The sequence below is a fragment of the Tetrahymena thermophila genome (genome assembly GCF_000189635.1).
Source record: "Tetrahymena thermophila SB210 genomic scaffold scf_8254731, whole genome shotgun sequence".
Lineage (NCBI taxonomy): Eukaryota > Ciliophora > Oligohymenophorea > Hymenostomatida > Tetrahymenidae > Tetrahymena > Tetrahymena thermophila.
Genome location: NW_002476495.1, coordinates 1 through 288,358, shown reverse-complemented (window position 1 = coordinate 288,358; position 288,358 = coordinate 1). Strand labels below are relative to the sequence as shown.

The window sequence follows — 288,358 nt, the reverse complement described above, 5'->3', positions numbered from 1 at the left end:
TTTGATCTAAAAATAGTTAAACCAAGAAAATATACTTCCCATTTATTTTTCTTTAAATTAAAAAAATAAAAAATTTTTTAGTTAATTTCCCCAAAATTAAGTTTTTAATATTAATTAAATGATTTCAGGTTTTAATTAACTTTATTTTCATATGAAAATTCAACTTAGATTTATATATAGAGGGCTTATATTCTTTGATTTTTTTTACTTTCAAGGCTCATATTTAATATTAAAATGGAAAACTGTCATTTTTTTATTAATTATGAATATGACATGAAGGCATTATAATATTCCTAAACATTTTTTTAAAAACTAAATTTACATTTAGATTTTTTGAGAAACATTCATATTTAAAACCCCCTTTTTCCTCTTTTATAGATGCTTTGAAATGCCTTTTTATTGAAATTTATTAATTGTATAATTTGTCTTTTATTTTATAATAATTAAAAGAATTTTCTCTTTATGATTTTAGTAAACAAATAATTATCTTATTGCTAACCAAAGGTTGAATGAATGAATAAAAATTATAAATATATCAAATAAAGTCAATCACTTATTCATCATCTTTCTATTACGCTTTAAAAAATCTATCAATACAAAAAAAAACCAAGCAATTAAATAAATTTCTCATGTTTTTTATATGATAACCCAAAATAGAATAAAAATTTAAAATATGTATTTTGTTAATTCGATTTTTTTATTAGTTAAAAATGTTATCAAAAAGATAAAATAAATTTAATTCTTCGATTGAAGTATGAAAAAACTTTTTACTATTTTCACAACCTACTCTTAGACTTAGATTTATACATAATTATTATTTAAATAAAAGTATTTTTATATTTTTGAAATACAATTATTATTTTTTGCTTAAGTTTTTTCTCTACCTAATTAAACAAATAATTCACTTATTTATAAATAACACAATCTGAAACAATTTTTGAATTTTTTAGAAAATATTTCACTAAAATATTTGAAATTTCCCTATTTATGTAAAAACTAAAAAGATGGAGTTCTATGTTTTTTGTGTATTTCTTGCTTGCTTGATTGATTGATTAATTTATTTATATAGATCCTGGTGAGTTAATTAAACCCTGAATTTTTAAATTATTAATTAATAAATTTCACGATTTTAGATGAAAGAAATTTTAAGGATGTTAGATTAAGTAAATTTCAGGTTTCAAATTAAATAAATAAATTTTCAAAATTTAAATAGTTTTGATCAGATATATATAATGTATAAATAATTTTTGCAATTATTTAAATTATTATATTATAATCAATTCAATATTTTGACTTATTGTATGTAAGAGTATAGACGTTAATCTAACTTTAGTCTGTATACTTCAATTCTCAGTTTAGTTCAATATTTCCATTTAAAATATTTAATTTTAGTAAGAAAAAACAAATAATTTGTTTTTAATTGAAAATTTGATTGATGGTTCCTTGTTGTTACTATTTGTAAAACTATATAAAATGAAAAAAACCTAAAAAATAAAAATTAAATAATTGTTAACATACATTTGAGATTTTGTTTTGAAATAGATTCATTTCTTTAAACTAACTAACTAACTATTAGAAAAATAAAATACTAACTAAAAAAAAAATAGGAAATTATATCAATATTTTTTCACGTTTAATCACATGAGAATCTACTCTATATTTGTGTTATTTTGAATAAATAAATTTATAATTAATTCAATTCAGTTAAAAAATGTTTAATTTTTTAAATTAACATAAAAGAAGAAAATTTGTTAACCTCATATATAATTTACAATTAATAAATCCATAAAATAATAATAAAAATCTGTAAAGCTAGTTATATAGTGTTACTATTTAGAGAGAGAGGAAGGGCTTTTATCTAAGGCTTAAAAAAACTATAACTAATGATTTGTACAATCAGAATAAATATAATTATGTTTGTGTTATTGCATTTGAATACACAAGCAGACATATATATTTTTTTGAATATATTTTGTTTCTAAATATAGTTTTTTAATTTAAAAACAAGCTGAAATAAATATATCAATAATTTTTATTAAATCAAAAAAATTAAAATAACCAAAAAATTTAACAAAAAAATGAGAATTTAATATTTATTAATTGCTTTAGCAATAACTGCTTCAGTTTATGGTCAATTTACTTGCAGTGATGCTCATGCTAGTGGCTCTTCTGCAGCTACATGTTACTGTATGGCAGGCTACTATGGAACTTCAACAGATGCTAGTGGCTCTGGATGTGCAGCATGCCCACCAGGAAGTAACTCTTAAGCCGCAACTGCTACTGGTACTCTTGTCAGTAGTTGTACCTGTTATGATTCCAATGCTTAACTCAAATCTGATAATTCAGCTTGTTAATGCATGGCAAATTTCTATGGTACTCCCAATAGTACTTCCGGTGGTACTTCTGGATGTACTGCATGTTCTAATGGTCAAACTGCCCCTGCAGGGTCATCAACAAATGTTTGTGCCGCTGCAACTACTTCTACAAAAATTTTATCATTAATAGCATTATTTTTATTATTAGCAATTCTTATTTGAAATAGCTAAAAAGAACTTAAGCTTTTCAAAAAGTATTAATCAATTTAACATGTAAGTATATTGTTTGTTTACGTATTCTTATTTTGATTAATTAGTTGCATAAATTTTAGATTCTTTTAATATTTTATTCAGCCATTTATTTTTTATTTTTAATCAATTTTTTTAACTTATTGAGCAAAATTAATTTTAGAATTGAATTTTTTATTTAAAAAAAAAAATAGTTTTTTCATTTACCATCAACTTTCAAATTTATTTAATTTACCAAAATATGTATTAAATAATTAATCTAAAATTAGACGTGTATATATGATAGATTTAAAATAATCTTAATATGTTATCAATTATCACGAAAATTTATTATTATACAATCCTTCTTTTTAAAATTTTAATGTACTATTTTCAAGCTAATATTTTAAATTTATTTACTAATATAAAAAAAATCAGAATAAAAAGAAGTAAATAACAAATAAAAAAATAAATGAACATTTTTACTTACTAAATTTTATCTATCCTATAATTTATTTATTAGTTACAAACTAGAAAATATTATAAAGGTGAAAATATTTTTATGTATAACTATAATATATTTTTTAGATAGCCTTAAATATGTCTTAATGTCAATCTTTGTGGTTATAAATCCTCTTAACATAAAATTATTTAATAAACTAATGAATAGTCATTTATTTATTTAAGAATGCAAATATAAAATCAAAATAAATAAATTTAATTTAATTTTTGTTATAAATTTTATTTTATTAATTTATTCTTATTTTTTATCTATTAAATTATTTCATAAATCTAATGGTTTTCAAATTTAAAGATTTTTATTTAAAATCATGAATAGTATCTTAAAATATAAAAAATTAACAAATTAAAACTTACTTTAATTTAAATAATTAGCATTAATTAATTTTTTTTTTTGTAAAAACCACTAAAATAATATGCTATGAAATATTTAAAATTCAGTAAAAATACTTTCAAATTTAAATTTTAAAATCTAAAGTTTAAAAATTTATTTAATGTTTAATAACGAATGATATTTTTTAAAAATAAAAAATGAATATATAAATGAAAAATAATTTAATTAATTAGTCAAGTTGTTTTTATAAATACTAATTAATACAGATAATATGAAAACTCTTCAATAAAGTAAAATTATTTTTAAACTTATGTAAAAAAATTCTTTTACTAATCAATGGTGTTTAAATTAGAGAAAAATAGTAATACAAAAATTTGAATGAAAGATAAATAATTTTATTTAATAAAACAATATAGTCATTGTTATAAAAACAAACTAACTAAAACAGATAGTATCGAATATTTTCAATATTCTAAAAATATTTAAAACATAAAAATTTTTTAAATAGTAAAAAATTTTTTTATGTTTAATTAGGAAAAACAGAAAAAGTTTATAATACTAAATTAGAATGGAGACTAATAATTTTTATTAATTAATAAATACATTTATTTTGAAAAATACCACTTAAATAAAACATATAATTCTTCAAAAAAGTAAAAATATTTTCAAACTTACAAAAAATCTATATTATAAAGTTTTTTGATATTTAATTATCAATCATTTAACTTATTTCAAGATTATCATCATGAAAATATAAATTAAATGAAAAGAAAGCAAATTAAATTTTTTAAAATAATTACTTTATTAAAACAATAATTAGAAAGGATGGAGTAAAGTACTCTTATCTTATAAAGTATTAAGTAAAAGCTTAACAACGATGAAGATTTATCAAGGTATGTTCCAGTAAAATATCTTTATTATATTTATTATTGTAGTTTAAAAAAGAATAAGCTTAAGGATTATGTAAATAACTATGTCTGGCTGGATTTTACATAAAGTGAATAAACCCTATTCAGTAAAATTATTAAAGATTAATAATTTTTATAAGAAAATTTATAAAAATTACCAATTGTAACATTTAAGAGGGCTTTTCATATGAATGTGTCTTTTCCCCCTTAAATAGAATTATAATTGCTAGCTATTTAAAAAGGGGATAGGAAGGGGCCCAAATAAAATTGAGTTACTACTAAGCATAAATAATGTGTATTCTTTTAAGTAGATAATAAACATGAAATTATTTTTTTTATTTAATGTACTTAAATAATTAATCTAAATTTTCTTTATCTAGTTTATATTTTTAATAAATATTAAAAATTTAAAAATTAATTAACAAATTTAAGCTTTTATAAATATTAAAATATAATTTATTGACAAATAAGTCATTAAATTAGTAAAATTTATATTAACTTTTGGGCATGAAGTGCATCCACTAACACTTTAAGGAGTAGGGAAACCATAGAACCCATCCTACATTCGCAATATTTTAGAAATAACTTAGTTGGGCGTTAATGTCATTACAAAGACAAGAAGAACTAATTGAATCAGCAATAGAGGAACTACCAGTTGGGCATGCAGTACATGATCCACCACTGAAGAAACTGTAGAAGTTATCTTTGCAAAATCACTAAGATTCGATGGTTTTGTTTTTATCTTAGCAAGTGCAAGAGGTGACAAGAGTATCCGTGGTAGTAGAAGCAGGAGAATTAGCTCCATAAGGGCATTGTATGCAAGATTTATCAGGATTAAAATCAAAAGAAGTACCTTAATAGCCAGTTTTACAGTAGCAATAACCATCAGCACTTAGAGTAGAGTTAGCATCCATACTAGCATTTACTGTAACAAGTAAAGATAATCAAATAAGTATCAAAGAATTTGCTTTCATTTCTCTTTTTACAAGATTAGTTTTTATTTTTATAAAATCTTAATAATTGAAATTTTGATTTTTAAATTAATACAACTGAGCTGAGATAATTTGAAGATCATTCATTAATTCTTTTATCAATTTTCCATCTTATATTAATTATCTTGAATTTAAAATAAATGATAAATCGGGTAGGTAAATTTATTAATTAATTCATGAGAAAAACAAATATTTTTAAATTAGCTGATCTAAAACATCTACCGTCCAAACTGTTGATTAAGGTGGGTATTTTAAATAATTATTTGTAAAAAAATTCACCTTATTAAAAAATTAGTTTCCAACAGCTAAATATTGCTGACTAGTTTATGGATTTGGATGCCCTTCATGATCTCTTTCTCATATTTTAATTTTTTATAAAATTTGATTAAAGAGCTGGATAACTTGTAGCTTTTCATTTTTAGTTGAAAAACATTATTTATTTAAATTTATTTGTTTATTTACTTATTTATATGCTTATTATCTTACTGTTGTAATTTGAAAGTTGATTTTGAAAAAAATTAATATAAAAGAATTAACATTAGATTTCGTTGTATGATAAAACTAATTAACAAATTTTCTAATCATTAGACTTTTAAATTAGTATATATTGTCAAACAAGAATTGATTAAGTTATTTATAATTGATGTTTTCAAGATAGTTTTGTGAAAAATAAATTTCAAATAAGCATAACTATAGAGAAAAGCAATGAAACTATGGATAAAATGTATGTGGAAGATGTAAAAGCAGCTCCGCAAACATTAGTAACAGAACCAGCTGGAGCAGTTTATCCTAATGGGCATATAGTACATCCACTAGCACCAGAAGTAGTAGGGATACCATAAAAGTTAGGATTGCATTAGCAAACAGGAGGAATATCAAAGTTGAGGGAAGCGTTAGTGTCAGGGCAAGCGCAAGAATACTTAGTAGTTGAACCAGCGGCAGAGGTTGTTCCAGTTGGGCATGTAATACATCCACTAGCACCAGAAGTAGTAGGGGTACCATAGAAGTTAGCATTACACTAGCAAGAAGGAGGTGTAGCGGAGTTGAGGGAAGCGTTAACATCTGGGCAAGTGCATTAAGACTTATCAGTTTAACCATCAGCAGAGATTGTTCCAGCTGGGCATGCAGTACATCCACTAGCACCAAAAGTAGTAGGGGTACCATAGAAGTTAGCCTTACAAAAGCAAGCAGAGTTATCAGCTTTTAGGGTAGCATTAGTATCATTGCAAGAGCATGAAGTAACAGCAGTTGAACCAGCAGTAGAAGCTGTTCCAGTTGGACATGCTGTACATCCAGTAGCACCGCCAGCAGTAGGGTTAGGTGTACCGTAGAAGTTAGCCTTGCATACGCAATAAATATTATCAGCTTTTAGGGCAGCATTAGTGTCATTGCAAGAGCATGAAGTAATAGCAGTTGAACCAGCAGTAGAAGCTGTTCCAGTTGGGCATGCTGTACATCCAGTAGCACCACCAGCAGTTGGGTTAGGTGTACCGAAGAAGTTAGCCTTGCATTAGCAGGCAGTGTTACCATTATTGAGGGCAGAGTTAGCATCATTGCAAATGCAAGAGGTGACAAGAGTTCCGGTGGTAGTGGCAAGAACAGAATTAGTTCCAGTTGGGCATTTTTGGCAACTTCCACCAGAAACAGAATCAGTAGAAGTACCATAATAACCAGCATTACAGTAGCAAATAAAACCAGTATCAATAAAAGCCCCAGCAGTAGCATTAGCATCTGTACAAGTAGCGCTTACTTTTACAATTACAGCTAATAAAATAAGTATCAAAGAAGTGGCTTTCATTTTTTTTTTGCAAGATTAATTTATATTTATTAGTATTTATTATTTTTATTAAATCTTTATAATTGAAATTTGCTCTATTTTAAAATTAATAGATCTGAGCTGATTTAATTTGAGCACTATTCATTCATTCGTTTTTCAATTTTCCCTCTTTATATTAATTATCTTGAATTTAAAATAAATGTAAACCGGGTAGGTAAATTTATTAATTAATTCATGAGAAAAAATAAATATTTTTAAAATTAACTTATCTGAAACATCTACTTAAATTTATCAAATTTTGAATAATCTAGGTTTCTAAAAGAAAAAAAAACATATTTAAAAATATGAAATATAATAAATTTAAAAAAAGTTTAAAATAAAATAAATTAAAAAAATAAATAAACTTGATTTAATTTTATTTAAATAATTCATATTAAAAAAAGTAGAAATAAATATGATTTTAATTATTTCAAATTAAATTTTGTAAATTCATTCAAAAATATAATCTTTGAAAAACTTGTTAATAAAAATAAATAGAAACAGGATAGATAGGTAAAAAAATTTTTTCTTTAATAAAGTTATTATTGTTATTTATAATTGTTTATTTTAGAAAAATTTTCAATTATTATTGGTCTTTCTCTTAATTAGAATTTTTTTGCGCTTACTATTAGAAAATCCTTTTTAGTTTTCTGCTAATTGTTGAATTTTTCATTTTGAAAAAGCTATCTTTCTAATGCAGTATTGATTGCTAAGCCCATTTTTAGTTCTTAAAATTTGCTTCTATTGCAATTACCTCCCTTAAATTCCTTTAGACTATTTTCCATAGAGAATTTATTCTTAATAAATTTATCTATTTTTAATAAGCAAGTTTGTAAATAGAATTAGGAATTAATTTGGATAGAAAAATTTAGAATCTTTAAAGGATATTTTGATCATTTATACTTTAAGGAACAGGTCTTTATACTATTATTAAGAGCAAGATTCCTATGAAACTTATATTGATAATTATTAAAATGCTTTACTATAGTAGATTAAATGAGGTATTATATGTAACTAATATCATTTATATTATGAATATACTCATTAAAACAATTTTGCAAGATAGTTAATCAATATCATTTAATTACTATCTTTAATAAGGACTTACTTTGATCAAAATTCTAAGGTAAATTAACATCAAAAATTATAAAAGCATAGCTTTTAGTATCGGTGAAGTCCTAATTAAATTTAGAAATATAACTAGAGATGCTCTTATTTGATTTCTAACTATATCCCAATAAAAAGACTTTTCTTTATATTCCTATTAACGAATAAATTTTATTATAAAAATTTTTAATTTTTATTAAAAAACTATTTACTTAGTACAAAAGACCATATTTATTCAGATAAAACAAGCTTTGTAATTTTTATCTTTTACTTTACAAATAAATAGAAAATGATGTTGGGATTATTATGAACCATATTAAAAGTAATGGTCCTACTAAATATAGTAATATTTTAGTGTGTTATTCAGTATAGCATTCATACTGCATTTCAGAAATAATATATAGATTTCCTGCTATTTCTCTACAAGATGAAGACTATATCAATACTTAATTATTGAAGAACTAAAGAATAAGTATATTAGTATGAAAGAAGAAATCTAAAATGAGCGGTCATCTATCTTAAAGATATTTGTGAGGAGCTTTACTAGTTGGATCAGCAAATATATAACAATTATTTAGAAATTGATAAATAATACTCTAATAGCATACAATGGAATTTAGAAATCATTATTTTTAAATATGCAATCTAAATTATATACTGTATGCTATACAGGGTCACCACCTCCAATTTCAACAACAGAGAGAAATTATTAAGTCTAAATACCTAAGTTATTTATTAATGCTATAAACTATAAATAGTTAATTAGAATTTTGATGTAAGAGGAAGAACTACTAATACTTTGATTATGTAGTAAAATTAATTTAAGCTTTCTCAAATAAAACTAGCTCATATTCTTTTATATTAACGTCAACTATCTTTAAATTTAGAATATTAAATATCCGCAAAATATAATTAATAATAAAAATAGAAAAAGAATAGAGTAAATTGTATTTTGCTTAATGCATTCTTAGCACTAAATTCCACTATTAATTCTTCCATATTTTGAACCCCAAATAACTCCTTAAGAATCACAAGATTCACAAATAGCTCCTACATGCCCCAGTGAGCACCCAAATTTATTTGAAGGATCTTCAGGGATACAATTTTCTGGATTAATACATTAATATATTTAGTCTGAATTTTAGTCCTTATTCCAGTATCCATTTTATAATTGTATGATATTTGAATGGCAATTTTTAGAACCAATAGGACATTTTAGATATTATAAATTTTCAATTGAGCTTGGATCTTGTAAGCAATAATTTCCTTTTTTAAAAAAGTTGGTCAGTTTAATTATTTAAAAAATAAATACTAATATCTGATAAAAATAGAGAGAGAGAGAGATTTTACAAAAAAAGCTAAAATGAAAAAAAAATTATTTTATTGAAGGAAAAATATTAAGAAAAAAAGAACTTTTAGTTATAAATTAATTTTCTGATTAAAAAAATTTTTTATGATTTAATGGAAGGGATAAGGAGTAAGGGTACTAATTTAAATTATAATTGAAATATAATATTTTTCATTTAAAATTAATAGAAAAATAACATGTAAACTAATAATTTAATTCTAAAACTAAAAAGATTTAGGGCACACCTCACAGTGCTAACTATTTGAAAATAAGAGATCAGAAAAGCAAAATTTTTAAATTGTATAACTTCCTGCTTAATAAAATAAATAATACTAAGATCACCTTGGTATCTAGAGAATTTTTAAATATTAATATCAATTCAAAGAAAGTAGAAGTAATATTTTAAAGAATTTAATAAATTTACTTATTTGAGCTAGTCAACTTAATTATCTTCATTTAAATCAATCTAAGGATCGTCAGCATCTCTGACAGGTTCGTTCACCTTAATTTTACTCTAAGTTATTGTTAGACATCTCAGAAAATATGTGTTTAGCAAATTGTAATTTTTTAATTTATTTTACTTTAGTTTTTTTTCTTAAATTTAAAAAATATTATAAAAGTTAAAACCAATTTGTAATAATTTTAAATACATACTTTTCTTGTATGATCTATATTAATGAAACTACAGATAAAATGTATGTGGAAGATACTAAAGCAACTTTGCAAATATTAATAACAGAACCAGCTGGTGCAGTTTATCCTAATGGGCATATAGTACATCCACTAGCACCAGAAGTAGTAGGGATACCATAGAAGTTAGGATTACATTAGCAAACAGGAGGAATAGCAAAGTTGAGGGAAGCGTTAGTATCTGGGCAAGTGCAAGAATACTTAGTAGTTGAGCCAGCTGCAGAGATTGTTCCAGTTGGGCATGCAATACATCCACTAGCATCAGAAGTAGTAGGGGTACCATAGAAGTTAGCATTACATTAGCAAGCAGGAGGAGTAGCGGAGTTGAGGGAAGCATTAACATCTGGGCAAGTACAATAAGACTTATCAGTTGAACCAGCGACAGAGATTGTTCCAGATGGGCATGCAGTACATCTACTAGCACCAAAAGTAGTAGGGGTGCCATAGAAGTTAGCCTTACATAAGCATGCAGAGTTATCAGCTTTTAAAGCAGCATTAATGTCATTGCAAGCGCATGAAGTAACAGCAGTTGAACCAGTAACAGAAGCTGTTCCAGTTGGGCATGCAGTACATCCAGTAGCACCACCAGCAGTTGGGTTAGGTGTACCGTAGAAGTTAGCTTTGCATACGCAACCACTATTATCAGATTTTAGTGTAGAATTAGTATCGTTACAAGTACAAGAAGTGATAAGAGTTCCTGATGTAGTGGAAGCAGGAGAATTAGTTCCAGTTGGGCATTATTGGCAATATCCAACCCCAGCAACATCAGCAGAAGTACCATAATAACAAGCATTACAGTAACAAGTACCTCCGGCACCAGCAGTAGCGTTAGCATCAGTACAAGCGTTTACTGTAGCAATTACAGCTAATTAAATAAAAATCAAAGAAGTTGCTTTCATTTTTTTTTTGTAAGATTAATTTATATTTATTTGTATTTTTTTTATTATTAAATATTTATAATTGAAATTTAGCTCTATTTAAAAATTAATAGATCTGAGCTGAGATAATTTGAAGATTATTCATTCACTTGCTTTTCAATTTTCCCTCTTTATGTTAATTATCCTGAATTTAAAATAAATGTAAACCGGGTAGGTAAATTTATTAATTAATTCTAAAATTAATTTATCTGAAACATCTACCTAAATTTATCAAATTTTGTATAATGTAGGTTTCTAAACAAAAAAAAACATATTTAAAAATATAAAAATGACTTTTAAATTCATTTATTTTATTAAAATTTTATGACTTAAATTTAGTGATTACCTTAAGTAATTAAAATATTTTTAATTGTAAAAATAAAATCTTTAAAATTAAAAAAATAGTAATATAAAATAAATTAAAAAAATAAATAAACTTGATTTAATTTTAAATAATTCATGTTAAAAGTAGTAGAACTAAATATATTTCAAATTAAATTTTGTAAATACATTCAAAAATAAAATTTTAGAAAAACTTGTTAATAAAAAAAATAGAAACAGGATAAGTAAAAAACTTTTTTCTATTATAAATTTATTGTTGTTATTTATAATTGATTATTTTAGAAAAATTTTCTATTCATTATTGGTCTTTCTCTAAATTAGAATTTTCTTGCGCTTACTATTAGAAAATACTTTTTTGCAGTTTGCTAATTGTTGAATTTCTAATTTTAAATAAACTATCTTTCTAATGCAGTTTTTATTGCTAAGCCCATTTTTAGTTCTTAAAATTTGCTTCTATTGCAATCACCTCTCTTAAATTCCTTTTGACTGTTTTCCATAGAGAATTTATTCTTAATAAATTTATCTATTTTTAATATGCAAGTTTGTAAATAGAATTAGGAATTAATTTGGATAGAAAAATTTAGAATTTTTAAAGCATATTTTGGTCAATTATACTGTAAGGAACAGGCCTTTATACTATTATTAAGAGCAATATTCCTATGAAACTTACATTGATAATTATTAAAATGCTTTATTATAGTAGTATAAATGAAGTATTATCTGTAACTAATATCATTTATATTATGAAAATACTCATTATAACTAATTTGCAAGATAGTTAATCAATATTATTTAATTACTATCTTTAATAAGGACTTACTATGATCAAAATTCTATGGTAAATTTACATCAAAAATTATAAAAGCATAGCTTTTAGTATCGGTGAAGTCCTAATTAAATTTAGAAATATAACTAGAGATGTTCTTATTTGATTTCTAGCTAAATCCCAATAATAAGACTTTTCTTTATATTCCTATTTATTTATGAATAAATTTTATTTAAAAAAAGCTTTAATTTTATTAAAAAACTATTTACTTAGTACAAAAGACCGTATTTATTCAGATAAAACAAGCTTTGTAATTTTTATCTTTTACTGTACAAATAAATAGAAAATGATGTTGGGATTATTATGAACCATATTAAAAGTAATGGTCCTATTAAATATAGTAGGATTTAAGTGTGTTATTAAGTATAGCATTCATACTGCATTTCAGAAATAATATATAGATTTCCTGCTATTTCTCTACAAGATGAAGACTATATCAATACTTTAATTATTGAAGAACTAAAGAATAAGTATATTAGTATGAAAGAAGAAATCTAAAATGAGCGGTCATCTATCTTAAAGATGTTTGTGAGGAGCTTTACTAGTTGGATCAGCAAATATATAACAATTATTTAAAAATTGATAAATAATACTCTAATAGCATACAATGGAATTTAGAAATCATTATTATTAAATATACAATCTAAATTATAAACTGTATGCTATACTGGATCACCACCTCCAATTTCAACAACAGAGAGAAATTATTAAGTCTAAATACCAAAGTTATTTATTAACGCAATAAACTATAAATAGTTAATAAGAATTTTAATGTAGGAAGAAGAACTACTAATGTTTTGATTATTTAGTAAAATTAATTTAAGCTTTCTCAAATAAAACCAACTCATTTTAATTTATATTAATATCAACTATCTTTAAATTTAAAATATTAAATATCCGCAAAATATAATTAATAATAAAATTAGAAATAAAATAGAGTCAATTGTATTTTGCTTAACGCATTCTTAGCACTAAATTCCACCATTACTTTTTCCATATTTTGAACCCCAAATAACTCCTTAAGAATCACAAGATTCACAAATAGCTCCTACATGCCCCAGTGAGCATCCAAATTTATTTGAAGGATCTTCAGGGATACAATTTTCTGGATTAATACATTAATATACTTAGTCTGAATTTTCGTCCTTACTCCAGTATCCATTTTATAACTGTATGACATTTGAATGGCAATTTTTAGAACCTATAGGACATTTGAGACATTATAAATTTTCAAACTAACTTGGATCTTGTAAGCAATAATTTCCTTTTTAAAAAAAGTTGGTCAGTTTAATTATTTAAAATATAATTGTGAATATTTGATTAAAATAGAGTGAGAGTCTTTACAAAAAAGTTTAAATGAAAAAAAATATTTTTTTAAATTAATAACAAACCCCACCCACCTACCTACCTACCTACCTACCTACATATCCTCCTTGTTTTCCATCCCAAATATTATTAAGAAAATAAAAATTGTAAATTTTATTAAAAAATGTATGATATTTACCTTATTAGCAAGTATAACATATTTTATATTTCTAAAAAGTTTGTTAAATTTCTCCTTACTAACACTTCCTAAAGTTAACACTAATAGGAATACTTAGCTCTTGATAGTCGAATTTAAAAGTTGTGGTATTTAAAATAAAGATAGGGCTAATTGTTTTAACTATAATAGAAGAGTTAGCGTTAGGTTAATAAGAATAGGACACATTAAAAAGGAAACCAAATTAATCAAAATTGTAATTCTATCTGAGATTACCATCAAGCCCAACTTCTTAACTCTAGAATTCAAGTAAATAGCTACCAAATTCAATCAGAATCTCTTAATTTATCTAAGTTGTATTTTTAAAAAAACTTACTTCCCTCATTTCTTCATCAATTAATCTCATTAATATTGGTGAAGATGTGCTACCACTTTATAGGTTTTCTAATTTAAAATTTTAGGTATTTGAGTCATTTTTTATTTAATTTTTAACATCCAAATAAATAGGATAGGAACCTATATTTTTTCCATATAATTATGCAAAATTTTTAATAAAAGAGTTTAAATTTAAGGTAAGTATCCTTCTACTGACATTTGTTTTTTATAAAACATAAGGCTATATGCCTTAATATCTAAATGCACCTCCTATCAGAGCAGAGTTTTATTAGAAAGTATTTTATGTCATGTCTTAAATATCACAATTGTTCAACAATAATGCTCCACCAGAGCCTTATGGACAAGAATTTTTAAAGAAAGTATTGCCCTCAAACTAAGAAAATATGCTACTAAAGCAGTAAATAGCTCCCCCATTTCCTGTTTTTGATTGGTTTTACTTAAAAGTGTTATCTGATAAGATTATTTCTGTTATTAAGTTTAAATATATAGCTCCTCCATCAAGGTAAGATTTATTTGAGATAAAAGTGTTATTTTTCATTATTAACCTAGAAATTTAATACAAATAAAAAACACTTGCTATGCTATTTGTTTCTATATTATTTGAATCAACATTCTAGATAACTACTGAAGTGGTTTAGAAAATATAAATAAAACTATTTTACTTAAGTTCAGCACTTTAAATTTAAATTGTATCTAAAAGAACATTTTAGCTTACTTAAATTTCAATAAAGTTAGAATTGGAATTAATGCTAGAGATAGATGAAAAATTAGAATTTGATATAGTTAATTATTAAGCATTAAGTAACATTAGTTGATTTGTTTTTGAAAGAGAATGATAATAGTTGGAGTAGGTTGATATTTAATTTTAAATAATAATTCCGTTTTTATTATTTAAGTCCTGTAAATTAATAAATCCTATCATATCTGAATTTATTATCTGGATATTTGAGAAATTAGAATTAATTATTCCCTCGCATTCTAAAATAAAAAGTTATTAGCTACTAATTGAGCTATTATAATTGTTTTCTAATTTAAAGTTTTCGAATTAAAAATCATTAAATAGTAAAGTTTCATTTATATTAGATAATTTTAGTAAAGAAATGGATGAGAGTGAGGTAAGTTTAAGTGTAGTAAATTTGATTTTTTGGAAATCTATTTACGGAATTGCTTCAAATTAGAAAATAATTCCTTGTAGAGCTACATTTTAATTTGTTATTATTTTATTTTAATTTGATATCATGTTGCTAAAGCTAATTGAAGTAACATTAGTTATTTTGAATAGTTAAACATTCTAAAATATATTCTGTAAAAGATTAGTATTATTTATTGTGAGTAATTTGATATATGAAATATTTATCATAGAGCTTTGCTAAAAGTTTGAATTTAAACTATTAAGTATGATGTTGAAGTTATTAATGGTTAATTTGTTTATCTTAACAAATGTAAGTAGATTAATGATATTATTAAATTAACAATTGATAAAAGTTATGTTCTGTATTATAATTATATCAATATTTTAGAAAAGAATAATCTACGTTTTAATTTGTTGAATTTATTCTCCATTAATCACTAAATTTTAGATAAAAAGATGATTGATACCTTCAAATGTTAGTTGATTATTTCCAAAGTCTGATAATTCTATGTAATTTAAAAATAGTCTTTCTAATTTTTAAAATGTTTGATTTCCAAACTTGAATTGAGTATTATTTAAGTTTTTAAATGAAATTTTTAAATTTTAGAGTTGGAGGTCTACAATATTTTAATCTGTGCTGTTTTGAGTTTTTAGATAAATACTATTATTGTTTATTGCTTAAATATTCAGCGAGTATTAGGTTGTCACAGAGCTAGAGCTAACAAAAGGATACTTTAGATCAGTTTATTCGCCATTATTTATGTACATATTATAAATAATGCTCTAAATTAAGAGTTATTTTAGTGATAATAAATTCAAATAATCACTTTATTGATTTTTTGTTATTATATCATTTTATTCTGTTTGTATTTATAATTAGGCAGAACAAATATTATTTGAAATAGAGCCAATATTTAGCTAAGCAGTGTATTTGATAGTATTTTCTATAGTTATAATCATCATATCAATGATTAAATACTAAGAATTCTGTGATTATACTTATGATTATAAAACCTTATAATTTTATACTTATAAGAAATCAATTTGCTTAGGCTAAGTGAAGGGGTTAGCATTAAAGAAACTAATTGAATTGTCAAAATATAAAACGAATATATTGTTAAATCCAGTGTACTCAATATCTATTAGTGATTAAGTGCTGTTAAAATTTCTAATTACTTAAAAAAATTTGAGGTCTTTTCTTAAATATATACTTACAGAGTTAAATGAAAGCATGAATATGAAAGAGCCTTCAATTTTTAATTTTATACCTGATGATGGTAAATTCTACTTAATAGTGTTCATGTTTACATCATATACTTTTAATCCTTCAATTCTATCTACATAGTAAATCCTTTAATAAAGAGGATCAAAGCAGATTTAAGATTGCATGTCTTAGTGATCTAATTGAGAGATTTATAAAATATTTCCTGTCTAAATATCTATTATTTGTATACATTGATTGGTCAATATTATGATATTCTAAGTATTGTCTATTCTAACAATTTTTTTTACAATATCATTTTATTATATTTTAAATTAAAATTAATCTAGTTTTATTTAAGTAGAAAGAGATGAGGAGTTTTAAAACATTATCTTATTCCATTAGCTTGTATTTTTGGTTGAGGAGTATATTAAAAACGAATCATCAATCATAAAAAATTGGCCTACTCCTGTTGAGATATAGGTTAGAATCAAGAGCTATGGATTAGTTTGATTCTTTTAAAGATAATATAAAGACTATTTTTGAGTAAGAAAAAGAACTTGGAAATCTGAATCACTGATGAAAGTTATTATTTAAGAATCAAGCAATTAAGAAAATATCGGTCTTATTCTGGTTGAAGTTACTTTATAGATTAAGAGCTAATTAAATATTATTACATAAATTTAGGAGTTATTTTTATTGTAAAAATTGAAGTAAAAGTATGAAGGATTTAGTTGATTAAAGTATTTAACATCCTTTACTTCACCATTAACTATATTTTTAAGAGTTGATTGAGAGTTTTCAAATAAAATATATTGGTTTTCATCTATCTTTAATATATTTGGAGTTAAATTTTAAGGCAACAATGAATTAAAATTAAACTCTAGGATAGAGTAATCAAAAACTTTTAAATTCAAATAGTCTGTAACAAATATATAATTTTTATTAAAGCTAATATAAATATCAAAAATTGGAAGCTAAAATTAGTATTTGCAAATAAAAATGTTAGTATCATAATCAAAGATATAAAATATGTTATTTGAGCTTGCAAAAAGCTTTCTCTTATAATGATCCCAAACCAACATTTTCTAGTAAGCATTTGAGTCATTCTATTACTTATCTAACTATTTTAATATTTTATAATGTAAAAAATTAAAAAAAAAAGTTTACTAAATGAATAGATTAAGTAAAAAATTAATTAAATATATTTTTACAAAAATTAATCTAAATATAATTACTTAAAATATTTTAACAACTTAGTTGGTATCGTAAGAAATAATCTCAATTTAATTTTAATTATCAATGAATATAATCAAATCAAGATTTTCATCAACAACTACTTGACTTTGTTAATTAAATTAGTACTATAATTAGATTGTTTTCAGGCTCTCATAAGTATTTATGTTATAGATTACTATAGAATTACTGTATGAAGAAAATAGTATCACTTGTATTTGATCAGAGAAAAAATAAAACTTTTAGTTTGTTAAAAAATAAATAATAAAAAATTTTAAGATAATTGAAATTTATTTATACCTGATACAAATTTTCAAAAGTTTAAGTACTAAATGGTGGGAACGATGTATCCAATAATTTAAGTGTATCTAAATTAAATATCTTAAATCTTTATGTTTATTTATCTCCAATAATGATAGTGCTACATAAATCGTTATAATATATAGAATAAGGTAAAAAGTCTCTTGAATATTTTACAAACTTATAAATTTATTCTTTTAAAGAGTACACTCTTAAACTATATTAACTATAAAAGATGATCAACTATTTTTGTCTTTAAATAATAGTTCCATAAAAATTACCAATGCTAAATGGATAATTATTAGATATGCAATTTTTAGAAATATCCTTTTTAAGAAAAAATATTTTCAAATGACTATTTTTAAATTTATTAATTTAATTACGTTTAAATCGATTATGCAATCTTATAAGTTTTCTATAAAGGCCATATATCCTAATTCTACATCATAAGCAAGATTCAATTATGGTAATTAAGATACGTAATGAAAAAGCTTTTAAATTATTATTTTATGTCAAATAAGTAAATAATGAAAGAAATGATATTTTAAATAGATTTTTACAATTTTAAAGTTAGATGAGCTAACGAAAGCAATATGATATCCAATAATTATTACCATATAGTTTTAATTGAGAAAATAAAATCCTTTTTTATCATACTATAGATAGTATTTGTAATTTTCAACTACTAGCTAATGTGGTTGTAGTAAATCAATAACAATATCTGTAACCCACTTTTGCTATTTTATCACTCTTATCAAATTTGTATATATATTAAGCTATATGTCTAACTCATATAAATTAACAATATGTAAGAAAAATAAATTATTTAAATAATCTGCACTTTAATATTAATAGCAAAATATTTATTTAACATCAACTATTTATTGTACCTAATGATTATTAAGAGTTATTGGGATTTAAATATCGTTAAATTTAAATGGATAATATCTAGTATTTGATGCTACCTATTTATTAAAAAATTTTAATTTTAAAAAAAGTAGATTTAAATATTAATTAATTAATAACTTACCAACTATAATTAAAGATTTGGATCATCTAAACTAATTGTGAGATAGATGTTGGTATTTATGAATATTATCTAATTTTATTTATGTAAAAAGGCATAAATATTTTATCCATAATATTAGTTTTGGTATAGTATAAGCGTGTTTGTATCTCCGTCATAGTAAGATAAAGTGTAAGTATTACTACAAATGAATACTTTGTTGTCATATCTAATATACTATGGAAGGTATGCACCAATAGTTATTACCTAATTTTAAAAAAATATATAATTTTTTTTTTTTAAATTGAAATGATACTTAGAGTATTTTATTATCTGCAGTAGATACAATTTAAACTGTATTATAAGGACTTAAGCTAAATATCTAATAGCTTAAATTTGGAGATAAATAATAAGATAAAACGCTATTATATTCACTAAATATATTGATCTAATAATTGTTTAGAAGACTCATGCTCATTATCCCATTAAAAAAATCTGAATAATAAATAGTATCTTAGTTTAAATTAAAAAAACCTAACTAATCTGCACAAACATTATAAAATTCTTAAGATACATAAACTGGATTTTACTTTTTTTAAAAAAAGGTTACCTAATTAATTAGATTAAAATAAATTTACATCTTTGTAAATATTATAGATCACTATTTAACTGAGGTAAACATCCAAAACTAGGAAACAAATCACATCACCTGTTTTCAATGAAAATTAAACATCGTTTACTATTTATCTTATTGAGAATTTGTAGTCGTATTAGTTATTTATTTAGCTGTAATGAAAAACATGAAGCTGTCTTAATTCTGCATAAAGTTCACTAATTTCTTAATTATTAATATAAACTATCAAGGTTTTTGTACTTTGGATATAGAATGGTTGTCTAAAAAAATTTATTTAACTTGGTTAGATGTCTACATTACTAAATTAGTTTTCTAAAAGTATTTCAAAAGTATATAAATTCAATTCTCTTATAGTTAAAATCCCATTTCTTATTCCAGTAAGTATTAGCTTTTCTTCTTCTTCTACAACTAAGAAACAGTAAAAATTATAACTTTTAATGGCGATTTAATCTTGATAATATAAATCATCCCAAAAATAGAATTATTTAGCAATCTATCTTGACTCTAAATCATATTAATTAGCAATGCCATTTCCATTTAATTCTAAAATCTAATTATTTGTAGCAGTATTAAACAAATTATTTATTATCGAATTTGATAATCTTTAAGTATATTAATTGGCATGCTATTCAGATGAGAAATATATTTAACTAGAATTTACAGAGGTTAATTGGCTTTAAGTGAGCTCTTAAATTTACAAATCTTATTTTATTACAGTTAACAAATAAACTTTATCATTATATTTCAAAACATCAAAGGAAGTTAGTGAGCAAACTAAAGGTTAAGACAATTGTAAAGTAAAAGAAAGAGCAAAATTAGTTGACGTAAAGTTGAAAATGTAAAGTAGATCTTGTTTTTAAGAGAAATAGAAATCTTTTGTATTCCAAAAGCAGTCAGAATTAAAGAGACTAGCTGGTAATGTGTTCGTTATTTCAGTGACTTACTTATTTGAGCTAATTTAGAATACTTAAGTAGCTGTTAAATTTTGACCACCAATTAGAATCAAAGTCTATATTTTGAAAAAATAAAATTATGTAATATTTAAAAAACAATATTTTTACTTAGTTAGATCTCAACATTGAAAAGATGGCAGTTTATGAAGTAATTGATTTGATTAATGAAGGAGCATAACCAAATATTACTGAATAAAAATCTATTTTATTATTTTAGTAGAACGCCCACATATCTTGAGTATTTAAATTTATCATTTAAAGAGTGCTCTTAGACGAATACTATAAAAGTATATTTTTATTAAATGATTAATCATAATAGTAAATTGTATTTTTGGAGTTGATAGCAAGAATATATTGATCATTTTTTTGCTGATAATTTTAAACGCTAAGTATTTAATTTAGATTATCTGACGAGTTATCAACAACCAAAAATTACTAAGATTGGAAGTTGTATTAGACTATTTATCCTGTTTAAGTCAAAAAAGTTATTTTCATTCCATCTAAATAATACGCATTTGCTATTTATTAATTAAATGTAACATTTTATGATAAGAGTAGACCAGATGAGATATAGAAAGTAAAAACTTAGGTATTAGTATTCATGCAAGATAATATATTGTTTTGTGTTGATTCTTCTACTAGCTTAACACATTTTGTGATCTGTTATGAATTATTGAAACTTAAAATGTAAGTAAATATAAATAAAATTATTATTACAAATGCTAATTATGGAATTTTATAATAAGCTTGAGGTATGAGCTAAGGAATTGACTTGACAATAAATTTGCCATATTCATCAATCTAAAGCAGAGTGCTATTATCTTTTTTTTTAAATTTTAACTTTAAAATAAAAAAATTAAAATATTCTATAAAATACAGATATATAACAATTGATTATAAAATACTTATAATTTTAATTATTTATTTTCATAATGTTTTAATTCGCAATTGATTATTTCAAAGCAATCAAGATAAAATTCAAAATTTAAAAAGAATTATAATATCTATTTTGTTGAAGCTTATTTAATTTATTTATAATCGCTCAAAATATTATTTTTAGGTAGAACTTAATTGAAATCATTCACAATTTTTTGCAAAATTTAATAATTTCAACTCGCACACAAGTAGTAAAATATTGAAAAAGCAAAATTTAGTTTAAAATAAAATGAACTTTAAAAAATTATTTTAAAAATAAAATTGTAAATTCATAATTAATTTAGAAATTAGAACTTTTATTTAATTCAAAAAAGGAATTCAGATAATATTTAAAATTTTATTAAAAGTTTTTTTTTATGAAGCTTCAATATTTTTAAAAACTGAGGTAGGTAAATTCTTTAAAAATATAACTTAAAAACTTATTAATCCCTTCATAAAAACATTTTTTTCAAAACTTAAAAATTTACCTTAATTAAAAATAAATAATTTTTATAGTATTTTATAAAATCACTTATTTGAAAGTTAAATTGATAAAAAAAAATTAAAAAATAGAGTTAAATTATATAATACGAATTCGAAACATCGATGCTATAAATTTAGAAAAAAAATGCAAAATGCTTAATCTTATCATTTAAAAAATTGAAAAAAGAAAATATAAAGCAAAAGGCTTAATTCTTTCATTTAAATTTATTATGTTTTTAAAAATAAGGTATCATATAGATATTTAGATTTCAATCAATTAATTAGCTTTAAAAGAAAATATAGAGGTGTTTAGTAGATTTACAAACAAATTTTTTCTACATTCTTTTATGATATATATTATGTTGGTTTATATTCATTTAAGTTAATATTGAAGGGTAAAAAAAGAAAAAACATACATTATTGGCTTAAAATTTAAATGTTTACCTCCACTGATAGAAGTGCTAAAGAATTATATTTTACCAACCATTTAAGATGCAGGAATATAAGATAACTAAGGGCAGATTTATAGATAAATGCATGTATTAGAAGATGGATCTAAGGAATAACTATTAGATTAAATGCTGCATTCATATACACACTCTCCATCAAACAAATATTATCCATCTTAGCAATTCGAAATGCATCCTTACTAGAGTATAAAAAATGTAATGATTTTAAGAAAATTAAATGATTAAATTACTTTATCTTATGGATTAACAGAGTATCCAGATTAGCATTAATAGCATTCAGTAGGTGAGCAGCTTAAGCAAAATTAAGAAGCGCAGGAAACACATTCCATTTTTTAGTTTTCATATGTTCCACTTGGGCAAGATTAGACACACTTATAACTATTCTGATCAAAATAAAATGGGTATTTACATCCAAGGCACTCAAAATTTTTATCGTTAGAGCAATCTTAGCATGCTTAGTAACATTTACTAACATCAACTTACTGGCCAAAAGAAAGGAAAATTCTATTTAGTATTAAATGGGTAATTAACAAATCTTTCAACTTCATCAGCTTTTAAATTTTTTTTATATATCTGTTTGAAATTTATTTTTAGTTTATTAGAAATATTATTTATAAAAAAAAGTTCTACTATAAAGACATCATTTTAAATAGAATGAGAAATCAACAGCGTTTCAAATTATAATGTTGAGATTATTATTTTACTGATTGTTTTTAAAAAAATCTAGATATTATAATCTTTATGTAAAGAATATGTTTTTAAAATTATTTGGAAAGGAATAAACTTTAACATTTATTATCAATTTAACTCCAATAAATATTTCAAATAATCATTTTAACTTTCTTTTTTTAAAATGGATTTTAAGTTTACTCTAATTCTTTTCAAAATTCTTTTTAACATTTAAAAATTTATAGTTTAGTTCTAACTGCCAAAAAAATAAGCTAATAATTATACTTATTTAATTTATTTATTAAAGACTTTTAAAAGGAATTTAAGTATGTTCAAAATTAATATTTTAGAAATATTCTTTTTATTTTTAATGAATGAATACATTTGATTATTTTTTAGAAAAATATTTCATTAAATAATAAGATTAAAAATAATTACTCTTTAATTTCATTTTATATCAAAGTAACTAAAATATTTTTTCTTAATTTTTTATTTTGTTATTTTTGAATATATTATATTTAGAGTAGCAAATTTAAACTTAATGATAATAAATATTTTTTAATAAAATAAAATAAAGGTTTTGTATCTGATATATAAACTAAACATAATTTTTTTTATCCCTATTAATTAATGCCTTCCTCCTTATGTTTTTTAATTAATGTTATTTTATTGAAAAAAAGGAAGTACTTTATTGTAAAAATGAATTTTTTACTCCATAATTTATTTTAAAAAGCAATTCTTAAATTACATGTAACATTAATATTAAAAAATGTTATCCAAGAATTAATTTTTGATATTCATTTGGATAATTACAGAGTTAATATTTTAAAAATTAAAAAATATCAAATATTTTTAATTATTAATTCCATTTAAGTACAGATATAAAGCAATTAATTCTTCAAAAAATATATTTTCCATATTACAAATTTTTTTTAGTTTGATACAAAATACATATCTAAAATAATGAAAGTAATTGAATTTTGTTTATTAAAAACTAAAGTATTATGATATTCTTTTTAAAAAATAAAAATAATAAATTTTGTAATTTATTGATTTTTGCTGCTTATATTTTCTGTATCTAATATGCATCAATATTTAGTATACTGAATCTGATAGAGTTTTATCTCCTCTATCCATTAGCATATGATTCATTAAAATATAATATGTTTAAAATAACTATGTATGGATATGAAAGAAATACTATCTAACCCTAAAAAAAGATAAGTAAAAATATTCTCTATAATTTACTCATTTAGTTGTACTTGATATAACTTACTCAATTTAATTCTTTTTAATTTTTCTTATTTGTTAATTTGTAATGAAATATACAACTTTAATAAATCATCATTTTTCTAAAAAATCATAAAAAATATAATATTTTTTTTCAAGATATTACTAAAAAAAAAGCTGAGTAAAATTATTTATTTTGTACAATTTTTTTTTAAAGATAATAGTAAGCTAAATTAATTTTAGCTAAAAAATCCTTCAAGTCAACAAATAATCAATCAAAAAACTTTTATTCTACTAGAAAAATTTTATAAATATTAAACTATTAATATAAAATTATTAAACGCAAAACTTAGTATTAAAATTAGCAAAAATTGATATAAAATAAAATTTAAAAAAAAAAATATTGATTTAACCATTTTAAAATTAATAGTCAAATGCTTTCACTATATAAATCATACAATAAATGAGCTGGATTTATTATTTAAAATTAAAAAATAGATTTATAATAGGCTAACACTTAAAAGTTGTTTGCTGCCAGCTACTTTACAGTTTCATTAAATGAGGCATTATCATAGTCAGCTAGTCCAGGTATCTTATAGGTTTGAAAGCTAAAGAACTATCCAGAAGATAACAAATTTTTTAATTCTTTTTTCTCAACTTTATTAGAAGTAATTTAAATTTATTATTATATATTATCAATAAGGAGTGTTCTCAAATTTTAAAATATTTCTAAGCTTAATTAGTCATGAAATAATTTGTTTGTTATGGTTATTAGCAGCTCTTTTTTAAAGTTAGCTCTCTGAAATCTCCATTAAAATTCAAATGTATTGCTCAAATCACTTATTTAAATTATTATTGAACTTAAATTAAATTTACTGATCACTTTAATAAATTTTTAAATCAAAGTTAAATTGTGAGCAAATTTTTAATAATTGCTTGAGTTTAATTCATTTAATTATATTATTATTTCTAATTTATATTCTTCCAAAAACCTGTCCTGCAATTAATTGTAAAGTTTCTTATTAAATTGCACCTAGTTTTCCTTTAATATTATTTATGATTTAAATTTATTACACTTTCTACTTTTGTAATACAGATTAATAGCTAGGAGGTAAAATTAAGGCAAACAGAAGAAAAGCGAAACATAAATAGCAAAATCTAATTAAATTACTTTGGCAAAATATAGAAATTTAACCAAAACCAGAATGAATAAGTTAATACATTAAATACTTAGTTTCAAAATTTACTCCCATTCAGGAAGTTTTGTGTTTAGCTGAAATTTCTAATAGGTCTGAAAGGGGTATAGATTAATCTAAAAGATGTATTAACAGAAATAGATTACCAAATCTTCTTTCCATTCTTCTTTTTTTCTTTTAGTAGAAGTATAAAAGTCTAATACTCCTACTAAGAAGTTAAAGCTAAGTAGAAAAATGAATAAAAAATTGCTGTAAATAAAACTTTGAACCAATATATAAACGCTACAAAGATTTAAAAAGGCAGAATGAATTATCAGCTTTCCTTCATATAACTTTTAAAATTTCATTACAATTTTAATGGTTAAAATCCATAGAATTGAGAAATTGACAAAAATCATAGCTGTATAAAATGAGTTTTACAAACTTTTGGCTGATAAAGAGAGCAAGTAGATATTTATGCAAGCCGTAGGCAGGGTGATAACTATCAATTAAACAAGCATTCGAATTGATTAATTTTTAATTGATCTGCAAACACAATACCATTCACACTGAAAAAGGAACAAAAGTAAATAAAATGGTATTCTCTCTCTTTCTAATGATTGAAAATTTGAGATGAGCGCAGCAAATTTTGATACCATCCAAACAATTATTATAGCATAGACTGCCTTAGTACTATTATCTTTGCTAAGTTACACAAATTCGTATATATGAAGTAAAGATATTGAAACGCTTGATAATACTCCTAAGAAAAAGTTCGTATTTCTTTTACTAAAACACTCAAAGCACATCCTATTTACTTTTTAACCCTACTTTTATTTTAATAGATAAATTTTAATTAACCATAAAATTTAGGTGATCAAATGAAGTGATAGAAAATAAAAAAATAAAAAAATCAATAGCGACCTATTTTTTAATATTATTTCTATTGCATATAAAAATGATCCATATAATTTTTGAAAAAATAGAAATTTTACTCTTTAACTAACAACTTAGAATCATCAATTTACCCAAACAATAACTAAAAACATATAGTAATTAAAAATGAATGAGTTTCTTTATCAAAATATTTTTAAAAAAACTTTGCTTTATCTTCATAAGCACTATCATTTTACTTCTTTCTTTAAATTCAAATTTTATTTTACGTTTTTGTAAAAGTTAAATCAAGTATTTTTCTCTCATTATTTATATTAATAAAAAATGTATTTAGCTATGAGTTTTTGTAAAGGATTTTATTCAATTTTCAGCGAAGATTCTCTGTTGAGATATTTATTATATAAAATTTGTTTATTAATTCATAAAATAATTAATTTGATTTTATTTTTAAGCTCAAAGATATTTAAAGGATATACATTATTAAGGCCGGTTTTTTAAAATTTGAAAATGTGGTTTAATTAAGGCAGTTACTAAAATTTCAGTGTAAAGCCTTGAGAAAGGCAGTACCCTAGGGTACTATACATATACATACATATTTATAATAATAATAACTTTATTCTTAATATTTTTAAAGAGTGATAGGAAATACTCAAATCAATATACTTTTATTTTTAACAAAAATTGGATTGAAGAGCCAATAAGCTTGTTTTTAATAATTGTATTTGTTTGTTAACATTAATGCTTATCATTTTACTTACTGTTGTAATTTGAAAGTTGAGTATGAAAAATTAAATAAAAAAAGAAATAATTTAGATTTCATTGCATAAAAAAATTATTAACAAATTTTCAAATCATTAGAACATAAAATTAATATTTATAGACCAACAGACAAAAACTGATAAAATTTTTAATAATTGCTGTTTTAAAGATATTTTGTGAAAAATCAACTTCAAATAAGCATAACTAAAGAGAAAAGCAATGAAACTATGGGTAAAATGTATGTGGAAGATGTTGAAGCAGCTTTACAAACATTAGTAGTAGAACCAGCTGGGGCAGTTTATCCAGAAGAACATGCAGTACATCCACTGGCACCAGTAGTGGTAGGGGTACCATAGAAGTTAGCTTTACATTAACAAACAGGAGTAGAGGCAGAGCTGAGGGAAGCGTTAGTGTCTGGGCACATGCATGAAGCAATAGCAGTTGTACCAGCAGTAGAGGTTGTTCCAGTTGGGCATCCAGTACATCCAGTAGCACCACCAGCAGTTGGGTTAGGTGTACCATAGAAGTTAGCTTTGCATTAGCAGGCTGTGTTACCACTATTGAGGGCAGAGTTAGTATCACTGCAAGCACATGAAGAAACAGCAGTTGAACCAGCAGCAGCGGCAGAACCAGTTGGGCATCCAGTACATCCAGTAGCACCACCAGCAGTTGGATTAGGTGTACCATAGAAGTTAGCCTTGCATTAGCAGGCAGTGTTACCACTATTGAGGGCAGAGTTAGTATCATTGCAAGCACATGAAGCAACAGCAGTTGAACCAGCAGCAGCGGAAGAACCAGTTGGGCATTAAGTACATCCAGTAGTACCACCAGCAGCTGGGTTAGGTGTACCATAGTAGTTAGCCTTGCATTAGCAGGCAGTGTTACCGCTATTGAGGGCAGAGTTAGCATCATTGCAAGTGCAAGAAGTGACAAGAGTTCCTACGGTAGTGGCAAGAACAGAATTAGTTCCAGTTGGGCATTATTGGCAAGCTCCACCAGCAACAGAATCAGTAGAAGTACCATAATAACCAGCATTACAGAAACAAACACTTCCAGCACCAGCAGTAGCGTGAGCATCAGAACAAGCATTTACAGTAGCAATTACAGCTACAGAAATAAGTATCAAAGAAGTTACTTTCATTTTTTTTTTGCAAGATTAGTTTATAATTATTTGAATTTTTGATTTTATTAAATCTTTATAATTAAATTTTGCTCTATTTTAAAATTAATACAGATGGGCTGAGATAATTTGAGGATTATTCATTCATTCGTTTATCAATTACCCCTCTTTAATTTAATTATTTTGAATTTTAAATAAAATATCTATAGGGTAGGCTAATTTATAAATTAATTAATGATAAAAAACAAATATTTTAAAATTATCTTATTTGAAACATCAACCTAAATTTATTAAATATACTTTAATGAAGGTTCTAAATGTAAAAAAAACATATTTAAAAATTAGAAATTTTCATCTCATATCATAAATTTATTTTTTTGAATGCTAATTATTTTTTTTACATTAAAAATCATTTAATGACTTGTTTAAAAGATAATTTTTTTAAAGTTGAAAACCCAAAAAATTCTAAATCTATTGCTTTACACAAAATAAAATAGAAAATTGTTATTTTTTATAATTACTGTTATTTAATTAATCATTAAAATTACGAAAGAATTAAAAATGAAATACTTTATTCTACTTTATTACTAACTAATATAAGAAAATCTGTTAAAGTTTTAGGGGGATATGGTAGGCTTTTTAAATTAGATTTGCAAATAAAATATTGATTACTTTTCTGATAAAATATTAAAAAAATATGTCTTCTAAAGAATTTATTAGAATAATAATTAAAATAAAATATATTTTGATTAATTTTCTGATAAAATATTTAAAAAATATGTCTTCTAAAGAATTCATTAGAATAATAGTTATATTGATTAATTTTCTGATATAATATTAAAAAAATATGTCTTTTAAAGAATTTATTAGGATAATAGTTATTATGGTTTTGGTAACTTAAGTTGTCTTCTAAGGGTGTGAAAAAATAATTTGTCTTGTATATTTTTTCATGAATTTTTATTTATTTCCACTTACAATTTTTGGTATGGAAAAATCAACAAAAAATTCAATGAAGAAAGTTTAAATTAAAAAAAATTAAACTTAGAATGAAGAGAATATTTGGGAGAAAAGAGGAGGAATTAATTAATTTCTTTACTATCCCTTAATTAAATTCTTAGTTCTGACGAAATATTAATAAATTTTGTCTTGATTAGAGCTGTATAAGAAATGATCATTCACTGATGAAATATTAACAAAATTTGTCTTTTAAAGATTTGAATATAATAAATGCATGATGATCTTCTGATGAAATATTTAAAAAATGTGTCTTCTCTCTAATAAATTTAAAAAAATAATATAGAAATTTATTGTTTGTTTGTTATTATAAAAAAAATACATCAATGAAAAGCTAAAATTTATTTAAATAATCAGACAAAATTTAATACTTTAAACATAATTTATTTAAAAATTAATAATGGATAAACTCATATTGAATTCATATATCTTTAAAATTATTTATTATGATTTAATTTTTGCTTAAACTTTCATACATTTTATTTTATTTTAACAAAGATAATAAAAATTGACTAATTATTTAATTAAAATGTAAAAGAAAGTAATATTTAATAATTTAAATAAAAATTTAAAGTTAATTATCATAAAGTATTCATCAATTCATTAAATGTATTAACTTTATTTATTTACAAACCAAAAATTGATAAGATTCATAATTTTTCCTTCAATAATTTAATTTTAAAGTACACTTAGAGCTTTAAAAAAATTATTACTAGTAAAAAATTTTGATAAATAAACAGACTGTAATAAATTTTCTATTGAATGCATCATACACGTAATAAGAAATATATCTAAATTTTTTAAAACGCATTATTGAAAACAAGAGAGAGTATTTAGGATATTTTTTAATAAAAAAATATATCTTTCTGATTAAATATTAATAAAATTTGTCTTCTTAAGAATTTATAAGTATCATCTAAATAATCATATATTTTGATTTCAGTGTGATTTTAATATTTATTTTGATTAGAAATCCTGAGTTTCTTTCTGCAAAAATATCTTTAGTTCATAAAAATATTTTCCCAATTAAAGTTTATGTTAGTTTCTTCAAAAACTTAATAATTAAAACTGAGAATAAAAATACTAAGATATTTATTTATGAATTAGTTCAAATTTTAGATATTTGAAAGGCAAGATATTTTTAATATTCAACGTCTTCTCGATTTAAGATAAAAAAAGTAGATTTGAATTGTAAAAAATATAAAACAAATAGTGTATTTCCCTAAATCTATTAAATTGAAATAAAGAGCAAATATTTAAAATTATTTCTACTTTAAAATATAAGTAAATGTAGTGCATAATGTATAAACCCATCTAATTTTAGCCAATATTATTATAATTTTTTATAGTCACATTTTTATACAAACAAATATATGAAATCCGCGAAATGATCCACTTTACTGTGTGTTAAGATATTTATTTATTCTACCATATATTTCAAAACTGATTAAATATTATTAAAATTTGTCTTCTTCAGAATTTGTTATCCATTTAGATAAAATTTAATTTCATTATTTTATTTTAAATTTAAATATTTCTCTTAAAATCACCTAAGTAATAATTAATAAATAATGATGATTTTTTCTCTTTTTACCTATATTTTGCTAATCTAGGTATTAAAATATGATAAACTGGATATAATTATATTTTAATACCTGGATTATGCTTAATTTAAAATGAAAAAAATATATTAAAGTATATGATATCATGGTTCGTGATATTTCAAATGCAGGAATATCTATATATTTTTTGATTATATATTAAAATAATAATTATAAAATCAATAACAATAATAAATTAATCAAATAGATAATCGATCAACATCAAAAAGCTCAAATTTGTTAAAACATTAAATTTAATATTTAATATTTAAAACATAATTTATCTAAAAATTGATCAGGGAAAAACGAATATCAAATTCTTAAATTATTAAAATTACTTTTTATGATTAAGAAACTTTAATTTTCGTGTACACTTTCATACATTTGACTTTAATTGAATAAAGATAATAAAAATTGGAAATTTAAAAAAAAAAAAAATAAATATTTAAATAAAAGAGAAAAGAAAATTAAAAGGCAATTATTATAATCTATTTATAAATTGATTGATTAAATAGCATTTAATTTTATTTATAAACAAAAAATTGATAAAATTCATTATTCTCTTAACAATTATAACAATTTAATTTGATAGCACACTTAGAGCTTTATTAAAATTATTTCTTGGAAAAAATTTTGATAAGTAAACAGATTGTAATAGATTCGTACTTGTAATAATAAATTTAAAAAAACGTATTATTTTATTATAAAACTTAAACAAGAGTGTATTTAGGATATTTTTTAATAAAAAAATATATATCTTTCTGATTAAATATTAATAAAATTTGTCTTCTTATGAATTTATAAGTATCATCTAGATAATCATTTATTTTTTAATTTGATTGGAAGTTCTGAATTTCTTACTGCTAAAATATCCTTAATTCACAAACATATTTACCCAATAAAAGTTTCATTTACTTACTTCAAAAACTTAGTAATTAAAATACTAAGATATTTATTAACTAGTTTAAATTTCAGATATTTGAAAAATGAGATATATTTAATATTTTTTGTCTTCTTTTTCTTATGGATTTATGATAAAAAAGTAGATTTCAATAGTAAAAAACATAAAAAAACTAATATTCACTGTATGGGATGAGATATTTATTTATTGATTGATCATATATTTCAAAACTGATTAAATATTATTAAAATTTGTCTTCTTCAGAATTCATTATCCCTTTAATTAATATTAAATTTCATTCTTTTATTTCAAATTTAATAATTTCTCTTTAAATCTCCTAAGAAAAAATTAATAAATAATAGATGATTTTTTCTCATTATCTATATATGTACATATTGTATTTAATTATATAAATTAACTAATAAGGAGTCTATTAACCCATGATTTGGTTAATATAAGTTTTTATCTATGCCATAATAAAATAAAAATTATACAAAAAGTAGGAGGTATAGATAAATTTTATATATCTTTATCAAAAGAAAGTTCTTAAAAAAAAACAAAAATTTAAAACTTTAAATTATTTATGAATATACCCACTCACCCTCTAATTTATATGTTAGAAATTTTTAATGTTATTTTTATTTTTAAAATTCCATTATTTTTTATTTAGGATGATTGCTTTGTCAATTTTTTTAAACTAGTTCTTTTATTCTTCATATTATTAAATACTGAAATAAAAATAAGCCAAATAAATATTAGTAATAAAAAGATATCATTTCATATTAAGTTTTAAGAGAACAATAATAACTTTTTACTTAACATTTTTAAAGAGTGATATGAAAATACTCAAATCATTATATTTTTATTTTTAACCAAAATTTGATTGAAGAGCTAGCTAGCTTGTAGCTTTTTATTTTTAATAACAAAAATTATTTAAATTTTTTTGTTTATTTACTTACTTATATGCTTATTATCTTACTGGAATAATTTGAAAGTTGATTTTGAAAAAAAAATAAATATAAAAGAAAATATATTTGATTTTGTAAAATGATAAAAATAATTCAATTTTCAAATCATTAGAACATAAAATTAATATTTATTGACTAACAGACAAAAATTGATTAAATTTTTAATAATTGCTGTTTTATAGATATTTTGTGAAAAATCAACTTCAAATAAGCATAACTAAAGAGAAAAGCAATGAAACTATGGGTAAAATGTATGTGGAAGATGTTGAAGCAGCTTTGCAAACATTAGTAGTAGAACCAGCTGGGGCAGTTTATCCAGAAGAACATGCAGTACATCCACTGGCACCAGTGGTGGTAGGAGTACCATAGAAGTTAGCATTACATTAACAAACAGGAGTAGAGGCAGAGCTGAGGGAAGCGTTAGTGTCTGGGCACATGCATGAAGCAATAGCAGTTGTACCAGCAGTAGAGGTTGTTCCAGTTGGGCATCCAGTACATCCAGTAGCACCACCAGCAGTTGGGTTAGGTGTACCATAGAAGTTAGCCTTGCATTAGCAGGCAGTGTTACCACTATTGAGGGCAGAGTTAGTATCACTGCAAGCACAAGAAGAAACAGCAGTTGAACCAGCAGCAGCGGCAGAACCAGTTGGGCATCCAGTACATCCAGTAGCACCACCAGCAGTTGGATTAGGTGTACCATAGAAGTTAGCCTTGCATTAGCAGGCAGTGTTACCACTATTGAGGGCAGAGTTAGTATCATTGCAAGCACATGAAGCAACAGCAGTTGAACCAGCAGCAGCGGAAGAACCAGTTGGGCATTAAGTACATCCAGTAGTACCACCAGCAGTTGGGTTAGGTGTACCATAGTAGTTAGCCTTGCATTAGCAGGCAGTGTTACCACTATTGAGGGCAGAGTTAGCATCATTGCAAGTGCAAGAAGTGACAAGAGTTCCTACGGTAGTGGCAAGAACAGAATTAGTTCCAGTTGGGCATTATTGGCAAGCTCCACCAGCAACAGAATCAGTAGAAGTACCATAATAACCAGCATTACAGAAACAAACACTTCCAGCACCAGCAGTAGCGTGAGCATCAGAACAAGCATTTACAGTAGCAATTACAGCTACAGAAATAAGTATCAAAGAAGTTACTTTCATTTTTTTTTTGCAAGATTAGTTTATAATTATTTGAATTTTTGATTTTATTAAATCTTTATAATTAAATTTTGCTCTCTTTTAAAATGAATACAGATGGGCTGAGATAGTTTGAAGATTATTCATTCATTCGCTTAGAAATTTTCCCTTTACATATTAATTATCTTGATTTAAAATAAATGATCTATAGGGTAGGCTAATTTATTAATTAATTAATGATAAAAAGCAAATATTTTTAAATTAGCTAATTTGAAACATCTACCTTAATTTATCAAATGCTTTTTAATGCTGATTCCTAAACGAAAAAAACAAATTTAAAAATATGTTATAAATTTATTTTTTTTTCTTCATAAAAAATTATTTTGTAACTTTTATTTTAAAGAGAAAATTTTAAAAATTGAAAATTCAAGAGCTCTAAATCTATTTCCTAATACAAAGTGAAATAGAAAATTAATTAATGATATTTATATAAATACTATTTTTGAATTATCATTAGAAGTAAGAAAGAATTAAAAATGAAATGCTTTATTCAACTTTATTACAAGTTAATAAGTAGAAAATTTGCCAAAGTTTTAGGAGAATAAAGTAGGATTTTTAAATTAGATTTGCAAATAAAATATTGATTAATTTTCTGATGAAATATTGAAAAAATATGTCTTTTAAAGAATTTATTGGAATAATAGTTATCATACTTTCTTGTAAAATATTAACGTAAATTGTCTTCTGAGGATTTGTAAGAATAATAAGTCTTGTATATTTTTACATACATATTATATGGATGATGATAATATTGCATATAAAACTTTCATCAAATTACAAATTAATATAACAGTCATATATGTTTATTTTCACTTACAAAAATTAACAAAAACATCAATAAAGAAAGTTTAAAAAAAAAATAATTAAATTTTACCTGAAGAGAAAATTTGAGAGAAAATAGGAGGAATTAATTATTTTTATTATTACTTGATAAAATGTCTAGTTCTGATGAAATATTAATAAAATTTGTCTTCAAATGATCTGTTAATAATAGAAATAATCATTCATGGAAGAGATATTAACAAAATTTGTCTTTAAAAGATTTTAATATAATAAATGTTTAATGATTTTCTGATGAAATATTAACAAAATTTGTCTTCTCACGAATAAACGAGAAAAAATAATAAAAACTATTTATATAGATTTTTCTTTGCTCAAAAAAAAAATAAAGGCTTATTTTTAAATTTACTTGAAATTTTGTGTTAGTTCTTCTAAAAGAATACTGAAAACAAAATTTTATTTAAACAAATACACCAAATAAATTTTATACACTAAACAAACATAATTTATCTTAAAATTAATTATGGATAAACTCATATTGTATTCATAAATCTTTAAAATTATTTTTTATGATTAAGGAGCTTTAATTTTTGTGTATACTTTCATACATTTGAAATTATTAGAACAAAGATAATAAAAAATTACTAATTCATTAATTAAAAGTACAAGAAGGAAAAATATAAATTTAAAATAAAGAGAAAATAAAATTTGAAGGCAATTATCATGATATATATATATCAATTAATTAAATTGTATTTCATTTTATTTACATACCAAAAATTGATCAAATTCATGATTCTTTCTTTCTTTACATTAATAACAAATTAACTTGAAAACTTGCTTAGAGCTTTAAAAAAATATTTCTCGCAAAATATTTTTAAAAAAATAAACAGATTATAATAGATTTTCTATTGAATGCATACTCGTATTAAGAAATTTATCTAAATTTTTTAAAGTTAATTTAATGCATTATTTTTCATGAAATAGAAAGAAACAAAAGAGTATTTAGGAGTTTTTATAATTAATAAATAATATTTCTTTCTGATTAAATATTAATAAAAAATGTCTTCTTAAGAATTTATAAGTATCTTCTAGATAATCCTTTATTTTCATTCAAGTGTACTTACTTTGTATATTTACTTTAATCTGAAATCAATCATTACATTAAAAATATTGATTGCCTAGCAATTTCAGGTATAAATTAAATAAATATTTAATTGATTAATTAATTAATTGAGTAAATGCAATAAATCAAACATATATTCACATAAATGCAAAAAATCAAGCATATATTCACAAATAAATTAAAAAAAAGTCAAGCTATTTATTTTTATTACAAAGCCTTTTTTAAAAAATAAATGTAAATTAAATGAAAAATAGTAGTAAAACCCATTATTTAAAAGCTATTTTTTAAGCTACTCAAACAAAGTTTTGTGTTATTTTTTGTGATATGTTTTTTTGCTAAAGTAAAAATTGTACTTTAAAAATAACTATTTTATTAAAATGTAGAGAACTTAATGAATTTAACATTTTAAAATGTTAGTATTTAATAAAATTTTATAATAGTTTTTATTTTTTATAGAGACTAGAGAATAAAGGCTCTTATTTAGAAAGTAATTAATTAGATTAAACTTTTAAACAAAGAAGAATATTGAAAATTTCCTAATGACACATATATAAAAAATCAATCAAAATCTTAAAATTAATATTAAGCTCATCTGAATTTCTTACTATGAAAATATCTTTAATTTGCAAACATTTTTCCCCAATAGAAGATTCAATTAATTTCTTCAAAAACTTAATAACTAAAACTGAGAAATAAAATGCGAAGACTATTATGAATTAAATCAAATTTTATATATTAAAGTGATGAGATATTTTTAATTAATCTTATCAAAGATTTAAGATACAAAAAGTAAATTTCAATTATAAAAAAGAAAAAACAAAAAGTAATTTTCCGTAAATTTGTTATATTCTTAAACATAAAGCAAATAAATAAAATTAATTTATTTCTATTTTAAAATATAAGTAAAAGTCATGTGTATATTGTATATGCATTCGATCTTAGCTCGAATATTTTTATTAAATTTTATTGTTGCACTATCATACAAATATATGAATTCACAAAAAGATTTGTTGTAATATTAAATTGAGTTGATGATGTATTTACTTATTTATTTATTTTTTCGACTATGTATTTCAAAACTGATTAAATATTATTAAAATTTGTCTTCTTCAGAATTCATTATCCATCTATCTAGATTAAATTAAATTTGATTATTTTATTTCAAATTTAATAATTTCTCTTCAAATCTCCTAAGAAAAAATTAACTTATAATAGATGATTTTTTCTCTTTATTAATATATATTTATATACTGCATGCATTTAAATAAATTTACTAATACAGATTTTTTAAAACCTGATTTGTTAAATAGTAAATAAGAGCAAAAATACTAATAAAATAATATTTTAAACCTACCTAGGTTTTTTGAGGGGAATTGCGGTAATAAATATAAAATTAAGAAATATTTTTTTTTTATCATGTTAGATAAACTAGAAAGTTAATATTTCTTTATATATTTCTAAGATAAAAGCACATAAATAAATTGTTTAAAAATTTCTATCAATAACATTAAAATAAACTAAAATTTTTAGAATAGAATAGAATAGAAATAGATGAATTAATTACTTTTAAAACTAAAATTAAAACCTTTTCATTTAAATTTTAGATATTTTAAAGTAGTTTTTGTTAACTTAATTTAGCTTTGCTTTTTAAAAGTTGATAACTTTAATTAATCAACTCTTTGAGAAAATAAGATAATTAATTAAGTAATTAATCAAGGGGTAGTGTTATACTACATTTTTTGAACTGATAAAATATTATTAAAATTTGTCTTCTTAAGAAATAATCAGAATACTAATAATACATACATAAACTTTATCTCACCTGAATTTACTATTAAATTTTCTCCTAATCCTCTTTGAAAAGCATCAAAAGTTTCCTAAATTATATGTTAAAATTTCATATTTACTAGGTCTTTTAAAAAATTCAATCTAATATTCTTAGATATGAACCTGATCTTAAACAAAAATATCTTGCTTTGTTTTTAAATAATGTTATATTCCTTATTTTTTAGAAGATATTTTCCATTATGCGCTTTTATGAACTACAAATAAATTAATCTTTAAAGAAATATAAGTCCTTCAAAATTTAAACACAGATGAAAAATGAAATAGGTTTGGACTATCAATGAAATCATAGGATTCAAATTTTTAATAAATAAACGAATGAATGAATAAAAGTTTTATTGATTGATTTTTGTTTATTTTAAAATTTTCTTCTTAAATATTTTTTATAATATATTTTTCCATTTTGAACTTTAATGAATGAATTGCAAATAAATTAATCTTGAAAGAAAAAAAGTCATTTAAAATTTTAACATAGATGAAAAATGAAATAGGTTTGTAGATCAAAGAAATCATAGGAATCAAATTTTTAAAAAATAAATAAATACATTGAATGAAAGCTTCCTTGATTGATTTTTGTTTATATTAAAATTACTTATTAAATCTTTTTACAATATGTTTTTCCATTATACACTTTAATGAATTACAAATAAATTAATCTTTAAAGAAAAATAAGTCATTTAAAATTTAAATACAGATGGTGAAGTAGGTAGGTAGGTAGGTAGGTTTGGAGATTCTAAGAAATCATTAGATTAAAATTTTTGATAAATAAATAAATGATTGAAAGCTTCTTTGATTGATTTTTGATTATTTTAAAATTTTCTTCTTAAATCTACTATATGAAATTCTCATAAATATATTCATATACTAATAAAAAGCAACTAATATAATTATAATATATCCAACTAACAGGAGGGATTTATTTATAAAAATATATATCTTACATTGATTTTTCCTATTATTACTATAGTTATTTAATGTTTTTTCCCATGTAAAATAAAAAATGTTCCCCCTTTTTAAATTTCAAAGGATATTCTCCCTTTGCAAATTCAAAAGGACTACTTTATTTGTTTGTTAGATTTTAATTCTCAAGAGTGATATTTTAATTTATTTTTTTATGTACTTATTATTATTATATTAAATAAAACAAAAAAAGTTATAAATCTAGCAATTACAAAATATGACCAAATTTTAGTAGTATAAGCGATTCTGTTTAATAATTAAATTAAATAACTTTAATTTATTTACAAAATGCTAAATATTTTTTATGAGTTTTATTATTATAGATTTTAGTTAAAAATCAGAATATATTTAAGCAACTAAAACAATTATAATTTTCAGTAAAATTTAATTTCACTAGCTAAAGTAAAATATCTAAAAATGACTGGCTGACTAACTAACTAACTAACTAACTAACTAACTAACTAACTAACTAACTAACAACCAAATTGATATAAACATTTAATTTTATTTAGAATTTTAAGAAACTGAATGATAGTCAATAAAAAAGAAATTAAAAATTAGTTCATTTAAATTAATATTATTAACATTTTACTTTTATCTCAATATCTTCTTTTATTTATTTATTTATTTAAAAACTTTGCTTGAAATGAAATATCAATATAATTTGTATTTTTATATTCTTAATTAATATTATTAGTATCCTAAATCTTATTTTATATTTTTACATTTTTTTATTTTATTCAATAATTTAAAGACACCTTTTTTCATTTAAAATATGCAATTTCATAATAATAATTTTTTTTTTTACACTAACAACTATTCCAAATAGCAAATAAAGAAACTAACAAACTGAATTTTTAAAAAAAGGATTGAAAAATTAATTAATTAATTTATTATATAATTTTTATTAAATTTATTAAAGAATGAAAATTTTTTCATGAATAATAAAGTGTGAATTTTTTCTTTAATAAAATATTGCTGAATTATTTTAATATTTTATTTAAAAATAAAATTTATAAAGCAAAATTTAAAACTAATTTGACTATCTCATTTATCAATTAAATTAGATTCAATGTTTGTAAATTTTGTTTCTAATATTAATTATTTCAAATTAACTCTATAAAAATAGGATTTTAATTTTATTTAATTATTTGATGAAATTATTTTTATTAATGCAATTTTCTCATTTTTGCTACAAATGATAAAGTAATTTACATAATCCTTTATTTCACTCTGTTATTTATTATTTTTAGCAAAAATAGTTAAAACAATAGAAGAGATTTGTATCTTCCTTCCTGCTATATTATAATAATAATAATCAAAATAATTTTTTTTTATTTGAATAACAGTCTATATTATAAAATTTACTCTGAATTTTCATAATTTGAATTAATTGAGTCTTACCTAATTTAATTTAAAAAAATTATGCTATCAAAATTACAGATAGATTGATAGCTATAAATTTTTCGTTTAATTTAAATTTTTTGAAAATTAAAAGCATTTTTTGTATTATATTTATAAAGTATTTTACAACCTATTATTTTTAGATAATCGTAATTATATCCATAAATATTTAATATTTAAAAAAACATTTATTTCTGATATAAAAAGTGGCGGAAATGTCAAAATAGTAAGCTAAACCAAGCCAGCTAATTGTCTTATTTAAATTTTAAGGGTTTTTAATTAAAGATTTCGTTTTCCATAAATTAATTGCTTACATTATTTAAAAGAGGGTTTGCTCTAAGTTAGAATATTTAAATAAATATTTTATCAATTTTTACAAGAAGAAACTACATTGAAAGTTTTTAAATATCAAAATAGCAATCTATTTTCATAAATTAATTTTTAGATTTAAGTGAATAATTTATACAATTTTTAATTTAAATTTTATTCATTAATTAAAATGTAAAAATAATTTAGTAAATTAAATGACAGGGGATAAGAGAGAGCCAAATAAAACCTCAAACATGCCTATCTGTCTGTCAGCTCTTCATTTTGTAGAGATTTTTTTAATGAAGAAGAATTAAAGTTAGAATTTTATTAGAGATGTTAGTGAGATCAAAAATTAGTCTGACTTTTTACTAAGGTATTTATTTTTTTTAAAGACGAAAAGACATAATATATTAAGCATACAGATAGAGTTGTTGAAATATTAAATATTTGTATCAGATCTTATTATTTAAATTGATATTTTTTTAGGGTAGAGTTAGTTATTTTGGATGTTTAAAAATAGGAAAACTAAAAATTTTAACAACATAATAAAAGGGATTCAGCGATTTCACAAATTGGTGATGTTTAATCTAGAATATATATAGCTATATTTTATTAGTTGATTCAATAAAATAAGATATATGATATATAAAAATCTTGTAAATAATTCTTGAAGAAGACTTAATAAATAGCAAAATAATAAAGCTTTTATTAAGGGGTAACTCTATAAAAATTCATCTAAATTTTGCTGGATGTGATTATTTATCTCTCTTTATTCAAGTCTTATGCTCATTTTCTGTTACTTTTTTTTGGTTAGAAAAATTATCAATTTTACTGTAATCAGCAAATTAAGACATAGACTGAAAGGAAATTTTTATAACTTTCTAGTCTAGCACATATTATATAATAATTTTTATTATCGAGATGTAAATATTATTAACACCAAACAACACGTATATTAAAGATAAGTAAGTATACATTCAATTAACAAATTCATGAAAAATGCCCTCTGCACTTTTACCTTGACAGATAAGTGACATACTAAATTAACTAATAGAAAAACTGAGAATTTATGTAAGAGGAAACAAATTCTAGAAAAAAGATCAAGACTCTATGATATAAAGAAAGCCAGATTATTTTTAATTAATTTTTAAAATTTTAAATTCTTAATTATTCTTTTAAATAAGTAAGTTACTCTTTAAATTTACTTTCAAATAATGTTAAGGAAAAAACACAATAGTTTGTAAAAAGGGTATTCATTTATTTTATTTTTAACAAATACTTTTTCATAAAATAAATTAATTTTATTTTTATTTACTACTAACTAATACTTTTTAGTTTAAAAAAAATTGATATAAAATTACTATGAATTGTATTTAGTATTTCATTATTACTAAATTTGGACACAGATTTATTTTATACGAATATATTGTTTGTTTGATATTAAAAAATTGGTAACATGTTAGAATATATTAGTAAGATATAAATAAATTATACTAACAACTTACAATTGACCATTTTTTATTAGAAATTCTATTCTTTTTAAACAAATTTAAAAAAATTTTACATTTAAATTATTCATAGAATTTTCATTCTATCTATTCCCATCTATCTGTAATTTCTGCTATAGAAATTGATTTAGTAGTTTCAAAACAAATTTGATAAGAAATTTTATAGCTATATTTATTTATCTAACTATTTTAACCTATTTAAAAAAGTAAATTGTAAACGGATTTTGAATACCAAAATATTATTTTTTCTTTTTATCCAAATAAAATTTATCTAAAACTAAATAAATTTCTTGAAATACTTATAATTAATTGATATTCAATATTCTTGAAAAAAAATAAATGATATAATTGAAAAAATATCAAAGAAATTTAGATGTAATATTTTGTTTTTAAATGATTATTTTTTAGTAAAAAAGGTTTTTAAGCTCTTTGCTTTAACCTATTTCTTTTCACCATATTGATTTTGTAAGAATGAAATTTATTATTACTATTTATTTTGCTCACTCATATTTTTTTCAAGTTTTTAAAATATTTATTTTTAATTCTTTTATTTTTATTTATTTTAACTCATTTTTAATTTATAACATTTACTTTGATTATTAATTAATTAATTTCTTATTTCTTCATATTTTTTCTTCATTTTTACCTTCTAAATAACTAATTCATTATATTTTCTTCAATATTTAATAAGTTGTAAATAAATTTGTGTAATTGATTTGTCAGAAAAGGTTTTGCTTTTGCAAAATTTACTAACAAACCTCACTAATTTTACTCTTGATATAATGTATAAACAGTTTTTTTTTTGTTTGTTTGTTTGTTTGTTTGTTTGTTTGTTTGGCTTTTTGTTTTAAATATAATATTTTTTAATGTAAAATTAATTTAAAAAACAATATATTTGATTTTTTTGTTTTTTATTTTGATAAAACTTTTTTCCCTCTTATGCATCATGTTATGGTACAAAACTCAATTATAATTTAAACCATCTGTCTTTAGATAAATATTAATTAATTAGAGTCAGCATAAATAATATTAAAATGCCAATTATTTTAGAAAATTTATGTAAAAAAGAGGAAAGATTTTGAATTATTCTATTAAAACAAACTTTTTAAAAATATTTTGCATTTTTAGATTTTTAATAAATAGAATATAAATTTTTTTTGGAGAGAAGTGAGGGAGGGAGTGAGGTATGAAAGTATGTAGGATAAAAGATAATATGGTTATTTTTACCATTATAAATCCCTAATGATAATTATTAATATGGAAATATAAATATTTACAATTCTTAAATTGGTTTTAACAAAATGCCATTCATTCATTGTAAATCAAATATTTTTAATTACTTATTAAATATTTTTTGGCTTTTTTTGTACAAATATTAATAGAAAACACATTAAAAAAAGTAATTTTTTAAAGTTTTTAGATTAATAATTTTATTTTCATACAAAAATATGAATCACGTTACAATCTTTTTTCTTTCAAAAACGAAAGGAGTTTTTTAAAATGAATTGAATTAAAATAATTTTTATTGTAAAAATATATGATAAAAATGAATTTAACCCAATAATTAGTAGATTTAGCTACTTCTTTGAAGACTTTTTTATGTTCCTCCATAAGTACAGCTTTCTGTGTGTTTGTAATTTTTTAGGATAATCTACATATCGTCTGCAAATAGCTAGAAGTGGATGTTATGAGGGTCAAGTTTTTTGATTTTCTGTATTTGAAGGATATTAATTCAGATTTTTCATATAAGTAATTGAATAGCAAATGAAAAACTTGTAACCCTGAATGACTGATTTCTCTTCCTATTTTTTACTCATTTATGTCGTCATTTTGAAAATATCATCAAAATTCTGACTCAGTTATGAGAATAACTGTTCTTGGTTGACACAATCAGAGGCAATCTTGACATCATAGAAGAAAGTGAAACTGCTTTCTTTCTTTACCACAGTATTTTGAATAAGAAAAATTATCCTACAAATGCTGATGACTGTGCTACGGTACATCAAGAAATCGCATCTACTGATGTGTAAATTTGTTACTTTGGCCTCAATCTTTCAAATTTTAGAAGTTCTATGTATGGCATTGCCTTCTCTTACATTTTAAAGACTGAGGATTGAATCTTAATGAACCTTAATTTGTAATTTATCTTCTCTTAAATACACTTCAATAGGTAGATTTTCTGGTATAGGAAGTGTTTCTGTATAATTCTGGATCAAAGAGGAGGTCTTTTAGGAGCAGTTGGAGATTGCTGCCCCTGATACAGATTTTCAAGAGTATAAATACTAAATGGCCGGAAAGATGTATCCACAAAAACTTAAGTGTATCTAAATCTTTAAGTTTATTTATCTCCAATAATGAGAATCTACCAAAATCGTTATATTATATAGAATAAGGTAAAAAGCCTGTTGAATATTTTACAAACTTTTTAAATTTATTCTTTAAAAGAGTACACTCTTAAACAATGTTAACTATAAAAGGATATCAACTATTTTTGTATTTAAATAATATTTCTAAGAAAATAATCATCGCCAAATGGATAATTATTAGATATGCAATTTTTAGAAATAGCCTTATTAAGAAAAATATTTTAAAATAACTATTTTTAAAAGTATTCATTCATTTATTTACTTTTAAATCGATTATGCAATCTTACAAGTTTTCTATAAAGGCCATGTATCTTAATTCTATATCATAAGCTTAAGATAGATAATGAAAAAGCTTTTAAATTATTATTTTATGTCAAATATACAATTTCAAAGTTAGTTGAGCTAATAAAAGCAATATGATATCCAATAATTATTACCATATAATTTTAATTGGGAAAATAAAATCCTTTTTTATCATACAATAGATAGTATCTGTAATTTTCAAATACTAGCTAATGAGGTTATAGTAAATCAATAACAACATCTACTACCGTCTTTTGCAATTGTATCACTCTTATCTAATTTGGATATATATTGAGCTATATATCTAACTCATATTAATTAACAATATGTTAGAAAAATAAATTATTTAAATAATCATCACTTTAATATTCATAGCAAAATATTTATTTAACATCAACTATTTACTCTACCTAGTTATTATTAAGAGTTATAGGGATTTAAATATCGTTAAATTGAAATGAATAATATTTAGTATTTTATGCTATCTATTAATTAAAAAAATATTAATTTGAAAAAAAGTAGATTTTAAATATTAATTAATGACTTACCAACTATAATTCAAGATTTGGATCATCTAAACTAATTGTGAGATAGACATTGGTATTTATGAATATTATCTAATTTTATTTATGTAAAAAGGCCTAAATTTTTTGTCCATAATATTAGTTTTGGTATAGTATTAGCGTGCTTGTATCTCAATCAATCACAGTATGATAAAGTGTAAGTATTACTGTAAATGAATACTTTGTTATCATATCTAATATACTATGGAATGTATTTACCAATAGTTATTACCTAATTTAAAAAATATATATATAATTATTTAAAATTTCTTTTAAATTGATATGATACTAAGAGGATTTTATAATCTGCAGTAGATACAATTTAAACTGTATTATAAGGACTTAAGCTAAATATCTAATAGCTTAAGTTTGGAGATAAATAATATGATAAAACGCAATAATATTCACTAAATATATTAATCTAATAATTGTTTAGAAGGCTCATGCTCATTATCCCTCCAAAAAAATCTGTTAATAAATAGTATCTTAGTTTAAATTAAAAAAACCTAACTAATCTGTACAAACATTATAAAATTCTTGAGATACATAAGCTGGATTTTACTCTTTTTAAAAAAGGTTTTCTAATTAATTAGATTAAAATAAATTTACTTACATTTTTGTAAACATTATAGATCACTATTTAACTGAGGTAGACTTAAAAAACTGAGAAACAAATAACATCACCAGTTTTCTGTGAAACTTAAACATCATTTACTATTTATCTTACTGAGAATTTGTAGTTGTATAAGTTATTTATTTAGCTTTAATGAAAAACGTGAAGCTGTCTTAATTCTGCAAAAAGTTCACTGATTTCTTAATTACTAATATAAGCTATCAAGGTTTTTGTACTTTGAATGTAGAATTGTTATCTAAAAAAATTTATTTAACTAGAATTAAATGCCTTTTTAATTTTTGATAGGCTATACTAATTAATGAATATTTAATTAAAAGAAATTTATACAAATTTTAAGCTTAAAAAAAAAACTAGATTAAAATTTTAAAAATCTTTGTTAATTTTTTGATGAAATAGATAAAATTTTATTATTTGAAACTATTTATTATTATACAATTACATAAGGGTTATAATAATATAAAATTAGATTTTTAAATAAACTTGTTTATCTAAAAAATAATAGAGGGTTTCCAATTTGCTGGAATTACCTATAGATCTTGTTTTTAAGAGAAAAAGCAGTCAAGAATTAAAGAGACTAACTAGGTGCTAATGTGTTCGTTATTTCAGTGACCTACTTATTTGAGCTAATTTTGAATACTTAAATTTCTGTTAAATTTTGACTAACAATTAGAATCAAAGTTTATATTTTGAAAAAATAATATTATTAAATATTTTTAAAAAACAATATTGAATAGAGGACAATTTATGAAGTAATTGATTTGATTAATGAAGGAGTATAACCAAATATTACTGAATAAAAATCTATTTTATTAATTTAGTAGAACGCCCAGATATTTTGAGTACTTAAATTTATCATTTAAAGAATGATCTATGACCAATAATATAAAAGTATATTCTTATTAAATGATTAATCATAATAGAAAATTGTATAAATTAAATACTTAGCTTTTAAAATTATTATCAAAAAAATGATCAATATATTATTGCTATCAACTCCACAGATTATCTGACGAGTTATCAACAACAAAAAATTGTAAGATTAGAAGTTGTATTAGACTATTTATCCTGTTTAAGTTAAAAAGTCATTTTCATTCCATCTAAATAATACATATTTGCTATTTATTAATTAAATTTAACATTTTATGATTAGAGTAGGCCAGATGAGATATAAAATGCGAAAATATTAGTATTCATACAAGATAATATGTTGTTTTGTGTTGGTTATTCTACTAGCTGCACACAATTTGTGATCAGTTATGAATTATTGAAACTTAAAATGTAAATAAATATAAATAAAATTATTTACAAATGCTATTTATGGGAATGTATAAAGCTTGAGGTATAAGCTAAGGAATTGGATTGACAATAACTTTGATATATTCATCAATCTAAAGCATATTTCTATTATCTTTTTTTTTTAATTTTTACTTTATGATAAAAAAATTAAAATATTCTATAAAATATAGAACTATTATAATCAATTATAAAAAACTAATAATTTTAATTATTTATTTTCATGGTGGTTTATTTGCATTTGATTATTTTTACTCAAAGCAATCAAGGTAAAATTCAAAATTTAAAAAAAATATTAATATCTATTTTTTTCGAAGCTTATTTAATTTATTTATAGCACTCAAAATATCATTTTTATGTAGAACTTAATTGTAATCATTCACATTTTTTTGCAAAATTTATTATTTTCCACTTGCACATAATTAGAAAAATATTGAAAAAGTAAATTTTAGTTTAAAATAAAATGAACTTTTTTAAATAATAATTTTAAAAATAGAATTGTAATGTAAATTCATAATTAATTCAGTAAATTAGCAATTAGAACTTTTACTTAATTAAAAAAAGGAATTCTGATAATATTTAAAATTATATTAACAGTTTTTTTTTATGAAGCTTCAATATTTTTAAAAACTGAGGTAGGTAAATTCTTTAAAAATATAACTTAAAAACTTATTAATATCTTCATAAAAACATTTTTTTCTAAACTTAAAATATGCCTTAAATAAAAAAGAATTTTAAAAGTATTTTATATAATCATTATTTGAAAGTTAAATTGATAATAATAAAAAATTAAATAATACAGTCAAATTATATAATACGAATTCAAAATATAGATGCTATAAATGTAGAAAAAAGAAAATATAATACAGAATGAATCTTATCATTTAAAAAATTAGAAAAAAGAAAATTAAATTAAAAACACTTAATCCTTTCATTTAAATTTATTAAGTTTTTAAAAATAAGGTATCAGATAGATGTTTAGATTTAAATCCATACAACCAAGTGAATTTAAAAGAAAATAAAAGTGTTTGGTACATATTTTACAAAAAGTCTTTTTATTTTCATTTAAGTTAATTATTCAAGGGTAAAAAAAGGTAAAACATAAATTATTGGCTTAAATTGAAATGTTTACCATTACTAATAGAAGGGCTAAAGAATTATGTTTTACCAACCATTTAAGATGCAGGAAAAAAAGATAACTAAGGGTTGATCTATAGATAAATGCATCTATTACAATATGGATGGATATAAGGAATAACTATTAGATTAAATGCTGCATTCATATACACACTCTCCATCAAGCAAATATTATACATCTAAGCAATTCAAAATGTATCCTTACTAGAGTAAAAAAAATGTAATGGTTTTAAGAAAATTAAATGATTAAATTACTTTATTTTGTGGATTCACAGAGTATCCAGATTAGCATTAATAGCATTCAGTAGGTGAGTAGCTTAAGAAAAATTAAGAAGACAGGAAATGCATTACATTTTTTAGTTTTTATATGATCCGCTTGGACAAGATTAGTTAGACACAATTATAACTATTTTGATCAAAATAAAATGGGTATTTACATCCAAGACACTCAAAATTTTTATCGCTAGAGCAATCTTAGCATGCTTAGTTACATTAACTAACATCAACTTATTGGCCAAAGGAAAGGAAAATCCTATTTAGTATTAAATGGGTAATTATCAAACCTTTCAAAATTTTTTTGATATATCTGTTTGTAATTTTTAGTTTTTTAGAAATATTATTTTAAAAAAATCGTTCTACTTTAAAGACATCATTTTAAATAGAATGAGAAAAATCAACAGTATTTCAAATTAAAATGTTGAGATTATTATTTTACTGATTGCTTTTTAAAAAAATCTAGATCTTATAATCTATAGGTTAAGCAATATGTTTTTAAAATTATTTGGAAAGGAATAAACTTTAATTTTTAATGAATGAATACATTTAATTATTTTTTAGTATGTATTATTTCATTAAATAATAAAATTAAAAATAATTACTTTTTAATTTCATTTTTATATTAAAATATTTTTTCTAAATTTTTTATTTTCTTATTTTCGAAAAATTATTTTTAGAGTAGCAAACATAAACTTAGCCATAATAAATATTTTTAAAAAATAAAATAATGGTTTCGTATCTGATATATAAAATATACCTAAATTTTTTATCCCTATTAATTAATGCCTTCTTCCTTATGTTTTATTATTAATTTTATTTTATTGAAAAAAAAGAAATACATTATTGAAAAAATGAATTTTACTCCATACTTATTTTTGAAAGCAATTATTAATTACCTTTAACATTAATAAAATTTAATTTTTGATATTCATTTGGATAATTACAGAGTTAATATATTAAAAATTAATAAAATATAAAATATTTTTAATTATTAATTCCATTTAAGTACAGATAGATATAAAGCAATTAAATCTTCAAAATATTTGTTTGCCATATAATAAATTTTTATTTACTTTGATACCAAATACATTTCTAAAAATAATTAAAATAATTGAATTCTGTCCATTCAAAACTAAATTATTATGATATTCTTTTTAAAAAAAATAAAAATAATAAATTTTTTAATTTATTGCTATTTGCCGCTTATATTTTCTGAAGCAAATATGCATCAATATTTAGTTTTCTGAATCTGATAGAGTTTCATCTCCTCTATCCATTAGCATATAATTTATTAAAATATAATGTGTTTAAAATAACAATGTTTTGATATAAAAGAAATACTATCTAACCCTAATAAAAGATAATTAAAAATATTCTCTATAATTTACTCATCTAGTTGTACTTGATATAGCTTAATTAATTTAATTCTTTTTAATTTTTCTTATTTGTTAATTTGTAATGAAATATACAACTTTAAAATATCATCGTTTTTCTAAAAAGTCATAAAAAATATTTTTTTTTTGATATTTGCCAAAGTTAAAATATTTATTATGTATAATTTTTTTTGTAGATAAAAGTAAGCTAAATTAATTTTAGTTAAAAAATCCTTAAATTCAACAAATAATTAATGAAAAAACTTTTATTCTACAAAAAAATTTTTAAAAATATTAAATTATTAATATCAAATTATTAAAATGTAAAACTTACTTCGTATTAAAATTAGTAGAAATTGAAATAAAATAAAATTTTATTTAAAAAAATAAATATTGATTTAACCATTTTAATACTCAAATGCTTTCACTAAAAAAATCATACAATAAATGAGCTGGATTTATTATTGAATATTAAGAAATTGACTTAAAATAAGCTATCACTTAAAAGTTGTTTGCTGCCAGCTACTTTATTTTTATTAAATAAAGTTTCATTAAATTAGGCATTCTCATAGTCAGCTAGCCCAGATATTTTATAGGTATAAAAGCTAAAGAACTATCCAGAAGATAACATATTTTTTAATTCTTTTTCACGATTTGATAAGAAGCAATTTAAATTTATTATTATATATTATCAATAAGGAGCATTCTCAAATTTTAAAACATTTCTAAGCTTAATTATTCATGAAATACTTTGTTTGTTATGGTTGTTAATAGCTCTTTTTTAAAGCTAGTTCTCTGAAATCTCCATTAAAATTCAAATGCATTACTCATATCACTTATTTAAATTATTATTGAGCTTAAATTAAATTTACTGATCAATTTAATAAATTTCTAAATCAAAGTTAAATTGTGAGCAAATAAATTTTTAATGATTGTTTGAGTTTAATTCATTTAACTATATTATTATTTCTAATTTATATTCTTCCACAAATCTGTCCTGCAATTAACAAGAAAGTTTCTTATTAAATTGCACCTAGTTTTCCTTTAATATTAATATTTATGATTTAAATTGATTACACTTTCTGCTTTTGTAATACAGATTAATAGCTAGGAGGTAAAATTAAGGCAAACAGAAGAAAAGCGAAACATAAATAGCAAAATCTAATTATATTACTTTGGTAATATATAGATATTTAACCAAAACTAGAATGACTAAGTTAATACATTAAATACCTAGTTTCAAAATTTACTCCCATTTAGGAAGTTTTGTGTTTAGCTGAAATTTCTAATAGGTCTGAAAGGGGGTATAGATAGATTCATCTAAAAGATTATTAACAGAAATAGATAATCAAATCTTCTTTCTGTTCTTCTTTTTTATTTTAGTAGAAGTATAAAAGTCTAATACTCCTACTAAGAAATTAAAGCTAAGTAGAAAAATAAATAAAAAATTGCTGTAAATAAAACTTTGAACCAATATATAAATGGTGCAAATATTTAAAAAGGCAGAATGAATTATTAGCTTTCCTTCGTACAACTTTTAAAATTTCATTATGATTTAATTGGTTAAAATCCATAGAATTGAGAAATTGATAAAAATCATGGCTATATAAAATTAATTTTACAAACTTTTAGCTGATAAAGAGAGCAAGTAGATATTTATGCAAGCAGTAGGCAAGGTGGTAACTATCAATTAAACAAGCATTCAAATTGCTTAATTTTTCATTGATCTACAAACACAATACCATTCACTTTATAAGGAACCAAAGTAAATAAAATGGATTGATTCTCTCTTTCAAATTATTGAAAACTTGAGATGAGAGCAGTAAATTTTGAATACATCCAAACAATTATTATAGCATAGACTGCATTTATATTTGCTAAGTTACACAAATTCGTATAAATGAAGTAAAGATATTGAAACACTTGATAATACTCCTAAGAGAAAGCTTGTATTTCTTTTGTTAAAACACTCAAAGCATATCCTATTTGCTTTTTAAGTCTACTTTTATTTTAATAGATAAATTTTAATTAACCATAAAAATAAGGCGATCAAATGAAGAGATGGAAAATAAAAAAATAAAAAAATCAAGAAAGACCAATTCTTTTACATTATTTCTTTTGCATATCTAAATATTCCATATAATTTTTGAAAACAGTAGAAATTTACCCTTTAACTAACAACTTATATTCATCAATTTACACTTCCAATAACAAAGAGCTTATCTTTCAATTGTAGTAATTTAAAATGAATGAGCATCTATATCAGAATATGAAAAAAAAAAAACATTGTTTTTTCCGCAAAAGCACTGTCATTTTTCTTCATTCTTTAAATTCAAATTTTATTTTACATTTTTGTAAAAAAAGTTAAATCAAGTATAGCTAATCCTGTAATTAAAATATCAGGAACTGTGTAGGTACATACAGATGGTGATATGTTATTTAATTTTTATGATTTTAAGCTAATTTTTCAAAAAAGACCAATTTTTGAACTTTTTGGTGGGGCTCTAATTGGTATATTACTGTGATTGTATATTAAATTTTAAGAGAGAGTAATAATAATTTTATTCTTAACATTTTAAAAAAAACACTCAAATCAATATATTTTTATTTTAAAAAAAATTTATTGAAGAGCTAGCTATATTGTTTTTATTAATTGTATTTGTTTATTTACTTAAATGCTTTATAACTTACTATTGTAATTTGAAAGTTGAGTATGAAAAAGTAAATAAAAAATAAATAATTTTGATTTTGTTGTATGATAAAATTATTAACCAATTTTCAAATCATTAGAACATAAAATTAATATTTATAGACCAACAGACAAAAGTTGATTAATTTTTTTATAATTGCTGTTTTAAAGATATTTTTATGAAAAATTAACTTCAAATAAGCATAACTAAAGAGAAAAGCAAAGAAACTATGGGTAAAATGTAAGTGGAAGATGTTGAAGCAGCTTTGCAAACATTAGTAGCAGAACCAGCTGGGGCAGTTTATCCAGATGGGCATGCAGTACATCCACTGGCACCAGAAGCGGTAGGAGTACCATAAAAGTTAGCTTTACATTAACAAACAGGAGGAGTAGCAGAGTTGAGGGCAGCGTTAGTATCTGGACAAGCGCATGAACCAATAACAGTTGTACCGGCGGTAGAAGTTGTTCCAGTTGGGCATGCAGTACATCCAGTAGCACCACCAGCGACGGCATTAGGTGTACCGTAGAAGTTAGCCTTACATACACAAGCACTGTTATCAGCCTTGAGGGAAGAGTTAGTATCGTTGCAAGCGCATGAAGTAACAGCAGTTGAACCAGCAGCAGCGGCAGAACCAGTTGGGCATGCAGTACATCCAGTAGCACCACCAGCGACGGCGTTAGGTGTACCGTAGAAGTTAGCCTTACATTAGCAACCAGAGTTATCACCCTTAAGGGAGGCATTAGTATCATTGCAAGCGCATGAAGTAACAGCAGCTGTACCAGCAGGGGAAGTAGTACCAGTTGGGCATGCAGAACATCCAGTAGCACCACCAGAGACGGCGTTAGGTGTACCGTAGAAGTTAGCCTTACATTAGCAACCAGAGTTATCACCCTTAAGGGAGGCATTAGTGTCATTACAAGTGCATGAGCTGACAAGAGTACCTGAGGCAGTGGCAGCAACAGAATTAGTTCCAGTTGGGCATTTTGTGCAAGATCCAGAAGGAGTGACATCGGTAGAAGTACCATAATAACCAGCATTACAGAAACAAGTACCTCCAGCACCAGCAGTAGCGTTAGTATCAGTACAAGCGTTTACTGTAGCAATTACAGCTAATGAAATAAGTATCAAAGAAGTTGCTTTCATTTTTTTTTTTTGCAAAATTAGTTTATATTTATTTGTATTTTTTATTTTTATTAAATCTTTATAATTTTAGTTTGCTCTATTTTCAAATTAACACAGTTGAGCTGGGATAGTTTGAAGATTTTTTATTCATTCGTTTATCAATTTCCCCTCTTTATATTAATTATCTTGAATTTAAAATAAATGATCAAAAGGGTAGGCTAATTTATTATCAATGATAAAAAACTAATATTTTAAAAATTAACTTATTTGAAGCATCTACCTAAATATATCAAATATAGTATAATAAAGGTTCTAAATGAAAAAAAACATATTTGAAAATAAGAAATTTTCATATCATATCATAAACTTATTTTTTTTATGCTAATTATTTTTTTTGCATTAAAAATCATTTAATTTCATTTGTTTAAAAGATGATTTTTTTAAAGTTGAAAATCCAAAAATACTAAATTTTACTAAACACAAAATAAAATAGAAAATTATTATTTTTTATAAATTTTGCTTATGAATTAATCATTCAAATTAGGAAAGAATTAAAAATGAAATGCTTTATTCTACTTTATTACTAACTAACAAATAGAAAATATGTTAAAGTTTTAGGAGAATACGGTAGGCTTTTTATAAATTAGATTTGCAAATAAAATATTGATTAATTTTCTGATAAAATATTAAAAAAATATGTCTTCTAAAGAATTTATTAGAATAATAGTTAAAATAAAATATATATTGATTAATTTTCTGATATAATATTAAAAAAATCTGTCTTTTAAAGAATTTATTAGAAAAGTAGTTATTATATTTTCTCATTAAATCTTAGCTTAAGTTGTCTTCTCAGGGTGTGAAAAAATAATTTGTCTTGTATATTTTTTCATGAATTTTTATTTATTTCCACTTACAATTTTTGGAAGGGAAAAATCAGCAGTAATATCAATGAAGAAAGTTTAAATTAAAAAAAATCAAACTTAGAATGAAGAGAAGAATTGGGAGAAAAGAGGAGGAATTAATCAATTTCTATACTATCACTTAATTAAATTCTTAGTTCTGACGAAATATTAATAAAATTTGTCTTCACAAGAGCTGTAAAAGAAATGATCCTTTACTGATGAAATATTAACAAAATTTGTCTTTAAAAGCTTTGAATATAATAAATGCTTGATGATCTTCTGATGAAATATTAAAAAATGTGTCTTCTCTCTAATAAATATTTGCAAAATAATATAAATTTATTGTTTGTTTGTTATTATAAAAAAATAAATCAATGAAAAGCTCAAATTTATTTAAATGATCACACAAAATTTAACACTTAAAACATCATTTTTCTTAAAATTTATCATAGAAAAACTCATATTAAATTCATAAATCTTTAAAATTATTTATTATGATTAAGGAGCTTTAATTTTTGCTTTTACTTTCATATATTTGATTATATTTTAACAAAGATAATAAAAATTGACTAATTAATTAATTAAAATAGAAAGAAAGTAATATATAATAATATAAATAAAAGTTTACAGGCAAATATCATAAAATATTTATCAATTTATTAAATTGTATTAACTTTATTTATTTACAAACCAAAAATTGATAAAATTCATAATTTTTCTTTCACAATAACAATAATTTAATTTGAAAGTGTGCTTAGAGCTTTAAAAAAATTATTTCTAGCAAAAATTTGATAAATAATCAGATTGTAATAAATTTTCTATTGAATTAATACTCATAATAAGAAATATACCTAAATTTGATATAATACATTATTTTTTTTATAAAATTGAAAACGAGTGAGAGTATTTAGGATATTTTTTAATATAAAAATATATATATCTTTCTGATTAAATATTAATAAAATTTGTCTTCTTAAGAATTTATAAGTATCATCTAAATAATCATTTATTATTTATTTTGATTTCAGTGTGATTTTAATATTTATTTTGATTGGAAATACGGAGTTTATTTCTGCAAAAATATCTTTAATTCACAAAAATATTTTTCCAATAAAAGTTTGAGTTAGCTTCATCAAAAATATAATCATTAAAACTGAGAAAAAAATACTAAGATATTTAATTATGAAACAGTACAAATTTTAGATATATATTTGAATGATAAGATATTTTTTAACATTCTTCATCTTCTTCTTCTTTTGGATCTAAAATAAAGCAAATATTTAAAATAGCTTTTCATTTTTAATTGACAAACTTTTTATAATTATATTTGTTTTTTTACTCATTTATATGCTTATTATTACTTACTGTTGTAATTTGAAAGTTGAATGTGAAAAAATAAATAAAAATGAATTAATTTTTTATTTTGTTTTTTATTATAAAACTTTTAACCAATTTTCAAATCATTAGAACATAAATTTAATATTTATAGACCAACAGACAAAAATTGATTAAATTTTTAATAATTGCTGTTTTAAAGACATTTTTGTGAAAAATTAACTTCAAATAAGCATAAATAAAGAGAAAATCAAAGAAACTATAGGTAAAATGTATGTAGAAGCAGATTTGCAAACATTAGTAGTAGAACCAGCTGGAGCAGTTTATCCAGAAGGGCATGCAGTACATCCACTAGCACCAGAATTAGTAGGGGTACCATAGAAGTTAGCTTTACATTAGCAAACAGGAGGAGTAGCAGAGTTGAGGGAAGCGTTAGTATCGAGACAATTGCATGAGGTGACAAGAGTTCCTGAGGCAGTGGCAGCAGCAGAATTAGTTCCAGTTGGGCATTTTTGGCAAGATCCAGCAGCAGTTACATCAGTAGAAGTACCATAATAACCAGCATTACAGAAACAAGTACCTCCGGCACCAGCAGTGGCATTAGTATCAGTACAAGCGTTTACTGTAGCAATTACAGCTAATGAAATGAGTATCAAAGAAGTTACTTTCATTTTTTTTTACAATATTAATTTCTATTTATTTGAAATTTTATTAAATCTTTATAATTGAAATTTTGCTCTATTAAAAGAATAATACAGCTGAGCTAGGATAATTTGAAGATTACCCAATCGTTCGTTTATCAATTCTTCTTATTTATATTAATTATCTTTAATTTTAAAAAAATGATCTATAGGGTATGTTAATTTATTAATTAATGATACTTTATTCTAATGATAGTTTTTTTCAAGTTGAAATTCCAAAAGCTCTAAATCTATTTCTAAACACAAAATAAAATAGAAAATTTTTATTTTTTTATCAATGCTATGTTGTCTTGAAAATTTTTCCATAGATCATATATATTTATTGGATCTTACAGTTTTTGAATAAAAGAATCAATAAAAATATCAACAAGAAAATGATGAGAAAATTTGGGAGAAAAGAGGAGAAATTAATTAATTAATTTCTTTCTTTCTTTCTTTCTTTTTCACTTAGTTAAATTCTTAGATCAGACAAAATATTAATAAAATTTGTGTTCATAAGAGTTATAATAGATATGATCATTTCTTGATGAAATATTAACAAAATTTGTCTTTAAAATTTGAATATAATAAATATTTGCTGATCTTTTGATTTAATATTTAAAAAATGTGTCTCCTCTCTAATAAATTAAAAAATTATATATAAATATTTATAATATTGATTTTTCTTTGCTCAAAAATAAATAAAGGTTTACCCTATATTTTGCTTGAAATTTATTGTTTGCTTGCTATTATAAAAATACATTAATGAAAATCTCAAATTTATTTAAATGATTACATTAAATTTAATATTTTAAACATAATTTATCTAAAAATTGATCAGGATAAACTAATGCTGAATTTAAAATTATTTTTTTATGATTAAGAAACTTTAATTTTTGTGTATACTTTCATACATTTGGTTTTATTTGAACAAAGATAGTAAAAATTCGCTAATTATTTAAATGTAAAAGAAAGAAATAAATAAAAGAGAATAGAAAATGTATTGGGAATTATTCTAATCTATTTATAAATTGTATTTAATTTAATTTACAAACCAAAAATTAATCAAATTCATAATTTTGTTTACAGTAATAACAATTTAATTTGAAAGTACACTTAGACCTTAAAAGAAATTATTTCTCGGAAAAAATTTAGATAAATAAACAGATTGTAATAGATTTTCTATCGCATTCATACTAGTAATAAATATCTAAATTTAATATAACGCATTATTTTTAAAAAAATTTAAGCATGAGAGTATTTAGGACATTTTTTAATAAAAAATATATATATATATCTTTCTGATTAAATATTAATAAAATTTGTCTTCTTAAGAATTTATAAGTATCATCTAGATAATCATTTATTTTCGTTTAAGCGTGATTTCAATATTTATTTTGATTAGAAATCATGAATTTCTTTCTGCTATCATATCCTTAATTCACAAATATATTTTCCCAATAAAAGTATCAGTTACTTTCTTCAAAAAACTTAGTAATAAAAATACTAAGATATTTATGAATTAATTCAAATTAATTTTAGATATTTGAATGATGAAATAATTTTAAAATTTGTCATCTTCTTTTTCTTAAGGATTTATGATAAAAAAGTAGATTTCAATAGTAAAAAACATAAAACAAATATCCACTACGTGTGATGAGATATTTATTTATTAGGTCATATATTTCAAATCTAAATCTGATTAAATATTATTAAAATTTGTCTTCTTCAGAATTAGTTATCCATCTAAATAAAATTAAATTTCATTCTTTTATTTCAAATTTAATAAAATCTCTTTAAATCTCCGAAGAAAAAATGGATCATTTTTTCTCATTATCAAATATGTATATGCTTTATTCATTTATCTAAATAAATTAACTAATAACGAGTATATTAACGCTGATTTGGTAAATAATAGTTTTTATCTAGGCTATAATAAAATATTAATTTTAGAAAAAGTAGGAAGGAGGTATTTTTAAATAAAAACTTATTGATAATCAGCTGACATTATGTATATAAAGAAAAATTATTTAAAACTTTAAATACCTTTACGAATATACCCACCCACCCTCAAATTTATATGTTACAAATTTTTAATGTTATTTTTAAAAATTTCATTATTTTTTTTATTTAGTCTGATTGATTTATCAGATTTTTTAAAAATAATTCTTTATTCTTCATATTACTGAAATCAAAATAAGTCAAATAAATATTAATTATAAAAAGATATAATTGCATGTTAAATTTTAAGTGAGAACAGTAATAACTTTTTTCTTAACATTTTTAAAGAGTAGTATGAATAATACTCAAATCAGTATATTTTTATTTTTTATAAAAATTTGATTGAAGAGCTAGCTAGCTAGCTAGCTTGTAGCTTTTCATATTTATAGGCATACATTATTTAAATTTATTTGTTTGTTTGTTTGTTTATTTAACTACTTTTATGCTTACTATATTACTGTTGTATTTTATAATTGATTTTGAAAAAATAAATATATTTGAAAGAAGTAATATTTTATTTTGCTGTATGATAAAAATAATTAATCAATTTTCAAATCATTAGAACATAAAATTAATATTTATTGACTAACAGACAAAAATTGATTAAATTTTTAATAATTGCTGTTTTAAAGATATTTTTGTGAAAAATTAACTTCAAATAAGCATAACTAAAGAGAAAAGCAAAGAAACTATGGGTAAAATGTAAGTGGAAGATGTTGAAGCAGCTTTGCAAACATTAGTAGCAGAACCAGCTGGGGCAGTTTATCCAGAAGGACATGCAGTACATCCACTGGCACCAGAAGAGGTAGGGGTACCATAGAAATTAGCATTACATTAGCAAACAGGAGGAGTAGCAGTGTTAAGAGAAGCGTTAGTGTCTGGACAAGCGCATGAACCAATAACAGTTGTACCGGCAGTAGAAGTTGTTCCAGTTGGGCATGCAGTACATCCAGTAGCACCACCAGCGACGGCGTTAGGTGTACCGTAGAAGTTAGCCTTACATACACAAGCACTGTTATCAGCCTTGAGGGAAGAGTTAGTATCGTTACAAGCGCATGAAGTAACAGCAGTTGAACCAGCAGCAGCGGCAGAACCAGTTGGGCATGCAGTACATCCAGTAGCACCACCAGAGACGGCGTTAGGTGTACCGTAGAAGTTAGCCTTACATTAGCAACCAGAGTTATCACCCTTAAGGGAGGCATTAGTATCATTGCAAGCGCATGAAGTAACAGCAGCTGTACCAGCAGGGGAAGTAGTACCAGTTGGGCATGCAGAACATCCAGTAGCACCACCAGAGACGGCGTTAGGTGTACCGTAGAAGTTAGCCTTACATTAGCAACCAGAGTTATCACCCTTAAGGGAGGCATTAGTGTCATTACAAGTGCATGAGCTGACAAGAGTACCTGAGGCAGTGGCAGCAGCAGAATTAGTTCCAGTTGGGCATTTTGTGCAAGATCCAGAAGGAGTGACATCGGTAGAAGTACCATAATAACCAGCATTACAGAAACAAGTACCTCCAGCACCAGCAGTAGCGTTAGTATCAGTACAAGCGTTTACTGTAGCAATTACAGCTAATGAAATAAGTATCAAAGAAGTTGCTTTCATTTTTTTTTTTTGCAAAATTAGTTTATATTTATTTGTATTTTTTATTTTTATTAAATCTTTATAATTGAAATTTTGCTCTATTTTAAAATTAATACAGCTGAGCTGAATAATTTGAAGATTATTCATTCTATTGCTTAATAATTTGAAGATTATTCATTCATTCGTTTAATAATTTTCCCTCTTAATATTAATTGACTTGAATTAAAAATAAATGATCAATCGGGTAGGTAAATTTATTAATTAATTCATGAGAAAAACAAAATTTTTTAGATTAGCTTATTTGAAACATCTACTTTTATCAAGTATAGTATAATGTAGGTTCTAAATGAAAAAAAACAAATTTAAAAATATGAAATTCTACATTCATACCTTTAATTTATTTTTTTTTCATGAAAATTATTTTGTCATTTCGATTTTAAAATAACATTTAAAAAAAATCAAAATTCTAAAAGTTCTAAATCTTTCCATTTCTTAACACAAAATGATATAGAAAATTAATTGATGCTATTTTTTATAAATACTATTTTTGAATTAATCATTAAAAGTAGGAGAAAACTAAACATGAAAAGCTTTATTCAACTTTATTACAAGCTAATAAGTTGAAAATTTTCTAAATTTTTAGGAGAATATGGTAGGTATTTTAAATAAAATTTGCAAATAAAATATTGATTAATTTTCTGATAAAATATTAAAAAAATATGTCTTTTAAAGAATTTATTGGAAAGATTCTGGTAAAATATTAACATAAATTGTCTTCTGAGGATTTGTAAGAATAAGTCTATATTTTTTTTCATGTATATTAATTATATGGATGATAATATATATTGCATATAAAACATTCATCAAATAACAAATTAATATAACAGTCATATATATTTATTTTTACTTATAAAAATTGAAGGTTTAACAAGAACATCAATAAAGAAAGTTTAAAAAACAAAAATTTAATTTTGCATGAAGAGAAAATTTGAGAGAAAAGAGGAGGAATTAGTTTCCTTCATTATCACTTAATAAATTTTTCATTCTGATGAAATAATAATAAAATTTGTCTTCAGAAGAGCTTGTAATAATAGACAAAATCATTTATTGATGTAATATTAACAAAATTTGTCTTTAAAAGATTTGAATATAATAAATGTTTGATGGTTTTCTGATGAAATATTAACAAAATTTGTCTTCTAACGAATAAATTAGAAAAAATAAAATATAAATATTTATTTAGATCTTTGCTCAAAAATAAATAAAGGCTTTTTTTTTTAATTTACTTGACATTTGCTGTTTTGTTATTGTAAAAAAATACTTCTTTCAATCAAAAGAAATATTTATTTAAATAAATACAAGAGATTTTATTTTATCTTTAAATTGATTATGGATAAACCAATATTGAATTCATAAATTTTTAAAATATTTTTTATGATTAAGGAGCTTTAATTTTTCTGTATAAATTGATACATTTATACATTTTAAATTATTAGAACAAAGATAATAAAAAGTAACTAACTAATTCATTAATTTAAAAGTAAAAGAAAGAAAGAAAGAAATAAATAAATAAATACAGTAGTAACAACCAATTTTTACAAAAAATAAATTATTAAAGTCAAACATATTATACCATAAACTATCTTATAATCAATAATCTATAGTCTCTCCCTGGCTATCAATTACTTATTGCATTCTCATAAAAAAAAAAAAATTTTTTTGATAATTATTTATAAAAAATCTTGTAAAAATTGGCTGCTGGCACTGTAAATAAATAAATGAAGAGAATAGAAAATTTAAAGGCAATTATCATATAAAATATTTATCAATTCATTAAATTTTATTTATTCGTATTTAAAAACCAAAAATTGATCATATTGATAATTCTTTCTTTCCGTTAATAACAATTTTACTTGAAAGAGCGCTTTGAGCTTTAAAAAATTATTTCTTGCAAAAAAATTTTAAAAAACAAACAGAATATTTATTATAGATTTTCTAAAACATACATATCCATAAAAGGAAATTTATCTAAATTTTTTAAAGTTAATTAAATGCATTATTTTTCATGAAATAGAAAGATAGATACACAAGAGTATTTAGGAGATTTTGTAATTAAAAAAAAATAATATTTTTCTGATTAAATATTAATAAAAAATGTCTTCTTAAGAATTTATAAGTATCTTCTCGATAATTATTTATTTATTTATTTATTTTCATTCAAGTCAAGAGGACTTACTTTCTAAATTTACTTTTATCTGGAATCAATCCTTACATTAAAATATATTGATTGCCGCCTAGCAATTTCAGGTAAAAATTAAATAAATGCGTAATTAAAATAGAGTAAATAAAAAAAGCAAACACATATTCACAAATAAATAAAAAAAATCAGGCTATTAAATACAAAGCCTATATTAAAAAACAAATTAGAATCAAATGAAAAATAATAGTTAAACCCATTATTTAAAAGCTATTTTTTCTTTCGTTTTTAAGCTTCTCAAACAAAATGTCTTATTTTTTTTTGCGATACATCTTTTATTAAAGTAAAAATCATAATTTAAAAATAAATATTTTATAATAATGTAAAGAAATGAATGAATTTAACATTTTTAAATGTTAAATTTAATAAATTTTTTTATAGTTTTTATTCTATGCAGAAGCTACAAAATAAAGACTCTTATTTAGAAAATGATAAATTAGATTAAATTTTTAAACAAAGAAGAATATTTAAAATTTCCTAATGATACATACATATATATAAAATCAAATAAAATCTAAAAATTAAAATTAAGCTCAGCTGAATTTCTTCCGATGGAAATATCTTTAATTTGAAAACTAATTAATTTTCCCAATAGAAGATTCAATTCATTTCTTTAAAAACTTAATAATTAAAATTGACAAATAAAATGCCATTTAGTTCAAATTTCATATATTAAAGTGATGAGATATTTTTAATTAGTCATCTTAAAAATTTACAATAAAAAAAGAAAGTAAATTTTAATTGGAAAAAAACAAACAAAAAGTGAATTTCCCCTCAAAACAAATAGTGTATTTTCCCTAAATTTATTAAATACATAAATAAACATAAAGCAAATAAATAAAAATTATTTCTTTTTCGAAATACAACTAAATGCGATGCGTATATTATATATCCATCCCATCTTAGCGCAAATATTTTTATAAATTTTTATTATAGTTTTATCATACAAGTATATGAAATGATTTGTTGTAGAACTAAAATAAAATTTTTCGAGTTGATGATGTATTAATTTATTTATTTATTCGACTATGTATTTCAAAACTGATTAAATATTATTAAAATTTGTCTTCTTCAGAATTTGTTATCTATCTCAATAAATTAAATTTCTTTTTTATTTTAAATTTAACAATTTCTCTTCAAATCTCCTAAGAAAATATTAATAAATAATAGATGATTTTTTCTCTTTATTTAAACATATGCATATACCGCATGCATTTAAATATATTAACTAATTCAGGGTCTATAAGACCTTATTTGGTAAAAAATAATTAAAATTTCTCCTAAAGCCTCTTTGAAAAGCTTCAAAAGTTTCCTAAATTATATGTTAAATATCATATTTACTAGGTCTTTTAAAAAATTCAATTTAATATTCTTAGATATTTATTTAGATAGAACTTGATTTAAAACAAAAATATCTTGCTTTGTTTTTTCAATAGTGCTAAATTCCTTATTTTTTACAAGATATTTTCCATTATGCGTTTTTATAAACTACAAATAAATTAATTAATAAAGAAAAATAAGTCATTCAAAATTTAAACACAGATGAAAAATGAATGAAATAGGTTTGGACTATCAATGAAATCATTGGATTTAAATTTTTAATAAATAAATGAATGAATGAATGAATGAATGAAAGCGCTTCTTTGATTGATTTTTATTTATTTAAAAAATTTTCTTCTAAATCATTTTTATAATATATTTTTCCATTTTGCTCTTTAATGAATGAATGAATTGCTAATAAATTAATCTTGAAAGAAAAAAAGTCATTTAAAATTTTAACATAGATGAAAAATGAAATATATTTGTTTGGAGATTCTAAGAAATTGTTGAATTTTTAATAGATAAATAAATGATTTAAAAACTTCGATTATTAATTTTTGCTTATTTTAAAATTACTTCTAAAATCTCTTTTACAATATATTTTTCCATTATGCACTTTAATGAAAGGACTGCAAATAAATTAATCTTGAAAGAAAATAGTCATTGAAAATTTAAACACAGATGAAAAATGGAATAGGTATAGAGACTCTAAGTAAAATTGGATTAAAATTTTTGATAAATAAATAAATGATTGAAAGTTTCAATAATTGATTTTTGCTTATTTTAAAATTTTTTTCTTAAATCTACTATATGAAATTCTCATAAATATATTCATATACTAATAAATAGCGATTAATATAATTATAATATATCCAACTAACAGGGGATTTATTTATAAAAATATATTTCTTATATTGATTTTTCCTTTTATTACCAAATAGTTATTTAATGTATTTTTCCCATACAAATTAAAAAATATTCCCCTATTTTAAATTTCAAAGGATATTCTCCCTATGCAAATTAAAAAGGACTATTATATTTGTTAGTTAGATTTTATTTCTCAAGAGTGATATTTTAATTTATTTTTTTATGTACTTATTATTATATTAAATATAATAAAGCAAAGTTATAAATAAAGCAATTACAAAATATGACTAGATTTAATAATAAAAGCTAAATTAAATAAATTTAATTCATTTATAAAATGCTAAATATCTTTCATGAGTTTTATTATTATAGATTTTAGTATATAATAAGTATTTATTTATTTAAGCAACAGAAACAAACCAATTAAAATTTACAGTAAAATTTAATTTCATATGCTAAAATAAAATATCTAAAAATGACTGACTGACTTACTGACTGACTGACTGACTAAATTCCAAATTATTTTATTTTATTTAGTGTTTTAAGAAAAGGAATGAAAGTGAATACAAAATAAATTAGTTCCTTCGAATATATATTATTTATATTTTATCTCAATTTATTCTTTTATTTATTTATTTATTTAAGATTTTGCTTGAAATAAAATATCAATAGAATTTATGTTTTTATATTCTTAATTAATATTATTAGTTGTTCTATATCTTATTACATTTTTTTTATTTTATTAAATAATTTATTAGCACCTTGTTTCAACATTTAAAATATGCAATTTCATAATAATTTATATATATTTTTTTTTACACTAATAACTATTCCAAATAGCAAATAAAGAAACTAAGAAACTAAATTTAAAAAAAAAAGGATTAAAAAACAATTTATAATTTAATTTTTTCTTTAATAAAATATTTCTTAATTTTTTTAATATTTACTTAAAAATAAAATCGATAAAGTAAAATTTAAAAACAAATTAAAAACTAAAATTAACAATCATTTGTCAATTAAATTAGATTTAATATTTGTAAATTTTGTTTCTAATATTAGTTATTTCAAATTAACTCTCTAAAAATAGGTTTTTATTTTATTTAATTAAAATTTATTTAATTATTTAACAAAATTATTTTAATTAATGTAATTTTCTCATTTTGCTACAAATGATAAAGTAATTTATATTATCCTATATTTCATTTTGTTATTATTTTTAGCAAAAATAGTTAAAACAAAAGAAGAGATTTATATCTTCCTGGGATATAAAAATAATAATAATAATCAAAATGATTATTTTTTATTTTAATAGCAGTCTTTAGAATAAAATTTACTCTGAATTTTCATAATTTGAATTAATTAAGTCTTACTTTTTCTATTTTTAAAAATTATGTTATCAAAATTGCTGATAGATAGATAGCTATAAATTTTTCGATTTATTTAAATTTTTTATTTTTTGAAAATTAAAAGCATTTTTGTATTATATTTAATAAGTATTTTACGATATATTAAGTGAGGAAAAGTCAAAATAGTAATTGTCTTATTTAAATTTTATGGGTATTTAATTAATGATTTCGTTTTAAGCAAATTGCTTACATTCTTTACAAGTGAGCAGTTGCTGTAAAGTTAGAATATTTTTATCAATTTTTACAAGAAGAATATACATACATTGAAAGTTTTTAATCTCAAAATATCAATTTATTTTCATAAGTTAATTTTAGATTAAAATTAAATGAGTAATTTATACAATTTTCAATCTCAAATTTTTAATTCGAATTTTATTAATTAATTAATTAGAATTTAAAAATAATTTAGTAAATTAAATGGCAGGGGAGTCAAAACCTCAAAAATATCTGTCTTCAGCTCTTAATTTTGTAGAGATTTCTTTAATGAAGAAGAATTATAGTTAGAATGCTATTTTTAGTCAATCAGAGATGTTAGTGAGACCAAAAATTATTCTGGTTTGTATCAAGGTATTTATTTTTTAAAGAAGAAAAGACTGAGTCTATTAAGCTTACAGATAGAGTCTTTGCAATATTAAATATTTGTATCCGATCAAATTATTTAAATTCATATTTCTTTAGGGTAGAGTTAGTTATTTTGGATGTTTAAAAATACGAAAACTAAAAATTTTAACAAATTATTAAAAGGGATTAAGCGATTTCATAAATTGATGATGTTATGAATTATGACTATATAGAGCTACATTTTTATTAGGTGATTCAATAAAATAAGATATATGATTTCTAAAAAACTTGTAAATTTTCGTTGAAAAAGACTCAATAAATCACAAAAAAAAAAAAGCTTTGGCTTAGGGGTAACTCTTTAAAAACAAGTATAAATTCATGTAAATTTTGCTGGATGTGATTATTTATCTCTGTAAAATAGATTTAAGTCTTATACTCTTTTTCTGTTTACACTTTTTTGATTAGAAAAACCATCAATTATATATATAATCAGCAAATTAAGACATAGGCTTGAAGGAAATTTTTACAATTCTCTAGTCTAGCACATATTATAAAATAATTTTTTATGATGGAGATATAAATATTATTGACACCAAACAACACGTATATGAAAGATAAGTATACAATCAATTAACAAATTCGTAAAAAATACCCTCTACACCTTTACTATGACAGATAAGTGACACACTAAATTAACTAACTAATTGAAGAAGTAAGAATTTATCTAGGAGGAAACAAGTTATAGAAAAAAGATCAAGACTCAATGATTGATACAAAGAAAACCAGAATATTTTTAATCAATTCATAAAATTTAAAATTTTTAATTATTCTTTTAAATAAGTTGCTCTTTAAATTTACTTTCAAATAAAGTTAAGGAAAAAACTCAATATTTTATTTTGTAAAAAGGGCATCCATTTATTTTATTTTTAACAAATGTATTTCATAAAATTAACTAATTTTATTTTAATTTACCACTTACTAATATTTGATAGTTTAAAAAAAATTGATAGAATATTATTTTTAATTTTATTTAGTTTTTCATTAGCACAAATTTATTTTATATAAATATATTGGAATTTAAAAATTGGCAACATGTTAGAATATATTAGTAAAATATTAATAAATTGTACTAACAACTTACACTTGACCATTTTTTATTATAAATGTATTATTTTTAAATAAATTAACAAATTTTTTACATTTAAATTATTTTTAGAAATATAATTAGACAGTCTATCATCTTAGTTTTTTCATTATATTCCCATCAATCTATCTGTAATTTCAACTATACAAATTAATTTAGTAATTTCAAAATTTGATAAGAAATTTTATAGTTATCTATCTAACTATTTTAACTTATCAATATAAAGTAAATTGTAAACTGATTTTGAATACCTATAATTAATTGATATTCAATTTTATTGAGAAAAAATAAATAATACAATTGATAAAATTATAAAAAATTTAGATATAATATTTTGTTTTTAAATGATTATTTTTTGTATTTATTTTTTAATAAAAAAGGCTTTTAAGCTCTTTATTTTAACCTATCTATTTCTTTTTACCATATTTATTTATAAGAATGAAATTTATTATTACTATTTATTATACTGACTCATATTATTTTTCAAGTTTTAAAAAAAAATTTTTAATTTTTTTATTTTTGCAAATCTTAAAAATGCTAAATTCATTTTTTTAGAGGGAGCTTAGCAAATTTAATTCTTGTTATATGTAAATTGATTGAAAAAAATATGATAATTTTATTAATAATAATACCAACATTTCATTTCTTTTACATTTTAATTTAAATAAAATATGAATGAAAAAGATAATTTTAGACAATTATTTATTTTTTAAAATATTATCATTGTTATCATTTCATTACTGCAATATCTGAACAAGTAGAGTACATATAAAATAGTTATTTCTTTTATATACACTTTATTTAACTAAAACAAATACTAAAAATAATAAATTTAATTGATATAAATTAAAGATTGAGAGACTAATTAATTGTAAAAGAATATAGTATGTAAAAAAATATCTAAAAGTATAGTATAAATAACATCATTTAAATTTATTTTTCTCATTTAGTATATTAGAAGGAGATCGATGACAATTTTCTGGATTGATCAAAAAATTTTTAATAATTAAGTAAAATAAGTAATGGTTTATAAATAATTTAAATGCTTTTTTGTTAGAATTAACCAAAAAATATTAGCTTACACTTGAGCTGGTAATGGATAAGTAAATTAAAAAAATAATTAAGAGATTTATATAATAATTAGATATTAACAAATGACTTTAGTTTTACTCAAATTGATCTTAATAGGTAGGTTACATATTTTTTTAAAAAGTAATCAAGTTGATTTCTTTAAAAAAGTAATTGAGGTCAAAAAAAAATAATTTTTGTTATGAAGTAAAAATTGAATTGAAAACAAGAGGAAAGTTTCTTCAATCATAAAATGTTTATTTTTTATTCAAAAATGAAATCAAATTAATTAATACAAATGGGTTAATGTAAAATGAAGAATAATTATTTAAATTAACAAATTATTAATATTGCTTTTTACATACATTTTAAATAAAAACAAAATTTATACTAAAATCAATCACCATTCTTTCAGTAAATTAATCAATCCGTCTATCCACAAATTTTAAAAAAATTTTGCAAAAGATTTCTACTTTATTAATCAAAACAAAAAATAATTTTAGCCTTAATATTTTAAAAATCAATGCTAAAAAAATTATAAAATGCATGATAAAGGAGAGTTTATTTTTTGTTAGTAAGCAATATTTTGGATTACAGCTAAAAGCATAATTACAAGAAATGTAAGGTTAGTTAAGCCTTTTAATGTACAAGGAAATGTAATGTAATCAAGCTATTTTATAATGTGAATTAGAGGTAATAATCGTTTTCCCCAGCTCTCAATTTCTAAATGAACACTTTTGTTAGTTTACTTTTGATTGAAATTATGGTAATTATATGTAAATTAATAGAGCTATAAAGCAATCAAAATTATTACTGAGAGAGATGTCAATTAAAATGTGGTTAATAATTTCAGCAAAAACATTAAAACAGTAAAAATTTAGATAGGCAAAATAAAAATATGCAGCTAAATTTTTTGATCAAATATGATAGGTTTTAAATTAGATTGATTTGGCAATACGCAAGCAAACAAGAGCTATTTTCTTTTGGTTTATCTCAATTTATATTCTAACTTTAATTCGTAAAAATATAATAAATTATTTCAAAAAAAAAATTAAATCAAGAATTTTGCTCAAATTAAAAAATGTACAAACTCACTATTGCTCTCTTTGCCATCTTAGCTGTTTGCACTGCTGTTAATACCAAGTGCAGTGACTTAGAAAGAACCAACTAATTCTGCAGCATGATTTACAAGCCTGTTTGTGGTATCACAGTTTCTAAAGAAAACTCCAACAAAACCAACAAGGTTACTTTCCCTAATAGATGTCATGCTTGCAAGAGCTCAGAAACTCTTTTCTTCGCTGAAGGTGCTTGCAACTCCTATCCTGAAAATGCCGTCTTCTGCCACCCCGATGCTGTCAATAACAAGATGTGTACCAAGGAATACATCCCCGTTTGTGGTATCTATGAAAAGACCGTCAATTGCATCAAGGCTCCTTGCGGTGAAACTTATCCTAACAAATGCCATGCATGCATTTCTGGAAAATCATCTTACTTCGTCCCCGGAAACTGCAACAGTGAATGAAATTTATATAAATAATGATAACAATATAAAAAATTTGAACTGTATTTATATAAATAACAAAAATTAAATAAGATTATATTTTTTTTTAGCATTTTAAAATCAAAACAAACAAATAAAATTAATAGCTTAGAATTTTTTTATCAACTTTAATTTTCTTTCTAATAAAATAAGTATTGTAATTACTATTTGGTATTTGGCTTCACAATTCCTTTCTTCTTTTATTTTTTATGATTTAGGAGATCCAATAAATAGTTCTAATCAAGATACAAATTTGTGAATAAATGTTATTAAAGCTTAGGCAAATATAAAAATTTTGATTTAGATTGAGTGTCTAATTGTAAAATTGGGGAAAAAACAAAATTATCTATGATTTGGATGGGATTATTAATTCTATCAGAATTATATCAAAAGAAACAGTCAGAAAAATTTTGATGATTTTTAATAATAAATAAATTATCCAGAATTAATTGAAATGATTTTTGAAGCGTAATAAAGATATAATGTACAACTAGCTTACAAGAAGTTATTTAAAAATATCTAAATTTGTTAATATCGTTTTGCGTTAAATTTTTTTCATTTTTTTAAAAAATTATTGGAGAATAATTTATTAATTCATTCATTTTGATTTAATAAATATTAAAAATTATATAATTTAAATACTGTTTATTTATGATAAAAATTTAACTAAACTTACTTCTACATTAATAAAAATATCCAAAATTCTTTAATTTCAATAATTTTAGAGGTGTTTAATATCAATTCATTATCTATTTAAAATTTGCTTTATTAGGATAACTTAAAATTGTATTTTTAAATATAAAATACCCTTTTTTAAAAAATAAATTTTGATATCTAAACTAAATATAAGCTGATTTATTTGTTAGTTTTAAATAAATAAAATATTATGAAAAGAAAGAAACATAAATTTGATTTGTTGAATGCACATTTTTATTTTTTACTTGTAAATAACAAGTAAATCTACATTTTTTACATTTTTGAAGAATTACTTCTGTTTTGGTATAAATCTTTGAAAAAACAAATTAAATAAGCAATTTTATGCAAATAATTACTTAAATTTTGATAAGATACTTTATTTGTTCATAGCGGTATTTAAAATGAATTTTGTTTGTGTTTGTTTTAAATAAAATTGATAATTATAAAATATGAATTTGATAGAGTTTAGCATATATATTTATAAATTAACATGAATTGACAATCAAAAAACAAATATTTATTCTTTTGTTGCTTGTTTGTTTTTTTGTTTATTTATATTTTTATAGAATTTTATATATAATTTTCTCAAGAAACTTATAAAATCTATTTCAGAATTTATTTATTTATATATTTTATATAATATTTATACTTACTTATATATTCTTTTCTTCAAAGTTATCAGAATACCAAGAATAAAATGAAGTAAATAGCTGAGAACAGTAAAACCATAGAGTTGCTCTTGGGTTAAACTGACAATCCATCATCATTTTCTAATTATGATTTTTTGACCTTTCCCGGGCAATCGTATTGGATCAAGGCTTGGGCATTATTGAATTCTTGGTAGCAAGGAATACAGACTTAAACATCAGTGATATTTACTGGCTTGTAGCTGTATTAGCAAACGGAACAGTTTCCATTTTGGTAACTTGCACAACCTTAAGGAATAGAGATACATTTGTTGTCCTTCAAATAGTATTGCTTTCCATCCTAAATACATCTCTTGCAAGTAGTGTCTTCCTATTCAGCGCAATTTTCGATACTGTTAGGTTAGCAAGCACTATTGTCATTACTTAAATGGTAATTTTCAGCACAGACAACACATAACTGTGAATCTGAGCCATCATTATTTTTATTTTGTTTTTAGCTCAAGCAGTTATCAATTTACTTTATTTAATCTTCTGATTTAATAGGAAGGCATTCGTTATTTACGCTTAAATAGTAGTGAGAAGAGCATTAAATAGTTTAAATTTGATTGTCTATTTATTTGCAGCTAACAGCATTTTGATCAGAGCAACGAAGACATTTTTAGGTTTATCCATCATCAAATTGGTAGAAATCCTAGGAGCTAATCTTTCTTTATAATTTTGGAATACTATCATCAGTGAAGCAATCATTGCAAGCACCTTTAAACTTGTCATCGCTGATATTTAAAGCCTTTTTTTAATTTTAGAATTGTTTAATAGAATAATTGTGGAAAATCAAATAGAAAAAATATTTGAAATTGAAAATTAAATTTGTTTGTTTGTTTGCTTTTTTTGTCTTTTTGACTGTAAGTAAGTAAGTTTAAATTTGTATTTATTTATTCATTTATTAAATAGTAAATCTTAATAAAATTTTACAATTTTTTATCTAAGAGAGGCAAAACTCTTGCATTACTTAGTGTTTATTTGGCACCAAGTATCAGGATTAGGAACATCGCTGTAAGATTTGACAATACCCTCTTTGACTAAGCCATCAACTTCATCGATAGTGATTTATAAGGAGTAGCTATCAGCGTAGGGAATATCGAATTAAGAGCCGACCTTACATAAAGTGGGAATGTAAGCATTAAGCTTATCATTGTATTAACAGAGGATAGAATTTTTAGCTAAAGTATCGCAAGAAACACATTTGTTATCTTTCAAAGCATAACCATATAAGCAGGTTTTATTTATTACATTTCCATCCTTTAATTCGCAGTCAATAGCACCTTCTCCGCAAATGAAAGCTTAGTTATTGTTTACAGTCTTAATAGAATAAGTAAAGGTTTGGTTGAGGAGATCATTTTGGGTAACATAAGAAGCACTCCAGTTAATTTAATTGAAGCTATTTCCAGAGCAAACTAATTTAATGCTACTTCTTTGAGAATCTGATGGCTTGTTAATCAAGAGAGAATCAATATTACATTAGTCACAAGTGTTTTTATCAGAGTTGTAGAAGAATCCAGATGAGCAGATATCGCATTAAATGTGACTGGTGAGAGAGTCAGAAACAGAGCATTACTAGCAATTATCCATACACTTTTGGCAGACCATAAGAGTTGAATCTTTAAGGGCATCTTAGTTTTTAGAGCTAACTTAGACAGTTCCAGCAGGGCAGGTTTTACATAAGCCTTTATAAGTGCAATCGCTGCAAACTTTAGATTCTTATTTTTCGTATTTATCGTTATTGAAGAAGACAATGTCGGCTTTGCATTATTCAGTGCAGCTAAAATGTGAATCAAAGTAAAATCCAGCCTTGCATTTGGAGCAAGAAACAGTGGTAGAGGTTCTATCTATCTTATCACAATTTTGAATTTTCTTACATACGCTACCTATTTCTGCAACAACTCCATCGCTTGATGAAGAATCAACGCATTCATCAGCTCTGATAGCTAAGTATTATTGATAGATTTTCATTTCTTCGATGTTCTTTTGTTGTTGAGTCTTCAAAGTGGAATTACTAATATCACTTAATACTTATTGAATGACGGGATCTTTTAAGAAGTTTTAGTTGGCGATAGTACAAGACTTAACACCATTACCGCAAGAGACACACTTTCCGTTGAATAGGACGTAACCACTAACGCAGCTTGTGCAGCTTCCATCTTTAAAATTAGGGCAAGAAGCGCATCCACCAAAAACAGGGTCAGAAGGATCATTATATTTATATTAGCAGTATGTACAACGCTAGAAGGAATCACTGTTTTACTAAATATAGCGGTTATACTTGTTACCGATGTAAGAGCAAAAAGTGGATAAATCTTCAGGCTTGGTCATCTATGCAAAGCATATAGGCAAGAGCATAGAAAAAGCAATCAAAGCTATTATAATAGTAGTTTTCATACTTGTTTTGTTTATTTGATATTTAGTTATTCTAATCTTAATTTGATTAATTAATTTATTAATTATGGATTTATCATAAATACGATTAGAAGGATTTTAATCTTCTCTGCATGTATTACTTTATCATTCAAACTATTTATTAATCTATTTATTTATTTATTAGCTTATCCTTTATGATTTATTATCTCACAATTACAGAAAAACAAATTAATAAATATTTTCTTCCAAATTCATAGGAACAAGCGTTTGATAACCATCAATTACCTCGAAGATTATTTGATTTTGGTGTGTAGTGCATGATGCGAAATACTATGAATAAAGGGATAAGCAAACAAACAAACAAACAAACAAACAAACAAACAAGATAATTTAATAATGAATACATTTTAATTAATCATTTATTTTATAATGAGAATTTAAATTTTTTGAAAGTAAATCTACTTTTTACTTGTCAAAATACTCAATTGATTTTATTTATCAAACTCACTTTTTGTCTAATATGAATGAATTAACACATTAAGTAATCACACGAACTAGTATATTCTTTTTTCCATCTAATTATAGATTGAAGTATAAATTATGTCCATACAATCAATCGATTTTTTAAATTTCATAATAAACTTTGATTAACCTTCCATTAATTTTTTTAATTCTGAGAATTTCTTCCCATAAAATACTCATGGAGAGCCAAAATAAGATTTTACCATGATTTCTAAAGCTTTTTAGTTGTTTCTATCTAGTTAATCTTTATTATGAAATAAATGCTCCTTTTGTGATAAAATTGGCCCAAAATAGTTAAATAAATAAAATTACACATATGATTTGTGACTAAAATTATTAAAAAGTTTTGAATTTAAATAAGGAAAAAGTTCAAAGAAACACATTGAACAATCATACAAAGCATTTTTTCCTGATCTGATTTAATTGAGTTTTGATTCATCAAGTCTCAAACAATCAGAACTTGATAGCAAAAGAGTAAATAAAGAAAGACACTATAACTTTACTTTATAATAGACAGACAACATAGTCAAATTTAATTTACTCTTTTTTTCATAAGAGCAATTTTTAATTCTGGAATGTAAATAAATAAATAAACAAATAAAATTGAAGGACATAGAAAATTAGTAATATCAATCCTTTAATGTTTAAAAATTAATTCATTTATTTATCCTTTTTGTTAAATATAATTTGCTTAAATTTGTATTTATTGTTGCGCTTCAAAATAAATTCCTAAACCTTAAAAGAAATTTAAGTAAATAAAATAAATTTTCTACCGTTTTCTATTAATAAAAACATAGTAAATTTTATAAAAAATAATTTGATATTTAGAAATACTCAAAATAAGTTCTAAACGCTATTTCAATTTCAAAGTTCAAAAATCAATCAAAAATAAAGATTTTTATTTTGCTACCACAGAGTGCAAAATTAATTAATTATCTCTATTAGCTTAAACAAATCTGATAGATTTTAAAATTTAGTTTTATCATTTTACTTTTGAATATAGTTTTATTTAGATATTTTTAATACAAAATATTAGATAAATACCTTCTTTTCTCTTTAATTTAATAAAATTTCCTTAAAAATATATCTTTTTATTAAGATTAACATTTATTTTCTTACCTTTATTATTCATTCAGCTTTCTGAATTAATTATGAACTATTCTTTCGTATTTTAGTTATTAATTTTTTTCTATTAAAATAGAAGTCATTTGGTGATTCAACTACATATATACTTTTCTAAATTGAATATAAATTATAAATTCAATTTAATTTTTCATTAACTCATCCAATCAATATTATTCATTGTTAAACAACTTTTCGAATATTCACTAAATTCATTTAACATGTTAAAAAAATAAATTGGGTACTAAACAGAGTTGCTTAGATACTTTTTGGTATCTGAAAAAAGTTCTGAAACCGATACAAAATATTGGTATTGAGTATTTATTTTTTTTACCTAAAAGTATCGAGTATCTGAAAAATTTTTAAATTCTAGCTCGATAGTTTTCGAATAATAATAACCTTTTTAATTTTTAATGGATAAATTATGTACAAATTAAATTAAATAAAATTAACTTAATTAAATTTCAGTATATAAATTTATTTTTTTATTTTATTCTTAAATATCTATACATATATAAAAAAGACAAAATAAACAAACAAAACATATTTATATATATTTTAGGTTAAATTATATATTACTAAATATTATATTATAATACATATTATATATGTTCGTTCTATTATTATTCAAATATTTAATATTTATTCATCTTTTTCACCACTTCTTTATCAATAGAAACTTATTTTAATGACAATTAATTTTTTTGATTTAAGACACTTGCTTTTTACTTTCAATTATTAAGATTTATCAATAAATTTGGAACTTTTATTTTTATTAAATTAAAAAAAATTAATAAATAAAATTAAATAAAAAAAAACATCTGGCATAAGAGTTTTTTTGTTATAAACTCATTTTTTAAAGTAAAAATATCACAATCTAAGACAAATAAACTGTTTTTACCTAAGATAAAGTGTCAAATTTGAGAGATTAGTACAATTTGCTAAAGCAGAACCTAAGCCTGATGCACCTTTTGCACCAATTTTATTGCCACTTTTTAAATATTGAAGAAAAAATATAATATTAAATAGTTATTTAGAAGAAAAAAACGAAGAAAAAATATGAAACAATAAGAAATGAATAAATAAATAAAAAAATAAATAAATAATAGTAAATGTTGAAAATAAAAAATGAAGAAAGATAGCAGTAAAAAACAACACAGGAACCATAAAAATGAAAAAGAAAAGTAAATCAAATTAAAACCTATAAACAGGTTAAAAGAGTTATTTTATTTTAAATTCATTTTTATAGCTAAAAATATAACAATCCTAAACAAATAAACTGTTTTTACCTAAGTTAAAGTGTTAAATTTGAGAGATGAGTGCAATTTGCTAAACCAGAGCCTAAGCCTGATGCACCTTAATCGCCAATTCCATTTGAACTTTTTAAATATTGAAGAAAAAATATAAAATTAGTTAATTATTTAGAAGGAAAAAATAAATAAAAAATATGAATTAATAAGAAATGAATTAATAAATAATAAAAGCAAACGTTGAAAATAAAAAATGAAGAAAGATAATAGAAAAAGCAACATAATTACAATAAAAAAGAAAAAGAAAAGTAAATCAAATTAAAACCTATAAACAGGTTAAAAGAGTTATTTTATTTTAAATTCATTTTTATAGCTAAAAATATCACAATCCTAAGCAAATAAACTGTTTTTACTTAAGATTAAGTGTCAAATTTGAGAGATTAGTGCAATTTCCTAAACGAAAACCTAAGCCTGACGCACCTAAATCACCAATATAATTTTTACTTTTTAAATATGAAGAAAAATATAAAATCAATTTGTTATTTAGAATGAAAAAAAAATAAAAAATATGAAATAATATTAAATAAATAAATAAATAAAAGCAAATGTTGAAAATAAAAAAATGAAGAAAGATAATAGAAAAAACAACACAATTACAATAAAAAAGAAAAAGAAAATTTAATCAAATAAAAAGCTAATAAACAAGTTAAAAGAGCTTTTTCTTTTAAATTCATTTTTATAGCTAAAAAGATCACAATCCTAAACAAATAAACTGTTTTTACTTAAGACTAAGTGTCAAATTTGAGAGATTAGTGCAATTTACTAAACCAGAACCTAAGCCTGATGCACCTGTTGCACCAATATAATTTTTACTTTTTAAATATTGAAGAAAATATAATATTAATTAGTTATTTAGAAAGGAAAAATGAAGAAAAATATTAAATAATAAGACATGAATAAAAAATATAAATTATAAGAAATGAATGAATGAATAAATAAATAAATAAATAACCAAACAAACAAATAAATAAAAGCAAATGTTGAAAATATAAAAATGAAGAAAGATGATAGAAAAAACAACACAATTATAATAAAAAAGAAAAAGAAAAGTAAATTAAATAAAAAGATAAAAAACAAGTTAAAAGAGCTCTCTCTATTGTTTTTAATTCATTTTTATAGCTAAAAATATCACAATCTTAATCAAAAAAACTGTTTTTACTCAAAATAAATTGTCAAATTTGAGAGGTTAGTGCAAATTGTTAAGCTAGAAACTAAATTTAATGCATGTTAATCATCAAACATATTATCACTATTTAAATATTGAAGAAAAAATATAAGATTAATTATTTATTTAGAAGAAAAAAATGAAGAAAACATATGAAATTATAAGAAATGAATACATAAATACCGTAAAACCTCGTTAAAAAAAATGAATGAGTTGTAGGTAAGAGCTTTAAAATTTTCGAAAATGAAAACCTCGATAAATCGAAAATGTTTTGAATTTTCTGGTTGCGAGTTAAAGAGATTTTACGAATAATAAAAGCAAATGTAGAAAATAAAAAAATGAAGATATATAATAAAGTAGAAAAAACAATAAAAATGAAAAAGAAAATAAAATAAAGTGCTAATAAACAAGTTAAAAGAGCTAGCTATATTGTTTTAAATTCATTTTTATAGCTAAAAATATCACAATCCAAAACAAATAAACTATTTTTACCCAAGGTGAAGTGTCAAATTTGAGAGATTAGTGCAATTTGCTAAACCATGACATAAGCCTGCTACATCTATTGCACCATTAAAACCGATACTTTTTAAATATTGAAGAAAAAATAATAAACTAATTAATTATTTAAAAGGAAAAAATGAAGAAAAAATATGAAATAATAAGAAATGAATAAATAAATAATAAAAGCAATTATTTAAAATAAAAAAGAGTTAAATTAAGACAAATAGTAGAAAAAATAACACAATTATAATAAAAAAGAAAAAGAAGAAAGTAAATTAAATAAAAAGCTAATAAGCAAGTTAAGCTCTTTTGTTTTAAATTAATTTATTATTAGTAAAAATATCATAATCCATCCAAAACTAATAAACAGTTTTTATCATGTAAAAGTGTTAGAACTAAATTAATAAAAAATATCAAATCATAATAAATGGATAATGATTTTTAAAAATTTTTAATGAAAATTCAGTTAAAATAACTAAAAAAACATTTTTAAATATAATTTACGAATGTAGGGAAAATTTCTATTTGAAAAATTAAATTCTAAAAGAAAAGAAAGTTTATAATATAAAGATGAAATTTATAAATAAATAAATATACATCGGACCAATATGGAGAACCTCATGAGATTTAAGTGAAGAGCTTAAAAACTTTTAATATTAGTAAATATAAATTTATTGTATATTGATAAAAAATAAATAATTACTTCTTGTAATGAGTGGTATTTAATCTATTATATCATTTATTTATTTTCAAAAATATTGAATAACAAACAATTAATTTATGGAAATTTAATTAATTATTAGTGGATAAAAAGAATAAATAAATTATATGAATTTATTAGCTTTTAGTAAGAGAAATTACAAATAACTTAATTAGTCAGTCAAACTAACATTCATTATTAAATCTTAAAATTTCTATTTCAAATGTTTACTTAAAAATAATAATGACTTAGAGATTGTATATAAAGGATAATGAATGAGAGAGAACTCACTAGAATAAAATAAATTTCAAGTATTTACAAGTATTTCTTTCTGTTATTTGAATAATTATCATATTTATTTTTTAAAATTTTATATTTTTGAAATAGTTTAAAAAAGTAAATGATAACTAACTAACTAACTATTTTTAAAAAGTTTGCATTCTTATTATCCTTTATATATAATCTCTAGTTCCTTATTAATTTTTAAGTAAATATTTAAAATAGAAATATAAAATTTAATAATGAATATTAATTAGACTGATTAAGTAAGTTATTTGTGATTTATCTTGATAAAAGCAAATTTATGAATTCATATAATTTATTTATTTGTTCTTTTTATCAACTTATAATTCATTAAATTTCCAAAAATTACTTCGTTATTCAATATTCTTTAATTAATTAATTAATTAATAAAATAAATGATGCAATAGATTAAATATTACAACAAATTTTAAGAAGTTATTATTTATTTTTTTATCAGTATACTCTTAATTTATTTTTACTATAAAAGTTTTTAAACTCTTCACTTTATTCTCATGAGGTCCTCCATATAGGTCTGAGGTATATTTTTAAAAAAATATTATCATTATAATACATATTCTTTATATATTTAACTGTCATTAATTTTTCTTATAGAAATTTTCCCTATATTCGTACATTATTTTTTAAAATGTTTTTTAGTTATTTTAACTTAATTTTAATTAAAAAATTTGTAAAAATAATATATATATCTATAGTAAATTGAAAGTATTATTTAAGTCACCAAAAATATTAAATAGAATAACAAAAGTCAATTTTATACATAATCCTTCATTAAAAATTAATAAAAAGATTTGAAAAGATGGATGGATAGATAGATGTTTGAAAAATTTTAAATACAAATTAGCATCTATTTGGTCAATCAATATCTACCTAACATTTCTTTCTGTTTATATAGATTGTAAATTTTGTAAAATTAAAAAAAGACTATGGCTTAAATTTTTATATTATTTTTATTTTTTCAAAAAACTAAAAAATAAAAAATAAAAATATCATAAACTAACATACTACACACATACTAGATATTTTAACTTTAAAAGTTAATCCTAAAAAATAAATTGAACCCATAAAATAAAAATATTAATCATAATTAAATAAAATAAGCAAAAATTATTCAAAAGGAAGAAATAAAACAATTTAAAATATGCTTGTGCATAATCTTTAATGACCATCTGAGTGAATCTTTAAATTTTTTTCTTTCATTCTGATGAATTCTTAATTAATCTGATGTTCATTTTAAATTTCTTTTATTTCTTTTTTTGGGCTAATTTTGTCTATTTTCCTAAATAGATATAATTTTTTAAAAGCGATTTTTTATAAGAAGTGAAATGATAATTATGTTAAGATAAAATTGCAATTTTTTAAATTGTATTGATTCGAAAAAATAAGTTTTTTTGATAAATAAATGAAATTGGATGCAACTTCATAATATTGTGAAAATATCTTTAAAAATTTTTTCTATTAAGTAACACTGCACTCTCAATATCTATAATATTGTAGTAAATATATTTAAAAATTTCATTATTTTTTCATTTAGCCAGATTGCTCTGCCTAATTTTTTAAAACTAATTCTTATATTCAACATATTATTAAAATCTGAAATCAATATTAGCAAAATAAATTAAAACTTATTAATCAATTTTCATACCATTAGAACATGAAATTAATATTTATAGACAAACAGACAAAAATTAATTAAAATTTTAATAATTGATGTTATAAAGATATTTTTGTGAAAAACTAACTTCAAATAAGCATAAGTAAAGAGAAAAGCAAAGAAACTATGGGTAAAATGTATGTGGAAGATGAAGCTTTGCAAACATTACTAGCAGAACCAGCAGGAGCAGTTTATCCATTAGGGCATGCAGTACATCCACTAGCACCAGAAGTAGTAGGGCTACCATAGAAATTAGCTTTACATTAGCATACAGGAGGATTAGCAGAGTTAAGGGAAGCGTTAGTGTCTGGGCAAGCGCAAGAAGACATATCAGTTGTACCAGCGGTAGAGGTTGTTCCAGATGGGCATGCAGTACATCCAGTAGCACCACCCTTAGTTGGGTTAGGTGTACCATAGAAGTTATCCTTACATTAGCATGCAGTGTTGGAACTATTTTTAACAGAATTTGAGTCTACGCAAAAGCAATAATCAACAGAATATGAACCAAAAGTAGAAATTGATCCTGTTGGGCATGGAGTACATCCACTAGCACCAGAACTGGTAGGTTTACCATAGAAGTTATCCTTACATGCGCAGCCAGTGTTGGCACCATTGGGAATAGCATTAACATCGATGCAAGTGCAAGAGCTGACAAGAGTTCCTGAGGTAGTGGCAGCTGCAGAAGTAGTTCCATCTGGGCATTTTTGGCAAGATCCTGCACCATTAACATCAGTAGAAGTACCATAATAACCAGCATTACAGAAACAAGTACCTCCATTACCAGCAGTAGCGTGAGCATCAGTACAAGCGTTTACTGTAGCAATCACAGCTAATGAAATAAGAATCAAAGAAATTGCTTTCATTTTTTTTTTTTTTGCAAGATTAATTTATATTAATTTGTATTTTTTATTTTATTAAATTTTTATGATTAAAATTTTGCTCATTTTAAAATAATCCAGCTGAGCTATGATAATTTGAAGATTATTCATTAATTAATTTATCTTCATATTATAATCTTGAATTTAAGATAAATTATCAATCAGGTAGGTTAATTTATTAATTAATTAATTTAAGATACAAAACAAATATTGTTAAAATTAGCTTATTTGAAACATTTACCTAAATTAGTTAAAGATAGTATCATGTAAGTTCCTAAACGCAAATAAAATTACTTAAAAATATGAAATTATACTCACTTTTTATGAAAATCATTTAACTACTTATATTTTTAAGATAATTTTTGAAAATAGAAAACCCAAAAATTCTAAATATGTTTCTAAACACAAAGTGAAATAGAAAATTAAATTAATTGATACTATTTTTGAGTTAATCATTAAAAGTACGAAATAATTAAAAATAAAATGCTTTATTCTACTTTATTAATAGCTAAAATGTAGAAAATCTGTCCAAATTTTAGGAGAAAATGATTGGTTTTTCAAATTAGATTTGCAAAAAAAACATTGATTAATTTTAAGATAAAACATTAAAAAATGTATGTTTTAAATTATTTAATGGAATAATAGCTATCATAATTTAAGTTAAAATATTAACATAAATTGGTGTGCAAGATTAATTAGTCTTGTATATTTTTTTTTTACATATTCTATGCATGATAATATTACAAAAAAATATTGATAAAATTATGTATCAATTTGCAACCATATATATTTATCTCCACTTACAATGTATTGAAGGGAAAAACTAATAAAAGCGCTAGCTAATAAAGAAAATTAAAAAAAAAATTTAATTTTTAAAGAAGATAAAACTTGGGAGTTAAGAGTAATAATTGATTTCTTTACTTCTAACTTAATTTAATTTCTAGTCCTGATGAAATATTAATAAAATTTACCTTTATAAGAATTGAATATAATAAATGCTTAAGAATTGTATGATGAAATATTTAAAATTTTGCTTTCTCTCAATTAGAAAAAAATAATATTTTTAAATAAATAAATTTTTTGTAATTTTGATAAAATATTTGTAAATTGGTTAAATTGTATTTAATTTTATTTACAAAAAAATTCATTCATTTATTTATCATTTTTAAAATGATATCTTTTTTTTTACTTCAAAATAATTTTACAAAATTTAACTAAATAAAATAAATTTTATATTAACATAGTATTTATGTATAAAGTAAAAATATATTGGTATCCTTAAAATACTCAAAAAATGAGATCTAAAAACTATGTAAATTTCAAAGTACAAAAATAAAAGATAAAAATTTTTATTTTGCTACCTCTAAGCTCAAAATTATCTTTATTTGCTTAAATAAATCTGATCAATTTTAAAATTTAATTTTATCATTTTTACTTTTGAAAAAAATATTTCGTTAGATATTTATAATAAATATATGATAAATATTTACTTTTCCATATATTCTAATAAAATATATCTCTTTTTAATCATGATTAACATGTCTTTATCTTTACTATTCATTCAGTTAATTTATTTACTATCCTTTTGTAATCTTTCGTAATTTAATTAGTTAGTTTTTGATTTTTTTCTATTGAAAAGGAAGTAAGTAAGTAAGTTTCCTATTCAACTATATTTAAATGAATATTTTTCTATAATAGAATTATTTTATAATATTTAATTGATTTATATTATATGTGATAAAATCAATAAAATAACACATTAACTATTTTCCCCATTTTACAGAATTATAAGGTATCTTCAAAATAAATTTCTTTTTTAATTTAACCATTTTTTTAAACAAAAAAAATATATCAACTATAAATTCTTAAATGTTCCAAGAGTAAAAATAATAAATTAGTCATATAAATTTTCAAAAATACGTTAAAATAATTTTTATTGGGTGATAGATACCACATTCTCAATATCTATAAAACTGTAGTATATATTTTAAATATCATTATTTTTTTGATTTAATCAGATTGCCTTGCCAGACTTTTTAAACTTACTCTTTTATTCAAAATATTATTGACTACTGAAATCAATATAAACCAAATAAATTTATTAATTTTTTTCTTAACATGTTTAAAGTGATATTAAAAAACTCAAATCAGAATATTTTCATATTTAACAAAAATTCTATTCATGATAAATTTTCATGTTTAATAGGCAAGTTTTATTTATTTGTTTAATTATTTACAATAAGATTATTATCTAATTATATAATTTGAAAGTTGAGTATTAAAAAAATTAATAAAAAAGAACTAATATTTTATTTTTTTTTGATAAAACTTATTAATCCATTTTCAAATCATTAGAACATAAAATTATTATTTATTGACTAACAGACAAAAATTTATTAATTTTTTAATAATTGATATTTTAAAGATATTTTCTTTGAAAAATTAACTTCAAATAAGCATAACTAAAGAGAAAAGTAAAGAAACTATGGGTAAAATATATGTGGAAGATGTTGAAGCAACTTTGCAAACATTAGTAGAAGAACCAGCTGGAGCAATTTATCCATTAGGGCATGCAGTACATCCACTAGCACCAGAACTAGTAGGAGAACCATAGAAGTTAGCTTTACATTAGCAAACAGGAGGATTAGCAGTGTTGAGGGAAGCGTTAGTGTCTGGGCAAGCGCAAGAAGATAGAGCAGTTGTACCTATGGTAGAGGTTGTATCAGTAGGGCATTTAGTACATCCACTGGGACCAGAAGAAGTAGGTGTACCATAGTAGTTAGCCTTACATTAGCAGGCAGTTTTGGCATCATTGATGACAGAATTAAAGTCACCACAAAGACATTAAGTAACAGTAGTTGAACCAGCAAAGGATTTTGATCCAGTTGGGCATGGAGTACATCCACTAGCACCAGAACTGGTAGGTGTACCGTAGTAGTTATCATTACATAAGCAGAGAGTGTAAGTAATATCGGGAATAGCGTTAGTATCGATGCAAGTGCAAGAGCTCTTAAGAGTCCCTGAGGTAGTGGAAGCAGGAGAAGTAGCTCCAGTTGGGCATTTTTTGCATGATCCACCTGAAGAAACATCAGTAGAAGTACCATAATAACCAGCATTACAGAAACAAGTACCTCCTTAACCAGCAGTAGCATTTGCATCAGCACAAGTAGCGTTTACTGTAGCAATTACAGCTAATGATATAAATATTAAAGAAATTGCTTTCATTATTTTTGCTATATTAGTTTATATTTATTTTTATTTTTATTAAATCTTTATAATTAGAATTTTGCTCATTTATTTTTAAATAATACAGATGAGCTGAGATAATTTGAATATTATCCATTCATTATTGTATCAAATCAATGTTCCCTCTTTATATTAATTATCTAGAATTTTAAATAAATGATCGATCGGGTAAGATAATTAATTAAATTTATTAATTCATTCAAGATAAAAAAACAAAAATTATTAAAATTAGCTTATTTGAAACATTACCTAAATTTGTTAAATATAATTTTATTTAGGATCCTAAACAAAAAAATAATTATTTAAAAATATGAAATTCTACTCTAATTTCATAAAAATCATTTAACTACTTTTTTTTAAAGAGAATTTTTACACAAAATTGAAAACCTAAAAATTTTAATCTATTTCTAAATAAGCACAAAGTAAAATATAAAATTAATTGATACTACTTTTGAGTTAATTATTAAAAGTACTAAATAAATAAAAATAAAATGCTTTATTCTACTTTATTATCTACTAAAAAGTAGAAAATCTACCATAATTTTAGGAGAAAATGGTCAGTTTTTTAAATTAGATTTGCAAATAAAAAATTGATTAATTTTATGATAAAATATTAGAAACATATGTCTGTCTTTTAATTATTTATTGGGATAATTATTATCATAATTTTTGGTAAAATATTAACATAAGTTGTCTTCTAACGTTTTGCAGATTAATTATCTTGTATATTTTTTCTTTCATATCCTATGCATGATAATATTACAAAAAAATTATTCATCTAATTACATATCAATATAACAATCATATATATTTATTACGACTTTCAAAATATTGAAGGGAAAATTAGTAAAAACACCAATAAACAAAATTAAATTTTTAATGAAGAGAAAATTTGGGAGATAAAAGGAATAATTAATTAATTAATTAATTTCATTCCTACTCACTTAATTTAATTTCTAGTTCTAGTTCTGATGAAATATTAATAAAATTTGTCATTAGAAGAGCTGATTATAACATATATGATCATTATTGATAAAACATTAATAATATTTCTCTTTATAAGAGTTGAATATAATAAATACTGGATGATATTATGATGAAATTTTTTAAAATTTGTTTTCTCTCTTTTAAATTAGAAAAAATAATATTAAAAATTATTATTTTTCTAAACTCAAAAGTAAATAAAGGCTTACTTTTTATTTTATTTTAAATTTGCTCTTTGTTATTGCAAAAAAATACTTCAAAGAAAAGCTCAAATTAATTCATTTAAATAAATTCAAGAATTTAATACTTTAAACATAATTTAACTTAAAATTAATCAGGGATAAATAAACTCATGTTGAATTTATATATCTTTAATATTATCTTTTAGGATTAAGGAGTTTTTATTTTTTTGCATACTTTCATGCATACATTTGAAATTATTAAACAAAGTTAATATAAATGATTAGTTAAATATTTAAAAAGTAAAAGAAAAAAAGTTAATAAAAAAGAAAGAAAATAAATTTTAGGTCATTTTAATTTTATTTACAAACAAAAAATTGATCTTAATTCTTCCTTTAAATATTAGTATTAATTTTGAAAGAGTACTTACAGGTTTAAAAAAAATATTTCTCACAAAATATTTTTGAAAACCAAACTGATTGTAATAGATTTTCTATCTAATACTTGAAATAAGAATAGTATCTAAATGTTTTTAAAGTTAATTTATTGCATTATCTTTAATAAAATAAATTTAAGCAAACAAGAGAATATAGCTAGGTTTTTTAAAAAATATTTTTTTTTAATAATTTTATAAAATTATCATATAATAGATAAGGAGAATTATAACTTTTTTATACTCGTAACAATCCATCCATCCATTTTTATGGATTAAAAAACTTTTGGAATATTAAACACAATAAATAGATAGGTGGTATGACTAAATTACAATCTATTATATTATTATCTTTTTAAGTTAAAACATAAAAAAAGAAAATTATTTTTTCATAATTTTATTTTGTGAAATTAATTTTGATAAAAGTAGATTTAACAAATATTTCTAGAAAATATCACCAAAATAAGGCAAATTTTATTAATAATAATTACATTTGTTATTGAGTAAAAATACAAAAATGAGTAGGTTTTTTAAACTTTAAAATGTTCAAACTTTCTTTTTTAGCTTAAAAAATAAGTAGCAACAAAAGAAGGAAATTCAAAAAAGCCCTTAGGAATCTAAAAATCTGTTTTAGCAAGCTTAGCAACTGCACAAACAAAATTAATTTGAAGAAGCCATCTTCTACTATAGTAAATCTATCAAATTAGATGAAAAGAACATAGTGCCATACTTTTATATGGGTCATGCCTACTAAAAGCTTTAGAATCATAAGCAGGCAATCGACTGTTTTTAAAAATATTTAGAAAACAAGCCAAAAGAAACAGCCACATATAAATATATTGGATAATCTTTCTTGAATATGAGTAATTTTGAGAGTGCAATCAAATGTTTTCTCTTAGCATTGAAATCATCTCCAGATGACCCTCTGCTTTATTACAATTTAGCAATAGCCTATGAAGGTTAATCAGAATAAAAATAAAACAATGAAGACATTGATAAAGCCATAATGCTTTACCAAAAGTCAATTTTACTAGACAAGAATCTTAAAGAGTCATTTAACAATTTAGGAAGCATTTATTTGCAAAAGAAAGATTATAATTAAGCCATTTAAAATTTTGAAAAAGCTATTGAAATAGACAATTCTTTCTCAAATGCTTACTTCAATTTATCATAAGCATATGCTAATTAGTAGAAATACTAAGAAGCCCTTATTCCATTAGAAAAGGCTAAGAATTTAGACCCAGAAAATGGCTAAATTTACTATAACTTAGCATTTTTGTATAGCAAGTTAGATAATGAATAAAAAGCAAAAGAATATTTAGAAATTAGTAAATAATTGCTAGGATAAGAGAATGAAAATTAATGAAATATGCAAAAACGCCTTAAAATGAACAACTACTAGATAGATAGATAAATAAATAACTAATTAAACTAATATAATTAATAATACTTACAAAAATGTAAATATACTTTTACTTAAAATAAGATAGATAGATACCTAATTAATATCTTTAATACAATTTCTGTAAACTAAATATAAATAAATCAATAAATCAATTAATCACAATTTTAGTCATTATTTAAATGAATAATCTTTCTTTAAAAAGCTAAATATTTAATCTATGTTTTATCTATTTTTTTATGCAGCATACAAGATAAGCTGTTTATTTTTTAATAAAATTAGACTTTCAACAAAACCCATGACTATTTTTTTTTGGAATTGAATTATAAATTTTGTAATAAAATCTGATTATGTTTTAAATTTATGATTTTAAAAAATAAATATTATTTAAATTCAAATGAGACTGATTTTTTTTTTTAATAAGCTCAATTTAATTTCTATCATATTTGAATTTATTTTAAAAATATCATAATTATTCTTTGATAAGCCAATTAAAAATTAAACTCTTTACTATTCATTCAATTAAAATGGTTCTTAACTTGATAGATATCCACTAGTTTTTTAAGGTGGATATTTAAAATGTTTAGGTATATGGTGGATATTTAATCATTTTAGGTCTTAGGTGGAGAAATAACAGGGATTGACCATAAAATCTATTTATCTTATTATATTTTATGTTAAAAACACTTTTTCAAAATATTATATAATAAAAAAAACATATAATATTCAATTATTCAAACATTTAATATTTATTCCACTGGTTTATCACATGAATTCTTTTTTTAAGACAACTAATCTTTTTGATTTAAGAATCTTGCTTATTAAATTGAATTTTTATGATTCCTTCATTTTGCTAAAAATTTTATAATAAATTGGTGTAAATTTTTAATACAAAGAAAGAACAAAAAAAAAGCAAGCACAATAAAAAGAAAAAGAAAAAAGTGCTTTATTGTTTTAAATTAGTTTTTATAACTAAATATATCACAATCCAAAACAAGTAAACTGTTTTTACAAAAGTTAAAGTGTCAAATTTGAGAGATTACTGCAATTAGCTAAAGCAGAACCTAAGCTTGATGCACCTTCATAACCAATATCATTGCAACTTTTTAAATATTGAAGAAAAAATATATCATTAAATAGCTAATTAGATGGAAAAAATCAAGAAAAAATATGAAATAATAAATAAGATTAATTAATTGATAATAAAATTAAAAGTTGAAAATAAAATGATGTGTTAAATTAACAAAGAAAGAACAAAAAAAAAGCAAACAAAAGAAAAAGAAATAAGAGTTTTATTGTTTTTAATTAGTTTTTATAATTAAAAATATCACAATCTAAAACAAATTAACTATTTTTACCCAAGCTTAAGTGTCAAATATGAGAGATTAATGCAATTTGATAAAATAGAACATAAGCCTGATGCACCTTTATCACCAATTTAATTGAAACTTTTTAAATAATGAAGAAAAAATATATCATTAAATAGTTAATTAGAAGGAAAAAATGAAGAAAAAATATGAAATAACAACATTAATTAATTAATAATAAAAGCAAAAGTTGAAAATAAAATGATGAGTTAAATTAACAAAGAGAGGACAAAAAAAGCTAGCACAAAAAAAAAGAAATAAGAGCTTTATTGTTTTTAATTAGTTTTTATAATTATAACTATCACAATCCAAAACAAATAAACTGTTTTTACTTTAAGTTAAGTGTCAAATTTGAAAGATTAATGCACTTTGATAAACCAAAACCTAAGCCTGATACACCTTCATCACCAATTTAATTACTTCTTTTTAAATATTGAAAAAAAAATATATCATTAAATCGTTAATTAGAAGGAAAAAATGTAGAAAAAATATGAAATAATAAGATTAATTAATTAATAATAAAGCCAAAAGTTGAAAATAAAATGAAGAGTTAAATTAACAAATAAAGAACAAAAAAAAGCAACCACAATAAAAAGAAAAAAGAGCTTTATTGTTTTTAATTAGTTTTTATAATTAAAAATATCACAATCCAAAACAAATAACTGTTTTTACGGAAGCAAAAGTGAAAAATTTTAGAGATTAATGCAATTTGATAAACCAAAACCTAAGCCTGATACACCTTTATCACGGATTTAATTGAAACTTTTTAAATATTGAAGAAAAAATATATCATTAAATAGTTAATTCGAAAGAAAAAATGAAGAAAAAATAAGATTAATTAATAATAAAAGCAAAAGTTAAAAATAAAATGATAAGTTAAATTAAGACAGAAAGAACAAAAAAAAGCAAGCACAATAAAAAGAAAAAGAAATAAGAGCTTTATTGTTTTAAATTAGTTTATATAATTAAAAATATCACAATCCAAAACAAATAAACTGTTTTTACCCAAGGTTAAGTGTCAAATTTGAGAGATTAATGCAATTTGATAAACCAGAACCTAAGCCTGATGCACCTTCATCACCAATTTAGCTTGAACTTTTTAAATATTGAAGAAAAAATATATCACTAAATAGTTAATTAGAAAGAAAAAATGAAGAAAATATATGAAATAACAAGATTAATTAATTAATAATAAAAGCAAAAGTTAAAAATAAAATGATGAGTTAAATTAACAAAAAAAGGACAAAAAAAAAGCAAGCACAATAAAAAGAAAAAGAAAAAAGAGCTTTATTGTTTTTTAATAGTTTTAATAATTATAACTATCACGATCCAAAACAAATAAACTGTTTTACGGAAGCCAAAGTAAAAAATTTGAGAGATTAATGCAATTTGATAAACCAAAAACTAAGCCTGATACACCTTTATCACGGATTTAATTTCCACTTTTTAAATATTGAAGAAAAAATATATCATTAAATAGTTAATTTGAAAGAAAAAATGAAGAAAAAATTTGAAAAAATAAGATTAATTAATAATAAAAGTAAAAGTTGAAAATAAAATGATAAGTTAAATTTACAAAGAAAGAATAAAAAAAAAAGCAAGCACAATAAAAAGAAAAAGAAATAAGAGCTTTATAATTTTAAATTAGTTTTTATAATTCATAATCCAAAATAAATAAAATGTTTTTACCCAAGGATAAGTGACAATTTTGAGAGATTAATGCAATTTGATAAATCAGAACCTAAGGCTGATGCACCTTCATCACCAATTTAATTCTCACTTTTTAAATATTGAAGAAAAAATATATCATTAAATAGCTAATTAGAAGGAAAAAATGAAGAAAAAATATGAAATAACAAGATTAATTAATTATGAAAGCAAAAGTTGAAAATAAAATGGTGAGTTAAATTAACAACGAAAGAACAAAAAAAAAAGCAAACACAATAATAAGAAAAAGAAAAAAGAGCTTTATTGTTTTTAATTAGTTCTTATAATTAAAAATATCACAATCCAAAACAAATAAACTGTTTTTACCAAAGTGAAAGTGTCAATTTTGAGAGATTAATGCAATTTGATAAACCAGAACCTAAGGCTGATGCACCTTCGTCACCAATTTAATTACTTCTTTTTAAATATTGAAGAAAAAATATATCATTAAATAGCTTAAAAAATTAAGAAAAAATATGAAATAACAAGATTAATTAATTAATAATAAAAGCAAAAGTTGAAAATAAAATGATGAGTTAAATTAACAACGAAAGAACAAAAAAATAATAAGAAAAATAAAAAAGAGCTTTATTGTTTTTAATTAGTTTTTATAATTAAAAATATTATAATTCAAAATAAATAAGCTGTTTTTACCCAAGCAAAAGGGTCAAATTAGAGAGATTAATGCAATTTGATAAACCAGAACCTAAGCCTGAAACACCCATAGCACCAATTTAATTGGAACTTTTTAAATATTGAAGAAAAAATATATCATTAAATAGTTAATTAGAAGGAAAAAATATGAAATAACAAGATTAATTAATAATGAAAGCAAAAGTTGAAAATAAATTGATGAGTTAAATTAACAACGAAAGAACAAAAAAATAGCAAACACAATAATAAGAAAAAGAAAAAAGAGCTTTATTGTTTTTAATTAGTTTTTATAATTCAAAATATCACAATCCAAAACAAATAAACTATTTTTACACAAGTATAAGTTCCAAATTAGAGAGATTAATGCAATTTGATAAACCAGAACCTAAGTTTGAAATACCCATAGCACCAATTTAATTGGAACTTTTTAATTATTGAAGAAAAAAATATCATCAAATAGTTAATTAGAAGGAAAAAATGAAGAAAAAATATGAAATAATAAAATTAATTAATAATAAAAGCAAAAGTTGAATATAAAATGATGAGCTAAACTAACAAAGAAAGAACAAAAAAAGCAAGCACAATAAAAAGAAAAAACAAAAATGTATTGTTTTTTTAATTAGTTTTTATAATTAAAAATATCACAATCCAAAATAAATAAACTGTTTTTACTCAAGCCAAAGTTCCAAATTTGAGAGATTAATGCAATTTGATAAACCAGAACCTAAGCCTGATGCACCTTCGTCACCAATTTAATTGGAACTTTTTAAAAATTGAAGAAAAAATATAACATTAAATATTTAATTAGAAGGAAAAAATGAAGAAAATATATGAAATAATAAGATTAATTAATTAATAATAAAAGAAAAAAAGTTGAAAATAAAATGATGAGTTAAATTAACAAAGAAAGAAAAGAAAAAAGAGCTTTATTCTTTTTAATTAGTTTTTATAATTAAAAATATCATAATCCTAAATAAATAAGCTGTTTTTACCCAAGCAAAAGTGTCAAATTTGTTTTCATAAAAATTAATAAATAATGATGATAGTTTCAAAAACAAAAATTACTTATTTAAATAAATTGAAAGTTAAATATATAAAAAATATTAATAATAATAAAAATAATATTAATAAATAAAAAACACTTCAGTTCAATATGGAGAACCTCATGAGATAAAAGTGAAGAGCTTAAAAACTTTTTTTATTAATTTATATAAATTTAAAGGATATTAATAAAAAAATTAATAATTACTTCTTCTAATCTGTTGTAATATTTAATCTATTTCATTTATTTTTTTTTTTCAAAAATATTGAATAGCGATTTATGAAATTTAATTAATTAATAATAAATGGATAAAATGAACTAATAAAATATAATAATTAATTATCAGATATTAATTTATTAATTTTGTTTTATGAAGAGATAGATAGATATCAATCACAGAAGAGTTATTTAAAAATTCATTATTTAATCTTAATATTTGTATTTAAAACATATACTTAAAAATATAATATATAGAAAAAAATTGTATTGATCCCAGCCAAAAAAGAAAAATATATTTCTCTATTCTCCATACCTATCACACTATTTTTTTCTGCCTTCCAAGCATTTCGCCTTGAAGGCTTTATTATTTTCAGAAAAAATGATAAAAAAATAATGAATTTAAAAATAAATTGCTAATAAAATGATAGATTACATAATTTATTAATATCTAAATTAATTAATATTTAATTAAATAAAATATGAAAAGGAAAGACAAACAACATAAAATTAATTATCAATAAATTTATCTATAATTTTTTAATTAATATAAAATAAAATTAAAATTAAAATAATTTACTTAAAAAAAATTAAAAAGTAAACAAATAAAAACATTAAAATAAAATAACATAAAAATTAAAAATTAAGTAATTGATTTATTTTTTATTTATATTTTACTCTTCTTAGCTACACAAAAAATATGCAGCAAATAGCTATTTTAATTAAATGAAATGTCACAATCTGCACATACATACACAGCTAGCAATATTTTAGTAACAAGATTAGAAATATTATTTAAATTGCACTATCAATTAATTGTAATTATTTTTACCTAATCTTTAAATAATGTCAATTTTTGAAAGAATTTTTTTGATCATTTCTAATAAATAAAAAATAACAAGTTTTACTTAAAATATGGCTATTGGAAACATAAAGAGAGTAGACTGGATAAAATATATATCTACTTATCCCTAATTTTATATTAGATAGAAGTGTTGCTTGCTATGGATATTTATTAAAAGCATATTCACTTTTAATTCTCACAAGAAATTAAATTATTTGAGTTTTTATTGAGAACGAATATGAACATCAAATATAAGTGGCTATTTTAGCTAATTAAAATACAAAAATAATGAAATTTATTAGTTTTTAATTTGTAGGTATTACTAACTAACCATTACAGATGATTTATTTTAATTTATTATTCTAATTTTATAATGATTCTAAAATTATATATGAAATTTTCATAGCAAAGTACCTCTAACAAATAAGTAAATTAAAAAGAGACAGATAATCAGATAGACAAACTTACAAACAAACAAATAAACAAATAAACAGACTACTATTTTTGTTTTAAACAAGAATTCTATTCTGGTATCTATTTTTTATAGATAAATAAATGAAAACATAACTGAATTAATAGGGGTCTGCAGAAAAGATTAAAGGTTTACTGGATTTTAAATTTATTTACTGCGAATAAATTACTTTATTTGATAAATTAAATAAAAACTTAAGCATATTTGTATTAATTTATAGATGGAAATAAAGCCAAATAATTAATAATAAGCAATTAATTTCTATTAATTTAATATAAATTGTGTAAAAATAATCAAAAGGCAAATAATTAAATTAATGAAAATCTTAATAGGTTTAGTGGTTATTAGCATTGCTTTTGCTAAATAAATTTTAACAAGCTTAGATGTGCTAGATATGAATAATAATCCTACAAGGATATCTTTTTATTATTGTAGCATCACCATTTCTGATAATTATGAATGCTTATATGATAAAAATTTCTAATTATAATTAGAGGAGACTTTAAAGTCTTTTTGTAAGAGAGTAAATAGCATGTTTCTTTGCTTAGAAACAACAGACAATTATGTCTTAAAGAGAAACTAATTTAGTATCGAATCATCTGTCTTTGATGATAAGTGTAGCATGTTTTCTGAGGATGGAAAGATATGTGAGAGTCCAAAATCTGGGTACACTTTTGTTATTCCTGATAACACTTATATTTTGATGGATAAAACAATGTGCGCTATTTATAATTCTACCAATAAGACTTGCGAGAAATATTACTATCGCTTCTTGCCAGTAGAAGACTACAGCTACTCAGTATTTTTCAAAGACTTTCAAAATTTTGAGAAAATTTAGAAAGGCTCTACTTCTAAAAATATTAAATGTTAAACGGGATATAAGTTATTAAAAACTCAAGATAAAATTGGTTGCGTCAATGATGACTTTTTTGATCCTTTCTGTTCTAAAGCTGACGAATTTAATAGATGCTAGGAGTGCATAGCTAATTATGCGATAAATGCTCATACTGGCGAATGTCAATACAGCACTGTAGATAATTGCTTAATTTAGGTTATTGAAAATCCATCAGACAACTTTTCTTAATGCCTACTTTGCTAAAAGGGCTATAAAATTGTTAAGGAAGAAAAAAATAACTATGTATGTAAAAAATGGCTAAATTGCTAAACTATTAATAAATATCCTCCTTATGAATGCTTGGCTTGTTTTATCAGAAAAGATATTCCGGAATATGCAAACGATTGCAGGATAAACGAAAAGAAAAATATTGATATATATAATTAATATGGTGGAGGCTTGAAGTGTAAAGATAATGAAAACTTTTTCTTAAAATATGATTGCGTTGAAAGAAAGTTCTCAAAAAATTGCCCGAATAAATCATAACACCCCTTAGGAGATTTCTGCACTTCATTAGGTTCTGATAGATAATTTTGGCTTTAGGAGGATGTAGATCGTCCTATTCCAAAATCTATCGCTCATCTTGAGCCTCTGAAGATATCCAGTACTTCTGATTACATAAATATTATAGGTATAGTTCAAAAGAATTCAATGTTTTTTAAAAGTTATGGAAGTAGAATGTATACTAATACGCAATACTATTAGTAATTTGAAATGACCTATGACTTTTAATTATTTAATCCCTAGTAGATCACTTAAATTTAAGGATGTTTAGAATACTCCCTTTTTTCTGATTTGTGTGTTAGATGCGAATAAGGTATTGTTCTCGTAAACTCTAGTAAAACACCTTAGTCGTAATGTTCTCAGGATACCTAACAGATACCAGAAGGATGCTTAGTTTTTGATACTCAGAAAAAACAATGCTTAAAGTGCTCAGATTAAAAGCCTTATTGCTAATCTCCTAAGATAGATAATTGTAGAAAATAATTCTATGAAAAGTGTCTTATCTGCGAAGATGGCTATACCCTTACAAAGTAATTTAAGTGTGTAATATAATAACCAGATTTTTACTATACCAACTTTGCCTTATTTGATGGTGAGGATTATTGCTTTCAAGGATTTTACTTTTAAACAGCTATTAAAAGCTAAAACGGAGAATATTCTTGCCAAAACACAAAAGAAAATTGTATAAATTTTTCTAGCAGCGGTAAATGTAATTAATGCTAATTTGGCTATAGCTTGAACCAAGATACATATAAATGCTAAACATCTGCTAAACTATAAAACTGCTTATACTCTAAAGGAATAGATACGTGCACATATTGTTAAAATTCTTATCAACTCCTCAACGATGGTACTTGCAAGTTTATTTCTCCGATAGCAAAATGCTAAGATAATAATTTAAATTGCTAATGTGGAATAAATACCAATTTTTGTATTTTATGTGATGACGGCTTTAAATAAGCTACTTCTTCCTTTTATAGGTGTGATAAAGTTTGTAAAAATGGATAGATCGGAAACGCGTTACCTACTTGCTCTTAACAAATTAAATGCTAGAATGGTTGTTAAACATGTGCTTTCAATAATACTAGTTTTTGCTATTCATGCTAAAATGGAGTATAGCCAATTGATGGAAGCTGCGATTCAAAGCCAAAGCAATGCAAACCTAACGAATTTCTTACTTAAACAAAAAGGTAGGTTTGCATAAAGTGTCCTGATTAATGCTCCTCGTGCTCATCTCTTACAAAATGCATAACATGTGTAGATCCTTCAAAATCTGTTAACTTATTATGTAATTGTAAATTAAACTAATTCTACCATGAAAATACCTGTATCGATAAATGTCCATATGGATGGAAAAAGTCTGAAACAGAAGAAGGTAAATGCATAAAAGCTTGCCCTGATGGCCAATATGCTATATAAGATAAAGAAAACAACTTTCTGAAGTGCTCTGATATAAATTCTGATTCTAATCTCTAGCTTTATTGTTCATCTTTGATAGGAGCATTGCCAGATTTATTAACAACAAGCATCTCAAATAATACAAATGATTATATTGACATAAAAATTACTTTCAGCCAAAGTGAAATCAAAAAGTGCTTCACATTCAAAGTAGTAAGCGCAAGTAATGTGGAATAATAGCTTTAAGATTAGTAAACTAATATCAACAACAAGCTAGAAATGATTGCTCACATTTCTAAAAAGGATATCTCTTAGAGTATAAGTGAAGATTAAAACAAAAATAAATTCATTTTTGTTTTATTTTAGATATTCCAAAAAGATGTGCAAAAACAAGAAGTAAAGATTAAATTAACCACAGATTTTGCCTTAATCCCTTTTGAAATCTAAAAAAATTTTGAAGAAGTTCAAAAAATATGCCAAAATTGTGAAATTCCAAATTCAGTTTAGGTTTAATCCACTTTATAAGTAAGCTGCAAGACTAGCAAAAACTGCTCTTCAAACACTGTATCAGCTTAAACGGAAGAAGATATAGAAATAGTATAGACCACTGGTGAATCTAGCTACCAAAGTAGTAGAATAGAACCTCACGAGTTTAGAATTACTACTCGTAATTCTACTGATGGAAGCATTAAAGTAATTTTAGATCATCCTTTCTCAATAGATTAATCCTAGCCAGGTAAAATTTTGTATAAATTTAAAGCACCTAAGTAGGCAAATAACTCAACCATAAGAATAACTTCCAAAGTTTTATAGTCTGGAAAAAAGAGATTATTAGAGAGTGATTAAGTTCTTTATCCAAGCAAGTATAAATATTTAGTTCAGAGCTTTTAAATCTAAATATAAGAAAAATCAACTCCATCAACTGATCCAACAACTTAAACATCAACATCAAGTGAAAACTAAAGTACAGAAAGTTCTCAAGATAATTCTACAAATACTCAATTAATAATCATTATAGTATTCTCAATAGTAGGTGGTCTAGTAATTATAGGAATAGTAGCTATAATATATTTAAGAAAAAAAAATAGAGCAAGTAAGTTCCGCGATTTTGAAATTGAAAGTAAAAAAAGCGATAAAAATGGCAGTTAATAAGTTTAAAGCAATGGAGAATTAAAAGGTTCATAAGAATTATATGGAATTGAATACATTTGAGCCAAATAAATTAAAAAATTTTAATAATTTTTTAGAAGGACTTTCTTTTATTTTATTAAGTATTTTTATGTTTTTTATTCAATAACTGAAAAAATTACAATAATTTATTTTTATTTTTTTTTATATTTTCAAAAAGAGTTTTTTCTTTTTATTTCATATGATTAAATAATAAATTCAATAAAATTAAAATTTTTGATAATAAATCAATGAAATTACTTACTTACTATAAATATCCATTTATTAAGACTTTTAGGTAAAAGGTTGATTAAGAAAATTTTTTAATTTTTAGCCCATTGAATAAGGGGTCAGTCAATAATGGGGGATGTTAATTAATATTTGAGGATTTATATTAATTGAAAAAGTAGCAAGTAAAAATTCAAGAGAAATTTACATAAATTCAACAACAGCTTCAAAACTAAAAAACTTTTGAATAGATAGATAGAGTAAATTTATATTAAATATTTAATGATTTAGCAAGTCAGAAGGATGCTTTAGAAAGCTTTAAAATACTCATTAATATAAAATGTCACTTTCAAAAGCAAAAAATTAGAAAAATAAAACATATTTAAATATGCTTTTTTTGTTTTTATTTATGATTATTAAAAATAAACACTTATTTTCAATCTCAGATTCTATCAATTACAAAAATGTCTTGATCAAAAATGATTTTTTAACATTTCAAAAAAAAAAATACAGAAATAAGAGAAACTCATATGTCAATCGAAGTGATAAATAAAAGGATTTAAATTAAGATTAATTATCTTAATATTTAGAATATTCTGTTTTTTTTGTTATTATAAAATGCAATTATTGAATATTGTTAAAATTATTGTTTGAATTTTTCTATCAAATTGTGCCAGAAAACAAATCTGTTATTTGGTTTTTTTTTGTTTACAAGAAATAAAGAATTCAAATGAATATTAGTGAGATGTTTAGATAACATTTGTTTGCTATTTATCTATATATTTATTTATCTTTTTTAATTTCTTTCAGTTTTTGAGTAATAATTTGAAATTTATTAAATTAAAATAAGTTTTGGCGAAAAGAAAGAGTAGATCTTAAAAATAATATTAGTTCTATTAGAATTTAAATATAAATAAATGTCAAACAAAATCAAGCCTTTAGAAAAAAGCACAAGCAACGAAAGCAGCAATGGATTGATTTAAAATAGAAAATTAAAAAGGTTCCTAAATCCTCAAAAGGTTGAAGAATTTGCAGAAGAAAATGACAAAATGCTCGTAATTTTTCAAAATAAAGTATACGATTTATCATAATTTCAGCATGAGCATCCAGGTAAGAAATAAATTCATCATTATAATATATTAATATTAGAATGCAGATAAAAGAAATAAATTAGACAATATTTTAAAATTATAAATCAAATATAAATAAAAAAGGTGGCCAAGATGCTATCGAAGATTACTAGGGACTTGATATATCTGACATATTTTTTAACTCCTCAAGACATAAACATTCTTAATATGCATAAAATCTTATGCAAAAGTACATTTACGGTGTAATTGGAGATGAGCAAGAGGAGGAAAGAGAACAGCTTAAATAAGGAAAGATAAAGGTATTAATTAGTTAAATACACTTTGTTTAATACATATGATTTAGTTTAATTTTACCATTTCAAAAAAAGTAAGTTGTTTAAATTCAAATTATTATTAAACCTATATCATAGGTAAAATAATTTGAACAAGCAATTAAGTTTAAAAAACAACTCAAAGCTAGTAAACAATAAATAGATAAATTAAAATGAAATTTTTTAATTTATAATTAAAATATATTTAAAGACAATATGTTAATAAAAAATACTTTAAAATTAAAAGAAATAATATCCTCACCTCACACACGACTATAAATTGGAATATAAAAATGTGACTTTGAATTTAAATAAGGGTTTGGTTAGTCAAATTAGAGCAATAAAAGATAAAAAGACGTATGAAGATTTGTTAAAAAACCCTTGCAAGAGAGTAGTTGGAACAAAACTTTTTGATAATGACTCAATTGACTCTCTGTTGAATAATAATATAGGAATAGTAGTTCTTTTGTATACCATGATATTCATTTACATGTTCTATTGTGGTCTCAATTTAGATTATAACTATTCTAGGGGAATGTTTGACAGGCATTATAAAGCTGATAACAGACCCTTGCTTTTTCTTTTTGGTTTCTTATTTTGTGGAATTATCATTTTCTGGATTATGGAATATGTTTTTCTAAGAATCATTTTGCAGCCTTATGTCCTAGGAAAAACATTCCATTTCTTAATTTTTGGAATTCACTATGTCTTTCCATTAGATGAGTAATTTATTTATTTATTTCTTTTAATTTATTTCAGGTTTGAGTATAAATAATCTTAGCCTTTCTTCTTTAAATTTACTTGGAAGATTGATTTACTTAATGAAATTATTTTGAGATTTTCTGCATCTAATTTAAATCAAATGCAATATTTAAAAAAATAAATTGATTATTTTATTTCTATAAACACAATTTTTAATAAATTTTATATTTAATTATTTAAATATTTCAAATATCTTATCAAAAATCAAGCTTTAAATAAAATTAATTGATTTTTTAGATATGTTAAAATTTATTTAAAAGCATTAAAATAAAAATTATATTTTCTAAAATTTAACTTTAATATTCAAAAATTAATATTTGCTTTTAAATAATTTTTAAATCTGATTTTTAAAATTTGATATTGGAATATTTTATGATAAAATGAAATTAAAATTCATAAAATAAAAATATTTAATATTTATTCAAAATTATTTGTTAAATATTAATTTATTTTATTTATATAGAGCCAGAACAACAATTTAGCCATTCTTCAGCATTTTTGTAGCATTTTTGATAAGATATTCACTAGGTTTGTTAATATATGGAAATACTTTATATTTAATTCTAAGTGGTATTTGTTTAGGATATCTTTATTATGAGGTAGTTCACTATGCTCTCCATAATAAAAAGAAATTAACTCTTAGTTATTCTTAATATTTAAGGAATAAACACGCTAAGCATCACTTTAAAGATAGGGAATATGGCTATTAAGTCACCAATCATTTTTGGGATAAATTCTTTTAGCTTAATGATCTTGATGAAGAAGAAAAGACAAAAGATATATTTGGGTTTATAACTGGTAAAGAAAAGAGCACTGATTACGACAGTGATAGTTGATTTGAACAATATTTAAATATTAGAAAAAAAATTAATTTAATTTTGTATTCTTTTATAGAAATTATTTTGTAATAAAAATTTTAAATACTTTTTAATTAAAATTCATTTTTCATTAAAAAAAAAAATTTGCTGCTACTTTTGCACAATAATAATTTTTTTTTGAGTGCAGAGAAAAGAATCAAAAATTCTACTTGGATATTGTGTTTGATAATTAATTATTAGATAAATAGATAGAGATTGCTATAAATGATATAGTGGTTCAATTAAAAATAAATGAAAGAAAAGTGTGAAAAAATAACGAGTAGATTCAAAAGTAGGAACTGAATGATTTATTTGTCTTAATACAACAAAGGTATTTGTTTGTAATTTGATTAATATTATTATCTAAAATTATTAAAAACCAAATTTAAAAGCAAAAATTAACAAATTAAAATAAAAAATATAAGAAATATGGGAGAGGTAAATAATAGCGAAATAGAGGTTAACAAGACATCCACATTTGATGAAAAGAAGTTAGGATAAAACATCTCTTCTAACGTTTCTAGTGATCTTGGCATCTTAACCATTTTTGACTCTAATGAGATTCCCAAGAATAGCGATGGCACTATTAGCGAATAAACTCTCTTGGAAAGAACCAGATTGAACATCTCCAGAATTTTCAATAAGATGCTTTCCATGAAGACTCTCTAAAACGCTGAGAGAGATGCTAAGGATGAAGAATTATAGATTCACGATTTCTCCAAAGGCGCTTACGAATTGAAGTTGCCTAACAAAGTTTCTGTTTTTCCAAGATAAAAACCTATTCCTAAAGAAAAGCCATTAACAAGATGGTAAAAATTCGCAAAGGAAAAGGGTATTGAAAAGAAGAAAAGAGGCAGAATGGTTTATGATGAAAACGTTTAAGATTATGTACCAAGATGGGGTGCTTACAGCGTTAAAAAGAATGAAGATAAATTCACACCTGTTATTGAACATAAGGCCGGTACTGATCCTTATGAAGATCCTTTCTTGAGAAAATCTCTTGAGAAAAGATTGGCAAAAGAAAAGCAAAAAATGAATGAAATTAGAAATAAACTTGAATCTAAGGGCTATGATGTAAATAAAGTAATGAAAAGTTCAGATAAAGAAGATAAGAAAGCAGCTTCAAAGAAGAGACTGAAAGGTGATAAGAAGCTCCTCTAAAAGTAATTATAGGTAGCTCAAAATTCAACTAGATCTATGGGTACATATGATAAAAAGGCCCATAAAGATGAGGTTAAGATGAAACCTAAAGTCAGAAGATAAAATGTAGAATTTAATGATAGAAAGGAAGAAAAGAGAAGAGATCTTGACATCCTTGACTTCATATAAAAGGGAGAAGGCTCAAAGAAGCTTAAGAAGAACTGATTTAATATATTTTTCAACATTTCTTTGTAGTAATTAATGTATATATATATATTTTGTTTAACTTTCTCTAAGTATTAAAAGCTACTATGCATCCAATTAATTTACTATATTATTCAATCTATCTTAATATTTGTTAAATAATTAATTTATTAATTTGCATTTTCCAAAATATTAAATTCATTCTATGACATAGAACTTATAGCAGCAGCAAAAGTAACTAAGTAAGTAGAGTAGGTATTTGCATTTAAAAAATGATATCTACAAATATATTTCAATTTTATAAAAAAATAGGTTTAATAATCTTGAAATTTGCATAACATTAAAAAAATATTATTATGATTTACTTAAAGAATATTTTAATTTGACTTGCTAGTTGATTGATTTTTAGAATCAAAAATAAATAAAAATGGGTTATTTATGAATAATAATTAGAATTTAAAAACTTACTTACTTACATTTTAAGAGTTAATTTATAATTTTAATGGTTAAGAAATATTTATTAAATTAAATAAAATTATATAATTTTGCATTGCTTAAATTTTATTGTTGTTTAATCCTTAAAAATATTTTTTAGGGAATTGTATTTTCATTTAAAAAAAGTTTTTATTTTTTGAGAGTTAATTTACAGTTTTGATTAAGTAGTTATCGTGGAAACTAATTATAAATAATTTACAAATAAATGCTGTTTTTTAGAAAACATTTTAAATAATTAGAAAATTAATTTAGAAAATTTTAAATTCAAAAAAAAAAAATAAATTAGTGAGTTAAACTAATTTAAAATTAAAATAATAAAATTTATTTAAATTCATCTGTATCCTAATTAGATATATTTATAAATCCTATTTAATCAAATTAAACAATCAAATAAATAGAAAGCAGGTTATTAAAGATAGATCTTAAATAAAGATAAATAAGTAAATAGTTAAGACAGACAGATAGATAGATAAATAAATAGATCTTCATCTATTAACTTTAAGAAATAAAGCTAAAATTCAAGGAAAAAGAAAAATTTAAATAAAAAAAACCAATTAATAAAATTGAATTTATGTATGTGTGTATTGCTTCTAATTAAGATTAAATACATTTATTGTCTAAGGAAATATTTTTACTAAAATAACATGATTATATGTGCTAAATAACAAAGACATACATAAATAAATGAATGAATAAGTTTCCTGATTAATAAGGATAATTAGAAATATATTAATTATATGGATAGGATCTGTATGTATGTATATATGTATTTATTTATATTAATGATTGATAACTTGACTTAAAAGAAAATATAATAAAACAAGCTAACAAATTTTACTCTAATTGATTAGATAAAATTTTTATAAATTAAAAAGTTTGTTTGTTTGTATTTTTTTTATCTTTACTAAAAATTATCAAAGAGTAAAAATTAATTAATTAAATATAGGCATGTCTAGCTAATAACCTCCAATTATGCATCCTCCTATGCAGGGAGGTATGCCACCTCCACCACCTGGTTTAATGGGCCCTCCTTAGATGGGTGGTATTCCTCCTGGCGGAATGCCTCCCCATAATATGATGCTTCCACCTGGTATGCATCCACCTCCTATGCCTGGTCCTCCTCCTGGAATGATGCCCCCTGGAATGTCTGCCCCTCCATATATGATGGGATAACCTCCAATGGGAGGCGGAGGCATGGTCCCTATGCCTTACATGAGACCAATGAAATAGTTCTTCCCTTAGGAAATTTAAAATTATTTCAAAGAAAGAAACGTTGGGTTTATCAAATCAAAGAATAAACCAAAATGCAGAAGCTACGATGCAACCACATCTCATGGAATGTGGGATTACATTCTTTAGAAATTCGAGAGAGGCCCACCTGTCCCTCTTGAAAAGTTTGAGACTCCTGAAGAGAAAATGATTAGAGAAAAGAAGGAAAAAAAGGAAAAGTTAAAATAGAAAATTAGAGACGAAATGTAGAGCTGGAATCCATTTGATGACTAAAAATAAACTTCTGATCCTTATAAAACATTATTGATATTTAATATTTCTTACAATGTAAATGAATCTAAATTGAAAGAACACTTCAAGGTGTATGGACCAATCAAGTCTTGTCGCATCATTAGAAATTAAAATCAAAAGCATAGAGGTTATGGCTTCATTGAATTCGAAAGGAAAAATGATTTTATTTCAGCCTATAAAAATGCTCACGAAAAGAAAATTGATGGCAGAAGAATTGGAGTCGATATCGAAAGAGGCCGTACAATTTTAAGTTTTAGACCAAGAAGATTTGGCGGAGGATTAGGTAATGATGATGCTTGTTATTATTTAACTCTAACAATTTTTAATTTTAGTTGATTTTTTCATTAATTTATTAAAATTAACAACAATAACAATGGTAAACGATTTTTTATTTTTGGTGATCTTCTATCATTCATTAATTTTGCACAATCATGTCATGTCATAAATTAAATTATCCGCCTTTGTAGCGATTGATTTCAGCAATGTTTTAACCAAAGCGAATAAGGTAAGAAATAGCAAAGTAAATAAAGATTATAATAGGTTTGTTTATAAGCGAAATATAATAAATAGTTGCCAGCAAACAAAAGGTAGTTAGTTTGTTACTTTGTTTGTTTGTTAAATAGTTAGTTAATTGATTTTCAAACAAGGATTTTAAATAGTTTATTTGCTTGTTTGTTTGTTTGGTGCATGCAGACTTCCAAAAGATATTCCTTTCCATTTCTGACTAATTTGAAAAAATTACTTGAGGGATGCATGCATATTTACAAACAAGCAACCAAGCAAGCTAGCAAGTAAGTAAGCAAGCAAACAAGCAGTATAATCAATCATACATTTTTCTTTAATAAAACAATTCAAAAACCTAAAAAGAGAGTCGATTCCACTAATAAGCTACTACTTACTTTATTACTACTTTTGCACACCATTTTATTTATAGCCCTTAAAGAATTTCAAACAAATTTCTAAGATTCTTTGAACAAACATTGATTGAAGCAAACAATGAAAGCTGAAATGAATGAATGAATAAATGAAATCAATTAATTGATTATATGAATTGATTTGAGATTTATGGTGATATTATATGGCTATTCAGAGATGAATAAATAATTAAGATAATAAAATATTTTGTAAAAATCAATATAAATGAGAAGAGAGAGATCAATCCCATCATACATTTTTTTAACTTAAATAGGTGATTCTAGAAAATCTAGAGCTAGATCTGTGAGTGAAGAAAACGGCTACTTGAGTGACGACAGTGATGCTGATAAAAAGAAAAAAAGAGCTAGAAGTACATCTTATCATTCTCGTCGTAGCAATTCAAGAAGAAGCTATTCCCGTAAAAGCCGTTCTCCATCGAGAAGAAGAAGTCCTTCTCGCAGAAGCTACTCTAGAGAAAAGCAGAGAAAATATAGCAATTCTAGAAGCAGAAGCAGAAGTAACAATAAAAGGAGCAGATCACCTTCTGCTAAACCCTTGAGAAATAAAAGCAGATCTCCTGATAAAAATGACAGGAATTCTCATGATGCTCCTTTGAGAAAGCCAAGCAGATCTCCAAACAGAAGATCTAGAAGCAGAGATAACTCTAGAGATAAATAAAATAATGGTTCATTGAAAAACTCTAAGAAATCCAGAAAGAGTAGATCTCGCTCTCCTCTCAATGATAATAGAAACAGTAGAAATTACGATGATAATAATAGCAACATCTTCCCAACAAACGAGGAAAGATTAGAAAGAAAGGAAAAAAAATCCAAAAAGGATAGTAAGAGAGCAAATCATAATCGTGACGGAGTTTAAATTAATGAAGAAGAGGGAGAAATAAGAGGTGCTGAAGAAGGAGAATGGGATAATGATCGTGATAGAAAGAAGAAGAAGAAAAAGGAAAAAAAAGATGATAAAAAAGAGGAGAAAGGAAGCAAAAAAGAAAAAAAATCTAAAAAGGATAATTGAGTTAAGCTATTTTATTTATAAAAATAACCAAAACATAGTAAAAAATTTAACTAATATAACTAACAAAAAATCTGATCGATCGATATATATTCTTTAATACTACATGTATAGCATAAGGTTACTTACTTATTTTCGTTTTTTTAGCATGTTTACATCAAATAAATAACTCTGTAAATTTTTAATTGTACAAAATTTGGCAATGCATGTTTACTCAAAATGCATTTTTTTTTATTTATTATTTCATAATTAATTTGAAACAAGCCATATTAATTAACAGTAAATCTGCAATCTTCAAATAAAAATGAATAATTTATATTGAAGAATGGAATTGATATATGAATAATAAAATTTATTTTTTAAATTAATGAATCTATAAATTTAAAAACTTATTTTAAATTTTAAAACTAAAATACAAATTTAAATTTTAATTGTTTTGGAAATATTATTCATAAAATACTTACTTACTTATCTACCTATTTTAAAAGTTTTTATGCAACTTTTTTTTGTAGCTAATTTATTTATTTTGAACTATTTAACAATCATAGAATATTTCTATTTTTTAGTTAAAGTAAACATAGAAAAATACCAGCATTTAATATTTATAATATTAATGGCTGTTAGTAATATAATAATCATAATATAAATTAACTTATTTGTTCCCTTAGTTGCTTACTTACTTATTTAAATACTTAGGGCTACTAAAAAAATAATTTTATTAAATAAAAAATAAAATATAAGTGCTATATCTATATTTTATTTGAAAGTTAATATTTTTTTGTATTTGTAGAATTTGTTTAAGCTATAATCTATTATAAAAAGCAGATTAAAAATTAAATAAATTTGCTAAAAGATAATAAATGTTAGTTTATTTTTAAATATTTAAAATAAATTTATATTTTATCTAGATTTTGCTAGAGGAAACTAAAAAACTAATAATTGCTAAAAAACTAATAATTCCTGTATCAGATGTTGATTTAATTTTTATTAGCGCAATTTATTATTTACATATAAAAATCCATAATTTATTTATTTATTTTAATTTATTAATATGTCTAAACAAAAAATAAATTATTTTAAATTTTGTAAATAAATAATAATAAAAAAGTATATAAATTTAATTAATTTAAATAAAATTTACCAACAAATAGTTAGTTCTTGTTTTTTATTTGCTAAAGTATTCTTATTTTATAAATACCTTACTTTATTTATTTATTTATTTATTGTTATTTGGTGGTCCATATTTTTTGTTTTTTTAATCCTAAAATCAAGAATCAACATATTTTTAAAGATACTTTTTAATCATAAAAGATTGAAAACATTTTTTATTGATAAGAAAAAGATTTTTTTTTTTATAAATCAATAAATAAATAAATAACCTATGAGAGATTTATTTTATTAAATAATTTGAAAAGTTTTATAATATTAAATAAATACAAATTTATAGAAAATTACAACTGACAGGTTTAAAAAAATGAATAAATTTGTAAATAAAAATAAATAATTCAATAAATTTGCTTAATTAAATTAATTATTTTAAAATTTTGTTATTCATTATTAAATCTAAAACTTTTTGATATCTTAAACAATAGAAATTTAATCTAATTCATTTTATTAAATATTTGATTATGTGTAAAAGCACAAGAAATAAGGTTTTTTACTTTTTGAATATTTTTTGCGGTATTTTAAAGAACCTGAGTTTATTATAAACAAATCTAGATAGTATGATTCCACAAACTAATCAAGTATTTCTTTAGGATTTTCTTTTAGCTTTTTTTTACTAAGAAATCTAATCAATCTTTTATAATGATCTAAAAGAAGAGATGATATAAATTCATATTTAAAAAGATTATCCAAAAATTCTATAGCCATTTTATTGTTATCATCAAAGTAATTCACAACTAAGTCAAAAAATCTCAAATATATTTATCTTAAGATGATGTAGTCAACTTCAAGTTGCTTATTTTTTGAATCGATGTGCATCAGTTGTTTAATTAAATATTTTTTTGATTTAGCTTGACTTCCAGAGCATATAAAATTTTTTAATATACAATACATAGTGGTTTTTAATAGTTTTTCCTTTCTGAAATTAAAACTGACTGCTTTGAAATTTTATTCCTTATATATTATTTGATTCTCTTCTTAGTTGCATAAGTCGTATCCAAACTATTTGATTTCCTTTATTGACTTTATCTTATCAATCGTTGATTACTCGAAATCTGAATCGTCAATCAAATAGTTAATTTTTTACTTTTATATATTATTATTTAATTCATTTTTAAATTCCTCTGAAAAAAAGCTCTTTTAGAATTTATTTTACTCAAACATATTTACAATAAAATCAATTAGTTGGCTCTTATAATTCTAATTATCGTCATTTTATATTTATTCTGTTGTAGAGGTTACATAAGAGCGAAGAATGCTTTCTTGTTTATTTTCAAAATCAGCGTAATTTGTAAAGTCTGTACTCATTATATCAGTTTCTTCATCATTGAATGATAAACTCTAATTAGATTATATGTTATTCCTAGAATTAAATTCAATTTTACTGCTTGTTATAAACTTTTCTTTTATCTAACTAATTATTTATTTTCTGTCTTATTTATTTTCCAAAAATTACTAAATTTCTTTATTAATTTCGCTTAAAACTGAATCTAATTATTATATTTTCTTAGAGTCAACAAAAGTAGGTATAGAAATGCATATATCTTCGATATAAGATATATTTTGGTATTCATCCTTCCAATCAGGAAGTTCTTTTATCTGTTAAAACTCATTCATATTTCTAAATTAATGATACAGTTATTAATTATTACCATCATTATTTCTGTTACTATAATTATTATTGTTATTACTGTGATCATTATAGTTATAATTGTTGCGTTAATTATTACTATCATTGTTGTTGCTGTTGTTATAGTTGAAACGATTTTAACTATAGATTTGATTTTGATTATTAATTTGTTATTCAGCGTTTATATTGTTTGTGTTTACAATTTCGCGAGTTTAGAAATTGGTATTTTAGTTATTATTTTATAGAATTTAGGATTAAATATCACTTTATTAGGATTCTTACAGATAGTTAACCTATCTATAAAATTGTTATTATTGCTATTAAATCTGATTAAAGTTGAAATGGTTATGTTGATTGAACATTTAATTATTTGGTTAATTAAAGTTATATTAATTTTACTAAATACCATTTGGAAGTTATTAGAAATTTGGTTGCCTACCTTAATTATAATTATAATTGTTATTATTACTCATTCCTTTATTCCTTTATTTACTTTAGATATTTGCTTTTCTTTATTTTTTTTAATTATTTAAATTTTTTCTCAATTATTATTTATCAAAAAGAGCAAAAAAAGTTTTTATAATCAAAAATAAAAGTATTTTATTTTCCCCATTATTTAAATTAAGTATTTATTTTTTTTTAAGTTAATATCATTTTTTTCAAATAAAATTTAACATTTTAAATATTTTGTACCAAGTTTTGGTTCTGATTAGATTCAAATATAATATTTTTAATTACTTTCTTTACTTACTAATATATTTATTTGTTTCTTTCTTATTTGAAATTATTTAGTTTAATTTAAAAAAATAAAATAATTATGTCAAATATAAAATATGTAAAAATTTTTAGTAAGGCTTAATTTTTATATGAGCAGTCGATAGCAATTACGCAGTAATTTATTATCCATTTTGGCAGAAAATATTTATTTTAAATGTTATGAATGTTTAAGAGCTATAATATAAAGCATCTACTAGCAATCTAAAAATAAGATAAAGAATCTTTGGTTTGTTTTAGATCATAAATAAATTTATCAATATAGATAGATAGACTGTATTATTTTAAGATTGAAAAGAAAGTTTTAGTAAGATTAGATTGAATAATGGCTTAGAGACATAGCATTGTAGCTTTTTAAAATACTTCTGTTTTGATAGTTTGTGAGGAAGAAGATAACAAAATTAGTAAGTTTGTCCTCTAGAAAAATGTACATAGCGATAAGATCTCCACTTATGGATCATTTAGCTATGAAGGAACTCAATATTTCTATACAGGTTCTTTTGACAAAGTCATTAAATTCTGGGTTTTAGAAGGTGATAATTTGAAGTTAGTAAACAGCTCTATATTGCCTAAGAAGATTACTCATTCTTTCTACTCAAGCTAGATTAACACTCATTTTGTAACAGATAAATACGGAGACATTTACAGTTTCCATATTGATAATATTCTTAAAAAAGATGGAGATCTTTATCCTGAATATTAAAATTCTAACAATTTAGCAATTTAATAAGCTTTCAAGGATGTCACTGTCAATGAAAACACATCATACTGCTTATTAGGTGATAGCTACTCTAAAATTAAGCTCTTTGATCTCAGAAATATGCACGATTTAGCCAACTTGTGGGTGCCTTTTGAAAGCCATTTAATTTCAATTTTAGAATTTTAAGAATCAGTTGTTTTCCTCTTCTAAATGAAAGACAGCGAAACATTAGAAAAGAGATATGTCATTCATTTACTTTGCAAATCTCGTTTCAGCGAATCAGATTATTCTGGAGAAAAAATTGAATCTATTTAATTCGCTGAAAACTCTGTCAAAGTTAGAATCGAAAAGAAAAATGACCATTAATTTGTTATTTACTAAATTACCAAGGAATCAGATATTTCAGTATAAATCTTTGATATTTAGCAAAAGGTTCGTGTATCCGAAGTTAAAGGTAAGTTAAATTTCGCCCTATAACAAGGACAGTCTTTCTACCTCCATTTAGCTCAACTTCATAACAATGCCATAGCTGTATGTGGTATTAAATCAAACACAGCTGAAGATGTTTAATTAAATTAAATAAACAATTTAGAAGTAACCAACTAACTATAAATAACAGCTATCCACTCTCAATCAGATATAATTGTCACTTAATGAATACAATTCATCAAGATATTATTGTTTATAAATGTTTATATATTTATCTCTAATCAGTTTAGTTTAATTTAGTTTACTTATTTCCAAAAAACAAAAGGCTAAGTTGTTAATTAAGTATTTTATCAAAATATTTTAATCATATTTTTTAGTTATTTTTAAAAGTAGAAATATTCGTTTAATTTATTTTTGTAGATTTTATTTGGTATAAACCATTGAATAAATAATTCTTCAATAGCGATTATTTATTTAAAGGTTTTTTAAGCATTCAGTTTAATTATTTTAAATTTAGCATTATTTCTTTAATATAAATGATTGATTTTATTTATGCTATTTGATATTTATCAATAACAAATTTCAAAAAATAAATATGAGTATTTTTTCAATTCCTTTTAATATTTACAAATTTATTTTTAAATAATAAATAAATAATATAAAATTTTAATTGAAATTGCTTGAGCTTCTTAAAATATTATATAAATGGTTTTGTTGAGTTATTTATTTATTTATAGTTAGTTCTTAGAGCAATAAAAAGCTGAAAGGATATTAAATATACAATTAAAAATATCACAAATTTACTAATTAAAAACTAACTAAAAATAATAAATAAAATTGATTTAAAATCTTAAAAATTTAATTTTTCTAGTAAGAAATTCCAAATAAATTTAAATAAAAGATAACTTTTTAATAAAAAGGAGTCATTGAATATATTTATATAATAAAATATTTTTTGAATAAGTTTTATTCTTATTTATGAAGTGATTGATATATTTATTTTACATTATTGAAAAATAGACATAAAAATCTAGCTAGCTATAAGAATACTGTACTTGTTTATATATATAAGAAATAAAAATTAAAACATTGATATTGAGAGTATTTAAAAAGTTATTAATTTTATTTTTTTACATTTTTCATTAACTTTTTTAAAGAATCAAATTATTATTATTTTTTTCATATGAAAACCTTTCTTAATGGACCTTGTTTTCTACAAATTGGACATTTAACATTTCCACTGTGGGACTAATTTTTAAGAGTTTGAGCACATTCTTCACAACCAAACAAATGGTTACATGCATCAACTAAATAAGTAGCTTATTTTTCTAAACAAATTTTACATTCAACTGTAGTAGTTTATATGCTGTGCTTAATATTATGCTCAACTTTGGCATTACATTTCTAACACTCTATATATTTTGAATTTGTTAAATCAGTTGCTATTAGTGAATATCCGCTAGAGCAATAAGGACAAGTCATGAAAAAACCTTTCTATTTTAATTATATTCAAAGTTACTTCTATAAAAAGAAATAAATAAATAAATTCTTTATACCTTTTTACAGCCATCACAGTCGCGGTCGAAGACATTATCATTAAATGAATCTAAAATATGATTTAAACTTGCTTTGCATTCTTTTTTCTCGCATTTTAGCAGAATTTACTTTTTTTTGCAGTCTTAATAACTGCATACTAGCCTTCCATAATCTCCGAATTTGCTAATAAAATTCAAAAATAAATAACACTCACAAACAAACAAAATGAATAAATGAATGAATGAATTAATTAATTACTCAGAGCTCTTTAAAGAAAAGCGACCACAAGCCATACAGTTAAAATAGCATATATATTATTTGCACTTTTTGCACTCTAAATTTCTATTTAAATAATTAAAATTAGAATAAAATATTTAATATTATGAAATTAATTACTTACTTTCCATATTCTAGTTTATTTTCTCCCTCTTTCAATTCTTTGACTATAGGATCACTGCATTTAGTGCAAATTAAATATAAAAAATTTTTAGAGCAATTTGGTCCTTTACAAAGAACATTTTATAGAGGTTTAACACAATTAAACAAATTAGGAAATTTGCAAGATGGACAATTTATATGTTAGCTTATTTGATCTTTTTTTATGCAAGATTTGTTTGAGCATTTGAAAGGGATGCACTATTTATAATTTCCGTCAAAGTAGGAGTCTTCAAAACAGCTATGGCAAGCAACCTTAAACAAAAAAATTATTTTATCAAAGTTTTTTTGTGAGAATTAATATAATAAATAATACCTATTAAAATGAGAAATTGCATTGTAAACACTTTGTAACTTTACCCATTTCATAGCCTTAATACTCAAAATAATTATAATTCCAGCATTCAGGACACTTCACGATAGAAAATTTCTTTCTGCAATTCATATTTGTGCACTCATGCTAATATCCATCATAAAAGTGTTCTTTGCTGATGATGTGATGTCCACATTCGCACCAAAAGAAGCAATTATTCTGCTTACACTATTAGCACTGAATGATTCCATAATACTATCCTTTTTCACCATCATACTAAATCATATTATTAGATATAGTTAGCTATTTATTGCATATATTTTAAGAGCTGCAGCATTTCACTGTCGCTATCTCCAACTAAAATTTTTTTTCTTGCATCATTTCTACCTAAAAATTCTAAATTAATTAATTAATTTTTTAGATTTTACAAAATCTAATTTTTCTTTTCTAATTTACTAACTAATTTGATTGTTTTTGAATTAAATATTTTACAAGATTTTTTTGATATCGCCTATTCACATATCTATCTATTTATATGTATATATTGATTGTCTTAAATAAATTATGTCTTTCTAAAAAAATTTGTTTAATAATTTAACATTCAAATTAGATATTTTTTATCAAAAATTAAAAAAAACTAATTAGAATATTTCTGAAATTTTATCTCAAAAATAAATTAACAACGAATGAAAAGCGATTGCTTGATTCTCTTGAATAAAAGTTGTGTGTATAATTTCTTTAACATTATTATTTTATTCCTAATTATTTACCAATTGAAATTATATTAAGTATTTTATAGTAAATAAAATTAAATATTTTTTAGAATTACTTATCTCATAAAGGATTTTATTTCTCCTAATTAATAATTATTTCTTTACAATTACTGATAAAAATTTTTTTATTCAGAAAAATTATTCTTTTAAAATATGAAAAAAAATATATAAAATTAATCAAGTCATTTCATATTTTTTCATTACTTAATTTAAAAAATGAAAATTACCTTAATATCAATAATCATAGATATTCTTAAGAATAATTTAATAGAATCATTTGTATCTAATAGATTAAGTTTTTTTAGATAATTAAATGAATTAATTTTATTCTTAAGATATAAAAATGCAAAACACCATTTTATTTACAATAAAAATTAATTTAATAAATGTACATTTTAATTTTATTAACTTGAGTGTTTATTTTAAATTTTAATTGAAAAAAAAAATTTAAAATATTTAATTTATTTTTAAGAGGAATCAATCAATGTTGTTCTTGTTAAGAATTAGTTTTATACTGGGAAGGAGCTGGAATAATACGGACACTAGAGGAAGAAGAAGAGTTTTTTGATTTAGGTGAACCTCTATTTTCTTGCAATTTTTAGTTTTTTGGTGCTTTTATAAAAAAATTATTTTTAGATTTTTTCATTTTAAATTTAAAATTTACATTGATTTTTTAAAATTTTATTATTTAAAATCTAACCACTTGGAGGCCGAGGATTCAAATCTTTTGATGAATTTTAAACTGACCTAAACGCTGGGCTTGGAGATAGAGACTTATTAATTGATGAATGATTATGTTACTCTCTCTTATTTTCTTATATTTAGTTTGAAATCTTCGAAAATTAGTCAATATCTTTAAGCAATCTCTTCATTTTTCTTAGTGGAGAAAAAGCTTTCTGGTTGTCATAATCTTCATCTTCATCCAGATCATCTTTTATTTTGTCTAGGTTATCTTTTTACGAAAACCTAAAAATAAAATTAATTTATTTTTATATTTTAAAACAAATATTTTATTGATAAATTTGCAATTATACTTAAATTATCTAGGAGAATATGTTGTTTTGTTTCTGAAATTATCAGCTGAGCCATCTCTCTTAGCTATAAATGGGCTGTTTTAAGTTTAATTAGCTCTCTGCATAGGAGAATAAAAAGGTCTTTTTTGAAAATTTTAATTAAAGCCTTTCTAAGATATTATTTAATAAACATCTAATTCCTTTTATTCTGATTTTTGACCAGTTGATTCATCAATTTCTTTTGAAATTTGCTCATATTCTTTTATCATTTTGTGCAGAGTTTCCTTTAGTTTGGTTTTTTCTTCAACTAATTTATTACATTCATTAAGCAAAATTAAATTTTAATCATGGGCTTAATCGTGCTAGTCTTTTATTCTGATTTGCAAGTTGTTATCAGAATTGGATTTGTTGTTGAGCTAGTTATTTGTTATCTTTACGATTTTATTGAGTTAATTAACATCCTTTAACAAGGCTTCTTCCTACCTCTGCTAGTTCATTTCGTTTGAGTCTTAGATCATCAACACTTTCTCCTTCTCATATTTCTCTTAGAGTTTTTTGTCTTTCCAACCAATTTTGCTGTTTTTCTAAGTAAAATAATTTATCACATTGTTACTCTCGCCAAAATATTTTTCATATAAACTTTCCAGGTTTTTCTACCAATTTTCAAAATCTAATTTTTTGAGCATTTGATTAATTTCCTAATTATTTATTGATTAAAAATCAAAATTATTTTTAAAGATAAATAAATAAATTGAATTACAAATTGAAAAGAGTCTATTTTGTAATTAATTTCCATCATTAACTCCTTTTTCTTTTTATCTTAAACTTTTTTTTCATTTAAAAGCTAATTCTTATTTTCAATCTCTTACTCTAACTATTACTTCTCATTAGATTGAGACAATAAATCCTTATACACGTCTCTAGTTTTTTTCTATATTAATTAAAAATTAATTTTAACATCAATTACAAAAAAATAAATATATTTATGCACCTCAATCTCAGCAAGATGCTCATTCAACGGATCCTATTCATCTTACAAGACTTGTAATTTATAATCATAAACAGCTTTATAATTTTATAGATGCTAATTTTTGTATCTAAAAGCTTAAATTTCTTATTCCTGGCCATTTATAATAATTTCTTTTTCTTTAAGCTATCCCTATAATTGAATAAACAAAGAATAAACATTTTAAACTAATTCGTAAATAATTCAAAAAATAAATAATTAAATCTAAACAATTCAAATGAGAGAGTAAATAAGTAAAATGCAATATGAATAAATAGCTTACTTTGAGTTATTATTATGTTTATTTTGAAATTTGAATAGCTTGTTTTTAAGAAGTGATTTGATATTGAAGTTCTAAAATAGTCCTTTCTCCATTATGTTATTTTTCTAAAAAACCTTCTATTCCTTTAGAAAATTTTGTGTTAGAAGTTCTCAAGTCATCTGATCTTTTGAGTTAGTATTATTTCTCTTACAGAAGCTTTTATTTTATAAGATCAAGATATTCTGAGAACTCTTCAGCTTCCTGTTTTTGTATTTCTTCAAATTCAATTTAATTTATTCTAATCTGAGTCAAGGCAGTTGAATAATTTTGCTCTTCTTTTTAATACCTATTCAAAGTTAAAATAATTATATATTAAATTTTATTACTTAATTTTCTTAAAAATTTAAAAATAAATAAAGATTATAAATAAATAATTAAATATATAACATAAATCTTCAAGTCTACTTTATCAAATAAACTGCATTAAAATTTAAAAATATATTTGAAAATTATTTTATGTTCTACCAAAACATAAAATTAATTTCAGATAAAATTTAAAGAGACTTTATGGTATAAAATATACCTTATGAAAACCGAAGGATTAAACTAATTTAAAGAAAATAAAAAATTTACTTTTTTTTATATTTTAACAATTTTTTTTCAAAGACTGATCTGTACTTTTCTTTGTCAGAATTGATTTATTCTTCATTTTGTTAGAGCAACTAACTTTTTATTTCATTCAAATAAGAAAACTGGTCATACTCTTAGATCAATTTATCATGATACTCATCTTCAATTTTTTAAATATCTGTCTTATAGTTATTCTAAAGATCAGAGAGTTATTTCTTGATTACAACTAATTTCTCTTTAAATTCGTTTTTTAGCTGGGTAAATTCTTAGTTTTTAACTTAAACAGCTTCTTTGCACTCTTGTGATTTATCTTCAACTTTTTTCTAAATTTTAATGGTTTTATTAGCCTTTTTATCATCGATGATGGTAATTAAATCATTTATCTAATAATTTAGTTCCTTTAATGAGTCTTTGATATCATTGTAGCTTTAAAAATTCCATAAAGCTAGGTCATTTAATAAATACAAATAACTTTCACTTGTCTTCTTAACGTTATTAAAATCAAATAGCCTGTTAAATAGACTGTGTGTTTCTTATGTGATGAAAAATGCCATATTCTAATTTCCTTAAATAGTAGAATTATGAAGCTAATTTAGAGATTTGAGAAGATTCTTCTTGTATTCTCTTAATGTTGAAACCTCTAAACCATCTTAATACTCTCTCATTTTAGTAAAATAAATATCTCCATCTATGCTGCCACTGCACATATACAAAAAATCTCTGCTAATATTGAGACATCTAACTTCTCCTTAGTGAATAGGAATTTCTAAAAATTCTTGAGCCTTTAAGCTAATATCAAACGGCCATAAATACATTCTTACAGTTCCTAGGTTTGTCCCAAATAAAACAATACTCATTTCCTATATTAAAATTTAACTTTCTAAATAAAAATATTTTCAAAATTCAATTTATTTTTAGTTAATAACATAAAAGTATTTTGCTAAATCTATTTTATTTATTGTTTTAATTTAATTTAAATGAATTAATTAATTAATTTAAAGCAAAAGAAGAATAAAACGTTATGTTAATTTACTTTGACTATTTAAACATATGTAAACGTAATTGGCTAAATATCCATATCGTAAAGAAGAGTTTGACCTTTATCAGAAAATAATTTAACTTTATTATCAATTGTGCATTTAATGACTAAATCATAATCTGGATCATAAGCAACCATAGTAAATTTTACTCCTGCTTTGCTCGTGTGATCAATCATTTTTTATTCTTTTAAATAGTTAACTTAAAAAACAATTTAAACTAAAGAATAATGCACATACTTCTTGATAAATTCCAACACTGAACTGAACCTAAAACACAGCTTGAAACTAGTATTTAATCTTAGTTAAACCACTTCAGCTGATTTATAGCTCCTGAGTTTAAGCTATTTAAGATATACAAAATCTCAAACGAATAAGGGTTGTACATGCATATATTTTAATAATTTGCTGTCATTTAAAATTTGAATGATTAATTTCAATTAAAAATTAAAAATAAAAATACCAGCTGCAAGTATATTTCCACTCTAGTTGTATCTGACAGCAAAGCATTGCTTAGTTAGTTCAGAGTATATTTGCTTCATTTCAGAATTAACCAAATACAGCACTTTTAATCTAATTTTTATTAATCAAACTTAATTACTTAAAATTTTTAAATAAATTTAAAAACTAATTTCAATTTTGATTGAATTATAAGTATTTATCCTTAAACTTAAGTAACAAATAAATGTTTTAAATAAAGTTAAATTATTAATATCAAAATAATAAACTTAAAACCTAAATAGTTTTTATTTAATCCATTAAAAAAGCTAATTAATTATTTTAAAAATTATTTTGCTTAACATAATTAATAATAAAGTGTTCCTATAACTCAATTAATATCCAATATGTTTATTTTCAAAACTTAATAATACTTTTAAACAATTAATTAGTTATTAATAAATTTATTTTTGCTTAAAATGATGATGAATAAATAATTTATTTTTTTTAGAGCTTAAATAACTAAAATATTCATTAAACATTATTTCGAGATAGATGATAATATAATTTTGATGGTTTAAATTAAGTTTAAGAAATTTAATTTAAAGTTGATTAATAAAATTGAAGTTAAATTTTAACTTAAAAATATAAAATAATATCATTCATTTCATTGATTTTTTTAAACAATTTAAAATCATATGTTAAATCATGTTTAAATATTTTATATTTTTAATTTTTATTAAGTGTAATTCATATCAATCAAAAAATTGAAATAAATGAATATTAATAAAATTTTACTCTTCTTTTAGACCTATGGCTACTTAAATAAATAATGGGTGTATAGAAACTGAATACAATTAGTCTGAAAATGATTGTATGAAAGAACATTTGTAACAACCTTATTTTTGATTGAATTCAAATACTAAGAACTACTTATCTTCTGATATTAAGACAATTATATTCTTCGAGTGGCAAATTGACATGTCTACTATAGCTCCTTTCAAGACTCCACAATTAAAAACTGGAGTGAATGAATTTTAAAAATATTTGTAATTAAATTCCTCTTTTAGTTATTAGAAATCAAAAATTAAGAAGTCAATTCTTCTAAGCAATGTCGAATTTTTCAATTCTTATGCCTATTTTTATTTTAAATCTTGTATTCTAAGCATATTCTGTTTTTATGTTTAAGCAGATTATTCTCCTTAATTACTCGGATCTGTATCTCCTATATTCAGTGCAAACTCCTTTTACTTCTTAAATTGCTGCATATTAGACTCTCTTTTATTGTAGATTATTCCTAAAATTAAATATGTCTCGTCTTTGTCACACATTATTTAAGTTGTGCTTAAAATTTTTTGCTTTGAAATATCATATGCCATTTTCTCTACTTAAATTTCCCTCTCGAATATTAACTCTTCATCTGCCTAGCTCTATCTGTATAAATGCACTCCATTGAAATTCCCTTAAAATCCGATTGCAAAACCTTTTTTTACCTTTATTTATTTATGAATTTGAATTAGCTTTGAATCAAAACCAAAATAATTCTAAAATTCAAGATGAATTTTTTAAAAATTATCATTTCTAAAATTAATTAACAAAGCTGAGATTCACAATAATTGAAGAAATATTTATGTTTGTTTACAGAGCTGATGCATTTGCATTCGGATGAGTAGTTTTAGAAATTGGCTAAGAGTTGAATAGATTGTATCAAATTATTTGATTTGGAGAAATATAAATAGTTTTAATTAGTTATAATTCCATTATAAGGAGTGTCATGAAGAAAAGCAATGTCAATAATCTATTCTTGTTTAGAGCCAATTATATTTAACTAGAGTTTCTAAAAGTTTAATTTCCCGTTTTGAATATCATAGTGCCATAAATAAACTCTTTTGCTATTGAATATAAAAAACTCATCTTAAGATAAAGGTGAAGCAATTGCCTTTGTTAGACAAAAGTCTACTGTTTAATTACAAACATATGATTCATCCTTCGATTTCCAAATATTTACATACGATTCCTTCTATTCAGTGTTTTCAGCAAGGGTAATAAAAACCTTTTAAACGTAAATTGATAATTAATTATCACATGCATATTTGTTCAGTAATAAAAATAATGTTATTAGTTTTTTATTTACCTTACTTTGAAAGATGAAACCAATATCTATAATTCCAGTCTAAGCTGGTAAGTGATTATGAATGAAATTCTGTTGTATGTTTTTCTTTGATTTGTAAATCTTAGCCTTTTTATAATGATTTTAAATGTCTTAAGATAGAGAGTTACTCCTACTTTATATAAATTAGCAGAATAAACAAACATAAAGACAGATAGATTACTTAAGCCATCTTTTTTGCTTGTGCCTTAAACCCTAAAGCTATCTTTATTGTTGAATTTTCATTCTTTTGGTAATGATTCATGCATGAAACCTCACTGTCATCGAGATTCTTCATAATTATTTACTGTTTTTGAGAAATAATATCTTAGATGACAATGTGCTTTCCACTAAGAAACGCTAATGTTTTTTGATTCACAAAACAAATATTTCTGTTTATAATTTGCTGATAGCACCCGTGAGTAGATTCAATGCTAAATGTAGCTCCATTCATAAATTCAGTCCCTCCCTTGGTCCACATTGTTTTTTTTACCTTAAAAATTAAAAAATATAAATCATAATTAATGTACGTACAGACAGCTTAAGCAAGTAAATAAATAAATAATTGATTTCCAAATTTTATTTAAATAATTGAATGCATTCAAAATAAATATTTTACAACTAATCTCCCATTTATTTCAAAAACTCTGTCGTTTGTAGAGTTCAGTTAATTGTTTAAGAAATTCATTTTATTGATAATAAATAAATAATAATCAATCAATTTGTTGATTTAAGCCTCCTTGATAAATAATAATCGATATAATTGAGTAAATTTAAATAATTAATTAAGATCTACTAAAAAATTTATTATAACAAAAGGATTCTACATTTAAACTAAAATATCATCAAAAACCATAAACATAAAAAAAGTTAATTGTCTTTCTTTGTTAATTTATTTATAAAAAATCTATTTCAATTTATTCGCTTCATATTAATTTAATTGTCAGATGTTAAAAAAGCTTACTATTATCAAGAAAAAAAAATTTAAATAAAAGCATTTAATTTGTTAAAATAGAAAACAAATATAAAAGTATTTTATATAGCTTGTCCAAATATTAAGCTGAAAATTACTTTAAAATTTGTAATTAATTGAGTTTAAAAAAATATAATTATTATTAATTAAAAAAAAGAGTAAGATATATTTTAGCTAAAAAAAGAAAAATACTTTCCTGATTTAATTATGAAATATTCAGAAGTACAAAACGAAAAACTCTCATTACCTTAACTTACCTCTAATAAGGTAACTAAATTCATAGGGAAAGGTATCGTGAAGAATCTCAAACATGATAGAAGTCTTGAAATAGAAGCTAAGATTAAAAGCTTTTATAACTATCAAAATAGCTCAATAATGAAAGATTAATTTTATAATTCTGAGAAATAAATATAAAATTCAATTGCTGAAAATAATAATGGTTTTTCTTAAAAAAACAAAAAAAATGTACTATTTTTATTTAAATATATCTTTAAATCAAATATAATTAATTTATCATAAACTTAAACCTAAGTGTTTCCATCTACTCTAATTTAAAAAACTATAAGACAAGATATATTTTTCAATTTAAGTATAGGCATTAATTAGCACAAAAGTTTATTAATTATTTAATCAATTAATAAAAGTATTTTTACATTAATTAATAAAAATATTTTATATTTATCTATTAATAAAGACATAGTTTTTAATCAGTTTTAGCTTTGATGACAATTATAGATTGACATATGATTTTAGTGAAAATATATTTATTCTAGAAACTAAAGAACAAAACAGTTAAGAAAACACTTTAAAGGTAACTTGCTAAGATGCTGTTATTAATGTTTCAAGAAAAGAAGAAATATAGATAGAAGACTAAGAAATTATTGATGGATACATGTTAAAATTGAAAAAGAGTTAATATTCTACTATTAGAATTAAGCTTAGGAGGAACTATTAAAAAGAATTTATATAGATTAGCTTTAGTGAAGTCATTTAAGCGTAAAATAAACGTTTTGAGTATTAGAGTTAAAAGAGTGAAAAATAATAATAGCAGCAATACATTTTGGAAACTGTTTAATGCTTTGTAAATTGTTATTTTGCCAATAAATTGACCAAACAAATCTAAAACGAGCTCCTTTCTTATTTCTTTCAATAAAAATATCAACTTTTAATAGTTTATGAAATAGAAGCTGAAATGGTGGAGCTGTATGAATATTTCCATGAAATTGTAGAAAAAAAGGATACTCAGTTAATTTAGAAGAAAATAAATCTGTTTTATGAGTCTGTTAATTAGATAATTTGCTGGTCTGGTTTGAACAGATATTAACACCCAGCCATACTAGGTGGATATTTGATTTTTAAATAATGAGAAAAAAATACAAAAAAAAACAATATAACTTTTATTTATCAATTATTTATTTATGTGTATGCATTTAATATATTAATTAAGGATCAGTTTTGTTTTTACTATTATTTCTTTCCAGTATTACTTCAATTTCAAAAATAAGATAAAATATATTCATATTAATCTTATAAATGGAGAAGCTTGTTTATTTTACAAAAAAATTTCAAAATTCCATATAATTTTATGTGATTAAATACTAAATCTAATTCATTAAAGGCATATAATATCTAATTATTAAGAAATTTTAGTTACTTGGTTTTTCTTTGTAATCATTTTTTAATGCTAATACAATTAATAATAAATAAAAAATAAGTTTTAGAATGAATTTAAGTCAATAAATTTTTTAAAATTACTATTTTATTATCTATAATTAAAAGTAATAATTGTATTTTCAATTAAAATCAATCTACTTTTACTAATAAGTTAATTAAAATATTTAAAAGATAACATTTTTTTTTCAAAAAACATTCATTGCATAATTTTATCTATTGATTTATAAATAAATATTCAATACATACTATCAAATATTACTAAAATTTTTTTCCATAGTTTAATTTCAATAACTAGCTAGATATAATTAAATAAGTTAGTTATTAATTTATGAATGCTTCATTTTTACTTTAATAAAATATTATTTAATTCATTAATTTATGTTTTCATTTTTTTTAATTTCAAGAAAGCAAGCATAAATAAAAAGCGAATAAAAAAATATCTAAATATTAATAAATAATATACCGTAGGTACTCTTGTATAAGGAGGGTCCAACAATAACTTATTTCCAAATTTTACTCTCCACAAAAGGGAACCTAGAAAGTGTCTCATTGATTAAATATAGTATTGATTTAAATAATTTACAGTAAATATAAATGATATTTTTTTAATCATTTGAATAGCATATTTCTACTTAATTTTTAATTTTTCAAGTTTTCTTGCTAACACTTAAAATTAAAAATGTATTTTCCTATTTAGCACTATTATCGAGTATGTTTATGTATTTTTATTCAATTTTTAAATAACTTTTAAAATGATTGAAAAATAATTTTATGAAAGTAAAGATTTTGTTTGAAATAAGTAATGTGTTACTAGTTTTAGTGAAGGAAAAAGCAGCGCTTTAAAAATTAATTTTTTATTAATCGATTTAGGGAAATCATTAAAATAGAAGAATAAAGACAAAAATAGTTAAAAGTAACATGCAAAAAGAGTTTATTTAACAGCATTAATTTATTTATTGTTTATTTAGTCTATTTCATTAAATTTCTAATGATTCTATTTGTCTATTAATAGATAGATATCAATTCAATAAATACTTCTTTCTACTTCTATTTTTTTGGTAAAAATCCTATTTACCTTCTTTACTGAAGTTATAATTTCTCTGTAAGCAAAAGCACTTTTGTAAGCAAATAATATTTTACTAATATCCATTGATGTTTTTATAACCATAAATTTATATTTTATAATAGTCATAAGGATCTTTACGCATTTGTTGGAGAATGCAATTTCATTAACATTTTAATTAAATAACATTCAAGTGCTTTAAAGGAAAGTTATTAGATTTCCAATTAAATATGAAGGATAACAAACATGTTCTTTAATTTAAATGAAAGTATATCTAAATATTTATTAATAAGCCTTATTCCTGATCTGTCAAAATATCTTAAAAATTTTTTTTTTATGAAAATATTTAGCTTTACAATTATAAACGTCAATATTTTAATAAAAAAAGGTGTAAACTAATTAAAAAGAATTTAGAAAAAGTTTTTCTATTTGCTCTAATTTTTGAAAACGATTTAATTTGAATGTCCTTTATAAACTCTGGCCATTGAAATATTTGATAAATCTAATAGCCATTGTTTCGTTTAGTTTTTAATATGGACTAAAATTAAAAAAATATCAGCTAAATTTACTGTTTAAATTTTTTGTAAGTTTTATGGCAGCAGAAAATATATTTCAGGAAGGAAAACTTTTTGAGATAAAATGAAATTATTTATTACTGAATCTTAAATTTCTGTTTTTCAATCAACGTTTTTATATAATTTAGAATTAGAATTAGCAAATACTATTAGAAACGAAATAAATTAAGAGTAAATGGTATGAATACAGTAACTCATTTGTTAATTTGTTTGTTTGTTTGTTCTACCAAAAAAGCATCTAATTAGTTTATAACTATTAACAATCTATCTATCTTTCTTTATTCACTCTAATTCGTGTTTAGATTCACTAGATATACTAATTCGTTCTACTATTATAAAAATTTAAATTTATTGTGGCAATACAAGTAAAATTATTATTAGGTTACAAATGTATGTTTAAATACACAATTTACTAATAATTATATCTATTTTTAAAAATAAATCCATTAAAAGTATCTCTTTTGATTCTAAATATAAGACTCTCATTGATATTCTGAAAATATTTGATCAGACAGAGAAATATTTGAAATGCTTAAATTAATAAAAAGTACTGAACTAATAAATCAACTAAATATAGTCAAATTAATTATTGATTATTAAGATAATAATAATAATTTAAATCCAGTACAATTCATACATGATCTTTATGAATGAGTCTTTGTGCAAATAACAAATAAATAAATAAATTCAATTTATTATAACATAAAATTACTCTAAAATGTGAAGAATTGTACATTTATTCTTTTATTACTTCTTAAAAATCTATTTTTATAATTTTATTTAATATTATGATTGCTATTTCTTTTTAAATCATTTGATTTTCATATTTATTTAAAACGCATCAGCTTACTTCTTAAGCACTAATATTTACTATTCTATGAAAATTAATATCAATCTATCAATACGGAAATTTACATTATTATATTTACAATAAATATATTCATAAAATTCTTTTATATATCATTTTTAGCATATATTAGAAATTATAAATTCTATTTTTATATTTTTGCTAATAATTTAAAATAAAAATTTGAATGTAAATAATAAATTTAGTTTATAATGTAACAATTAAGATTCATAATGAATCAATAAATATAATATTTTATATTCTCTAATAATAATATTTTAAAATCCATTTATCCTTTCATGCAATATATAACAATAATTTTGTTATTATTTAATTAATCAATAGGTTATTTATACTTTATTATTTTATGATGCATTCTTTAATTGTTAAATTATGTGTGCTTGTTTAATAACCTGATATCATCAATATGTTAGACTCATCTAAAATAATTGTTAGTAAATATAAAAAAATATTCAAATAACATTTATTTTAATGAATATTATAAATTAAACAGCTCACTCTAAACACTTTTTGGCATTTTACAAGTTTTTACTATTAAATTAAAGCTATGAAATACAATAAATTAACATCATTCATTTCAGTAAAGGTAAGATGAAGGATTTAGTTTGTGATTGCTAATAAATTAAAATGAGTTTTATGTAAACTTTAAAGTAAAAAAAATTACATACATAGAATTGTCAAATTTTAAGTAATCAAAAGAGAAATTGCTAGGGAAATTTTGAATAGAGAAAGCTTTTTTTTTTACTTATTAGTTATTAAACCTAAACTGCTATCTATACTGGTAGCTTGCTCTAACTTCAGAGCGAAATCTTAGCTAGCTGCCTCAACTGTAGCTGTAAATTTGTAAGAATTAATTGGATTGTTAACTCATTTTTTATTACTTTTATTCCAGTTTTACTAATATTTTAAGTTTTATATCAATGTACCATAAGTAAGTAAAATATGATTAGCAAAGATACCTTAATTTAGAATTATTATTTTCAAAAAGATCATTTCAGCACTTTTGAGAAAAAATATATCCTAATGAACGAGTAAATGAAAATAGAAAAAAAAAGGAAAAGCTTTTATAAGACTTAATTAAATTAATTAATGAGAAGTTTTTAATTACAGATAATTGATTGTGATCGGTATCTTTAGTTAGCAAGATAGATAGATAGACAGATCATCTGGAATTACTTTCAAAATCTCCTGAAACATTTCAAGTAAAATTATAATTAATTAATTAATCAATCAAACATTTAAAAACATATTTAAAAAATAAAAACCATCGATATTAAAAAAAACTCATTAACAAAACTTAACAAACAAACAAAGAAACAAAATACACAAATTGAAAATAAACTCAATTATCAATCAAAATCTTTACTGCTTTTCTTTCTTGAAATAAAAAGACTCCAAACAAAAATTTAAATCTCCTTCTTCTGAATAACTACCAACTCAATATTGAACTTCGTAAATTGAAATGAGCTTTGAATACAAAGAAATTATCAAGAAATTAAATGGATAAACCATTCTTATCATAGACAACGATAGAAGTAACATAAATTAATTCAAAGGAATGCTTGAACCCAGTACAAGAGTTTATAGCTCCGAAGAGCAATCTCATGCTATCAACATGATCCATAAAGTTAAGCCAAACATTATTTTAATCAACGGTGACAGCGAGAGATCCGAAAAATTCAATGGATTAGAAATCAGCTAAGCAATTAAATAGCTCGAAGCTTTCACTTTAATCCCTACTATTCCTGTTATGCTCTACCTTAATAATAACACTGCTATTTCACAATAAAAATATAAAACAAGCTCAGCAGATATTTTAATGGTGAAACCAATTTCTGAGAGAAACTTTATTGAAAACCTCTCAAAGCATGAGTTCTATAGCTTCATTGTTTAAAACTGAGGAAAATAAAAGAATTACATCGATCTGTATTAATTATTTAAAAACTGTTTATAAATTGAAAAAATTAATTAAAAATCAAACAAAGCAAAAACCAACTTTATTTATACTATCACATATTACTATAATAACTCTAAAGGAATATCTATCTATATAAATAATAACTCGATCAATTAAAAAGATTGGTAATAAAAATTTACCTTAATATAAATACATTTTAACAATTGTAAATATTCTATCTTTATATAATAATCAATATTTATATATTTACATTTATGTAAATGAAATTATTACATTCTTCAAAAAAATAATCAACTGAATAACATCTATCTATTTATCTTAACTTCTTCTATATTTATTTTCTTAATTTCGAAAAGTGGCTCAATAAAAATTAATTTATATAATAATATAGAGTAAATTTTATTATAATCTTTAATTTACTAAATTAGCTTTTTTAAAAAACTAATTCTTAAATTGTTACACAATTAATATCAATTTTAATTTTTTTAACAATTAATCTTTCATTTAAAATATTTTTTACATCCCTTTCATTAATAATATTTATAATTAAATTATAAACATTTCTTTTTAGTATTAGCACAGCCAAAATCTAAATAATTATTACCTAATTCATCTATTGTTAATATTTTGCTTTAATTTTAAATAGATTTTTTTATGTATACTTCTTAAATCCAATAGCAATTAATTTGTAAGCTTTAATAGAATAAGCAATATTAAATGTATGTTTTTCAAATAAATAAAACAGAAATTCACACATTTAATAAAAAATAACCATTTTACAAAAAAAAATAAAAAGAGATACTTAATTAATGTGTTTGATTTTTATTTTCTGTTACGTCTCTTTAATTTAGAATAAATAAATAAAGAAAATTTCTCTTTAAATTTTCTATTTATAGTTTTTTTATAATATAAATCTTTATTTAAAGATTTATTTCCACAAAATCTGTTTAAAGAAAGATAAGTGTCTTGTTATTATTAAGAATTATTAAAGATTGAAATTGAGAAGTCATAGATTTACTTTATAAAAAATATATTGGGAACATATTTGGATTATATATTAATAGCAAATTCATTTTGCCAACTTACAAATTATGATAAATTATTGATATTTATTAAAACTTTTCTACACTTTTATGACTTCAAATTCAGAACTATTTTAATTAAATTGAGATTTTGATATTTTATGATAAAAATTTCACAATTTTTTTGATCATTTTGTCATTTTTAAATTTTTTGATACAAGCATTCAATATTGTGTTACATAGATTCTGATTTTTTTTTTTATTACATATTTTGATATAGATTCGAATTATAGTTATTTCAATTACAGATTTTAATGATTTATTTCCTATTGCTTGCTTTATTGATAATAAAATAACTTATTTGACTTGATTACCCTAGGTAAAAGTTAATTCATCAAGTTTTGTAAACTATTTTTAGAATTTAAAAAGAGTAATCTGCTTTTTTTACAATTTAAAATTTTATTTAAAGTTAGAATAGATTAAATTAAATTAACATTATAAGAAACTCTAATTTAGCGCCTTTTGTTTTCGTATCTTTGAGTAAAATTATTAATAAAAAATTTTTTTAAATAAATACATTTAAAACCATTAATAAGCTTTTATTAACCTAATATTGATTGTATTTTAATATTTTACGTGTTTTGGTGGTAGTAGATCGATTTTTTATTTTATTGGTAATAAATTGCTTGAAGCATATAAAAAGAAATATAAACAGAAATAAATTCGTAGATTTATTAATATAATACTTGAATCTCTTTTACTTAAATTACATAAATAGGTATTGATAAAATTTCATTTTACACATTAATATCCATCAGATGAAATAAGATAGTCTATGAAAGTGTCATAAAAATTGAATTAAATAAGCTTAGAATAATCATCAACCATATATATCAACATAGCTTTGAATTTTTATAATACTTAGCCATATTATATTAAAAATAATTAAAAAATCATGATTCAATTAAAAAATGCAAATATTTATTGAAATTTAGAAATGTAATTAATTTAATTTAACTGTAAATCTTTTAATTAATCATGTAATTTTTTGTTTTTCAAACAGTTAATTTATAATAATTTTGTTTACGTTTAAAACGCAGTATATATCTATCTATTTTTAAAATTTTTGGTGTAAACTTATTTTTTTGGATTTATGGATGTTCAAGAATTAAAATCATAATCTGATCACCAAGTTAACATTCAAGCGTTGAATTGAATTTAATTTGTTTTTAATTAATGTAAGTTACTCGAGTGACTATATAAAAATTACAACTAGTTTATAACTTACGAAAATATGTAATCTATCATTAACCTAATTCAAAAAAAATTATTTTTATATTGAAAGAAAAACTCAAGAAAAAGCAAAGAATACTAAAAGTTCGTTTATATTAAAATAAATTTGATCCATCTGATAATTAATTTTTGAGATATTTATTTAATTAGTAAAAATATAAAAAATAGATAATAAATAATATAATCAATTAATAATTAAATTTTTAAGAATAATAATTTTCTTATTTTTATTTTATTAATAAATTATTTTTATAATTATGAATATTTAGAAGTTTATCAATAGTTTAAGCATCAAGGAATATTATATTTCTTTCTTTAAAGTAAAAAAATGAATTTGAGATTATTTATTATTTATCTTGAGAAATATACCTAAATTAATTTTTAGCAACATTTAAAAAGTGATTTAAATAAAATATTAAGATGGAAAAAATGTCTTTAAAGTATAAATAATAAACAAAAGATTCATTTTTCCCTTAATGCTTATAAGTATAATATTTATTTTTTCACATTACAAAGCAATCTTTTTATCTAGATTTAATTTATATACTGATCTACCTATAGATAAGTATAATATAAAGAAGAATTTTGTTTTTTATTAAGTTAATAATTAAATTTAAAGTATAAATTAAAAATAATAGACTATGGTTTATTTAATTACGCTTGTCTTATATTATGAATATCTTAAATTTAATTTTCTATAAAAAAAACAAAATTATTTTATAATCAATAAGACTTAAATATCAAATCAAATTTTAAAAAAATAAAATACTATAAAATTTATTTCTTTGTCATCACTGCTTACTTCAAAAATTATATTTTTTTAATGAACATATTAATATTATTTTTTAAAAAACTTTTAAAAAATGTTCTTATTGTTTTTTAATAAATTATATTACATTTTTGAAAATAATTTCATTTTATATAAAAGGCCTTAAGTGTAGAGATATCAATGAATAATTAAAAAAATAAGTTATTTATCTTACCAATTTAACAATAAAATTATATATTTGATATATTTTTTTGATTGATTGACTGGTATTTATTTATCTGACTTATTATTTTGATGAAATTTTTCTATTGTTAAAAATACTTGAAATATTTATTATTTTAAATAATTTGATTTCTATTAAAAACATTAAATTTACAATTCTGATTAAACAAACATAAAAATTCAATTAGTATTTAATTAATTTATGTGATTAAAAATGCAGTGTTTTGTTAACAATAATATATTTATTAGATATTATCTCAAAGATTTTTTTTATTATAATAATTAATTTGAAACAACTAAATTCAATAAAGTTTTTATCGTTTTGATACACAAGTAGGTATATAGCTAGATATTAATTATTTCATTTAAATGGACGACATCAATAAAAAAGTAACAACTAGCAAGCCAAGCAATGTGATTTTTAACACCTAAACAAGAGGTTATTGCCCAGGCTATTTATCTCCTCATAATTAGATTTCTAAGAAAGGACTTATAGTACTTTAGGAGTGGTGGGGTATGAATGAATCTATTTGTTTATTAGCAGATGAATTTGCTCATTAAGGATTCAAAGTTTTAGTTCCCGATCTTTATAGAGGAAAAGTAGCTAAAAGCCATGAAGTAAATCATTGAATAAATATTCTGATTTATAAGAATTTTAGCTATTGAATTTTATTTAAAAAAAAGGAAGCAGGACATTTGTTAACTGGTTTAGATTGGAAAGGAGCAATAGAAGATATTGCACACGCTTTATAGTATCTTATAAAATTACAGGGTTGCACTTCTGTCGGAATCACAGGTACTAATTACATTTTAGATGCTATGACACTATTCATTTTATATTTTATTTCAATTCATTTTAAATTTAAAAAATAATTATAGGTTTTTGTATGGGCGGAGCATTGACATTAGCAAGTCTCTCTGCAATTGAGGGTTTTTCTTGTGGAAGCCCTTTTTATGGTATTTGCGATCAATAAACATTCCCTGTTACTAACATTAGAGTTCCTGTTCTCGCTCACTTTGGTGAAGATGATAGTATGGTTGGATTCTCAGATGTTGAAAGTGCCAAAGCTTTAAAGTTAAAAGCACATGAAGCCTCAGTAGACTTTAGATTAAGGTAATAAAATTTATTTAAATCTTCAAGATATCTATCTATCTCTTTTAGTTAACACAAATATAATTCTTTTAATAAATTAAAAAAAGAACATACCCCTAAGCAGGACATGCCTTTATGAGAAAAGAATCTAAAACATATTAACCATAAGCTGCAGCAGCTGCATTCAAAGAAACTGTTGAATTCTTTTAGCAATTATTAAAATGAAAGATTGTTAATTAGAATTTGATTATTTTTAAATTAGGTTTTTTATATTTCTCAAGCATTTGTTAATACTTAATAGATAGATTAATAATTTTATTATCTTTAATCAAAATATAAAAAATAGTTTTTCAAATAATTTTCATATCATCTTAATTTATCTTAAAAATGAAATTACATCTTTAAAAGTTAAAATTTTTCATTAATAAATATTTAATATTTTTAAACACAAAAAAATATGTGTAAATAACACTCTAAAATTTAAATAAAATAATCGATATTAAAACAGTATAAATACTTATATATAAAACAACAATGTTAATTAAAAAGATTTTATGCTATTAAATAAAAAGTTTTGGAATAATAATTACTATTAAATGTTAAAGCAGCAAATAAAATTAAAAATAAAAACAGCAAAAATGCCTTAAATAATAAATTTAATGATAAAATAGAAATAGTAAACATATAAATAATAAATTTATTTAAATTCTAAAAGAGAGAAATACTCAAAAATTAATACTAAAATAATGAAATAATATGCAAAAAGGATTAGATTGTGATTGATATTATTATTTATTCTTTAAAATAGTATTTAATCAAACAAATAAAAGGATTTAAAATACTTTTATAACAATAAATCAATGTATTCAATATAAAAAAATATCTTTAAAGAACAAAACTATAAACATAAATTTAAAAAAATTAAATTATTAAAGATCTTTAAAAATAAATAAGAGTTAGTTTAATATGAATAAAATTGTTAATATAAATTAGAAATATATGTATCATATATTAGAAAAAATGATAATTAATAAGAATATTGATGAATGTATTGATGGATGGATGGATATATGTGTAATAATTGAATTGAAATATGTGAACCAATTTATTTAATTATATTTACATAGTTTATTTGTTTTTTGTTTGAGAATATTTTTAAAAACTCTTCTTTTTTAAATTAATTTGCTTAATTTTTGGTATTTATTAACTCTAGTTATAAATAGGTATGTTTATTTCTAATTTAATCTGTAATCTATCTAGCAAATTAAGTTCATAATTACTTAAATATATTTTCAGCTAACTTATTTGCTTAGTTTTGGATTTTAAAGATTATCTTTTTAATCTTAGAATATATAAAAGTTTGAAAAACAATTCACCTAATTTATTTTTTCAAATATTGAGCAATTAATTATAAAATTGTTATTAAAATTATTTATTTTTGAGGGTTTTAGTTCTTTAGCTATCTAATGTGTGCGTGGGTGGTTTTGTTTGCAAGTAGGCCCTAAAATATTAATTTTATGATAATTCCTTTAAATTTTCTGTTTCTATCATCAAGAGTAAATAAAAATGTTTTATTGATTTGAATTATTTTCATAAAAAAAGCTATTCATTGTTTAATTTTTATCTAAATAAGAGTTTTGTTATTGATTGTTTTGGAAAGACATCTTTTTGGTACTATTTAAGCATTGGGAATCAGGGATCATAGACGTATTATCAAAATCAAAGTCGTCACAATGTGATTATATCAAATTAAATTAACTTTCAATTTAGTTTTAATTATTTTTAAACTGCTTGTTAAATTATAAAGAAAATTATTAATTTGAGGAATCGAAACTGTCATCGTAAGATTTTGTATTTTAAGTTGATTGATTTTTAGAAATACTCTATAGCTATTGATAAAAAGATCTTATATATAACTTAATTGAGCAGTCTCGAGGAATCTAATATTCCTTCATAGCTGTATAATTATGAAGTTCCTTTGTGTAGTAAAAGAGCTTTTGTTCTAGAGGTGGAACTCCGGTTTTTTCAAAAATAAGGATTTTTATTTATAGGACAGAAGAGGAAATATTGAATTATAATGGTAAGCTTTTCCCATTAGTCAGAATAATAAATATTTAACTTAGTTACTTGGGTTCTATCTAGTTCTAAATAGATTTTTATTATATAGCCTAAGAATAGATTTGCATTTGATTTTCACTAATTTGCTTTTGCAGTTAGTAGTTAGGGCAGGTAGACAGATGTTGGTGGTATTGCATTTCGTAGATATTAAAATGCATTTGATTGCAGAGATTATTCATAGCATTTTTTTCTGTAAACTACTATGATAACATTTATTCATTGTTTCTTTAATGATGCTTTTAGCTAAATATTGTGTTTGGATGATACTGGTTCTAAATTATTTTTTGAGTTTGGTAGGAGTTATAGTAATAGGGAGAAGATGATGAATAAGAAGATGGAGATGGAGAAGATGCGCTTGATGATGAGCAAGAATATGAAATAGAATAGCAAGATGGAGAAGAATTAGAAAATAGTGGTAAATCTTCATCGTTGGTGAAGTAATTTCCATTGTTAAAATGAGTGAATGCATTATTTTGAGAGTAGTTATTGTTTATTATTGAAATTGCTTAGCTGCAACTGCATGGTAGTGGCTATACTTCGTTTTATTTTTGCTAATTCTAAGTATCAATACTCTTAATCTGATTTTTCAAGCTATTGATGAAATTCTCTAACTCATTTCTCATAATAATCATTTCAGAAGTTATTTGTGATCCCTATTCCACTTGTATAAATGCATTATACTCTTTTAGCTTTGAGTCCATATACTAAATGAATTTTTGTCTATAGTTCCAAACTTATTCAGTGATTTGCTTGCATAAATCGTCAATTTGCATTCTGTATGTCTTAATTTGATTTGTAAGATTTGATGAACTATCTTAGTTTGCCTTATTGATTAACTACTTGCTAAACACCTTTTTCTTTTCTTTTAACTAATTCTAATCATCAAATTAGCTGGATGGTTATTCTTAAATAATCTACATATCATCGGAATAATATTAGTCACACTCACTTAAAAACAAGGAGTTGTGGTTAAAATGAGAGTTGTTAACATTGAAGCACTTATAACAACATTTCATATTGTTACAAGTTAGACAAACAGCATTTAAAAATATCTTGTGTTTAGCACATCTTTCATCTTCTTCAGCCTCGTTCATTTCTTCTTAAAAAATACTAGTTTTAGTAACAAATTTATGAAATTTTTATTTCAGCTAGTTCTGTAATAGAGTTTGTTGTCCTACAAGTGAATAAAACAACTTTCAGACGATGACTATGCTGATGATATATATATACTTTATGTTAATTTCAAATTTTCTTTAAACTCCAAATATTCTAAATTATCTATTGATTAAAAGAAAGCACTGATTGAATAAATAAAAGATTAATAATTATTGCTAGAGTGCACGTTTGTATAGGAAGTCTTAGAAAAGCTTATAGGTGGATAAATCTAATATATTTCTTTATTTGCTTGTTTATTTATTTTTCTCCTTGCTTTTCCTAGCTAATCCTCAAATATTTTGATAATCACTTTCTTTCTAATTAAATGCAAATATTATTATTTATTTTTTATTAGTTAATCAGATTAATTAATACTCGCTTTCCCTTTCTATTCTCAATATAACTAAAGAAGTATAGATAGATAGATAGATAGATCTCAATCTTTTTTTAGAACTTCTTTCTTTGCTTTTTTTTCTGTCATTCTTCTATTTTTAATTAATAGTGAATGGACTGGCAAGCAAAATATATTAAATTTTGACTAAAAAAAAGCATTTATTAAAATTTGCCGCTATTCCATAACATCTAAATTTTAGAGCAATAGACCAAATTTGTTAAACAAATTAAAGAAAATTTTATAGCACATGAAATCTAGTTTTTTATAAAAATAATCATTTTATAGAATTAAAATTACCATTTAAAAAGATTGAACTACATTAGTTAATCTCTAAGTTCATTTTAATATTTGATGACAATAATTGTAAGATAAAAAAGTTATCACAAAAAAGCTTTTTAGGAAAAAAAAAAAAATACTTTTATAAGTTTTAAAGTTATTCTTGATTCTAATTTTATTCGTATTGGCGCAAAAAAGAAAATTGTTATAAATTATTGAATTATTATTTATTTATCTTTTAAATATAGTTAATCCATTTTTGATTAATAATCGTGGTGACTGAAAAAAAGCAAAGATAGATAGATAACTTATTAGATAAAATATTTATTTTATACTAAAAAAGTGTCTTATTAAGAAAGTAATTAAAGTTTTTTTTCATTTTTAATTAAATTTTTGAAAATCATAAATAATATTCTATCAAGTTTAATATTTAATCCAAGTTGCGTTTGTTATAATTAACAAATCAAATTAATATTCGTAGTTACTAACAAACACGATTAATTAATTAATTTATTATCTTGATTAAAATAATTGTCTGCTTTTAGATATTGTTGTGTGAAGAAGAAATCTTACAATAAAAATTTTTAAATTAAATAAATATTTGAATTAGTTTTTATTTAATAATATGATCGCAAGCATATTTTGCATTTGAATATTTTTGCAAATGAATAAATATAAATATATAATTGATAAAATACATGAATAAAAAGATTAAATAAATTTATTTGAGTTAATTCTAGCTGATGTGTACGATTATTTGATGTTAGTAGATATTTAATTTGAATAAGTTGATTTTATTTTGATCTTTTAATTGAAATTAGTAGTTTTATAAAAAAGATTAAGGTAGATCAAAGATGGTGATATAAACTATAGAAATGCGATTATGAGTTATCAAGCAACTCTTTTGGGCTTCCTTATTCTAGAATTTCTCCTTAATTGAGGAAGATCACTCTGTCGAAGTTCATAACATTTGTAATTTTGTGAGCAATAAATATAACCTATTTTTAATATTTAAATTATTAATAAAGTTTTGTTATAATTTTAGAAAGTAATAAATTTCATTGATATTCATGAAATAATTTCTTTATTGACTAAAATTATCTTATTCAAATTTGTTGATATAATAATAATTAATGATATTAAGTAAATTTTATTTACGGTAGATTTAGTTTTGAACAAAAAGTTCTATAAGATATTTTCATTTTTTTCATCAATACTTGAGTTTGCTTCATCAAACAGTATAATTTTTCTCTATTAGATTAATGCTCTAACTAGAGAAATTACTTATTTTTCTCCCTATGATAGATTCTTTCCTGATTCTTCTAGATGAGTGTCTAAACTAAGATGATTCATTGTAAGAATATCATCTAATTCCAGTTTCTTGATGAGGTCAAGCAATTCTTCGTTTGTATATTTGTCAAGAGGGTCTATATTTTATTTTACAGTGCCTTCAAATACGATACTATCTTGCATTATGATAGATATGTTATCTCTTATTTATCCGCCGCCAAGTTCCATGTCATCAAATAGCACTTTCTGAATTATTTCAAAAGATAAATTTAAGTTAAAAAATATATTTATGATATTATATTTTATTTACTCCTGAAGTGTGGTATAAAAGATCTAAGATAGATAGCAAGATTGTTGATTTTCCTGAACCAGTTCTACCAACAATACACACCTTTTCTCCTGGAGATATGCTGATGTTCAAATTTTTTAGGGCTTTTTACTGTTAGACATATTCTGCAGTGAAATTGACAAATTTAAGTCCTCCTTTAATCTCTATTTTATTGTCTGATGGAGTTTAAATTTTATTTTTTTATTCTTCTTATTATAAATTTGTCAAATCGTTAAAAGACTTAATCTCTTTTAGGAAATCATTGCATTTCTGATATGATTGCATAGAGTCTTAAATTTCATTAATTGATTTAACCAAACTGATAATGTAAAAGTCTATGTTAATTGCAAATGTAATTTTTGGACCTATTGATAAAGGGTCATCACTCTATAAAGTAAAGAAGAAAGAAAAGAGATTGAACATAAATCCAAATGAGCTTATAAAAAGATCATGATAGAATTTCTTTTTAATTTATATGTCTCTCCACAATTATTAATTTTCCTATAGATGAACATATTCATTTAAGATAAACTATTAGATTCCATAGGCTCTAATATAGCAAAGACCTTGTAAGCATTGATTGCTATAGTTTATTAGAGGTCCGCTTAATTCTTTCAATTTCTTTTAGATTTGCTTTAAATCCTCTACATTCTTTTAGGCTATTTTGTATCCAAAATAAAGATAGGTGCACATAGCTATCAAAATAGAAGGTTCTTTTGTTCCCATCAAGCTTAAGAGGACATTAACTATATTAATAAAATATAATTTTAATATGTTTGACAAATTTTATTTTGATAATAAATACAATTAGAAAAGATACTTAAAAAATTAATGTTGATTGTATTATTTATTTTAGTAGAATAAAAAAATTAATTAAAAAAATATTACTTATGATACCAAAGAAGTAGAAGTAGAATGCTGGTATTTGTAGGTTGAGCTTATGGTCTAGGTTGGAAATTTATATAGAAAGAATATCTTAGATTTTGGATGGTGTAACAGTTTGATTGATGTAGAGTTGATAGTGAGATTTAAGAGTTATATCAGTGATTTCTTGGTGGATTTTCTTTGAAGATACAAGGCATAGTACATCAATGAAGTATTTTCTAAGACATTAACCAGCATTATCTAGCAGAAGAATGAAAATAAGAGTAAAGATGTATGTGTTTTAGGAAAACAACTTGCTATCCCAGTATTTTAATACTTGAGTTTAGGCCAAATCAAGTATGCTGTAGATAAAAACACTCAAAGTGGCAAGTACTAAATACTTTCTACCTTAGATATCCTCCTTCGTGTATTACTAGAATAGGTCAAATGTTTGCTTGAATTTGCATTACTGTATTGAGTTTCTTCTTCTTATTTGTATCACTTTCTCTAAATCTCCCTCGCTTTCATCGAATTTTATGTTTCTTTTTTAAAGCTTTACTTGAGTTAGCTTGCTTTTGTTGACAGCTTCGAATGAATCATCTAAAGTGCTAGCAAGATCAAAAGAAGATTAAAGACTATTATTTGATGATAAAATGCTGTTATTATTAGCCTCATGTTTTGGGGATTGGTTGTATTCTATGGCATCCAATGTACCGTCTTACTTTAGTTTAACAAGAATATCAGCATGTCTCTCAATGAATTGATTTTCATTTATTGAAATTATTATGATACGATCTTATTTAAAATACTTAACAATATTGTAGATGCAGTTTTTCATAACTTTCTTATCTAAAGCACTGAAGCTGTCATCCAATAAAATCAAAGACTTGCTATTTTGATAGAATGCACGAGCAATATTGATTCTTTGCTTTTAGCCTCCACTGAGATTATCACTGCGCTAGCTGATGATTTAATTAAAGTCCTTTATGTCTTTGTCAAGATCAAAACAAGAAACTACAAGGTCGAAGTATTCCTCATTGTATTCATTATCTAAAATAATATTTTCTTTGATTGATTTATTCATCATCCAGTTATCCTATCCAACATAAGCAATGTTTCTGTCTGAAATTACTTGTGACTTGTTATACTCACCTAACAACGATTTTAGGAACAAACTTTTTCCACAAGCTGTAGGGCCTTTGAGTACAATAATGTTATTTTTAGCAATATCCAACAAATTTAAGCTTACCCTCTTGGGCAGGAGATTATTATTTTAGTTATTGACTAATAGTCTGCTATTGTCTTCAATATTTTGATTTTGTTAAAAATCAGGTAAAGCTCTCTTGTCTAATGGTAAAATTTCTTCAATATCTAAAAAATCTTCAATTCTCTTAATATTTTGCAGAGAGTCTAAGTATTGACAAAGTAAAATAGGAAGCTAATTCAGGCATTATCTCACTATCCAGAATGATTGCTCTATTTAGTAAATTGAGTTCATATCGATAACCTAGTCATCATAAATGACATAGTAGAATAGAATAGTTGCAATTATAATTGGCTAAGCAAATTTCTTGAGGATAGCATTCCACTAACCATAATAGTTTTACAATTCTATCTATTCGATTTCTTTTTCCCTTATCTTATTTATCTTATTTAAATAAAATTCTTCTGAATTTGACCCTTTAATGTACTTGATTGAGTAATTCACATTTTGAATTATCCTATAACGTTCCTCTGATATCTTTTTTAATATTGCACTTACTGCTAACTACTTTTTGCTAAAGTAGAATGTTAGATAAGAGAGAACAATAATTAATGCTAAAACTATCATCCAAAAATCACCAGTTTTTTCTTTACTTTTAATTAGATTAGAAAAGTTAAAAATATAAATTTTTATAAGTTAAATTAAAATAGAAATCAATCTAAAAGAGCCAAAAATATAAATATATTTATTTATTTCTTTCATCTTGGTAAATATTTGTTAAATTATTTTAGTAAAGTTTATCTTGTCTGTGATTATTTTTTAAACTAAAAAATATTAGATTAGATCAGTATTTTTTAATTAAGTTAAGGGGTATTTTGGAAAAAAAAATTTGTGATTTTTATAATTTTGAGATGGATTTCCTGAATATTGATAAGAGAGTTATTTTTTATGAAGTTATAACATAAGTGAATTGATATGATAATAAATTGATATTTATTTCATAACAAAGAATATATTTATGGCTAATATGAAAGTTGGCTGGCTATTTTTATAATTTTTAGAGGGAGTTAATGAATTCTTATTTTTAAATAATTTTTAAGAAAATAGCTTTTATACTTTAGAATTAATTATTAAAAATTTTAGTACTGTAACTAATATCTTTAATTAAAAGAGTGTTTTTCTATTTTAATTATAATTGTAAAGATGTATTTAAGATGAATATTTTTAATAAAATTCTATACTAACTAATTAATTTTATAATTAAATTTTCATTGTATTCCTTCTATGTTAGACTATAGAGTAAAATTATTAGTTTTTTTTGAGTCAGCTAATAATTCAAGATTTTTTAGAACAATTTATTTATTTGAAATGCTTGATGCTGTAAATAAATGTAAAAATATTTATTTCTATTTAAAGAACGACAAATATCAAGTAGATATTGGAAATATTATTAGATATATTTGTTTTGTTTTTAATTAATTTAATTAATTAATTTATGAATGTATTTCATTCATTCCTCAATTTATTTCAAAATTACAAAATTGCACATGTTTTTATGTTTTTTGGCTAAATTAAAAAATTTAATGCTTACATCATTTCCATTGAAAAGGCTAGCTAGAGAGGGATCAGGCAAATATTACACAACTAATAGAAGTACTCTACTAATTTTGTGGACTCGTTGTTTATTAAGGAGCTTATACTACTCAAAGAATATTGCTTATTAAAATCTAAGTTTGTTTTCATACTCTTTTGTATGATCTTCTGTTAATACTCTATCACTAGTTAATTTCCTTTAGACCGCTATATGTATTCACTAAAAGATAGCAGGGAATGCTCAATGAATTTTGTTCCCGCTAATAAAACAGATATGGTTAGGATATCTTCGAAGCTTCTAAAAGGATATTTTGCTAGTGATAAAGTATCTTCTATGTATTTTTTATACTAAATTTTTGCTATTAGAGAGATGGCTAAGGGTAAAAAGCTGACAGCTAGCTAGTAAATATGCTTGGTTGTATATCTTTTAGTCATATCTGTGTTTTTATGAATTGACTTTGATGTGATAATTGGTATTTTTAAACTGTGGCTTTTAATGAATGGCTTTTTGTTCGTTTTTCTATGTTTTGTTATTCACTAAAGACTAGTCCTATAATACTATTTAGAGATATTACAAATGAATGAATGAGGAGACTATTTAGTTTTTGTAATAATCAATATGTTTTTTGTTTACCTTTTGATATATAAATTTAATTAATCAAATTCTAATAAATTCATATACATTTTTTTATTGATTTGATGAATAATTTATATTCTACCTCATTCCTTTCTTTGTTAATATTTATTTAATTTGTAATATCCTTTCTTTGGTGGGCATCAGCTGCTTCTTTCCATTCATTCAATTTTAAATTTATTAGTTAGTTAGTTAATTAATTAATTACCTTTTCAATTATTTCAAAAGATATTTTTTAATTGTTCTATTTTTCTGTATTGATTCTATTTTTAACTCTATGTTGCATATCCTATGCTTTTAAAACAACTATAAATTCCACGTCTTATTTATGATATCTGTTATTAATACCTATAAAATATGATTGAATAAGTAAACATAAATCACTTCAATTAATTATATTCTAGTTTTAGTTCATAGATTTTTAAATATTCGATAATAACCTATAAAAATAACTCCTACTAAATAAAAATAATTAAATAAGTGATAAAAAAATATTCAAATTATTTAAAAAACAACCTAGAAAGAAAAAGTAATAAATAAATTTTGAATGTCATGAAGAATTTGTGTTTCATCAAATAAATTCATAAAACCCTAAAATTTGATTTAAAGATTAAACACCAGAAAAAAAGTTCATACAGAAAATCAAAAATCTAAGAAAATTTGTTGAGAAATAAAATTAGAAACATCAAAAATAAGTTTTTAATTTTAGTAAAAAAAGTATTTTTAACTCTTTCTTTGATTGAATATAAGGGAAGGAAAATAATGGTTTTGATTTAAAAATTATTTAGGTAAAAATATCAAATAATTAAATATCTAAAAGTTAAAAATAAACTTAATTAAAGTATACGACAATTTTTTTTTCGAATTTTGCAAAATTATTATGCACTATTAAATCAATCAGACTTTTTTTAAAAAAATTAACTTACAATTCGTAGCAAGATCAATTAATTACCCACATTCTTACTAAAAAAAGCATAAGACATTTGCCAAACAAAACATTAATTTCTAATTTACTTTTTTTAATTACAAATTTCTCATTTATTTACTCATTTTTCTTTTATTCCTTCTCAAGCTCACAATAAACACCACCAGCAAATGCAATTGCTTGTTTGATTACTTTATAATTTTTCACTTAAAATTGTATAATTAAATAAATTTCTTAAACAATAAATGACAAATTAAATTTTCTAATAATTATAAAAGATTTGCGAACACATAGACATATTCAATAATACTAGCAAGGATATTTTATTTAGGCAAGTTAAAATCACCAAATATGATAAAATTCTATATTTTTCCAACCATGGAAATGAAAAAAAATAAATAAACAAATAAAAAAACTACTTAACCATTTATTTTTAAATAAATAAATTCTTATCTAAGCAAATACTTTTCATTCTCATTTTATCATCCAAATTTGAGTTTTTCATAGAAGTTATTTCTTAATTTTATCTCAGAATTTTAATGAAATTGATAGATTTAAAATGTTTCTAAGAAAATTAGCTTCAGCTAAAAAGTTTAAAGCTATTTAACTTTCAAAATATTATTTATTTTTAATATTTATAAATTAACAAATCAAGAGATTTTTAAATCAAGAATAAATTATTTTAAACAAAAACATTTCAAATTTTACTAAAAAAATAAAATCTATAATTCATCAAATGGCTCAAATAACTTGATAAATTTAACTTAAAATTATGAATAAAATAAAATTTTTACATAATACCAAAAAAAATTGTATTTTATTATTGGTTTGGTGATTATTATATTTGAAATTATACATTTTGTATAAAATATTTATCAAACAAGAATGAATATTTTCTTCCAGATAAAATATAAGCTTACTAATTATATGGTACTATGCTTTTTATATGAGGATTTACTTTAAAAAATAAAAATAATGAGATAAAAATCTTCTTAAAACTTTCTAATTTATTTTCAACTCTTCTATTTTTAATTTTATTTTTTCAGGTAAATTAATTTTATTAATTTATTTGGTTTAAAATATTTTAAATTTGCAATTGAAACAAAAGATTTTCAAATAAAACAATTATTCTGAACAAAATAAAAATAAAATAGTATCTTTAATCTATCATATTATATTTTAATTCAAAAGTATTTCTAATTTTAATTAAATCAGAAGGTATTTATTTTGTATTATTTAAATTAATTTATAAATTATTTATTTTTATTATAATATGATAAAATTACTTTTAAATGAAACTAAAATATGAAATTAATATTTTTTAGTAATAGTTTATACAAATTTAATAATAGTGCTGATTTCTTGGTTATAATAATATTTGAGATGATATAAAAGTTAACGTAGTATAATACAAATGTAATTGTGATTTCTATTAAATCAAAATTTTGATAAGATTTTCTAATTTTCAATCACTCTTTAATTCAATTTATTAAGAGAATGAAAAAGACAAATACTAATAGCTTTAATAGTAAGCCAAACAAATAGAAACAGGCTGTTTTCTCTTAAAAAAAGGTCCCCTCTAATAAAATAGTCCCTGTATAAAAAGTTTAGCTTTAAAATTCTATAAATTAATCAGTATTAAATGACACCTTAGAGCAGTTTGTGAACACAACAGACATGAATCTGGAGAATATTTAGCTCTCTAAATAAGATTTGAGCCAAAAAAATGAAGATAAAACAGATATCTAAATAGAAACTGTTATAAATTTCAATAATGCTTCCACTACTTTAGATATAAATGAAGATAGTAAAAATAATAAACATATCAAATTTGATGACTCTGAATTGGCTTAAAATTCTATTGATTATAAAAACTTAATTACCTCCTCAACTCCCTCAATCATTAATGAGCAACTATATTTTAAACATAATAAAAGTGAGTCTACACTTAGTAATATAACTTTTAATCATGTCAAACCAGGACAAAAAAAATAAAATGAATAAGATTTAGATGAAGATTACAATTTAGGTCAAATATTACCTTAATAAAATGCTAATAAATCTGAATAGGTAAAGCCAAAAAAGGCTCCTTCTAAAAAGAATTCAGTTGCTAAAGTAAAGCAATTCAGTATGGACGAAGAAGATGAATATGAATATGAAGAGGAAGATGATGAATAAGAAGAAAGTGAATATGATTACGAAGAAGATGAAGAAGAAGAAGAGGAGAAAAATGATTGCTAAAATAATAAACAAAATGGAAAAATCACAATTGAGCAATTGGTTACTCTTGATCCTTTGAAAAGTAATGGGATGATGATTTAGTAAAAGAAAACTGAAAATGAAGGTGAACAGACATAAAAATTTCAGCATTAAAAGAATACATCTACTTTACCTCATTCATTGATGGAGAATAGATTATTAATGCTTGAGCTGAGTCATCAAGATTCGAATAAATTTAATAAAAATTCTCCAAATTTTGGAAATCAAAGATAGAGAGTTAGCTTTTAGAAAAATATTGATAGTTAAAAAGAAAAGTGTAATTAAGAGATATTAAATCAGAACCCTGAAGCTAATACTTATTATAAATCATCATATACAACACAATATGAAAGAAATTCCCTTAATGTGAATGCATCACTGTAATCAGATATTCCAAATTTAAATTAGAAAAAAAAATCGAGATAAATTCATCCTTTGTAATTGTCTATAAGTAGCACTTAAAATTATGTACAGTAATATGGAGTAAGTCCAAATAATTTAAGACATTTGTAATCAATAACAAATTAAGAAATGCAAATGAATAATGCAAATCTACACAAACAGGGAATTATTAAAACTTTTGGCTCCAGAGCAAATAGTATATCGAGAGGGCCAACTCCTTCAAGAGTTTTATTTCCAAATAACCAACAAAAAGACATTAACAGCTAAGTAAATAAAGAACAAAATCCTAGAGATTAATTTTAACAGGATATAGAACCTACTCATTGTAAAATCTGTCTAGAAACTGAATGCACTTCCGAAACTGGTAAAATGATAACTCCATGCAAGTGTTCAGGAACTCTCAGAAACGTCCATGAAGAATGCCTCAAAACATGGATTCTCACATAGCAAAAAGAAATAATGGAAGCTTAGTGTGAAGTATGTATGAAGCCTTACGATTAAACAATCACATTTGGTTTAAAGTAACAATCAAATTAATCAAAAAACAATCAAGAAATCAATTTGAAGATTTTTTTTTAATTTTGAAATTTTTTATTTGTTTTTATGAATGAAATAAAAGTTCAATAAAATATTTAACAAAAAAATTATCAAGATTTTTTCAAATTTTTTGATAAATAAAAATAATATTTTAATTAAAATAACAAACAGATTGAATGTAAAGAATACTTGTCGTGATGGTAAAATGAACTGTTTAACATCTTCAGTAATTTCGATGTTTGTTATAGCCCTTATTATTGTAATAAGCTTGCTATTTTAGCAAAAGTATTTTTTGATTCGCTAAATTTTATATTAATAAATTTCATTTTAAATTATTTAATAGTGATAGAATTAACCACTCAAACTCATAATACGCTAGCAGCGATTCATTTCTAGGTAAATTAAATTTCAAAGACAAATAAAAATTAATTAAGTTCTAATTGTCTTAACTAGATAGTACTACCCATGTGATATCTCTCATCATCATTTGCTTTATTATTCTTTTAATTTTACTTATTATTATCTATTACACTCTTAAAGAAGCATGCTGCATTTTGGTTGTCAAAGAATGGATCATCGAATAATATGTGTCTTCTCCATAAATTGAATAAAGTTAGATTGTAGAAGGAACTTACAATTATTAATAAACAACTGAGTACTAAAATCAAATTTAATATAATCTATAAAATAATAAAATAATCACATATTAATAATTCTTGATGGAAAGAAGAAGTATGCCTACTATTATGCCTTAAAATATCGATGAAGAGAACAGAAATATCTTCAAATAAAACAACCGTAATTTTAATTAAAGTAGAAATAGTCCTAAATCTTAAGCATAATCATGTGTTACATAAATGTAAAACAAACAGTAAAAAAAATTATCAAAATAAGAGCAGCAAAATCGCATCAACCAACTTCTTAAAAGCAAAAAGTAATTAAACAAACCAATTTTATTTAACTAAAGAATTTACTCTTCAAGTAGAAGACAAAGCTAAAGTAATGCTGCCGTAAGAGTTTCTTATGATTTATCTTGATTTTGATAAGATAGATAATAACTAAAGTAAATTAATTAAGAAATGAATAAATTTATAGATTTAATCATTATATTTTAATAAAATATAAAAAAAATAACTAAATCAATAAATAAATTTAGCTTTCCAATATAAAATTTTCAAAAATAGAAAATGAAATGTTAAGGATTTAATCAATAAATAAATGATTTTCTATAAAAAAATTTAAAAATTTACAAAAAGTAAATTATTAATTAAAAAAATCTTTTAACTTACCTAAAAATATGCTTTAAAAATTATTAATAATGATTTTATTAAAAAATTTAATTTTTTCTAAAAATAGTGAAAAATTAGAAATAATATAAAAAATTTAAAGTAAAATATTTTTTTAAAATATATAAAATTTCAATATTAAATCATGAATTATTTATATTTATTTATAATAAAAGAGGTATTTATTTATTTATTTGCATGTTTATATTAAATTTTCATCCTAATATACCCTATAAAGTAAATTTAATTAAATTTATCATATATAAAATTTTTTAAAAAATTTCATTTCATATAGAATTTAATTATTGTTATGAATTGTTTATATTTATTATTTTTATTAACTTTAGTTTTCATCTTAAAAGTAATATTACAAGCTTAAAAAATAAATAAAATAATCTCTCACTAAATTTATCAATTAAAAAAATTTATTTATAAAAATGAGATTTCTAAATAATTGATTATTTATTAATAGTTATTTATTATTTTTATTAATTTGTATAAATATTTATAAACATTTCTTTAATTTTTATTTAAAAATAGATATCAAAAACTGATAAAATAGTGTTTATTCCAAGTAAATATTTTACTTTTAATAACTATACCAAAATAAATTACATATTATTTAGTATATATTCTTATTATTGATTATATCTATCTATTTATTTATTATTTTTATTAGTATTTATTTAGTAATGTTTTTTTTAATGCTCATCTTAAATTTTAATTTAAAATTGTTAAAAACAAAAATATTTTCAAATTAAATTCATCATATTTAAAATATTTATTTATTATATTTGCATTTTATTATTATTTATATTATTTGTACTATTTTTATTCATTATTTTTTTAACTTTTAATTTTCCTCGTAATAAATAATATTATAAGCTTAAAATTTAAAATAGATTATAATTAAAGATATCAAATTAAAAATATTAAAGAAAATTACATTTTCTAAAGAGTGAATATCTAATAATGAATTATTTATTATTTGTGTTAATTGTTATTCATTCATAAATTTAGTAAATTTTAAATTTGATCCTAAAAAAATGTCACAGGCATAAAATATTTATGCAAACTACATTTCCTAAAGGATTAAATTCTGATTTTCAATTACTTGTTTTTATTTGTTATAAAAGATGTATCTATTTTTATTCATACATTTTTCTTCAGCCTTGATTCTAAAAGATAAAATTACAAATAAAAAATATTAAATTAGTCTTATTTTAAATATTTATGCATTTTACATTTACTTTAATATAAATTTCTAATGCATACCTAATATAAGATTTATTACTTACATCCTATCAAAAATATATATATCTAATTTCTTTTATTTATATCTAATAAAAGAAATATTTGATTTCTCAATTTTAATTAAATCTAAAAATCCAAACATAATCAACAAAATTAAATAATTAATTAAGTTATTAAAAAAGTAAAAAAAATAAAAAAAATAGAGGTTTATAAATAAAATGAAAGAAGTGATAATTAATAATATTCAAAAATAAATAGAAGCGAATTCTGTTATTAAAGCAGAGGAAATATCTTTAATTTTAGAAATCTTTATAAAAAAATATATAAATTATATCTATCTTGAATATGAAAGCAGCTAAACTGACTCCTTTTGTTTAAAAGCATTCAACACAGAGATTTTACAAAATGTGTATCTCAAATTTTCTCTCTTGATCTTAAAATAAGAAAAAGAAAGGGAATAGAAAAAAGAAATTATATTGAAGCTAATTTAATAAAACTAACTGGAAGATCAAATACTAACGAAGGATACTCTATATGACGTAACAATAGAAGAAACAATAGATAATTAAAGTAAAAAATATAAATTAAAATTTGAAATTAAAAATATTAATTTTATTAATAAAATAGACTATCCTGATCTCAGTTAAAGAATAAAGGCAGAAAAAAAAACATTCTATTCTAATGTAGTTTTTAATAAATATAAACATTATTTATAACTAAACAATTTTCTTTTAGGAAGTAATTAATGAAACAAAATATGTAAGATAAGTAACTGCAATTTACTAGTAAATTTAAATTAATTTTATTTTATCAAATATAAATAAATAAACAACTTCAATAATTTAACAATCAAGGAGGCGAGCATTCAACATGGAAATTATCTTAAATGAATTAAATTTACTAGAAAACCATCCTTACTTGAAAAAGCTAAATTTAAATTTAAAGTATTAAATAAATTAATCTTAATTAAGAATGTATTAATTACGATATATTTATAAAGCAATAACGAATTCTTTGAAGGTGAAGGTGCGTTACTGGGTTCTTGGATATCAAAATTTTCATATTTAGAAAATTTGGAATTAGATATCGAGTAATTTATTGATTTTCTCAATTTTAAAATGTATTAAATTTTATTTAAATAAAAAAGCTCTTGCAACATACAGACAGATTAGCTGATTTAATTGTTAGATTCAATATCAAATTGCAACAATTTAAAGAAATTAGATTTCACTTATAGGTTTTTATTATTATTAAAAGATAAATAGTATTTATTTTTTGCTCAAAAATTAAAAGGATGAACAAAAACGAGCCTATTTTTAAAGAAATTGGCACTTATTTAGGCAAATTGCATTTATTAGAATATTTATCTATAAATTAAAGGTATTTAATAATTTATTCTTAAATTTTTTTCAAATATCATTTCTCTCTAGCTTAAACAAACTATAATAATCTATTGGTGATAGCTCTTTGTTTGGATAAGGCTTGGCTAATTGTAAAAATCTAAAAGAGCTATCTTTTAATTCATCGTAAGATTTTTATACTAAATAAAATTAAACTAGGGTTTATTATTAATTAATTCAATAGATTCTGCTTTTATTAGAGCTTAACTCAACAGAATTTGATACTTGGGCTAAATAATTTGAAAAGCATCTAAAAATTACATCTCGATATTAAGTAAAAACTTAAATTCATACTTTGAAATTTTATTTTAATAAAAAATAATTAAAAAAAAAGTTAATTTATTTATGCAAATAATAGAAAATAAATAAAAAAGGTATTTTAAACCATAGAATTATAATTGCATGGAAATAGCATGAATTTATCACGCTTATTTAACCCTCTACCTCCCTAAAAATAATATTTAGCATAAAAAACATTATTTAATTTACACAAATTATAAAAAAATAAAAAAATGGCTTTTTTACACTTTTAAAAACTTACAGTTTTCTCAAAATTATTTTGAAAGGATAAAGATAAATTAATTTATGATATATCCTGATAACAATAATTTAATTTTTTTTTTCTTTATACTAATTGAAAAACAATAATTAAATTATTTTAATATTAAATTTTTATTAAAAATTTTAATAAATAAGACAAAATAAACTATCAAGTGATTTGCTAATAAAAATTGTTTAGGAAATATCTTGCTGTTCATAAATAGAGGATTTATCTTTGAGTTTCATGTAAATATTTTAATTTGAAAGCTAAATTATAAAATTCTTACTAACTTTTTAAAGAGATAACTAAATTGAAGACGATACAGTGTTAAAGCTATTTAAAGAAGTATCAAAATTATAATTACTGAAGAGATTTTCAATAGATTTTATGTATATAATGCTACTTTTCTAATAAAAAAAATTAAAATTTCTTCTTTTTCTATCAGGAATATTATTACTGATTACAGCAAATTGATTGGATTTGGCGAAACCCTTTCGCTGTGTAGCTAACTTTCATACTTATAGATGAATATCTAAAGGTATTTATAAAATTTAAAGACAAAATTTAAATATATTTATTATAAAGCTAAATTGAAAGCTAGAATGAATTATCTGAAGTTATAGGTAATGAAATCTCGTAAATAAAATCATTAAAAACTATTGAAATAAAATTTGGGTACTTTTTAATTAATTTCTAATTGTATTTTACTTTAAATTAATTGTTAATAATAAACTAACAAGCTATGAAAGAATAAACTTCCAAAATCTATGCAAAAATTGGGGTCTTCTTCAGAATTTAGAAGATATTTCAATTGATTTTGAGTATATATTTTAAATAGCTTTCCTCAAATTAATTTATTAATTTGTTCATAAAAAGTAAAATTTATTTGTCTTATGAGAGGGCATAGGGATTAGATAAATTGCTTGCCTAAATCAAGAACTTAAAAAGTCTAAGCATTACATCCATTAAGTAAATTTTGTAAAATTATGAAAAAGAAAATATTGTTGCGTTTTTTCTATCTTTTATAAGTCTATTAATGTTTTTATTTTAAAATTAATTTCTTAGCGAAGAAAATTATGAAATTAAAAAATCTAAATTATTTGGAAAATATTTATCGAAATGCTTAAACCTAATCGATTTAAAACTATCCTTAAGGTATTTTAATTAGCTCATTTTAAAATGATAAATTACAAATATAAAATTTGATTGCTTTCAATTTATTTTTTTAAGGAGAGTGGGGAGAGGAAGGTTCGTTCATCAAGTATGAAAGACTTTTGTTGGAGTATGTATTTACTTATGTCACAAATCTACAAACAAGAGAATGAATGGCTGAAATTTATATATGAATTTTGTATCATCCATCCCCTCTTAGCCTTTATCAGACTGTTAAAAATAATATTTTATTAAATTATTTTTATTTTTTTTGAAGGAATTCACATTTAAGTTACTTTGTTGATGCTTTAAATCATATTTCTAAAATTCAGTCATTGGAAAGATTAAACTTATCATTTTAAAGGTATTTATATATAGAATTTAATTTACTTATAAATTAAGATATAAGCAAACTAAATTTAATAACAAAAAGCTCTATAGACAATCTAAAGGAGACTCCATAATATATTTGTAAATATATATCAAGCTTAAATAAGCTTAAATAGCTCCAACTTACTTTCTAGTAAATTTTTTTAAATAAGTGATTTTTTTAACAAAATGAAATTAAAATTAGCTCCATTTAGCATAATGTAGACTTTTTAGTTGAAATACTTAAGGGTTTAGCAGAATTAAAAGAACTAAATCAATTAGTATTTTAAATTTGGTAAACTATTCATTTGTAAAAAAAAAAAAATATTAATAAACTAAATAATTATTAAAGGTATTCCATAGTAACTGATAAAGAAGCTACAATACTGCTCAAACATATTTAAAAATTAAAAAAGCTTAACACAGTTAATCTTGATCTAAGGTAAATATAAATAAATAAATAAATGCTATTACTTTCATTTGATATTTTACTTTTGTCAGATTATAAATTTAATTTAACATATATAAATTTTAATTATTTTTATTTTCTTTTAATAGGGTAAATAAAATTACTGCTTCAAATACTCTTTAATAAATGCTCACAAAAAATCTTTACCTAGTAAATAAGGATTTTTATGTATGAAAATATAAATTAAATATAAATAAAATGTGTTTTTTTTTAAAATATAAATTAAATATAAATAAAATTTGTTTTTTTAATATGAAAATAAATAACTGTAATTAATTTTTATTTTTAAAGATTCTTTTGTGAATTAAGTAAATTACTTAAAATAAAATAGTTTTTTTTTATTGTTAAATTTTATTAAGAATTTATTAATTATTTTAAAATATTTTTGAGTTGATTTTTTAAAATTTTATTTTAATTAATAATAGAAATTATAGTTAAGTAGAAGATATTTAATTTTTTTTATATAAAAGCTGTTAATTTAAAATATTTATATTGTTAACATATTAAATAATTTTATTAAAAATGACAGATAAATATAGAGAAATAAATAAAAATTTAAGAATTTAATCAAATCATAAAACTATCGATTAAATTTTTAGTTTTAATAAATGAATTAAAAATAAATAAAAACACCAAAAATATTTTATTTATTTATTTGTTTGTTTTTATATTTAATTATTTGCAGATAAATATTTTACACTATTATTCATATTATTGAAGAAATCAGTAAGTGAATTTGCATAGTAAGCAATCAGGTATATAAAGCATTAAGATAATTGATATGATAAATATTGATTTTAGGTTAAATTTAAATCGTTATTAATATAAAAGACCAATATTATAATTCTTTTAACATTAAAAACAAATATTACACCAATTTATTCAATAATTTATATAGCAAGAAATGAGAAAGCTTAAATTTCATGAGCAAAAGCTCTTAAAAAAGCACGACTTCTTCAAGAACTGGACTGGTGAAGATAACCACCACGAAGTCAAAGTTATTAAAAGATACCATATACAAAATCGTGAAGATTACGAAAGGTATTAATCATATCAATCCACTTATTCATATTAATATTATATAGATGATTTAAAAACTAGAACTTAATTTGAAAATATTTTTTAAAAATATATAGATATAATAAGATATGCGGTTTAGTTACCTCATTGATTTGTAAATTGAAGCTTTTAGATGAGAAAGACCAATTTAGAGTTAAACTTACAGAATAACTTCTTGAAAAACTGTAATAAATAATATCATTCATTAGATTATTGATTGCTCATTAATAAATCATAAAATGAAATCTAATTTTTCTAATTTTTTGCTTTTTAAATCAAAAAGATATAATTTAGGTCTTGTTAACTAAAGAGAAAATGTAATGGCAGCTGAAAAACTTACTGTAAGTGCATTCTGCAGGTAAAAATTAGCTATAAGATTAAACAAGTATTAATATATATGCAATTATAAAACAAAAGGAGAAGATTACCAGTTGTAATGTAGATAAATAAATTCGCATAAACAGTCAAAGAGGCAGTCACATATATTGAATAAGGAAGTAAGAAATCATTTAAATTAATTTGTATTTTAATGCTCTGACTAAAAAATTAACTTTATCTTCATATCTAAATAGATGTCAGAATAGGTCCTGAAAAAATTACAGACCCTGCTTTCTTAGTTAGTAGAAATTTAGAAGATCATATCGAGTGGATGGATCAATCTAAAATTAAAAAGAAAATATTAGAATATAAAGATAAAATGGATGATTATGATATTCAAGAGTGATTTATTTTTTTATGTATTAAATTAAGTATCCAATTTATGCCAATTAATTAATTTATAAATAAAAAATCATTGCAAATAATTAAAATAATATTTTATTTTTCCATTTATATTTTAGCAATAAGTAAATATTATTCACGAAATATAAATAACAAAATTATTTTTAATTTAAAAATAAAAAAAATATAACAAAAATAAATGATATGTTTATTGATTTTATTTTTTATTTAAATTTATTTTAATTATGTATGAAAATACAAAAAAGTTTTTGTTTATAAATAAATTTTTTCAGCTTTCCTTTTAAAAATCACTATTTTGTTATTTTATTTTAAATGTCTCAATAAATAAATATTAAATTCAAATTGGAAAACTCATTATTTCATTTTTTATTTAAAGACTTTATTCTTTTAATATTTAATACTAAAATGAATATTTTTATTTTTTTAATGCCATAAAACTTCCTTAGCTTTCAAGGCAAGGTAAAAAAATCCAAAAAAGTTTTACTTCAATAGTTAGTCATTTATTCATTTATTTTTAAGAATAAATTTTGTTTTAACGCTGGGTTATGTTATTAATTAATTATTAGAAAATTATTCTCTAAGTTTTTTTATTATTTTATACATTGTTTATTTTTTCATATAAATAAGCATATAAAAATTCTTTAAAAAATTGACTTAAAGAATTTTAAAAAAAAACTACCCATCCTTCCTTGGCATTAGTCTCTTCTTAAATTAAATAGAAGCTACAGTATACGGTCAAAAATACATAATGAGTATTAAAAAAATATTTTTTGAATTTCACCATATAATTCAAAAATTGAAAAACTATTTTAAAATATAGGAAAATTGAGTACACTTTCATTAATAAACTAATTTTTTTATTACAAACAAAATATAAATTGGCCTAATTTCTGCAGAAAAATTACAAACCTAATAATTTATTAAGAACTAATCAGATTTTGTCTATTTTAATAGTAATTATAATCTATCTACCTATTGAACTAATTTTGCTTATCATAAAATTATTGATTATTTTTAATAAGATATTAAATTACAGAGGCAATTCTATTGTTTCATAATAAATTCTTTTATTAATTAATATAATAATTCTTTGCTTTTTAATTTTAATCTTTAAAAAAATCATAAATACTACTTTAAAGTAAGTAAAAGTTTATTCTTTTAGATATTTGGGTGTTTTTTAGTAAAATAATAATTTTTTCTCTCAATAATTTATATTTTTATGGATATAAGATTATTTAATATCAAAATATAATCATTTAATTTTTATATTGACAAAAGAAAATATAAAAGTGAAAATTTTTAATTTCTTATTTTATATAAAAAATCAAGAAAGGAAATAAATGAAAAATTGATATAACATACACCATCTACCTATCTTTATCTTAAACAATATTTTCATAAGAAAGAAAATTTTATCGAAAAATTTCAGATATACCTAGAAAATATTTTTAATTTAGCAATTGAAGTGAGAATAGATAAACTATTAAAACTAAAACATTGTCAATATATTTTAGTTCAAATCTAATAATTGTATTTTATTTTCTCAAAGTAATTTAATTCTCGGCTTTTACTTATGGGACTGATAGTGTCTATCTGCTTTAAAGTAATAAATATCTAATTATTAATTTCATCTTATATATCCTGTTCAAAACCTAAAAAAAATATAATTTTTAAATAAGAAACAATATACTAAATTAAAAAAAGATGAAGATTTTATTCTTTTTAGCTGTATTATTAGCTATCGCTTCTTGCTAAATCTATCCTATGTATGTTGGCAATCAATGTTCTTTGAGTTCATGTCCTAGAAGCTATTGGACTTATAATAATATTAACTACAACTATACTTGTCCTAAGACTGGAAGTGGCAATGCTAGATTCAGATTAAATGGTCAAAATTATGTTTTGGATTTTATTGCTAATAATTCAACCTCCTATTATAGCGTTTAATTACCTCTCATTTACAATAAAGATGCAAAATCTAATGGAATTCAATACTTCTAACCATTACAAACTGATACTTTTGTTGTTTTAAACTGTACTATTCCTGCTGCTAAAAAGTACACAAATCTTTGCTCAAGACATGCTTTAGTTGGTGGAAAGATTATTAAAAGTGGAGCTTTCTAAAACAGCTGCGCTTTTGGTTTGGATGCCCCTAAGCTTTCTTTCTTATAACAAGAATAAAACTTTGAATTAGAGTCTTTGGATTGAGCAAGATGAGCTTTATAATATATAATTATAATTATTTTTAATTTGTTATAAATGAAATTTGCAAATCTAAAGCATTTATTGTGTGTATTATTTTCACGGTATTTAATTTTTTTACTTTTTAATTCCAAAAATGAATGAATTTCGTTGACTAGTTAAGTAAATAAGCCAAAAACATATATTGTGCATAAATTATTCATATTTTTTTAAAACTATAATCTAAAAAAAACTATTATTTATATTGAAGCATGTACTTTTTGCTCAAAATTTTCAATAAATTTCTTTCTATATTAAGTTAAAAATATTAAATTTTCAATTGCCTCATTAAAAAATTAAAGCTTAAATACCTTGATAAAAACAGAGAAAAAATAAAATGAGAATTACGATATTGATTGAATTTTCCCTAAGTAATTCATTCGTTTTTTTTTTGCTATTTGCAGCAAATTTTTTCTGTAGTTGAGAAGCTACATGTTAAAATTAAATAAAAAAAAATAAATTAATTAATTTTTAAATTTTATGTTATTTTATATTAATGTGTTTATTTGTTTACTTTTTAATTTAAAAATAAATAATTTTAATTTTAAATTAAAAAATAATATTTATATTTATTAATAATTATTTTTATGTTCTTTTTCCCTTTCTTATTTTATTTAGTTAAATATTAATAATTTATATATTAATAAATTATGAAATCTATCATTGTATTTATAATTTATTTTTTAATTCATTGTTTCTTTATATTTCATGATTTTAAGTTACTCTCGCAATTCGGCTCGGTGCTATTATTGAGGTTTTAGGGTAATTGTTTTATATTCTCATAATAATCAAATCCTCAGCTTTTTGATGAACTTTCTGATGAAAATTAGTGGCTCTCTTTCTTAAAAAATTAAATACTTAATTACTAATCATATAATTATACTTTTTGTTTAAAACTAAATAAAATACATATTAAAAAAAAGATGAAGATTCTACTCTCTTTTGCTGTTTTGTTAGCTGTTGCTTCTTGCTAAGTTTATACTATGAATGTTGACAGCTAATGCTCTTTATAGGAATGCCCACTAAGCATTTATTTGTAATATTTTACATTTATATGCCCTCATTCTGGAAAAAATTAAGCAAGGTTAATAATAAATGATGGTGTTAATTATATTTTAGATTTCCCCAACAGCTACATTACTCTAAACCTTCTAAAAATGGATGACCCAAGTTCTAATGGAATTCAATACATTTCAAATATGCAAACACCAGAAAGTATTGTCATTTTTAATTGCACTATTCCTGCTGCTTAAAAATACACAGATCTTTGTTCAAAACATGATTTTGTTGGTGGAAAAATGTTTTCTGGAGTGTTCCTAAAAAAATGCGCTTTTAGTATGGATATTTTATAAGAAGAAAAAGTAACTCTTTAAGTGTGAGTCTTTGGATTGAGTATGCTGATCTTTATTAAATAAAATAATTATGATATTAGCAAAACTTGAATATTTATTGTATGTTGCATTTTTCAGATATTTAATTTTTTTATACTTTATTAATACAAGAATGAAGGAAGTTTCTTTAAAAGAAAATAAACTAAACACACTTATTATTCGTAAATCATTTAGATATTATTAAAAATAGAAATTTTAAGCAATTATTATTTATTCATATTGATTCATAAATATTTTTTCAAAGTTTTCAATTAATATTTTCAGTCATCTCATTCAAGAATAAAACTAGAATACCATGACAAACATCCAAATATTTTTGATAAAAAAAGAGTAAAATAAAAATGAGAATATTAATTGAACATATTTTAATTTTCATAAAAAAAAGAAAATTTCACAAAAAAATTTATTGATTTATTAAATTAAAATTACTGAGCCATTTATATAAACTTTACTGTAAGGAATAAAATAATACTATCAAAAAATATTAAATAGATTTATAGTAAATTATCAAAATTTAATCTCAAAAATAAGAATAATTAAAATCAAATTTATGGCTTTGTTAAATAAGCTTAAGGTTGACTGCTTCATAATTCGGTGAAATTTATAAATAGAGAGTAACCAACAACTCATTCATCTTTCATAGTTTATAATTAATAAATTAAACTCAATTAGCTCTCAGACAGCGTTTAATTACCTCTTATTTACAATAAAGATGCAAAATCTAATGGAATTCAATACTTCTAACTATTAAAAACTGATACTTTTGTTATTTTAAACTGTACTATTCTTGTTGCTAAAAAGTACACAAATCTTTGCTCAAGACATGCTTTAGTTCGTGGAAAGCTTATTACAAGTCGAGCTTTCTAAAACAGCTACGCTTTTGGCTTGGATGCCCCTAAGCATTCTTTCTTATAACAGGAATAAAATTTTGAATTTGAGTCTTTGGATTGAGCAAGCTGAGCTTTATAATATATAATTATAATTAATTTTAATTTGCTTTTGATGAAATTTGCTAATCTAAAGCATTTATTGTGTTTATTATTTTCATGGTATTTAATTTTTTTAGTTTTTAACACCAAAAATGATGAAAGAACTTCGTTGACTAGTTAATAAATTATTCAAATTTTATTTAAAATAAATCTAAAAACAATTTTTATTTATATTGAAGCATGTACTTTTTGCTCAAAGTTTTCAATAAATTGCTTTCTTTGCTAAGTTAAAAATATTAAATTTTCAATTACCTGATTAAAAAATTAAAGCTAAAATATATTGATACAAATAGAGAAAAATAAAATGAGAATTACGATATTGAATTTAATTTTACATAATGATTTAATTCATTTCATATTCATAAATAAATAAATAAAAAATATTTTATATATATTCTCAATAAAAATTATTATTTTATTTTTATTAAGATGTAAAATAAATTAAAATTAAATAATTTAAATTATTATCTTTAATTATTAATGCCTGACAGTATGTACACCATAAGTCAAAAATAATTCTTAACTTTATCTTTCATCATCAACTATCAATATTAATTCAATTAAGCTGATAATTCTTTAACTTTCATATCTAAAAAAGCCACCATAACTTACCATCTATACGGTAGTAATAAATATTTTTGCATTTTTATTACTAATTTAAATTTGAATCCTTTTTTAAAAATAATTAAATTAGAATTATAATTAATTAGTAATTTTAAACAACTAATTAAAAAAATAGGATATGTTTTTATTAGAATTTTTAATTTAATTATGTTAAAAAAACTTGAGTACATAAGAATTTATAAAAGGGAAAAAATACATACAGAATTTTTGGTTAATTCTTGCTAAATTTTCAGGTATTGTAAATCTTACTACATATCCATCGATTTCTAAATGTATAAAGGTCCACAATAAAATTATTTGAACATTTATCAAGCTTGAGAAAATTATTTTTTTATTAAAAAATTTTTTTTATTTTTAGATAATACAATAAAAAAATTTAATAATAATGAATAATGATAACATTTTCTTAGGTGTGTATTTAATTATATTTTAGAAACCCTTTATCAATTATTTAATGAAAATAAATAAAATACTACAAATCTTAGTTTGTTGTATACCTTTTTGAAAAATAATACTATTTAAATGCTTAGATAAATAAAATTTGGAAAAATATTTTATATTAATATTATTTGTCAAAACTATTGTTTGTTTGATACTATTTATTTTTTAATACCAGACAAAATATAAATTTATATAATTTCAGCAGAAAAATTATCAGCCTAATAACTATCAAAACTAATCAGTTTTTGTCTATTTTAATAAAAATTATAATCTATCTATTTATCTAATTTTACTTATCAGAAAATGATGCTTGATACAATTTATAAATTTATTATTGTTTAAAATTAAATCCTATGATAGCTGCTTTGTTAGATGATGTTAAATTATAGAGATAATTCTACTTTAATAACAAATTCTTTTATTAGTTAATAAATATATTAATTATTTCTTTGTTTTAATTTTAAAAATAATAAATATCACTTTAAAAGCAATTTTTTTAAAGTTTATTTTTTTACAAATTCAGTAAGTTAGAATAAAATCATTATTTTTTCTCTTTATGATTTATTTAATGCTAGAAAATGATTTAATATGAAAGAATAAAACTATTAATTTATGAAATATACAAAAACTTTTAAAAGTGAAAACAGGTATGGATAAAATTATTCAAAAAGATACTCACCAATATATTTTGGTGTAAATTTAAAAATATTATTTCTATTTTCTATATAATTAAATCCTCGGCTTTTAGTTCTGAAACCAAAGTATCTAATTTATAATGAAGATAAATTAATTTTCTTAAGATAAATTTTTCCTACTCTGCTTTAAAATGATAAATATTTTCTTATTTATTCAATTATAGAACTTTTATTTTATATTATCATTATAATGAGGGGGGAGGGGAGACTCTCACAGGGGAGTATTTATTTTTTAATGGAGCTTCAAAAATAGCCCCTCTAATTTCTTTCAAACATTTTTTATTCCCACTAAGACTCCAAACCCCCTACTCCGAATTATAATTAAGTCAATATATTTTAGTTCCGAGACCAAAATGCTTAACTTTTTTTACATATGTTTGTGCAAATTTAATACTTGCTTTATTCTCATTACAATTAAATCCACAATTTTTAGTTGTAATAAAAACCAAAATATAAAGTTTTTGAAAATTTTTCTGATGATAATTAGTGCCTCTCTGTTTTAAAAAATTAAATACCTTATTATTAATCTTATTCTTATATTTTTGTTTAAAACTAAGCAAAATATATTTATTTTATAAGGAAAAACAAATTAAAAAAAAAAAAATAAAGATGAAGATTCTTATCTCTTTTGCTGTTTTGTTAGCTATTGCTTCTTGCTAAGTCTATATTATGAATGTTGGCAATTAATGCTCATAATAGGGATGCCCATAAAGCATTTTTTTGAAATACGCTAATTCGTTTATATGCCCTGATTCTGGAAAAAACTCTGCAATATTATTTACAAATGATGGTGTTAATTATATTATAAAATTCCCCTACAACTTTATTGCTCTAAATCTTTAAAAAATCGATGATCCAAGTTCTAATGGAATCCAATACATTTCAAAAATGTAAACTTCAGATAGTTTTGTCATTTTTAATTGCACTATTCCAGCTGCTCAATAATACACAGATCTTTGCTCAAATCATGATTTTGTTGGTGGAAAGATGAGTTCTAATGGTATTTTCTTTAAATAATGTGCTTTTAGTATGGATATCTTATAAGAAGAAAAAGTAACTCTTTGAGTTTGAATCTTTGGATTGATTATGCTGATCTTTATATATAAAATAATTATAAAAATTTATAACTTGTTATAAATGATATTAGCAAAAGTAAACCATTTATTTTATGTTGCATTTTTTGAATATTTAATTTTTTTACTTTGTTAATACCAAAATAAAGGATTTAAATGTAAAGAAATTAAACTAAACACAATTATTTTTCATAAATGATTTATATAATTAAAAATATAAACTATAAAAAACTATTATTTATTCATATTGTTGCATTTTATTTTTTTTTCAAAGTTTTCAATTAATTGCTTTATTTATTTTTATACTTTAAAAAAGTTTTATTCTCAATCATCTCATTCAAAAATAAAACTAGCATACCATCACAAACATCTAAATAATTTTGATAAAAATGGAGTAAAATAAAAATCAGAATTTAATAGCGAATTGAATTAAAAAGCATTATAATATATAGAAAAAAGTGCCTTCTGTCTCCAGAAAAAAATTAAAAAAATATTTTATTTTTCCAGCCCTAAAATACTCATAAATCATCAAAAATTTGTATTATTCTAGCGAGTTCGCATTCTCCTTATCCTTTATATCTATTCTCTAGTTCCTGCTAAACTTTTAAGTACACATTTTAAATAGAAATATTATGATTTAATAATGAATTTTACACTAGCTTTTTTGTAATTTCTCTTACTATAAGCAAATTTATAAATTCATATAATTTATCTGCTCTTTTTATCAACTTATAATAAACTAAATTTTGATAAATTGCTATTCAATATTTTTGAAAGAAAAAAAATAAATGATATAATAGATTAAATATTATAAAAAGTTAGAAGAAGTAGTTATTTGTATTTTTATCAATTTACTTTAAATTTATTTTTACTAATATAAAAAGATTTTAAACTCTTCACTTTAATCTCATGAGGTTCTCCATATTGATCTGAGGTATATTTAATTTATAATTATAATTATTATTAATATTTTCTATATATTTTAAGTTCAGTTTATTTAAAATATTATTTTTCTAATAGAAATTATCACCTATATTCATAAATTTTATTTATAAAAATTTTATTTTAATTTTCACTTTAAATTCGTTATCCATTTTTTATTATTTGTTATTTTTTATTCATTTTTTCCTTAAAAAACTTTTATTTGATAAAAAAAGTTTATTTGTTTTGTTTTGCATTGTGATATTTTTATTTATGAAATTGAATTTAAAACAATTAATCTCTTTTAATTTGTTTATTAACTTTTTATTAGATTTTATTATTTTTTACTTTTTTTTTTGTTGTATTTGTATTTTTTCTTCCTATATCTTTCTTAATTTCACTTTTTTTTATTTCAACATTTTTTTTTTATTATTAATTAATTCATTTCTTATTATCTCTTATTTTATTCTTTTTCTTTCTAAATAACTTATTTATTATATATTTTCTTCTATATAAAAAAGTTACAAATAAATTGGTCACTAAGGTTCACTATTATTAAATTCTTCTTTAGCAAATTGCACTAATCTCACAAATTTGACACTTGATCTTCGGTAAAAAAGTTTAATTGTTTTGGATTGTGATATTTCTATTTATAAAAATAATTTAAAAACAATATAGTTACTTTAATTGGTTTATTAGCTTTTTATTAGATTTATTTATGTTTTCATTTTTATTGTACTTGTGTTTTTTTTCTTCTATCTTTGTTAATTTCACTCATTTTTTTAATATCAACATTTACTTTTATTATTTATTAATTAATTTCTTATTATTTCATATTTCAATATTTAAAAAGTTACAATTAAATTGGTGATTAAAGTGCATCAGGCTTAGGTTCTGCTTTAGCAAATTGCACTAATCTCTCAAATTTGACACTTAATCTTGGGTAAAAACAGTTAATTTTTTTGGATTGTGATATTTCTATTTACAAAAATGAATTTAAAACATTTAAACTCTTTTAATTTGTTAATTAACTTTTTTTAGATTTATTTTTTTTTTTCTTTTTTATTTTACTTGAGTTTTTTTTTCTCCTATCTTTCTTAATTTCACTCATTTTTTATTTTCAACATTTACTTTTATTATTTATTAATTCATTTCATATTATTTCATATTTTTTCCTTCTAAATAACTTATTAATTAAATATTTGTTCTTTTATATTTAAAAAGTTACAATTAAATTAGTAATTAAGGTACATTAAACATAGGTTCTGCTTTAGCAAATTGCACTAATCTCTCAAATTTAACACTTTTTCTAGTGTAAAATTTCTTTATTAGCTTTTTATTAGATTTATTTATGTTTTTCTTTTTTATTGTACTTGTGTTTTTTTTTTTCTTTTAACTTTCTTAATTTTTCTCATTTTTTTATTTTCAATATTTGATTTTATAATTAATTAATTAATAATTCATTTCATATTTTTTCTTGATTTTTTCCTTCTAAATAACTAATAATAACATATTTTTTCTTCAATATTTAAAAAGTGGAAATAAATTTGATTATTAAGGTTTATCAGGCTTAGGTTCTGCTTTAGCAAATTGCACTAATCTCTCAAATTTGACACTTAATCTTGCGTAAAAATATGTTTATTTGATTTGGATTGTGATATTTCTATTTACAAAAATGAATTTAAAACAATAAAGCTCATTTAATTAGTTTATTAGATTTATTTTTCTTTTTCAATTTCATTGTACTTGTGTTTTTTTTCTTCTATCTTTCTTAATTTAACTCATTCTTCACTTTCAACATTTTCTTTTATTATTTATTTATTTATTTATTTATTTATTCATTTCTTACTATTTCCTATTATCTCTTCATTTTTTCCTTCTAAATAACTTATTAATTATATATTTTTATTCAATATTTAAAAAGTTAACTTTAAATTGGTAGCTAAGGTGCATTAGGCTTAGGTTCTGCTTTAGCAAATTGCACTAATCTCTCAAATTTGACACTTGATCTTAGGTAAAAAGAGTTTTTTTTTTTGGATTGTGATATTTGTTTATAAAAATGAATTTAAAACAATGTAACTCTCATTATTTATTTATTAGCTTTTTATTATATTTATTTTTTTTTTCTTTTTGATCTTGCTTATATTTTCTTAATTTAACTCATTTTTAATTTTCAAAATTTGCTTTTATTATTTATTTATTAATTCCTTCATTTGTTATTATTTCATATTTTTTCTTCCTTTTTGCCTTCTAAATAACTTATTAATTATATATAGTACCCTAAGGTACTTCCTTTTTCAAGTTTACATACACGAATAATAACAAGAAATATTTTTTAGTAGTTTTAATTTAAACTAAATTAAAAAATGACTCATAATTGGTTTCCTTTGTCTTTTGCTATCGATTATTTTGCCCTTTTCTCTATCCAAATTGTCTCTTTCTCTACCTATTCTTTATTTTAAAATTTTATTTAAGATAAAAATTTATGTTCTTTAAGATTTGATTTCTAAACTAAGATTTGATTATTTTTCGATGTAACTTAGCATGGCAGATATTACTGCTTGTTTTATTTTGAATATAGGGCTTTCTTTAGGATCTTTTGATTTTTTATTTTTTGTAGTTTTAATTTTTTTTTTCTCCTAGTTTTGGTTTTTGGTGTTTATTTATTTATTTTTTTTAATTGTATATATTTTTTTCAATATTTAAAAAGAGGAAATTAAATTGGTGATGTAGGTGCATCAGGTTTAGGTTCTGCTATAGCAAATTGCACTAATCTCTCAAATTTGACACTTCATCTTGGGTATAAACAGTTTATTTGCTTTGGGTTGTGATATTTCTATTTTTAAAAATGAATTTAAAACAATTAAACTAATTTAATTTATTTATTAGCTTTATGAGATTTATTTTTCTTTTTTTTTAATTGTGCTTGTGTTTTTTTCTTATTTCTTACTTAATTTCACTCATTTTTTTATTTTCAATATTAGTTTTATTGTTTATTAATTTATTTCTTATTATTTCATATTTTAAATCATTTTTTCCTTCTAAATAACTTATTTGTTTTATATTTTTTCATCAATATATAAAAAGTGGAAATTAAATTGGCCATTCAGGCGCATCAGGCTTAGGTTCTGCTTTAGCAAATTGTACTAATCTCTCAAATTTGACACTTTAACTTGGGTAAAAACAGTTTATTTGTTTTGGATGGTGATATTTTATTTATAAAAATGAATTTTAAACAAATGAGCTCTTATAATTGTTTATTAGCTTTTTATTAGATTTATTTTTTTTATTTTATTTTATTGTATTTGTGTTTTTATTTGTTTTATCTTTCTTAATTTCGCATTTTATTATTTTCAACATTTGCTTTTATTATTTATTATTAATAATTATATTCTTAGTATTTCATATTATTTCATCATTTTTTTCTTCCAAATAGCTAATAATTATTAATTTTTTTCCACTATATTTAAAAAGTTACAATTAAATTGGTGATTAAGGTATATTAGGCTTAGGTTTTGCTTTAAAAAATTGCACTAATCTCTCAAATTTGACACTTGATCTTTGGTAAAAACAGTTTATTTGTTTAGGAATGTTTTTTATCTATTTATTAAAATGAATTTAAAACAATTGAACTCTTTAAATTTGTTTATTAGTTTTTATTCATTTATTTTTCTTTTTTTTTTTTGATTGTGTTTTTTTAGTTTTATCTTTCTTGATTTCACTCATTTTTTTATTTTCAATATTTACTTTTATTATTTATTAATTCTTTTCTTATTATTTCATATTTTTTATTGATTTTTTCCTTCTAAATAACTTTTTAATTAATTATTTTTTCTTCAATATTTAAAAAGTTACAATTAAATTGGTCACTAAGGTGCATCAGGATTAGGTTCTGCTTTAGCAAAATGCACTATTCTCTCAAATTTGATACTTGAACTTGAGTAAACATTTTTTTATTAGCTTTTTATTAGATTTATTGATGTTTTTCTTTTTTATTGTACATGTGTTTTTTCTTCTTCTATCTTTCTTAATTTCGCTCATTTTTTTTATTTTCAACATTAACTTTTATTATTTATTATTTATTAATTTATTTCCTATTATTTCATATTTTTTCTTTGTTTTTTCCTTCTATATAACTTATTAATTATATATTTTTTCTTCAATATTTAAAAAGTTACAATTAAATTGGTCATCAAGGTGCATCAGGCTTAAGTTCAGCTTTAGCAAATTGCACTGATCTCTAAAATTTGACACTTAATCTTGGGTAAAAACAGCTTATTTGTTTTGTGTTATGATATTTCTATTTATAAAAATGAATTTAAAACAATACAGCTCATTTAATTTGATTATTAGTTTTTTATTTTTTCTTTCTTATTCTGCTAATTCTATTTTTATTTATTAATTTTAAATATAATTTTTAATTAAAACTTTTTATTCTATTTAATTTTTTAGTATTTTAATTTAATATAATATTATATAAAAGTAATAACAAAATCAATAAATCATAATAATTGAAAATAAAAAGAAAGTGCTATAAATTAAAAAGATTAGTTGTCTTTATAATAGATTTCTTATGTTGATAGGCAAGTAATGAAAAAGGATGAATAAATATAAAATATTTGAATAATAGAAACTAATATCTTTTATTATATAATATTTTGTAATAAGATAATTTAACCTAAAATATAGATAGATAAATTTATTATTATTTTTATATTGATGGATATCATATTTTGGTAGGTTTATAGACTCAATTTTCACCAAAAATAATCAAAGCTTTTAATTTTAAATATTATCCTCTATAATATTAAGTAATCTGAGGGACTATAAATTTCAATAAAAATCACTTATTTATTTACCCTTAAAATTACAAATATCAACTTCTTAGTTTCTTATGGTTCTAAATATAGGCTCCACCCCCTTAATCTTAACTAATTTAATTTAGTTTCTTTTTTTTGAAATAAAAATGATTTAAATTATAGCGAATTTGACATATTTTAATAAATTGAAAATAGAAGTGAGTACTTGAAAAAACTGACCAATAGTAAATATTAATAAACAAAATTATATCAGAAATTTAAGAATTTTTAAATTTAAAAATTTTCAATTTTATAAAATTAGGTTATTAATTTTTTTTGTTTTGTTTATAAAGTAAGATTTGTTATCAAGAAACATTTAAAATCAATTTCAGGTAAAATTCAAAGATATATTAAAAGTATTTTTTACTTAATTTAGTTTTTCAAATATTTTATATAAATTTTTAATATTTTAGGATTTAAACCCTCTTTTTTTTGCCAGATATTATAGTAGTTCATGCATTTTTTTAGCTAAGCTAAAATATTTATTTAAAGTTATTTTATCCAGTTTAAAGAGCCATTTCCTTGAAAATACTTTTTTCCTGCTAGAGAAGATCGTAAGGATTTCCTTATTCAGCAACAGTACCATTTTCTAAGACAAAAATTTTGTCGTAATCAGCAATAGTATTCAATCTATGAGCTATTGTAATCACAGTGGAGTTTTTAAATCTTTCTCTAATTTTTTGCTAGATTAATTTATCAGTTTGTTAATCACAGTTTGCAGTTGCTTCGTCTAAAAGGATCACTTTGCTTTACCTCAAAATAGCCCTTCCTAAACATATCAATTACTTTTCTCCACTACTAAATAGTTCATTAGCATTAGACATGTCTGTAAGTAAACCTTCTTTGAGTTTCTATATCTTCTCTTTTTATTTTAGTTATAAGGATAAATTTATTACTTTAAATTAAAATATTTTTGTTTATCAGCTATAAATAGTAGTTATTTTATTTAGATGAATTTTTTTTACCTGAAAGATTAATTTCTTTTAAAATTTAATTGATTTCTGCATCAGTGTATTCATCTAATGGGTCTAAATTTCTGCGAATTGATCCAGCAAACACAAATGGCGTTTGAGGAATAATACTAATTCCTGATCTAATTGTGTGTATTCCTAACTCTTTTAGATTAAACCCATCAATTTTGATAAATCCTTATTCTTCAATTTTATCATGTTTTTCTTCAATTTCAGTCATCCTATATAGTGCTTATATTATTGAAGATTTTCCAGCTCCAGTTCTACCTACAAATCCAACTTTTTCTCCTGCATTAATTTTAAAAGACAACCCATTTAAGACATAGCTAAGCTCTTTTCTATATTTCATTTTAACATTCTAAAATTCGATATCTCCTTTCACTGGAAAATTATAAATTATTTTTTAATTGTCTGTTTATGTAGTATCTTATTTATTTTAGATAAAAATTTTGTCATTTTCACATCTCAGATCAGGCTCTTAAACAATGTCTATCATATTCATAGCTCTTTAAGCACTAGACATTGATATATCAGTATCTATCATCATCCTATTTTTAAAATTTAGATATTTACTTAAAATTTATTTTTAAAAAAACTCAAACCTCAATCCAATCTGCATAGCATCACTAATACCTATAAAAAACAATATAGCTTATCCTAAAGAGCTTGAATCTTTGTTTATTAGCATAATCATAAATATTCCTATATTAGAAAATAATACTGTAGCCAAATGAATATAAAACGAAAAAGCTCTTTAGTTGAAATTAAAAGTAAGAGCTGCCTTTAAATAATTGTGTAGAAGAACTGAGAAATTTTCTACAAATATTTTTTGCTTTTTGAAAGATCTGATTGGAAGGGCTCCTTAAATAGTTTAGTTAAAGCACGTGAATATAGGTGAGCGGTGTGTAAGATCTAGCTACTTTGATTACTAAAGTGGATTTTTAGAAAAATTAACAAAAAGCCAAATTAAAATCGTTTAAATAAACACAACTATTAAAAAATAAGGATTTATCATCAAAATCGTAAATATAACTACAGATATTCTAGAAAATATTTCTAAAGAACTGATCATTGTTCTTGTTATTAATTAATCTATTACTCCTATTTAATAAGTAAATTTAATTATTAGTTAAAAAATGTTAAATTAATTAATTAAATTTCTTCTCTTTATAAAACTAAAAAAAAAATTTTTTTGTTTTGAAAATTTTTTCATAAAAATGATGGCATTTTTCTTTATTTCTTTTGAAAATTTTTATATTATGTAAAAATTAAGATTAGAATTGTTTAAATAATATAGGATGTGTTGATTTGAAGGAAAAATTTGTTAATTTTTGTTGATTATGAAAAAGTAAATTCCATTTACTAAATTTAAAATACTCTAAATAGAGGGTGACATAAAAAAAAATTTTTTTTTAATTGTAATTATTGAGAAACTTCAATATTTAAACAGAAATTAAAATTAAATAAAATATTTTTTTAATTTTAATGTTTAAATAACAATAATAATAAAAAATATACCTAAATCAGAAGAAAATTTATTTAATGTTCTACCAGAGGGAGTTACATCAAAAAATAAAACAGCAGCTCTAACTAATGATTTAATCATATTTTAGTGAATATTTTTGTTGCTGCTATTAACAATCAAGGTAAACAGTAATAATTTACTCAAATAATTAGCAAAGAATATTAAGGTTAAATAACCCAAATAGTAAAGCATTTCCAATAAATCATCTTCGTTTTCATTGTAGTTTGATATTGTTTTTGTATAAATCACATAAACAATATCGCATGAAATAAATAAAGCGAGCGCTAAAATAATTAACCATTTAAATGAAGAATATCCAAAATACTTCTAATAAGTTTTCAAGTTTACTGTCATATTCTCATCTTATTCTTTTGTAAAAACATTCTAAATTTTATTATTTTAAATTATATTATTTCTAATTTTTTCTTTTTCTTAGTCATTTTTAAAGTCTTATTAACAATTTTATTCTTCTTATTATCTATTTTCTTGCATTATTTGTTTTATTTATTAATTAGATTCTGTTGATGTTTCTAAATCATTTGAGCATAAGCAACTATTAATCTCTTCTGAATTAGCTTATATCTCTTCATAAGTTCCTTACTCAACTATTAGACCTTCCTTTATTATCAAAACCTTGTCAGCTTTTTAAGCAAAGTCAAGATGATGAGTTACCATCAGAACTGTTTTTCCTTTCAGCATTTTCAAAATAGCCTATTCAATTATTTACTTAGCTACCTAATTAAATTAAAATAATTTTTTATGTAAATAAGAAGGAAAATAAATTTATCTTCATAAAAAATAATTATTTTCCAAAAAAAATAGATATTTTTTATAAAATTTAATTGATTTAACCTTAGAATCAACAGCAGATAGAGGATCATCTAATAGAAATATGTCTGATTAAGAATAAATAGCACGTGCTAATGAGATACGAGCTTTCTGTCCACCACTTAAATTGCTTCCTCTTTCTCCTATTTAAGTCAAGTCTTAGTTTATAAATAATTAGATATCCTAGTTAAGACCACAAGCTTCCAAAACTTACTGATAGAGATCTTCATCATATTCAGACCCAAAAATAATATTTTCTTTAATTGAACTGCTGAAAATATAAGGTTCTTGCTCTACGTAGGCTAACTTGCCATTGAAGCTAAAGTTTCCCTTAAAATAAGGGATTTCTTAGAGAATACAGCTCAGAAGCGATGATTTTCCACTTCCAATCCTTCCGATTATTGCCACTAAGTCTCCATTTTGAATATCAAGATTTATATTTTTTAAAACAGGAGTTTATAAATTCCAATAAGCGCTGAAATCTTTCATAGATATTTTTCCTCTTGGCAATGATTTATCTAAGATTAATGGTTCTAATTTAGTTTTAAAATATTTTTTTTTAATTTTTATTAAATTAATTTAAACATATTATAAATTTATTTGTTTAGAAAAAGATAAGTTACATTCAGTTGAAATATCAGGTATTTTTGAAATAGACTACTCTTGTATGGTTAGCACAGCAAATATTCTTTCAATAATTACTTTGAACTCTAATAAGCCAGTAATTCCACTGCTAATATAAGTTGCGAGATCAAATTTAACAAAAGAGAATAGATTCATAACAGAAATCATTTATGGAACTGTTAAAACTGAAGGATCTCCAAAATAATATGTACTCAAAAATGATATCAAGCAGGCAAGCAAATCAACAATATAAGCAAAAGTTTATTGGAATGAGTATATGATTTGAATAATTAATATTTTACTTATTTCATTTTCTCTTACTATTCGCACAAATTTTATAAAGGCCTCTTCCCATGCATACATTTTTATCAACCTAATCCCTTCTATTAACTCATTAGTAAGTTTTATTCTTTAGTCTACTAATTAAGTCTTCAGAAAGAAGAATCTTTAGTTCAACTTTGCAAAAATGCTTTAAATAATTGGATAAAAAAGGATAAAGCAAAAACCAAGTAATGAATAGAAGCCTAATCTATTATATTATAAAAATTTTCAAATAGTTTTACTAAAAAACTGTTATTAAAATGAAAAGTGAAAATAAAATATTAATTGGATTTCCTCTTAAATTTATGTTTTATAAATATATTTCTTAATTTGAGATAAACAATAAAAATTATTTCTGCAATTTAATAAATAATTTATTACCTTTAGTACAAAAAAATAACTATCACAGTAAGATCGATAAAAACTGTGATTACTTTTATCATACACAATCCTTTATTATCTAAAGTATTTAGATCATTTGAAACTAGATTAATCAATTTGCCTACATTAGCTTATTTCAGAGAAAAAGCAGAAAGAGTAGTTATCTTTTGATACAATATTTTCATTAAAGTGGCCTTGAAAACATGGAAGAAATTGTAAAAGAATCTTTATATATTGTGTTGTAAAATAAGCGCACATAACTGAATGATGGTTAATAGAAGGGCTAGAGAGAATTTTATTGAATTGCTTTTATTTTCTTAAATAGCCTCTAAAAATGAAATTAAACAAGATGAAAATAGAATCTTAAAACCATTAAAAAAGGCGTTTGTAATAAGCAAAAACCCTAACTCATACTTAAAAGTAAAAATTATACTCGAAATTATTTTAAATTTCGAGATATTTTTCTCGTTAGCTTTTGGTTTGTTAATTAACTACAAAAATTTAATTTGTAGAGATTAATATTTAAGCTCAAGTTTTTACTCTTATGAGAAAGTGGGAATGTGCTTTATCTCTAAAATTCTATCTAATTTAATTGATTTATAGCATTTCAAAAGTATCTTCAAATAATCTAACATAAGAATCTTATTTAAAAAGCACTGGCTTTCTTTTGTTTAATTTAGAATTATTTCATCTTAATTTCTTTAAGATATAAGATTTCCTTCTTAAATATTATCAAAAACTTTAGTTGCTTAACATGCATTTGTTTCAATAGTATTAAAGGTGGTTTAACTTGTTTAATATTTAATGTTTTGAAAGCTAATTATTTATTCTGGAAAAACATCTTTTCTAAGCTATTTATCTTCAGGAGGATCGTTAATTTGATATTTTTTATAAATGGTAGCACTTTAATGCAGATTCTAACTTGTTTTTTAATTGCTAGGATTCATTTGAATTTGTTTGTTTTTCTTATTAAATTTAAATATTAAAAAATTTAAGGTAAATATTTTTAGTTTTTAAACTTGCTTTAGGATAAAAAGATTCAATTGTGAAATAACACTTATTCGCTTACACATTTTAATATAAAAGGCTATTTATGCTAAACACTCAGGAAAATATAGGAAAATATGCTTACTTAAATGCTTTAACTATTTAAATGATATGCTGGAACAAATTTAATTTCTAGGCATATGTACTTTTAAAACATTTTACAAATATAAAAATAATAACTCAGTTTTTTTATGATGATTGGCTAAAATTATTTACCCATTTAAATTTACTTGTATTTGTGGTATTATCAAAAGTATCATAATATTAATTTGATTTCTTTTTTGTGAATAAATGTAAATTCAATTTTTTGTTACTTTATTCCAAATAGCTTATTATGTATATTCACTCTATAATTATTAATACAACATTCATTAAAAGTAAAAAAAATTAACTAACACTATAATATTTGACTGAGATGTTGCATTCTTTATATCATTTTAAACCTCCTATCAATTTTTTATTTTGAGTGAAAACCCATTCAAAAAATTAATCACAATTAATTTTAATTTTATCCTCTAACTCATAAGTACTTTTTCCTCAAACAAAAGAATATCAAATAATACAGTCAATCAATTACTTTTTATAATAAGTAAGCAGCTTGATAGACAAATATTATAAATAATTGAAAGAAAAAATAAAACATATAAGTAGTTTTTTTCAACATTATCACCAAATTCATATAAATAGTAATTTTAAGAGAAATCTATTCTTTCATATTATTTATTTTTTAAAACATCTATCTATCTTTTGAAAAAAAAATTTTTTTTGTTTTCAACATATGATTTTCTAAATTAATATTTAGATATATATTAACAATTTTTTTTTTTTAAGGAAACTCAGTAAGGGAATCCAATTTTTTCAATATAAATTTTTGATTTAAAAAAATTTTTTTTTTCTAGTAACTCAATTAAATATATAAAACTTCAAAAAATCAAAAGAAAAAGCAAATAATAATCTTTCTTATTGTTACATATATTGGATTGAAAAATGGAAAAATAACAGTTTTTCAGAAAAAATTAATTAGCTTGCTTCTTTATCAAAAAATTTAATCAATTTCATTTTGTAATTAATAGATTTGTTTTTGCTAACAATTCTTTAATTTAATTAAATTTCAGTTATTTAAATATCTTGGTACGATTTATTTTAGTATTTGTATTTTCCTCTCAAAATTCAATTTTATCTTGGTTGATGTACTTACTAAAAAAATAGTATTGAAAGAATATTATTCAATTAATTTTAGTTTTTCACAAAATAATTAGTTTCTCTATACAAAATCTAATCAATCAATTTTATTTTCTGATGAATAAATTCTTTTATTTCTGCTAATAAATTCTTAATTTAATTAAATTTTAGAAAGTTTATTAAATAGATGGTTCTAAAAATTGTAGTATTTGTATCTTCCTCTCAATATTCTATTTTATCTTGGTTAATGTACTTCCTAAAAAAATAGTATTGAAAGAATATTCCTTGGAATTCATATATTATATTAAAAGTCAATGACAGGTATTGGATTAATTTTAGTTTTTCAGAAAATAATTAGTTTCTCTATTAAAAATCTAATCAATCAATTTTATTTTCTGATGAATAATAAATTCTTTTATTTCTGCTAATAAATCCTTAATTTAATTAAGTTTCAGGCAAGTTATTAAATACATGGTTAGATAAATTTTAGTATTTGTATTTTCCTCTCAAAATTCAATGTTATCTTGATTAATGTACTTCCTAAAAAAATAGTATTGAAAGAATATTCATGTTCCTTCAAAAAGTAAGTAAATAGTGCAATAGCAATATAAAAGCACTATTCAAAAATTATTTAAAAATTTTAAATATGTGTAAAAGTAATATTAAGTTTCTCAAATTCTCAAAAAGATAAAATATTTTTTTAATTATATGTAAGAAATATTATAAGTATAATTAACTTAATTAACTTAAGATACTGATCAATTTATATCTTTTATACTTGAATCTTAAATTAAAAAGTATTAGCTTAACTAGATAAAATCTTTGAAACATATTTTATTAGAAATCTTAATGATACTAGAAAAGTAAATTCAAATTTAATTACATTTTTTGTTTGAAAATTCCTTTTTAATTTAATTAAGCTTTTTAAAAAGTTCTGCAACTTGAGTAATGATTATTCATACACACACAATTAAATCAAAACCAACTTTGAGAAAATTTAAAAATAATTATATCAAACAATTTATTTACTAAACACATCTTTTTAGAAATGAAATAATAAATCGTAAATAAATTATCATTTATTTTATATTTAGAGCTAAAATTTATTATGTATTTGTATGCAAATCAATTTGATTTTTTAAATATTTCTTACAATTAAAACAAGTGAAAAAAAATATCATTCAATCAATCTATATAAAAAGCAATAAAATATTTGATAACTTTAATATACAGTAAATCCTTGTTAATTTAGTCTTTACATTAAGGCCTCTTGATAAGATTTTTTAAAATTTGATCAAATATTATTTTAAATATTTTAAGATTTAAACCCTCATTTTTTTGCGAGATATTATAGTAGTTCATACATTTTTTTAGCAAAGCTAAGCAAGCTAAAATATTTATTTAAAGTTATTTTATCCAGTTTAAAGAGCCATTTCCTTGAAAATGCTATTTTCCTGCTAGAGAAGATGGTAAGGGTTTCCTTATTCAGCAACAGTACCATTTTCTAAGACAAAAATTTTGTTGTAATCAGCAATAGTATTCAATCTATGAGCGATTGTAATCACAGTAGAGTTTTTAAATCTTTCTCTAACTTTTTGCTAGATTAATTTATCAGTTTATTAATCACAGTTTGCAGTTGCTTCGTCTAAAAGGATCACTTTACTTTTTCTCAAAATAGCCCTTCCTAAACATATCAACTACTTTTCTCCACTACTAAATAGATCATTAGCATTAGACATGTCTGTAAGTAAACCTTCTTTGAGTTTCGATATCTTCTCTTTTTATTTTAATTATAAGGATTAATTTATTACTTTAAATTAAAATATTTTTGTTTATCAGCTATAAATAGTAGTTATTTTATTTTATAATATAAAGAATTTTCTATTTTGAAAATAAAAAATAAATTTAAATGATTTTTTTTACCTGAAAGATTAATTTCTTTTATAATTTAATTGATTTCTGCATCAGTGTATTCATCTAATGGGTCTAAATTTCTGCGAATCGATCCTGAAAAAACAAATGGCATTTAAGGAATAATGCTAATTCCTGATCTAATTGTGTGTATTCCTAACTCTTTTATATTAAATCCATCAATTTTGATAAATCCTTATTCTTCAATTTTATCAGGTTTCTCTTCAATTTCTGTCATCCTATAAAGTGCTTATATTATTGAAGATTTTCCAGCTCCAGTTCTACCTACAAATCCAACTTTTTCTCCTGCATTAATTTTAAAAGACAATCCATTTAAGACATAGCTAAGATCTTTTCTATATTTCATTTTAACATTCTAAAATTCGATATCTCCTTTCACTGGAAAATTATAAATTTTGTTTTAATTGTCGATTTAAGTAGCATCTTATTTATTTTAGATAAAAATTTTGTCATTTTCACATCTTAGATAAGGCTCTTAAGCAATGTCTATCATATTCATAGCTCTTTAAGCACTAGACATTGATATATCTGTATCTATCATCATCCTATTTTTAAAATTTAGTTATTTACTATAAAATATTTTTAAAAAAGCTCAAACCTCAATCCAAACTGCATAGCATCACTAATATTTATAAAAAACAAAATAGCTTATCCTAAAGAGCTTGAATCTTTGTTTATTAGCATAATCAAATATATTGCTATATTAGAAAATAATGTTGTAGCCAAATGAATGTAAAATGAAAAAGCTCTCTAGTTGAAATTAAAAGTAAGAGCTGCCTTTAAAGATTTTTGTAGAAGAACTGAGAAATTTTCTACAAATACTTTTTGCTTTTTGAAAGATCTGATTGGAAGGGCTCCTTAAATAGTTTAGTTAAAGCACGTGTATATTGGTGAGCGGTGTCTAAGATCTAGCTGCTTTGATTACTAAAGCGGATTTTTAGAAAAATTAACAAAAAGCCAAATTAAAATTGTTTGAATAAACACAACTATTAAAAAATAAGGATTTATTATCAAAATCGTAATAATAACTACAGATATTCTAGAAAGTACTTCTAAAGAACCGATCATAGTTCTTGTTATTAATTAATCTATTACTCCTATTTAATAAGTTAATTTAAATATTAATTACTTAATAAATTTTAAATTAAATTAATCTTATTTCTCACTACACAAAAAAATATTTTTTTCTTTTTGAAAATTGTTTAGCTTAAATAAAAATTAAATGATATTTATTTTAGATTAAAATTATTTAAATTTTATTTGGTAACAGCCATTAATAGATAATGTTTTTATAACTAAATCAAACTTTGTAGTGAATTTTTGATTAATATTTGAAGGAGAGGAGGAGTTATTTGGAGTGAAAAATCTGTTAATTTTTGCTAGTTTAGAGGATTTTTAAATAACAAAATAAAAAAAATAAATAAATAAATAAATAAATACCTAAATCAGAAGAGAGTTTATTTAATATTCTACCAGAGGGTGTTACATCAAAAAATAAAACAGCAGCTCTAACTAATGATTTAATCATATTTTAGTGAATATTTTTGTTACTGCTATTAACAATCAAGGTAAATAGCAAATACTTACTCAAATAATTAACAAAGAATATTAAGGTTAAATAACCCAAATAATTAAGTATTTCTAACAGATCATCTTCGTTTTCAGTGTAGTTTGAGATCGTTTTTGTATAAAATACATAAACAATTTCACATGAAATAAACAAAGCGACCACTAAAATAATTAACCATTTAAATGAAGAATATCCAAAATACTTCTAATAAGTTTTCAAGTTTACTGTCATATTCTCATCTTATTCTTTTGTAAAAACATTCTAAATTTTATTATTTTAAATTATATTATCTCTAATTTTTTCTTTTTCTGAGTAATTCTTGAAGTCCTATTAAAAATTTGATCCATCTTATAATCTATTTTTTTACATGACTTGTTTTATTTATTCATTAGATTCTGTTGATGTTTCTAAATCATTTGAGCATAAGCAACTATTGATCTCTTCTAAATTAGCTTTTATCTCTTCATAAATTCCTTACTTAACAATTAGACCTTCCTTCATTATCAAAACTTTGTCAGCTTTTTAAGCAAAGTCAAGATGATGAGTTACCATCAGAACTGTTTTTCCTTTCAGCATTTTCAAAATAGCCTATTCAATTATTTGTTTAGCTACCTAATTAAGTTAAAATAAATTTATAAATAAATAAGAAAGAAAGAAAGAAAGAAAGAAAATAAATTTATTTATTTATTAAATTTAATTTAAAATATATTTAACTTAATAAAAAACAATGATGATTTTCCAAAAAAAATTAATTATATTTTCTATATAAATTAATTGATTTAACCTTAGAATCAACAGCAGATAGAGGATCGTCTAATAGAATTATGTCAGATTAAGAATAAATAGCACGTGCTAATGAGATACGAGCTTTCTGTCCACCACTTAAATTACTTCCTCTTTCTCCTATTTAAGTCAAGTCTTAGTTTATAAATAATTAGATATCTGAGTTAAGACCACATGCTTCCAGAACTTACTGATAGAGATCTTCATTATATTCAGACCCAAAAATAATATTTTCTTTAATTGAACTGCTGAAAATATAAGGCTCTTGCTCTACATAGGCTACACTACCATTGAAGCTAAAGTTTCCCTTAAAATAAGGGATTTCTTAGAGAATACAGCTCAGAAGTGATGATTTTCCACTTCCAATTCTTCCGATTATTGCCACTAAGTCTCCATTCTGAATATCAAGATTTATATTTTTTAAAACGGGAGTTTATAAACTCCAATAAGCGCTGAAATCTTTCATAGTTATTTTTCCTCTTGGCAATGATTTATTTAAGATTAATGGTTCTATTTTAATTTTAAAATATTTAAAATTTTTTTATTAAATTTATTTAAACATATTATAAATTTGATAGTTTAGAAAAATAAGTTACATTCATTTGATAAATCAGGTATTTTTGAAATAGACTACTCTTGAATGGTTAGCACAGCCAATATTCTTTCAATGATTACTTTGAACTCTAATAAGCCAGTAATTCCAGTGCTAATATAAGTTACTAGTTCATATTTAATAAATGAGAATAAATTCATAACAGAAATCATTTTTGGAACTGTTAAAACTGAAGGATCTCCAAAATAATATGTACTCAAAAAAGATATCAAGCAGGCAAGCAAGTCGACAATAGAAGTAAAAGATTATTAGAATGAGTATATGATTTAAATAATTAATATTTTACTTAATTCATTTTCTCTTATTATTTTCACAAATTTTATAAATGCCTCCTCCCATGCATACATTTTTATCAGCCTAATCCCTTCTATTAATTCATTAGTAAGTTTTATTCTTTAGTCTACTAACTAGGTCTTTAGAAAGAAGAATCTTTAGTTCAACTTTGCAAAAATGCTTTAAATAATTGGATAAAAAAGAATAAAACAAAAGCCAAGTAATGAATAAGAGCCTAATCTTTTTTATTAAAAAAAATTTATTAAAATGAAAAGTGAAAATAAAATATTAATTGGATTTCCTCTTAAATTTATGTTTTATGAATATATTTCTTAATTTGAGATAAAAATAAAAATATTGTATTATTTTAATTTTAATTAAGTTTTTTACCTTTAGTACAAAAAAATAACTACCACAGTAAGATCAATAAAAGCTGTGATTATTTTTATCATACACAATCCTTTATTATCTAAAGTGTTTAGATCATTTGAAACTAGATTAACTAATTTGCCTACATTAGCTTATTTGAGAGAAAAAGCGGAAAGAGTTGTTATCTTTTGATACAATATTTTCATTAAAGTGGCCTTGAAAACATGGAAGAAATTGTAAAAGAATCTTTATATATTGTGTTATGAAATAAGCGCAGAGAACTGTATTATGGTTAATAGGATAGCTAGAGAGAATTTTAGTGAATCGCTTTTATTTTCTTAAATAGCCTCCAAAAACAAAATTAAAAAAGATGAAAAGAGAATCTTAAAGCCATTAAAAAAGGCGTTTGTAATAAGCAAAAACCCAATCTCATACTTAAAAGTAAAAATTATACTCGAAATTATTTTAAATTTTGAGATATTTTTTTCGTTGGCTTTTGGTTTGTTAATTAACTACAAAAACTTAATTTGTAGAGTTTAATATTTAAGCTCTAGTTATTTCTCTTATGAGAAAATGGGAATGTGCTTTATCTCTAAAATTCTATCTAATTTAATTGATTTATAGCATTTCAAAAGTATCTTCAAATAATCTAACATAATAATTTTTTTTAAAAAGCATTGGCTTTCTTTTATTTAATTTAGAATTATTTCATCTTAATTTCTTTAAGATATAAAATTTCCTTCTTAAAGATTATCAAATACTTCGGTTGCTTAACATGCATTTGTTTCAATAGTATTAAAGGTGGTTTAACTTACTTAATTTTTAACGTTTTAAAAGCTAATTATTTCTTCTGATAAATTATCTTTTCTAAGCTATTTATCTTCAGGAGGATTGCTAATTTGACATTTTATATAACTATTAGCACTTTAATGCAGATTTTAACTTGTTTTTTAATTGCTAGGATACATTTGAATTTGTTTGTTTTTCTTATTAAATTTAAATATTAAAAAATTTAAGGCAAATATTTTTAGTTTTTAAACCTGCTTTAAGATAAACAGATTCAATTGTAAAAGTAACTCTTATTCACTTACACACTTTAATATATAACACTTTTTATGTAAAATATTCAGTAAAATATTATTCCTCAAATTCTATAACTGTTAAATGATAATATTAAACAAATTTCTTAACATTTGTGCTTTTAAAACATTTTTAAAAAATAAAAATAATAACTCAATTCTTTTATGATGATTGGCTAAAATTATTAATATATTTACATTTGCATATATTCGCGGTATTACCAAAAGTATCTTAATATTAATTTAATTTCTTTTTGTGAAATATATATTTATATTTGATTTAAGAAATTTCAATTATTTGTTATTTTCTGCTAAACAACTAATTATCTACACTCACTCTATAATTATTAATACAACATTAATTAATAGTAAAAAACTTAACTTCCACTATAATAAATTACTGAGATGTTGAATTATTTTAGTCATTTTAAACCTCCTATTTATTTTTGTTTTTTGAGCTTCTACCCTTTTTAAAAATTAATCACAATTAAATTGAATTTTATCCTTTAGCTCATCAGCACTTTTTTCAAATAAAAACATATCAAATAACATAATCAATCGCTACTAGAAATGAATTAATTATTATAATACGTAAGCAGATTGATAGACAAATATTATAAATAAATTCAAAACAAAAAATAAATACAAATAAACAATTTTATTCAATTCCATCACAAAATTCATATAAATAGTATCTTAAGAGAAATCTAATATTTTTTCACATTATTTCTATTTTTAAAGCAACTATCTTATGAAAAAATATTTCTTTGATTTCAATGTATGACTTTCTAATTTAATTTTTAGATTTATACATTGCAGAATTTTATAAAATTTAATTTATCTTTCAATTAGATCAAAATTTTAATTTTTTGAAAAAAAACAAGATTTTCAATTAAAGTGTTTTTTTCCTATTAGCCTTTAATTAAAGAGAAAATAGGATAATTGAGTAATTCAAAATTTCTTTTCTTATTAATTTCATAGATGCAATATTTTATCCATCCAGTATTATCTCTAAAAAATACAAAAAATCATATTTCGTTTATTTATATTAAAATTTAAAAAAAGTAACCATTTTTCAAGTTTCTCAATAGAAAATAATTATAAAAATGAAGAGTATAAGTAAGACTACACTTGAATTAGGATTGGACTTATTAAATTGATAAAACAAATAAAAAAAATTATATTAGATAATATTGAAATTTATTTGATATATTGCCAACACAAGAATAAAATATTTTATTTAAAAATAAAATGATAAAAGACCTTAAACATAAAGAATTAATTTGCAATTTAACTTAAATCAATTAAATATATAAAACTAAAAAAACTCAAGAAAAAAAAGTAAATAAATATCTCTGCTATTGCTTCATTTATTGATAAAGTAAATGAAAAAATGACAGACAGACAAATACTCAAATAATTTTAGTTTTTAAGAAAAAAATAATTAGTTTCCTATTTAAAAAATGTAATCAATTTTCATTCATTTGTTTTCGCTAATAAGGGTTTAATTTAATTAAATTTCAGTTTTTTAATTGGTTCTAAGAATTTTATGATTTGTATTTTCCTCTCAAGATTCAATTATATCTTGGTTGATGAACTTACTTTTAAAACAATAGTATTCAAACAAATTCCTTGAAAGCGTAAATAATTAGCACGGTAGCAATATTTTAACATCATTCAAAAATTATTTTTTAATTTTATTTATGCTTAAAAGCAAAATTTAATATTAAGATTCTCAGATTCACTAATAGAAAAAATATTTTAATTTATAAAAGAAATATTAATCAGTTTGTACTTTTCATGTTTGAATCTTAAATCAAAAAGTATCAGTTTAGCTACATAAAAAATTGTTTGAAAGTTCTTTTTAATTTAATTAAACCTTTTAAAATGTTCAACCTTAGGAAGCAATATTGACAATCAATTAAATCAAAACCAACTTTGAAAAAAAAATAATTGATATAAAATAATTTATTTACTAAACATATTCTCATTTATTTTATATTTTGATTAAATATTGAAACCGAGTTTTTATAAAATATGTTAAGCTTATACATGAAATTCTTGAAAAAATTTACCAAAAAACACTATATTTGTTATCATAAAAAAGGATTTTAAATAAAAACTGGATAATTTGTGTATTCGTTGAATGAAAGAGGGTAATTTATTTATTTAACTTTCATATCATTGGAATAAAAAATAAAATTAGTTTCTCAAATACTTGATATAAATTTTTAATAATTTAGGATTTAAGCCCTCATTTTTTTGTGAGATATTATACTAGTTCATACATTTTTTTAGCGTATCTAAGCTAGCTAAAATATTTATTTGAAGTTATTTTATCCAGTTTAAAGAGCCATTTCCTTGAAAATACTTTTTTCCTGCTAGAGAAGATCGTAAGGGGTTCCTTATTCAGCAACAGTGCCATTTTCTAAGACAAAAATTTTATCGTAATCAGCAATAGTATTCAATCTATGAGCTATTGTAATCACTGTGGAGTTTTTAAATCTTTCTCTAATTTTTTGCTAGATTAATTTATCAGTTTGTTAATCACAGTTTGCAGTTGCTTCGTCTAAAAGGATCACTTTGCTTTATCTCAAAATAGCCCTTCCTAAACATATCAATTACTTTTCTCCACTACTAAATAGATCATTAGCATTAGACATGTCTGTAAGTAAACCTTCTTTGAGTTTAGATATCTTCTCTTTTTATTTTAATTATTAGAATAAATTTGTTACTTTAAATTAAAATATTTTTGTTTGTAAGTTATTAATAGAAGTTATTTTATTTTTTAAATAAAAAATTTTTTATTTTGAAAATAAAAAGAAATTTAGATGAATTTTTTTACGTGAAAGACTAATTTCTTTTAAAATTTTATTGATTTCTGTATCATTGTATTCATTTAATGGGTCTAAATTTCTGCGTATTGATCCAGAAAAAACAAATGGCATTTAAGGAATAATGCTAATTCCTGATCTAATTGTGTGTATTCCTAACTCTTTTAGATTAAATCCATCAATTTTGATAAATCCTTATTCTTCAATTTCAGTCATCCTATAAAGTGCTTATATTATTGAAGATTTTCCAGCTCCAGTTCTACCTACAAATCCAATTTTTTCTCCTGCATTAATTTTAAAAGACAATCCATTTAAGACATAGCTAAGATCTTTTCTATATTTCATTTTAACATTCTAAAATTCGATATCTCCTTTCATTGGAAAATTATAAATTTTGTTTTAATTGTCTATTTAAGTATCATCTTATTTATTTTATATAAACATTTTGTCATTTTCGCATCTTAGATCAGGCTCTTAAATAATATCTATCATATTCATAGCTCTTTAAGCACTAGACATTGATATATCTGTTTCTATTATCATCCTATTTTTAAAATTTAGATATTTAATTGAAAAATTTTTTTAAAAAACTCAAACCTCAATCCAAACTGCATAGCATCACTAATACTTATAAAAAACAAAATAGCTTATCCTAATGAGCTTGAATCTTTGTTTATTAGCATAATCATATATATTCCTATATTAGAAAATAACGCTGTAGCCAAATGAATATAAAAGGAAAAAGCTCTTTAGTTGAAATTAAAAGTAAGTGCTGCCTTTAAAGAATTGTGTAGAAGAACTGAGAAATTTTCGAGAAATATTTTTTGTTTTTTGAAAGATCTGATTGGAAGGGCTCCTTAAATAGTTTAGTTAAAGCACGTGTATATTGGTGAACGGTGTCTAAGATCTAGTTGCTTTGATTACTAAAGAGGATTTTTCGAAAATTAAACAAAAAGCCAAATTAAAATTGTTTAAATAAGCACAACTATTAAAAAATAAGGATTTATTATCAAAATGGTAATTATAACTACAGATATTCTAGAAAGTACTTCTAAAGAGCAGATCATAGTTCTTGTTATTAATTAATCTATTATACCTATTTAATAAATTAATTTAATTATTAACTTAAAGTTATTCAGAGCTAAGAGTAATTTGAAAATTTTAAAATTATTTTAAATCAGTAAAATACATCTTAATTGCTGAGAAATTTACATAAAAAGTAAATTCCAATAATTAAATTTAAGACGCTCTAAAGAGTGGGTGCTATAAAAAATTTTTTTTTAAATTGTAAATATTGAGAAACTTCAGCATTTAAAAGTATTTAAAGAGAAATTGAAATGAAGAAAATATATTTTTTTAATTTTTAAATAACGAAATAAATACCTAAATCAGAAGAGAATTTATTTAATATTCTACCAGACGGTGTTACATCAAAAAATAAAACAGCAGCTCTAACTAATGATTTAATCATATTTTAGTGAATATTTTTGTTACTGCTATTAACAATCAAGGTAAATAGCAAATACTTACTCAAATAATTAACAAAGAATATTAAGGTTAAATAACCCAAATAATTAAGTATTTCCAACAGATCATCTTCGTTTTCAGTGTAGCTTGATATTGATTTTGTATAAATCACATAAACAATATCACATTAAATAAATAAAGCGAGCACTAAAATAATTAACCATTTAAATGAGGAATATCCAAAATACTTCTAATAAGTTTTAAAGTTTACTGTCATATTCTCATCTTATTCTTTTGTAAAAATATTCTAAATTTTATTATTTTAAATTATATTATCTCTAATTTTTTCTTTTTCTTAGTCATTATTGAAGTCTTATTAACAATTTTATTCATCATATTATCTATTTTCTTGTATTATTTACTTTATTTATACATTAGATTCTGTTGATGTTTTTAATTCATTTGAGCATAAGCAACTATTAATCTCTTCTAAATTAGCTTTTATCTCTTCATAAATTCCTTACTTAATAATTAGACCTTCCTTCATTATCAAAACTTTGTCAGCTTTTTAAGCAAAGTCAAGATGATGAGTTACCATCAGAACTGTTTTTCCTTTCAGCATTTTCAAAATAGCCTATTCAATTATTTGTTTAGCTACCTAATTAAGTTAAAATAAATTGATAAATAAATAAGAAAGAAAGAAAATAAATTTATTTATTTATTAAATTTAATTTAAAATATATTTATCTTAATAAAAAAGAATAAAATTTCCTAAAAAAATTAATTATATTTTCTATAAAAGTTAATTGATTTAACCTTAGAATCAACAGCAGATAGAGGATCGTCTAATAGAATTATGTCAGATTAAGAATAAATAGCACGTGCTAATGAGATACGAGCTTTCTATCCACCACTTAAATTACTTCCTCTTTCTCCTATTTAAGTCAAGTCTTAGTTTATAAATAATTAGATATCTGAGTTAAGACCACAAGCTTCCAGAACTTACTGATAGAGATCTTCATCATATTCAGACCCAAAAATAATATTTTCTTTAATTGAACTACTGAAAATATAAGGCTCTTGCTCTACATAGGCTACCCTACCATTGAAGCTAAAGTTTCCCTTAAAATAAGGTATTTCTTAGAGAATACAACTCAGAAATGATGATTTTCCACTTCCAATTCTTCCGATTATTGCCACTAAGTCTCCATTCTGAATATCAAGATTTATATTTTTTAAAACAGGAGTTTATAAATTCCAATAAGCGCTGAAATCTTTCATTGTTATTTTACCTTTTGGTAATGATTTATCTAAGATTAATGGTTCTAGTTTAGTTTTAAAAGATTTAAAATTTATTTATTACATTTATTTAAACATATTATAAGTTTGATTGTTTAGAAAAATAAGTTACATTCAGTTGATAAATCAGGTATTTTTGAAATAGATTACTCTTGAATGGTTAGCACAGCCAATATTCTTTCAATGATTACTTTGAACTCTAATAAGCCAGTAATTCCAGTGCTAATATAAGTTACTAGTTCATATTTAATAAATGAGAATAAATTCATAACAGAAATCATTTTTGGAACTGTTAAAACTGAAGGATCTCCAAAATAATATGTACTCAAAAAAGATATCAAGCAGGCAAGCAAGTCAACAATAGAAGTAAAAGATTATTAGAATGAGTATATGATTTAAATAATTAATATTTTACTTATTTCATTTTCTCTTATTATTTGCACAAATTTTATAAATGCTTCCTCCCATGCATACAATTTAATCAACCTAATCCCTTCTATTAATTCATTAGTAAGTTTTATTCTTTAGTCTACTAATTATGTTTTTAGAAAGAAGAATCTTTAGTTCAACTTTGCAAAAATGCTTTAAATAATTGGATAACAAAGAATAAAACAAAAGCCAAGTAATGAATAAGAGCCTAATCTATTTTATTAAAAAAATTACAAAAAATTGTATTAAATTGAAAAGTGAAAATAAAATATTTATTGGATTTTCTCTTAAATTTATGTTTTTTGCATTTCTTAATTCGAGATAAGCAATAAAAATATCAATTTTATGCTTAAAAAGAGGATTATGAGGGGAGTTGGTGAGAATTAATGAGGGACTACGGTATTCTTATCAATTTATTTAATAAATAATTAATTTTAAATAGATTTTTTACCTTTAGTACAAAAAAATAACTACCACAGTAAGATCAATAAAAACAGTGATCATTTTTATCATACACAATCCTTTATTATCTAAAGTATTTAGATCATTTGAAATTAGATTAACTAATTTGCCTACATTAGCTTATTTCAGAGAAAAAGCTGAAAGAGTTGTTATTTTTTGATACAATATTTTCATTAAAGCGGCCTTGAAAACATGGAAGAAATTGTAAAAGAATCTTTATATATTGTGTTATGAAATAAGCGCAGAGAACTATATTATGGTTAATAGGATGGCTAGTGAGAATTTCAATGATTAGCTTTTATTTTCTTGAATAGCCTCTAAAAATAAAATTAAACACTATGAAAAGAGAATCTTAAAAGCATTAAAAAAGGCGTTTATTATAAGCAAAAATGTAATATCATACTTAAAAGTAAAAATTATACTCGAAATTATTTTAAATTTTGAGATATTTTTTTCGTTAGCTTTTGGTTTGTTAATTAACTACAAAAACTTAACTTGTAAAGTTTAATATTTAAGCTCAAGTTTTTTCTCTTATGAGAAAATGGGAATGTGCTTTATCTCTAAAATTCTATCTAATTTAATTGATTTATAGCATCTCAAAAGTATCTTCAAATAATCTAACATAATAATCTTTTTTAAAAAGCACTGGCTTTCATTTGTTAAATTTTCAATTATTTCATTTTAATTTTTTTAAGAAATAAAATTTCCTTCTTAAATATTATCAAAAACTTCAGTTGCTTAGCATACATTGGTTTCAAAAGTATTAAAGGTGGTTTAACTTGCTTAATTTTTAATGTTTTAAAAACTAATTATTTCTTCTGATAAAATATCTTTTCTAAGCTATTTATCTTAAGGAGGGTCGTTAATTTGACATTTTCTATAAATATTAGTACTTTAATGAAGATTTTAACTTGTTTTTTAATTGCTAGGATTCATTTGAATTTGTTTGTTTTTCTTATTAAAAAAAAAATTAAAAAATTTAAGGCAAATCTTTTTAGTTTTTTAAACTTACTTTATGGTAAAAATAATATTTTGCAAAAATAGAACTTATTTGCTTACATATTTTAATATAAAAGGCTTTTTATTCGAAATACTCAGTAAAATATTATTCCTCAAATTCTTTAACTATTTTTATGATAAGATTAAACAAATTTCTTGGTAAATATGCTATTAAAACATTTTATAGAAATAAAAACTCAATTCTTTTATGATGATTGGCTAAAATTATTAACGCATTTACATTTACTAGTATTTGTGGTATTATCAAAAGTGTATTAATTTTAATTTAATTTACTTTTATGAAATAGTAATTTATATTTGAAAGAAGAAAATTAAATTTTATGTTAATTACTACTAAATAGCTTGTTATCTATACTCACTCTATAATTATTACTACAACATTAAAGTAAAAACTTAACTTCCACTATAATATATTACTGGGATGCTAAATTCTTTATTTATATTTTCTTTATTTTAAACCTCTTATTTATAATATATTTTGTGTTTTTTACCCATTGTAATAATTAATAACAATTAATTTGAATTTTATCCTTTAACTCATAAGTAGTTTTTCCTTAAATAAAAAAATATAAAATAACATAACCACACTAGAAATTAATTTCTTATATTATAAGTTAGCAGCTTGATTAAGCAAAAAATATAACTTTTTATAATTGAATAAATAAATTGAAATCAAAGCAAATAAATATTTTTGAGTATCATCACCAAATTCATATTAATGGTCATTTTAAGGAAATTTATTATTATTTCATTTTTAAAGTATCAATCTTATGGATAATTATTTTTTTGATTTCAACTCTAAAAAAGATTCAATCATAATTCAAAATTTTGTAAAGTTTAATTTCTACGATTTTCAAAATTAATATTTTCCTATATACATTGCAGTAATTTAAGAAATTAAATTTATCTTTCAGTTTGACCAATATTTACATATTTTGAAAAAAAAAACAAGATTTTCAATAAAAGAATTTTTTTTTATTAGGCTTTAATTAAATAGAAAACAAGCTAAGTAAATAAATCATCACTGTTTTTATTACTAATTTCTTAGTATATTTAATTCCAGTATTATCTCTAAATAAATTTTCATTTATTTTATTAAAGTAAAAAAAAGTAACCCTTTTATAATTCTGAATAGAAATTACTTTTAAAAATTATCAGTGTAAGCAAGTCCGCGCTTATATATATTAGGATGGATGGAACTTATTAAATTGAGAAAAAACATAAAATAATACAAATAACTTATAATTATATTCGATAATATTGAAATTTATTCTATCAATATCTTGCCCATTTAAGAATAAAATATTTTATATAAAAATAAAATAATAAAAATCAGAAAACAAATAAAAATATGGGCTTAAGTAAAGCTATTTTAATATCAAGAATTAATTTGCGAATTAGAGGTAACTCATTTAAGTATATAAAATTCAAAAATTCAGGAGAAAAAATTTACATTTTATTGCTTAATATATTAATATGAAAAACGAAAAAATGACAGACAGACAATCAATCAATTAATTTTAGTTACAAAGAAAAAAAAAATGATTAATTTTTCTATAAAAATCAATATTATTTTGTAATGAATATAGTCAATTTTTTTGGCTCATAATACTTTATAGTTGAACTTAATTAAATTTCAGATTTCTTATAATCTTAGTAAACTCGATAGAATTTTAGTATTTGTATTTTCCTCTCAATATTCAATTTTATCTTGATTAATATACTTCCAAAAATAATAGTATTGAAAAAATATTTATATTCCTTGAAAGAGTAGGTAAATAGCGCAATAGCAATTTTCAAACATCATTCAAAAATTATTTAAGTTAAAGTAAAATTTAATATTAAGATTCTTAAAATCTTTATTAGATAAAATATTTTAATTTTTTTTAGAAATAATATGAATAAAGATACAAATATTGATCAATTTATGTCTTTCATACTTAAACCTTAAATTAAAGGTATTAGTTTAAGTAAATAAATATTTTTAAAGTAATTATGAAAAAATTAAATAAAAAATTTCGTTTTATAAAAGTAAATTCAAATTTAAATTACACTTATTTGTTTTAAAGATTCCTTTTAATTTAATTAAGTTTTTAAAATGTTTATATTTAGAAAATGATATTATTTACAATTAATTCAAAACTGACAATTAAAAAAATAAAAGATATAAAATAATTTATTTACTGAACATATTTTATTAGCAACCAATTTTAAAAAATCATAAATTATCATTTAATTTATATTTAGAAATAAAATTTATAATACATATTGTGTCAAATTTTTCAGTATTTCTTAATATGAAAACAAGTTTCAAAAATTTTATCCAATTAAAAAAAATGTGCTAAAATTTTATTTTATATTTGATAAACTTTAACTAAATATATTTTTATGGTATAACAACAATCTTTTACCAAATTATTGGAGTCGATTATGATTTTTTCTTAAAATTAGCTTATATTCATAGGTAAATTTAAACTTATTAAAGTTATAAAATATATTACTTTTGCCTCCTATTTTTAATTTAATGAAAATTGATTTATCTTTAATTTGTAAAAATAATTAAATTCTAATACTGGTTTAATAAAAGTTTTTTGTTTCAATTTTTTTTAATAAATATGGTTTATATGCTAAAGTAAAATTGATGTAATAGATTTATTTTGCTTGCTTGAAAAATTAATTCTTTAGCTAAGAAAGATGATTTTTTAATGAAATTATATTAATTGAAATTTCAAATATTTAATAAATTTAAAAGCAATTAATAACTATTTTTTAACTTTTAAATTAAGCATAGCTTTCATATGAAATATTTAAGAATTTTTTTTTAATTCTTAAAAATCAAATATTTTAAAAAAATAGGATTTCACAATTTTATTTTATTTTGTTTTTTTATATTTATTTTATATAAATTTCCTTAATTTTATCATTATAATTAAAAGATGGAAAAATAAAATAGGCCAACGAAATAAATTTTTAATATTAAATCAGCATGTTATTTGTCTCAATTCAAATCCAACAGCTCCAGTTGAGGGAATTTAGCTAATGATTTAAGTCTCAAGATAGCCAAGACAATTACTTGTAACTGGTTATAGTAAATAATTCAATGTAAAAATAAAAGTCATATTTTGTTGGCATTAGTTTAGTATAAGAATTCCTACATTTACACCAATATCTGGGTCTATAATTTTTAAACAGTTTTGTTAAACAAGCAAGAACTCAGTTTCTTCTCTATCTTGACTTTTAATAGAGTAAATAGTTGCAAAACTTTACGGAGATAGGATAGCAACAAGAAAAACAGTTGATCTCATTTTATTATTTCTTGAAAGCTGATTAAAATTTGTCTGATATGATAAATCTTTATTAATAGTTCCATTATTATCATCAATTTATAAGCTTAAAATAATTTGATAGTTTTTCTAATAATTAAAATTCGATAATTTTACAATTAGTTATTATGAAATTACCATCTTTCATCTTGTATTTATTTTCTGTTACTTTCTGATCAAACTAAAAAAATTAACAAATTTTTGATCATAGCTATCTTGTCCATAATTTAATAATATACAGGTAACCAAAAAGAGATTATTAATAGTAAAAAAATAATTTATTAGCTTAAAATAATTTGACACTTTTACTAATTATACAAATTAGATCATTTTTCAATTAGAAAATTTTGGATTTACCAAATTAATTTTTAACTAAAAAAAATTAACAAATTTTTGATCAGAGCTAATTTATTTATCTCATCCTTTATTTAAAGATATATAGCAACCAAAAAAATATTTGCTTATTAATAAAGTTCTATTATTAATTGTATATAAATAATTTATTAGCTTAAAATAATTTGGCACTTTTACTAACTATACAAAAAATTTCATTTTTTAAATAGTAATTTTTAGTTTACAAAATTAATCTTTATATTCTAATATTTTTATATTACTCCCTTATCAAACTAAAAAAAATTAACAAATTTTTGATCAGAGCTAATTTATTTATCTCATCCTTTATTTAAAGATATACAGCAACCAAAAAAAGATTTGCTTATTAATATAGTGTTACTATTGATGATATATTTACAATTTATTAGCTTAAAATAATTATACTTTTACTAATTATTCAAAATAGATTAATTTTCAATTAGCTATTATGAATTTACCAAATTAATCTTTTTATTCTAATATCCCTCATTTATTCACTGAGAAAACTAAAAAAATTTCAATAAATTTTAGATCAGAACTAAATTTATAAATTTAAACTTATAAAAATTATAAAATAAATTATTTTTCCCCCTCTTTTTAACTTAAAGAAAATTGCTTAGCCCTTAGTTTTTAAAAATAATTAAATTCTAATGCTGATTTAATAAAAGTTTTTTGTTTGATTTTTTATTAAGTAAAAAAGATTTGGAAGTAAAATTAAAATTGATGCAGGTGATTTATTTAGCTTGCTTGAAAAATTAGTTTTCAAGCTACAAAAGCTGATTTTTGAATATCTTAAATGAAATCTCAAATATATAATTAAGTATAAAAACAATTAGTTTCTGTTTTTGAACTATTAAGTTCAGAATAGCTTTGATATGTAAAATTTAAGAATTTATTTTTACTTTTAAAAAATCAAATATTTTTATTCTTAATATATAAAAAACAAACATAGGATTTCACAATTTTATTTTTTATTATTTTTGTATTTATTTTATATAAATATCCTTAATTTTATAATTGTAATTATAAGATGGCAACAATAAAATAGGCTAACCAAATAAGTTTTTAATATTTAATCAGCATGCAGTTTGTCTCCATTCAAATCCAACAACTCCAGTTGAGGGAATTTAGCTAATAGCTTAAGTTTCAAGATAGCCAAGACAATTAGTTTTAATTATTGTTCCTGTCTCCAAAGTTATATTAAAAGTCATATTTTGTTGGCATCTGTTAAGTACAAGAGTTCCTACATCTATACCAATATCTGGATCTATAGGTTTTAAACAGAGTTATAAATCCGAGTACTCAGTTTCTTATCTATCTAGACTTTTAATAGAGTAAATAGTTGCAAAACTTAATAGAGATAAGATAGCAACAAGTAAAACAGTTGATTTCATTTTATTTTTTCTTAAAAGCTGATTAAAGTTTGTTTGATTTGATAAATCTTTATTAATAAAGTTCTATTATTAATCGTATATAAATAATTTATTAGCTTAAATTAATTTGATATTTCATCTAATTATTCAAAATAAATCATTTTCTATGTTTTTTTCTATCATTTTTCATTAAACAAATAAAAATTTTAACTATCAATTTTTTGATCAGCCCTAATCTAAAAATATCTGTCCCGTTGTATATTTAATAATTTATTAAAAAGAATAAATAAAAAAGCCAAAAATGAAATTTGTATTTATTTAGCTGTCTTATTAGATGTCGCTTCTTGCTAAGTTTATTTTATGAATGTTGGGATAACGAATATTCTACATATAAGCTTGAGAAACTACTGATCATTTAACAAAAACAACAACTCCGGTTATACTCCTTCTAGTCTGGAAATATTTTTAATAGATTAAGAAATATTCAAGTAAGCTATATATTGTATTTTATTTTCTATATATTTTTTCTTATGACTTACAAATTACTTTTCCTCTCATTCATTTTAAGTAAAAATGATACTTAAATGAGTCCCTAACATTATTCAACTCTCTAATAAGATAATAATAGCTTTAATATCTCAAACTGAACCATTACTGCTTCTATTAAATAAACTAATCTCTCCTCTAATCAAACTTTATTTTATTGTAAATTCTACAGCAATACTTTCAAAATGAATGGATCTTCCGCTTTGATGCTCCCAGATAAAAAAATTCCTTTAGTTTAGAATCTTTAATTAAGCTAAATTAGATTTGACGAATATTAATTAATAATTAAATCAATATATACTGTATTCCTATCAGAAACTTTTTGTAAAATTCTGTATTTAACAACAGAAATTTATTTTAACTATTTAATTTTTGAAAGTCAACTTATTTGATTTATACTTCTTTTAATATCATTGGTTTGTATTCAAATTTAAAAGCCTTTAATTTAAATTTTTTTAAAGTTGAAAATATCTTAATTAATTAAATTAATCTTTTATATTTTTTATGATAAACTATTATAAAATAAATATAAATAGTATTAATTATTTTATTCTAAAATAAATCAATCTTTTATATTTTTTATGATAAACTATTATAAAATAAATATTTATAGTATTAATTAATTATTTTTAAATCTCAAATTTTAATCAATATGGGGGTCAAATATTTATTTGTTTAAGAATCAAAAAATGAACAGAACCTCCAAATTTTCTTCCCATTCATTTTTAACTTATTTTATTTTATAAAATACCTACCACGCCTACTGATTATGAATACTAATTATCAACAAATAATCATTAAAAGTAATATATCATATTAGATAGATTTAAGATCTTATCTAATTATATCTAAATCCCACTCCTAATAGAAACTATTATTTTTGATAAAACCAATCTTATTTTTTATTATTGAGAATTCTCTTCAGATTTATTTTATTTTAGAATTACCTTCAGTCACATCTTTGAAATTTATTTTTGTTTAAATTTAAAAACATAAATCTATATATAAACATTATCTATAAAAGTAAATATAAACTATTTGAATATTTATTTTATTTTTATGTATTTTAATTTAAGTATCTATTTTACTTAATATGAATTTAATATTTTTAATTATTTATCTTTTTTTCTATTAAAAAGTTCAATATCTTCATAACTTTTTCAAAATAAAAAAAATATTCTAAATTACTCAAATTACTAATAGATTTTCAAAAATATTATTATTATTATTATTTATATGAATTAAATAAATAATTTATTTCAAAGATCTAAATAGACATACGCAAAAATATATGTGTTCATGCGTATTATTTTTAATTCATATTAATTTTCTCAATGTTATAATTATTGATTTTGATTGGAATTAATTTAATCAAATCAAATCTATTCATATCAGAAAAATTTTTAGTTTTAATAGAAATACATTAATTCTAATAAAAACACATTTTTTTCTGGTCAGGGATGTATTAAAAAGGTTATTGAATTTTTGTTTATAAATTATTTATAGCATATTATTATTATTAAAATTTGAGATTTAACATTCAATTTATCATAAATCTAACTAAACATTTTAAAAAATTTAAGCTAAAAAAATAATTCTTATTTTCTATTTTACTTTTAGGTTTGAGAGAAAATAATAAAATTAGCTTCTCAAACATATAAAGAAAAAATTTAATAAATAATCAAATTTATTTTGTAAACAGATTGATACTTTTACCAATTATTCAAAATAGATCATTTTTTCAATTAATTATGATATATTTGCCAAATTAATCTTTCTATTCCAATATTTTTACTTTCATATTAGATAGATCTTTTAATAAAACTAAGTAAAAATAAATCTTAAGTAATTTTCTGATCAGTCCCTAAATTAATTAAATAGTCTTAAAGGTTTATCTGTATTTTGCCTATTTAACTATTTCTTTATTAATTGCCTAATCAATTAATCTATCTATCTATCTAACTTCTTATACTGCATTCAGAACAAACAAAATTTTATAAATTAACATTAATTAAGAAAATACAAAAAAGTACAAAAAAATAATATATCAAAAATAAATGAAGGTTTTATTCGCTTTAGCTGTCTTATTAGCTGTCGCTTCTTGTTAAGTTTACCCCATGAATGTCGGTAACGAATGCTCTACTGCTGCTTGCTCTAGAAGCTACTGGTATTTCAATAACACCAATTACAATTATACTTGCCCTAAGGCTGGAAACAGTATGGCTAGATTCAGAAGTGTTCAAGGAAACTACGTCTTAGATTTTGTTGCCTACAATGCCTTAGCTTCTGATGCAGCAGTTACTATTCCCCTCATTTACAATCCTAATGCTAGTTAAAATGGTCTCTAATATTACTCTGCTCTCTAATAAGGTCACAATTTTGCTATCTTGAACTGCACCCTTGCTGCTGCTAGATAATACACTAATCTCTGCTCTAAGCACGCTTTAGTTGGTGGTAAGATTTACAACAACACTTTCCAAAATGGATGCGCCTTCGGTTTGGATGCTCCCAGATACGCTTTCTTACAATAAGAAATGCCCTTGGAATTCGAATCTTCAATTTGATTTGTTTTGATTTGACGAATACTAACTAATATATAAATAATAATATTAAAAATATCTCTACTAGTAAATAAATAAATGAATATATATTAATATGATTATTTGTTTGCTATTATTGTACTTTAGAAATATAAATTTATTATTCCATCTAATTAAATCATTTAATTTTTCTTTTGTAAAATTAAAATAAATCCTTATTTTCACATAGAGATTTCAGCTATTTAATAATTGTAAACAAAATCATGTGGTATTTTGAATTATATTAATATTACATTATTAATAAAAGATTATGTCTAATTTTAACCAATTAATTAATTTATTTAATAGTTTGTTTTCTTATTTTGAGAATTTTTCTATTTATTATTTAAGAAATACTATGCATGATAAAACTTAATTGAATTTTATCAAAAATTTTTGAAAAGAATGTAATAAAAATATAGAGAAAAGGTATTTAAAATATTAATTTTGTTTAATTTAAGCACAAAATAATATTGAAACACTAATTTTATACAATTTATTTCTTATCTTTTATTTGTATTTTATCTTTATCTGGAATAAAAAAAATTTTTTTAAAGATGGTTTTTTAAGATAAACAAAAAAATAAGAAATAAAAGCTGGAAATTTATCTATTAATTTATTAATAAAAAAATATATCTTACTATTATATTTGCTAAAAATTAGTTATTCAGTTAATAAATTTGATGTTTTTAATCAAAATATCTCAGATAAAAGATAAAATATTTAATTAATTTTTAAATTAATTAGTTACTTCTAATTTAAACAAAGCACTCAAACGTAAAATTTATGAATTTATTTTTAATTGTTAAAAATTAAATATTAGAATCTATTCATAAAAATAGGGAGGTAGTTAGTTATGTTACAGGTCAGCAACTATTTGATTTGATATAAAATTTATAAAATTATTTTTTAATTTAATTTTTTATATTTTAATTATGCATTTTCTGATAAAACTTTTTGTTTATGTAAAACTCAAAAAAATTGAATCTGTTTAAATTTTTTAAATTATTATTATCAACAAACAAAATTTTGATACTATCTTGGTTATAAATAAAATAAATTGTATATTTCTGAATTAAATTGCATAAGCTCACATACATACACTATTTAAATTTCTTTAAACAAAATAAAAAATTAACTTTTAGTTACTAGCTTGAAAAAATTTATTTATTTTAAAAGTAGATTGATAGAAACATGTACAATTATGATAAAACACACACACCTATATTTTTGTTGTGTATTAAATAATATCATTTAATCAAAAATTAAATATAAATTGCTTATATTTATCAAATAAAATGTCCTTATCAACTAATATTTTATCAAAATTTTATAGAATATATAATCTTATTATATTATAATAATCAAAATTTAAAAGTTAACACTGCCAATATGATTGAATTATTAAGTTATTAGCTAAATAACCTAATAATAGCAATTATATATATTTGTTTTATATTTTTTAATTGAAATGAATACAAATTAAAATAACAAATTAATCATAATTTAATAAAATAAAATAAAATTATTACCAGGTTTAAATTCTAATTTATTTATAAATGGATTTATTAGATAATATAATTTACAAATTATATATTAATTGTATTCATACAAATAATATGTTTTAATTTTTAAATTATATGTAAACTTTTATCTATCGAATCAATCAGTAGTTAGCTTCAAATTCAAAGTCTCCTGCTTATTGTAAGAATGATCTGGCAGAGGGACTCAAACCAAAAGCACAAGAAGATTCAAAAACGTTCTTAATAACTTTAATACCAACTAAAGGATATTTGTTGCAAAGGCTAGAGTAAGCTGTGGCACCAGCAATAGTGCAATTCATGATAGCGAACTATTCGTTAGATTTCAAGTTTGAGAAATACTAAACACCATTTTAAGAGGGTTTAGGAACATAAGTGAGAGGAATAGAAACTTTAACATCAGTAGACATGAAGTTGTAAGCTGTGAAATTAAAAAAGTATTAACCTCTTTATAATGTGAAAGCAGCAGTAGATTTTCCAGATAAAGGGCAAGTGTAGCTTTAGTCAACATTTCCTACAGTCCAATAACTTCTAGGGCATTTAGCAGTAGAGCATTCACTTCCAACATTGAAAGGATAGACTTGGCAAGAGGCAACAGCTAATAAAAGAGCAATAGCAATCAAAGTTTTCATTTCTTTTTAATTTTTTTTTTTTGAGTTTTTTTATGAACTCTAGACATCACATATATGTAAAAATATAATTTTTATTTGTAAATATCTATAAAAAATAATTAATAAAATATTTATCTATCATTACTTAAATAGTTACATATTCTAGTTAAAACCATATAATTACAAAAATTTTAAATATTACATATGGTTATCCAAAAATATTAAATATTACATTATTATTATTAGATAGACTTCAAAAAAAAAGTAATTTTTGTTTGATTTCTTCACAGCTTTTAATTGTTGTTGATCTTTTAAAGTGGCTTATCTCTAATAAGATTTTATTGCGTTCTTTTATTTAACTTCAAAATCTTTTATACGCAGCTATGAGTCTTATAATTTAATTTAATTAATTAGTTATTTCATTTAATTTAATTAATTAGTATTTCGTTTAATTTAAAATATTAGTTATTTCATTTAATTTAAAATATTAGTTATTTCATTTAATTTAAAATATTAGTTATTTCATTTAATTTAATTAATTAGTATTTCGTTTAATTTAATTAATTAGTATTTCGTTTAATTTAAAATATTAGTTATTTCATTTAATTTAATTAATTAGTATTTCATTTAATTTAAAATATTAGTTATTTCATTTAATTTAATTAATTAGTTATTTCACTTAATTTAATTAATTAGTTATTTTATTTAATATCTGTTAGTTTTTAAAAAAATCTATTTTCACTTTCAGTACATGTAAAATTTAGTTTTAAAGAAGCTTTTTTTATAAGAATATAAATTAATTTATATCAGGCACATTCAAATAAAACAATAAAACTTACATCATTTTGTCAAATTTCTAGACATTATTAGATTTAATCAATTTTATTATTTTTTATGAATTTGATATTTTTGTGATACTTTAATTTATATGCAAAGAATCAATTGAAGCGTAAATTGATAATTAGAAAAAAGAAATTTAAATAAATTAAATAAAACAATATAGAAAAAAATTTATTTATTTCAAAATGCTAAAAGATAATACTAAATTCAACAAATAAAAACATAGATACATTCATACTCTAGAAAGTTTTATTTTATTTATTATATTTTTACTCAAATTAATTTATTTTTTTCTAGATGAAAAAAAATTTATAAATTTAAACTTATAAAATTTATAAAATAAATTATTTTTCCCCCTGTTTTTAACTTAAAGAAAATTGCTTAGCCCTTAGTTTTTAAAAATAATTAAATTCTAATGCTGATTTAATTAAAGTTTTTTGTTTGATTTTTTATTAAGTAAAAAAGATTTGGAAGTAAAATTAAAATTGATGCAGGTGATTTATTTAGCTTGCTTGAAAAATTAGTTTTCAAGCTACAAAAGCTGATTTTTGAATATCTTAAATAAAATCTCAAATATATAATTAAGTATAAAAACAATTAGTTTCTGTTTTTGAACTATTTATTAAGTTCAGAATAGCTTTGATATGTAAAATTTAAGAATTTATTTTTACTATTAAAAAATCAAATATTTTTATTCTTAATATATAAAAAACAAACATAGGATTTCACAATTTTATTTTTTATTATTTTATATAAATATCCTTAATTTTATAATTGTAATTATAAGATGGCAACAATAAAATAGGCTAACCAAATAAGTTTTTAATATTTAATCAGCATGCAGTTTGTCTCCATTCAAATCCAACAACTCCAGTTGAGGGAATTTAGCTAATAGCTTAAGTTTCAAGATAGCCAAGACAATTAGTTTTAATTATTGTTCCTGTCTCCAAAGTTATATTAAAAGTCATATTTTGTTGGCATCTGTTAAGTACAAGAGTTCCTACATCTATACCAATATCTGGATCTATAGGTTTTAAACAGAGTTATAAATCCGAGTACTCAGTTTCTTATCTATCTAGACTTTTAATAGAGTAAATAGTTGCAAAACTTAATAGAGATAAGATAGCAACAAGTAAAACAGTTGATTTCATTTTATTTTTTCTTAAAAGCTGATTAAAGTTTGTTTGATTTGATAAATCTTTATTAATATAGTTCTATTATTAATCGTATATAAATAATTTATTAGCTTAAATTAATTTGATATTTCATCTAATTATTCAAAATAAATCATTTTCTATATTTTTTTCTATCATTTTTCATTAAACAAATAAAAATTTTAACTATCAATTTTTTGATCAGCCCTAATCTAAAAATATCTGTCTCGTTGTATATTTAATAATTTATTAAAAAGAATAAATAAAAAAGCCAAAAATGAAATTTGTATTGATTTAGCTGTCTTATTAGATGTCGCTTCTTGCATAGTTTATTTTATGAATGTTGGGATAACGAATATTCTACATATATACTTGAGAAACTACTGATCATTTAACAAAAACAACAACTCCGGTTATACTCCTTCTAGTCTGGAAACATTTTTAATAGGTTAAGAAATATTCAAGTAAGCTATGTATTGTATTTTATTTTTCTATATATTTTTTCTTATGACTTACAAATTACTTTTCCTCTCATTCATTTTAAGTAAAAATGATACTTAAATGAGTCCCTAACATTATTCAACTCTCTAATAAGATAATAATAGCTTTAATATCTCAAACTGTACCATTCCTGCCTCTATTAAATAAACTAATCTTTGCTCTAATCAAACTTTATTTTATAGTAAATTCTACAGCTATACTTTCAAAATGCATGGATCTTCGGCTTTGATGCTCCCAGATAAAAAATCCCTTTAGTTTAAAATCTTCAATAAAGCTAAATTAGATTTGACGAATATTAATTAATAATTAAATCAATAAATACTGTATTCCTATCAGAAACTTTTTGTAAAATTCTGTATTTAACAACAGACATTTATTTTAACTATTTAATATTTGAAAGTCGACTTATTTGATTTATACTTCTTTTTAATATCATTGGTTTGTATTCAAATTTAAAAGCCTTTAATTTAAATTTATTTAAAGTTGATTTATTTTTCAAAAAATGTCTTATTAATTAAATTAATCTTTTATATTTTTTATGATAAACTATTATAAAATAAATATAAATAGTATAAATTATTTTATCTTAAATAAATCAATCTTTTATATTTTTTATGATAAACTATTATAAAATAAATATTTATAGTATTTAATTAATTATTTTTAAATCTCAAATTTTAATCAATATGGGGGTCAAATATTTATTTGTTTAAGAATCAAAAAATGAACAGAAGCTATTTTTCTTCCCATTCATTTTTAACTTATTTTATTTTTATAAAATACCTACCACGCCTACTGATTATGAATACTAATTATCAACAAATAATCATTAAAAGTAATATAGCATATTAGATAGATTTAAGATCTTATCTAATTATATCTAAATCCCACTCCTAATAGAAACTATTATTTTTGATAAAACCAATCTTATTTTTTATTATTGAGAATTCTCTTCAGATTTATTTTATTTTAGAATTACCTTAGTCACATCTTTGAAATTTATTTTTTTTTAAATTTAAAAACATAAATCTATATATAAACATTATCTATAAAAGTAAATATAAAGTATTTGAATATTTATTTTTATGTATTTTAATTTAAGTATCTATTTTACTTAATATGAATTTAATATTTTTAATTATTTATCTTTTTTTTCATTAAAAAGTTCAATATCTTGATAACTTTTTCAAAATAAAAAAAATATTCTAAAATACTCAAATTACTAATAGATTTTCAAAAATATTATTATTATTTATATGAATTAAATAAATAATTTATTTCAAAGATCTAAATAGACATACGCAAAAATATATGTGTTCATGCGTACTATTTTTAATTCATTTTACATTCTCAATTTTATAATTATTGATTTTGAGTGGAATTAATTTAATCAAATCAAATCTATTCATATCAGAAAAATTTTTAGTTTTAATAGAAATACATTAATTCTAATAAAAACACATTTTTTTCTGGTCAGGGATGTATCAAAAAGGTTATTGAATTTTTGTTTATAAATTATTTATAGCATATTATTTTTATTAAAATTTGAGATTTAACATTCAATTTATCTTAAATCTAACTAAACATTTTAAAAAATTTAAGCTAAAAAAATAATTCTTATTTTCTATTTTACTTTTAGGTTTGAGAGAAAATAATAAAATTAGCTTCTCAAACATATCAAGAAAAAATTTAATAAATAATCAAATTTATTTAGTAAACAGATTGATACTTTTACCAATTATTCAAAATAGATCATTTTTTCAATTAATTATGATATATTTACCAAATTAAACTTTCTATTCCAATATTTTACTTTCATATTAGATAGATCTTTTAATAAAATTAAGTAAAAATAAATCTTAAGTAATTTTCTGATCAGTCCCTAAATTAATTAAATAGTCTTAAAGGTTTATCTGTATTTTGCCTATTTAACTATTTCTTTATTAATTGCCTAATCAATTAATCTATCTATCTATCTAACTTCTTATACTGCATTCAGAACAAACAAAATTTTATAAATTAAAATTAATTAAGAAAATACAAAAAAGTACAAAAAAATAATATATCAAAAATAAATGAAGGTTTTATTCGCTTTAGCTGTCTTATTAGCTGTCGCTTCTTGTTAAGTTTACCCCATGAATGTCGGTAATGAATGCTCTACTGCTTCTTGCTCTAGAAGCTACTGGTATTTCAATAACACCAATTACAATTATACTTGCCCTAAGGCTGGAAACAGTATGGCTAGATTCAGAAGTGTTCAAGGAAACTACGTCTTAGATTTTGTTGCCTACAATGCCTTAGCTTCTGATGCAGCAGTTACTATTCCCCTCATTTACAATCCTAATGCTAGTTAAAATGGTCTCTAATATTACTCTGCTCTCTAATAAGGTCACAATTTTGCTATCTTGAACTGCACCCTTGCTGCTGCTAGATAATACACTAATCTCTGCTCTAAGCACGCTTTAGTTGGTGGTAAGATTTACAACAACACTTTCCAAAATGGATGCGCCTTCGGTTTGGATGCTCCCAGATACGCTTTCTTACAATAAGAAATGCCCTTGGAATTCGAATCTTCAATTTGATTTGTTTTGATTTGACGAATACTAACTAATATATAAATAATAATATTAAAAATATCTCTACTAGTAAATAAATAAATGAATATATATTAATATGATTATTTGTTTGCTATTATTGTACTTTAGAAATATAAATTTATTATTCCATCTAATTAAATTATTTAATTTTTCTTTTGTAAAATAAATCCTTGTTTTAACATAGAGATTTTAGCTATTTAATAATTGTAAACAAAATCATGTGGTATTTTGAATTATATTAATATTACATTATTAATAAAAGATTATGTCTAATTTTAACCAATTAATTAATTTATTTATTAGTTTGTTTTCTTATTTTGAGAATTTTTCTATTTATTATTTAATAAATATCATGCATGATAAAACTAAATTGAATTTTATCAAAAATTTTTGAAAAGAATGTAATAAAAATATAGAGAAAAGGTATTTAAAATATTAATTTTGTTTAATTTAAGCACAAAATAATACTGAAAACACTAATTTTATACAATTTATTTCTTATCTTTTAGTTGTATTTTATCGTTATCTGGAATAAAAAAAGTTTTATAAAGATAGTTTTTTAAGATAAACAAAAAATAATAAAATAAAAGCTGGAGATTTATCTATTAATTTATTAATAATAAATATATCTTATTATAATAATTGCTAAAAATTAGTTATTCAGTTAATAAATTTGATGTTTTTAAATAAAAATATCTTAGATAAAAGATAAAATATTAAATTAATTAGTTACTTCTAATTTAAACTAAGCACTCATTTGTAAAATTTATGAATTTATTTTTAATTGTTAAAAATTAAATATTATAATCTATTTATAAAAATAGGGAGGTAGTTAGTTATGTTACATGTCAGCAACTGATTTTATTTGATTTATTTTAAAACTTTTGTTTCAGTAAAACTCAAAAAAATTCAATCTGTTTAAATTTTATAAATTGTTGTTATCAAAAAATAAAATTTTTATATTAGCTTGGCTATAAATAAAATAAATTGTATATTTCTGTATTAACTTGCTACTTACATACACTATTTAAATTTATTTATTAGAAAATAAAAAATTAACTTTTAGTTACTATCTTGAAAAAATTTATTTATTTTTAAAGTAGATAGATAAAAACATGTACAATTATGATAAAACACACCTATATTTTTGTTGTGTATTAAGTAATATAATTTAATCAAAAATTAAAAATAAATTGCTTATGTTTATCAAATAAAATGTCCTTATCAACTAATATTTTATTAAAATTTTATAGAATATATAATCTTATTATATTATAATAATCAAAGTTTAAACATTGATACTGACTGTATGATTGAATTATTAAGTTATTAGCTAAATAACCTAATAATAACAATTATATATATTCGTTTTATATTTTTTAATTGAAATAAATACAAATAAAAATAACAAATTAATCATAATTTAATAAAATAAAATTATTACCATGTTTAAATTCTAGATTTAATTTATTTATAGATGGACTTATTAGATAATTTAATTTACAAATTATACATTAATTGTATTCATAAAAATAACATTTTTTAATTTTGAAATGATATGTAAACTTTTATCAATCGAATCAATCAGTAGTTAGCTTCAAATTCAAAGTCTCCTGCTTATTGTAAGAATGATCTGGCAGAGGGACTCAAACCAAAAGCACAAGAAGATTCAAAAACGTTCTTAATAACTTTAATACCAACTAAAGGATATTTGTTGCAAAGACTAGAGTAAGCTGTGGCACCAGCAATAGTGCAGTTCATGATAGCGAACTATTCGTTAGATTTCAAATTTGAGAAATATTGAACACCATTTTAAGAGGGTGTAGGAACATAAGTGAGAGGAATAGAAACTTTAACATCAGTAGACAAGAAGTTGTAAGCTGTGAAATTAAAAAAGTATTAACCTCTTTATAATGAGAAAGCAGCAGTAGATTTTCCAGATAAAGGGCAAGTGTAGTTTTAGTCAACATTTCCTACAGTCCAATAACTTCTAGGGCATTTAGCAGTAGAGCATTCACTTCCAACATTGAAAGGATAGACTTGGCAAGAAGCAACAGCTAATAAAAGAGCAATAGCAATCAAAGTTTTCATTTCTTTTTAATTTTTTTTTTTTTGAGTTTTTTTATGAATTAATTATTATTTCTTATTGAAGAGATAGGCTTATTATTTAAAGGTATCTCGTATATAAAAAAGATAAATTAATAGAAACTACCTTTTACTGTTGGAAGTATCGAAAATATTTATTTACCGATCAAAATTTGTTTGATTTTGTTAAATTTAGTTTTAGGTTTTGCTGATCAAAAATTTTTATAAAAGAGTAAATTTGGAATTCACTGTAATTATTTTACAAGATATAAGATCATTTTTTCGCTAAATTGATTTAATAAGTAGCTAAAATTGATTAATATTATTTATTCTAAAATAAATTTATTATGATTTTAAATAAGCTTCATTTGTTTGATTTTGTTAGTTTTAGCTTTTGCTGATCAAAAATTTTATAAAAGAGTAAATTTGGAATTCTTTGTTTTATAATTATACAAGAAGATCGTTTTTTCACTTAATTGATTTAATAAGTAGCAAAAATTCATTAATGTTATTTACTCTAATAAAAATTTATTATGATTTTAAAAGAGCTTCATATATATTTAATCATTTTATATTTTCACTTTTAAAAAAATAATCTTAGTTATTTTGATTATCAGATTTTCTTATTGTACTATTCCGATAAGAAATTCTATCGAAATATCAATAAATAGTAGAAAAAAATAAAATCTAATCTGAATTTGATTAATTCTTAGGTAATTATCAAAAATAATTTAAAAATAATTTATTCTATAGATAAAACAAACTTAAATTTGGATGATAAAAAAATTTCTTACCAATTAAATTTTAGCTAATAGTTAAGGAAGGGTTAAAATAAAATTGTCTAGAAATGTTTATTTATAAATAAGTGTTTGATTTTGCTTTTTTAAGCTTTTAAATTAGTAAAATTTTTTAGTTTGATGAAATCATATTTTTGTAATTCAAATGTATTGTTTCTTTACTAAATATTTTATAAAGATTCATTTATAATTTTGATAAAAATTTAATTTTAAAGATTGAATTAAATTTTTCTAAATTTTAATAATGTTTTTTAATAATTAATTAGTTATAATCAATTTTGGAATATATTGTTGAAAACTTTTGAATGTTGTTAGTAATAGGTGTCTATAAAAGACTGATTAACCCAGATTTATAAAGAATGTATTTCAATTAATTGCTATAATGAAGTAGGATTTCTAAATGCGCATATTAAAAAGAATCTATCAAATAAATTAATGACTTCAAACAAATTTATTAAAAAGCAAAAAAAATAAATATTTGTGATTTAAATCTAAATGAACTTAATTAATTTGATGATAAAATTTAAATAGATATCAGCCAAAATATTTATTTAGAAGAATTGATTGAAAAAGTATAAGAAGAATATAAAAAATTAAACTATGGATATTTAAGGCAATAAATAAATAAATAACTAACTAAAAAGAGTTAATTGATTTTTGAAGAGTAAAATAATCATTTTATTCTCAAATATAAAATTGTAAAAGAAATTATTTAAAAAATAAATACTATGCTAAAGGGTAAATAAATCTTTCAATGTGATATTAAATAGAACTTAGATCTATAGGAAAAACGTGGATTTAAGATTAAATCAAATTTCTTAGAATTAATCAAGATAAATAGTGATACTCAAAATCACTATTGCTTATATAATTTTCACATTAAATAAAAATACATGTTTTTAGTAAAAAAGTAAACCTCTCATCCTACTCTAAGTAAGTTGATTTGGTGAGTACATGCACTTTTTAATAGAATTTAAAATTAAATTGAGATTTTATATTTATTTATGTATTAAGAAAGTAAGTCATATTTTGGTTAAAATTCATAAGCCCTAGCAAGTGATTAATATATATTCTAAATCCTCGTTAATTAAGAGCCTCATAAATTAAAATCCAAAAAAAATTTTTATGGAACCCTCGCCCTCTCTCGTTCGTTCGTCCACCTGAAACGAGGGACGAGAGAATGAGGTTTTATGGCAATATTTTATCAAAATTTTATAGAATATATAATTTTATTATATTATAATAATAAAAATTTAAACGTTAATAGTGACTGTATGATTAAATTATTAAGTTATTAGCTAAATAACCTAATAATAACAATTAAATAATTCGTTTTATTTTTTTTAATTGAAATAAATACAAATAAAAATAACAAATTAATCATTATTTAATAAAATAAAATAATTATTAGGATTAAATTCTAGATTTAATTTATTTATAGATGGACTTATTAGATAATTTAATTTACAAATTATACATTAATTGTATTCATACAAATAACATTTTTTAATTTTGAAATGATATATAAACTTTTATCAATCGAATCAATCAGTAGTTAGCTTCAAATTCAAAGTCTCCTGCTTATTGTAAGAATGATCTGGCAGAGGGACTCAAACCAAATGCACAAGAAGTTTCAAAAATATCCTTAATAACTTTAATACCAACTAAAGGATATTTGTTGCAAAGGCTAGAGTAAGCTGTGGTACCAGCAATAGTACAGTTCATGATAGCGAACTATTCGTTAGACTTCAAGTTTGAGAAATACTGAACACCATTTTAAGAGGGTTTAGGAACATAAGTGAGAGGAATAGAAACTTTAACATCAGTAGACATGAAGTTGTAAGCTGTGAAATTAAAAAAGTATTAACCTCCTTATAATGAGAAAGCAGCAGTAGATTTTCCAGATAAAGGGCAAGTGTAGCTTTAGTCAGCATTTCCTACAGTCCAATAACTTCTAGGGCATTTAGCAGTAGAGCATTCGCTTCCAACATTGAAAGGATAGACTTGGCAAGAGGCAACAGCTAATAAAAGAGCAATAGCAATCAAAGTTTTCATTTCTTTTTAATTTTTTTTTTTTTGAGTTTTTGTATGAAATTAATTATTATTTCTTATTGAGGTGATAGATTTATTATTTAAAGGTATCTAGTATATAAAAAAAATAAATTAATAGAAACTACCTTTTACTTTATGAAGTATCTAAATTTTTTTACCTGATCAAACTTGGTTTGATTTTGTTAATTTTAGTTTTAGGTTTTGCTGATCAAAAATTTTTATAAAAGAGTAAATTTGGAATTCACTGTAATTTTTATACTAGGCTCAGACAAATAACTTTCATTCAAAATAGAGTTAATTGTGATGTTAGTTTCAACTCCATTAATCAAATGAGTGTTCATAATTTTTAAGATAGCCTTGTATCTAAAATTTATTAGGATTTTTAATAAACTTCATTTGTTTGATTTGTTAATTTTAGTTTTAGCTTTTGCTGATCAAACATTTTTATAAAAGAGTAAATTTGAAATTCTTTGTCTTATAAATATACAAGACGTAAGATCGTTTTTTAGTTTAATTGATTTAATAAGTAGCTAAAATTGAAAAATATTATTTACTCTAAAATAAATTTATTATGACTTTAAAAAAGCTTCATAAATAATTAATCATTTTATATTTTCACTTTAAAAAAATAATCTTAGTTATTTTGACTATCAGATTTTCTTATTGTACTATCCTGATAAGAAATATTATCAAAATATCAATAAATAGTGGAAAAAAATAAAATCTAATCTGAATTTAATTAATTATTAGGTAATTATCAAAAATAAATTAAAAATATTTTTTTCTATTGATAAAAAAAACTTTTAACTTTGGATGATAAAAAAAATTTCTTACTAATTAAAATTTATCTAGTAGTTAAGGAACGGTTAAAATAAAATTATCTAGAAATGTTTATTTATAAATAAGTGTTTGATTTTGCTTTTTGAGCTTTTAAATTAGTAAAATTTTTTAGTTTGATGAAATCATATTTTTTTAATGCAAATGTATTGTTTGTTTATTAAAGAGTAATTGATTTTTGAAGAGTAAAATACCATTTTTCCTCAATAAAAGAAATTATTTAAAAAATAAATACTTTTGTTCAAGGATAAATAAATCTTTCTCAATGATATTAAATAGAACTTAGATCTATTGGATAAACGTCGATTTAAGATTAAACCAAATTTCTTAGAATTAATCACAATAAATAATGATACTCAAAATCAGTATTGCTTAATTAATTTTCACATCAAATAAAAATACATGTTTTTAGTAAAAAATTAAACCTCTTTTTCTTCTCTAAGTAAGTTGATTTGGTGAGTGCATGCACTTTTTAATAGAATTTAAAATGAAATTGAGATTTTATATTTATTTATGTATTAGGCAAAGTAATTCGTATTTTGGTTAAAATTCAAAAGTAATAGCAGTGATTAATTTGAAGATTATTTAACTGTATTAAAATTTGTATTTAAAGTAATTTTATTTTTTAAATATAAACTTATAAAATAATAGTAATAGAATTAATTAATGAATTTATTTTAATTGTTCATTCATTTTATATGCAATTTTTTGTTTTACTAAAACCATTTTTTATTTTTTATTTTTTTTTAGAGCGGTTAAACCAAGAACGTTTTGACGTTAATTAATCAAAGTAAGATGACATTGATTTTTTTTTTTCATATATATTTAAGGATTGTTATGTATTATTTTTTATTTGAGTATTTGAACTTTAATTCAAGATAATTGAATTTTAGCTCTATTCCTTTTTATTATTTTTTTCTTTTCTTTTTTAATTAATAAATTGAATCAGCTACATAATTAGTTAAATTAGCATTAAAAAAACTGGTAATAATATTATTATGAATAGTATAACTAAGAATATTAAGGAGCTTACGTCTAAAAATACTTCATGGTTTTTGCTTAGAGTTTACTAAATAATAATGTTAATTAAAAGAAATATTATGTAAAGTATCAACCATAACAGAGAATTTATTATAAAAAAAATGTTATTTAGCTTAGAAGCAAAAGGTCTTAAATAAATTGTTATGACAAGAAGGCTGAATTAAACAGTTAAAGATAGTGATGTACATACTTACCAGATAGAACTGAACTATATAAAAATAGTTGGTATAAGCAAGGCTTCAAAAACTAAGTTAATTAACACAAAGTATCTTCTTATTTTAGATTCTAATATAATATCATTTAGAATTTTCTATTTATTGATTTAACTAAAATTATTATTATTATCATCAAATTAGGCTTTTTCATAATTAATATATTTGTGTAAGGCATAGAATATGCAAAGAATTGATGTTAAAAGTAATAATGTAAAACTTATTTTAAGACCTAATAATTAGATTTCAGAGTTTTTTGCAAATTCTTTGATTTGTTGATTAATTCCAATAGAAAAAATCATTACACACAGCTAACTATACTAAATGATTAATCCTGATATAATTATATCATAAAGCTTGCCAAAAAATGAAATGAACTTAACATTGTGAGTATATTAGAAAATTAAGCATAAAGCTAAAAAGCAAAATAAGCAAACAGAAAATACAAGAGCATATTATCCACTTGTCTGTAAAATATTAAAAGATATATTCACTAATTAGTATCTATCACTTTAATAATTTTAGTTATCTGAACTAATTAAATTTTTGAATGCATTTAGAAATGTCAACTGCTAAGTAGGATACTATTCTTTTTATATAAAATTTGATAAATATTATTAAATTTATCATAAAATTTAAATAATAAATAAAAAAATATAATTAATTAATTAAAATGAGTTTTTCAATTATATTCCAATAAAAATAATTACTAGATAAAGCTTACAAAAATTGATAGATATTTATGGGTAAGATAGTATCTACCAATAAAAAATAGCTAAATTTTTAAACTATAAAACCACTCATCAATATACCAAAGCTTGAGGAAGACACTGCACTTTATAAAAAACTCAAAGACATTGCACTTGTAAATGCTATTTATGATACTTAACTTATTGATTTCATAGTCTCATCCTTTTCTTAGCAAGAACTTCCCAGTAAATAGTATCCATCAGTGCAACTTAGACAATTTAACAAACTATTATCGCATGAACTACAACCCAAAGGACACTTTTGATATTATTTGTTTGATTTATTTTTTTAAGCTTTAAATTCAGAATACTTAACAAAAAGTAAATCAATATTATTTTTTACAAGCACATTTTTACAAAATCAATGTGCAGTAAGTAGAATGAATAAATGAACTTTTATGCATATTTTTTTAATAATAAAATCTTAAAAATTTTGAAAATGTAAAAAGGGAAAATATTGTGGTATGGGATGCATTAGTTAGTTAATAATTAACAAAAATTTAAAGAATTAAAATTATTATGCTTAAATAATACCTTAAATATCAATATGTAAAGCGATTCAATATATTTTGTATACTAGCCAGGATAATAAGAAATCTAAGTAACTAATTCATTAAGATTATCAAAAAATATCCCACCTGAATAGTAATCACATAAATTAAAAGAAGCAAAGTATTATGAAGGAGTAATTTAGGTATATTTTTGAAGTTATTTATTAACAGATATAGAAGCATTTATCATCGGGCAATTAGATTAAAAAACCCACTGAACTGGGAAAATGAAGACTCTTTAAGCATAATATGGAGAACTATTTACAATATAAAAAAATGTTTGTGATTAATTAATTTTATCAGCAATATTATAAGCAATATTGTTACCTATTGTATCGATAAACAATAGGTTATGTATAATCACAGCTATCACCTCCTATCCCATAAAAGTTATTACCACCCATTGCAACATTTTTAATATTATAGCAGCTAGGACTTGGAAATACCAAATTAGGACTAACTTGGTTAATATCATAGTTATTAGTCTAAGCTAAAGCGCATATAATTTCTTAAACATTTTTAATTTATTTTAATAATATTTATAAAATAAAAAACATTTTTTACATGATGCATTAAAATTTTAACTTGTTATAACAGGTGTACAATCATATCCATTAGCTTAATTTATTTGTTTAAAGAACAACAACAACACAGCAATTTAAATTATAATTTTAATATTTGATATAAGATTAATAAACAACATTTAATTTTCTATTTCCTAAATTTTTTTAGTGAATCTTTTTTAAAGAAATTAATTATAAAAACAGTGTTATTTTTTGTCTGAAATAAATGAACTTAAGAATGATTTCAAATATAAAAATATAAATTTTCATTATAAATAAATAATTAGTAATTAGATGAAAAAAATTCCATCAAATCAATTAATTAATTTTTTGTGGTATTAAAATATTCTTGATTTAAAAATGAATATCAAAAAAGTTTATAAGTACTCTTTTTATTTATTTTGCAAAAAATTGAATAAAAGATTTTTAATATTCATAGATATTTTAAGTATATAGATAGATTGTATTATAAATAAAAATCAATTAAACACTTACAAATAAGATTTGTTAATAAATAATTACATTTTCTGTAAACAATAACAAAGTAAAATGAATGATAATATATGATAGGCAATCTAAAATTATATTTCAGCTTATCTTTATTAGTAATATTTTAGTGATAAAAATTTATTGTTAACTAATAGCGAAGTTTTAGTATTTAGATATTCAAATTTACCAAAGTTTATATTTTTAGTTGTTTTTATTAGCTAAAAAGATAAGCTTTATTACAAGAATTAACTCTCGATGAGGATTTCATTATAAAGGAAATGAAATTCCTACCTGAAATACAGTAATTTTAGTAGAAGCAAGCTAAAAGAAAATCTTAATCAAGCAACCATAAAAGATTCTTAATTATTATTTACAATTTTAATAGATTGTATTTAACAGAAATTGAAGTTGATTATAAAAATGAAAAAATAACTTGTAGTATTTTTGATGAGATGGCAAGCAGAAAGTAAGAAATATGTTAATAAATATTTTGGTAAGGTAAACATTAGATGATGCTAAAGAAAGAATTGCTAATAATTAATCATAAGTTAGCGTTAAATAATCATATCATCATGTAGAAATAGTAATATTTAGTTGGGTCGAAGGGATTTGCATGCAAAATTTTAGTTAATGAAAAGACTCAGCAAATAATAAGTTCTTCTACGGTATCTGTGGAAATGTAAATTCAGTATTCTTAATTGAAAAGGATAATTAGACATTTTTCATTCCTATTTCTCTAAAATAGAATTCAGAAAATATTGATATTTATTTACCTCTCTGTTTATAATAATAAAATAATGGTGGAGACAAAAATGAGAGCTCTTTTTTGCATTAAGAAATAAGAAATTAATTAGATAAATTACAAACAAACAAAAATAAATTAGTTGATGATGAACTTCTGGTAGAAATTCACATAAATAAAGCTTTAACTTCAATATTCTTTCTTAGAATAAAATTTTTATATACAATATTTTTATTTAAAAAGCCAAGCTCAAAGAAGGTTCAATAAAAGTACTTAATTCAAAAGGTAATTTGATATTCCACAACAAGAATGTATGTAATATTTACTTTCTTTTAATTTACTTGCTACTCCTGAACTTATAGCTTTGTGGCTATTTAAATAAAACGATAAGAATTAACAAATATAAGCTTCATTCGAGATATTTAAGCTATTATTTTCTAATATATGCTTACTTTGTTCGTTGCTGGCTTGAATAGAAGCATTGAAAGTATTCTCTAAAAATCTTAGTATTCGCAAATAAATCTATCTAGATTCTGATTTTAAATTGCAATTCCCAAGTTACTTATCTACAATCATCTGATGGATATTTAAAATTTAAGCAACATAATTCCTCCAAATAAAGTTACTTCAAATTAATAACTTCCAAACAACAATCAAATAAATAATTTGATTTAAGCTCTATAATCCAATATACATTAAAAACCCTATCCTATCAATAATTAATCTAATAGCAAGTCTATGTTACAAATTTATTTTTGATATGATGAAATAATACAAATCAAATTCGGCATTTAAGTAGAAAAAAGTATTGGCGAGTAATAAAATAATAAGGTGGTAATGTACATAATTAAGTTCAAAGTATATAAATTACTTAATTTTTACCAAAATTATTTTTAAAATGATTTTATACCAATCGAAATATACAATATAAATGAGCATTAGATTTATTTATTTATTATTTTATGTGAATATTTCATTTAATAAAATTTAAGTCTGAAGTAGAATTACGTTTATGAGTTTATTTATGTTGAGGAGTATAACATTGAAATTAAGATGAATTAGAATTGAAAAAAGAGCTCTGTTTGAACATATTTTAGTACTAAGGCATTTAGTTATATATCGGCTCGTATGAAAAGTTAACTTCTTGATACATAATTTATTCTTATTGCTTTGAATTGTTTCCTTTTTGTAGCAAAGTCTTAGCTTTATCAATTTATATTTGGTTCAAGAAGAATGGAGATGTGGAAGCCTATGTGCTACTTCTAACGGAAGAGCTTAAGCTATTTTAATTGCTCTTAGATGATCTTGAGGTAAAGTTCTCAATTATATTATCTGTTTCAAGACGAAGATTGCTATTGTGAAATGAGCTTCTATTTTTGGTTCTTCTAAAATCTCTAGTCGTTAAAGATCCTTCTATATCTGCCAGGATAGGCATCAAAGCTTTTTTACGAGATGAGCCACTGCCACTAGTTTAATTTGGAGTAGTAAAGTAAGAAAGAATCTATTGGCTTGACTACTAGCTGATATTTTTATTGTGTTGCAATGTCTAAATAATATTAGCATTAGCTTTCTTTAGCCTTTGAGAGGAACTAGAATCCTCTGTTGTGTTTCCTATGTTTTTTTCTTGAGCTAATAAGATAAAATTTTTAAAGATCTCTTCTCCTTATTTGAATCCAAAGATAACTTTAAAAGTCAATTCGAATTTCTCAAATTTTGTTTCTATATCTGCAGTACTTTGTTAAAGCTTTTGAAGGAAAATTAAGTAGAGACGCTTGATTTCTTACTGTTCAATTTCATATTTTTATTGTTCTAAATTTTGCTAATTTTCTAAGATTTTAGGTAAAACATCCAAGAAGTCAATATCTTCTATATTCAGCACTTGCTTAATAGTTTATCTTTCTTAAAACTTTTCAATCATTTACTATTCATCATACACTTATTCCCATTGACTTCCATTTTGCATTTAAATTCCATCTACAATTTTAATTATTGGTCTAAGCACTTTTACATTCTCCTTCTTTATAATCTCTAGCTTATCTTTCATGAGCTACTTACGCTCTTTAAATTAATCTAAGAAGAGATTAAAATCTATGTGCTAAAGTCTTTTATCTCTAGAAATTTCTTCTTTGATTAAAATCTTTTATTTCTCAACCTCCTCTAAATCCAATTCAATTTTAGCTTTTTAAAAAATAAAATCTTTGCTTTCATCATCAAGAAATCTCGGAATATCTTGAGCAATAATGTCTACTTTTAATTTCTTTAGCAGTTTAATCAGCTCGCAGATGCTTCCTTTGTAACTGTTTAGATAAAATCGAATAAAATGCAATTAATGAATATCTTTCAACAAATAAATTTTTCATTTAGATAATAAAAATAATTAAAATATTACGAGGCAATACCAGTTTAAATCAATTTGAACAAAAAAACTTTAAATTAGTATTTGAGGTGAGATTTATCTTTTTTTTAGATGAGAATTTTCTTTTCTATGTCTTCTATTTTAAAGAATCTATCATCAATTTCATTTTAGAGTTATCTTATATTTTTTAATATTGCCATTTCTTCAACTTCTTTCATTTCTTATAGTTTCTTTTTTAAAAAAGAAGATTATTTATTATCTAAAATATGTTTCTAATTAATTACAGATTGTTTTTTATCAATTGTATAATTTCCTCTATAAGGTTATCCCAACGAATATCCTTTTCTTGAAATTGAGCTCATAACTGCATTTCTCAGCATCATTTGCTAGTTCTCTAGTTCTTCATACTTTTTTTTAACTGCAACTTATTAGTGCTAAAGTTATTTAATTTCTTGGTGCATGTTGTTAATACTAATTCTCAGATCTCCAACTTGAAGCTTTTTCTGTCTTAAATCTTAACTCAGCTTTTAATATTTCTCCACAAATAAGTCATTTAAATACTAATAATTTAGCTTATCTCTTTCCATAGCTTATATTTCCTTATCAAGCTCAGGATTCTTCTCAAATTACTTTCTATTATATTTAATTTAAATATCAATCAATCATCTTAATCTAAACAAACAAACAAACATTCTTAAATTAAAATTTAAAAATATTTTTTTATAAAATTTTCTAATTTTATTTTTATCATAAAATCGTTGTTTTATGGTTTTTTAATTTGAATACCTTCAATCCCAATTGATTAAGGCCCACACACCTACCCTTAAATTTTATATTTAACTGAGGACCTTAATTAAGATGGTTTTTTTGAAATTTCTAATTTAGTTTTAATTGAAGAAAGTATTTCGCATTATAAAAATTCATATTGATTTATAAATGATAAAAGTTATTTAGAAATATTGAAAAGCTAAATAAATGTTAATGAATTATCATTATTTATTTAGATAGTTAGTAATTTATGAATAGTTATTTAATTTTACTTGTTGTCAATAAGCTTTTTATAAAGCCAGTCATAATTTACTATAAAATCTGACTTTCTCATAGTTGTATTAACTATCTTGAAGGAGTTTATTGTGTCGCTGGTCTTTGAATCTAATTGCTTGTTTCTAAGTAAAATGTCGTTTTCTACTTTTTTCTGCAAGTTCATTCCTCTGTTCATTTTATTATAGATAACATTATTTATAATGTGCTTATTTAGCTCAAATTTTTAGGCATCTACACTCTACTTAATAATTTTAACATTCTTTTTATTAACTTTTTCTTCACTTTTAACTCTATGATTTGTATTCACTGAAATACTTCTTTATAGTTGACGGTGGCTATTATGAATGATATCCTCCTTTATCTCATCGATCCAAGTTTCACCACCTTCTAACTCTTCCCCTTCAAGTTCTTCATTTTATTCAGTTATCTTTGAAATTTGGTTTTCTTCATTTAATTCATTGGTTTATTACTGAACATAACTCATTTTTTTCTTTCTCTATTTAGAATCACTCTTATCCTAATAAGCTGATTAAACTAAAGGGAAAAAAAAAAATTGAAAGTAGAAATAGTCTAATTATAAAAAAAACAAATTAACCATTGTCATTCAATATTGAGTTAATTATATTTTCAGAGAGTTCAGGATCTTCTGGCTGCTTAGCAGTGATGAATTTGTTCCTTTCGATTTATTTATTATTGCTTTTAATGATGTCTTCGATTGATTCCTCCTTTTTAATTGAATTACTATCTGAATTAATCCAATGCGCCTCTTAGAGTTAGTTAAAACAGAAATAAATTTAGATAAATATATTAATTTCTATTATTTAATAATGATATAAAATTATTTTTACTCTTTTCTTATGACCAAGTATCTAACGATTCTATAACTATCTTTTCATTAATTATATTATCCAAAGGCTCACCAAAATCAGAATCAATTGCAGTCAACTCTTAAACTTTAAATTAAATAGATTTTTTGCTTTTATTTGTTCGAGTTACCATCAAGCTTTTGGAATTCTTCAGTTATTCTTTTTAAGATTTAGCTCCTTCATCTGGCTTTGTTTATATAATATTAATTCTAATTTATTTTTTAATTTGCTTTAAAGGACTTAAAATCCCATTTTGAGTCTACATGTATGGGTCAATTAATTAATTAATTAATTAATTTTGTTAGGTCTACTTTGTAAATCTCTTCCAAATAAAACTAAATTGAATGTTAATTTTTGCAGTTTAACTTAATTTTAATCATTCTATTAACTTTACCTATCAATATTTAATATCCATAAAAAACAAAACTTATTAAGCTTTTTCATTCTTCAAATACAACCCCTAAAAAAAATAAATATGAAATTCTTTAAATTTTCTGTAAAAAAAATTTTTTCCGAAATAGACAAAAATTTAGTCATTCAATCTTGCTTAATTCATAATTTAAAGCTCATTTATAACTTTTTTGTGTGTTATTCGTAAAATTAAATAGAAATATTTAGCTAATATGAAGGGATGGATATCTCAAAATAAAATAAATTTTATTCAATAAAAATGTTAAAGAGTATTTTTTTAATTTTTAAATTAATTAAAAATACTTTAAGTAAATTTTATTATGAATTAAATTTATATATTTGAATATATTAATTATCATTTTTAATAAACATTATGATTAAAACTAAGAGAAAAATAAATTATTAGCTTTCAGTTCTAAAATTTCTAGATATTTATATAAATTGATCAATAAAAAGATAGATAGATACTCAAAATGATATTTATAAAATTTATTTTATTTTTAAAATTATTATAAAAGTAAAAAAAATAATTTTTTTTAAAATTTGAATATAAAACTGAATAAAATTCTGTTTCATAAATTTATTAAAATTAAATCATTTGGTATTATGAATTTTTATACTGTGATTAGAATTTTTTTTATATTTCAATATGTTAAAAGTAATTAAAAAACAATTTATTTCTATTAATTATTTTTATAAATAAATTATTTCCATTTTTACCTAACTTGTCATTTCTTATAAGTTAAAGTATAAATAAATAAATAAATAAATAAATAAATAAATAAATAAATAACATCTAATTAATTGTTTGTAGTAGTACTTTTTCAAATTTATTTTTTAATTAAAATGATGGATCCATGCATATATAAATATTTTTAATAAGCATTAATTATTGATTCAATAAAAATCAATTAATTGTGTTTCTTATAATCATATCATATAAATAATAATGTATTTTATCATTTCAATACATTTAATTCAATAAAAAATATTGCTACAATTATTTTAAACCAGTTTATTTATCTTAGCTAATAAATAGTCAAAAAATTAATAAAATAATTTAATAATCAAAATAAAATTTATTGGTTCATTTACTTATTATAATTTAAAATAATTAATTAAAGATGTGTCGATATATCATCGAAATTCTATGTTTGATTTTTAAAACATCTATATAGAATCATATACGGTAAAGGTTCATATATTAAGACCACCTCGATTTCAGTTTAGATGTTACTTACGTTATTTATGTATGTATCCAGTCAGCGGAATTTCAATACCTGGATTAGCAAAATATGATGAGGATTTACATTATTTAATTTATTTTTGGTAAATGATATAAAAATTTTCTATAAGTCTAAATTCATATTATATTTTTAAAACATTTAATAATAATATCAAAAACTGTTGTTAAATAAATGATTTGATTTTAATTAATTTTAGTTTTTTGTAATCTAAGGAAATAAATAATATCTTCTCAATCTATTAATTAATTTACTTTATTTACATTCTATTTTAACTTACTTGATTAGATTTTAGTTAGGATCATCGTCTTTAATGCAATTAATTTTAATCAAAGAATTGTTAAATTATTTGGGTTATTAAAATTAATTAAAACTAAATGCAAAAAAAAATGTTTGCAAATATTTATTTGTTAAAATATAAAGAGAAATTAATTAATTAATTAGGGATTCAAAACCTTATTATTATTTTTTAACAAATATATAAATTTGTTTAATACATAGATTATAAATTTTTAAATTATATTTATCCTTCAAATCATCTTCAGAACATAGATTCTTGTAATTCTTATTGTAAGAAGGAGTATCTAGGAGCATCCAAACCGAAAGCACAAGCGTTTTAGAAGGTGTTGTTGTAGATCTTACCACCAACTAAAGCGTGTTGGGAACAGAGATTTGTGTAATTTTTGGAGATGGGGAAGGTGCAGTTCAAGATAGCGAAAGTGTGGTTTTATTACAAAGGATAGTAATATTAGAGACCATTTACGTAAGCGTTTTAATTGTAGTAGAGAGGAATGGTAGCTTGGACGTCGGCATTGTTTGTGACATTTTAGGCAATGAAGTCAAAAACGTAGCTTCCATTGACACCTCTGAATCTTCCGTAGCTGGGTCCAGCTCTGGGACAGGTGTAATTGTAGTTGGTGTTGTTGAAATTCCAGAAACTTCTAGCACAACCAAGTTGAGAGCATTCGTTAGCTACGTTCATGTTGTAAATTTAGCATGAAGCAACAGCTAATAAGAGAGCTAAAGTAATTAAGGCTTTCATTTATTTATTTGTCTTTATTTAATATTTTTGATTATCTATTTTTTGAATTATTATTTATTATTATTTTTTTTCCACTCAAATGAAATTAAAAGTGTTAAATTTCTTTGTTTGTTCCTATAACATAATGACCTTAAATTATTTATTTATTTGAGGTGACCAAAAAAAAAATTAATTAAAATAACAAATCACTTTCTTTGAAGGAAAAATATTATGGTTATAAGGATAAATACAAATTTTTATTATAAAACAAATAAATAAATATATATATATAACCTTAAAGATTTTCTATTTTCTTTGAGCAGTTTATATAAATTTCAACAGAAAATAAATATAAATATGAAGTAGTGAATTTTTATTTTTAAACTATTTTTAAAAGAAATTTTATTAATTTTAGCAATAATTAAATATTTAATTGTAATCGATGTTAGTATTTTAATGGAAATAATTGTTTATTTAATTTCTGCATTTATTTTAAACTGAATATATTTTCTTTTTAAATAATGTAAGCTCTTAAAACATACTCTGTTTCCACTAATTTAATAAATAATTAAAAAACTCATCTAATTCATTCATTCATTCATTATTAGATATTTTTAGGATAATCTAAAGAATGAAATAAGTTTATCATAAAAATAAAGCTTTTGTATAATTTTAAATATTTTCATCATTTAATAATGAAAAAAATTAAAATAAAATATTTTTTAACTTCTTAAAATGAATAAAAACTTTCATTTTTATTTCTTGCAACCTTAAAATATAAAATAGTTAAATTAATTGAAAAATTTTCTTTAAAATTTGCTTCTCAAAAATAAAATATAAATTTGATTTAATATTCTCAAAAATAATTGGATATTACGTAATATAAAAAAAAACCATAAGAGGTAATCAAATAATTCATAGTTTACCAAAACGAAAAAATTCAGAAAAATTTCCATTTGTAGCCAACTCAGTATGCAATTTTAAAGATAATATTCAAATTATTTGATGTATTTTAGTTTAAGCATTACCTAATTCTTTATTGCTAACATGTACTCATTTCAAAATAAAGTTAAGATTATTTTTTAGACATAAATAATTATGTAAATATTCTAAAAAAATATTTCTTTTTGCAAGAAAAAGTTTTACTAAAATATTTAAAAATATAAAAAAACTACTCTATATTATAAATACATATATTTGCTTATTATTGATATCAGAAAATTTGTTATAATTTGATTAAGCAACAAAAAAGTTAAAAACAACTCTCAAAAATTTGAAAAGAAGCAATTCTGCAAATTTTTATTGACTGTAAAAAATAATTTTTAGCTGGATTTCTCTTAAATTGAATTGCTAAGTAATACCATAAAGAGATAGATAAATAAATATATTGATTATGGAGACATTTATTGGTTTAAAGTAAATGTTATGCAATTTGTATATTGTTTTTGTCTGTTATATATCAGAAAATAAATAAAAATTTACAATAGATAGGCAGAACATATTAAAATATATTAAACTCTAAATTTTTTCTTTTTTCTGATGCTCCACTAACCAAAAATAAAATTAGATCTTATTCACCTTATTTCCTTATTCATTGTAAGCTTAATCTTTCTCAATATTAGTTGTAAATATCAACTACCATATTCTATTTGTTGTAAATATTCTTAGACTTACTTATTAAATAATATTTTTACAAATAACCAAAACCGTTGACAAGTTAATAAATTTATGAATTTTAGATGATAAACTCTTTTTCCTTAAAAATCCAAATAAAAGACTATGATTTTTTTTGTAAAAAAGAGCATATATTACTGTGAACATTATGTTATTTAGCTTCTTATAATTTTTTTTATGTTTAAGATGGATAAAAATAAATAATGATTTAACTAAATTACAATTAAAACAAATAAATTGTAAAAAAAGCCATACTTTCATCTTATTTATTTCATTTGAATTAATTAAATTACTCTAAAGTATGTTTATTTAATAAGCTTTAAATTTTTTTACTTATAATTTATTGATTTTTTGTTTTTCAAATTTAATACTAAATTCTAGATTAATTATTTTACAGTAAAAAATAAGAAATAATAAGTATTTCTAAGAGATTTTAAATAAAATTTGCATCAGCAATAATTTAAATGAGAAAAAATTTAGAATAAAAATCATGTAAATAAATAAATAAATAAATTTATCAACAAAAAATTCTAAAAATTCATTTGAAAATTTTTTTTAATTTATTTTTGAGACATATAAACTATTTCAAAGATTGGAAATATTAATTAAATTATTGAATAATTTTATAAATGAAATTAATTATTAATATAATTTGCTTATGAATCTTTATTAGGGACTTTTAGTGTAAATAAATTTGATATTTTTAATGTTTGTATTTATTTTAAAAATAATAAGGATTGAAAAATAAAAGTATAATTTAAATTTATTTATATGTTAAAATTTATTTATTTATTTATTTAATAATTTTAAAAATAAACAAACAAATAAACTGAATTAAATATATTTAAAAACACAAAATTTAATTTAACTAAAAAAATTGCTTATTTATTAAATTATATCAAATTTAAAGTAATAAGCAAGCAATTTTTTAAATCAGTAAAATTAATAAAAAATATATTTAAGTATATTTTATTCTTATTGAATTAATCTAAATATTTTCAGCTATTTATTTATCATGATAAAATTTTCTTGTAAATATTATTTAATAGGATTCTTTTGCTTATATATTTGGTGAGGATAAAGTTTTGATTGATATAAATTTTTTAAAAAAATAATAATAGTATTTATAAATTGATTGTTTAATCTATTAACAAAAAATCTTAAAAGAGATTTTTTTGGTCTATCCTTTATTTATTTTTGATCAAACTAGATTTTTTTTATTTAATATGATTTAATTATTAATTTTATTTATTTAACTATTAATTCATTTTTTTATTGGCAAAATAAATTAATTTTGGGTTTTAAATACTTAAATTATTTGATTATAATAAAAACTACGTAAAAGAATTGAAAATCATTTTAAAGATAATATTTGATAGTTTTATAAAATATATTTATTAGAAAGCTATTAAATAAATTAAATTAATTTTTAAATGTTAATCAATATTTATTTTATAGTTTTTTATGAAATTAGTATTATTTAGTTTTTGAAATTTGATAGATAATTAATTACTTTCTTTACTAGAAAAAAACAATACAATAATTTATTTGTAATTTATTAATAAATATCAACAAAAATTTAAATAAAATATGTTTTTTCTTGTATAATTTTGAAATTTTATTTTAATTTGAAAGTTCTTAAATAATACAAAAGTATTAAAAAAGAGTTTTTTTGTTTATTTTGTTTGTATTCATTTTTTCTATAATAATTTATTTATTTTAGTTAATCTTGTCAAAATAGCAATTAAGTTTAAATCAAAGTAGAATTTAAATTTATAACAATAAAAGTAATAAAGACATTTTCTATATTTATTTATTTATTTAGCTTATTTGTTTTTACATTTTGATGCATTATAGTTATAGATATATTAGCAAATAATACTATGGAATATAACAAAGAAATTAAATTTTACAACATTAAATATCACAATTACTTTTTGGTACTAGATTTACTAACAATTTATGAGACAAAAGAAATAACCACTATCCTGTTTAAAGGATGGATATTTATATAATTAAAGTGCAAAATTAACTATATTGAGGGAATTTACAAAATTAATTGGGTTAGATATGATAATTAAATGAATTCACTATTACAATCAAATTATTCTTATTAGTAAATGCACAAAATGTGCGTACAACATTCGATTATTATTATTATTTGACTGCCTATAAAAAAATCTAAAAAACAGCGAATTACTATTTGGTATTTTTTGATTATTACTTTTTGCTTATAAATAAACAATCAAATTATAAGATAATTAATTAATTAATTAAATATAAAAATATTAATTAAAGAAAGTTTAGTAAATACTTGCTTATTAATTTTTCTGATATGGCTGGAACTTGTTTGAAAACAATTCTCGTAATTTGTGCTTTGGTCACAATTGCTGCTGGTGGAGTAGGATTATATTTCACCCTCACATAATTAAATGGGTATAAAGAATTATGGTCCTAAGTAAATCCTGATGTGGATAAATATGCTATGTATTCGTTATGTGGATTCACAGGAGTGACTATTTTAACAGGTTTAATCAGTTTGATTGGTGTTCTTAAAAGAAATAGATGCTTACTCCTTATATTTAACATTCTCGCAATCGTTTTGTTGGGTTTATTCGTAGCAATTGGAGTTTTTATCACTATTTATACCAACAATCAGTTCTAAGATATTAAAAACATCACTAACTGCAATAATGCTCCTAGCGATTACAACTGGTTATAGTAATCAAATGAATTTTACTAAAAGGTTGGTATCTTATTTTGCACATAACTATGTAAATGCTATGTTTAAAATGTATAAGACTTCCCTCCCTCAACTTTTGACAGTAAATTTTATTAAAATTCTCATCTTTATTCGTTTTAAAACCATTAAATTAGAAATAATTTAAAAAAAAAAAATATGAAAAAAAAAGATATTTTTTATGGCTTAGAAAAGCAAATAAATAAATAAATATATTTCTCAACTAAAATATTGTTTTTTTAATGAAATTGATTGATAAAATTAAAAAAAATGAATTTTGTATAAAATTAATAAATGATTTTAATTAATTAATATGTAGATAAATCTGTAGCAACTATTCCTAGTTAAGGTACAACTCAAATCTAAGTGTGTCCTTATGCAAAATAAGAAACTTAATACGACTAATATCTTTCCTTAGTCTAATTCCTTGAAAATAAATTTGAATGCTCAGGTATCTGCGATCCTGTTCCTTATTACGTCTTCACTGACATTAATAGAGGTCCACCTACTTATACTAGCGGATGCAAGCAAAGAGTTTAAGACTTTTTTGAAAAGTATGGTAATATAGTTAGAGTAGTGGCTTTTTCAATTGGTGGTTTCTTTTTCCTTTAAATTATCTTAGCTATTTGGTTGTGTTGCATTAAAAAATCAAATGGAGAAAACGACTACTACTCCAGATTAGCTTAATATTGATCCTGATTAGTTTTTGTTATAAAAGAAATATATTTTCTTTAAATTTTAATAAATAGAAAATCTAATAATTTCTCAATTCTATCATTTTTAAGTACAATTCTAATAGAAAGAGAAGCACTATTAATAATTTAACCACCTCTCAATCTACTACATGCATAAATAAAACTCTAACTATATGTTTTCTTGTTAAATAATCTTTAAAACAATACATTTATTTAATTAATAAAATATTCTAAATTGATTCAATTATTTCATTTTTATTCTACTAACAGATTGAATATTTATTTTGAATACTTTTATTTTCTATATTGATCAGTCTGAATCAAATTTTAATCTTAATAAACTAAATTGTTATTATTAACTTAATCTCTTTCAAATAGATTAGAAACATATTGATTTTATCCTATTTTTTAGAATTGATTTTTAAAAATAAAGTTTTAAAGAGTTTTTTTATAAACAAATCATCAAAAAAACATTATTTACTTTAAACAAACAAACAAACAAATAAGTAAAATTTATTTATTTATTAAATAAAACTCTTCGAGTATTTCAAAGAAAGCGATATATAATAAATATTTAATCTAAAAATAGAAATAATAGTGGTATTTTGTAAGAGTATAAAATATATTCATTCATATCTGAAGATTGAAATATCAAATAATTTAATTAATTATTTAGATTAATATGAAAGTATAATTTCATAATATCTATAAAAATGATTGATAATTTAAATAATAAAAATCTACCATAATTACAAAAAATTCAAATCTATATATCAATATATATATTAACCAATTATTAAAAAAATTACTTTAAAAATTTCAACAGATTTAGTTGAACTCAAAGGTATATGATATAATTAGCAGAGAATTAAACATTTTATAAATAAACATAGTAAACTAATATTATATTCTTGTAGAAGTAAGTAGATAGAGATGTACTAAATTGTTTAAAGATTATTTTTTTAATTCCATATGATCTATTTTACATTTAAAATTAATAAAGCGAATTATTTTAAAAATAATAAAATTATTAATGCTAAAGGGGAATGTAAAAATGTTATTTTTTATTTAACTACTACTAATGCTTTGCTGCTATATTGTAGATTTAAGGAAATTAGTTAAATTTAATTTTTAAAAATGAATAGACTAAATTACTAACTTTTCAAATGAGCCTTTATTAATTGATTGAACAATTAAATGAATTAACATTGAATGAAAGAATCAAGATTGATAGATAGATAAATAGATAGATAGATAGATAGATTTGATAGAAAAAAAAAGAAAGAAATTTGGATTCTTTGGAAAATCTTAACCAGAAATAATAAATTAATTAATTATTTATTTAAATAAACAAATAAATATAAATTAAGGCAATAGTTAATAGCAGAGTTATTGATATTTACATAGTTTTAGAGAATCATTTTTTAGATACGTTCATAGTAAAATGTATACGATTATAGCTAGAGCAAAAAATCTCAAAGGTAGAGATTAGAAATTACCCAGATTGCTAGTCACTGGTTGTGCAGGCTCAATAGGATAGATGATGGAAAACGTTTTTATGACTATTTTTGATTACGATTTAGTTGGAGTTGATAGAAGTAATAGAATTCAATACAGTTTTCCACTCAAGGATGATATTTTAGGGTCTCAATACCACAAATTTGATTATATCTATTAAAACGAAGAGTTTTGTAAAAATGTTTTGAGTGATAAATTGATTGAGAAAGTGGCTCACTTGGCAGAAGTTTCAAGAGAAGAAGCCAATCACGATTATAATCTAGCCAAAAAATATAATGTTGAAGGAACTAGGCTTCTTGTTTAAAATATTAAAGATCACTGCGATTTAAGCAAAATGCACATCTTCTTCAGATCAGATATGAGTGTCTATGGTGACAGAACTGATAATCCTTTAATTAAGGTCACTGACACTCCAAAGCCTAATCCTCTCGATTACTATGCTCTCACTAAATTGGAAGCTGAAAACATTATTAAAGAATCTGGTATTCCCTACACAATTTTGAGATTCGCACCCATTTGCGGTAATACTTTATAGCTTTAAGCCAAAACTTTTAAACACATCAAATTGTTCTTTCAAAATCTTATTAGAAAAATGATTTTAGAATAGAATAAAATTTTTTTAAAAGAAATATATTTATAGAATTATTTATTTATTTTAATCTGAGCTATTCATAATAAAGACAAATCTATCTAATTAAATAAATAAATAATGAAATTTCTGCTTATCTATTTTTTATTTATATGAAATTTATTATATTTATAGATCATTTAACATAGTGGGTAGATCTTCATCCTAGTTACTTTTATTTCGGATTGGATTAAAAAATAGAATGGATTACTGCTAGAGATGCTGCTAAAGCAATTAGATAAGGTATTTATAAATCAAATCTAATTGATAAGTAAACTTATAACATTGGTGGTGGCTCTAAGTTAGTTATGAGACATAGAAATTTCATGAAAGAACTTCTTAATGCCAGAGGTGTTATGATTGAGAATACTATAGATTTAGATCCTAGAGCTTTCCCTAATGTTAATTTATATGGTGGTATTTATGAGGATTCAGATTATTCTAATAGTGTTTTAGGTTATAGAATGCAACCCATCGACACAGCATACTTGAGATAATTATATAGATATCCCTTCTTTATGAAATGGATCAATAAGCGTATACCCTATAAATATATTATTAATTAGCACTACAAAACTTCTGACATTTTCTAGTCAGTTCTCAATGAAGATGACGAATTCGTATCTATTTATTTTGATAAATCCAAAGTTTTACCAAAAGACAAGGCTCTTGAAAAATTAGAAAATGAATTAGCTGTTGAATAGGATGAAATAGATCTTTAAAAAAGGCTATTAAGAAATGCCCAAAAGAAAGCTAAAGCTGACTTTATTGAAGCTTGTAAATAGAGAGACATTAGGGAAGCCATCGAAAAGAAATGGCGTATAAAGAGATAAGAACTCATTGCTAATGGTTTAAATCCTGAATCAATTAACTTAGATGAAGTAGAAAAACTTGAAGCTGAAGACTAACTGAGAAGAAAGGAAGCAGGAGAAACAGAAGAAGAGAAAAAAGAAGAAAAGACAGAATTAACAGAAGAAGAAAAGTAAAGATTATAAGAATAGTTAGAAGACGAAGAAGAAAGAGAAAAGTCTTTTAACTTTTGAGTCAGTTATTTAACTTGTAAATTTGTAAATTACCCTTATCTCTCTCTCAATCTCTCTCAACTAATTGTAGATAAGTAAAAGAAATAAATAAATAAATTAGTAAATAAATAAACTAAAGAGTAAATAAAGATATTTAAATAATAATTATTAAAAAGCAAACCATTAAAGAAAGAGCATATGTGTAAGTTAGTAAGTAAGTAAGTAAATAAGTAGTATCATCACTTTATAGCTTTCTTAAATAATCAAAGAAAGCTAGCAAAATAAATAAATAAACAGACAAAACAAACAAATCATTTTTTATTTATTGCTAGTAATATTTAAAATAAACTATTTAGAAATAAATACCAATCAATTTGATAAAAATAAATAAAAAAAGTAATTTAATATATTTATAATTCCTTAGTAAAATCCATTTTATTTTTAATGTAATATATCTAATCTAATCCTTTTAATTAATAATAAGGCTAGACAGACAAATATCATTTATTAGTATTAAAATTATTATTATTTTCTTATTGATATTTTTATTTCACTTTTAAAATAAAAAAATTTGTAAATTAATTTTTAGATTTGGAAAAAGCAAAAGATTATATTCCAAAAATTAGTCATTTTAAGTCTAAAATAATTATTTATTTCAATCATTTAAATCATCTGGAGGGCAGATCAAAAATATTCATCCCTTCTCTAGCTTTAGTTTATGGTTAGATGCTTTCAAGTTCACTAAGGGAGTTTATTTTTACCCTGCTTGACTATCTTGTTTATCTTTTTCCTTGAATAGTTTAATTTCATTTATTATATATATAAGAAAAAGTGAACTACATCACACCTGTCCTGTGTGCACTATTTTAAAAAAAATTATTCTCTTTATTGATAAAGTTGTTCAATTAATATTTTTTATGTTTCCTCTCACTGGGTTAAACTATATAGCATATAGATTTAAGTAATTTATTCAAAGCAAAATTATTTTGTAAAAAAACATTGTTGTTTGAAAAATTGAAAAATAAACATACATAATACATAGAAATATATATGAATAATTTATCTAATAGAAATATTTTAAACTAGTTTTTATTTGTAATTTTTGTTAATTATATAAAATATTTATTTTAATTTATTTAGTGATTTCTTTACAAAGTAAAATTGAATAAATAATATTTTAAGCTCAAACTAATTTTGATAGTCTTTAAGAATTTTATAAAATATTATTATCTCATAATTCAATAAATTCTATTTTATATTTTTAATGGTCATTTATAGTAATATCTTTATTTACATCATTATCCATCGTTTCATCATGTTAACCGTATTCAGTTAATTGTTCATCTTTTTATTATGATAAATTATTGAAATCTTCTTCTTCTTATTTAAATATATTATAATTATTTTCGTTGTTTTGGCTAGGAAAAGGAATGCCAAAATCTGCTTCAGAGCTCTCTATTTTTAAATATATAAAAAATGATTAATCTATTGATATTTGCAAGTAATGAAAAATGAATTTACATCTGCTTAGAGCTCTTAGATTCTAAGCGTTTAATTTAGAATTATTTTTTGATTAGTTTAAACTTTTATTGAATAATATTTAGCTATTTAATTCTTATTTTTTAATTCTTTTTGACTTAATTTAACATTTTTATTGAATCCTATTTTATTTCTTGATTTATTTGAATTTTGTCTCATATTTAGACAAAAGCTATACTAAGCTGCTAACCAAATTTTAATTCTAGTTGCTAAGCAAGGATTTTTGAGTTGTTAGAACTATTTCGCTTTACAAAAAGCTTATTATTTTTTCCATTTTTTCCATTTTATTTGCAAATCTTCTTCTACTTATTAAGCACTTTTTTTAATTATGTTAATTATTAATTATTTTAATAGAAATAGAAAAATAGCTTTGTAAATATTATTTAATTAATGATGGCTTATTAAATCTGAAGCAGTTCTCTACAATAAAAATTTTTGAAATAATTGGCTTAAGCACAAACAACAAAGAATTTGCACAAGCAAGATACATTAACAAAATATACAAAATTATTAGCAAACTAATTAATTAATTAATTAATAAATTTATTTGTTTATTTGTTTGAATCTAAATATAATTTTAAATCATTCTATTAAATTATCTTAATTTCTACATTTATTACTTATTCTTGAAAGAATATGAGTATTTTTAAAAATGAAGGTTTTGCCATACTTGCTGCTATAGGGATGAGCTTAGGAGGATACTTGTTCTATAAAAATACTTAAAAAAATCAAATAAAAGAAGATGAGGCTAATTAGGAATAATTAGACGAATTAATTGATAGATAAAGAATGTTAAATATATTGAATTCAATAAGATATAAAATGAAATATTATCATAGATTGGCTTAAAGTGTTAACAGATAAATGGAAGGAAAAACTGAATAGTTTAAATAAACCGCTCGTCAACAGTTTTTTGAAAAATTTACATAAAATGATTACAAAATAATAGTGAAGAATATTTGTTAATACGAATATGGTGTTTCTTATGAAGACTTCAGCGATAGTCTAGAGTATTACGCTTATAAAAAAGACGAAGAGATAGTTAAAATAGATGACTTGATAGAAAATGAGTTTAAATAAAATCTTTAAGGTATTAAAACTGTTTTATCACCAAGCAATTATCTATTGACAAATATTGATAAGTAAACTGCGAAAGAAATCTTCAAAGAAATTTATTGTTTTAAATTCTACTTAATAGTGTAAAAAGTTAAAGAATATCTTAAAACTAATACTAAAATAGTTGAAAACGAAGATTTTTATAAGCAATTTGAGAACATTTACAAGATTATCGACGATAAATTGAAAGAGTTCTTGCTTATCGATTAAATCGATGCATAAAATAGAAACTTTAATTGTTTCTTTGAATTATTAGTTTATTATTGTGAAGATGACCTTAACTACTCTCATTTTATAAGAGAGATGGAAATTTAGTCCATCCTTCTTTTTGAAAGAATCCTTAATCAAAATGATGATATTGACCTTAAATACATAAAAAACTAGTTTAAGAATCTTTGAACATGCAGGCTATGCATGGTTAAATTATTTATTTATTTATTATTTGTATCAATCAACTAAAATCGCATAGCAATTATATTATAAACAATATTTCCTATAAACACTGTTATATCAATTAATTTATTTGATCTAAATTAATTATTAATTATTTATATTTTAAAAAATCAATTTAATCATTTTTAATTAAATTTAAGTTTAAGAAATTAGCTTAATCATTTTCATACTTTAAATAATTAAATTATGTTTAAAATAAAAATATATTATTATAATTCATTCATTCAAAGAATAATATTGGTAGTAAATTTAGGCGCTAAGAATCTGAAAAATTGGAATTGAATAGATTTTGTTAAGCTTCAAGAAGAGTGTATTAGTGAAAATTTATGAATGATTAAATGTGCCAACTCATATTCTTTGTTAAAAATTTAGTGATATTTTAATAAAAAGTTTGGGATTTTTGATATATTTTAAATTTTGGCTAATAAAATATAATAGTTGATTCGTTTGTAGATTGTTAAATCCATTGATTATATACATATAGAGCGTAGACAGACAGACAAACAAAATTTAATTAAAAAATTTTTATTTGTTTAAAAAAACATAAAATTAATAATAATAGCAAAATGGATACTCAAATATTAGGATAAGTTAACTTATGCAAGGAAAAATTAACTTAGGAAGGATCTCCTTTAGAGACAATTATAGAATTGAGGAAAATGACTTCAAAGGAAGTCAGTCCTCCTCTTTAAGAGATAATATAGTCAAATGTTTGCACTTAGCTAATAGCTATAATGGACAACACCACAAGCAATGAAATTATCTTGGAATCACTTTGGATTCTCACTAATGTGTGTTCAGGCAGTAGCAGTTAGACATAATATGTTATAAATATTGGCGGTATCGCTACTTTCTTAAAGTACGTCTAACATGAAAGCGAAGATATTATGGCTCAAGCTCTTTGGGGTTTAGGTAATGAACAAAATAGATTTAATCAAGATAGATATTTATAAATTATTTTTTTTTTGTATGAATTTATTATTAATTTTTGGTATTAATTATTTATTATTTTAGGAAATATTGCTGGAGATAGTAGCAGCAGCAGAGATTAAGTGCTCAAATAAGATGCTGTGACAATTGTTCTCAAATAATTAGAAAGAAAAGACATTAAAATAGTCAACTAAAGAACTATTGTTTGGGTTATTTCTAATTTTTGTAGAGGAAAGCCTTAGCCAAAATACGAAATAGTGCGTCCTTGTGTATTTTATTTGGGTAAAGCTTTAGAGAAATACAAAAATGATCCAGAGATTGTTGCTGATTCTCTATGGGGAATAAATTATCTCAGTGAAACAGAGCTAGCAATTGATGATTTAATAAATTATGGAATTTTATAAAATATATGTTAACACTTCTTGAATTTTAATTCAACCTCAACACTAACACCTGCAGTCAGAATTATAGGTAATGTGGCAACTTCTAGAGATAATTATGTTGATATTCTCCTTTAATAGAATATTCTCCAACCGTTGATACAGCTATTTGTTCATGATAAAAAAGCATACAGAAAAGAATCTCTTTGGACTGTTTCAAATATTATGGCTGGAACTTCTACCTAGGTTTAAAAGGTTTTAGAGCAACCAAATTTCTATCAGAATTTAATAAATAATGTGGGTTAATAGCTAGATATTAGAAAAGAAATGCTTTATGTCATGTCAAATGGTTTAGGTCACTCTGCAGCCTGTTCTTTTTTCTTAAAAAATGGCATCTTATAAGTGTTCTTTGAACAATTTGAAGAAGGAGATTCTAAAATGAAAATGGTTATTTTAGAAGGGCTTCAGCTACTCTTGAAATATGTTAATAAGAATAAGAAAGTTTACCCCGTTTTAAACGGAAAGCTCCAATATCTTAAGAGTATTGCTACAGAAACTATTTATTCAAATATGGCTGATAAGTTAAAAGCTGTTTATAAACTCTTGAGAAATTATGAAAAAATAAATCCTCCTGTAGATGCAATAAATAGCTAACTTGAGAACTTGAAAATAGACGAATAACAATAAAGATAAACTGAAAGCTCTTACGAAACTATTGACAATGAAGAAGATGACGAAGAAGACATGGATGAAGAGTTTGAAGATTGCGAAGATATTGACGAAGAAGAAGAGCAATAAAATGATGAAATATAAAATAATTTGAATAAGCAAAAAGCACAAGGAGCAAATGCAAAAGGTAATTAAGAGTATGAAAGCATTTAAAGTAATGATAAAGACTTTTTGGGAGCAGCTGCAGGTCCAGCAGCTCCTCCAAATTTAGATTAGCTCGAATATTAATATACAGACGAATAATAATAGTATATGTAGGCATAGGCTGGTGCTGCACCAGGTCCATGAAATAAGAATTAATTAATTTTTTTGTATATTCTTCTATAAGCAAACTAATAATGAAACATAAATCAAATTATTTATCAATCAATCAATCGATCTATCTATTTATTTATTAATTAATGCATTTACCAAATTAATTTTAAAATATTTAAATAAAATTCTAAATCTAAAATTTATTTATTAAAAATCATTCTTTTTGTAATAAAATTCCTTATATATTTAAAAAAAAAGATATATTAAAACAATAAATAGTGGATAATTAATTGTTCATTTTTTTATATCTCTATTCTAATTAATTTTGAATCTATTCTTATTAAAATTGAATTATAATTAATTAATAAATTAAACTTATCTAAAAAGTAAATAATTTATTTATTGATAAATATTTATCTTAATTGAATAAAATCATCTATAATTACGATTTAATTTGTTTAAACTATCATTTCAATTCAAAATAAAAGTATCGTTTTGCTTGATGTTTTTAATAAAATTTTAAATTACCTATTGATTTAAAAAATATTAATTATTTTTAGAAGTAAGAATTATTTGAGCAAAGTTAAAAAGATTAATCAAAAATTTATTAATCAAAATAACATAAAATTAATATCTAAAAATATGAATGACCTAACCTAAACTTATCATTTTCATATTTTGATATTTTTATTATTTTATAAAAATTTATGAATTAAATTAAATAATTGATGCACATTTTTAATTCTAATAATTAATTTAATTTTGAATTTAGAATTAAGTTTAAAGTAATTTTCAATTAAGAAAGTAAAATCAAAATATTAAATAATTGCTAAAATAATATAAATTTCGATTGTTTGTTTTAGATGGAAATATATAAATTAGTGTTTATATTGACCAACTAATAATCTTGAAATATCAAGAGTTATATAAATAATTATTTTTATACTATTGGTTATATGTAGAATAATTTATGTGTTATTATTGCTAATTTTAAGATAAAAGTATATTATTTGAACCATTACTATTTACTTAATTTTCATTTTGTTCATCATCTTCATTTGATTATTCTTATATTATGCTGTTGTCTTATAGGTTTTTATAATGGGTTATAGTAGAGGTTGTGTGATTTATACTGAGGGAAGTTGTTATCTCATTTATATAGGGTTGCTGTTATTGTATTTAAAAGTATTGCTGAGGCTGCAAGTGTGACAACTCACTTATAGTTTCATATTAATTTTCATCATTTTAGTTATTGTTTTCAGAAATCTACTTTGAGGCTTCTTTTTGGAATTCTAGAGATTATTTTAAGAGTTTTTATTGTTCTTCTTGATTCTTTTCTATTTCGTTTGTAATCATTTAAACCTCTTCAGCTTGTTTAAGCATTTCTTCAATTGTAATTGATTGCATATATAAGGCGTACAGATAGTTATCTGGAATATCATCCATCCTTGGCTATGTATCATAAAATTAAATATTTTCTTATTATATTTTTTAGCTCATTTAGTCATTTTCAAAGTCAGAAGCACCATTGCCGCTCTTTCTGCCTATCATTAAAGAGTCAATTGTTTATTTTTATTTTTAATTTTATTCTTTGAGTTCATAGTTTTCTCTCATTATTTTGCTAAGTCTTGTATGCATATATTCAGACATTGATTAAACACCCATATTTTCAAGAACGTGCAAATCATTTAATAAATTACTTTCACTTCTTTTTTTCAGATCCTTGATATTTTAAATAAAAGCAGAATCCTAAGAAATCCTTGAAAATTATTCTTCAAAAAAAGGAGACGTATTTGCATCAATGCTTTTGGCAAAATTTTTACCAAGCAAATCAAACTTTCCTCTTCTCTTAGCAGTAAGATCAGGCGATTGATTGAAATCAACAGAAGTAACCCCATAATATTTAACTATGTTTTCCCTATTATTATCTAATTTTTACCTAATAAGCCTATAATCATCTAGATCATTGATTTCCAATAATAAATCATTCAGGTAAAATGCTATGTTCAAGTATTACTCTGCTTTTTCACTCAATTCTTGTATCTTTTATTCCTTTTCTTTAATTAATTCGTTAAGTTGCTTTTCCTTTTCTTCATTTCTGAGTTTCTTTTTTATAATTTTATATGAAATTACATTAACTAATATTCGAATTACTTACTCATTTATGAAACAATTTAAGTGAAAAAAAAAATAATTTATAAAATACAAATCAAAAATTTAATTATTTTATATGAAATTCTAATAAGTTGTTTTACTTGCGTTTAAGTGGTGTTCACTTTCTAATACTAATTCGCTAGAACTTATTCTTATTTAGAGCTTGTTTATTTTGAAAGAACTATATTAGAAAGCTCTTTTATTGCATAATTAGGTGCGTTAATATCAACTTTTGTAGTATTTATTTTATTTTGAGGTTAGATTTCTACAAGTTATTTTTCTAAATTTTAAATTGTATTTTAATGCTATTCTAGCTACATCAAGAGATTAATCTATTTGCTTTCATGTTCTTTTTTGTTTTACTCTATTATATCATCTAAAATATCTTTTTATTTATTTAGTTCTTTTATCGAGTCATCTTTTTATGCTAAAACCTTAATAACTGGTAACTAATCTAGCTTTTCATCACTAAGTTTCTAATATAATTAATTGACCTTAAAGTTTAATATTTCAGTAAGAGATTTACTATCCGATTTATGCTAGTTTACTGATTTAATGAGCAAATCATTCTTCTTATTTAATGCTTCATTTTCCTCTGTCAATTACTTTATTGCCTTATGCATTTCGATGATTTTCTTCAAGTTAATTTTCAAACTTTCAGGACTTTCTCTGCTTTCTACTAAGTTTTTAAGATGAAACTCATATTCATCACTTTTAATTTTGAGTTAATCGATTGCTTTCTTATTCAATATTTCAGAATATTTTAGTTTTTCAATGCTTCTTACTTTTTATAAAATTTACTGTTAATGTTCCTCGAACAGTTAAGATCCTTCATACATTATGTCAGCTTAATTCAAGTTGGAATCTTACATGCCATTTGGAAAGTGATTTTAAATTTCAGCAATATTGTTTAATCCAATTGTTTTTAATGCGATTTCATTTTCAATTAATGTATTTTCTAGTGCACTTGTCTATTGATTTAGTCGTTAGATTAAATTTTAAATATTTTCTTGTATTTGTTTATTAAATTTGGTTGTACTTTCTTAATCTTGCAGCTGACTCAAAAGCTACTAGGTATTAATAAAGAGTAATTTGCTCTCTAAAAAAAATAAATTGTTTTGACCTATGACATTTTTTATTTCTCGCAAGTCATTGTTATTCTTTATTCTGATTATATCAAGCTAATAATTTTGAAATTCTATCACATCTTTTTAACTTTTTATTTCACTCATCATCTTTTCTTCCTTTTTTTACAACTCAAAAAACTTTTGAGGCTTGTTTCCATTTACTTAATCATACAACTCAGACTATTCAGATGGTAAAAATTATATTTCTTCCAACTTGTGCACTTTGAATTTTTTAAATTTTGCTAAATTTTTAGCTTTAGTGTTGTATTTAGAAAGTTAGCAGTTTTTAGAAACATCCCCAAAGTAGATTCCAGCAGCTTTCAGCTTTAACGCCTTCAAATTGAGGAGCTTTTTATTATTTTCAATTATTTTCAAAATCTTTTCAGTAACTTATGTCTCCTTGTATTGCATATTATTTTACATTACTAGATCATAGCTTGGCTGTGTTTGTTCTTAATATTTACTGATGAAATTTTCATTTTGTGTTTGATTTTAAGTTTGTAAAACAGATTAATTAGATTTCAATGGACTTCCATGTTTTTGTTGAATCTCTTCAATTATTTATTTCTTCAGTTCTCTTTATTTAGTAGCTGCTTGTTAACGAAAGTGTCTCAAAGAATTTTGCTTATTTTTACCTGTATAAAGAAGGTTAACCTAACTTAGAACCTGACTTTATTCCATTTTAATTTAGTAATTACTTCTAACTACTATTCAAAACTCACTAACTAACTAACTAAATAATTAAGTAAGTAGATTTAATTAAAACTAAAGTAAATTATGTAAGATAACTAAAATCTTTATCTGATTAAAATAATTGCAACATGAATCCAATAAAATATAAATTAGTAAAATTCAAAAAATAATATGAATAATTGTTGTTTATGATTAATAAATAAGATATAAAATAAATTATTATTAAATAATCTATTTTAAATAATCAAAACAAGCTAAAACTAAAAAATTCTATATTGACTTAATTATTTATTTTCTAGTGAACATTCATTCATTTTTTGGCCTTTCATTTTTAAAATTAAATAATATCTGTTATATTCATTTAAGTTTTCAAAATGATCAAAACTAGCACAAAGCCATATTTATTAATTTAAAATTGTATCTAATAAATTTAAATAAAATAGAAATAAAGCTTATTTTTTTATCTTTTTTAAAAAGAAATTTTGAATTTAATAAATAGTAAGTGAGCATTATTACTTAAATTATTATTACCAAACTATTTTAGCAAACATTATTAATAATTTTACTCAGCTTAAATAAAAAAATATTTAAATGGTTTAATTAAGTTAGTTAGATTACATTTTAATATTAAAACAAGAAGACGTTTAATTATCAATTTATTTATAAATTCTTTTTTGGGGAGCTTTTTAATTCCAATCTATAAAAACCTTATATTTATTATATATATGCTCAATCTTTATCAAATAGAAGCACAAATAAAATTCGAGAAAACAACTAAACCTTTTGTATTGCTTCTTCTTTAATTTTTCCTTTTTCTTCTTTGTCAAATAGCCTCAGCCTTTTTAAAAATTTTTATCAATTAATTATAATTATCTCCTCTTACTAAAAATCAAAAGCAAAAAGCAAAAATGAAATTTGAGGTTTTGCCTATTTTAAGAGCAAATTATTGTCTCTTTGTTTCTGCATTTATCAATGAGTATTGCATATTTATTAACTCATGTCTTATAAATTAAAGAATGCTCCAATTATATTTAATTATTTGTATTTATGGTATAATTAAATTTATGCATGTATGATTATAAAGTTTTAGCTGAATAAGCACATAAATATAAAAATGAATGATACCTTAATTAAATATATTCTTTTACGTTTGTTTGACCTAAACTAAGAAAAGTAATAGTGAATCAAAAAAATGCTATATGGATCTATATCGTATGATAAGTGCTAGTAAATTTAATTTATTAATTTATGAGTTCAACTATTCTTTATTAAATATAATTTTAGATCATAACCTCAGTAAATTAATCAAAATTAATAAGCATCAAAATTTTTAGGATAAATTTAGCATATCTACACATAATCGCATATTGTTTAAACAAATTAAAACATTTATATGATCTTTCTTTAATGAACTATTTTGCATTTCCTTTTGGTATTTATTAAGAATATTGCGTTCATAGCGTAGTATATTTAATAAATTAAGGTAATTCTTCGAAATAAAGAAATAAATTAGACACTTTTTTAATGAAAGTTAAACTAATTAAATTTAACTTTATCCTATTATTTGATGAATTTGGGGGGATATTTTGAATGAAGATATTTTCATCTGAATTAAAGAATTCATACATAAAATTGGTTTTAGATTACATTTTAAGAAAATATTTTTAAAGTTAATGAAGACTTTTAAGTTAATTTGTTCTCTCGACAGTAAAATATAAATTAAATATTTTTAAATTTACTCCGCTGATTAAGCAAATAATTTGAAAAATATTATTTAATGATAACCTGTGTAATGTTAATAACTCTAAAAGAGTAAAGCATATTGTTTTCAAGCTACAAAGCTAATATTTAAAAATGATTGATATTAAGCAAAGTGACTGTTTTTATAAATTCTTAAAATTATTATCATTAATAAAGAGAATGAGGAGAGAAGAATAAAGATTTTCTATTGAAAATATCAAAAGAAAAAAGGATTGTTCATTTACTTTTTGATTGGCTATGAATGACATATTACATACAACTTTAGAAAAAATAATTAAATAGGTCTTTAAAAAAATTATATTTTAGTAATGTAATTAATTTTAGTGATTTGAATTATTTTGAGCATAAATCTGCTTATTTGATCAAAATTGTATACGCGCTGTATTGGTTAGTTCTAAATTATGGTATGAAAGCGCTGAATTTATTAATTAATTATTTTTAGGTAATAAATAATCAATTACAATTAATTAATTGGTCCTAAAACATTAGATTACATTACTAAGTATTGATTGATTTAATATTATTAGGTAAAAGTTACTTTAAAATATTATGGATTAATTACAAATTATCATCATAGAACAATTAAAACATTTAAGCTTTTCTCACTTATTTTTATAATTAAAATATTATTGAATTAATTTGAATAATTTGAAAGAAAAAGAAATTATGAATTAAAGTACTAAAATATCGCTCTTAGAGCATCTAAAACACTTTTACATTAACACCATTTACCAGATTGTTAAATAAGCCAGAAGGAATGCTAGTTTTTCTTTGTTTTGCTATTTTATCTATTAACTAATGCTTATCCAGCTACAAGTAGATGATACTACTTATTCCAGTTTAACTTAGGATGATAAATCGCTTTCTGAAGTTTTAAAATGGCTTTTATTCCTAAAATCTAGAGTAAATACTCCAAATATCTAGATTTATTTCAAGTGGTCAATCTATATTTCATTCTCATTAAACTGCTTTATATTCATTTTTATTTTTCTTTGTTTCATTTTCAGTAAGAAAATAAAAAATGGATCTTTTTCAATGCTTTCTCATCTGTTTCAATATTATGAGTATTTGGTGATGATTCCATCTATATACATCTCTACAGTCTACTATAAATACTATTTGACCTTCATTAACATTTTATTGACTATTTTTATAGGTATCAAATCATTCATCATTAATTATAATTCTTGATTAGTAAGTTATTTTTACATAAAAATAGGATCATTGATTATTTCTGTAGATTATGACTACTCTTTTTAAAATGATGATATACTGTAAAAGAGTGATTCCCCTTTAAATTTATTATCTTTTTACTTAGATACCATTATTTGTATAGCGAGTTGCTTTTTTGGAATCTACCCTCTATCACTGATATCATTTATAATAAATGCTATTAAATTATTTATTATTTTAAGAACTCATGTATACGCAAACAAAGACATCTGCAGATGGTCAATTATCTCTATTTTTTTCAGGATCAGTTTAACTTTTTGCTTGATTTTCTACAGATGGAATGAGAATAAAATGAATTTTTTCTACCTACTTTTAATTATTATGCTCACTTTTAGCTATAAACTTGGAAATGTATTTTTTATGGATTGGTATACCTTTTTAAACTTAGATAGCACTGAGGGATAGACTTAATTAATTAGCACGAATTTCTTTTAATACGCTTTAGGAAATAGTAATAAAAAACTTGATATATTTTGTAGACAGCTGGTAGAAAGCATGAGAGAAAAAATAAACATTACCTAGCAATTTAAGAATTCTGAGATGGTATTTGCTCAATAAGCTTCTTTTTTAAGCTATTCTGACTTTAATAAAAACATGGTAAATTTAAATAAGTTAATTAATTAATTTTCACTTTCAATTTTACCAAAATCCCCACAATTAAATCTTATCCGATAAGCCTTACATATTTTTTTTAAAAAAAAATTAGTATATCAAATAGATGATTACTTCAAAAATTTTGGGTGGTTAAGACACTTAATTAGATGAATAACAAAATTAAGATGATTCAATTTTTCTTGAAGCAGCTAACATAATTGCTGGGATGTACTAAGAGGCAATAAGAAGCAAAAATGCTAAAGACTGTCTTGACGAAATAGATTTTTCATATTTAACTTTTATTGCAACCATTAATAAAAACCCTTATGCTTCATATCTTAAAATCACTAACGCGAAAACAAATCCTAAACTAATATTAGGTATCAAAGATTAACAAAAGCTTCTAAATATAATGAAGAACGATGTAAGCTAATAAATTAAATTTTAGAACAGTTTAGAAAAAAACAAACACTAATTTAAGTTATATGATTTACTGCAATTAGAAGAAGAAATAGCAAGTATTTAATTCCTCTATTGTGAATGCTTGATTCTATACAAAACAATAATTTAAATAATGATGATGAAGTTTATTGAAATTAATTAATTGCGAGAAATGCTTTTATACTATATGGATAAACGAAACACATTAGAATCAAAAATATAGTAACAATTAAAATGCAATCATAATAGCGAAACACTTAAAAATATTTGTATAAATTTTGATTTCTATTTGCTTCATAAGAATAATTTGCTAGATTTTTATTAAAGATAAAATAGAAGTTATACTTAGCAGTTATAATATAAGGAGTATTACTATAAGTCAAGCTGCCTTGTGTATGTTTCATTATTAGACTAGTCATTCGGAATTGTTAAAAATGTAAATAGTTCTTTTTTCAAAAAACTTGGTTTCTTAAATAAATAATAAATTTAAGGCAAGTCTTTTTTTCAACTCTTCCCTTAAAATAACTAATCAGAACAATAATTATCATTGAGTTTTAAAAACAAACTGCTCTCGCCAATTATTAATAACAATATTTAAAGTGTTCCGTTATTTTTAGCTAAACATTAAACAGGATATTGTGTGCCATTTTAATTAAAAATTCAAAGCTAAATTCTTGATTAAGATTTTGGTCTATCAATATGGGCAAATCCTATTAAAGAAGATTCTATTTATTTAGCACTTGATAGTGAAAATCCAAATATTATTTAAATGGCAAATAAGTTCTTTTATAAAAAATTTTTAAAAGAAAACCACAAAATTTCTAAAATTAATTCAATCAAAACAGAGACTTTAATACCTATTATTCACCATCTAATCAAATAGGCCTAAAACTCAAAAGAACAAAAATTCTAAACAGTTTTCGTTAAACCAAATTAAATCTAATAATAAAAATATCATTTGAGTGACCCCAATTTCTTAAATAATCTAAAATACGCGGAAATATTTAGCGCAACAGTATCATTTTGTTTCTAAACCAAAAATAATTAATTTCAAACATGCACATACTTGATCATTGAGAAAATAATGCAATAAAAGTATTTAAATGAAAAAATAGGTTTGTTATCAATATATTAATAATAGATTTAAGAACTGTGTAATATAAATCTGCAGTTAAACACAGATTTCGAAGAAGATTATCGTAATAGCATAAAATCTATTATTTAAATCTAACAAGACGATGACTTTTCTAATTAAAATGTAAGCCAAATTTAAATTCAGAATCATTTAAGTCTATACAATGAGAAAAAATCTTCTACTAATATCTAACTTAGTACGCCAACAAACTTAGAATCACAATTATAATTAAATAATAAAGAACTCAGTCTAAACAATGAAAATATAAAGTTAAAATAGAATAGTAGTAGTAGTAATCAGATTCTTTTATTAAGTAACTCTCAAAGATACGACCAAGACTTATTACGCTTGAGTACTTCTAGAAGCAAAACTTAATTAATAATTTAGTAGGAATCATTTGATACATTCCAACAAAGCTATAATAAACAAGTAACCTTATAAGATTAACAAGTATTTTAATCAAGTATTATCAAGGAATAACTAGTAAAATTAAATCTATAAAAAGTTAATTCAAGTAAAAATATTATCTCTAATAATTTTAATTAACAATCTTCTAAATTGGTAATTGATTGCTTTACACCACGTTCAAGTAATCGTAAGCTAATTTAAACTACCATTTCTTCATAACAGGTTATAGAAAATGGAATATAAACAAATGATCAAAAATATCAAAACAAAAAGTGGCTGGAGGAGTAAGAAGAAAATAAGCAACTATAAAACATAGACATTTAGCAATTATCTTCTTCATCAAAGAGTTCTAAAAGCAAGTAAATTTATTAATAAATAAATAAATAATTTTAATTTTTAAAGATTGATTTTTAGAAAATAAAAATAATTTTATTTAATTTTTATCAATCATTTTCGAAATAATTTTTTACAGAAAAAGAGATAAGATAAAATAATTATCTAATTTAGACTTTATCTTCTTTTTGTAAAAATAATCGAATAAGAATGATATGTAATTCATTTTCAATTTTAGCTATGTAAAAAAATATTTGAGAATAATTTATTTACGATAAAATATACTTTACATAGTATATTTCTTTTAATAAGCAACTCCCAAACAAAATATTTGTAATAGAGGCATTTTATTCATGAATAACTGTCCTATTCAGTAATATTATATGATTGCTGTAATTGATATAGATCGAATTTAATTAACTTTTAAATACAATTTCTGAAATATTTTTTTTGCATACCTAAATGGTATTATTAATTTTTCAGTTTTGATACAATTTATATTAGCTTTTTATTGAATAAAAATAAATTGAATATTTTTAATTAATTAATTTATTTATTTAGGGAAATATTTGAGAATATGCACAAAAAAAAACAGATGTGGTACCTTACAGTAATTAATATTTTGGGAATAGCTTCTATTTTAGTAACTATTGCTTTGACTTTGCAAGGATTTTTTATTTTTCTTACAAGCTTAATCTCTCAAAGAGAAAATTTCAAATATATTAACTGGATCTATACTACTAACATTGAAATAAGCTATTCAATTTCTGAGCGCAATGTATTTCTCTTGAACAGATATAATTTAATGTCCACGCCTCCTTCTTAGAATTAGACTTTTGTAAATTATATACTAAATTCACTCCAACCAAGAATTAAACTTAGTAAAGAATAGGTTTAATTACTTTATAACAATACTGATAGTAAAATATAAGTCTTCAATATCATTTAAAATAAGTATATTGATCAATACATATATTCAAGCCCTAATGTTTCGCAATAAGTAAATCTATCCATTTTATACTCAATTCTCATATAGCTTTCAAATTTATACTACTTCGCTTCTAACAATGACCCTACTGGAATGATGAAAAAATAAAACGAGATGAATTTCCAAGCGATAAACTAACAAGTTTAAATAATTTTTTCTGAAATGAATGATTCATATGAAAATTAACTCACTTAAATATAAAACTAAAGTCTCCTCCAGCTTTACATAATTACTTTAATAATGCTGACGTTTTTGATAAGCAAAATTCCTAGTTTTATCTACTCCAAAAAAAAGGAGTAATAAATTTTAAAGCTTTTTGCAACATTTGATAGAGAATAACTAAGAGAAATCCTCACACAAATCAAGAATTAATTTGAACTTTACACATTTGATTAAAAAGCTAATTTTTCTAAATTTGATTTTAAATTTTCTCACAATTAAATGTTATAAAAACACTCTGTCGAAGAAAAAAAATTAAATATCAGCTAAACATCTACATTGCAATACTCGATAAAGAAACTGTTAATAGGACTAACAGTAACATTTTGCTTAGTAATAATTTATCCTATTTTAAATTATGTCATTGTGAGGCAGTTTATCGACAATTCTAGAGTCATATATAACTTTAACAGTAAATTTAATTTAATTTAATTTATTATAATAATATATTTATTAAACAATTTAATAATTAAATAAAAAATAGATGCCGTTTGTGTTACTTATTTTATAGTCCAAAATTCTTTAAGAGCAAGACATAGTCTTGCTATGGCATACCTTGTACCTTTTGAATAAGCAAGACCTATCCCATATTATCAAGATATACTATAATAATTAACACCATAAATTAAAGATTTGCCTAATTTGATAAAAAATAACTTAGAAAAAGTTAGCTCTACAAATTTGTATAATAAATAAATATTTGAGGATTACTTAGTGAATGTGTTTACATAAAATGCTTGCGATACTATTTAAGAATATACTTAGTATCAAAATGGTAACTTTATATATAACGAATGTACTACTTCGGGTAAAGGTTCTCTAAAATCAGGTCTTCTTAATGGTTTAATGTTTTTCTTCAACGTATACATGGATTACACTACTTTTGCGTTTAGTCCAGATGTAGCTACATTTTAAAAGTTTTATAATAATTATCATAAAAATATTCCAGCTTACAAGTAGTTTTAATTAAAATTAGAAGTATCAAAATATTTAGAGTATTTATTAAACTTCTTTTAAGAATAAAATATTTTGCTTTACGATTACTACGAGTAAATTAGCATAATTTTAGTGACAGTTCAAATCTGCATTATCGGAATAATATTCACAACAAGTTGGTATTTTTACTTTAAAAGCATAAATAAACAAATCTTCTAAACAAAATAATTATTAAATATATTTCCATATAAATATTTAAAATAAAATACTTACGTAATGTCCTTTTTAAATCAAAAAAGTTGATATTTCGTATCTATTTACACGTAAGTATATGTGTATATCCATATAGTAAGTATTAATTTTAATAAAAATTTGCATAAAATATACTTTATAAAGTATTAAAGAAACGTCAAAATATTTTTTACTCTTTAAGCGATTATTAAACTAATAAAAAATTTTAGATTAAAATTAAAATTAATTAAAAATAGAAGATAATATTATTTATGAATGTGTTATATCTATCTATCTACTGAAACTTTCAAAAATATTTGAAATCAAGAAAATTTATTATGCAATAAATAATATAAAAATACAATTTAGAATATTTACATTTAAATTTATTTCTAACAGATAAATAATATTTATTTCAGATTTAAATAATTTCTTAATAGTTCATTATTAAAGTTAATTAATATTTAGAATAACTAGCATATTTAGTTTTTTAAGTAGTTTATTTCTAAGAATTGTCTAAATATTTGTTTCACTTTAAATTAAAATAATAGTAATTAAATAATTTTCAATAATATATGTATGTATTCATTCGTATATATTTGTCATAATTAATTATTTTTTATTGAAACAATATTTTAAAATAATTTTTAAGAATAAATAATATTACTCAATTAACAATGTTAATTAAACTAAACTTTTATTGTTAGATAATTCAGTAGCAAACTTATACAGTCCTTAGTGATTTATTTAGTTTTCCCTAATTAAACCAAAAAATAAAATTAATTATTTTATTTTAAAAATATAATCATTAATTAATATACTATGAAATTCAATTATAAAACAACTAAATTAATAATTCTTAAAAGCTGATAAAATTTAATAAAATTATTTAGCAGATTTACGAAGCGAATCATTTAAATATAGGTGGAATTTTATTCAAAATATTAAATGAAAATTAGAATAAACTACATTTTTTAAAGAGGTAATAAAGTAAGAATATAAAAATCAATAAAAATAGATATTTTTCCTAAAATTATACCTAAATTAGTTTTTTTTATTTATTTGGCTTGTCTGAATTTAATATGAAAATTAATAAATAAAGTAAAATAAATAATTTAATTAATTTATATAATTTATTTAAAACTAAATTATAGAATATTACTGTATCTGCAAGTTTAGTATCTTGAGATTTGAACACTCTGCTAAAGAAATGCCAAAGCTAGAAATACCTTTACTACATAATTTATTCTAGCTTTAATAAATTTGAAATATTTTAATGAATATTATTTTTATCTTTATTGAATTGAAAGCTAAATTTTTTATCAATTAAGATTAGTTTAAATAAATACCTCAAACAAATATATAAACTAGAAAGCTTTTTACAAAATGATATCCCAGTACCAAATGCATTTAATCCTTAAGATCCAACTTAATTATTCCTAAATATTAAATATGAGAATTAAAAATTTCAAAATATATAGTTTTAAGAAGCTATTGTTTTATTACTTTAAATTAATAATCAAATTTTCTAGATTTGCACATCTTGCTAACTGAATTCCTAAATTAGATAATCCTTGGTTTTATATATTATTTTCTCTTTTTACATTAATTTTAAAACATAATAGAATAAGTAAATTAATTTTAACTATCAGCAATCAATCAATCAAAGTTAGTAAAAAAATATAAATCAGTCAGTAAATAAAAAGTTAAGATTTACTGTAAATATAGTTCTAAATATGTTAGATTTATGCATTTCTATAATCCGTTTGCTAAAGCAGAAATACCTTCGTCGCAAATATTACTTTTACTATTTATTCAAATAAACATCTACTTTACTTTATAATCACACTAAAATTTTATATTTCAAATTCGCAATTCCTAAAAAGTTTTTTCTAAAAATATCATCCCCCCTCCCTCCCTCCCTCCCTCCCTCCCAAATATAAAAATTTTTTTAATTTTAATCAAGTGGGTTGGTCTTCTGTATTTTTTAAATGATATTAATTATAACTTTAGTTAATTAACTAAATAACTAAATAAATATTATATTATAATTATGTTTTTAATGTTATAATGAATTTAAAAGCTCTTACTTAAGAAAAAGCTTAAAAATAATGAGATTTTTAAAGTTAGATAATCCAGAACCCAAATCAGAAATACTTTTTGCTCCAACATTATTGAATCTAAGTTGTTATAAAAATAAATTTAAACTTACAGAAAAGAAATTAATTATGTATTTACTATAGATCTATCAATAGAGATTAAAGAGAAGTACATTAAGATAAGCCATAACATATTATAAAAATTGCTTATTCACTAATTTCACATTATCTTAATTTAGAAATTAAATTATTAATTTAAATATTTTTCACATTTAAAAAGTATGAATAAATGAATGTATGTATGTATGATGTATGATATATTTATAACATAAAATTTGGGAATATTATTATCTAAGATTTTAGCTAAAGTTTATATTATTTTATTTTAGCTATTTTTTATAAATAATTTTAATGCGTTATCAATCAAGTATTATGTATAATTTTATTGATTTAATTTATTAATTTAATAAAAACAAGAGTTTGTTTCTATTTTAAATAATCAATATTTATTTTTGAATAATAATGGTAAATTTTACTATAAATAGATTTCAAAGGTTTTAAGATCTTTAAATTAGAAAGGAAGAATATTTGCTAGTTCTAGTAGATTTTTGTTGCTTATATTTTATTTGCTTTAGAATAACACAATAAATTAAACATTTTTTAGTGTAAAAATTATTAATTTATTACTTTAAATTTAACTAAATATGTTGATTCTTCGGAGCGCTTGATGTAATAAACTTTTGATTTAAAAAAATGTTATTCTATCTCATAAATTTTTTTATTTTATATCATACATCATTTAAACTTTCGAAAATATTTGTATTTTCAAGCATTTTTTGTTTATTTTAATCTTAAAAATCAGCTTAATAAATTTTTATATTTTATTAATAACCTTTGATACTGTTTTTTCTTTTTTCCTTAAAAATTTAAATATTGTTTAGTTTGTTGATTGAGGAAGTTTTTCCTTTCGAAAACTTCTTTTTTAAATTTTTGTATTTTTAAAAACTGTAAATTAAAAAATTTTGCAATCTACCTCAAAATAAATATTTATTTTAAAGAAAAAATAAAATATATCTTCTTTTATTTAATTTATAATTTTAAAAATTATTTGATTAAAAGAATAAAATTATTTTATTCTAAATTTTTCATTTATTTCCTTTATATTTAAAGTTAATTGATAACTGAAATTAATTTAAAAAATTTAACAAAAGTTTTGAATAACTTAGCAAAAAAAGTATGATAAATAAATAAATAATATTAAGACTTAATAAAATTTCAAATTTTTACAGCATTAAAGCTTAAAAAAATTATCATATAAATTATTAACTTCTTTTTTTAATAAAATAAATTTGTTAGTTTATTTGATAGCTAGCTAATTTTATAACAACAGCTAAAATTTAGCAATAATATTTTTTCTTTCTATTCAAAGCAAAATAATTTCAAGGTTTTGAGAAGTAGTTTGTCGAATATAAAATACTTTAATCTTTTAATACAATAAATTTGTTTGCTTATTTGATAGCTTATTTTAAATTAACAGTTAAAATTTAGTAATAATATTTTTACTTTCTATTCAAAGCAAAATAATTTCAAGGTTTTTAGAAGAAGTTTATTGAAGATAAAATTCTTTAATCTACAATATCTAAACTCTTGTTTAAGCTGTATTTTTTAATAAATTTTTACAAATATTTGGATTACAAGTCTATTGAATTTAAAATATCTAGCTGCTTCTCAAAGTAATTAGATTTTTTTTCTTAATTTTAAGAAAAATATTTAAATTTAAATAAAATAATGTTAAAAATGTACCTTTTTGTTAATTTTTTACAGGTATTTGCTCAATATAATTTGAAGAATATCCTACTAACTTAATAGCTGCTAATTATTCTTTTGTTAACAAAATCATAATAGATTTTTTTAGAAATATGATATCTTTAAATAATTATTAGATATCCATATATTTTACAGCATATTTATATAAAAATTCTTTTTCATGGTTTCCCAAATCTGTTAGACACGTGTTGTTTTTGCCTTTTTGTTATTTACAATTAAGCGTTTTAAGAATAAATCGATTTATTAAATTTCCAAAGCTAAATTTCTTATTTTCTTCTTAAAGAGATGGTACCTTTTAGCATTGGCATTCATAAATATCAATATTTGGATCTTGAGATTAAAATATAAAATCAGCTTAATTTTTAGTAACCTATCTCTCATTTGACTTAGGAGAAATAATATTAGAATTGCTTGATTTTTTAGAGTATAGCCTAGTAATTGCACAGTCATTTTGTAATAACTAAAAATTTTATTAAGTGTTATTAAATTTATACTCTTATTAGCAGGATTCTCTATAGTTTTAAAATTTTTCTTTTTATTATTGATTAAAAAATTATTTACATTATTCATTATTTAAATTATCTTAATGTTTAAATTTAGAAATATTAGATTCATCTTAATTTTATTTAATTATTGGAGACCGTCTAAATTAATTTAAGTTGAAGGATTTGTTTGTTGTTATATTGCTAGATAATTTGTCTTAAAAAATGTTTCCTAGTTGAATATTCTAGTTTTACTAATATCCCTTAAACTTAAAAGCTTGTTATTCTTTTTGTTTTTAATTAATTTATTAATTTTCTTCATTTGTTTCCAGAATTTCATCTTGAAAATTTGAAAAAATATCAACTGTAATATTTTGGCTTTATATTTTTGTTTAATTGACTTCTATATTTTCTTTTGATTTTACCATAAAATTAGGAACATTAATGGTAAAAGAATTTTTATCTTCTAAGATTTCTTCTTCTTTTTCAAGATTTGCTTATTTACTGATTTCAGAGCCATTTTGTTAAAGAATTTAACTTTAATTTAGAAATTCTTTGCAACAGCTTTGGTGCATATTCTACCTGAATATTTGAATTAGATCTTTTAATATTGCTTTCTATGAAAATCTTTTGCAAAAAAATCCAAACATAATAAGTAAGTTAAAAGCACTGTTAACAAGAGCTAGTATTTCTGGAAATGTAGCAAACTAAATCAAAACCTAGAAAACAGCTTCATCAATCTGCAAGTTTACTTACAAGTAAGGACTATCATTTGAGTTTGAGAAAACTTAACTCTAAATTTCATAATTTATTGGGCTAGAGTTATACTATTCTGATTGAATAATAAAGCCATCCTTTACTTTTGTAATTTAATTTTGTGCTTTGACAGTGTGCAAAAAATATTAATTTGATTATGTATACATAAACTCATTTTTAAAGCCAACTTAATATTATTTGCTAGTAATATTGTATTATTAAGTATATATCTTTAAATTAAGTTAAGCTGTATTTCCATCAATAAGGTTATTTATATCAGTTTAATTTGCACAGTTATTTGGAACAAAACTTTTTATATTATCTATAACTTAGCAAGAATAAATATAAATTGATATAGAAGAAAAAATATTTTGATTGCTACTCAATTCTAAGTATTTGTTCTCAAGTTCTGTATAATCCAAGCAGTAATATCCTGTTAATTCTGGCATCGAACATTTTATGATATTGATATGAGTCAAACTAAAACTTTATTAATTTTTAAATGACATTGTTGCTAAAGGTACAATATATGTAAGATTCATCTAATTTTAATACTAGTCTATGCTTAAATTTATTTCATAATCAAATCTAAATGCAATTAAATTTTCTTGAAGTGAAATTTGTATTAAATCATTAGTAATAAAGCTTTATGATCTAAATATTGGGTCAATCTTATTTTCAAAATATTGCAAAGTCAAGTATACGAAATATATAATTATAATTGACAAAATGAGTAATGAAATTATAACCCCTAAAATAGTTCCTTTTTTAAAAGAATTTCTACCTTATAGAAAGAGGAAAGGTTGCGAAAATAAATCTAATTTATTTAAAATCATCATGTTTAAAACAATTTCAGTTTCTTATTATATACTTTTCTATCTATCTATCTTTATATATTATTTTCTATTTTCTTTATTTATTAGTTTATTCTACTTATTTATTAAATTAATTTTAATCAAAATAAATAAAAAAATTTTGTTATTTTAAGAAAATAAATATTATATACAAAATAAAAATAAAGGAATGGCTAAGTAGAAGCAATTGTTTGTATTTAATTTTTGGTTTTTTTGTTTATAAATTATTAAATAATTAATAAAATTAATATTGTTGCTAATCAATAAAATAATTATAATATTTATTTTTATATCATAATTATTAAGTACTTTAGTTTCTAACAATATAAATAAACGATGTAAAAAGCAAGATAAATACCAGTGTATCATATTTTATTGGCTAGTAGATCATATGAAATATGAAGCAGTTTTAATACCTTATTTTTATACAATAATATAAGCGAATAATAACTAAAAAAAAAAATAAAATATAAACCTTAATATCTAAATTTTCAGTGTGCAGCCTTCAAAAATGCTTTATTTTAGGATACTATACATTTTATATAATTATAATATCTACTATATATTTATATTTAATATTACAAAATGAATGATATTTTCATTCACTCTAAATTTATTAATTAATTTATTTCTATTTAAGGAAGATTCTTAGTAAAAGTACGTTCTTTTTTCTAATAGTAATAAAAATATTTATAAATAAGATAAGATCAGATAAGATATTTAATTAAAAAATCAATCAAAGAAAGAAGCAAGCAAGCAAGCAAAAGAAATTTAGAAGTAATAACTTTATAATTCAAGAATTTTATTTAGAATAATGTAAAACCAAACCTTTCAAAAGTTAGACTAAAGTTGCATTTTTGCAATATTAAGCTTTTTAAATCTTAAATAATAATTTAATCTACTCTGCTCTTGTAAAAGCTTGTACTCTATGCTGTAGAATGATTATACTTATAAGATAATCTGCCATTCTAGTTATTTTGAAAATGATAATATCGTTTATGATAAAAAGCCTGCTGATATTACTTACAAGCAATATTTTGAGCTGAATATGCAAAAAGTGACCAGCTTCAAAAGAATCATTAATCTGTTATTAAAAAAGTAAAATGAAGATACAAATATAGATTATTTTAAAGACTTATAACTTGAAAAACCATTCGTTTCTGATCAAAAAAAAGTAAAAAATATAATTTCTACTTTTAAATTAGACTATCCTTGTCTCCCACGTGATATCCTACTACTTTATAGAGTATTGAATGGTCAAGATGAAATATCTGAGTCTGATTAATAATAAATATTGAAAAACATTTTTCTTTTTGGAAAAATTTCTTATTACAACACAATTATTGCTTTTAATTTTACACCTTTCTCTCAACCTCCATGCGGATTCCTCTAAAATATGAAAGCACTTCCTTTTGTTAAAGTTTAATATAATTAGTAAAGCACTAAGAGACTTTATATAGATTGCGAAAATTTCCTTCAACATGGAAGAGAGTGCATTTATAGTTTTCTATCCGTTGAGCAAAATGGAGATATGTATCTATGCATTCATGATCAATCTATTTAGTCTTTCTTAGAAAATGTGCAATACGCCAACTATGATCCAGATTTTTAATGTCTCGATTTAGTAGATACATTATATCACCCAGGCTCTGACACTACTACTTTAGGAATTAGAATAAGGGCTACAGCTTATTTCGTTCCATTTGATTAAAGTAACTCACTAGATGGCTTTTTCTACACATACACAATAAGAATTTCTGATAATGGAGTAGCACCAAACAAAAGATATAAATTGACAACTAGAAATTGGGTAATCAAATGTGATGCCGTTCCTGATAAAGAAGAAATAGTTTCAGGCCCTGGAGTTATTGGTATGTACCCAGAAGTATTTTAAGGATGCGAAGACTTTGTTTATCAAAGTTGTTGTCCATAAAAAGGTTTTACCGGCAGCATGAAAGGGTCATTTTAGTTTAGAGACCTCTAAACTGGAGATATTATCACAGCTAATATCGATGAATTCCCCTTAAGACCAAATATTAACTAGAAAATAATTAAATATAGTTAGCATAGCAAATAAATATAGCAAATTTACCCACCAATAAGCTGATTGATTTTAGAATTAATCATTCATATGAAATCAAATATAAAAAAACCGATAATAAATAAATAATCTTTTTATTTACATATGCTTACATTCCATTAAATAATTAATATCTATCTGTTATAAAAAAATATAATTCAGATTAACAATATTCAAAATATATTTATATTTATTCACTTTATTAAATTTGCTTATTAATTCATAATTAAATAAAATATTTAAATTTATTTATTTATGTATTAAATTTAATTATTATAAAATCAAATTAATTTTTGATAATATTTAAAAAAAGTTTAGAAAAACTTAATTAAAATTTATTAATAAGATATCTATCTAACTAAATTCAGATTATTGATTGTAAAGTCAAAACATTTTTTTTCTTATTTTTGACAGAAAAAAAAGAGTAAAATGCCATTTTGATTTCAAATAAGTGAAATTTAATGTTAATTAAGATAATTTACCTACAAGTTTTGTGGGGAATATATAAATTTTTTATTAAAAATTTTGTAATTTTGATTAAAATTCACGAAAATTCATTTGTTTCCATTGAATTTTCTAAGTATTTACTTAATTTCATTCAAAAGTAAATGAAATATAAATAAATTTGAAATTAAAACATATTTTCAAAGATTCTATCAATTTTTCATCAAAAAAGTGATTTTTAAAAATAAAAAGAATAGTTTTAAAAACAAATGGCTGAATGTTTATAAGAATCTGCTTAAAAAATATCAGAAGAAATATAAGAAAATAAATAGAATTTTGAAGAAAATTATTCTAATAATTAAAATTCAATAAAAATAAAATTAAAATAAAATAAGTTAATAAAAATAAAAAATGAAGCTTTATAAAATGAAGAAAAGTGGGTTTAAGAGCTCAATGACGATTCTCTTAAGGAAAATTATGGAGACTATTAACTTGTCTAGAGCTTATAATAAACAAACAAGAAATGGATTTAAGTAACTCTACTCTTCATAATTATTTTTCATGATACAATTGATTTTTTTAGCAATAAAAAACTTTTAAAAATAAATGAAAATTTTTTAATAAACAAAACATATAGATTAAGGATATTGATGATTCTTTTTTAGGAAAGAATATCTTGATTAGAGGGAGGTTGCATAATCTAAGGATTATTGGAAATTGTGCGTTTTTAATTGTAAGACAACAATCTTAAAATATTTAAGTTGTTGCACAAAAGCAAGCTGATATAACTTCTAAAACTATGATTAAATGGATTAAAAAGATACACCTTGAGTCAATAATAGATATTCATGGAATAGTTTAAAAACCTAATATTCCTATCAATTGTGCTTCATCTTAATATGAAATTTGTTTGAAAAAAATATTTGTAGTATCTAGGAGTAGTTCTCTTAATTATGGAGTAGCAGATATTTAAAGAATAAAAAAAAAAAGTTTAAAAGAAATTAGTGATGAAAATGAAGAAATAGATTTAGAAGATAGAAAAGCAATAAATAATTCGTTTTTATTTAATACCATCAATAAAGTTATTGATTTAAGAACCTCTGCTTAGCAAGCTATATTCAGGCTGAAGTCAAGTATTTGCCAGATGTTTAGAGAAAATTTATTGCTTTAAGGGTTTATAGAAATTCATACTCCTAAAATAATTTAGAGCTTTAAAAAAGAATATTCTGATAGCTTTTCTCTTGATTATTTTGGTATAGATGCTTAACTAAGTAATTTTCCAAAGTTTTATTCATAAATGGCTATTTAATCTGATTTTGAAAGAGTCTTTGAAATAGGTCCTATTTATAGGAAACTTCATGGTAGAACTCATCACACTCTATGTGAATTTATTGGAATGAATCTTGAAATGGAAATCAAAGAAAGCTACTAAGAGGTTATTGATATCGTAACAGACTTACTTTTTAGTATATTTTTAAGTTTAGAAATGATGTTTTAATAAGAGCTACAAATTGTTAAAGAATATTTTCCTTCTTAAACGCTTAAAATAAAAAAACCTGTTCTGTAAATTTCATTTTAGGAAGCTTGTAGTTTATTAGGTGAAGTCTAAAATTAGATGGATTATTTAGATAATATAAATTAAGTAAAATTAAGTAAAATAATAAGTTAAAAGTATGATACAGATTTCTATATAATCACTCAATTTCCATCTATTTCAAGTAATTTTATGGATATAGTTTGTGATGAAGAGCCTAATTATACATATTCTTACAAATTCTTTTTAAGAAACGGAGAAATAGCATCTGGATCACAAAGAAATCATGATCCTTTATCTTTAGAAAAAAGAGCTTTACAATATGGAATTGATATTAATTCAATAAAAAAATATATTGATGTAATTTCTTATGGTGCTTATCCGCATGGAGGCTGCTGTATTGGTTTGGAAAGATTAATTTTGTATTACTTAGATTTATAGAACATAAGAAAAGCATCTTTATTTTCTCGAGATAGCAAAACAATAAATCCATGAAAAAGTCAAACAAACAACAAAAGAAATTAAATTAATTTATATATTATTTTTTTTTTTGAATATTATAAATATGCTATTTTTATCTTTGGTAAATTCACCTTAATAATTCGTATATAAGAATATATATTATATTTTCATATATGTATTAATTAAAGATTTATAATTATTTTTTGGTTATTAATATATTTTTATTAGTGGCTCAAAATTAATGAGTAATTAGAGTATTTAGAAAAAAAAATTTTAATTTAATAAAATGTTATGAAATATTAAAGATGTAGTATTAGACTGAGCAAAATTAATAGATAATAAATATGTGAGACTTTTAAGTTTATTATTTATTTTATAAATTAATTCAGATAATTATAAAAAATTTATTAAATATTGATATGAATGGTTTTTATAAAAATAGTATGTATTCAAGCAAGCAGGTAAATAAATAAATAATAATACTTATTTTGCTAAATATTTAAAATAAGAAGAATATATTTATTTATTTATTTATTTATTTATTTATTTATTTATTTATTTATTTATTATTTAAATAAGTTAAATTAACACTTTTTAATTATATTATGAATTATTTTAATAATATAAATATTAAAAAGCAAAACATAATAATTAATTTAATTAAATTGTGTGATTTTAAATAATTTGTGCTTTAATATATTTTAGAAATAATTTATTAATAACTGAAATTATTTTAATTTTTGTTGAGGTAGGTTTGCAATTAATTTTATTGAGGAAGTTATTGAATAAATAAATTAAACATGAATTTGAGTTATAATAAATAAAAAATAGAAAATTGAATCAACGAGGTAGCATTTCAATAGAATTTCTGAGGAGAGATGCAACTCTACTGATATGAATTTTTTCATACTTATCTTCTAGATAGAATACCTCATTTACAATCAATTTGATATCTTCTTTATCTAGAATAATATCTAGCTATTCTTATTCTATCTTGTTGTACTACTGAGTTATAATTTTTTTGAACTCTTCGATAGTAATAATTTATTTGTGATTAAACATTTCAAGTAATGTCTCATAAGATGCTTTGTAAGGATCTAAAACAACTTCTTGAGTGTACACACTGCACAATTTTAGAAGCACCGAAAGTACAAATCTACTTTATTCTTCTTATTGTTTTTCATCAATTGATTTTTTTTTCAGCAGCTATATGCTTCCATCAGACATATTTTGATCTACATTTTTTTCATTTTGTTTATTTTTATCAGAGTCTTTTTGTTCAGCTTTCTTTTCAGTTGAATCTCGCAAATCTATTTCAATTTTCACAGATTCTTCATCTTATTTATCTATGGAACTTTTTTTATTGATTTCGTCAGCCTCTATGTCAACTAGAGACAAATCTTTATCTTACTCTCCTTTATTTTAATTAATTAAGTCTTCAGATAGATTAACAAGTGAATCATTTTCATCTTTTTGTTCTTCTTATCCTTCTGGCTTATTTAGATGAGTTTTTTAAGGTAAAATACTTCCTTGGTTTCTTGGGTTAGCAGTTGGCCTTGGATTTTCTACCTGTTCTTAATCTTACTCTTTTTCTTTTTAATTTTTTTCATTATTTCCATCTAAATTATACTTTGTTTAGTGTTCAAGAGAAGCTTGAGAAGAAGGCTAACTCGAATTTGACTATTAAATTTATAGCAAAGCTTTCTCCAAATAGTAGAATTCATCATTTTAGTAGTTGAGGTATCCTAGTTTGTGTATCAGCTGATCGATGCTTTTTAGTTTCATTTGTTCTATTTATTTCAGTTATTCTATGATTTCAGGGCGAAGTTTAATATGATTTCTCTTGGGATTATTCTATCTTCTCAAGTGTTTTATCAAGCGATACAGCTTTTAAAAGGCCAGAGTAATTTGCTCCTTTTAATTTGAGACAACTTTCTCAATAATTTATGGGTCTTTTAACTGCTAGATATGAGTATTAACAGCATATTTCTTTAAGAAAAATGGGATAACAAAGAATAGTTGAAAGAGAATCAAGAATAAACCAATAGAAAATATAACTTAGCATTCCCAACTTTTAGTGAGTTATTTAGAGTAATTAAATAGGAAAACCATGATCCAAACAATCTAGAGGACAAGGGTAAAGTGCACTAATTTAAGAGGGAATTACACAGCCCTAAAGGGAAAGAGAGACTGATGTCTGCTAGTTGCTTCTTCAGTGTAAACGTGTTAATCTTAAATATAGCTGGGATATTTGATTTTGTTGGAAAAGTGAGCTTGTCTTTTCAAGTCTAAATTGAGAAATTTAATAGATTCTATTTCGTATTAGTGTGATGCTGTTGTGATAAGTTGCTGAACAATAATTAGCTGCCTTTTATTTTCTATCCAACCAACAATGAAGGAAATCAGAGGTAATAACAAAAAAATTAAACACTCGATTAGCCAATCTTCAATGAGGTCAATAACTGTAACGATCAAAAAGAAAGTAATTAAGATAATTAGAGTAGTTAAGCTAATATTAAAAAGTTGTAAATGGCATTTTGCTTGAGCTCTTCCTAAGTACTCAGCAAAATTAAAATCCTCCCTTAAAACCATTGGTTCTGTGTAGCAAATGTGAGTGATAGGCATGATAAAGTCTTCTTTGATAAGAAAATATTAAATATTTTTGAGGCGCTCTTCAAATTAGGCTTCAGTTTCATCCTCAGGATCTACTTCTAAATAATCCATTCTATGAATCCAATTCCTCTCATATAGCATGTAAGTGTTGCTGAAATTCTAAAGAATATAGGCATAAATAGTAGCAATCAGTATCCAAAAAATACTAAAGAAAGCAAAAGTAATAGTGAACCCGTAAATGTTGAAATATTCTAGCTGGATGACATCTAAAAATCTGTTATAATACAAAATCTGAACAAGAGTGTTCAAACTCATGAGAATTATAACATCCAATATGATTATCCTGAGAGACTTTATGTAGTATTTTTCTAAATACTTACTCATCGAAGATCTAAATCTAGCCAAAAGTAACACAAGAATTATCAAACCGCACAAAATTAAACCACAATACAAGGATATCTCATATTTTGATATTCCTGATACATCTTATTCAATATCCTTAATATCGACTTCATCTTGTCTTATCTAATTTTTATCATTTTCACAATTCATTATTCCATCATCAACATTTATCTAGCAGTCTCCAGCTATATTTTTTTTAGCATTCTCATCTTTTTTTTCATTTTCAACTTATTTATCACTGATATCTTTTTCAGACTTTTATGCAACTTTTGCTTCTCCTTTTTCACCAACAGGAGGACCTAAAATCTATTCTGGCTATTTAGTTTCCATAGGAGTTTAACTTTTTTTATCTCCCTATAACTAGTTGATTTAATTCATATTTTCAAGCTGCTGATCTGAAGGATCAGCTATATCCTGAGGAGGAGATTTTTTCTAAGCCTCTTCCAAAGGATTTTCTTAATCTACTTTTTTTATACTTGTATCAAAAGAGGAATTCCCGAGCACGTCTTTGATTTAGCTTTGGCTTAAAACAAAAATATTCTTTCTCTAAAGATTCTGAGGAACAGTTTCAATATAATTGCTTTCCTAATCCATCAATTAATCCTCTTTTTCTTCTTATAAATTTTCAAAATTATCATATGGCGTAGTTTGAAGAAATAAATCTGAAAATTTATGGCTGCTATTGTTGTTAGTTTTACTTAATTTCTAACTATTGTCATTGAATTAAATGAATTAACTAATATCGTTAGCCTCTATTTCTTATAATTTATTTTTCAAAGCAGACTATGTAGATACCACCTTTGATTTCATTCTATTTAACTCTACTTCTTCCTCATTTAATAAGTCAGCAAAAGTAAATTATGTAGATCGACATTAAACTGAATAGAAAAAAGAACTTGAGGAGATAATGAATAAAATTATGGTCTAAATGTACAAATATTTCATTTATTTTATATTATATTTTTTGAACAAGCGAAAATGAGCGAGTGAATAATTGAATCTATGTATTTTAATATTATTTTATTTAAATATCTTCTAAAAAATCAACTAAAAATCCTATCCTAATTTCCTTATAGTTTTTGCTCAGTTATTATTTATTTATTATCCGTTTTTAATTTTCTTTATATTTTACATATAACTAAAATATTGTTTTTGATTCTACTCATTAAGCAAAATCAATAAACCAATAACACAAACGTATTCATTCATTCATTTAATTTTTCAATCAATTCATCATTCACTCAGTCAATCAATCAATCAATCAATCAATCAATAATTCATTCATTCAATCAATAAAATTTCTATTTTATTGTTTTATATATGATTTAGAATGCAATTTTGAATTTTTGAAAAGCTAAAATTCTTTTTGTGATTGATTGATTGTATGATATTAAATTTGCATGTTATATTATGTAAAATATATCTAAAAAAACTAGTTAGTAGAAAATACTCTAAAATATTATCCATGTATTTATTTATAATGTATCTTTATATTAAATAAATTATTTATTCTCAAACATTATTTTATAAAAATGAATATCTTTTTAAGCAGAATTAGTTCGTAATTTGTTTGTTTGTTTGTTTTTTTAGAAATTATTTTTTTATGAAATAAATTATATTACTAATTAAAAAATTTTTTTTTATAAAGTATAAGTTATGAATCAATAGGCACTCTCTTTAATAATAAATATGTAGGTAGCATAATTTTATTTTTTCTTATTTTTTCAAAAAATATTGCGAATAAAATAAAAATTTTATTTTAAATTAAAAATAATAAACCAAAAAACAATGAATATAAAAATAAATTATTAATAAAAAAATAGATTTCATAATTTTATAGATATAAATTAATTAATATTTAATTAAATATAAGAAAAGGAAAGAAAATATAAAATTAATATTAATTAATTATTTTTTTATTTTTGTAAAATAAAATTTAAATTAAAAATATTTATTTAAAATTAAAAAATAAACAAATTAAACATAGTTAAATAAAATAACATAAAAATTATAAATTAATTAATTAATTTAATTTTAAATAATAGCTTGTTAGCTACAGAAAAAATATGCCACAAATAGCAATATTTGGTTTAGCACAAATTTTGTGGAATAACTAACTTACTGTATGTATAATTTAGGTCAAATTATCCAATTACAAAATATAAAAAAATAAAGCATATTTTATTAAAGTATTCAAATATATTTAGATTTATTTGTCTTTTTTTCACTGATTCTAATCATCAAAATATTATTAATGCCAAAAATAATCTTTTTGGTTTGAGATATTTAACTTTCAAATGTTTTGATAACACGATTCCGTTTAAGCTATTAATATAAATTTGAGTAAATTACTAAAATAAAATTTATACTTTAAATCAATAAATAAAAAAACACTAGCAGAATAAAAAAAAAAAACAAATAAATAAATTAAAAAAGTTATTAAGTTTTTTATTTTGCTTTAAATTCATTTTTATATTCTAAAATATTACAATTATGAGAGATTAGTCCATTTTCCTAATCCAAAACCTAAGCTTGATACATCTACATTACCAATTTGATTACTAATTTTTAAATTATAAGAGTTGAAAATGTAAAAATGAGTTAAATTAACAAACAAGCAAGCAAATAAAAAAAGAAAAATAAATCAAATAAAAATCTAATAAATAAATTAAAAGAGTTAGTTAATTAGTTAGTTATATTGCCTTAAATTCATTTTTAGATTAAAAAATATTACAATTAAAAAACAAAAAAACTGTTTTTACTCTAAATTATAACCTAAGCTAAATGCACCTTAGTCACCAATTGCATTATGAATTTTTAAATAGTAAAAATTGAAAATAAAAATGAGTTAAATTAACAAAAAAACAAAGAAATAGAAAAAAAAAAAATAGAAAGAGAATAAAAAATTAAAAATGAAAAATAAATAAAATAAAAAGCTAATATTTAATAGAGGTATTTATATTGTTTTAAATCCATTTATTAATTTCAAAAATATTACAATTCAAAACAAATAAACTGTATTTATGTTAGATCAAATTTCAAATTTGAAAGATTTGTGCAGTTTTATAAGGCAAAAACTAAAATTGATGCACCTTGATCACCAATTTAATTATCCCTTTTTAAATATTGAAGAAATAATATAAAGTTAATTTATGAGTTAGAAGGAAAAAATGAAATAATAAGAAATCAATTATAATAAAAGCAGAAATTTAAAATGAAGAAATGAGTTAAATTAATAAAAAAAACGCAAGCAGAAGAAAAAGAAGAAAAATAGATCTAATAAAAATCTTATAAATAAATTAAAAAAGATAGTTAGTTAGTTAGCAAGTTATATTTTTTTAAATTTATTTTTATATACAAAAATATTACAATTAAAAAACAAATAAACTGTATTATTTACACAATATTAAGTGTCAAATTTGAGAGATTAGAGCACTTTCCTAAGCCAGAATAAAAGGTTGAAAAATTTTTACGATCAATTGATTCCCAACATCTTAAATATTAAATAAAAAAATATATTAAATTATAATTTAGAAGGAAAAAAGAATAAAAAAATAAATCATCCAATGATCAAAATAAAAATTATTTGACTGAAAATTAATTTAAAACAATTAAAATTATATTTATAAATAAAATTAATGAAGATAGATGAATATTTCTTTAAAGAAAAATAATATTGTAAATAAATAGATACATTTAGTTAAAATTTTCATAAATTAGGTGAATAGATAAAAAACAAAGTTTCAAGTATTTTTAAATCATTACCATATATAACAATTTGCTATTTTAAAAATGCTTGATCACTGGTAGGCAATGAGGTAATCAATTAGTGATCAATTATATAATTTTTTTTATTTTACAAATTTTATGCAAACAAAAAGTGAGTGACCATACTGTATAATGTATGTTCTTTATAATCATTAAAATCTTATTCAAATTCTTTTATATCTTATATTTATTTATTATTAAATATGTAAAAATTTAAAATTTTAATTTAAATAATCATATTTATTTTTTATTAATACTCTATTCTATAAGATTAAACATCTAATTATAAATTCAAAAAAGTAGCTATTTTTAAACATTCTGGATTCATGTTTACATAAATAAATATATACATTTATTGTTTTTAAGACATTGGTTTAAATTTCTCTCATAAATTAATATTCATAATATAGGTTCATTCAAACTTCTAATCGAAAAAATATTTTTATCAAAGATATTGATTGAGTTTTTATCAAATTAAAAAGTACTTGATTGATTGATGATTATTATATTTTAACGTGAAAAAATGTTATTAATTTTTTATTTTGAATGAAATGAAATTGAATTAAAAATGATTTTTAATACTTTTGGTACTTTTCAAAAGAATAATAATAAAAAAAAAATTACTTGATAATATTTAAAAAAAGCTATCTATCTTTTATCCATTTTTTCTTTAAGTGATCAAAATACAATTATTAGGAATTTGATAAAATTATTTAAATGAAAATACTTACTTACTTAAACTTAAAAGAGTATTTTAAAAATTAAATTTAACAAAAATTACATGCTAAATAAGATAAAAATTTTAAATATATTAAAATTATTTAAATGAAAATACTTACTTACTTACTTAAACTTAAAAGAGTATTTTAAAAATTAAATTTAACAAAAATTACATGCTAAATAAGATAAAAATTTTAAATATATTAAAATTATTTAAATGAAAATACTTACTTACTTAAACTTAAAAGAGTATTTTAAAAATTAAATTTAACAAAAATTACATGCTAAATAAGATAAAAATTTTAAATATATGGTAGATTAGTGCTGAAACCTCATCTTTCAATTCAATATATCCTAGATTTATGCTGAAACCTCATCTTTCAATTTACTATTTGAAAAATAGTTCTATGAAGGAATACTGCTATTTATTTGTATTTTTGGTATGTGTACTTGACTATTCTAGAAATAAGTAGGGAGAAATTAGCTTGAAGTAAAAATGTAATTTGAATATTTTGCATTAGTTGAAAATAATATTTATAATTACTTATTAATAATTGGCCAAATTTGATTTTTATACTTACTAAAAAATACAAATTTTTATATAAACTAAGGTGGTCAGTTAGTTCATTATTTATTTATGTAGATTTATAATTGGCATAAAATAATTTTTGTTAGTTTTGTTTGTTTAATTTTATAGGTTTTACTTATAGAATGATTGAATTGAATAAATTGCTTTTAGTTTCATACTTACTATTGAATTTTAAAGAGGGACTATTACTAAAGAAAGAAAGTAAATGAAGAAAAATATTTGGGGGATGAGAAAGTTTAGTATTTGATTCATAAAAATTGAAGATGCACATTTTGTTACAGAAAAAAGTGAAAATGTTACTTATATAATTTTTAGTTGTTTACAGAGTACTAATTATTAGGTCTAGTAAATATTTACACCAATTACACAAATCTATTTTTAGATTATTTTTAAATATAAATTAATGTTTTTTTTAATAAAGTTGCTTGAATTGTTTTTATGAAGCTATTTTTAGTTTATTAATTAATGCTTCTTTTATGTTTGAAATTATATCGTGAAGTGAATTTAATTTAATTAGAGTAGAAGAATTCAAGGGGAATTTTATAATAAAATTGTCTTAGCTTTTAATCGAATTCTGAGAAGATCAAATTAATAACTTGGTTATCAGGTTGTATAAATAGTTAAAAATAAGGTTCAATTATTTTATTTATCAATATGAAGGTATTTCATTTTTTATATAGCCAAAATATTTTTAAAAATTCTAAAATAAGAAATAATCAGTCATAATCACACTATTGAAATAAAAAACTAGAACAGATTTCTAAAATAGTTGAAAAAATGACTTTTTTATTTAAAAAAGTGTAAAAGCTTAATTTTAAGTATTTTTTTCACGAAAATAAATTAATTTAATTTTTTACTAAAAATAGACAAACATAAATCAAAAACAAACCAAACACACAACTAATTATTTTGTTTATTTATTTATTTCTTAATTTATTAATTTATTTGTTTGTTTATTTATAGTTATAATAAAGTAAAATAAATTAAACATTAATCTAAATTTATTTCTAATAGCTCAATTTCATTACAGATTACTGTCTAAACTAGACAATGCCTAAATAGAATTAGCAGCACTTTTTATTATATTTTCAAGTAAGTCAAATTTTTCTATCAATCACTTGTTTCTGTCTTACCCCTAAATATTATTTTATTATTTATTTAAATATTTATTAATCATTTTTGTTCCAAATGTAAGCTTTTACCTCTGGGAGTTCATTTTACCAAACTGTGAGATTGTCTCTAATAAGCTACATAATTGTTGTCGAATCTTTATACCTTTCTTCTTCCAAATCTTCAAGGTCATTAAGGGCTTCTTGGAAAGCTTTTCTGGCTATTTCACATGCCTTAACTATATCATCCTTGATTTCATAGTAAAGGACAGAATAGTTGAGTGCAATACCTTATATTTTAAACAATCTATGAATAAATGCATACATGAATGAATGAATATAATTAATCGTTTCAATTATTTTAATTTGCAGTTGATGTGTAATTAAATAAATAAATAGATTTATTTGTATTTACTATATAATTTAAATAAGTAAATAAATAACCTAGACGTAAGGCATCATCTTTTCTTGCATTTTTTTAATCCAATAATTGGTTGGCTTCTTCGTAGGATTGAATGGCTTCAGATGTGTATGTTTCTAATCTATTTGATAGAGATAAAGTTAATAATGACAATGTAATTTGTTAAGATTAAAATTTGATTCAGATTGGTTCATTTACATTCATTTTTATTTAATGATGTCTATTTTTTGAATAAAATTTTGATTAAATATATGTCAATTACTGATCGGGTGAGCTAAACTCGCATAAATATCTGTAATAATCCCCCCTCATTTTTAAGTAGAAAATTTTAGCGTCTTGATTAGAATTTTTGATGAGTGTTTCATCAAGGATTTAAATAATTTCATTGCAACTTTTCTCCATTTCTTCTTCAATATTTTTTTTATAATATCTAATTGTTTCTGCATATTTACCCAAGGTATTCTGTTATATATCAGTTTTAAAATATTTTACTAGTTAATTCTATTAAAATTTTACATACTTTATTCTTTTCCTTTGTTTCGTAAGCTGTAATTGCTCTCCACGCAGTCCTTCTTTACGAAACATAATTTTTATAAGCAATAGATAAAAGATTTCTTTCTTCATCTTTTAATTCTCTTGATAACCCAACTAACTTTTTAGTATACTCTACCATTTCGTCAAACCTTTCTGTTTACTCAGATAGTTTTGCCATGTAAATGTACTCTTCTCTTTTATTATCAGCCATTATTATAAATGTCTATTAATTTAATGCGTTAAAATTTTTTTTGTTTCTAATTAATCTTTGTCTACTTGATTGATTGTTGCTTTTTTATTATAAATAAGTTAATAATCAGATTTAAAAATTAGATATTTTTTCTGCAAAATTCAAAAATTAACAATTTATATTGATTGTCTCCACTCAAAACAGTATGAGAGAGTTTTCATTTATTTATTTATTTTAAATAAAGAAACTTCATTCATATTTTACACTGAATATATTCAATTTTATTTTATCAAAATATTGATTTTAAAGTAGAATAAAATAAATATAAATTCTTATATAAATTTGTATAATTAAAATTTTATTTTACAATTTAGCTAAATAATCAAGGTAAATTTTTGAATTCAATAAAAAAAATTTTTAGAAGAGATAATGGATTTTATGTTAATATAGTATATATATAGTTAATTTATCATAGTAATTTTAAACTTTTTAACAGACTTTAGAATAGAAAAGCTTAAAATAGAAATTTGATCAAACTTAAACAGATTTTAAATTTGTTTTAACTGTTTAAAATTAAGGTTCAAGCAATTAAAAAAATAGTATGCAAATCTGAAGATAATGAGAGTAAATAAATAATTCTTCCATTTGTTAAAAAGAGCGCGGATTTTTATTTAATAGAGTAACTCAATTATTTTACAATGTTTTGAATGCAAAAAGTCTTCATTCATTTATTTAAAACTTTTTTTACAATTACAATTAAGATAATGAATAAAAATGAATGTGAGTTAATGGAAATTTAAATATTTAAATAGAATATTATTTTTTATTTTAATGTTAAGGGATTTAAGAAACATTTCAAGCAAAAACTAAACTATCTCTTTGAAAGTATTATGTTACTAATTTGTAAATTTACTCCTAAAACAGACAGAATATTTCTTATGTTTTCTTTGAATAAGTTAGTGATTATTTATGGCAAATTTTTTTCGAAGATAAAATCTCCTGATAGAGTTTTCTTTTATAGATGGGTAAGGTAGATAGATTTATGACATAAATGGAATTAAAAAGAATTTTTATATTTTTCTTTAAGGTAAAACAAATAAAAAAAATCTGGCTAAGTCGATAAATTTTTTTTTCCTTTTTTTAAGTATTGTTACAATTTAAAATCTGTACCATAATCAAAATATTATAAAACCTTGAAATTGAAAATTTGCAAGCATAATTTTCTATGAGTTTCAAAAAAAAGGTATTAAAACAGTATTTTTTAATAGAATAAATATTTGAAACTTTATTTTAAAAAAGGAATTTTCGATAAAATCCTACATTTCTAAATGTCTTTTTGTATTTTAACATATAAAATATGGATTTTTGCATCCTGATTTATAAAAATTTTTATATTTTCTATGATGGCGAATAAATTTATTCAAGACTGGAATAAATTTGAGTATTCAGTAATGAAAAGAAAAAAAAGAAGATAGATATTTATCACATTAAACATAAATTATATTTTTATAAACTTACAAATTTTTAAATTTTAAAATGGATGTTTGAGAATTTTATTTGAATGCGAGAAATAAATTGAAAAATCAATATTTATTTGAATATAAATTTTACCTAATTATAATAGTTTATTATAATTAAATTAATCTATTCAAGCTTGCACCTGATTACATTGAAATAGAGCTAATTATACATGCAAGTGAATAAGGAACATAAATTATGTAATATAAATCAAATGAATATATTTATGGATGAGTAAAATTGTTGTGATTTATTAAAAATTTGAAGTGTAAATCCCTTTGATTTTGCCGAAAAATTACAAAAAGATAATCAATAATTCGTTTATTTAAATTATAGGTTCTCCAATTTCAAATTAAATACTTTTGAATTATGCATGCATAATGTATGATAATTTTAGTTATGAATTATGTATTTTAACCGCAATTAAGACTTGTTAATTGTTAATTATTAATTAATTAATTAATCAATCAATTAATCAAAAATTTTAAGGTAAGATATTCAAAATTGATTCCTTCAAATCCCAATTATTAAAGATAAATCCATAGGAATATTGTAATTCGTAAGGATAATTAAAATGAATGAGTGAGCCAAAATAATATTTTCATTATTTCAATTAATAAATTAGAAAATATTAAAAATAGAAATAAAATAGAATCAATTTTATTTTTATCTTTCTTGTAAATTAATTTAGCTGGAAATTGCATGAAAATTGTCATATTTATTTTCTATTTTATTTATTTAATATCGAAACAAACAACCAGTCTGTCAGTCTATTCAGCTAGTTAATCTACATGATTTATCAGTATAAATAATTTTACGCTGATTATTTATTTGATTGTTTCTATTTTTTTCTTTTTTAATTTACACTTGACTCTATTTGATTAAATAGAAGCAAATATATTGATAGAGAGATAGATAGATAAATGCTTTATTACCCATATAATTCATTCATTCATTAATACATACATTCATTTATTTATTTATTTAAATTATTAATTAATTTATCGTTATTTTGTATTAACTTATTCTGCTTATATTTCAATTCTTAGGTTTTGTGGGGTAAGGTAAATTGATTAGTTGAGCATTTTTTAATTAATTAATTAAATGGCATAACACTTAGAGAATAGCCAAATATTCTCATCTTAATTTTAAATTATTTCATAATTAAATAATGTTAAATTAAATGGAACAGAGAACTCATAATAATTTAAAAATAAATAAATTTAATTACAACCAAATAAAAAACAAACATACACTTAAAAAAAAATGGATTTTCTACAAAGTTAAATGACTTTAAATTCTTGGGAAGATAGTATCGAAGAGAATGAAGCTTCTTGTTTTAGCTCTAAAGATTTTATAGATAATAACAAATTCAACTGCAATATTTCTGAAAGTGATGCTACAACAATATATACAAGTTCAAGTGTTGTATAAAGCAGCACTTCGCTATCTTGTTCAACTCAAATTCAGAAAAATTCTTTCTCTTTCCTCGAAAAAGGCGTTTTTACTAGACTTTTCTATGATGAAGAAACCTTTAAGGAAAAGTCTGAGTCACTTAAAATCTTAGCCTCAGAAATTCAAGACATCAGCAACATGTCATGTTAGGAAAAGGAGCTTTTTGTCAGACATTTTAAAATCATTCCTAAAAGTAATATTTACAAGAACATCTTCAGATGCTTCAATCGTTTCATGATCAATTCTAACAACCAAGTCTCGATCGAATGCTTAGATATTAATGGTAAAGACATCACAATGATCCGCAAATAATACTAGAAATTCTTGAAAAATGTCTCCTATCCTGAAATGCTCTACAGAATCATGAAAAACGAGAGATACTCCAAATTCTTTTACTACTATTTGCAAGATTTCTTCCTTGAGGATTTGTACTCTGGAAATTTCAAGTAACTTAGAGACCATTTTATTTCTAGCACATACTTTATAGCATGCTCAACTGATGCTTCTCTTCTTGATAATGTCAAATTTCATAAAAAGTGATTTATGAATGAATGAATAATTAATAAGAAATAATCAATAGCAATTCTCCAAAAAATTATAGTGAAAATTTAAATTAATCTTGTTATATGTAAAAATAAATAAATAAATACACAATTTTCGATTGATACATTAAATAAATAACCATACAAATTAAAACTAGTAATACATTATACATTAAACTGAATAATCATTTATCTAAATATCTATCTATCTATCTTATTAATAAACAAAAAACCTAATAACTAACTAACTAATTAATTAACAACTAACTAACTAACTAAACTAAATATACTTTTAACAACCAAATTGATTAAAAAATTAATTTAAAAGTAAATGTTAATATTAGCAAATAAATAATTAATTAATAATTAGTTTTTCTTATACATTCTTATATTTGTCTTATCCTCTCGTCATCTCAATTATAATTATAATATTAAAGATATAATTCTATTTTATTCATTTTTAAAAAATTCATTCAAAATTTTAGTTAAAAAATATCTACCTTTTTTCTCCTTATTTAACTAGGTAGTATAAGTCATTTTATAAGCTTAACAATCAAATTATTTGTTTTAATTTTTTAATTTCATTTATATGTTTGGTTTACAGACAGATAAGCTCAAATACATCAAAATCAAATTTTCTAACAAATAGTATGGGGTTTACACTCAATATTTTGCCTGTTTTTTAGGTATTTAATAATTTATTTACCCCAAAAAAAGCAAGTAATTAAATTAAGAGTAGTTGATCGATCTCGTGGAAATCCTTACTCATTTGAGAAGTATATATAATATATGTATATAGAGCAGGATTATCCCTAAATATTAATAAAATTCCTACAAATTATTAACTTTTAGTTATTTCATATTCCATATTCCAAATTATAAAGAAGTCAATCAGTCAGTCTTAATAACTTCACTCGCACTTTATTCTCTTATCAAAAATACTATGATTTTATTAAATATTAACTTTATTTAAATAAATAAATAATTTTTCTAAATTTAAATAATAATTTCTATTCTGATTATAATTTTATGTCAAAATATTTTTGAAATTTTAGATTTAAAAACAGTGCTTTTAGAAAGAAAGTAGAGAGATAGATAGATATGTGTGTATTAGATTTCATACATTTCCTTAACTTCCTTAGGATATTAATTATACTGTTTGTTGTAAATTAGTCTATTGATTCCCCAGATTAATAAAAGAAGATTTACTTTTTCTAGTGAAATTACAATTAACTCTTTTAGTTCTAACTAATAGAAACTTATTTGATATAATCACTTTGATTAAGAATCTACCAAACTGATGTTTTCTGCTGTATTTTTTATCTTTACCCCAAACTATTTTTGTTTAATTAATGCAATTTAGTACTGTGTAATAATGATGAATTATCAATACAATTTTCTAGTTTTTATAAATAAATCTTTTATTACATCTAAATAAAAAAATCATTTTTAAATTTATATCAAAGAATTTAAGCAAAAAAAATTTGATTAAAATAAATTTCTGTTTAAAAAATACTCCTTATTATTAAAATAAAAATTTTATTATTAATGAAAGTATCCATTTAAAATTTAGTACATTTTTTAAACCTGTTTGATTTCTACAGAAAATAGAAGCATTTAAAAATATTTTTTTTTATATTTTGAAAAATTGGTTTATATTTTCAAGTAATTTTATGTTATGAAAATATAAACAAATAAAAAAATGTAAACAAATAATTTAGAAAAAATTGTTCATAATAAATAATAATTCAATGATAGATACTTAATAATTTAGTATAAAGAGAAAATTTATTAACTACTTTTTTAAATCTAAATTAATTTTAAATTAATCAAATGTAAAAACAAACAAAAAATCTTTAAAAATTTAAATTCTTATATTAACTAAATAAATAGCAATTTAAAAAATTTTTATTTTCTAACAAAAAAATATTTTGATTCAAACAATTTGTCTAAATTAAATTTCATAATATTAGAGATTGATTACTAAATTTTTAATAATAAATTTAAAATTATTTTTATTGCTTATTTATTTAGTTCAAAAATTAAATTATTTCAAATAAATAAAAATTATTAGATTTTTTTTCTTTTTGAAATTAAATAAATTAGAATTAAATCTTTTAGCTAACTAAATAAATATTCTGTAATTAAATGCTAATTCATTTATTCATTTATTTATGAATGTAATTAATATAAGTGATAATTAAAATGAAGGTAATTTCACTTAATAATTATGATGATTATTTATTTATCTTTATTTTTATGATTATTCACAAAATTAATCAAAAATTTGTTAAATCTCTTTGAATATTTTAATTATTAAATTTTGAATTCAAAGACCAATGAAAGTTAACAGCTATAAGATTAAATCTGAAGAAGATTTACAAAGAAACGTGAGTACCACTCCAAGTTTCTAAAAATTATAACAAAAAATTCTAAATATTTAATAAAAAAACGATACTCAGGATTAAATATAATCCTCTTTTTCTAAGAGTTGCAACCATAAAACTGCCTCAAACAGCACGGATACTAGTTAATATTCATGTAGAGATAATTTTACTCATTCTGAGTATAGTTCTTGTACTAATTTAGATTCTTAATTCAACAAAAAAAGTTAAGTTTATGCCAAAGAGTAATCTTATTGCAGTGTTCGAGAAGTTAGTCCTCTCACTTAAAAGCTTTATGATCCTCCAAAATTAGATTAACACTAATAGCAATTAAAACCACCTAGATATCACACTCCAACTAGAGATTCTATTAAATCTAATGATGCAGTTGGATAAAAATAAAAAACACTTACAAAAACAGAGAGCAAAAATTCATAGAAATTAGGCAATCAAACCTCTCAAAAGATTACTAATTACTCTAATTCAAAAAGGGAAAACAGCAATAAAAGCAACCAAATTAATATAGAATCATCTCCAAATATTCGCAAAGGATCACTATCATCATAATCTAAAGCAAATAAAGGGAAAATAGAAGAAAGTAATAAAAAATTAAAAGAGGGAGTTACTGAAAAGGATAAAAAGATTATTGAAAAAATATAAAAAAAATTGTAAAATAAATCACCAATATCAAAGAGTTTAAAAGAAGTAATTTAAAATGCTTTAATCATATTTATTTAAATGAAAACAGTAACTTTTGTATTAATTAATAGAATAGATCAAATATAAAATAATTCAATGATAAACACCAAATTTTCTCAGAATAGCATTTAAACTAAGACCAAAGACTAACTCGCTATGAAAACTTGCTTCAAAAAACACCTAAAAATTATGAAAAGGCATTTGAAATTAAAGATTGTGGCGCTTATTTAAATTGTAAAAGTTCCAGTGAAGAAGATAATGAAACAAATTTTTAGTAGAATTTTTTATCAAATTTGAAAGAAAAATTAAATGAAGAAAATCAGTTAATAAACGAATAACTTTAAAAATTAGATAAAAAAATGATACCAAATTAAAAAGATATTTAAAAGACAGCATTATAATCTCACTTGAATATCTCTACAAAAGACTTAAATTGTGTAAATCAATATCCGCCATAAACCTGTATTTAATCCTAGAGTTAAATTCAACATGACCTTAAATAATGTTAATTAGACAGGCTTTCATCTTCAAACTAAGATTAAAAAAATAATATTTTTTAAAATATGAATTCCACAGCAAGAAAACAGAGTATTCCCAACTTAGAAGTTAACAAAGTATTTTATTTTTTTCTAATAAAAAATAAATATAAAAATTTAAATTAAATGTTTTGTGTAATTTTAAAATTATTTAACTTGAAAATAAATAAATTAATTTTTATTAGTGCCTATTTTTTTGATAAATTTAATTTTATTTACTTGATAGGATAAACTAAATTTAGAAGGATTTTAGGAATAACTCAATAGAAACAATTAAATCATAGGTCAAATATAGCATTCTTCAAATTTGAGATTAATGGATAATAAAATATTTAAAAACCTTTCAAATTCTTCTTCTTCTGAAAGCATAAAGAAATAAAAATTAATCATATCTGAATAGACAAAATATACAAAACAAACAAATTTTGATGATCTCAACAAATCGCCAGTTGCAGAAACAAGAGCTACTTCTAGTAAATCAACAAAATATATTTCAAATCCTTTAAGCTACGAAAAAGATCTAAATAACAGATTTTCAACTGAAGATAAAAGCCATGATTATGCCAATTCAACTGATGAAGATTTATTTTCTTGCTATAGTTTGGCTAGCAGAAGCAACAAAAATAATACTATTTAGGCTAAAAGCAATCAGTTGTCAGCTAATAATCTAGAAAATATCATGCATCTTTATTAGCCAGGTGAATATTGTAATAAAAGTAACCACAACAAAGAAAATATGATTTTAGATTAAAAAAAATAAAATATCACTGATAGAGATTCAAGTAAATCTGAGCAAGCAGCAGCTCTTTGCTCTACTTTTAGGCAGTGTGTGAACGGAAATTAGGAATAAATAAACGATTTAAAATGTCAAATTAAACAATTTTAATATGAAAATTAGCAATTAAAGAGCTTAGTTTAAAAGCAGGAAAACCAAAGCTTTTTAAACAAAAAAATAATTAGTGAAAACAAAGTTTAAATTTAAAAAATAGAACAATAAAATTAATAATTAATATAAAAAAATAAATAACTAACAGATAAATTATAAAAATATGAAGAAGCTTTGTAATTTACAAAGACTGAATCAACTAAATAACAAAAAGAAATGCAAAATAAATTGTAAGACAGAATTAACTAGCTGTAGAGTGCTTTAGGCAATAAATCAGCTGAAGCAGATTAATTAAGAGTGGATTTAAGTAAAATTCAACAAACTGTCGATTTACAAATTGAAAAGACAAACAGCTAATAGATCAAAATTAAAAATCTAGAACAGCTCGTCTCAGAATATAGCAAAATAGAGAGTAAACTTTTTGAACTAGAAGACATCCATGAGTCTGTAAAAATGTAAAACTAAAGTCTGCAACAGTAGATTGAATAGTGCCATCAATTAGAATAAAAATACTATCAAATCCTTTTAGAAGTCAAAAAAAGTTAGCAAAACTAAAAAAGTAAAGTGGTAGAATTTTCTCAAGTCATAGATGCCTACTTAAAGTTGACAGAATGCATTATAACAGAGAAGGAGCCCTCTGTAGATGTTCTAGTAGGCCACAGGAGAAAAAGAAGCTCTTTCTTAGAAATAAAAAAGCCAGAAGATATCTAAAGCTTGACTATTTAATTGGAGAATGATAATATGAAATAAAAAATAAAAGAACAATCTGAAATTATTCTAACATACATTAAAGGCTCAAGCGAAAAAGTTCAATCGGTCCTAGACTAGTCCCGTTCTCTTCTTGATAAGCTTAGTGATTATTACATGTAAAAATTTGGAAATGGGATTATATGATTGAATATGGTTGATATTAGATTTTATGATTTATTTATAATTAAAATACTATATATTTACCAATTATTTAATTAATCAATCAATTAATGTATTAAAAAATTTAAATTCATATGATTTTTAAGTAAGAAATTAATACTTTATTTTAAAAAAATAATTACATAATAGTGTTGTTATTCATTAAAAAAACATAATTTTTATTTAAGTAGTATATTCAGCAAGAATACTTTTTTATATTTAAAATGAAGAAAAATTCATAAATAAAAACATACATATAGGTTGTTAGAATTAGTAGAATACTTTCGATAATATTTAATTTCTCTTATTTTTTTCTGCCTGTTGAAAAAAGTTTTTGAACAGAATTAAATTCATATTTATGAAAGAATAAATAATTAATTTTTGATATTACTAGAATACTTAGTTTAAGAAAGTAAACAGAATCATATTAGATTGAAAAAGTTAAGAAAGAACTCTTAATTTAATACCAAAAATAGTTTTATTTTCCAATTTTTAATTATTAAGTTATAAAAAAATTAGAAAGAAGGAGTTTGTATAGACTAATTCATTAAAGTATACTTTGTATAATATTTTTAATAATTTGATTTAAAATTTAAGTTATAATATATAAGTTATTTTTATTTAAAGAATAAATATGCTCTCTAATAAATTATGTATGAATGAATGATAAATGGAAATCTAACAAATTAGCTAACTAATTGTAAGTCAAATTAATTTTTTTAATCTATCATAAAATTGATATTTAATAATGTAATATTTGAAAAACTATATTAAAATAAATGAATTTAAATTTTTAAAGTTTTAATTTTCATTTATTCTTAATAAAAATATCTTAAAATTCATTTACAAATATTTTAACTATTTATAAGCCTACATCAATCATAAAACATTTAAAAAACAGGCATATTTGTCTATGTGTAGTATTTGATAAAATTTATACTTCTCATTTGTAATCTGATAAATAGAAAACTAACTAATTAAATAAATAAATAAATAAATACACTTTTTATAAGATTTTAAACACAACAAATATAAATAATTATGTATTGATAGAAAAATAAAAACTAAAATATATCAATAAATATATGTTTTTTTTGAATACAAAAAGCAGATATTATTTTTTTTAGCTTTTAGTAGTTTTGAAAAAATTTTTTTTAGAATTAAAATTAAAACAGACAGAATGAATATGAAATTTATTTGATAAATTTTGAAAAAATTCTAGAAGGAATATAATATTTTGCGAATTATCAAAATTGAATAAATTGCGTAATAAACAAAAAAAATCAAGCAAATTAAATTAAAAAATAAATAAATAAAACACAATTGTTAGAAGATTATAGAGCTATATCAATCAAAATATTAAAATAAGATGGGTAGCCAAGTTACAAAAGAACAATGTTGGTTTGAATTATATTAATAAATACTTTTATTTATTTATTTCTTTCTTTCTTTCTATTAGACTAAGAAAAGATAACTGAATGTCATAATAGGTATGATGATCTAGTGTATTGTTAAAGAGAGTTTGGGTTTAATGATCTTAAGTGCAAAAGTAAAAATTTTAACTTTTTTCTTAAATAGGCATAAATATAAAAATATTATTAATTATATAAAAAGATGTTTATCTTCAAAAATACTAGAAGTGCATTCAAGAATAAGTATACAATCAAACATGCAAAATAACAACAAAAAAACAATATTTAAAATTTTTCATTTATTTAAGTTTTAATGTTATTGATTGTTTGCTTGTTTGTTTATTTGTTTCTACTTCCAAAAATAAATTGTAATTTTTACAAATACTTTTTAATTATTTTAAAAGGAAAAGATGAAAAAGAACTTGAAGGAATGAAATAATTTTTAACGTGTGTGCCACAGCTAAAAATTAGATAGATTGTTCTTAAAATTATTAATTAAATTAGAAAATTTGTTAAAGATGATTTAACATTTATATAAACTTAAAATATAGTTATAACTTTATGTCAAAATGAACAAAATCGGTTGCTTATTAAAACTTTCATCAAAAATATAAAAGGAATCAATGAAGGGAAATATATTATGTAAAAAGCAAGCATTTTATGTAAATGTAAAAACTACAATTTTAAAAAATATTGTTAATTAGTTCTTTTTTATATTTAATTATATATTCTATCTATCAATCTATTCAGCTCTTTACTTCGTATTTACTTATTTACTAATAATCCAACTAAATAATTAACTAACTGACTAAGTAACTCACAACTTAGGAGTGGGTTTTTCCCAGCCGGGTGCAAGCTTGGTAATTTCAGTAATGTATTTCTTCATGGCATCTTCTTTGCTCATTTTGCCAAGGGCTTTCCAGGCATCGTATTTAGCTCTTTCAACAACTTTTAGACGAGAAGGTTGAGGACCTTTGCAAGGACCATCCTTAATCTATCTGAAGATGGCGTAGAAAGTAAGTCTTTGGGTGTTGTCCATATCAATGGGAGGGTAATCAGCAGGAGGATTCTTGATGAATTCTAAAGCCTTGTTGTATCTTTCTTCTAAGCTAGTCATTTGTTTGTTTTTTTATTAGTTTTTAACTACTTTTGTTTCTTTTTGAAATTTAATTGTTTGTAATTTTACAAATTAATTAATAATATTTATTAATTGATATCTTTTTTTACCTCTTTTTTTGAATGGTATTGCCAAATTAAGGATTAATAGTGCGTATCTAAACTTTTTTGAGGCGTTATCTTGATTGTTTAATCTTTTAGAAATCATGAATGATCGGCTATGTTATGATACACTATTTACAACTCCTACAGCAAAAACTTTCTCATCAAATTTCTAGAAATAGGCTGATCAATCATACATATTTTTGATCTACCTTCCAACCTTGCAATTAAGATTTACTCTAAATTAAATTATTAATTTATTAATTATTTCATTTATTCATCTTTTCAATTTATTTTTCGATATTATTTTTAAATAAATCTAATTTTGTAATATTTCAAAGAAATTTTTTTTCATTTTAATTAAATTATCATCAGGTATTTATTTATTTGTTTTATGAGGTATTCTAAAAATATATTTTAATTAAAATACCATTTTACTAAGAGCTTAAAAGCTATAAAATCTATAAAATTATAAAAAAAGGCTATTTATTTTATATTATTTTATTAATTTAATTAATAAGTATAATTTTTATTGATAAAATTGTTTTAATTTAGTTTTATTGGATTGCTTTAAATATTTTTGCACTGTTTATATCTTTGTTAATAATTTATCTATAAGATAAAATCATAAGTATTTTATGGTGATTACCAAAAGAAATATAACTTTTTATTTTATTTTAAAAGTTAAATAATAAATATGAATTTAAATATTGTTTTATACAAATATATTTTATACTTAATAAATATTTTTAATAAAATAAAAAAAATTTATAAATTATTTGCTATTAAACTAATATATTTTAAAATTATTTATTCATTTTTTTTTTGATTGATAAGCAATTTTATTGTCCTTAGCTTTCGATACTGCTTTACCTTATTATTTATCTCTAGGACTTGTTAAAATTTGCATTATTAAAAAAGGTTAAATTATTTTTGTCGGAATCGATGCTTGTTTATTGTCTAAAATAGAATTTTCATTCTACTTTTATTTATTATATATAATACTCATTTATCACTTTTCTTCTAATATTTAGAATTTGAATGCCTTGATATTTATTTTACTTACTTTTTTTTCAAAAAATTGATGAAATATCAGTTTTATTGATTTAGTAAATTAATTATTTTAATATTTTTTAAAAATACTTCTATTTTTTGTGTGTCTATTAATGGTAGTTTGTTTGAAATTTGTATTAAGATTTTGAATCATAAATAAGTTAAAATAAATCAATATATTTATTTATAATTAATTAATTATTTTTATTCAAGTCTAAGAAGCTAGTTTTAGTGTCTAGAATTAGAATATGACTACTAATAAAAAATCAAGTAGAAAGCAGACCCTTGATTGTGATTGGTCACAATTTTAAGAACATTTAAAAGCAAATATTCCTTGGATAGTTTATGATTTAAAGGTTGAAAATAATAAATATTTAGTTTCTAAAAGTAGTATGAATAGATATGTTTCAAGAGATGATATTTAAAAGTGGTAAAATGAAAAATTATTATACATTATTAAAGAAAATGATGATAAATGGTATTCTATATTATTGAGACATTAATTTCCCGAAAAAGAGGAAGTTGAAGAATCAGCTGAGTATGTTCCATTAAAATACTAAAAGCATGGAGGGATAAAGAATGATGAAAAACCTAATATTACTAAGGATAATCCTCAAGCGTTAAAAGAAATTATGAAGAGGGAAAGCAATCAAGCTAAAGATAAAAATAAGAATGATTAAAAATTAAATAAAGATAATCAATAAAGCGAGTTTAAAATAGTTAACTAGTTTGTATTTGAAGGAAATGATGAGCTTAAAAGAAAATTTAAAACTTAATATGATATTTTTGAAAAAGAAAACAAATGAATGATTGTCATTAATTAAAAAGAGTAATTGAATTGATATTAAATAAATAAATAAATAATTTATTGTTAACATAATAATTTTATTATGTGTTTTTAAGTAGAAAAAGTGCTATAAAATCTAAGTAATAAATTTAATGATTAAATAAATAAATAAATAAATGAATGAATTAGTTACTTACTATATTTTATTTATATTTCAAATAAATTTATTTAATATTATTTTATTAATTCCACAAAAACAAACTTAAAAAATAAGCAAATAAATAATTAATTTATTTGTTAATTATTTCTTTTAAAAAAATAAAAGTATGCTTTTTATAAATCTTTGTTATTTATTACCACAAAAATTATTTTTATAAAACAGTAAAAAAATTGAATTTTTTATTTTTTAATAAATGTATTTCTATTTAATTATTTAATTAATGTAATTAAGTAAGTTTGTAAGTAACTACAACTTAATAAGTAAGTCAATGAATTATTTAAACATAATTTGATTTTATTAATTTTGATAAATATATTTATTAATATAAATGCACTTATTTAATAATTTTAAAATATGGCAGTTCATCATTTAATTACACTTGTAAAATTATTGTAAAATATTTATTGGTATTCCTTCAAAATTTTAAGCCATACTAAAATAAATACTTAAAATAACTTAAAAAATATTTTAAATTATCCATTAATCCAATTACCAAGTGAAAAGGCAATACTGCAGTAGATTTTTAAATCAGGCCATTCAATATCCTAAATTTTTTGATTGAGGTTGTTCACTTTATTTATTTTATTAGAGCTGTAAAACAACCAAATAAAAGGTATGCTTAAATAAATACACATATAAGTAAATAAATGCATACATAATTATAATAATTAATTGTAAATGATTAAAATATTAACTTCAATTTATTTTTAAAATAAATTTTTTGTATTTAAAGAATGTTTGTTTTCATATTCTTAAAATAAAGAAAATTATTTAAGCTATTGATTTTTAATTATTATAGTTTATTATATCATAACTAACTTGCTAAGATAAGATATTAACGAACTTAATAACTAACAAACTAATTAATTAATTAATAAAATATTTTATTTATTCGTTTAAATTATTGAAATAGTTTGATTTTTAAATAGTTTTCAGCTAAAAGTAAAGTTGAGTTTGGCTTTGTATTTTGTTATTCTTATAATATCGATTAACTTGCCTTTGTCAATTTTGTATAGTTGCTAGTTGCTTTATGATTATGAGAATTTAGTTTGAAAAATTTTATCAATAGAGCTATAAATGCTCAAAAAAAGCTATGTAGTATCAGCTGATTTTATTCTTTAAGAAGTAGCATCTTAAAGGAATTCCAGTTCTATTCTTAGCTGCTTTAGCATTAAAACATTTGTATTTTTTTACTTATTTTCTAATATGTCTTTTATTCCCATCAAAATTTCTTGCAAAAGTAGTGTTGGGAGAGCTTTGACTAATGTTTAACTACAATTAAGAGATATTAATTAAATGAACTAATCAAACTCACTTAAAATATCTAGCATTTTATACCTTATTTCATATTTATCTAATGATATGTTTTGGCTCATCTGAATATCTTGTTGTGACTAGGCTATATTTGGAGGTGCCAACTGTTGCAATATAGAGATATTATACACAGTGTTAGCATCAAATTTGAAATCGTTGGCTGTTGTTCCAGTAGGCGATAATGATGACATCCTAATTTGATTCTCTCCACTTTAACTTTCAGCATTATTCCATGATGTGAAGAGGTCTGAAGAGTCTCTAAGAATTTCTTAGGCTTTAAGATAAGTTAATTTTTTCTTTAAATCCTCAACCATCTAATCCATTAAACTATTTATTTCCTTAACTTGTTTACTTATGTTTTTTTCTATATTTTAAGCAGATTCAGATGCTGATTGGTTGGGCTTGATTTACTTTTTTAAGATTTAATCATATATTTAAGTTAGGAGCAATTTACATTAATACTTTTAAAAACTGATAATGTTTGAGAGCAAGATAAGAAAGACTAAATCACTTGAAAATGCCAAATATGAGTAATTTCCTGTTGCTTTACTGAATTCGCTTTCTTCTTCTTATAAGCGCTTATGTTCTTTCATTACATGGTAAAACACAGCTCTAAAACATATTGAAATTGCTTGTTTTAAATAGTTTTTATCCAAACTTTGGAGATCAACTTAAGGCTAAAAAATCTTCAATTAAGTAAGAAAGTCTACTCCTTCGAGCAAACACTCGTACAAATAAGTGCTGAATGGACTGATAAACTCGTCATCATTTGTAAAAGTTTTAGAAATTGTTAGATTGCCATAGAAATCATATCTCTCCATCTTAATCACTTTGAGTTCATAGAGTTGCACCATGTAAGCCATCTAAAGAGTCTTTTCTTATAGCTATTAAATAAATTCTTTTCCCATTCTAACTTTCTAATCTAATTATTTGAGCAAATGAACTATATTGCTGCAACTAATAACATCTTCCTTGCCACGCTAAATTTAACTGACCAGAAGATTAAGCTCATCTTCATTGTAGTCCGAAATAGGTCTTTGCTCATTTACTTTTTGTCTGAAATTATAATTTAATTCTAAAAACTGAATGCATCTTTAAGCCGCTTTTTTCAATGATTCAAAAATAATTTAAAAGTGTTTAAGAGCTTTTCTAGTAGTTGCTTTGCCTTACCTAATAGGCAGCTTATAATCATATTCGCCATCTTAATAAGATTAAAGAAGGAGATAAAAATTTTCGAATCTGGACATGTTTTCAGTGAAATAATTCTCAATATCTTTAATTTTTAACTACCTTGTGGATGCTGAAATACTGCTTTAATACATAAAACTTACTAATCTATCGCTATCAAATAAAACGTTGTTTATTAGTTTTAATTTTTTCATTCTATTTTCCTAGTCGTTAGTATTGGCTACTCCTGTTTCCTCAACTATGTAAGTGCTTGATTGTATTTTTGGTTTTTCTTCTTTATTTTCTTCTTAGGAACTCATGTCCGTATTTATTTTTATATTCTCAGATAATCTCTTTTCTAAATATTTTATCATTTTAATTAAATTGTGATTCTCTTCAGGCTCTACCATGACAGACCCTCTTTTATCAGCATCATTATTCATCACATTTGAAGGTTTTCCCATAATAATATTAGATTTTTGCTGCATTAAATTTGAGTCACCTTAATAGTCGTACTGTAAATCGAGTAAAATATTTGTAAACTCAGTCGTTTTTCTTCGATTGTCAAGATTTTTTTCAACTTGACTGATGACAAGATCCTAACTCATCTGAAGAATTCTATCTATTTCAAGAAATACCTGCTAAAATATCTTCATACCTTTATATCTCTTCAAGTAAGGAAAAGCCTACTGGAAAAGCTTAGAAATCTTTTCAAAATCATTTTTATTGTAATGCTTTTTTAGCTAACTGGGCATGCTAATTAACAGCTCATTCTTGTTTAAGAAAGACAGTGTCAATCTCAAGCTGCTACTGTCAGATTTCATTTTTATCATTTCTTGATTGACAACATCAACACTTTTTTCTAAATTTGTCTGAGAAACTTTCAGCTAATTGAAGTAGCTACCATGGCTTTAAGCTTCAACTTGAATGAAATTCTGGTGAGTCCTTATCACTCCTCTGTGAACTTCCAAGAATTGATCCAAGTAATAATAAACTAAACTCTATATTTATATATTAATGGATAAATCATATTAAACTTTTATAATAAATTAGATTTACTTTATTTAAAGTGAGTCCCTTGTTCTGCTCTTTTTATAATAATCTAGCTGCTTTTTCTAACTGATCATTAGGAGTCTTAGTATGAAACAATGATAAAAATGCAATAGGATCAAAATCGGGAGACTCAATATGAATCTTCAAGATAACCTCATCCAAAGTAGGAACTTTACCACTGTCTACATTTAGAGATATGATCTTTATAATGTCTTCTGGCTTAGTAATTCTCTTACTAAAAACCTACTTAAGCTAATTCTTTATCATTGAAGTTTATCTCTTAGAGTTTTTAGAAGATTAGCTTTTTTTTATATCATCTTCATCCTCCAGAGCAGAAATAAGAGGATCTTAAAACGTCATTTTGAAATATTCTGCATTTAACTAAAAGTTTTTTAAGTGAATTTCTTAAAAGTATTTTTGTTTTTTCATTCTTTTTTCATCCCTCTTTCTTGCATTTGAAGATCTAAAATCATCGCTAATTTTTGGTGCTTCCTCTATTCAAATATAAAAATAGGATCAATAAATACAATTCAAATTTTCTATGATGCATTTTATAATTAACTAATTTACTTTTTAATTGCTCAGCATCCTCCCCTTCTTGATCCTTCCACTCTACCTAGTTTATTTATCGCTGAGCCTGGCTTGATTTATATTGCTTCATCCATTCTTCAAATTTATCCTAAGCTACTCTATCTTAAATGTAAGACTTTAGATTTAAATGAGGTCTTTTCTCTCTAATCAACCTAGCTACATTATATCCCGCATCATCATTTTTCTTATCACTCATAATATGAGAAGCCAACCTCATAGTAAGAAATTCATCTTCATCAAAATCGTAAAATATTTATAAAATATCCTTCTTCTAAGAGTGCTCAGTAAACAATCTATACAGTAATTTTATGCAGTAGTAGCTTGAGTTCTTCAAGCTACCCTTGAATTTAGATCTAATACCACATATCTATAATAAACCAAACAAATCTTTTTCTCCTCCAATCAGAAGTAGTCTTATTGCGCTTCCATCTAATTTCTCTCTTTTCTTGAACAAAACTTCTTCTAACTTTTTAAGAAAGACTGTGATTTTTACTCTAAGTTTTTTTTAACTTTTATGAATCTAAAGTAAAATCTCTTTAATATTCTCCATTTCTTACTTCTAAATAAACAATAAAAATACAAATAATTAATTAAGATTTTTATTGATCTAAATCAAAATCAGTAACAAAGTAAATCATAAAATAAATATCTGATAAATTTCAATTTGATTCATTTAAAAAATAAATTGTATGTATTTCTACTTTATAAATTAATTTTTATGTAGCAAATAAATAAAAGAAAAAACAAACAAACAAACTAAACAAAATCTCTAAATAAATTTTAGATTGTTAAATTTAAATAGAAATAGAATTATTTTATCAAAAAAAAATATTAACAAATAAAATAATTTATTCATTCATATTTGCTCTTAATTAATTTGATCTTTTAAATAGCTTTTGTATATCTTTAAAAGGAAATATTGTTGAGCATAATATTTAGCTTGAGCTAAGTTTTTTTTTCATAAATTTCTTTAAAAACAACAAAATTAGAATAAAATATTGAAATTATCATAAATTATTCTTTAATTAATTATTTTGATAAATAAATTTTGTAAAAAATTAATAAAAAAATAATAATTAATTAATTTAATAGTCATTTATTTTTAACTAAATAAACTAAAGAAATTAGTTAAAAATTTTTTATTATTTTTAAGAAACTTAAATAAACATTATAATTTATTTTTAATATAGTAATACTTCACTCAATATTTGACTGGCTAATTGAATATAATTATATTGAAAAATTTAAAAACATTTTATTTCTAATTTTAATATTAATGAGTATCTAAATTTAGTTTCAAAAAAAGAAATTTTTTAAACTGTGAATTATAGAAATAAATAAGCTAAATTTATTTGTAATTAAATGGGGTTGGGGTTGGGGTTGGGGTTGGGGTTGGGGTTGGGGTTGGGGTTGGGGTTGGGGTTGGGGTTGGGGTTGGGGTTGGGGTTGGGGTTGGGGTTGGGGTTGGGGTTGGGGTTGGGGTTGGGGTTGGGGTTGGGGTTGGGGTTGGGGTTGGGGTTGGGGTTGGGGTTGGGGTTGGGGTTGGGGTTGGGGTTGGGGTTGGGGTTGGGGTTGGGGTTGGGGTTGGGGTTGGGGTTGGGGTTGGGGTTGGGGTTGGGGTTGGGGTTGGGGTT

At 21.9% G+C, this 288,358-nt stretch overlaps 78 protein-coding genes across 78 annotated transcripts; 30 read left to right on the top strand and 48 right to left on the bottom strand. All coding sequences in view use genetic code 6, as the record gives it.

The window, feature by feature from the left end:
* Window positions 1-2,078: 2,078 nt before the first annotated feature.
* TTHERM_00595520 (immobilization antigen) lies at window positions 2,079-2,537 on the top strand (the record flags this gene model as incomplete). Its single annotated transcript, XM_001011713.1, has 1 exon — window positions 2,079-2,537. The coding sequence occupies one exon, from the start codon at window positions 2,079-2,081 to the stop codon at window positions 2,535-2,537; it is 459 nt and encodes a 152-aa protein (XP_001011713.1).
* Window positions 2,538-4,221: 1,684 nt separating this feature from the next.
* TTHERM_000595519 (hypothetical protein) lies at window positions 4,222-4,575 on the top strand (the record flags this gene model as incomplete). The annotated part of the gene is made up of 3 exons (XM_012796431.1): window positions 4,222-4,289; window positions 4,342-4,411; window positions 4,480-4,575. The coding sequence occupies 3 exons, from the start codon at window positions 4,222-4,224 to the stop codon at window positions 4,573-4,575; spliced, it is 234 nt and encodes a 77-aa protein (XP_012651885.1).
* A 236-nt stretch (window positions 4,576-4,811) lies between these two features.
* TTHERM_000595518 (hypothetical protein) lies at window positions 4,812-5,336 on the top strand (the record flags this gene model as incomplete). Its single annotated transcript, XM_012796430.1, has 1 exon — window positions 4,812-5,336. The coding sequence occupies one exon, from the start codon at window positions 4,812-4,814 to the stop codon at window positions 5,334-5,336; it is 525 nt and encodes a 174-aa protein (XP_012651884.1).
* Window positions 5,337-5,972: 636 nt separating this feature from the next.
* Window positions 5,973-7,094, bottom strand: TTHERM_00595500 (immobilization antigen; the record flags this gene model as incomplete). The annotated part of the gene is made up of 1 exon (XM_001011711.1): window positions 5,973-7,094. One exon carries the CDS (start codon window positions 7,092-7,094, stop codon window positions 5,973-5,975), a length of 1,122 nt encoding a protein of 373 aa, XP_001011711.1.
* A 2,852-nt stretch (window positions 7,095-9,946) lies between these two features.
* TTHERM_00595490 (immobilization antigen) lies at window positions 9,947-11,156 on the bottom strand (the record flags this gene model as incomplete). The annotated part of the gene is made up of 3 exons (XM_001011710.2): window positions 9,947-10,069; window positions 10,149-10,161; window positions 10,222-11,156. The coding sequence occupies 3 exons, from the start codon at window positions 11,154-11,156 to the stop codon at window positions 9,947-9,949; spliced, it is 1,071 nt and encodes a 356-aa protein (XP_001011710.2).
* A 655-nt stretch (window positions 11,157-11,811) lies between these two features.
* TTHERM_000595489 (transmembrane protein, putative) lies at window positions 11,812-23,096 on the bottom strand (the record flags this gene model as incomplete). Its single annotated transcript, XM_012796429.1, has 14 exons — window positions 11,812-12,489; window positions 12,552-13,606; window positions 13,847-17,675; window positions 17,790-18,026; window positions 18,088-18,414; window positions 18,471-18,578; window positions 18,648-19,052; window positions 19,118-19,360; window positions 19,410-19,541; window positions 19,732-20,736; window positions 20,789-21,340; window positions 21,398-21,501; window positions 22,523-22,727; window positions 22,779-23,096. The coding sequence occupies 14 exons, from the start codon at window positions 23,094-23,096 to the stop codon at window positions 11,812-11,814; spliced, it is 9,198 nt and encodes a 3,065-aa protein (XP_012651883.1).
* A 1,781-nt stretch (window positions 23,097-24,877) lies between these two features.
* On the bottom strand, window positions 24,878-25,593 carry TTHERM_000595488 (hypothetical protein; the record flags this gene model as incomplete). Its single annotated transcript, XM_012796428.1, has 2 exons — window positions 24,878-25,480; window positions 25,531-25,593. 2 exons carry the CDS (start codon window positions 25,591-25,593, stop codon window positions 24,878-24,880), a joined length of 666 nt encoding a protein of 221 aa, XP_012651882.1.
* A 1,872-nt stretch (window positions 25,594-27,465) lies between these two features.
* On the bottom strand, window positions 27,466-28,416 carry TTHERM_00595440 (immobilization antigen; the record flags this gene model as incomplete). Its single annotated transcript, XM_001011705.1, has 1 exon — window positions 27,466-28,416. One exon carries the CDS (start codon window positions 28,414-28,416, stop codon window positions 27,466-27,468), a length of 951 nt encoding a protein of 316 aa, XP_001011705.1.
* Window positions 28,417-33,082: 4,666 nt separating this feature from the next.
* On the bottom strand, window positions 33,083-34,033 carry TTHERM_000594410 (immobilization antigen; the record flags this gene model as incomplete). The annotated part of the gene is made up of 1 exon (XM_012796427.1): window positions 33,083-34,033. One exon carries the CDS (start codon window positions 34,031-34,033, stop codon window positions 33,083-33,085), a length of 951 nt encoding a protein of 316 aa, XP_012651881.1.
* Window positions 34,034-43,695: 9,662 nt separating this feature from the next.
* Window positions 43,696-44,004, bottom strand: TTHERM_00594400 (hypothetical protein; the record flags this gene model as incomplete). Its single annotated transcript, XM_001011700.2, has 1 exon — window positions 43,696-44,004. The coding sequence occupies one exon, from the start codon at window positions 44,002-44,004 to the stop codon at window positions 43,696-43,698; it is 309 nt and encodes a 102-aa protein (XP_001011700.2).
* An 8,824-nt stretch (window positions 44,005-52,828) lies between these two features.
* On the bottom strand, window positions 52,829-53,779 carry TTHERM_00594370 (immobilization antigen; the record flags this gene model as incomplete). Its single annotated transcript, XM_001011697.1, has 1 exon — window positions 52,829-53,779. One exon carries the CDS (start codon window positions 53,777-53,779, stop codon window positions 52,829-52,831), a length of 951 nt encoding a protein of 316 aa, XP_001011697.1.
* Window positions 53,780-56,219: 2,440 nt separating this feature from the next.
* TTHERM_00594360 (immobilization antigen) lies at window positions 56,220-56,666 on the bottom strand (the record flags this gene model as incomplete). The annotated part of the gene is made up of 1 exon (XM_001011696.1): window positions 56,220-56,666. One exon carries the CDS (start codon window positions 56,664-56,666, stop codon window positions 56,220-56,222), a length of 447 nt encoding a protein of 148 aa, XP_001011696.1.
* Window positions 56,667-59,330: 2,664 nt separating this feature from the next.
* TTHERM_00594350 (immobilization antigen) lies at window positions 59,331-60,281 on the bottom strand (the record flags this gene model as incomplete). The annotated part of the gene is made up of 1 exon (XM_001011695.1): window positions 59,331-60,281. The coding sequence occupies one exon, from the start codon at window positions 60,279-60,281 to the stop codon at window positions 59,331-59,333; it is 951 nt and encodes a 316-aa protein (XP_001011695.1).
* A 9,683-nt stretch (window positions 60,282-69,964) lies between these two features.
* On the top strand, window positions 69,965-70,405 carry TTHERM_00594310 (kazal-type proteinase inhibitor 1; the record flags this gene model as incomplete). The annotated part of the gene is made up of 1 exon (XM_001011691.1): window positions 69,965-70,405. The coding sequence occupies one exon, from the start codon at window positions 69,965-69,967 to the stop codon at window positions 70,403-70,405; it is 441 nt and encodes a 146-aa protein (XP_001011691.1).
* Window positions 70,406-71,797: 1,392 nt separating this feature from the next.
* On the bottom strand, window positions 71,798-74,292 carry TTHERM_00594300 (transmembrane protein, putative; the record flags this gene model as incomplete). The annotated part of the gene is made up of 2 exons (XM_001011690.3): window positions 72,739-74,292; window positions 71,798-72,553 (listed from the first exon to the last, which is right to left on the bottom strand). The coding sequence occupies exons 1-2, from the start codon at window positions 74,200-74,202 to the stop codon at window positions 71,798-71,800; spliced, it is 2,220 nt and encodes a 739-aa protein (XP_001011690.1). The 5' UTR covers window positions 74,203-74,292.
* Window positions 74,293-76,494: 2,202 nt separating this feature from the next.
* TTHERM_000594299 (transmembrane protein, putative) lies at window positions 76,495-77,440 on the bottom strand (the record flags this gene model as incomplete). Its single annotated transcript, XM_012796426.1, has 3 exons — window positions 76,495-76,588; window positions 76,727-76,816; window positions 77,115-77,440. The coding sequence occupies 3 exons, from the start codon at window positions 77,438-77,440 to the stop codon at window positions 76,495-76,497; spliced, it is 510 nt and encodes a 169-aa protein (XP_012651880.1).
* A 4,125-nt stretch (window positions 77,441-81,565) lies between these two features.
* Window positions 81,566-82,339, bottom strand: TTHERM_00594280 (immobilization antigen; the record flags this gene model as incomplete). The annotated part of the gene is made up of 1 exon (XM_001011688.1): window positions 81,566-82,339. The coding sequence occupies one exon, from the start codon at window positions 82,337-82,339 to the stop codon at window positions 81,566-81,568; it is 774 nt and encodes a 257-aa protein (XP_001011688.1).
* A 2,463-nt stretch (window positions 82,340-84,802) lies between these two features.
* On the bottom strand, window positions 84,803-85,579 carry TTHERM_00594270 (immobilization antigen; the record flags this gene model as incomplete). Its single annotated transcript, XM_001011687.1, has 1 exon — window positions 84,803-85,579. One exon carries the CDS (start codon window positions 85,577-85,579, stop codon window positions 84,803-84,805), a length of 777 nt encoding a protein of 258 aa, XP_001011687.1.
* A 2,063-nt stretch (window positions 85,580-87,642) lies between these two features.
* Window positions 87,643-88,563, top strand: TTHERM_00594260 (tetratricopeptide repeat protein; the record flags this gene model as incomplete). The annotated part of the gene is made up of 1 exon (XM_001011686.2): window positions 87,643-88,563. The coding sequence occupies exon 1, from the start codon at window positions 87,715-87,717 to the stop codon at window positions 88,561-88,563; it is 849 nt and encodes a 282-aa protein (XP_001011686.1). The 5' UTR covers window positions 87,643-87,714.
* A 701-nt stretch (window positions 88,564-89,264) lies between these two features.
* TTHERM_000594259 (hypothetical protein) lies at window positions 89,265-93,650 on the bottom strand. Its single transcript, XM_012796425.1, has 14 exons — window positions 93,577-93,650; window positions 93,320-93,519; window positions 93,000-93,089; window positions 92,661-92,750; window positions 92,328-92,417; window positions 92,001-92,090; window positions 91,656-91,745; window positions 91,319-91,408; window positions 90,972-91,061; window positions 90,639-90,728; window positions 90,299-90,388; window positions 89,958-90,047; window positions 89,612-89,701; window positions 89,265-89,452 (listed from the first exon to the last, which is right to left on the bottom strand). The coding sequence occupies exons 2-14, from the start codon at window positions 93,346-93,348 to the stop codon at window positions 89,365-89,367; spliced, it is 1,107 nt and encodes a 368-aa protein (XP_012651879.1). The 5' UTR covers window positions 93,349-93,519; window positions 93,577-93,650; the 3' UTR covers window positions 89,265-89,364.
* Window positions 93,651-94,984: 1,334 nt separating this feature from the next.
* On the top strand, window positions 94,985-98,910 carry TTHERM_00594240 (transmembrane protein, putative; the record flags this gene model as incomplete). The annotated part of the gene is made up of 2 exons (XM_001011684.2): window positions 94,985-95,030; window positions 95,234-98,910. 2 exons carry the CDS (start codon window positions 94,985-94,987, stop codon window positions 98,908-98,910), a joined length of 3,723 nt encoding a protein of 1,240 aa, XP_001011684.2.
* Window positions 98,911-100,010: 1,100 nt separating this feature from the next.
* Window positions 100,011-102,093, top strand: TTHERM_00594230 (fatty acid hydroxylase; the record flags this gene model as incomplete). The annotated part of the gene is made up of 4 exons (XM_001011683.2): window positions 100,011-100,203; window positions 100,308-100,483; window positions 100,743-101,218; window positions 101,721-102,093. 4 exons carry the CDS (start codon window positions 100,011-100,013, stop codon window positions 102,091-102,093), a joined length of 1,218 nt encoding a protein of 405 aa, XP_001011683.2.
* A 450-nt stretch (window positions 102,094-102,543) lies between these two features.
* Window positions 102,544-103,479, top strand: TTHERM_00594220 (ribosome biogenesis regulatory protein (RRS1); the record flags this gene model as incomplete). The annotated part of the gene is made up of 1 exon (XM_001011682.1): window positions 102,544-103,479. The coding sequence occupies one exon, from the start codon at window positions 102,544-102,546 to the stop codon at window positions 103,477-103,479; it is 936 nt and encodes a 311-aa protein (XP_001011682.1).
* A 1,422-nt stretch (window positions 103,480-104,901) lies between these two features.
* Window positions 104,902-107,418, top strand: TTHERM_00594210 (U1 small nuclear ribonucleoprotein 70 kDa protein; the record flags this gene model as incomplete). Its single annotated transcript, XM_001011681.2, has 2 exons — window positions 104,902-105,757; window positions 106,664-107,418. 2 exons carry the CDS (start codon window positions 104,902-104,904, stop codon window positions 107,416-107,418), a joined length of 1,611 nt encoding a protein of 536 aa, XP_001011681.2.
* Window positions 107,419-108,966: 1,548 nt separating this feature from the next.
* Window positions 108,967-110,763, bottom strand: TTHERM_00594180 (hypothetical protein; the record flags this gene model as incomplete). The annotated part of the gene is made up of 1 exon (XM_001011678.2): window positions 108,967-110,763. The coding sequence occupies exon 1, from the start codon at window positions 110,680-110,682 to the stop codon at window positions 108,967-108,969; it is 1,716 nt and encodes a 571-aa protein (XP_001011678.1). The 5' UTR covers window positions 110,683-110,763.
* Window positions 110,764-111,595: 832 nt separating this feature from the next.
* TTHERM_000594179 (hypothetical protein) lies at window positions 111,596-111,931 on the bottom strand (the record flags this gene model as incomplete). The annotated part of the gene is made up of 1 exon (XM_012796424.1): window positions 111,596-111,931. The coding sequence occupies one exon, from the start codon at window positions 111,929-111,931 to the stop codon at window positions 111,596-111,598; it is 336 nt and encodes a 111-aa protein (XP_012651878.1).
* A 1,360-nt stretch (window positions 111,932-113,291) lies between these two features.
* On the bottom strand, window positions 113,292-114,777 carry TTHERM_00594160 (zinc finger, C3HC4 type (RING finger) protein; the record flags this gene model as incomplete). Its single annotated transcript, XM_001011676.3, has 5 exons — window positions 113,292-113,606; window positions 113,669-113,831; window positions 113,907-113,990; window positions 114,049-114,338; window positions 114,400-114,777. 5 exons carry the CDS (start codon window positions 114,775-114,777, stop codon window positions 113,292-113,294), a joined length of 1,230 nt encoding a protein of 409 aa, XP_001011676.2.
* A 695-nt stretch (window positions 114,778-115,472) lies between these two features.
* TTHERM_00594150 (WD repeat protein, putative) lies at window positions 115,473-122,507 on the bottom strand. Its single transcript, XM_001011675.2, has 15 exons — window positions 122,324-122,507; window positions 121,889-122,197; window positions 121,690-121,794; window positions 121,198-121,608; window positions 120,354-121,048; window positions 119,581-119,690; window positions 119,358-119,525; window positions 119,114-119,304; window positions 118,084-118,940; window positions 117,472-117,796; window positions 117,174-117,341; window positions 116,943-117,113; window positions 116,204-116,880; window positions 115,834-116,135; window positions 115,473-115,781 (listed from the first exon to the last, which is right to left on the bottom strand). Exons 1-15 carry the CDS (start codon window positions 122,390-122,392, stop codon window positions 115,651-115,653), a joined length of 4,689 nt encoding a protein of 1,562 aa, XP_001011675.2. The 5' UTR covers window positions 122,393-122,507; the 3' UTR covers window positions 115,473-115,650.
* Window positions 122,508-122,884: 377 nt separating this feature from the next.
* On the top strand, window positions 122,885-124,043 carry TTHERM_00594140 (hypothetical protein; the record flags this gene model as incomplete). The annotated part of the gene is made up of 2 exons (XM_001011674.3): window positions 122,885-123,142; window positions 123,372-124,043. 2 exons carry the CDS (start codon window positions 122,885-122,887, stop codon window positions 124,041-124,043), a joined length of 930 nt encoding a protein of 309 aa, XP_001011674.1.
* Window positions 124,044-127,133: 3,090 nt separating this feature from the next.
* TTHERM_000594139 (hypothetical protein) lies at window positions 127,134-127,374 on the bottom strand (the record flags this gene model as incomplete). Its single annotated transcript, XM_012796423.1, has 2 exons — window positions 127,134-127,276; window positions 127,356-127,374. 2 exons carry the CDS (start codon window positions 127,372-127,374, stop codon window positions 127,134-127,136), a joined length of 162 nt encoding a protein of 53 aa, XP_012651877.1.
* A 306-nt stretch (window positions 127,375-127,680) lies between these two features.
* Window positions 127,681-128,481, bottom strand: TTHERM_000594138 (hypothetical protein; the record flags this gene model as incomplete). The annotated part of the gene is made up of 3 exons (XM_012796422.1): window positions 127,681-127,754; window positions 127,817-128,045; window positions 128,224-128,481. 3 exons carry the CDS (start codon window positions 128,479-128,481, stop codon window positions 127,681-127,683), a joined length of 561 nt encoding a protein of 186 aa, XP_012651876.1.
* A 3,969-nt stretch (window positions 128,482-132,450) lies between these two features.
* Window positions 132,451-133,399, top strand: TTHERM_00594110 (dienelactone hydrolase family protein; the record flags this gene model as incomplete). The annotated part of the gene is made up of 4 exons (XM_001011671.3): window positions 132,451-132,699; window positions 132,766-132,877; window positions 132,961-133,195; window positions 133,282-133,399. The coding sequence occupies 4 exons, from the start codon at window positions 132,451-132,453 to the stop codon at window positions 133,397-133,399; spliced, it is 714 nt and encodes a 237-aa protein (XP_001011671.1).
* Window positions 133,400-134,724: 1,325 nt separating this feature from the next.
* TTHERM_00594100 (ubiquitin family protein) lies at window positions 134,725-136,386 on the bottom strand (the record flags this gene model as incomplete). Its single annotated transcript, XM_001011670.1, has 1 exon — window positions 134,725-136,386. One exon carries the CDS (start codon window positions 136,384-136,386, stop codon window positions 134,725-134,727), a length of 1,662 nt encoding a protein of 553 aa, XP_001011670.1.
* Window positions 136,387-137,965: 1,579 nt separating this feature from the next.
* On the bottom strand, window positions 137,966-142,831 carry TTHERM_00594090 (ABC transporter family protein; the record flags this gene model as incomplete). The annotated part of the gene is made up of 5 exons (XM_001011669.2): window positions 137,966-138,115; window positions 138,276-138,653; window positions 138,718-139,481; window positions 139,624-141,455; window positions 142,395-142,831. The coding sequence occupies 5 exons, from the start codon at window positions 142,829-142,831 to the stop codon at window positions 137,966-137,968; spliced, it is 3,561 nt and encodes a 1,186-aa protein (XP_001011669.2).
* Window positions 142,832-145,452: 2,621 nt separating this feature from the next.
* Window positions 145,453-148,190, top strand: TTHERM_00594080 (zinc finger protein; the record flags this gene model as incomplete). The annotated part of the gene is made up of 4 exons (XM_001011668.1): window positions 145,453-147,137; window positions 147,325-147,438; window positions 147,497-147,549; window positions 147,607-148,190. 4 exons carry the CDS (start codon window positions 145,453-145,455, stop codon window positions 148,188-148,190), a joined length of 2,436 nt encoding a protein of 811 aa, XP_001011668.1.
* Window positions 148,191-149,911: 1,721 nt separating this feature from the next.
* TTHERM_000593091 (hypothetical protein) lies at window positions 149,912-152,817 on the top strand (the record flags this gene model as incomplete). Its single annotated transcript, XM_012796421.1, has 16 exons — window positions 149,912-150,263; window positions 150,321-150,376; window positions 150,429-150,478; window positions 150,548-150,637; window positions 150,694-150,783; window positions 150,841-150,930; window positions 150,987-151,073; window positions 151,124-151,219; window positions 151,278-151,367; window positions 151,790-151,879; window positions 151,934-152,023; window positions 152,080-152,172; window positions 152,220-152,309; window positions 152,375-152,455; window positions 152,511-152,603; window positions 152,700-152,817. The coding sequence occupies 16 exons, from the start codon at window positions 149,912-149,914 to the stop codon at window positions 152,815-152,817; spliced, it is 1,656 nt and encodes a 551-aa protein (XP_012651875.1).
* Window positions 152,818-154,528: 1,711 nt separating this feature from the next.
* Window positions 154,529-155,407, top strand: TTHERM_000593080 (U3 small nucleolar ribonucleoprotein IMP3; the record flags this gene model as incomplete). The annotated part of the gene is made up of 5 exons (XM_012796420.1): window positions 154,529-154,665; window positions 154,761-154,868; window positions 154,967-155,041; window positions 155,101-155,180; window positions 155,256-155,407. The coding sequence occupies 5 exons, from the start codon at window positions 154,529-154,531 to the stop codon at window positions 155,405-155,407; spliced, it is 552 nt and encodes a 183-aa protein (XP_012651874.1).
* A 1,590-nt stretch (window positions 155,408-156,997) lies between these two features.
* On the top strand, window positions 156,998-157,632 carry TTHERM_00593070 (transmembrane protein, putative; the record flags this gene model as incomplete). Its single annotated transcript, XM_001011666.2, has 2 exons — window positions 156,998-157,027; window positions 157,129-157,632. 2 exons carry the CDS (start codon window positions 156,998-157,000, stop codon window positions 157,630-157,632), a joined length of 534 nt encoding a protein of 177 aa, XP_001011666.2.
* A 693-nt stretch (window positions 157,633-158,325) lies between these two features.
* On the bottom strand, window positions 158,326-158,729 carry TTHERM_000593069 (hypothetical protein; the record flags this gene model as incomplete). Its single annotated transcript, XM_012796419.1, has 2 exons — window positions 158,326-158,506; window positions 158,575-158,729. The coding sequence occupies 2 exons, from the start codon at window positions 158,727-158,729 to the stop codon at window positions 158,326-158,328; spliced, it is 336 nt and encodes a 111-aa protein (XP_012651873.1).
* Window positions 158,730-159,720: 991 nt separating this feature from the next.
* Window positions 159,721-160,104, bottom strand: TTHERM_000593068 (hypothetical protein; the record flags this gene model as incomplete). The annotated part of the gene is made up of 1 exon (XM_012796418.1): window positions 159,721-160,104. One exon carries the CDS (start codon window positions 160,102-160,104, stop codon window positions 159,721-159,723), a length of 384 nt encoding a protein of 127 aa, XP_012651872.1.
* Window positions 160,105-162,414: 2,310 nt separating this feature from the next.
* Window positions 162,415-162,870, top strand: TTHERM_00593040 (hypothetical protein; the record flags this gene model as incomplete). The annotated part of the gene is made up of 1 exon (XM_001011663.1): window positions 162,415-162,870. The coding sequence occupies one exon, from the start codon at window positions 162,415-162,417 to the stop codon at window positions 162,868-162,870; it is 456 nt and encodes a 151-aa protein (XP_001011663.1).
* A 756-nt stretch (window positions 162,871-163,626) lies between these two features.
* TTHERM_000593039 (hypothetical protein) lies at window positions 163,627-168,630 on the top strand. Its single transcript, XM_012796417.1, has 13 exons — window positions 163,627-163,705; window positions 163,763-163,812; window positions 164,321-164,410; window positions 164,653-164,742; window positions 165,024-165,113; window positions 165,336-165,425; window positions 165,724-165,813; window positions 166,510-166,599; window positions 166,887-166,976; window positions 167,274-167,363; window positions 167,651-167,740; window positions 167,974-168,063; window positions 168,283-168,630. The coding sequence occupies exons 1-13, from the start codon at window positions 163,667-163,669 to the stop codon at window positions 168,377-168,379; spliced, it is 1,086 nt and encodes a 361-aa protein (XP_012651871.1). The 5' UTR covers window positions 163,627-163,666; the 3' UTR covers window positions 168,380-168,630.
* Window positions 168,631-169,110: 480 nt separating this feature from the next.
* On the bottom strand, window positions 169,111-172,969 carry TTHERM_00593020 (ABC transporter family protein; the record flags this gene model as incomplete). Its single annotated transcript, XM_001011661.2, has 6 exons — window positions 169,111-169,520; window positions 169,624-170,177; window positions 170,232-170,730; window positions 171,148-171,889; window positions 172,007-172,515; window positions 172,606-172,969. The coding sequence occupies 6 exons, from the start codon at window positions 172,967-172,969 to the stop codon at window positions 169,111-169,113; spliced, it is 3,078 nt and encodes a 1,025-aa protein (XP_001011661.2).
* A 3,926-nt stretch (window positions 172,970-176,895) lies between these two features.
* Window positions 176,896-180,587, bottom strand: TTHERM_00593010 (ABC transporter family protein; the record flags this gene model as incomplete). The annotated part of the gene is made up of 6 exons (XM_001011660.3): window positions 176,896-177,314; window positions 177,461-178,014; window positions 178,068-178,566; window positions 178,910-179,651; window positions 179,824-180,332; window positions 180,419-180,587. The coding sequence occupies 6 exons, from the start codon at window positions 180,585-180,587 to the stop codon at window positions 176,896-176,898; spliced, it is 2,892 nt and encodes a 963-aa protein (XP_001011660.3).
* A 3,851-nt stretch (window positions 180,588-184,438) lies between these two features.
* TTHERM_00592990 (ABC transporter family protein) lies at window positions 184,439-188,037 on the bottom strand (the record flags this gene model as incomplete). The annotated part of the gene is made up of 6 exons (XM_001011658.2): window positions 184,439-184,857; window positions 185,002-185,534; window positions 185,588-186,086; window positions 186,374-187,115; window positions 187,274-187,782; window positions 187,869-188,037. 6 exons carry the CDS (start codon window positions 188,035-188,037, stop codon window positions 184,439-184,441), a joined length of 2,871 nt encoding a protein of 956 aa, XP_001011658.2.
* A 4,611-nt stretch (window positions 188,038-192,648) lies between these two features.
* Window positions 192,649-192,972, bottom strand: TTHERM_00592980 (transmembrane protein, putative; the record flags this gene model as incomplete). The annotated part of the gene is made up of 1 exon (XM_001011657.1): window positions 192,649-192,972. One exon carries the CDS (start codon window positions 192,970-192,972, stop codon window positions 192,649-192,651), a length of 324 nt encoding a protein of 107 aa, XP_001011657.1.
* A 1,466-nt stretch (window positions 192,973-194,438) lies between these two features.
* TTHERM_00592970 (transmembrane protein, putative) lies at window positions 194,439-194,756 on the bottom strand (the record flags this gene model as incomplete). The annotated part of the gene is made up of 1 exon (XM_001011656.1): window positions 194,439-194,756. The coding sequence occupies one exon, from the start codon at window positions 194,754-194,756 to the stop codon at window positions 194,439-194,441; it is 318 nt and encodes a 105-aa protein (XP_001011656.1).
* A 2,582-nt stretch (window positions 194,757-197,338) lies between these two features.
* On the top strand, window positions 197,339-197,845 carry TTHERM_00592960 (hypothetical protein; the record flags this gene model as incomplete). The annotated part of the gene is made up of 1 exon (XM_001011655.1): window positions 197,339-197,845. The coding sequence occupies one exon, from the start codon at window positions 197,339-197,341 to the stop codon at window positions 197,843-197,845; it is 507 nt and encodes a 168-aa protein (XP_001011655.1).
* Window positions 197,846-199,526: 1,681 nt separating this feature from the next.
* On the bottom strand, window positions 199,527-200,033 carry TTHERM_00592950 (hypothetical protein; the record flags this gene model as incomplete). Its single annotated transcript, XM_001011654.1, has 1 exon — window positions 199,527-200,033. One exon carries the CDS (start codon window positions 200,031-200,033, stop codon window positions 199,527-199,529), a length of 507 nt encoding a protein of 168 aa, XP_001011654.1.
* Window positions 200,034-201,685: 1,652 nt separating this feature from the next.
* TTHERM_00592940 (transmembrane protein, putative) lies at window positions 201,686-202,003 on the bottom strand (the record flags this gene model as incomplete). Its single annotated transcript, XM_001011653.1, has 1 exon — window positions 201,686-202,003. One exon carries the CDS (start codon window positions 202,001-202,003, stop codon window positions 201,686-201,688), a length of 318 nt encoding a protein of 105 aa, XP_001011653.1.
* Window positions 202,004-204,582: 2,579 nt separating this feature from the next.
* TTHERM_00592930 (hypothetical protein) lies at window positions 204,583-205,089 on the top strand (the record flags this gene model as incomplete). Its single annotated transcript, XM_001011652.3, has 1 exon — window positions 204,583-205,089. The coding sequence occupies one exon, from the start codon at window positions 204,583-204,585 to the stop codon at window positions 205,087-205,089; it is 507 nt and encodes a 168-aa protein (XP_001011652.1).
* Window positions 205,090-206,688: 1,599 nt separating this feature from the next.
* Window positions 206,689-207,195, bottom strand: TTHERM_00592920 (hypothetical protein; the record flags this gene model as incomplete). The annotated part of the gene is made up of 1 exon (XM_001011651.1): window positions 206,689-207,195. One exon carries the CDS (start codon window positions 207,193-207,195, stop codon window positions 206,689-206,691), a length of 507 nt encoding a protein of 168 aa, XP_001011651.1.
* A 2,339-nt stretch (window positions 207,196-209,534) lies between these two features.
* On the bottom strand, window positions 209,535-210,041 carry TTHERM_00592900 (hypothetical protein; the record flags this gene model as incomplete). The annotated part of the gene is made up of 1 exon (XM_001011649.2): window positions 209,535-210,041. The coding sequence occupies one exon, from the start codon at window positions 210,039-210,041 to the stop codon at window positions 209,535-209,537; it is 507 nt and encodes a 168-aa protein (XP_001011649.2).
* A 1,519-nt stretch (window positions 210,042-211,560) lies between these two features.
* Window positions 211,561-214,131, bottom strand: TTHERM_000592899 (transmembrane protein, putative; the record flags this gene model as incomplete). The annotated part of the gene is made up of 5 exons (XM_012796416.1): window positions 211,561-212,717; window positions 212,839-213,136; window positions 213,412-213,685; window positions 213,756-213,936; window positions 213,993-214,131. The coding sequence occupies 5 exons, from the start codon at window positions 214,129-214,131 to the stop codon at window positions 211,561-211,563; spliced, it is 2,049 nt and encodes a 682-aa protein (XP_012651870.1).
* A 627-nt stretch (window positions 214,132-214,758) lies between these two features.
* TTHERM_00592880 (hypothetical protein) lies at window positions 214,759-215,694 on the top strand (the record flags this gene model as incomplete). The annotated part of the gene is made up of 2 exons (XM_001011647.2): window positions 214,759-215,159; window positions 215,226-215,694. 2 exons carry the CDS (start codon window positions 214,759-214,761, stop codon window positions 215,692-215,694), a joined length of 870 nt encoding a protein of 289 aa, XP_001011647.2.
* A 501-nt stretch (window positions 215,695-216,195) lies between these two features.
* TTHERM_00592870 (hypothetical protein) lies at window positions 216,196-219,518 on the bottom strand (the record flags this gene model as incomplete). Its single annotated transcript, XM_001011646.2, has 6 exons — window positions 216,196-217,519; window positions 217,612-217,808; window positions 217,863-218,211; window positions 218,619-219,156; window positions 219,218-219,347; window positions 219,471-219,518. 6 exons carry the CDS (start codon window positions 219,516-219,518, stop codon window positions 216,196-216,198), a joined length of 2,586 nt encoding a protein of 861 aa, XP_001011646.2.
* A 2,166-nt stretch (window positions 219,519-221,684) lies between these two features.
* On the bottom strand, window positions 221,685-222,245 carry TTHERM_00592860 (hypothetical protein; the record flags this gene model as incomplete). Its single annotated transcript, XM_001011645.2, has 1 exon — window positions 221,685-222,245. The coding sequence occupies exon 1, from the start codon at window positions 222,183-222,185 to the stop codon at window positions 221,685-221,687; it is 501 nt and encodes a 166-aa protein (XP_001011645.1). The 5' UTR covers window positions 222,186-222,245.
* A 3,883-nt stretch (window positions 222,246-226,128) lies between these two features.
* On the top strand, window positions 226,129-227,271 carry TTHERM_00592840 (tetraspanin family protein; the record flags this gene model as incomplete). Its single annotated transcript, XM_001011643.4, has 2 exons — window positions 226,129-226,663; window positions 226,898-227,271. Exons 1-2 carry the CDS (start codon window positions 226,174-226,176, stop codon window positions 227,269-227,271), a joined length of 864 nt encoding a protein of 287 aa, XP_001011643.3. The 5' UTR covers window positions 226,129-226,173.
* Window positions 227,272-228,717: 1,446 nt separating this feature from the next.
* On the top strand, window positions 228,718-230,462 carry TTHERM_00592830 (NAD-dependent epimerase/dehydratase; the record flags this gene model as incomplete). Its single annotated transcript, XM_001011642.3, has 2 exons — window positions 228,718-229,312; window positions 229,555-230,462. The coding sequence occupies 2 exons, from the start codon at window positions 228,718-228,720 to the stop codon at window positions 230,460-230,462; spliced, it is 1,503 nt and encodes a 500-aa protein (XP_001011642.1).
* A 1,210-nt stretch (window positions 230,463-231,672) lies between these two features.
* On the bottom strand, window positions 231,673-232,263 carry TTHERM_00592820 (hypothetical protein; the record flags this gene model as incomplete). Its single annotated transcript, XM_001011641.2, has 2 exons — window positions 231,673-231,896; window positions 231,963-232,263. 2 exons carry the CDS (start codon window positions 232,261-232,263, stop codon window positions 231,673-231,675), a joined length of 525 nt encoding a protein of 174 aa, XP_001011641.2.
* A 353-nt stretch (window positions 232,264-232,616) lies between these two features.
* On the top strand, window positions 232,617-233,495 carry TTHERM_00592810 (hypothetical protein; the record flags this gene model as incomplete). Its single annotated transcript, XM_001011640.3, has 1 exon — window positions 232,617-233,495. One exon carries the CDS (start codon window positions 232,617-232,619, stop codon window positions 233,493-233,495), a length of 879 nt encoding a protein of 292 aa, XP_001011640.1.
* Window positions 233,496-234,115: 620 nt separating this feature from the next.
* On the top strand, window positions 234,116-235,876 carry TTHERM_00592800 (importin subunit alpha; the record flags this gene model as incomplete). The annotated part of the gene is made up of 2 exons (XM_001011639.3): window positions 234,116-234,461; window positions 234,564-235,876. 2 exons carry the CDS (start codon window positions 234,116-234,118, stop codon window positions 235,874-235,876), a joined length of 1,659 nt encoding a protein of 552 aa, XP_001011639.1.
* An 882-nt stretch (window positions 235,877-236,758) lies between these two features.
* Window positions 236,759-239,805, bottom strand: TTHERM_00592790 (hypothetical protein; the record flags this gene model as incomplete). The annotated part of the gene is made up of 2 exons (XM_001011638.2): window positions 236,759-237,949; window positions 238,099-239,805. The coding sequence occupies 2 exons, from the start codon at window positions 239,803-239,805 to the stop codon at window positions 236,759-236,761; spliced, it is 2,898 nt and encodes a 965-aa protein (XP_001011638.2).
* Window positions 239,806-243,529: 3,724 nt separating this feature from the next.
* TTHERM_00592780 (transmembrane protein, putative) lies at window positions 243,530-248,372 on the top strand (the record flags this gene model as incomplete). Its single annotated transcript, XM_001011637.2, has 6 exons — window positions 243,530-243,923; window positions 244,464-244,861; window positions 244,988-245,748; window positions 246,284-247,341; window positions 247,414-247,978; window positions 248,354-248,372. The coding sequence occupies 6 exons, from the start codon at window positions 243,530-243,532 to the stop codon at window positions 248,370-248,372; spliced, it is 3,195 nt and encodes a 1,064-aa protein (XP_001011637.2).
* A 165-nt stretch (window positions 248,373-248,537) lies between these two features.
* TTHERM_000592779 (kinase domain protein) lies at window positions 248,538-251,028 on the bottom strand (the record flags this gene model as incomplete). Its single annotated transcript, XM_012796415.1, has 11 exons — window positions 248,538-248,628; window positions 248,764-248,853; window positions 249,259-249,348; window positions 249,446-249,535; window positions 249,603-249,692; window positions 249,814-249,903; window positions 250,187-250,276; window positions 250,335-250,424; window positions 250,732-250,824; window positions 250,883-250,932; window positions 250,990-251,028. The coding sequence occupies 11 exons, from the start codon at window positions 251,026-251,028 to the stop codon at window positions 248,538-248,540; spliced, it is 903 nt and encodes a 300-aa protein (XP_012651869.1).
* A 753-nt stretch (window positions 251,029-251,781) lies between these two features.
* Window positions 251,782-253,802, bottom strand: TTHERM_00592770 (hypothetical protein; the record flags this gene model as incomplete). The annotated part of the gene is made up of 2 exons (XM_001011636.2): window positions 251,782-251,945; window positions 251,999-253,802. 2 exons carry the CDS (start codon window positions 253,800-253,802, stop codon window positions 251,782-251,784), a joined length of 1,968 nt encoding a protein of 655 aa, XP_001011636.2.
* A 1,105-nt stretch (window positions 253,803-254,907) lies between these two features.
* TTHERM_000592751 (transmembrane protein, putative) lies at window positions 254,908-255,663 on the bottom strand (the record flags this gene model as incomplete). Its single annotated transcript, XM_012796414.1, has 1 exon — window positions 254,908-255,663. The coding sequence occupies one exon, from the start codon at window positions 255,661-255,663 to the stop codon at window positions 254,908-254,910; it is 756 nt and encodes a 251-aa protein (XP_012651868.1).
* Window positions 255,664-256,907: 1,244 nt separating this feature from the next.
* TTHERM_00592750 (cytoplasmic aspartyl-tRNA synthetase) lies at window positions 256,908-258,667 on the top strand (the record flags this gene model as incomplete). Its single annotated transcript, XM_001011634.1, has 2 exons — window positions 256,908-257,171; window positions 257,276-258,667. The coding sequence occupies 2 exons, from the start codon at window positions 256,908-256,910 to the stop codon at window positions 258,665-258,667; spliced, it is 1,656 nt and encodes a 551-aa protein (XP_001011634.1).
* An 807-nt stretch (window positions 258,668-259,474) lies between these two features.
* TTHERM_00592740 (transmembrane protein, putative) lies at window positions 259,475-262,243 on the bottom strand (the record flags this gene model as incomplete). The annotated part of the gene is made up of 1 exon (XM_001011633.2): window positions 259,475-262,243. The coding sequence occupies one exon, from the start codon at window positions 262,241-262,243 to the stop codon at window positions 259,475-259,477; it is 2,769 nt and encodes a 922-aa protein (XP_001011633.2).
* Window positions 262,244-264,245: 2,002 nt separating this feature from the next.
* On the top strand, window positions 264,246-264,746 carry TTHERM_000592722 (hypothetical protein; the record flags this gene model as incomplete). Its single annotated transcript, XM_012796413.1, has 1 exon — window positions 264,246-264,746. The coding sequence occupies one exon, from the start codon at window positions 264,246-264,248 to the stop codon at window positions 264,744-264,746; it is 501 nt and encodes a 166-aa protein (XP_012651867.1).
* Window positions 264,747-267,840: 3,094 nt separating this feature from the next.
* Window positions 267,841-269,001, bottom strand: TTHERM_00592720 (14-3-3 family epsilon domain protein; the record flags this gene model as incomplete). Its single annotated transcript, XM_001011631.3, has 5 exons — window positions 267,841-267,861; window positions 267,929-268,125; window positions 268,280-268,377; window positions 268,519-268,718; window positions 268,777-269,001. The coding sequence occupies 5 exons, from the start codon at window positions 268,999-269,001 to the stop codon at window positions 267,841-267,843; spliced, it is 741 nt and encodes a 246-aa protein (XP_001011631.2).
* A 3,479-nt stretch (window positions 269,002-272,480) lies between these two features.
* TTHERM_000592705 (transmembrane protein, putative) lies at window positions 272,481-272,879 on the bottom strand (the record flags this gene model as incomplete). Its single annotated transcript, XM_012796412.1, has 1 exon — window positions 272,481-272,879. The coding sequence occupies one exon, from the start codon at window positions 272,877-272,879 to the stop codon at window positions 272,481-272,483; it is 399 nt and encodes a 132-aa protein (XP_012651866.1).
* A 29-nt stretch (window positions 272,880-272,908) lies between these two features.
* Window positions 272,909-273,119, bottom strand: TTHERM_000592702 (hypothetical protein; the record flags this gene model as incomplete). The annotated part of the gene is made up of 2 exons (XM_012796411.1): window positions 272,909-272,940; window positions 272,996-273,119. The coding sequence occupies 2 exons, from the start codon at window positions 273,117-273,119 to the stop codon at window positions 272,909-272,911; spliced, it is 156 nt and encodes a 51-aa protein (XP_012651865.1).
* A 1,715-nt stretch (window positions 273,120-274,834) lies between these two features.
* TTHERM_00592700 (hypothetical protein) lies at window positions 274,835-277,894 on the top strand (the record flags this gene model as incomplete). The annotated part of the gene is made up of 3 exons (XM_001011629.2): window positions 274,835-275,584; window positions 275,650-276,192; window positions 276,341-277,894. 3 exons carry the CDS (start codon window positions 274,835-274,837, stop codon window positions 277,892-277,894), a joined length of 2,847 nt encoding a protein of 948 aa, XP_001011629.2.
* A 1,203-nt stretch (window positions 277,895-279,097) lies between these two features.
* On the top strand, window positions 279,098-280,591 carry TTHERM_000592676 (transmembrane protein, putative). The gene is made up of 3 exons (XM_012796410.1): window positions 279,098-279,306; window positions 279,369-279,458; window positions 279,524-280,591. The coding sequence occupies exons 2-3, from the start codon at window positions 279,402-279,404 to the stop codon at window positions 280,127-280,129; spliced, it is 663 nt and encodes a 220-aa protein (XP_012651864.1). The 5' UTR covers window positions 279,098-279,306; window positions 279,369-279,401; the 3' UTR covers window positions 280,130-280,591.
* TTHERM_00592690 (acyl-CoA-binding protein) lies at window positions 280,139-280,438 on the bottom strand (the record flags this gene model as incomplete). Its single annotated transcript, XM_001011628.3, has 1 exon — window positions 280,139-280,438. The coding sequence occupies one exon, from the start codon at window positions 280,436-280,438 to the stop codon at window positions 280,139-280,141; it is 300 nt and encodes a 99-aa protein (XP_001011628.3).
* Window positions 280,592-281,840: 1,249 nt separating the features above from the next.
* On the top strand, window positions 281,841-282,398 carry TTHERM_00592670 (hypothetical protein; the record flags this gene model as incomplete). Its single annotated transcript, XM_001011626.3, has 1 exon — window positions 281,841-282,398. The coding sequence occupies one exon, from the start codon at window positions 281,841-281,843 to the stop codon at window positions 282,396-282,398; it is 558 nt and encodes a 185-aa protein (XP_001011626.1).
* Window positions 282,399-283,531: 1,133 nt separating this feature from the next.
* Window positions 283,532-287,274, bottom strand: TTHERM_00592660 (hypothetical protein; the record flags this gene model as incomplete). The annotated part of the gene is made up of 3 exons (XM_001011625.3): window positions 283,532-286,081; window positions 286,140-286,627; window positions 286,704-287,274. The coding sequence occupies 3 exons, from the start codon at window positions 287,272-287,274 to the stop codon at window positions 283,532-283,534; spliced, it is 3,609 nt and encodes a 1,202-aa protein (XP_001011625.2).
* Window positions 287,275-288,358: the final 1,084 nt, after the last annotated feature.